The sequence below is a fragment of the Oncorhynchus masou genome, chromosome 29 (assembly GCF_036934945.1).
Source record: "Oncorhynchus masou masou isolate Uvic2021 chromosome 29, UVic_Omas_1.1, whole genome shotgun sequence".
Classification (NCBI taxonomy): Eukaryota; Metazoa; Chordata; class Actinopteri; order Salmoniformes; family Salmonidae; genus Oncorhynchus; species Oncorhynchus masou.
In genome coordinates, this window is record NC_088240.1 from 19,998,153 (window position 1) to 20,286,510 (window position 288,358).

The 288,358-nt window shown below is 43.3% G+C and overlaps 5 protein-coding genes across 7 annotated transcripts; 2 read left to right on the forward strand and 3 right to left on the reverse strand.

Annotated features, from left to right (window-relative positions):
• Nucleotides 1-23,623: 23,623 nt before the first annotated feature.
• LOC135519143 (anosmin-1-like) lies at nt 23,624-91,280 on the reverse strand. 2 transcript variants are annotated; one of them, XM_064944218.1, is made up of 15 exons: nt 90,998-91,280; nt 82,842-82,889; nt 54,983-55,192; nt 46,756-46,818; nt 45,920-46,142; nt 40,233-40,417; nt 39,682-39,811; nt 34,708-34,913; nt 33,718-33,865; nt 33,175-33,321; nt 28,933-29,021; nt 27,639-27,810; nt 27,164-27,381; nt 26,048-26,189; nt 23,624-25,817 (listed from the first exon to the last, which is right to left on the reverse strand). In XM_064944218.1, exons 1-15 carry the CDS (start codon nt 91,190-91,192, stop codon nt 25,762-25,764), a joined length of 2,232 nt encoding a protein of 743 aa, XP_064800290.1. In that variant the 5' UTR covers nt 91,193-91,280; the 3' UTR covers nt 23,624-25,761. The 2 variants fall into 2 exon arrangements, with proteins under 2 accessions (XP_064800290.1, XP_064800291.1); XM_064944219.1 differs by lacking the exon at nt 54,983-55,192.
• A 14,893-nt stretch (nt 91,281-106,173) lies between these two features.
• LOC135519145 (F-box-like/WD repeat-containing protein TBL1X) lies at nt 106,174-184,343 on the forward strand. Its single transcript, XM_064944220.1, has 15 exons — nt 106,174-106,517; nt 134,390-134,499; nt 135,456-135,601; nt 136,319-136,538; nt 141,361-141,493; nt 141,682-141,823; nt 141,954-142,017; nt 142,126-142,223; nt 142,335-142,395; nt 142,507-142,628; nt 142,832-142,906; nt 143,013-143,140; nt 181,433-181,598; nt 181,899-182,000; nt 182,244-184,343. Exons 2-15 carry the CDS (start codon nt 134,442-134,444, stop codon nt 182,268-182,270), a joined length of 1,542 nt encoding a protein of 513 aa, XP_064800292.1. The 5' UTR covers nt 106,174-106,517; nt 134,390-134,441; the 3' UTR covers nt 182,271-184,343.
• Nucleotides 184,344-184,658: 315 nt separating this feature from the next.
• LOC135521123 (G-protein coupled receptor 143-like) lies at nt 184,659-195,445 on the reverse strand. Its single transcript, XM_064947059.1, has 9 exons — nt 195,083-195,445; nt 193,128-193,237; nt 192,430-192,524; nt 191,156-191,248; nt 190,499-190,608; nt 188,429-188,537; nt 187,524-187,641; nt 187,096-187,363; nt 184,659-185,550 (listed from the first exon to the last, which is right to left on the reverse strand). The coding sequence occupies exons 1-9, from the start codon at nt 195,339-195,341 to the stop codon at nt 185,447-185,449; spliced, it is 1,266 nt and encodes a 421-aa protein (XP_064803131.1). The 5' UTR covers nt 195,342-195,445; the 3' UTR covers nt 184,659-185,446.
• Nucleotides 195,446-201,044: 5,599 nt separating this feature from the next.
• On the forward strand, nt 201,045-205,023 carry LOC135521125 (ankyrin repeat and SOCS box protein 9-like). Its single transcript, XM_064947060.1, has 6 exons — nt 201,045-201,342; nt 201,468-201,547; nt 201,904-202,011; nt 202,646-202,801; nt 203,492-203,626; nt 204,475-205,023. The coding sequence occupies exons 1-5, from the start codon at nt 201,249-201,251 to the stop codon at nt 203,597-203,599; spliced, it is 546 nt and encodes a 181-aa protein (XP_064803132.1). The 5' UTR covers nt 201,045-201,248; the 3' UTR covers nt 203,600-203,626; nt 204,475-205,023.
• A 27,511-nt stretch (nt 205,024-232,534) lies between these two features.
• On the reverse strand, nt 232,535-267,075 carry LOC135519146 (motile sperm domain-containing protein 2-like). Of its 2 annotated transcripts, XM_064944221.1 has the most exons (15): nt 266,765-267,075; nt 266,600-266,663; nt 264,863-265,015; nt 264,008-264,094; nt 263,149-263,303; nt 260,367-260,427; nt 259,304-259,342; nt 258,964-259,088; nt 258,048-258,218; nt 252,084-252,205; nt 242,246-242,339; nt 242,037-242,133; nt 241,107-241,236; nt 238,878-238,980; nt 232,535-238,627 (listed from the first exon to the last, which is right to left on the reverse strand). In XM_064944221.1, exons 1-15 carry the CDS (start codon nt 266,795-266,797, stop codon nt 238,484-238,486), a joined length of 1,578 nt encoding a protein of 525 aa, XP_064800293.1. In that variant the 5' UTR covers nt 266,798-267,075; the 3' UTR covers nt 232,535-238,483. The 2 variants fall into 2 exon arrangements, with proteins under 2 accessions (XP_064800293.1, XP_064800294.1); XM_064944222.1 differs by lacking the exon at nt 259,304-259,342.
• Between the last annotated feature and the right edge of the window lie 21,283 nt (nt 267,076-288,358).

Sequence of the window (288,358 nt, forward strand, 5' to 3'; positions counted from 1 at the left end):
TGGCCCCGATCTTGTGGCTAGTTGAGGATACCGTGAGACGAGCTCAAGCTATCGAACCGGGTCCGAAAGGCGGTCCTGCCAATCGGTTGTTTGTCCCCAAGGCAGCGAGGACCCAGGTCCTTCTGTGGGGGTACTCCTCTCGCACCTTGGAGTCATCCAGCGAAAGATCTGGTGGCCCACCATAAAAGAAGACGTTGCCACTTTCATCAAGGCCTGTCCCGTGTGCTGCGAGGGCAAATCTTCTCACCTCCTCCCTCAAGGACTCCTTCACCCTTTACCTATTCCCCACCGACCCTGGTCCCATATCTCGTTGGACTTTATTACTGGCCTTCCTCTGTCCCAGGGTAATAATACTATCCTAGTCCTCATCGATAGGTTTTCTAAGGCGGCCAGGTTCATCCCCCTGACTAAGTTACCTTCTGCCAAGAAAACGGCTGAGTTGGTAATTAACCATGTGTTACGAGTCTTCGGGATTCCTCAGATATGGTGTCCGACAGAGGTCCCCAGTTCGCCTCAAGGTTTTGGAAGGCCTTCTGCCAACTCAGACTGGCAGTGGCCCCTATCTTCAAGGTACCACCCGGAGTCCAATGGCCAAACCAAGAGGATGAATCAAGAGCTGGAAACCACCCTCAGATGTATGGCCTCCAACAACCCATCCACATGGTCATCCTTCATTGTTTGGGCCGAATACGCGCACAACACCTTGCGCTCCTCCTCCACTGGTATGTCCCCGCACGAGAGTCAGTTTGGCTATGCCCCTCCATTGTTCCCGCACCAGGGGGCAGAAGTCGGAGTGCCTTCAGCCTTGAAGTTCGTCAGACGCTGTCGGCTTACGTGGAGGAAGACCTGTCTTTAATCTTCTGTGTTCTTCTGCGGCCTACCCTGCGCCTCGGCCAGAGAGTCTGGCTCTCCACAAAACTTACCGCTACAGGTGGAGTCTCGCAAGCTGTCCCAGAAATACATTGGACCCTTTAAGGTTGCCAGGAGAGTGAACCCCGTTACATATCGCCTACACTTACCCAGATCCCTTAAGATTAATCCCACGTTTCACATTTCCTTATTAAAACCTGTTTTTCTCCCCTTGTCCCGGCAGGCAGACCTCTCCCTCTGCCCCGTGTCATCGGAGGCCAGCCGGCTTATACCGTCCATCGGATACTGGATTCCCGCCGGGTGGTCCTGGCAGTATCTGGTGGACTGGGAAGGCTACGGTCCCGAGGAGCGCTCCTGGGTTCCTGCAAAGACATACTGGACCCTGGGGGGGATTTGGCCAGGGTTGTTTTGGTCACTAGATGCCCCCCTTGTGCTTTTTGACCCTTTTGTTTTCCCTTGTTCCCAGTTATGATTTGCACCTGTGCCTCGTTTCCCTTGAATGTATTTAAACCCTTAGTTTTCCTCAGTTCTTTGCTCTGAGTTTGGATGTTAGCACCCAGACCCAGCGCCGCTGTGAAGATTTGTTGGACTCTCTTGAGGTACTCTGTTTTTGTTCCCGTTTTATTTATTTTTGATTATCTTTTGAGGCTTTTTGCTGTACCTACCACCTTGTTGATTTACCTTTTGACTTGGAGGATTACCATTGTTCTCTTGGAATTACTTTTGACGTTGTGGATTTATATTTTTGCCTGAAGAACTTTCCTTTTTACTTTATTAAAACACCGTCTCCAGTACTGCTGTGTATGCCTCATCTTCTGGGTTCTGCTGACTATTAGTGGCTCAGTTTGCTAAGTGACTGTTTCTCACACCAGAGACCCGAGTTTGTAACCGGGTCCTGACAAATACAATGCTATTTCTCTGTAAACAAATTAACAGACTTTCAGCATGGTTGTAGAGAAGGGCACTCAACATGTACTGCACTGACACATGGCTGATGGTTGGTTGAAAGAAAATTATAAGAATGTGGAAGCTGTACTGTTAGATTTCAGTGATATTATTGACCATAACCTGTTGAAACAATGTATGTGTTATGGCTTTTCAACTTCATGGATTCAGAGCTACCTAATAACTCAAAGGTTTTTCTTAATGGAAGCTTCTCTAATGTCAAACGTATAAAGTGTGGTATACCGCAGGGCAGCCCTTTAGGCCCTCTACTCTTTTCTATTTTTACCAATGGCCTGCCACTGGCATTAAACAAAGCATTTGTGTACATGTATGCTGATGATTCAACCATATACACATGGTTGAATACACAACCACAGCTAATGAAGTCACTGAAACCCTTAACAAAGAGTTGAAGTCTGTTTTGGAATGGGTGGCCAGTAATAAACTGGTACTGAACATCTATAAAACTAAGAACATTGTATTTGGTACATATCACTCCCTAGACCTCAGCTGTATCTGGTAATGAATGGCGTGGCTGTTGAACAAGTTGAGGAGACTAAATTACTTGGTGTTACCTTAAATTGTAAACTTATGGTCATAATGGCTGTAAAGATGGAGAGGTCTGTCCGTAATAAAGAGATGCTCTGCTTTTTTGACACCACACTCCAAAAAGCAAGTCCTGCAGGCTCTAGTTTTGTCTTATCTTGATTATTGTCCAGTTGTGTGGTCAAGTGCTGCAAAGAAAGACCTAGTTTAGCTGCAGCTGGCCCAGAACATACTGGCATGTCTTGATCTTCATTGTAATCAGAGGGCTGATATAAATACTATGCCAGTCTCTCTTGGCTAAGAGTTGAGGATAGACTGACTGCATCACTTCTCATTTTTATAAGAAACATTCATGTGTTGAAAATCCCAAGTTTGCATAGTTAACTTACACACAGCTCTGACATACACACTTACCCCACCAGACATGCCACCAGGGGTCTTTTCACAGTCCCCGAATCCAGAACAAATTCAAGAAAGCGTACAGTATTACAGTGCCTTGCGAAAGTATTCGGCCCCCTTGAACTTTGCGACCTTTTGCCACATTTCAGGCTTCAAACATAAAGATATAAAACTGTATTTTTTTGTGAAGAATCAACAACAAGTGGGACACAATCATGAAGTGGAACGACATTTATTGGATATTTCAAACTTTTTTAACAAATCAAAAACTGAAAAATTGGGCGTGCAAAATTATTCAGCCCCTTTACTTTTAGTGCAGCAAACTCTCTCCAGAAGTTCAGTGAGGATCTCTGAATGATCCAATGTTGACCTAAATGACTAATGATGATAAATACAATCCACCTGTGTGTAATCAAGTCTCCATATAAATGCACCTGCACTGTGATAGTCTCAGAGGTCCGTTAAAAGCGCAGAGAGCATCATGAAGAACAAGGAACACACCAGGCAGGTCCGAGATACTGTTGTGAAGAAGTTTAAAGCCGGGTTTGGATATAAAAAGATTTCCCAAGCTTTAAACATCGAGCACTGTGCAAGCGATAATATTGAAATGGAAGGAGTGTCAGACCACTGCAAATCTACCAAGACCTGGCCGTCCCTCTACACTTTCAGCTCATACAAGGAGAAGACTGATCAGAGATGCAGCCAAGAGGCCCATGATCACTCTGGATGAACTGCAGAGATCTACAGCTGAGGTGGGAGACTCTGTCCATTGGACAACAATCAGTCGTATATTGCACAAATCTGGCCTTTATGGAAGAGTGGCAAGAAGAAAGACATTTCTTAAAGATATCCATAAAAAGTGTCGTTTAAAGTTTGCCACAAGCCACCTGGGAGACACACCAAACATGTGGAAGAAGGTGCTCTGGTCAGATGAAACCAAAATTGAACTTTTTGGCAACAATGCAAAATGTTATGTTTGGCGTAACTGTCAAACATGGTGGTGGCAGCATCATGGTTTGGGCCTGCGTTTCTTCAGCAGGGACAGGGAAGATGGTTAAAATTGATGGGAAGATGGATGGAGCCAAATACAGGACCATTCTGGAAGAAAACCTGATGGAGTCTGCAAACGACCTGAGACTGGGACGGAGATTTGTCTTCCAACAAGACAATGATCCAAAACATAAAGCAAAATCTACAATGGAATGGTTCAAAAATAAACATATCCAGGTGTTAGAATGGCCAAGTCAAAGTCCAGACCTGAATCCAATCGAGAATCTGTGGAAAGAACTGAAAACCGCTGTTCACAAATGCTCTCCATCCAACCTCACTGAGCTCGAGCTGTTTTGCAAGGAGGAATGGGAAAAAATTTGTCTCTCGATGTGCAAAACTGATAGAGACATACCCCAAGCGACTTACAGCTGTAATCGCAGCAAAAGGTGGCGTTACAAAGTATTAACTTAAGGGCGCTGAATAATTTTGCACGCCCTATTTTTCAGTTTTTGATTTGTTAAAAAAGTTTGAAATATCCAATAAACGTCGTTCCACTTCATGATTGTGTCCCACTTGTTGTTGATTCTTCACAAAAAATACAGTTTTATATCTTTATGTTTGAAGCCTGAAATGTGGCAAAAGTTCGCAAAGTTCAAGGGGGCCGAATACTTTCGCAAGGCACTGTATGAACATTTGAACATCTTGGCCATGTTCTGTTATAATCTCCACCCGGCACAGCCAGAAGAGGACTGGCCACCCCACATATGCTCTCTCTAATTCTCTCTCTCTCTCGGAGGACCTGAGCTCTAGGACCATGCCCCAGAACTACCTGACATGATGACTCCTTGCTATCCCCAGTCCACCTGGCCATGCTGCTGCTCCAGTTTCAACTGTTCTGCCTTATTATTATTCGACCATGCTGGTCATTTATGAACATTTGAACATCTTGGCCATGTTCTGTTATAATCTCCACTCGGCACAGCCAGAAGAGGACTGGCCACCCCACATAGCCTGGTTCCTCTCTCGGTTTCTTCCTAGGTTTTGGCCTTTCTAGGGAGTTTTTCCTAACCACCGTGCTTCTACACCTGCATTGCTTGCTGTTTGTGGTTTTAGGCTGGGTTTCTGTACAGCACTTTAAGATATCAGCTGATGTACAAAGGGCTATATAAATACATTTGATTTGATATGATTGTTTTGGGTGACAGAATAAACATCCAATATGTCTCTAGGTTTTCCATTGACTCTGCATGGTGGGAGACAATGTATAACAGGTATGGTATGTATAGAGCACCTTAAAGGAATTTCTGCATGTCTTCGATTGTGTTCTTGCATGAGCATGCAGTTTCCTACACACGCTATTCGCTGGGAAGCCTGTATTGATTTGACCAAACCAGAACTTTGAGTGAACGAGTTCCAAATGGTAGTTAACACTCCAATTGTCAACCTACCACTTGCTGTTACAGTGGACCAAATACGTGGAGGAAACTTCTAGTGTGCACTTGTAACACATCCATCACAGAATTATTCATATTCGGCAGAAAGGGGCCCTCGTAAGTGTGAACAGCTATGGCATTCTGACTAAATCCTGCTTAAAAGCTGTTCAGCTTTTTGTTGTTTCCCACACCATTAATGATGTGATGAATGGGCTATGCCAGAAGGGTGTCTGCACCAGAGATGGTCTGTGTTGGAGGAACTGACAGGCCTGCTTCAATGGACAGCTTTCAAGTGGAGCTTGAAGTGGAAAGAGGACTCTGAGTAGATGACGATTGGAGACATGCTGCCCTTTGCGACACCTGTAATATGAGTAATATGTTTCAAATGCCATGCCATTACTACAGCTGTCAATCTCAGTCTGTCTATAGGACTTGGTGTGGAATGAGGTGAATAATATCAAGTGCATTCTCACATTCTCTCTAAGAGACCTTTCCATGTTCCACAGAAAGCAAAGTCAATACTGCTTGTCCAATAGTCAACAGTTTCCCATGACAACTTAAAAACACAACTATTTCATTCTCTTAGATTTGGCTCCCGAATCCACATATCTTCCCATTTAGTGGTGTCTATCTTGGAGAAGGAGACGGGTAATGGAACGCAGGGAGGGATGGCAGCCCTGAGAATGTCTGTAATGAGAAGCAGACTATGGAGGGGGGGCTCAGTTCATCTGTTGTTATTGTTGTCCACAGGTTTGATTTGGCTTCTCTGTTCTTCCCTGCCGGCCCAGAAGCCCATAAATCATTTAAATAGGTAAAAAAACTTTCTCAAATCAAATCAAATCAAATTTTATTTGTCACATACACATGGTTAGCAGATGTTAATGCGAGTGTAGCGAAATGCTTGTGCTTCTAGTTCCGATAATGCAGTAATAACCAACAAGTAATCTAACTAACAATTCCTAAACTACTGTCTTATACACAGTGTAAGGGGATAAAGAATATGTACATAAGGATATATGAATGAGTGATGGTACAGAGCAGCATAGGCAAGATACAGTAGATGGTATCGAGTACAGTATATACATATGAGATGAGTATGTAAACAAAGTGGCATAGTTAAAGTGGCTAGTGATACATGTATTACATAAGGATGCAGTCGATGATATAGAGTACAGTATATACGTATGCATATGAGATGAATAATGTAGGGTAAGTAACATTATATAAGGTAGCATTGTTTAAAGTGGCTAGTGATATATTTACATCATTTCCCATCAATTCCCATTATTAAAGTGGCTGGAGTTGAGTCAGTGTCAGTGTGTTGGCAGCAGCCACTCAATGTTAGTGGTGGCTGTTTAACAGTCTGATGGCCTTGAGATAGAAGCTGTTTTTCAGTCTCTCGGTCCCAGCTTTGATGCACCTGTACTGACCTCGCCTTCTGGATGATAGCGGGGTGAACAGGCAGTGGCTCGGGTGGTTGATGTCCTTGATGATCTTTATGGCCTTCCTGTAACATCGGGTGGTGTAGGTGTCCTGGAGGGCAGGTAGTTTGCCCCCGGTGATGCGTTGTGCAGACCTCACTACCCTCTGGAGAGCCTTACGGTTGAGGGCGGAGCAGTTGCCGTACCAGGCGGTGATACAGCCCGCCAGGATGCTCTCGATTGTGCATCTGTAGAAGTTTGTGAGTGCTTTTGGTGACAAGTGAGTGCTTTTGGTGACAACCTCAGAAGGCTGAAGAGGCGCTGCTGCGCCTTCTTCACGATGCTGTCTGTGTGAGTGGACCAATTCAGTTTGTCTGTGATGTGTATACCGAGGAACTTAAAACATTCATCAGAACCCATCTATTCAATTACATGATTTAGATCTGAGGTCCACCTGAACGTCGTCAGCAGCTCCTGATGAGAAGAGATACTAACCGTGCCCGTGGCAAAACCTATTGAATATTCCAACCATGTGGACAATGAGTCAATACAAAACAGACTTTGCGAGGCAGATCTTCAAGAAAATGATTTCCCTGCTCATATAGAATCCAATCACATATAAGAAATACATAATTGGTAGCTTTATATTGAAAGAACATCATAATACCATTGAGGAATAAGACTGAAAAGGCAGAAATAGATATATAGAAAGAAACAAGTGTGTGTGTGTGTGTGTGTGTGTGTGTGTGTGTGTGTGTGTGTGTGTGTGTGTGTGTGTGTGTGTGTGTGTGTGTGTGTGTGTGTGTGTGTGTGTGTGTGTGTGTGTGTGTGTGTGTGTGTGTGTGAGAGAGAGAGAGAGAGAGAGAGAGAGAGAGAGAAAGAGAAGATAGGAAACAAAGACACCTGTTGACACCTGATGAAATAATCATGACTCACTTTGACTCCCATTGGCAAGGAATCAGTTGTTGGGAGGTGTGTCATTCAGTGGTCCTATCATCTCTGTCAGTGAATGATCGCACACAATAGGACACGCTCCTCACAACCACAGCAACACACACAGCCCCAGGAAAGTCTTCTTTGGAAAAGTTACTTCTGAGAGGAACATATCCACTGCTAACAAGAGCCAGACACATCAGCCAGAGTGCTGTTCTTGGCAGCCAGCATTGGTTCCTCTATGAAAGACAGACATCGCTGCAAGACCAGCCATATACCACAGGGATTTCAGAACGACCACTGGAGTGGTTAGTTAATAAGATGTTTGGCTTTCCTATTACCTTTACGTATTATGGCTCCCTGATTCTGATTTGGCCTTAATTAAGTTAATCAGTCTAGATTGATGTAGTGTACCGTGCATGGAGTTCAATAGGACTGGGTAATGCAACCCTATGAAAAACCATAACAACTGTGGGGATTCGAATGGGGACCCTGAGGAGGGAATGCAGGGCTGAGGGAATGATAACGTTCAGATAAACCACTGCTTTAATTAGCTACATGGAATTATTTGTTTGGGTAGGATCAATGTTCCAGCTACCAAAGTCTTCCTCCACATGAGGACCTCAATCCAAACCGCTATTTTCAGGATATACTTCAGGATCTACTCCCAAGTGCCGTGAAAGTTTAGACAGATTAATACATTTTTAGACCAAGATGACTCTTCTCTACTTTTATTTTTTTGTTCAGAAATGTGATGTGATGTAGGCTACATGACAGTCAAAGTACCAAATTAACTTCAGATTAACCTGATCGACCACACCAGTTGGTTGTGGGTGCTCAACAGCTGTGGGAATGTCTCATGTCTGACCACAGCTTCATATGAATGCACTAAAGTACAGTGAACTTTCCTTTTTTCCTTTTTTAAATTGAATATTAAAACATACAATCTACCTGCAGTGAAGACGCTCAACATTTACATTACATTCAGTCATCTAACAGACTCCCATCCAGAGTGACCCACAGGAGCAACCAGGGTCAAACGCCCCGCTCAAGGGTATGTTGACAGATCTCCAAAGCTCACAACCGCCAGGCCACCAACCATCCAAGACCCCCCCCCCCCACAGTCCCACGAGAGCTTACACTTAACCATCCGAGACCTGTCCCCACCCCCCAAGCCACCGTCCCCCAATGCATTAACAACCAACAAAATGAACAAAAGAGAAAAAAGAGAAAAACAAAGAAAAAACAGAAAACAACCATGCAAAAACAAAAGACAAGGACAACTAAAATCAAAACAGCAAGGCCAACTGTATATGTTTGACTTGCATGTAAGGCACAGTGAACTTTCCTTCTAAAACTCTATGGCTAACTTGGCTCTCAAAGGATGTAGAAGAGTTCTAACAAAGTAGTGTGTATCTGACATTCAAGGCTGAAACTATACCGAATTTCATCAAAGTACAGAAAGTAGTGACCTTGCTTTTAAGTTTTTTTATTTTACCTTTATTTTACTAGGCAAGTCAGTTAAGAACAAATTCTTATTTTCAATGACGGCCTAGGAACAGTGGGTTAACTGCCTGTTCAGGGGTAGAACGACAGATTTTGTACCTTGTCAGCTCGGGGATTTGAACTTGCAACCTTTCAGTTACTTGTCCAATGCTCTAACCACTAGGCTACCCTGCCGCCCCAATATCAATAAGATGAATAATATAGAGTCCATTCCAAACAACCAAAAAGCGATGATGGTGAAATATTGTTTGAGTTGAAAAGGATCTGGGATGCATTAAGCCTTCGAAGACAACATGAAAGGCGTTGTCATCAATTTAAAACAACTAGCTATCAAGGAGGTGAAGGATTCCACTCAGGAGAAATCAAAAACATTCTCTTTCCACTGCCAGCCATGCTGACATCAACTTGGTGGGTTGTCAATTAATTTTAATCTAATTACGCAGCTATTTTAAACAGTCTGTTTTGAAACGTGAAATGACACATCTGAGAGATCTCAAGGTTCACATCGGGGGAGCTGATTTGAATCAGTTCCTCAAACCCTAAAATATTTCACTTGTCTTTGGAGCATTGCTGCTTTAAAAGACTTCCCACCCAACGAGGTGGATGATGAGATGAGCTGAGGAGGGGAGGGGGAGCCATGGCAACATCATAATAACATGATATACTCATAAATGTGAGGCCAGCCAACACTGCCAATACATACAGTATAAAACATGAAATAGTCAATCAAATCCGAATCAAAGGGGGAAAATATTAATTTGCTCATCTCATGTGAATCTGAAGGCATAATGTGGCCTGATGAGCTTGAATTAGCTATCTTCCCTGAGGAACCCACTGCGTTATGAAGACTGTACTACCTACCCTGATGACCTGAGGAACTCACTGAGTTATGAGGACCCTACTTCCTGCCCTGATGACCTGAGAAACACACTGAGTTATGGGGACTCTATCTCCTGCCATGATGACTCAGTGGTTCATGAGGCATGGAGGATCCCCTCGAAGCCTGGAACTGACATGCTGTTTGGAAGTCAAGATATGAGAAATCTGACATGCAGCTCACCATTGTATCAGCACAATGGTATGAATTAGGTCAACAGCACATGTATTGTGACCTGTTTGATTGTGTCTGTATAAAATGAATTCTCTTCATAAGATAACTCAGACAGCTACCCAATGTAACATTTTCTCCCATGTCGAGGTGATCAGTGTCCAGTGTTGTGAACTCTTACATAAGACCTAACAGTTGAAGTCATGACAGCTACAGTGCATTCAGAAAGTATTCATACCCCTTGACTTAATTCCACATTTTGTTGTGTTGCAGCCTGAATTTAAAATGTATTAAATCTGTTTTTTTCTCACTCATCTACACATAATACCTCACAATGACCAAGAGAAAATGTGTTTTTATACATTTTAGCACATTTATTGAAAATAAAATACAGAAATGTCTAATTTACATAACTATTCAAACCTCTGAGGCAACACATTTAGAATCACCTTTGGCAGTGATTACTGCTGTGAGTCTTTCAGGGTAAGTCTCTAAGAGCTTTGCACACCAACCAAGCTCTGTCAAATTGGTTGTTGATCATTGCTAAACAACCATTTTCAAGTCTTGCCATAGGATTTTCAACCAGATTTAAGTCAACACTGTAACTTGGCCACTCAGGAACATTCACTGTCTTGTTGGTATGCAACCCCAGTGTAGATTTAGCCTTGTGTTTTAGGTTATTGTCTTGCTGAGAGGTGAATTAATCTCCCAGTGGCTGATGGAAAGCAGTCTGAACAAGGTTTTCCCCTATTTTGCCTGTACTTAGCTCCATTCTGTTTTTTATCCTGAAAAACTCAACAGTCTTTAACAATTACAAGCATACCCATAACTTAATGCAGCCACCACTATGCTTTAAAATATGGAGAGTGGTACTCAGTAATGTGTTGTTGTATTGGATTTGCCCCAAACATAACACTTTCTATTCAGGACAAAAAGTTAATTGCTTTGACACATTTTTAGAATTGCAAACAGGATGCATGTTTTGGAATATTTTTATTCTGTATATGCTTCACTCTGTCATTTAGGTTTGTATTGTGGAGTACAACACTGATCCATCCTCAGTTTTCACCTATCACAGCCATTAAACTGTTTTAAAGTCAAAGTAGGCCTCATGGTAAAATCCCTAAGCAGTTTACTTCCTCTCCGGCAACTGAGTTAGGGAGAACGCCTGCATCTTTGTAGTGGCAGTCCTCAACTGACAACTTCATTAAAGTACTCGCAAAACACTAGTCTCAACGTCAACAGTGAAGTGAAGAGGCCAGCATCCCGGAGTCGCCTCTTCACTGTTGATGCTGAGACTGGTGTTTTGCTGGTACTATTTAATGAAGCTGCCAGTTGAGGACTGTGAGGCGTGTTTCTCAAACTCGACACTCTAATGTACTTGTCCTCTTGGTCAGTTGTGCACTGGGGCCTCCTACTCATCTTTCTATTCTGGTTAGAGCCAGTTTGCGCTGTTCTGTGAAGGGAGTAGTACACAGTGTTGTACGAGATCTTCAGTTTCTTGGCAATTTCTCGAAAGGAACAGCCTCCATTTCTCAGAACAAGAATAGACTGATGAGTTTCAGATGAAAGTTATTTGTTTCTGGCCATTTTGAGTCTGTAATCGAACCCACAAATGCTGATGCTGCAGATACTCAACTAGTGTAAAGAAGGCAGGTTTTATTGCTTCATTAATCAGAACAACAGTTTTCAGCTGTGCTAACATACAGTTGAAGCCAAAGGTTTACATACACTTAGGTTGGAATCATTAAAACTAGTTTTTCAACCACTCCACAGATTTCTTGTTAACTAACTGTTGTTTTGGCAAGACGGTTAGGACATCTACTGTGTGCATGACACAAGTCATTTTTCCAACAATTGTTTAAAGAAATATTATTTCACTTATAACTCACTGTAGCACAATTCCGGTGGATCAGAAGTTTGCATACACTAAGTTGACTGTGCCTTTAAACTGCTTGGAAAATTCCAGAAAATGCCGTCATACTGCTAAGGAAGGAGACACGTTCTGTCTCCTAGAGGTGGAATGTACTTTGGGGCAAAAAGTGCAAATCAATCCCAGAACAACAGCAAAGTACCTTGTGAAGTTGCTGTAGGAAACAGGTACAAAAGTCTCTATATCCAGAATAAAACGAGTCCTATATCGACATAACCTGAAAGGCCGCTCAGCAAGGAAGAAGCCACTGCTCCAAAACCACCATAACAAAAGCCAGACTACGGATTGCAACTGCACATGGTGACAAAGATCGTACTTTTTGGAGAAATGTCCTCTGGTCTGATGAAAGAAAAATAGAACTGTTTGCTCATAATAACCATCGTTATGTTTGGAGGAAAAAGGGGGAGGCTTGCAAGCCAAAGAACACCATCCCAACTGTGAAGCACGGGTTGACAGCATCATGTTGTGGTGGTGCTTTGCTGCAGGAAGGACTGGTGCACTTCACAAAATAGATGGCATCAAGAGGAAGGGAAATTATGTGGATATATTGAAGCAACATCTCAAGACATCAGTCAGGAAGTTAAAGCTTGGTTGCAAATTGGTCTTCCAAATGGACAATGACCCCAAACATACTTCCAAAGTTGTGGCAAAATGGCTTAAGGACAACAAAGTCAAGGTATTGGAGTGGCCATCACAAAGCTTTGACCTCACTCCCATAGAACATTTGTGGGCAGAACTTAAAAAGCGTGTGCGAGCAAAGAGGCCTACAAACCTGACTCAGTTACACCAGCTCTGTCAGGAGGAATGGGACAAAATTCAATATTGTGGGAAGTTTGTGGAAGGCTACACGAAACGTTTGACCTAAGTTAAACAGTTTAAAGGCAATGCTACCAAATACTAATTGAGTGTATGTAAACTTCTGACCCACTTGGAATGTGATGAAATAAATAAAAGCTGAAATAAATAATTCTCTCTATTATTTTTCTGACATTTCACATTCTTAAAATAAAGTTGTGATCCTAACTGACCTAAGACAGGGAATCTTTACTAGGATTAAATGTCAGGAATTGCGAAAAACTGAGTTTAAATGTATTTGGCTATGGTGTATGTAAACTTCAGACTTAAACTGTAATTGCAAAAGGGTTTTCTAATGATCAATTAGCCTTTTAAACTGATGAACTTGGATTAGCTAACCCGACATGCCATTGGAACACAGGAGTGATGGTTGCTGATAATGGGCCTCTGTACGCTTATAGATATTCCGTTCAAAGTCAGCCATTTCCAGCTACAATAGTCATTTACAGCATTAACAATGTCTACACTGTATTTCTGATCAATTTGATGTTATTTTAACGGACAAAACATTTGCTTTTCTTCCAAAAAAAAGTAAATATCTAAGTGACCCCAAACTTTTGAACGGTAGTATATATACATAAATGTCATATTTCAGTTTTCTTTTTGTAATAAATTTGCCATAATTTCTAAAAACATGTTTTTGCTTTGTCATTATGAGTTATTGTGTGTAGATTGATGAGGGGGAAAAAACTATTTAATACATTTTAGAATAAGGCTGTAATGCAACTAAATGTAGAAAAAGTCAAGGGGTCTGAATACTTTCCGAATGTACTGTATATGTCCAGGTATATTCATAATTGAAATGTCAAATACAATACTGTTCCTATGTCGCTAATGTTGCTTTAACATGTTTGCCTAGTGCCAATGTTTTCTTATCAGTTATTAACATTAATATTAACAAAATTAAGTATTAAGTGGTTGTGTGGTTTGGCAGTTTGACTTTGCACAGCTGGGATGCAGATGATGATGGGAGATGAAAGCAGCAGAACACATGGGCTCCCATTCTGAAGACTGTACTCTACTCACTCTGAGTTACACTGTAGCAGAATGCTACTTTTTCCAACCCTTCTGACACAAACACAAGCCCAATCTTCCTCAGAGCACACCAATAGCCACACGGTATGCTGCTTGATTTTACCACAGTAGATCCAAATTGACCGATACATAGCGAGTTGAAATCAAGTTAGAGAAATGTCCGATCGGAAAACTCCCACTGGGTGGTATTCCCACTGTGTATTTTCCAACCATGCAGGATTAGGAAAAGCCCGAAATAGTGATCATCAGCGCTACTGACTTGAACTTCATCAATTTAATGTTTCTCTAAAAGTTTACATTAAATACCGTATCTCAGGGACCTAATATGGTTTTATTAACAACATTATGATGCAATAATGTGACAGTGTGAATGTAGGGCAGTTGGCAGGATGATACGGGAGGCAGGGCCAGGTCCAACAACTGAGTTTAATGGGCTTCTGAGCCTGCAGGTTTATCATTTAATTGACATGCTATTATAGAGTGTTATTACTGTCACTAATATCCAAATAATCCCCCTCCACACCCATGTTTTACATCATGTATTGTTAATGAGAGCCAGCTACCTACAACATCAGAATTTAACTTCATACAAGTATAGAAAAAACATAAAAGTTAGTGCTTTAAACACGTCCAGATTCCTATGCGTGTCATGGGGCAGAACAGCCTGCTCGTTGTGATTACAATCAATGGTGCCTGTGATCATCACGGTGGAAATGAGCTCTCGACTAGGAGCACAAACACACACACACACGAACGAAAACATGCACACACAAATGCGTAGATGTGCACTGCCTGGACTAGTAACGACCAACACATGATCGTTTGCTATAGCATATACACATACACACATACACATGGGGCAAGAATCTAGCCACAGACTGGGGATTCCTTTTATAAACGCTGTGGTTTGCCAGAGCCATGGGTTAGCTGCAACATGTCTTATATTTAGAAGTAGCAGTGTGTCGGTACAATATAAAACACATCAACTTACCCTGATTGTGTTTTATTGGAGAAGTCAATCATTTCAGAGGTGCTCTGCCTGTTTCCAAAGGCATTAATAGTTTTAGTGGAGAAAAGTTTTGATATCCACACTGTTCTTTTGCAGTGTAATCAATTTCATGCACCTTCTCTGGTCCTGCCCCCTGTTGGGTTTTCAGAAGGGAAAATTACTTTAGCAGAGGTATAGGCTAACGCACAACAAAGTCAACTTTATGAGTAAAATTGACTTCTGTAGGCATCTTATTACACATAATCGTAAATATGTGACATTAATTTGTCTGGGTTTGAACCAGCTGTGACCTGATCTTTAGCAGACCTTACACATGGAACACCCAATGCCAGGCAGAGCAGACATGGATTGTACATTCTGAAAGACAGACAGACTGCACCAGTCAGGAACAATATGAACCAAATAGAGAAAGAAAAGCTGTTCTATCTTCCTTAACAGAAACACACTGTTCCTTTAACCAACCAGCTGTTAACGGGATTGCAGCCATAACAAGTTAACGGGATAATTGTCATCAACAACCGCTGAATTGCATAGCGCCACATTCAATGAATATTACTAAAAATATTTATATTCATGAAATCACAAGTGCATTATAGGAAAACACAGCTTAGCCTTTTGTTAATCCACCTGTTGTGTCAGATTTTGAAAATATGCTTTACAGCGAAAGCAATCCAAGCATTTGTGTAAGTTTATCGATCGCTCAACAAAACATTAGGTACACTTAGCATCAAGTCGCTTGGTCACGAAAATCAGAAAAGCAATCAAATTAATTGTTTACCTTTGAACACATGATCCTAACTTTCACATAGCATTACACATAATCGTAATTTTCACATTGCATTACACAATATCCTAATTTTCACATAGCATAACACATGATCCTAACTTTCACATAGCATTACACATAATCGTAATTTTCACATTGCATAACACATAACCCTAACTTTCACATATCATTACACATAATCCTAACTTTCACATAGCACTACACATAGTCCTAATTTTCAAATATCATTACACATAACCCTAACTTTCACATAGCATTACACATTTCGGAATTAACAGTATGTCTTGGCAATATTTGAACGCAACTGTGACAAATGTTTGAAGCGGATATGAGCATACTTAGTTAATAGGCCAATAGGGCCTTCCTAACTTCATTCATTATGAGCAAGTCACATTGGTCAATATTTGTTTATTCCCAGGAAGGAGCATTAAAGGGATTAGTTCTAATCCAAGGAAATTATAAACAACTCTAACTCGGCTGGATGATAGTTTTCAAACTGATCTCTCTTCACTATGTATGCTGTATATTAGTGGAGAAGGATGCTTGGCTAAGAGAGAATCAAATCCAATTTTAATTTGTCACATGCTTCATAAACAGCAGGTATAGACGAACAGTGAAATGCTTACTTACGGTCCCTTCCCAACAATGTAGAGATATAAAAATAGAAATATTAGAAAAATAATAACACAAGGAATACACGATGAGTAACAATACATTGGCCATACATAGGGTACCAGTACCGAGTCGATGTGCAGGGGTACGAGGTAATTGACGGATATGGATAATCATTTCTAAGTGGAGGCCTTCTTAGTAAACACATAGTCAGATCTCAGTGGAACTCCTGTTTACCTTTGACCCTAAGTCTGAGGAACTCAATGGGCCTCTTGTTTACCTTTGACCTTGAGGAACTCAATGTCAGGTCCTCCTGACATCGTGTGTTTGTAATTTGACAAATTAGGATAGTGGCTGAAATGCGAGAAGTGTTGCTCCCACAAGGAGGTGGATCACCTGTGTGATTATAGAATAGGGTTGCACAACACCGATAACATTCCCAAAATGTTTGTAAAATGTAGCTAGTCTCAACAAAAACCAATACCCTCAACAAGTGTGCTGAGTTCTGAATATGGATCTATCCAAGGGTCAAGGGAATTCAGATAGACATATATTACCATTGTTTGTGTCTTTTCATGTGTCCTTTAGGTTCCATACAGTATTCTGTGTATAACATACTTATTTATTATTTATAACATACTTACTTATTTTTTGTGTGTTTCTGCAGTGACAGAGTGCCTTACAGAAATGAAAACTCTTGAAATCGGAAGGTCATCGAATCCTGGCATGACCACAATACATTCTTAAGCTTACTTCTTAGGTGCCTGGTAATAAGCCCCCTCTTGGTATTTCTGCTAACCCTCTCCGCAGACTTATTATTTTGTCTTACAGTTGTATAATGTCTGCCAGGCACGTAGTGAAGTCTCTATACGTCCATACGTGTTCTGGTCTTCATTAGACTACAGCTGAGCATCCTCCCGGCCTGACAGAAGGTTTTCCATCTGCACCTCCCCAGCCTGGTCCTGCTCAACCAGAATCTAACCAAAAACACCCCACAGCCCTGGGCAAGGTCAGAGTTCCCACCAGCACACAACATTACAGCAACATTTGCCTGCTCTAATGGAGAAAGAACAACATTCAAGTTACTTTGCATCAATCTAAGACAATATATTCCAGTCCAACCATTCATAAGCATCCAATGGAAATGGAATTGTTCCAGATGTTTGTGATCTAAAAAGAATACCACGCTCAATCATTGGCAATGGAACTGACCTGGAACTCACATGGGAATAGACATGTGCGTATTCAACTCATTAAGACTACCAATCATAATTGTAACTTGACGAGTGATAATGGGCTCCCGAGCGGCACAGCGGTCTAAGGCACTGCATCTCAGTGCTAGAGGCCACACTATAGACCCTGGTTCGATTCCAGGCTGTATCACAACCAGCCATGATTGGGAGTCCCATAGGGCGGTGCACAATTGGTCCAGCGTCGTCCGGGCTTGGCCGCGGTAGGCCACCATTGCAAATAAGATTTGTTCTTAACTGACTTGCCTAGTAAAATAAACAATGAATGGGAAATTACTGTTTAGCAAGAGTCCTATATTAGAGGGCCCCAACCCCAATTCTGCAGTGGTGGAAAAAGTACTCAGTTGTCATACTTGAGTTAAACTAAAGATGCCTTATTAAAAATGACTCAAGTAAAAGTGAAATTCACCCACTAAAATAAAACTAAAATAATGCTACTTGAGTAAAAGTCTAAAAGTATTTGGTTTTAGATATACTTAAGTATCTAAAAGTAAATGTAATTGCTCAAATATACTTAAGTATCAAAAGCAAAAGTATAGATAATCTCTTGTTCCTTATGTCAAGCCAACCAGACAGCACAATTTAATTATTTTTTACATTTATGTATAGGCAAGGGCACACTCCAACACTCAGACTTAATTTAAAATAAAGCATTTGTCTTTAGTGAGTCCGCCAGATCAGAGGCAGTGGGGATGACCAGGGATGTTCTCTTGATAAATCTGTGAATTGAACCATGTCCCTGTGCTGCTAAGCATTCAGTCAGTACTTTTGGGTGTCAGGGAAAATGTATGGAGTAAAAATACATAATTTTCTTTAGGAATGTAGTGAAGTAAAAGTTGTCAAAAATATAAATAGTAAAGTACAGATACTCAAAAAAACTACTCAAGTAGTACTTTAAGTATAATTACTTAATCTGCAGAATGGGTGCCGAGGGGTCAGAGGAAATGTGTTGGAAATTGTTATTCTCCACTGAAAGGAGTTAGTGTTTAATATACCCCATTTTAATAACCCCCTCAGTTTGCATTGGATGCATCCAAATGACCTCATCAGCCTATGTCGCACTTCTGCATCTGAGGTGAAAGGTGACAGAGCTACAACGCTGTTTGTCAGACCATGAGACATCCCAAAAATTGGTCTTCTCACAAAATAATCTGTAGCGTCCGCAGTTTGGCCTACACATTTTATGACCACTCTGTGCAAAGGTGAGACTCTCACAAACATGTACATGTTGGTTGTTTTATCTGAAGGTCCTCCGGTACCAGTTGAAACAATGAATGGAAGTAAACTATATATACAAAAGTATATGGACACCCCTTCAAATTAGTGGATTCGGCTATTTCAGCCACACCAGTTGCTGACAGGTGTATAAAATCGAGCACACAGCCAAACTCCATAGACAAACATTGGCAGTAGAATGGCCTTACCGTCATAGGATGCCACCTTTCCAATAAGTCAGTTCGTCAAATTTCTGCCATGCTAGAGCTGCCCCGGTCAACTGTAAGTGCGAATATTATGAAGTGAAAACTTCTAGGAGCAACAAGTGCTCAGTTTTTAAGTGGTGTTAGGCCACACACAAGTTCACGGAAAGGTACTGCCGAGTGCACAAAAATCATCTGTCCTCGGTTGTGACACTCACTTTTTATTTGACCAGGCAAGTCAGTTAAGATCAAATTCTTATTTACAATGACAGCCTAGGAACAGTTGGTTAACTGCCTTGTTCAGGGGTAGAACAACAGATTTTTACCTTATCAGCTCAGGGAATCGATCTAGCAACCTTTCGGTTACTGGCCCAATGCTCTAAACCCTAGGCTACCTGCCACCCCCTCACTACTGAGTTCCAAACTGCTTCTGGAAGCAACATCAGCACAATAAATGTTAGTTGGGAGCTTCATGAAATGGGTTTCCATGGCCGCGCAGCCGCACTCAACACTAAGATCACTATGCGCAATGCCAAGCATTGGCTGAAGTGGTGTAAAGCTCGCCGCCATTGGACTCTGGAGCAGTGGAAACGCGTTCCCTGGAGTGATGAATCATGCTTCACCATCTGGCAGTTTGACGGACAAATCTGGGTTTGGCGGATGCCAGGAGAACGCTACCTGCCCGAATGCATAGTGCCAACTGTAAAGTTTCCTCGGCATACACATCACAAACTGAATTGGTCCACTCACACAGACAGCATCGTGAAGAAGGCGCAGCAGCGCCTCTTCAACCTCAGGAGGCTGAAGAAATTCGGCTTGTCACCAAAAGCACTCACAAACTTCTACAGATGCATAATCAAGAGCATCCAGGTGGGCTGTATCACCGCCTGGTACTGCAACTGCTCCGCCCACAACCGTAAGGCTCTCCAGAGGGTATTGAGGTCTGCACAACGTATCACCGGGGGCAAACTACCTGCCCTCCAGGACACCTACACCACCCGATGTTACAGGAAGGCCACAAAGATCACCAAGGACAACACCCACCCGAGCCACTGCCTGTTCACCCCGCTATCATCCAGAAGGCGAGGTCAGTACAGGTGCATCAAAGCTGGCACCGAGAGACTGAAAAACAGCTTCTATCTCAAGGCCATCAGACTGTTAAACAGCAACCACTAACATTGAGTGGCTGCTGCCAACACACTTACTCAACTCCAGCCACTTCAATAATGGGAATTGATGGGAAAGGATGTAAAATATATCACTAGCCACTTTAAACAATGCTACCTAATATAATGTTTACATACCCTACATTATTAATCTCATATGTATACGTATATACTGTACTCTATCATCTACTGCATCCTTATGTAATACATGTATCACTAGCCACTTTAACTATGCCACTTTGTTTACATACTCATCTCATATGTATATACTGTACTCGATACCATATACTGTATCTTGCCTATGCTGCTCTGCACCATCACTCATTCATATCTTTATGTACATATTCTTTATCCCCTTACACTGTGTATAAGAAATTAGTTTTGGAATTGTTAGTTAGATTACTTGTTGGTTATTACTGCATTGTCGGAACTGGAAGCACAAGCATTTCGCTACACTCGCATTAACATCTGCTAACCATGTGTATGTGACAAATAAAATTTGATTTGATGATTTGATTTGAATAATGGTCTGGGGCTATTTTTCATGGTTTGGTCTAGGCCTCTTAGTTCCAGTGAGGGAAATCTTAATGCTACATCATACAATTACATTCTAGATGATTCTGTCCTTCCAACCTTGTGGCAACAGTTTCTTTTCTGTTTCAGCATGATAATGCCCCTGTGCAAAAAGTGAGGTCCATAAAGAAATGGTTTGTCGAGATCAGAGTGGAAGAACTTGACTGGCCTGCAGAGCCCTGACCTCAACTCCATCGAACTCCTTTGGGATGAATTGGAACGTTGACTGCAAGCCAGGACTAATCACCCAACATCAGCCTGACCTCTCTAATGCTCTTCTGGGTGAATGGAAGCAAGTCCCCGCAGCAATGTTCCAACATCTGGGGGAAAGCCTTTCCAGAAGAGTGGAGGCTGTTATAGCAGCAAAGGGGGGGACCAACTCTATATTAATGCCCATGATTGTTTATGAGATGTTCAATGAGCAGGTGTCCACATACTTTTGGTCATGTAGTGTATACATGGAGACAGTTAAATTGCAAAAATATGGGGTTAAATACAAACGTTTAACTGATCTTTCATACATCTCTTAGATATAGGATAGACACTTCAGAACAAACTTCCTTTTGATATTTTTTGGGACTATCTGTTGTTTCATGTAGTTAATCTGACATTAGATGCGTTTGTGTGGACTAATAGCAGTAAGGCCAAAAATAATCTTTCATCAAATCACTTTTTGATATATTTTTGGGATACTTCAAGGGGTCTTAAAATTCAAAATCAAAATAGCTAAATGATGCTTGATTTGACCTTCTTTCAATCCCATATATTTTAGTAGAACCTCCCCCACGGCTTAGACAGGGCGTAGACTCTGATGGGTTAATCAAAAAGACAAATGTCAGCGAGCAGAAGGGTAAATATTTGACTGGCCGTGATTATTCAAGCAGTCCAAAAGGATAATATTGTTTACCAAAATATGTTTGAATTGGAAAACAATATCCCCCAGCCTGGAACAACAGGCTTGTAACGTCATACAAAGTGAATAAACTCTCTCTGGGCTTGTAGTGACCGAGACAAAGCTTTTGTATCCAACAAAAATACTTTTATTTAGTTGTTGCAGTTTTTATTCATTTTATGTCCGTGGACTTGGACTTTAGTGCAGCATGGCTCAAAGGAGATGGGAGGCCTTTGTTTTAAGGTTTTCACATTTGAGTGCTGTGGTATTTGGTGTGTTTGTGGAGAGGACTGTGAAAAGCTGAAAGGGAGCTGGTCTGACTCACAGAGAAAAGAGGCCTTGGCTAAACACTGGACAGGCTCCTGAAGCATAGAGCAGCACAGTGGAGGATTAGCATCCATGGACAGAGGAACTAATCTCTTGTGATATACTAGAGCTGTACATAAACAACATCCTCAGAGGAGAAAGGCCAGCCACTGCCATAGCACAGCCACTGACCTACTGCAGAAAGAGAGAGGTTCTGAAGGGGTGTAAGGCAGGGCTCAGAATAATTAGCTAGCTGCTGGCTGTAGAAAGTGCTGGGTCTTGACCATTTGGAATTGTGGACATCCTTAGAGGGGCAACGGCCAATCGTCTACAGTCTAGACTTCTAGGGCATCTGTTGGCACAGAGGAAGTGGTTTAAGACACACAGTGCGCACACACACACAAACGTGTGCACGCACACACAAACTTCTAATCCATGCCTACATGTTATTTTATTTTTTTCTGATTTCTTTTGATTTTCCCATGATGTCAAGCAAAGAGGCACCGAGTTTGAAGGTAGGCCTTGAAATACATCCACAGGTACACCTGCAATTGACTCAAAATATGTCAATTAGCCTATCAGAAGCTTACAAAACCATGACATAATTTTCTCGAATTTTCCAAGCTGTTTAAAGGCAAAGTCAATTTAGTGTATGCAAACTTCTGACCCACTGGAATTGTGATACAGTGAATTATAAGTGAAACAATCTGTCTGTAAACAATTGTTGGAAAAATGACTTGTGTCATGCACAAAGTAGATGTCCTCACCGACTTGCCAAAACTATAGTTTGTTAACAAGACATTTGTGGAGTGGTTGAAAAACGAGTTTTAATGACTCTAACCTAAGTGTATGTAAACTTTTGACTTCAACTGCACATACAACTTCAAATAACCGGCGCCCCACACACATTTACTCTGTATCGGTACCCCAACCAGAATATAGTCTCGCTATTGTTCTTTCACTGCTGCTCTTTAATTACTTGTTACTTTAATCACTTATTCTTATGTATTTTTTGAAACTGCATTGTTGGTTAGGGGCTCGTAAGTAAGCATTACACTAAGGTCTACAATACCGGTTGTATTCGGCGCATATGACTAATAAAATCTGATTTGTTAAGAATATTCATTTGGGTATGTCATTTTAGGTGAAATTCAAAAAAGAGGGACAGATCCCTAAGTAGCAATAGCATCTGAGGTATGATCAATATAAAAACTAAAAGGAAAGCACCTCAAACCTCTGGCATACCATCCTCATTTTGGTTGCTTTCATGTACGGTGTTCTCACACACCAGCCTTTATTTACTCGCAATAATGTTAACATTCCACAGCATATTGGAAAGGTGAAGGGATTGAGAAAATATAGATTTAAAGCAGTTCAAATACTAACGGTACACTTGAATTAACTGGCAGGGCACAATACTGTCGTCTAAAGGAGAGTATTATGTCCAGGCCATCAAACTCCAGGCATGGCTTGCTGGTAAGCTCTGAATGACCTGTTTATTGGGACTGTTTGAGTGCATGTCTCAAGCTCCTGGGTAGATCAGTGAATATGCTGTGTTGGAGTCTGGCATTATGGAATACACAGCCAACATAAGCACCAGCATCTGCCAAATAGTCTAATGTTTAGAGAATATACTCTATTTCATATTGACTCATTTCTCATAGTAATTTCAAATAAGCAGGAAAAGCATAAGGAATAGGTTAAGGATTATTTTATTACTTAACAGTTTCTACAGTTTCTACCATGGAAAAATAACATGTAACATGAGACTATATTTACAATTCCATTTTTACAAAATGTCTTTACAAGATGTTTTGCCGGACCAAAAACTCGACTAAAACACACACACACACACAGACATAAATAAATAGACATTCACTGACTGTTCCACAACAAATATTTCTACAGCCAATAACATACAATTCCATCATTTCCACAGTTATAATTTCATTAATAAGCATGACATTATTACCCATATAATTCTCTGTTAATGAAATATTGCTAACATAGAGGTAACACAGATGTATTTATGTCTACACAACACTCACGTTTGACATGCAAAACCTTTACAAGCATTCAAGTTGAAGCTAGTAATTCATTTACATTTTAAAATCAAATGTACTCGGTGCTTGACTTGGATGTAAATAGGTGGCGGTACTCATTTTGGGTGCTGATACTGTCTATATTTAGGTGCAGGAGCTCCACAATACTTTTGAGCTTATATTCTATAAGAGGAACAGGAGCTCAAGCAGTAAAACATTTGAGGTGCCACTACCTGCACAAGTCAAGCACTGAATGTACTTCTACATGCATCATACTATGAGAAGTATTCGGGGTTAAACTACACTGGTTTTAGTTCCATTATGCCTAAGGGACATTGTTTTACATACTTGGTAAAACAAAATAAATAGGTGAATTTCAACACTCCTTTATCAATGAATACATGATTGTGTTTTACAATTGTATGGCATTTTCCAAACTGTTATTTAAGTGTCTTCAATGTAGTTACTAGGGTTGAGTGGTATCCAGACTTCCATACCGTGCTTGTGCCATCCCGGGTTTTGCGGTATAACAGGTAGTGCACAAAATGGCCGCTATTTTTAACAAATTGCTTTTATTTTTTTTAAAGCCCAACACATGTAGCTTACCAAAATGTTAACAAGTACTAAGAAATCCTCATAGCGGATGTTAAGTAAATGCTAACGAGCGCATGTGAACATTTACTACTAAAACAGACAACCTAGCGCATAACGTTATGAAAGTAACGCAAAACGCATAAAACAAATATTGGACAGCAGGGATCCTAATCCAAGTGGGGATTGTCTCTGCTGCGGAAACCAAAAAGCTTGATCAAGCAAGCTAACGTTAGCCACTTAGCTAAAATTAGCAAATTAGCAAAACCAAACTGGAAATAATTTATTTGGCACATCTCAGATAGATAACTTAATAGTTATAAGATATTTAGCTGGCAAATATTAGTACAGAATTTCATACAAGTGTAACTTGATCACCTCACTTAAATTGCGCTGCAGGAGTGACTTACCTCACGAAGCTCCCATTTTGCTCGTTGTGCTTCTCTGTAAACAAACACACGTGACTGGCTCAAACAGCTGTTTTGAGAAACTAGTACCTTAAGCTTCATAATGAAACATCATCTAACAGGTGAAATTATAAACACGATCTGCTGTATCTATTACCTAGTGCACAAGTTGAATGCAGGTATTACTTTAAAAAGTACTAATATTCAAATGTATTTAAAAACAAACAAAAAATGGTATTGACGGTATTGGAAAATAATACGGATAATATTTGTATAATATTTATTTATACCTCCCAACCTTTTTAAGTTACTAAGATATTCAAACAAAATGCTTGCATATCATGGTAAAAACAATGTTTTCTCTGGGCCTTTTTAAATCTAACAACCTTTGAGTTATTTTATCTAATGAAATGAAATTGGAATTGATAATATACTGTTGCTTTGTAACTGGTTCTATTGGATGAAAACAGTTTGAGAATTCCTTAACCATCTTAGTCTCTGTCCCACAAAGCCTTCAGTGAAATAAAGGGAGAATGAATCAACCTGTCCGAAAGAAATGTCCTAAATAAGAGTATGTATCTGACTGTAGGGTACAGAGAGCCTAGTCAGTGGGTTGAATCAGAAAGGGCTGTGAGGGGAAAGCATGTTCTGTGCAGTCTGAATTTGAACCCATATCACATGGGTTGGGGTCAGAGTTCATGGTCTGCTGTGTGGTTCCACACTGAAGTCCCTCCCTGGGTGAAGGTGCTGTGAGACAGATTCCAGCCAAACTGGGTCTGATGGGCCAAGGGGTTTCAATGTCTTTCTGCTGAGAGCTTCTGGTGTGGATGGTGCTGCCTGAGTCTGGGTCCTACAACACACCAAAAAACCATGGCAATATCAGTTCCTAATGAAAGTTCAGAATAATGATCAAAAGGATTATGTGATCGTGTAAGAAACATACTCATCAGATGACCTCAAAAGATGTCACTGAAGAGTCAGCTCCAATGAGCTACGGCATCTCTGTTTAAGACCACCTGGACACAGCCCGGTAGTTGACTAGAGGAGAGCAACAGTTGTGATCAGTGAGCTGGTACTTACGGTGTTGCAGGACTGGTAACACACTGGGGGTCTGGAAGGTCTTGACAGAAGCAGGACCCTCCCCTCCTGACATTATCACCTGGACCTCCAGTCTGTAGTATGTGGCTGGTCGCAGGTTAGACACCACCAGCAGATTATGGTCCTGAAACGGTTAACAGCACAAGAGAAGACAATGAACCATCGTTGGGTGCCACTGTAAAAAACTATCTTTCACGTGACACTCAGCATGAGAGGTATTAAGCCACTTCCAAGGACAACTTGAAACTGATAGAAAATTGCTTATTTTTCTTAAGAACCCACATTAAAGATGTGTTTTTTTTGTGGAACCTTTTCTCCAGTTGTAAAGGATTTTAATAGCAATGTTCTATCAACTTCAATTTGTCCTCCAAGGCTGTCTGAATACCTTTCTCACATACAGACTGTTCAATGTTCACTTTGTTTGGAATTTAAGGTAGTAAACCGTTTTGTTGCCCACACAGAAGTCTAGAGTTGTAGTTCCTTCTGATGTTAACATGTTGAATTAGCTGTTGGGTAACATGGGCTATACCACATACACCCTCTGCTCTCAATTCAGGTAAACAAAGATGCATCCTGTTTTCTCACTTTCCCTTCCTGACAAACTGAGTGTAGTTATGGGTGTTTTTATTTTCAGAGCTACAGGCAGTTCGCTGGGCGGAGAAGACAGACAGAACGTGTTGTTGATAGATTATGTAAAACCGGATGAAAGAGGAAGCAGGGAAGGTAGATGAGACACAGGAGGATGATAACTTCTAGCAGGACACGCCCCTCCCTCAGATCTCTCTCACTCACCACTGCTTATCTGGTTATTCATGTAAAGAGAGCAACACAGTTAGATCCTTAAAATACCCCCACTCCTGGCAGACGTTGTATAATGAAATGCTGAAGATGGAGCTTATTCTTTAGCTCGGGAAAAATTCTATATAATTTTCCTCAAGAACATATACATTTCCCTTCCTTGCTAATATTTTGTGTCCTACAACAAAGAGCCATGTCCTGGTATAACCTACTCTGAAGGGACTGCATGTAACTTTCCAAATAAGAAGTTCTGTCACAGGAACAATAGATTTACTTGAAAAGAGAATGAAACAGACTTACTGGAGGCAGGATCTGGGACTGGGAGATGATGCTGTTGGGCAGGCTGTTTTGTGGGCTCTCTTTGGTGACCTCTGCCCAGGTGACCTGAAAGCCTGTGATTTGTTGATGGGCCAGGACCCGTGACACCCGCCACAAGAAGTTGCCTGTGATGTTTCCCTCGTGGATGGAGAAGGACGCCGTCAGATTCTCTGGCTTAGCCAACACTTTGGGAACAGGGGCTGCAGAGAGAGATGGGAATAAAGATGTTGAAAAAGACTTGTCTGATGGACATGTGTTCTTGGCTTAATATCATTTATATGTTGTGGTACTAAATTAGTCACAGTAAATTTAAAAAAGCAATTGTGTACTTGTACCATAATATGAGAGGATGCCTCTTTCAACGAGCATGTGGAGAGCCTTGTAGTCAGACATAATGTTAAATGAGAATCAGAGTATCAGCATAACATGAACTGGTTGTACTGGGCAGCTGACTCACCTCCCTCCCCAGGACAGGGGATGTGTTTGTGGCTCTTGTTCCTGACGGTGGCGCAGGACGGGGTGAGAAAGGTGGTGCTCTCATCCTTGGCGCGCCTCTTGGACTTGAGCATGTGAATGGTGACTTTGTACTTGCAGGAGAAGAGCAGGTCCGGGAGGTTGATATAGTTCTCCTGAGCCAAGAAACACAATAAATGTTCTGAGACTTGGTGACTTTTACATGATGTCACCCAGGTCACATCCCTGAGAACCACCACAGATAATGAAATCCATGGAGAGGATCAGATTTCCTCCCTATGCCCTAAAACATGGCGCATATTACAGAACCACTTTGAACAGTCATGTGCTAGGGGTTAATCCACTAGTCCTCCATTCAAACTACAATGCAAAATTATATCCTTTCTATGGGTTCCAAATGTAACACAAACATAAAGGGGACACAACAATAACGAAGGACCAAGAGTACATTTTGGGGTAATTTGAAATTAAGATGACATGTCAACTCAATGTTAAAAGATTCTTAGCAGCATTCTAATGCGGCAGACTTGTTTCAGACATTAATTAACTATTGACCTAAAAACCACCTCCTGTGTCCCTTTATCCAGAAAATGAGAACATTTCCTGCTGAGTGGATGGAACTAGATCTTTCATTTGTAATAATGTAGCTCTACCCTAATAGTCAATAACTCTTGAGTATTCGCTCTCAAATGCAAAAACTCTTATTATGAATGAACCAAGGCGCCATGTTTGCACACAAGAGACGTAGACCAACGCTGTGCTGGAATCCATCCCAGGAATCTATAGAAAAAGGATGTGTATATCCAAGCAACCAGAGAAGAGCTCTCTGAAGAATGTGTTGATTGCCAGGCCTATGCCATCCTAGAACAGCCCTGAGTTCAACCAGCACCACACCACACAACCCCACCCCCACCACACTCACGCACACACACCCAGCATCCAATGTTCTCATTCTGGGGGTGCATGGTCCCCCATTACCAGAAATATTGTTTTAGTAAATGTGTTTTATTGGGCAGCGCACCACATTTGACCACACCAACTGAGTCATAACCAAAACAACAGTCGCTGATTTGCTGCAAAGCTACACAACGGAACTGAGGCGCTGAGTGGGGTCCTTTTCTTTAGACAACATGCCTTTTCAGAACACCAGACAAGAGAGGTTGGCGGGCAATTTGCATACCACTGAGCTGCACATCAAGTCATGTGTCGACAGCCACCGGCACTTGGACTGATGAGGTTTACTTTGATAGAACAATGATTTGGGGGATGGGACTGACCTGGGTGACTGATTTCTCTGGTCCTCTGGTCTCATTATGGCTGCAGTACTCAGGCATCCACTGGACATGGTAACGACTCACCAGAGGGTCTGGGAGGAGAAAGAGAGAGAAGGTCACTGACCTGGTGCCAAAACTACAACAAAGAATCCGATGACACAGCCATCATCAGACATGATACATGCTTGATGGATAAAATGATCTTACAATAACACCCAATCAGACTGTTTCAGTACTCTGTGACTGTCACACCATCAATCTGATCTTATCAGGCATTAACAGATCCTCTGATACAGTATCTAGCATAATGCATTGAAATACGCTTCGAAAGGCTCATCTCAACATTAACGTCAACATAATAAAATAAGAAATAAAAAGCGGGGTTGAATTTGACTAAACATGCGTACATTGAACTATTTTTTAGAAATGTGTTGTTTAACCATCTCAAAGGGGAAGGGACCACTGCCGCGACCTCGCTTTCCAGCTCGGGTGCCTGAATAGCCGCTACCTCGCTTTCCAGCTCGGGTGCCTGAATAGCCGCTACCTCGCTTTCCAGCTCGGGTGCCTGAATAGCCGCTACCTCGCTTTCCAGCTCGGGTGCCTGAATAGCCGCTACCTCGCTTTCCAGCTCGGGTGCCTGAATAGCCGCTACCTCGCTTTCCAGCTAGGGTGCCTGAATAGCCGCTACCTCGCTTTCCAGCTAGGGTGCCTGAATAGCCGCTACCTCGCTTTCCAGCTAGGGTGCCTGAATAGCCGCTACCTCGCTTTCCAGCTAGGGTGCCTGAATAGCCGCTACCTCGCTTTCCAGCTAGGGTGCCTGAATAGCCGCTACCTCGCTTTCCAGCTAGGGTGCCTGAATAGCCGCTACCTCGCTTTCCAGCTAGGGTGCCTGAATAGCCGCTACCTCGCTTTCCAGCTAGGGTGCCTGAATAGCCGCTTCCTCGCTTTCCAGCTAGGGTGCCTGAATAGCCGCTACCTCGCTTTCCAGCTAGGGTGCCTGAATAGCCGCTACCTCGCTTTCCAGCTAGGGTGCCTGAATAGCCGCTACCTGGCTTTCCAGCTAGTGTGCCTGAATAGCCGCTACCTGGCTTTCCAGCTAGGGTGCCTGAATAGCCGCTACCTCGCTTTCCAGCTAGGGTGCCTGAATAGCCGCTACCTCGCTTTCCAGCTAGGGTGCCTGAATAGCCGCTACCTCGCTTTCCAGCTAGGGTGCCTGAATAGCCGCTACCTCGCTTTCCAGCTTGGGTGCCTGAATAGCCGCTACCTCGCTTTCCAGCTAGGGTGCCTGAATAGCCGCTACCTCGCTTTCCAGCTAGGGTGCCTGAATAGCCGCTACCTCGTTTTCCAGCTAGGGTGCCTGAATAGCCGCTACCTCGCTTTCCAGCTAGGGTGCCTGAATAGCCGCTACCTCGTTTTCCAGCTAGGGTGCCTGAATAGCCGCTACCTCGCTTTCCAGCTTGGGTGCCTGAATAGCCGCTACCTCGCTTTCCAGCTAGGGTGCCTGAATAGCCGCTACCTCGATTTCCAGCTAGGGTGCCTGAATAGCCGCTACCTCGCTTTCCAGCTAGGGTGCCTGAATAGAGGAGCAAACTGACTTACAGGGGATTCAGCAACACTTGGAGGACAATGGAATGAAATAAAACAGCTTCTTTATTGCTAAATGTAGACACTTTTATTAAACCATCTCATCAGCGAAACATGGCATTGATGGCCTACCCTCAGCAATGGTGAAGCGGCCCTAGTACCGGCCCTAGTTCACTTCATTACTACATAGTAGTGCCTCATTGGCTAATCAGTTCTGTTTATGCTCCCATTGCCCTGTCATTTTACTGGAATTATTATTCATCCGGCTGTGTGCGTTCCGATGTGAAATGATACTTTTCCCATTAATAATTGAGTTATGCTGTGTTAGCCCTTGGCAGGGGCCTCGATTGCGGGTCGGGAGATAAAAAGAGGACTTTGAAGGTTTCGACATGGATCTGGCGCACACAGGCTCCCAGCAGTTTGGAAGCAGAAGAGAGGAATTACAGGGAAGCAGGAAATGGGAAGAAAATAAACAAGATATGCGTAGCCGGAGCTGACAGATGGGAAGAGGTATAGAAAACAAGGAAAGGAACATGGAAAACAGGTATAGAGCTGCGTGGCAGTGTTTGATTTTTATTTCACATTTATTTAACTAGGCAAGTCAGTTAAGAACAAATTCTTATTTTTAATGACGGCCTAGGCACAGTGGGTTAACTGCCTTGTTCAGGGGCAGAATGACAGATTTTTACCTTGTCAGCTCAGGGACTCAATCTTGCAACCTTCCGGTTACTAGTCCAACGCTCTAACCACTAGGCTACCTGCCGCTCCATCAGGGCTGTGAGCGAGCCTCAGAAGTCTATTGACCGCCGTTGCTACGGCTGTTGGACAAAACCCTCTGCCTGTGCGTGCCTTGCTCTCTCGGTTTCTGTGTGCATCTGTCTCTCTCTCTGTCTGTCTGGCCGCCCGTGTGCGCGCGTCCGTCCGTCCGTCCGGCCGCCCGTGTGCGCGCGTCCGTCCGGCCGCCCGTGTGCGCGCGTCCGTCCGTCCGCCCGCCCGTGTGCGCGCGCGCTCCTCTCTCTCTCTCTCTCTCTCTCTCTCTCTCTCTCTCTCTCTCTCTCTCTCTCTCTCTCTCTCTCTCTCTCTCTCTCTCTCTCTCTCTCTCTCTCTCTCTCTCTCTCTCTCTCTCTCTCTCTCTCTCTCTCTCTCTCTCTCTCTCTCTCTCTCTCTCTCTCTCTCTCTCTCTCTCTCTCTCTCTCTCTCTCTCTCTCTCTCTCTCTCTCTCTCTCTCTCTCTCTCTCTCTCTCTCTCTCTCTCTCTCTCTCTCTCTCTCTCTCTCTCTCTCTCTCTCTCTCTCTCTCTCTCTCTCTCTCTCTCTCTCTCTCTCTCTCTCTCTCTCTCTCTCTGCATCTCGTCCCTCTCCCTGCATGCGTCCCTCTCCCCTTGCGTCTGTCTCCCCACGTGCGCCTCTCTCCCGTCTGTCTCTCTTCCTCCCTCCCCGTGTCAGTCTCCCCGTGATTCACTACATCACCATCTGAGACCAGATGTGTCACAATGTTGACCTGCCTCTAAATGAACGAGTGCAGTAATCAGCAGCGTTGAGATAACCTGTCCCTCAGTTTAAAGTTCTGAATACACAGTCTGATGAAGAGAAACCTGATCCTAGGCTTTCAGGGACCAGGTCTCGCTCTCTCCAGTCCAGCTGTCTGCTTCCTCCTGTATAACCACGGTGGTGAGAGGCAGACCCAGAGCCATCCATCATCATCAACACAGTTAGAGGCCATGTCTGTGCCCACCACACCACCACCAAACTGCCAGACTAGGACAGCTGCAGTGTAATGGAGTCACCCCCCCAGGCCAAGCCATGGAGTGGGCCCAGAACCAAGTCCAAAACACTCTGGGCTGAACGTGTGCCCAAACCAGTCACAATCACTCAGCACTGCTAAGCACTCTGGACCACGAAGACTCTCCAGCTCTTCCCTCCAGCTCTTCTCAGTTGCTCTTCTCAGTTGCTCTGATTCAGCAGAAGGCCTCATCACCAGGCTTCTCCTCACCCCAGACTAGGCATTTCTGCCTCCACTTTGTGGAGCTTGGCTTGGGCGATGACATATTAGCAACATAACATTGTCCAGTGAATTGGACTTGACAGGCTACCCTTGGAGCGTACCTTTCAAGGTTTTCATATTTCCACTCTGGTCTTAATCGTGGGGGCTGGCACACAAAGTCTAAGGAGGAGTACAAAGTTTAAGGAGTCTATGGACACTTATGCAATTATTTGTCTGTAATGCTTTTAATCTTTTACGTCCTCCTGTGTGTTTCTGCAGGGTGACGTCAGGTCTTGTAAAACAAAACAGACAGTTTCAACACCAGTATGAGAGACGGCTCATATTTGCTACAGCTGTCAATAAGCTCCATCACCTCTTGTTCCCGGTGTTTATTTTTCTTCAGCTAACAGAACATCCTAAACCTCTGCTCCTCCTGGTCCATGGTAGATTCTCACTCACCCTGCACTCATATTACTCCAGTCAGACACAAGGTTTCATTTAGTTGTTCTACAATATTCAACAGCATTTTTCCAGATTGAACTTAACTGAGAATCATTCATATTCCAACATTAATTAGTCAATAAAAAGATTCAGGATAACTAATGAAGGAGAAATTGTGTGGCAATTACAGTAGTGTAGGAGCCAAGACCCACATTCAGAACATTCATATGGTACATACCTCCCCGGTTCTTCCAGTAAACGCGGACCTGCAGCTGGCCGTCCTGGTAGAAGGGCGTGCCGACCTCCAGAGGGCCTGCCGGGCGCTTGTCCAGGGTGGAGCCAACGGGCATGATCACTTCCTTCTCTTTCTTGGACACTGGTTTCACTTGGTTGGACAAAGAGAAGAAAGGTTAAGGTCTAATTTCCAGTCCAGGTACACTCAGAATGCAGCTTTAAGCTCTTATATGGGAAGGTCACAGTATGCTTAAACATCTGTGATCATACCAATAGTTATGCTAATAAATACTTTTAAAATCATTTATAAAATCTGTATCGGACAGCATCTTGATTTTTCACCAAGTCCAATGAGCTCAGCCTTGTCATTAATTCAATGCCATTTTACATTTATAGTTGAGTCATTTAGCAAACACTCTTATGCAGAGCGACTTAGTTAGTCCATTCATCTTAAGATACTGTAGCTCGGTGGGACAACCACATCTCAAATCATAGTAAGTACATTTTTCCCTCAAAGTTGCTTTCAGCCTGCCCCATGATGCCTTACCTGAGCCATTGTTCTGGGAGGTGGTGCTGAAGTGGAGTGACGCCTTGGAGCTCTTCAGACGCACCTGACCCCAGTAGGTGATGGCCTGCAGCTCCACCGTGTAGCTACTGTTGGTCAGCAGCCCCTCCAGATCCACCCAGCTCTGGGCCTGAAACCAGAGACACCCACACATTGTCACCCACAGAGCCAACAGAGTAGACATAACCATGTCCCTAAATCCAGTAGACTAGAACCGTCCTATCCCAAGCCTGGTCTGTGGGAATAAGAACCATCCTTATTGGGAACACGTGTGCTGGTTTAAACCAACATGTAGAGAGATGAGACAGTGATAAGGTCTGTGTGAGGGAGCCGCATTATCCCCATCCCCTGGGGCTTCTTCACGTTGTGTTTAGGTCTCAGCATTCCTCCAGCAGCATGGGCCTGATAGGCTCCAGTTATTGACCGGCGCTTGTTTTGACATACCACCATCAGCAGGTAGCGTTCAAAGCCCTGCAGTCCCAGAGTGGAAACCAGTAGTACATGTGTCAATAGGTATCTGGAGTCTCCCAGCTTTCTCACCTCCACACCACATCTGCAACTGGTTACCAACACTCATTCAGGATTCTAAGTCAGCAAAAGTGGTCAGACATTGCGTTTTCGCTTTATTCACTATCAAAATTCTCTTCTTCATAGCGATGATAAGCTAAGTTTCCTTTCAAAGCTTAACCAAGCGTTTAAGGTGAAATAAAGGAAAATAAAACAAATGAGGCCAGCAGTGCGTCGTGCTGCTTGAACAATAGCGTTAAGAGTTTATGTAATCAAATGCGATCTGCCTCGCCTTGCATGTGTTTCTCCATTGTGGGGCCTTTGGTTCTTATTTACATTGCAAAGAATAGGGGAGTGGGGTTTAGAGGAGTCTGGTCCAACCAGGCCAGCAAAGGCCCGCGGTCTCTAGCCTGCCAACCCGCCGATAAATCACCCAGACAGGGGGAGAGAGGAGCCGATGCTTACCCCGTTGGTGGTCTTCCTCCTCTTCTTCTTGGATGGCACCAGGGACTTGCCAGGGACGGTCCAGCTCCAGAAGACTTTGTAGTGATGGACTGGGATGTCAGGCTCCTCGGGCAGGGTCCAGTTGAGACGGGTTGTCACCGTCCCCTCAGCACTCAGCGTCATGTTGGTGACACGCAGGCTGGCAGGTCTGGGAGGGGCAGCAGGATCTGGAGAGAGACCAGGAACACAGTACTGTAAAGTCATGTCATTCACAGCAGCTCTCCTCTCTCCAGCTGTCAGAACTGTTTTTGCTTGTTCAATTTGGGAGCGACGACAGTAAGAGGTGTCAGAAAAGTGACAGCTGCAAGGTCTTCGTGGTGCTAATGATTGGCTTGTGATTCACAAACCGCCCCCCTCACCCCAAAAATGTGTTATTAATTAGAAGGGACGATCAATTAACCACAGAAATGTGTTTATCTTGATAAAAAGCATGTCAGACATTTGGCTTAATGTGTCTAACCATGGTACATTTGCACCAGTTGAGAAAGTTAAGCAGGGCCTAGCCAGTATGATGGTGTAACGTAATTAGTCCACCACTGACAATCAGTCATGAAATGTTATGACAGGTGTCATGTCACGTTTATGACAGCGTTATGCAAGACGGAGAGCTCAGGTCAAGGATCACCAAACACATGCTGCGCACTTTGGCTCTACCCTCACATTCCATCTACTCCTTGACTCTCCCTACTGGGGGGCATGCGTGCAAGTAAGTAAGATGGCTGGTTTTGAGGCTGGCCAGATGGGGTCTGTCTTAGGATTTCTGGCAGCTACAGTGTACAGTAAAGTATGGATGTCAGGCCGGTAGACCCAGGCAGGGCCAGATGCCAGACCAGAGGGAATTAGCTCTTAAGAAGATTACGGAGACTATGGGCCTGCTACGGTCAGCTCCTCTCCCCTTCCTTCCCTGTCCCACTTGAAAGTGGGTCCAGAACTAAGTCCACAACACTCTGGGCAGAACTTGTGCCCAACCCACTCACAAGAGACTGTTTCAGAGCGAACCAGCTGTTATCCATGCTATATAAAATATGCAGCGAGAGTTTTATGCAAAATGCCCAAACAAAGTATGGTGGTGCAAAATTGCAATCACTCCACACTGCCCTTTCCCACCTTGACAAAAGGAACACCTATGTGAGAATGCTGTTCATTGACTACAGCTCAGTGTTCAACACCATAGTGCCCATGAAGCTCATCACTAAGCTAAGGACCCTGGGACTAAACACCTCCCTCTGCAACTGGATCCTGGACTTCCTGACGGGCTGCCCCCAGGTTGTAAGGGTAGGCAACACCACATCTGCCACTCTGATCCTCAACACTGGGGCCCTTCAGGGGTGTGTACTTAGTCCCCTCCTGTACTCCCTGATCACCCACGACTGCGTGGCCAAACATGACACCAACACTATCATTAAGTTTGCTGACGACAGAACAGTGGTAGGCCTGATCACCAACAACGATGAGACAGCCTATAGGGAGGTCAGAGACCTGGCGGTGTGGTGCCACTACAACAACCTTTCCCTCAATGTGAGCAAGACAAAGGAGCTTATCATGGACTAAAAGGAAAACGGCAAACTCGGGAGACTGAAGAGATTTGGCATAGGTCCCCAGATCCCCAAATAGTTCTACAGCTGCACCTTTGAGAGCATCCTAACCGGTTGCATCGCCGCCTGGTATGGCAACTGCTCGGCATCTGACCGTAAGGCGCTACAGAGGGTAGTGCGAAAAGCCCAGTACATCACTGGGGCCAAGCTTCCTGCCATCCAGGACCTACATAAGACTGCTGAACAATTAATCAAATGGCCACAGTCTATTTACATTGACACCCACCCCCCCATTTGTTTTGTACACTGCTGCTACTTGCTTTTTTTCACTTCACCCCTACCTACATGTACAAATTAACAAACCTGTACCCTGCACACTGACTCCATGCCCCCTGTATATAGCCTCATTATTGTTATGCAGTGTTACTTTTTATATTTTTTTTTACTTAAGAAAATATTTACCAAATGAACTAAACTCTTCTTGAACTGCACTGTTGGTTAAGGGCTTGTAACTAAGAATTATTTGGTAAGGTCTACACTTGTTGTATTCAGCACGTGACAAATAAAGTTTGATCTGATTATCAGACTGAGCTATGTAAATAACGGATTGACAGAATCAAATCGCTCATCAAGTCCATGACAGCTCTCGACAATCCATCAACTTTGTGGGGCTGATGCAACTGATTGGAGGTCAGTTTTCAGGACTGCAGCAAAATCCTGTTTCCACCTGGTGTTTCATGTCAACAGCCTGTCAGAACACACATGTTAGAATAGATTAGAAGTTTAATAGTCACATGTACAGGGTCGCAGGTGTAATTACAGGGTACAGTGAAAATCTTAAGCTCTGAGCACCAACAATGCAGGTCAGTGAAATAAAAAACAAAATGTAATAATTATAATAAAATATATACATATTAACACTAACAATGGTAATGGGGGCAGGGGAGGGCTGGAGTTGGAAAAAGGCAGAGCAGGCAGCTGACTAGTGGTGAGTATTCAGCAGCCTGATGTTCTGGGGGTAGAAGCTCTTGGCCAAGCTTCCAGTTTTTGCCATAATGCTCCTGTACTGCCCATGTCTTAGTGACCGAAGCAGGGAGAACAGGCCGTGGCTCGGGTAGCCCAGGTCTCTGATGATCTTCTTGGCATTCCTGCGACATCTGGTGTTGTAGGTGTCCTGGAGGGCAGTCAGTGTGCACCGATTGGTGCGTTCGGCTGTAGCGCCTTGCGGTCCGCGGCAGTGGAGTTAACGTACCAGGCTGTGATGCAGGCCGACTGTATGCTCTCAGTGGTGCTCCTGTAGAACACTGATGCCCCTCTTGGACAGACAACATTTCATGCCTTCTTCACAACGGTGACAGGGTGGTTTGACCATTTCAGCTGCTCGGAGATGAGTAAGCCGAGGAACGCAGGTGAAGAAGCCGGATATGGAGGTCCTGGGGTGACATGGCTACACCTGGTCTGCATTTGTGAGGCCGGTTGGACGTACTGTCAAATTCTCTAAAATGACTTATGGTAGAAAAACGTACATTGAATTCTCTTGCAACAGCGTTGGTGGACCTTCCAGCAGTCAGCATGCCAACATCTGTGTCATTGTGTTGTGACAAAACTGTACATTTTAGAGTGCACCTGTGTAATCATGCTGTTTAATCAGCTTCTTGATATGCCACACCTCTCAGGTGGATGGATTATCTTGGCAAAGGAGAAATGCTCACAAGCAAGGATGTAAACAAATTTGTGCACGAAATTTGTGTGTATGGAAAATGTCTGGGATCTTTTATTTCAGCTCATGAAACATGGGACCAACACTTTACACGTTGCATTTATATCGGGGCTCTCCCCAGCACAGAGTCGTTGTTGTACTCGAAGCATGAGAAAAAGCTGTTTAGCTGTTCCATGATCGTTAGGAGCCACTGCCACATATGCCTGGTGTCCGACTCATTGAATTGCTCCTCCACTTTTCCCCTATACTTGTGTTTCGCCATCTTGATCGATCTGCGTAAGTAGTATTTGTGCTGTTTAACCATATTAATAGAAATGACCAGGAAGGTCCTTCAGGCAGCATGTAATGTACCACTACCACCAAACCGGTAGCCTAGCGGTTAGAGGCCTAAATGTCGCTGGTTCGAATCCCTGAGCAAACTAGTTGCAAAATATGTTGATGTGCCCTTGAGCAAGGCACTTAACCCAAATTGCTCCTGTAAGTCGCTCTGAATAAGAGCGTCTGCTAAATTACTAAAATGTAAGATGGTTTGTGTTTTGGTTCCCTGGTGAGTATTCCATGAGTATCTTATTATAGCTATAAATATTGAAGATCAAGACAAAGGTGGTTACCACTTGACAAAAGCTCTACCCAAAGGCATCTTAGTAAAGCAAACGCGAGAACTCAGACATAGGGTCAAATCCAAAACTTGATCTCAGTGCACTGCAGTACGCAAACCACAGCTCTCCCTGTACACCAGCAGAGCCTATCGGCTCGACACCAGATCAAATCTAGACACAATATTACTCATAAACCTGTGATCTACAGGAATTGCACAACAATTGGCCGGGTGCTTTATCAAATGTCATCTACGGTCACATTAAAGAGCTATTTAGTGTCATTCAACGTGGGAACACACAGAGCAGGACAGGCATCAGCACAGCCCTACAGCCAGCCATCAAACTCAGTGCTAATTTGTAGCACAGATCTGAAGCACTGAGCAGCCTACCTTACCTCATTCTCCATGGAAGCCAGACAACAACTTACATGCAGTTGAAAGCAGCAATATCCTGACTAACTCAGACATATTACATGTTACATGGCTGTAAAGAGGGAAAAGCCCACCTTTGAAGAGCTACACGTACAAAGGTCTGGTTACAACACTATGCAGAAAAGAACAAGTTCTGCACTCAGGGGTTTCTGATGACTATGTTCTGTTTGGCATCAGTGTGAATTGACAACTTTAGGATCGGAAGGGCAAGGAATGCTAAATCAGATTTGAGGTTCAGGTTTGCTAGGTAGGGAAAAAAAAAATCGAGGCTTACGTGTGTTTGTGATGGATTTTTAAGACATCCTGCCAAAATCATTTAGCCATTTGCTTGCAATAAATTAGCATTGCGGGTGTGAATAATCTGTAATGTATGTATGCATGTTTCTGCAGACTGGGTTTTCCTCAGTGCATGCTTGATTTAATTCTAGCCAAAAGGTCACAGACACACTAACGCAATACGCAGAAAACACAATTTGTACATGCACATGTGTAACAAAATGGGTCAATGGGCCGTTACTGAGGCAAATCATGTTGCAAAGGATTGTCCCACCTGTTCCTAGGCCTTGACTGTAGCAAAGAGAGAGGATAGGGTGTCACACAGGAACTGACACTCATTGAAGGGGCCCCACACACACTCAGACACAGCCTACCTCTGGAGGAGCGGAAGTGCTTGCTGGGGGCAGTAAACCCGCGGGTCCCGTGCACGTTGACGGCCGCCACTCTGAACTGGTACCATCTGCTGGCTCTGATGTCGGCCAGTTGGACGCGCTCCTCTGTAGTCTGAGGGACAGATGGGAGAGAGTAGGCACACAGGGGTCAGAGGTCACACAGGGTCACAACTTTTGTGAGTGTTGCTACAACATCTGACATCTGTCTGTTTTTCCTTGCAAAACTTTCAAAGACACTGACAGTAAGGAATGTGCAACAGTGTCAGTCTGAATGACAGCTGTGGAGTTGCACCCTGACTTTCTCACATCTATCTCGTGTGGTGAAAATATTCGTTTTAGGGTTTATTTTTCCCCCAAAGAATGAATCACAGATTTTATGTTAAATCTTTCAACAAAAGTACTGAGCATGCAACTAAATGAAATGGTTGGATGACAATGTGCTGTATGTGAATGAAAGAGCGATCCACATGCAGTAAGGTATTCAGAGAAGCATGGTTTGATATGTTGTGGTGTAGTGTGCTGTGCTGACCTACCTGTGCCACGGTCTCCCACTCTGTGGCGTCGTCCTCACTGGGGTGGATGCCATAGTTCCAGCAGCGTTGCACCACGTACAGGACAGGCTCCACAGAGATGTTGAACTTAGAGGACCAGCGGATCTCCAGGCCTCCTGACAGCTGTTCCACAAACACTAGCTCCTTCCTAGGCTTCAGAGGAGCTCCTGAGAACACATACACATGACATCACTGTGAGACTGACTTTGGTAGAGAATAGGCCATGACATCACGGAGTGACAGAATTAAGGAGAGACATGACATCATCACTGGGAGACTGACGTTTGGAGAGAAATGACATAACATCACCACTGTGAGATTGAGACAGACAGCCAGACACTGTCCACTGGGTCAATAGCATGGTCATTGTGCTGTGATGGACCGTGATATACTCTTGGATGAAGAGAATGTGTTTTACCAGCTGTCTCTTTGGGGAGGCATTCAGTAATGTTTTGCTTACAAAACATCCAGTGATTTTGCAGAGAGCCACATCAATTTACAAATACTCATAATAAACATTGATAAAATATAACTGTTATTCATAGAATTAAAAGATATACTTCTCCTTAATGCAACGGCTGTGTCAGATCTCAAATTTTTTTAACGGAAAAAGCAAACCATGCAATAATCTGAGTACGCTGCTCAGACAACGAATCAAGCCAAACAGATACACGCCATGTTGTGGAGTCAACAGAAGTCAGAAATAGCATTATAAATATTCACTTACCTTTGATGATCATCAGAATGCACTCCCAGGAATCCCAGTTCCACTATAAATTTTTGATTTGTTCGATAACTTTAATCTTTATGTCCAAATACCTCCTTTTTGTTAGCACGTTTAGTGAACAAATCCAAACGCATGATGCGCAAGCAGACAAAAAGTCCAAAAGTTCCGTTACAGTTCGTAGAAACATGTCAAACGAAGTATAGAATCAATCTTTATGATGTTTTTAACATAAATGTTCAATAATGTTCCAACTGGAGACTTCCTTTGTCTTCAGAAATGCAATGGAACTCAAGCTAACTCTCACGTGAACGCACGTCACCAGCTCGTGGCACTCTGCCAGACCACTGACTCAAAGAGCCCTCCCTCATTCCCCCCTCCTTCACAGTAGAAGCATCAAACAGGTTCTAAAGACTGACATCTAGTGGAAGCCGTAGGAAGTGCAATATGACCCCATAGAGACTGTGTATTCTATAGGCCAAAAGGTTAAAAACTACAAACCTCAGATTTTCACCTGCCATATGAGTTCTGTTATACTCACAGACATCATTCAAAAAGATTTAGAAACTTCAGAGTGAAACTTCTATCCAAATCTACTAATAACATGCATATATTAGCAACTGGGCTTGAGTAGCAGGCAGTTTACTCTGGGCACGCTTTTCATCCAAACGTGAAAATGCTGCCCCCTATCCCAAACAGGATAAAGTGGTGATCCTAACTGACCTAAGACAGGGAATTTTTACTAGGATTAAATGTCAGGAATTGTGAAAAACTGAGTTGAAACGTCTATTTTTATTTTTTGTATCTTTATTTAACTAGGAAAGTCATTTCAGAACAAATTCTTATTTTCAATGACGGCCTAGGAACAGTGAGTTAACTGCCTTGTTCAGGGGCAGAACGACAGATTTTTACCTCGTCAGCAGGGGGATTCGATCTTGCAACCTTTCGCTTACTAGTCCAACACTCTAACCACTAGGTAAACTTCCGACATCAACTACACATTAGGCACACATTACATTTGCCTCATTGTTCCTCACGTCAACCCATTCAAACGCTTTCAATGTGCAATAAATTAGATTTATTACGAGCGCGGTGAGGGGAAAGTGAGCGGCCAGGACAGATTAACTCTCTCCTGGAGGATTTATTTCAGTTGAGTGGTAGTGAAGTATTGATAGAGCATGGGCTGAGTGGTAATGAGATGGAGATTGGAAACAACGTTCAGGAGTACAGAAAAATCACTGAATAAATCCCATACCTCTCGATTAAAATCACCTGGCGTTCTCACACACTTACCCAAGGACCTCTTCACTCCAACTGAGGAGAGGGAGAACCTAGAGCTGCTCTGCATTCATGAAACACATACAGTATAAAACACGAACTCAAGGTTGTAAAGTAACAGCAAACAAAGTGCTCACAATAGTGTTGAATTGCCTGTGCTGCATAAGCAGGCTGCTTCATCCTGTCACATCTTTTAGAGGCTTTTTAACATGATTGATTGATGCTTATAAAATGCCGGGTGGGAGATGGAGGGCCCATTTGCCAGACACATAGAGTCAGTCTCGTAGATAGAGGCTCTACACAGAGGAAAATCTGTCTGCCATTGTTTTACAGCTCCAGCGTGTGTGTGTGCGCGCGTCAATGACGAACGCACAATACCACAGCATTCCTCCTACCCGTCTCATTTTCCCTCAGCCACACAAACTCCTCATCCAACAACCCTCCACATGCAGCTAAGCGACCAATCATAAACCCTCGCTCAGCTCTCTGCCCTACAAAGATTACCACTATGGGTCCTGGTCCCATCCAATAATCATACTCACAGGATTCATCCTTCAATGGCCTCATACTTGCTCTGCCCCATCCATTAAAACACAGCCATGACGTTATCCCTGATGAACAGTGATGAAGAGCTGAGTGTCAATTCATGTCTCACGCATTCCAACAATAACTCTCCTGCATGCCCACGCACACACTGTCATAACGACCTGGCTAATTACATGGGCCAAGGCAAAAGAGCACCAATCATTGTGGGAGGAACACAACACATCCAACAATACATTCTTCAAAAGGTTAATGTAGTACAATGGCCTCCCATAACGTTTAAATACAGATGAGTGCTCAGTGTCATGCCATGGTTACCAGAGCCATTAATATACATGGTTATATACAGCTCTGGTGGTTAACAATGAAGACATGTTTCACATACGTACATTAAATGACTGCATTTGTTTTGAAACACTGAGCAGCCACACCCCGTGGCGGTCAGGCACTGTTCACGCTCGTCTTGAAGTGGTGTGGAGCTGTGAACAGCTGTGGAGGGTGAGGATCAAGCAACAACAGATTCTCCAGAGGGAGATAGCTCATGAGTAAAGACTGACAGATGTACATGAGGACACGGTTTGAGAACAAGACATGCTTTTCCACACTGGTCTGTGGTCTCCATGTGATAGTAGAATTATCCATTACGAATGACGACCAAGCCATCATGACTGAGAGTTTGAGAGCCTGCTGAACACTTGAACTGGACTGACCACCGACTCTGATTCTCCGCACCTTAGCACTCATCACAACTGATGCTACCAGACTCTTATTATACTGCTCAGTTTATACGCTGCCCCCCCCCCCCATCCCCAATACACATGTAAATATTTGACTATAAACTGTGCCTTCCTGTATTATACTTATATTGCTATAATGTTTATTATATTCTACTGAGCCATTTATTTTATGTTCGTGTTATTATATTTTATTGTTGTTGTCGAGAAGGGACCTGGAGGTAAGAATTTCCTTGGACAATGTATATCATGCGTATCCTGTACATACGACCAATAAAACTTGGAGTGCTCATGAGAGAGAGCGAGCGAAAGAGAGAAAAGAGGGGACTAAAAAGAGATAAGAGCATCTGCCTCTGGACGCTATTTAGGAGGTTCTCACTAGCCTCCCACTAAATAAAAGTCTCTTAGAGGAGAAAACAAGAATCTAGAGGATAGTCATACGGTATGTACATTCATTAAGAAATAACGAGGCATTCTCGTGATTAGAGTTTCCTATAAAATCTCAAACCCTGAAAAGTCTCAAATTTTGCACCACAGTGAAATAGCGATTTTCCATATGCTCACAACATATCTTATTCAGAACTCCACATTGCCAGTACAGCTTTGAAAACAGAAGTTTCAGACTTGTGAATAGTAAGTAATATCACTGAGTTTTGATGTGAAGACAACAGCTCTATATGGTAGATATAGGACTGGGCCCAGTAGGGTCTTCAGAAGACATAGCACTTAGAAATAGATCTGCTTTCTACAGTGCACCCTTCCTCAGTCAGGGACACACCACACACACACTCCCTGTCGACCTTCACCGGAGCGTGCATGCACACACCACACACATCTGAGAGTGATCTCCATGGGGGAAACGCTCCATTTGTGCACATACAGAAACAATTACTCTCTCCACACCGTGAGCACATAATTACACATTCATCACTGGAGATCAGGATTGGAATTTTATCCAGACTTAAACCAGACAGCTAATTAAAATGTGCAAATCTGATCCCAAAACAAAAATCAACTATAGGCTACAGTAAGTGTTTGGATTAGCAGGACAGTCAACTGTTTGGTTCTATACATTTGTCTGTGATCTATGGTGAATGTTTTTAATTGAGGACAGTATATTCCTGCGTTAAACTCAAGGATAGATCTCCTTTCATCTTTCTCCATCTACAAAGGCTGTACAACAACTGGCCATGACACTGCCATTGATTCACTTAGAATATAGGAATATTATTAATGCACGCTTCAACACACACCTATGCACCAACCCGCTCACACACATCTGTGTGTGCACTTCAAAAGTAATCCCAACTCTGTCACTGCAGTGCTTCAAAGACTTAAAGAAAGAAGCAGCCAGGCTCCCCATTTCCACTGAGCCCAGTTCCATTCCTCCTGCCTTATTATGGCCCAAGGCTGTCAGCAGCCAGAGAGGCGGTGGGCTGCTGATATAACATACAACTGAAGAAGAGGTGCAGCGTCCATCTCGTCACAGAGTCTCACTCTTACGCAATGGGCTACGAGCTCTCCTCACAACATCCAGACACCTCAGGCTGTGCCATTAAACAGTTTTACTGGAGTGGAGTGCTCTCCCTCTCGCTCTGTACATCTGTGAGCCTGAAGCTGATTTGGAACAATTTCACACACTGGATGTATCTTAAAATATGTACAGAATGTTGTGATTGAGTTGAGAAAGAGAAACTCACAGGAAATATTTGAAATGACTCAAAATTCAAATATAAGGTTCACTGCATAGCTAATTGGAGTTTGCAGCACTAGTCGTGAAACTAGTAATTTATACAAACTGCAAGCTCAAGTTTTATAAGTCGTATGTACAGGATACACATGGTATTCACCATCCAACGAAATGCTCACTTACAGGTTCCTTCTAAACAATAAGAAATAATGAAATATAATAATACAAAGAGTAAATGGCAGTAGAATATATATTTTTTTAGCATAAGTATAATACAGGAAGACAATTAATAGTCCAATATCTACATGTGTTTTGGGGATGGGGGAATTGGGGAGGCAAGTGTTTAAATTGTGCAGTATTTAGCGATAATAATGAGCCTGGTAGCATGTGATGTGACATATGTTTATAGCATGAATGAGTGAGTGTGTGCTAAGGTGTGGAGAATCAGAGCAGGTGGTCAGTGTAATTAAAGTTTTTTTATCAGTCTCTGAGCCTGTTGGTATCAGACCTCATGCTCCGATACCTTTAGCCCTCAATCTTTAATAGTAACAGAATAGTATTTTATCAATAGTATTTATCAATATATAATGACAAAAGGAAGGAGCAGAAAGCTCCATGTGCAATAGTCCTGTACAGTATCTAGCGTCGGTGTTGTACCCAGTGGATGTTATAATGCACATGTACATGTGTGTCATTGTACCTTTGTAGAGGTTCTTGGGGTTTTGACAGGTGTGTCCGCAGCCATTGGTGCAGCACTTCTTGACAGGGGAGCACTCTCCATCCTCCTCACAGCTCTCCACACAGGCTGCAGCGAAGCCACTGGCCTTCTCAGGGGCCGGGCAGTCCCCCTGCTTCACCCCCTCCACAGACTTCAGGAACTCACAGCTAGTCAGACACTCATAGTGCTTCTTGGGAAAGAGAGTCTGAAGGGTAGAGGGGGAGGAGGAGGTGGTAGGAGGAAGAGAGGGAGGAGAGGGGCAAGAGGAGTAGGTAGACAGGAGGAAAGGCAGAGGAAAAGCATCTATGCTCGATGACTTGTAGCAGTGTGACAGTGTGTCAAGCTTCCAGGCCTTCATTAAGATCAGTTTATTGGCCAATTGCACACAAGGTAAGACTGAATGTTAACTTTGATTTTAACCCAGCCCCTCTGAAAGACACATACAAAGGTTTTAGAGAGGTGCGGGGGGATGCCACACAAGGTGCCTGGGAAGCTGTTGTTCTGTCAATGTGCCCTTGAGCAAGGCACTTAACCCTAGTTGCTCCTGTAAGTCACTCTGGAAAAGGGCGTCTGCTAAATGACTAAAATGTCAAATGTCTAACAGGCTGGTCAGTGAGCTAACAGGGATTGTCCTGTTTACATTTGACCTGATGACTCATTTGAGTGGTGAGTAAGTTAAACAGCTCTGATTAAATCTAACAGAGTGCCATTACATTACAGTAGAGAGAAAAGAGTCTCCACTTCGCTTGACGCTCTTCATTCCCTCAGACTTTCCTCACTCTGGAGGGAGCACTCAGAGTCAGAGATGACATACGTACCTCGCATAAGTCCTGGCACTGGTTTTCCTTCAGGTCCCAGGATTCCTTGCAGGGCTCAAGGCACTGTGAAAGGGAGGGGGAAGGGTGTCAGTGCTTGAAAGAGACAGCCACATCAAAGAACTGTGTGTGAGGGAGGGTCTCTCACTCAATTGTGTGTACACACACACACACACACACACACACACACACACACACACACACATACATACATACATACATAGACAAAGCAAGTGAAATAAACAAACAAAAGTGAGAAGAAACAAATTCAACAAAATCAAAAAACTATTCGAAAATTATCAGTAAAACTGAGTTATATTAATACAATTTTAGTCACATGCACTAAATACAACAGGTGCAGACCTTACAGTGAAATGCTTACTTATGAGCCTCTAAACAACAATGCAGTACATTGTGCGGTTAGTTGATGTAATATGTACATTTAAGTAGAGTTATTAAAGTGACTATGCATAGATGATAACAGAGAGTAGCAGTGGTAGCAATACAAATAATATGGGTGTTCAGGAGTCTTATGGCTTGGGGGTAGAAGCTGTTTAGAAGCCTCTTGGACCTAGAATTGGTTCTCCGGTACCGCTTGTCGTCCGGTAGCAGAGGGAACAGTCTATGACTAGGGTGGCTGACAATTTTTAGGGCCTCTGACACCACCTGGTAGAGAGGTCCTGGATGGCAGGAAGCTTGGCCCCAGTAATGTACTGGGCCGTTCACACAACCCTTTGTAGTACCTTGCGTTCATAGGCCAAGCAGTTGCCATTTCAGGCAGTGATGAAATCACTCTCGCTGGTGCAGCTGATGGTGCAGCTGAAGAAACTTTTGAGGATCTGAGGACACATGCTAAATATTTTCAGTCTCTTGAGGAGGAACAGGCTTTGTTTTGCCCTCTTCACGACTGTCTTGGTGTGTTTGGACCACGTTAGTTTGTTGGTGATGTGGACACCAAGGAAACTTGAAGCTCTCAACCTGCTCTACTGCAGCACTGTCGATGAGAATGGGAGCGTGCTCTGTCCACCTTTTCGTGTAGTCCACAATCATCTCCTTTGTCTTGATCGTGTTGAGGGATAGGTTGTTATTCTGGCACCACACGGCCAGGTCTGACCACCTCCCTATAGGCTGTATCGTTGTTTTCGGTGATCAGGCCTACCACTGTTGTGTCATCGGAGGGGACTGAGCATGCACCCCTGAGGGGGCCCTGTGTTGAAGATCAGCGTGGCGGATATGTTGTTACCTATGCTTACCACCTGGGGGCAGCCCGCCAGGAAGTACAGGATCCAGTTGCAGAGGGAGGTGTTTAGTCCCAGGGTCATTAGCTTAGTGATGAGCTTTGAGGGTACCATGGTGTTGAACGCTGAGCTGTAGTCAATGAATAGCATCCTCACGTACAGTTGAAGTCAGAAGTTTACATACACCTTTACCAAATACATTTAAACTCAGTTTTTCACAACTTCTGACATTTAATCCTAGCAAAAATTCCCTGTCTTTGGTCAATTAGGACCACAACCTTATTTTAAGAACGTGAAATGTCAGAATAATAGTAGAGAGAATTATTTATTTAATTCATCACATTCCCATTGGGTCAGAAGTTTACATACACTCAATTAGTATTTGGTAGCATTGCCTTTAAATGGTTCAATTTGGGTCAAACGTTTTTGGGTAGTCTTCCACAAGAAGTTGGGTGACACGCACACGCTTTTTCAGTTCTGCCCACAAATTTTCTACGGGATTGAGGTCAGGGCTTTGCGATGACCACTCCAATACCTTGACTTTGTTGTCCTTACGCCATTTTGCCACAACTTTGCTTGCAAGTCAGGTCATTGTCCATTTGGAAGACCCATTTGAAACCAAGCTTTAACTTCCTGACTGATGTCTTGAGATGTTGCTTCAATATATCAACATGATTTTCCGCCCTCATGATGCCATCTATTTTATGAAGTGCACCAGTCCCTCCTGCAGCAAAGTACCTCCACAACATGATGCTGCCACCCCCATGCTTCACATTTGGGATGGTGTTCTTCGGCTTACAAGTCTCGGTTTTGGAGCAGTGGCTTCTTCCTTGCTGAGTGGCCTTTCAGGTTATGTCGATATAGGGTCCGTTTACTGCGGATATAGATACTTTTGTAACCTTTTCCTACAACATCTTCACAAGGTCCTTTGCTGTTGTTCTGGGATTGAGTTGCACTTTTTGCACCAAAGTACGTTCATCTCTAGGAGACAGAGCGCGTCTCCTTCCTGAGCGGTATGACGGCTGCGTGGTCCCATGGTGTTTATACTTGTTCATCTGTAGAAACAACAGTACACGTGGTACCTTCAGGCATTTGGAAATTGCTCCCAAGGATGAACCAGACTTGGAGGTTTGTTTTCCTGAGGTCTTGGCTGATTTATTTTGATTTTCCCATGTCAAGCAAAGAGCACTGCGTTTGAAGGTATGGCTTGAAAAACATCCTCAGGTAAACATCCAATTGACTCAAATGATGTCAATTAGCCTAACAGAAGCTTCTAAAGCCATGACATAATTTTCTGGAAAAATCCAAGCTGTTGAAAGGCACAGTCAACTTAGTGTATGTAAACTTCTGACCCACTGGAATTGTGATACAGTGAAGTATAAGTGAACTAATCTGTCTATAAAACAATTGTTGAAAAAATGACTTGTGTCATGCACACAGTACATGTCCTAACCGACTTTCCACAAATTTCTTGTTAACAAACGATAGTTTTGGCGAGGTTGAAAAATGAGTTTTAATGACTCCAACCTGAGTCTATGTAAACTTCCGACTTCAACTGTAGGTGTTCCTTTTGTCCAGGTGGGAATGTGCAGTATGGAGTGCAATAGAGAATACATCATCTGTGGATCTGTTAGGGCGGTATGCAAATTGGAGTGGTCTAGGGTTTCTGGAATAATGGTTTTGATGTAAGCCATGACCAGCCTTTTGAAGCACTTCATGGCTACAGATGTGAGTGTTACGGGTCAGTAGTCATTTAGGCAGGTTACCTTAGTGTTCTTGGGCACAGGCACTATGGTGGTCTGCTTAAAACATGTTGGTATTACAGACCTGGACAGGGATAGGTTGAAAATGTCAGTGAAGACACTTGCCAGTTGTTCAGCGCATGCTCGCAATACACATCCTTGTAATCCATCTGGCAATGCGGCCTTGTGACTGTTGACCTGTTTAAAAGGTCTTTAATCACATCGGCTGCAGAGAGCGTGATCACACAGTCTTCCAAAACGGCTGGTGCTCTCATGCATGTTAGTGTTATTTGCCTCGAAGCGAGCATAGAAGTAGTTCAGCTTGTCTGGTAGGCTCGTGTCACTGGGCAGCTCTCGGCTGTGCTTACCTTTGTAGTCTAATGTTTTGCAGGCCCTGCCACATCCGACAAGCATCAGAGCCGATGTAGTATGATTCAATCTTAGACCCGTATTGAAACTTTGCCTGTTTGATGGACCGTCAGAGGGCATTGCAGGATTTCTTATAAGTTTCTGGGTTAGAGTCCCGCTCCTTGAAAGCGACAGCTCTAGCCTTCAGTTCAGTGTGGATGTTTCCTGTAATTCATGGCTTCTGGTTGGGGCATGTATGGGTTATTGTGGGGACAGAGTCATCGATGCACTTATTGATGAAGCCAATGACTGATGTGGTGTACTCCTCAAAACCATCGGAGGAATCCCGGAACATATTCCAGTCTGTGCTAGCAAAACAGTCCAGTAGTTTAGCATCTGTTGGGGGCACGTAAAATGTCTGCCTTCTTCTCCGGCGCCATCTAATGCAAGCAGCTATTATCAGCTATGTACAATTAGTTGTAGTACAAATATTAGGGGAAGATATATTAACAGATAAATATTGGGTGGTATTTTACATTGTTGTTTGTGTTCCACTGGTTGCCCTTTTCTCATGGCAACAGGCCACATATTTTGATGCTGGCAAATATGTCTAATGTGGTCATACATTTGGCAGGAGGTTAGGAAGTGCAATCATGTCTTCTCTTAAGCGCCAGGTCTGCATGCGGCGACCTCTCTCAATAGCATGGCTATTCTGCAACTGTACTCAGTTTAGGGCCAGAGAGCATTCCAATATGTTCTGTTTTTTGGATGATTCTTTCCCGTCTCAAATAGTTAGTCTTTCTTTACTTTCTCATAATTTGGTTGGGTCCAATTTCATTGCTGCCATGAAGCTCTGTTTGTGAACAGAGCCCCAGAACCAGCTGGCTGAGGTGACTCTTCTCTAGGTTAATCTCTCTGTAGGTGATGGCTTTGTGGTGGAATGTGCTTCACTTCCTTTTAGGTGGTTGTAGAATTGAATAGCTCTTTTCTGAATTTTGATAACTAGCGGGTATAGTACAAATTATGAATCTCTCTCATCTGAAATGTACCTTAAAATATTATATCACTGGTAAATGTACAGTGTTGTAACAAAGTGCAAATAGTTGAATTCTCCGGACGACTGCCAAGCACCTCCCTCAGCCACTTCCATGGCACACACCACAATCAGCGATCATACCTCTGTTGCAGATGCCCCCACATACCTTCTGAGAACATCAACAATTTTCTACAAAAGGGAGGTAACAGGCCAAGGTCCAAGGAGGATTTGTTTCTGAATAGAACAAAGAGCACAAAAAGTTGTCGTGACTTCCAAAATCCATTCAATAGCTGGGATATTTTGTCTGGCTCTTCTGCCCTTGACAAATTCCTTTAAAAAAATGCATCAGCATAACCCCCTCAACCACCCTCTTCCCCCCTTCCACCTCATGTCTGGACCTGATACAGTTTGGCACTGGCACCAACGCTCTCCCTCTCTCTGAACCTCGACCAGTCGTACACATACAGTTAATAGATGATTAACACACCCAGTTAAAATGTTCTTGGGATTCCCTTTTCAAACACGTGGAAGTTATTTACTGGATGTTCGGCGCAGGCATGGGATCAAAGAGCAGCCTAGTTGTGACTGCAGTGCAAGTTGTTTAGCCCAACATATCAGATGAGGAATTGAAAATGAAAATACACCAATAATGGTCAGACTCCAATCGCTGTAAATACAACAGCTTGCCTTCCACAAATCAAACTCAATAAGGCTAAATGTAATAAAAAACATGCATGTCCAAGGGAATCAGGCATCAGATGCCACAGCAGAAAAGGGGCATGAGTTCAGAACCTCAGGTAGGATAAAGGGGCTGGAGGTTGATGTGTTCCTGGTGCTGCTAGTTGGCTGCTACAGAACTAGTGGTACTAGCAGAGCCCGTAGGAGAGTCTCCCACAGAGGAACCACTGCTTCTGTGTGGTTATGACGGGACAAAACCACAGTGACCAGAGACCTGCCAGTGCTAGTCAGCTCCATTCAACTTGGACCGTCTGCACCAGCTCCAACAGAAACCCAGCAGCTAACTGTCAGACTCCACCACTGCATTCCTTGTATGGGAATGTCCAATATGTTGGTCAGCAGGGGGGAATCATCTTTGATAAACGAGATGGAGACCTTCTGTGAGAGGAGAAATGCGAGCTAACGAGTGTTCGTGAGGTGAACTTCTGGCCAAAGACTTTTGGATGTTTCGCTTCAAAGGCCATTAGATACAGTATATTAGTCAGTCAGAGGATAAAGTACAGTATTTGTCCATGTTTCACTGACGCAGAGACGAGCGTATAATAATCTCTTAAATTGCACCGTTGATGTAAGAAATGACTCATCTCAGCCAGGGAGCTGAATCTGTGTTTATGAGTTTCTAAATTAGCTCATTAGCAGCATCTGTCGTTATGCCATTTCCAGTGAAAAGTTTATTTGCTTTTTATGGAGTGCGTAAACCTGGCTTCTGGGAGGAATATGGAGCAATCAGGGCCCTGTGCTCAGCTCACCTGCCAGTTCTCAATTACACACTGTGGTCTCTCAGAACTCTGGTCGCTTGGTCTCGCCTCCTGAGTGGGGTTGGCGGAACACTGTCTGGACACTCAAGTGTTGAGGAGTGAGAGAAAGGGGATAGAGGCGGGAGACCGGTACATTTTTCCTTCAGCGGCTTCAACCACCCCTAAAACCAAGTACAGTACTGACTGTATGTGATTAGCACAAGTTCAGAATGAACCCCTGGAGACTCAAAATAAACCACAGGGGGAAAACAAAGAAATAACTTTCAAGAAAACTTCAAGTGCATTAGAACAATAGTTTTACATACAATAACATACTCATTCATAATAAAATGCATGTTTACATAATCCTACTGGTGTCTTTCAAAACCGCTTATGTCCTCACAAATGATAGGTTATATGTGCCAATTTAAGCCTAACACATTTTCAGTTGCAGTAAATTATAGTAGGCCTCCTTGGTAGTAGCTGCACTAACGACCAGCCTATCTAGCCTAAAGGAACCTCAGCCAGCAGACACAGCACATGCCAAAGCCCTAAAATCCCATCTACAAATCACAACATACCGTAAGCCGTGGGATCAAGCCAATTTTCCCATTAAAAGATCATGTGTGCATGGGATTAAATGCATTCCATTGGTTGAAGAAAAGCTCAGGTCCCTGTATGGTTCATCACAATTGGATAAAAACTCAGCAAAAAAAAGAAACGTCCGCTCACTGTCAACTGTGTTTATTTTCAGCAAACTTAACGTATGGTCATACAAATGTTTACACAACAAGATTCAACAACTGAGACAAACTGAACAAGTTCCAAAGACATGTCATGTGACTAACAAAAATGGAATAATGCGTCCCTGAACAAAGGGGGGGGGGGGGGAGTATCTGGTGTGGCCACCAGCTGCATTAAGTACTGCAGTGCATCTCCTCATGGACTGGACCAGATTTGCCAGTTCTTGCTGTGAGATGTTACTCTTCCACAAAGGTACCTGCAAGTTCCCTGACATTTCTGTGGGGAATGGCCCTAGCCCTCACCCTACATCCAACAGGTCCCAGACGTGCTCAATGGGATTGAGATCCGGGCTCTTCGCTGGCCATGGCAGAACACTGACATTCCTGTCTTGCAAGAAATCACAAGCAGTATGGCTGGTGTCATTGTCATGCTGGAGGGTCATGTCAGGATGAGCCTGCAGGATGGGTACCACATGAGGGAGGAGGATGTTTTCCCTGAAACGCACAGCGTTGAGATTGCATGCAATGACAACAAGTTTAGTCCAATGACGCTATGACACACTGCCCCAGACCATGATGGACCCTCCATATTTCAATAAACGCAAATCCGACCAGCACCCCTGGTGAGACAAAACCACGACTAGTCAGTGAAGAGCACTTTATGCAAGTCCGGTCTGGTCCAGCAACGGTGGGTTTGTGCCCATAGGCGACGTTGTTGCCGGTGATGTCTGGTGAGAACCTGCCTTACAACAAGCCTTTACAAGCCCTCCGTCCAGACTCTCTCAGCCTATTGCGGACAGTCTGAGCACTGATGGAGCGATTGTGCATTCCTGGTGTAACTCGGGAGTTGTTGTTGCCTTCCTGTACCAGTCCCGCAGGTGTGATGTTCGGATGTACCAATCCTGTGTAGGTGTTACACGTGAACTGCCACTGCGAGGACAATCAGCTGTCCGTCCTGTCTCCCTGTCGCGCCGTCTTAGGCGTCTAACAGTACGGACATTGCAATTTATTGCCCAGGCCACATCTGCAGTCCTCATGCCTCCTTGCAGCATGCCTAAAGCACATTCACGCAGATGAGCAGGAACCCTGGGCATCTATGTTTTGGTGTTTTTTCAGAGTCAGTAGAAAGGCCTCTTTAGTGTTGTCAGGACCCGGTTTCGAACCTGGGTCTCCGGAGTGAGAAACAGTCACTTAACCAACTGAGCCACGAATAGACAGCAGAACCCAGAAGATGAGGCAGACACAGCAGTACTTAAGACGGTGTATTTAATAAAGAAAAAATCCTAAAATACAAAAATGGCAAATCCAAAAGGTGGTAGGAAAAACACAAAAAGACCTCAAAAGAAACTCACCAAAAATAAACAAAAACAAAAAACAGAATACCACAAGAACTTCACCCGGAATCGACAAGAGCACACAGAACACTAGGGCAGGGTGCTAACATACAAACACAGAGCACAGAACTGAGGGAAACAAAGGGTTTAAATACAATCAGAGGAAACGAGACACAGGTGCAAATAATAATGGGGATCAAGGGAAAAACATAGGGACAAAAAGCACAATGGGGACATCTACTGACCAAAACCCGGAACAACCCTGGCCAAATCCTGACAGAATCCCCCCTAGGAACGGCTCCTGACGTTCCTACCAGCTCTCTCAGGGTGGAGGACCCTGAACTGACGAATGAGGTCAGGGTCCAGGATGTCTTTGGCAGGAACCCAGGAGCGCTCCTCAGGACCGTAGCCTTCCCAGTCCACCAGATACTGCCAGGACCGCTGCAGCCGGCGGGAATCCAGTATCCGGTGGACGGTATAAGCCGGCTGGCCTCCAATGACACGAGGCGGAGGGGGAGGTCTGTCTGCCGGGACAAGGGGAGAAAAAACAACAGGTTTTAACAATGACACATGAAATGTGGGATTAATCTTAAGGGATCTGGGTAAGTGTAGGCGATAAGAAACTGGGTTAACTCTCCTGGCAACCTTGAAGGGACCGATGTATTTTTGGGACAGCTTGCGAGACTCCACCCGTAGAGGTAAGTCTCTTGTGGAAAGCCAGACTCTCTGGCCGGGCGCAGGGTAGGCCCGGGACGGCGACGTCTGTTGGCTTGTTGTTGATACCTCTGTGAGGAACGCATCAGATTAAGACGGGTCTTCCTCCACATAAGCCGACAGCGTCTGACGAACCTCAAGGCTGAAGGCACTCTGACTTCTGCCTCCTGGTCCGGGAACAATGGAGGAGCATAGCCAAACTGACACTCGTGCGGGGACATACCAGTGGAGGAGGAGCGCAAGGTGTTGTGCACGTATTCGGCCCAAACAATAAAGGATGACCATGTGGACGGGTTGTCACGAGTCATACATCGGAGGGTGGTTTCCAGCTCTTGATTCATCCTCTCTGTTTGGCCGTTGGACTCCGGATGGTACCCTGAAGATAGACTGGCAGAAGCCCCCATGAGTTGACAGAAGGCCTTCCAAAACCTTGAGGCGAACTGGGGACCTCTGTCAGAAACCACATCTTGAGGAATGCCGAAGACTCGGAACACATGATTAATTACCAACTCAGCCGTTTCCTTGGCAGAAGGTAACTTAGTCAGAGGGACGAACCTGGCCGCCTTTGAAAACCTGTCGATTATGACTAGGATAGTAGTATTGCCATGGGATGGAGGAAGTCCAGTAATAAAGTCCAATGAGATATGGGACCAGGGTCTGTGGGGAACAGGTAAAGGGTGAAGGAGTCCTTGAGGGCGGAGGTGAGAAGATTTGCCCTGGCAGCACACGGGGCAGGCATTGACGAAAGTGGCAACGTCTTCTCTTATGGTAGGCCACCAGAACTTACGCTGGATGAACTCCAAGGTGCGACCTACGCCCGGATGACAGGTGAGGCGAGAGGAGTGCCCCCACAGAAGGACCTGAGTCCTCACTGCCTTGGGGACATACAACCGATTGGCAGGGCCTCCTTTAGGGTCCGGTTCGCTAGCTTGAGCACGTCTCACGGTATCCTCAACTTGCCACGAGATCGGAGCCACAATCTTAGCAGCAGGAAGGACAGGCATGTCCGTGTCATCTCGAATGGCAGGAGCGTAGACTCGGGACAGGGCATCCGGTTTGAGATTCTTCGACCCGGGCCGATAGGTGAGGATAAACTGGAATCGATTGAAGAAAAGAGACCATCTAGCTTGTCTAGAGTTCAATCGCTTCGCCTGCTGGATATACTCCAGATTTTTGTGGTCCGTAAGCACTTGAAACGGGTGAGAAGCCCCCTCGAGCCAGTGTCTCCATTCCTTCAATGCCATCTTAACCGCTAGGAGTTCACGATCCCCCACATCGTAGTTCCTCTCAGTCGGGGTAAGCCGGTGTGAGAAGAAAGCGCACGGATGAAGCTTCTTGTCTTCACCCCTCTGAGACAGGACAGCTCCAACACCAACCTCTGATGCGTCTACCTCCACCACAAATGGTTCATCCGTAGTCGGTAGTATCAGGATGGGAGCAGAGAGGACGCGCTGCTTGAGTCCTTGGAAGGCCGTCTCAGCTTCTCTTCCCCACACAAACCTTGCATTGCCACCTTTGGTTAAAGCTGAGAGAGGAGCTGCCACCAAACTGAAGTTCTTGATGAACTTGCGGTAAAAGTTTGTGAAGCCCAGGAAACGCTGAACATCCTTAACGGATTTGGGGGTGGGCCAATCCGCTACCGCCCCTACCTTCCTAGGGTCCATTTGGACTCGACCGGGTTCCACTACAAATCCCAGGAATTGTACTCGGGATGAATGGAATTCACATTTTTCCGGCTTAACGTACAGATGGCTGTCCAGGAGGCGTTTGAGTACTTGTCTGACATGCTTAGTGTGTTCTTGAAGGGAGCTCGAAAAGATGAGGATGTCATCCAAGTAAACGAACACAAATATGTTAAGCATATCCCTAAGCACATCGTTTATGAGCGCTTGGAACACCGCTGGGGCGTTGGTCAGGCCGAAGGGCATCACCAAGTATTCATAGTGACCAGTAGGCGTGTTGAAAGCGGTCTTCCACTCGTCACCAGGTCTGATCCGCACAAGATGGTATGCGTTCCTCAGGTCAAGCTTAGTGAAAACAACTGCTTCCTGGAGCAGCTCGAAGGCTGTGGCCATAAGGGGTAGCGGGTAACGGTTACGGACGGTTATGTCATTGAGTCCCCGGTAGTCGATGCAAGGACGTAATCCACCATCTTTCTTGGCCACAAAGAAAAACCCTGCTCCCGCCGGGGAGGTTGATGGACGCATGAGGCCTGCTTCCAGAGAGTCCTTGATGTAGGTATCCATAGCAGCTCGTTCGGGTGGAGATAGGGAAAAGATCCGACCCCTGGGGGGCAAGTGCCCGGAAACAGGTCGATGGGGCAATCGTAAGATCTATGGGGTGGTAGCATGGTGGCCCTCTGTTTGCTAAACACCAGTTTGAGGTCATGGTAACACTCGGGAACTCGGGTCAGGTCGATGGATTCTAAAGACTCGGGAGTAGAACTCGGGGAATTCTGGAAAATACAAGTAGCTTGGCACGTAGGACCCCACTGCTTGATAGTGCCCACAGACCAGTCGATGTGAGGGTTATGGCTGTGAAGCCAGGGGTATCCAAGGATGAGAGGGAACTCGGAACAGGAGATCAAATGAAAGTTCATCAATTCCTGGTGTTGTGAAACTGAAAGTCTCAAGGAGGTAGTGACATGAGTGACAAGTCCAGATCCCAAAGGGCTTCCATCCAATGTAGTAACCCTCATGGGGTCACTTAGAGGTTCAGAGGGAACGCCATTCTCCTTCGCCCAGACACCATCCATGAAGTTACCTGCGGCTCCAGAGTCTACCAAGGCTTGAAGGTGAAGCTTGTGGTTGTCCCAGGAGAGGGTGACTGGAATGAGCAGACGGGAGTTGGACGGATGGGAGGAGGTTATGTTTCCCGTTACAGTTCCCCCGGTCTGTACGGGACAGAGCGTTTCCCTGGAGCCCGGGACACGTGGAACGGAAATGGCCCGGTTTGCCGCAATATAGACAGCGTCGCTCCCTCATCCGGCGGTCTCTCTCAGCCTGGGAGATGCGTCCAATCTGCATGGGTTCCGGTGGAGCCAGCGATGATAAAGGTGGGGACTCGGAGCTGGGACTGATAGGGGCTAGAGGTCTACGGTTGAGTTCTCTCTCTCTCAGACGCTGGTCAATGCGTGAGGCCAACTTGATCAGGGACTCGAGATTGTCCGGTGGTTCCCGAGTGGCCAGTTCATCTTGGATAGTGTCGGAAAGGCCTTTCAGAAAGCACACCGTGAGCGCCTCGTTGTTCCAGCCACTCGCTGCTGCCACCGTGCGGAACTGGATGGCATAGTCCGTCACGCTGCGCCAACCTTGATGGAGAGTCAGGAGCTGTTTGGCTGAGTCAGAACCACTGCTTGGGCCTTGAAACACTCGTTTGAATTCCTCAGCAAAGGCAGAGTAGCTGGCACAGCAGGAACTATGGGCATCCCACACAGCAGTAGCCCAGGCCAGGGCTTTTTCCGACAGCAGGGTAATGATATATGCGATCTTAGACCGGTCGGTGGGAAACGACGAGGGTTGCAGCTCAAAGGAGAGAGAACATTGAGTGAGAAAGCCTTTACAAGCACTTGGATCACCTGAGAACCGTTGGGGAGGTGGAAGACGAGGTTCAGCCAGGGGGTTAACTGCCATGGGTACGTGAACCTGAGGTACTGGGACGGAAACTGTTGCCGGGGTAAGTCGATCAGATATTTGCTTAATGGAAGTCAGCATCTCCGACAGAAGATGAGAATGTCTAGCCATTAAGGCCTCTTGCTGAACCAGGGCGGCTTCGTGGCGTTGGACAGTCTCCTGGTGGTGGGACAGCGTGGCAAAAAGGTCCTGGGAACTGGCTGCCTCTGGGTTCATTTTTGGCTCTGTGTTTCTGTCAGGACCCGGTTTCGAACCTGGGTCTCCGGAGTGAGAAACAGTCACTTAACCAACTGAGCCACGAATAGACAGCAGAACCCAGAAGATGAGGCAGACACAGCAGTACTTAAGACGGTGTATTTAATAAAGAAAAAATCCTAAAATACAAAAAATGGCAAATCCAAAAGGTGGTAGGAAAAACACAAAAAGACCTCAAAAGAAACTCACCAAAAATAAACAAAAACAAAAAACAGAATACCACAAGAACTTCACCCGGAATCGACAAGAGCACACAGAACACTAGGGCAGGGTGCTAACATACAAACACAGAGCACAGAACTGAGGGAAACAAAGGGTTTAAATACAATCAGGGGAAACGAGACACAGGTGCAAATAATAATGGGGATCAAGGGAAAAACATAGGGACAAAAAGCACAATGGGGACATCTACTGACCAAAGCCCGGAACAACCCTGGCCAAATCCTGACAAGTGTCCTAAGTTTTCATAACTGTGACCTTAATTGCCTACCGTCTGTAAGCTGTTAGTGTCTTAACGACCGTTCCACAAGTGCATGTTCTTTCATTGTTTATTGTTCATTGAACAAGCATGGGAAGCAGTGTTTAAACCCTTTACAATGAAGATCTGTGAACTTATTTGGATTTTTACGAATGATCTTTGAAAGACAGCGGCCTGAAAAATGGACGTTTCTTTTTTTGCTGAGTTTATAGTTGAAGTGAAAATGGATTGAAACTTGCGTTTGAAATGCTTGCGTGTCAAGACAAGTGGAATTCAGATGGCATTCCATGCTCAAAAGATTACAACATAGATCCGACCTTGTATGTTAGTGCATGAAGCTTATCACTTGACATTCGTCTCACAATAATTTAGTACAAAAATATATGTTTTCATACAATAAAAAAAACTAAGCAAGGAAGTGTATTGAGGGAGTGGATATGTCATAAAAAAGGTATTTGAGTATTTGTATTTGAGTTCCTCAGAGCTCTCCCAGGTAACTGACAATCTGTCAGCGTTTCGACAGTCACACCCACAGAGCTGACATTTTAGTAGAAGAGGGGGTGTGAGCCATGACAGATGTCTTGCCAAAGCAAATAGGAGACGCTCTGTATAATTACAAAGGTGACTCATCAATCAAAAGACAACATGGAAGGGAAGGCGGCTAATTGTGCTGGTCATGTTGCATCTGTCTGGTTAACCTGGGTGACAGTCGGAGATAGAGTTGAAGCTAATGCCTAAGACTGGACATCCAGACTAACATCTTTTGGAATAACAATGTGACATGAGATTGTTCTATGATGGGTTAACATATTTATATGCAAGTTTCTACACAAAAACAAATATGGTGAATTGAACTGTTTTCACTCCCAGATGTGAACGAGCACATTGACTATCGGTAGAGGCTTGAGTTCCATCAGAGCTCTTGGCTAGAGCAATGTATGAACAAAAGTGTTTGTGCTCCTGACTCTCCCTTTGTGTCCTTATCATCCTCCCAAAACAGTGAGTGGTACAGTACATTCTGCATGGCGAAGTAGAGCCAGCCATGGCCCATCACTCCCCATTTCACGCTGTAGTAAAACACAGCAGTTGTTGCACTGGTGAGCCCTGAAAGGCTTTCTGTGGGGCTGATGTGAGAGTCAGGGACTGAATGGCTGCCAATGCCACAGCTCCGTCCTCAGTTCGTTACGGAGTAGGGGGGTGGGGAATACTGCTTAGCTATGTGTGTGTGTGTGTTAATCCTAGAACTTCCATGGGCGGCTGCTGGTTATCTTAGTCCATCGTAAAAAAGGCTCACTTCCCAACGGCGACAGCTGGAACAACAAACTCTGAAAAATGTCTTGCATAAAATGTCACAGAAAGTGTTATGCTTCAGTTAATGAAGCGTGAAACGCTACCAGTCGAGACTGCCGCAGGCTACACAACACACACTGTAGACATAATAAAAAGCAGGAACATCATTCATACTAACGTATTACATAGGAGACGGTTTCCCATACCGTTTGAGCATATTTGTACAATCATGGGGCGGGTTTAGGAGAAACGCGTGTGGCTTTCTGACGACAAGCTATATGATTAATTCCCTCATTTCATAAACGTACTGTGATCAATAAAAATATTTCTATATGTGGACAACCAATATGATAGCTTTCCATCCATTCTTTCAACTACGAAGTTGACTATAATGTCACCTAGGCCCTATTAATACACAACAGGCCTCCCAATCCATTGTATACGTTCCCCCCTATGAAGCAAAAGATGGTTGGAGCCAGTAGAAACTATCGATCGTGGCCCTGAAGTTCAATGTCAGCTGAGTTGGTGGTGGGGGAGATATTTACGAGGCGTGTCTGGAGTCTCAGGGAGGGTGCAGCGCTGCAGCAGTAGGGCCAACACTCCTCTGGGAGAGGGCTATATGGAGGGATCTCTGTTGTTGATCACACACTGTAAATCTCGCCTCCTATCGCAGATAAGTTATGACCTTTATCTGCTGCCCTGGCACTTTTCACACACATCACCAGACTCAATTATTCCAGCGCCACTCGCTTACTAAGAGCCCAGCTCATATCTATCAACCCACACAGAAGCTACCTGGTTAAAGTTCCTGCTCTTTATCCCTGTCCTTTCCCTCCCGCAGTCTCAGAAGAGCTGCTATGAGCACCATGACTCTTGATGTTTCTCCCATCTTCCCTATGTTGCCCCTCATTCTTATTCACGGCAGACGGCCCACTTCAAACTGCATAGCGATTTCAAAGTCAGCTTGATTTCCATCCAAATCCATTTTAGTCAAGCGTTTTATTTCAACGCTGTCCTAGAATTTTTTTTTTTAAAGTGAATTTCATTACATATTTGAAATTAATGAATTGAAGTTGTACATCTGGTGAGGAGTTTCCTGTCAAAACAACTGTGAGGCCAACACATCAGAACAGTTTAAACATATTTCATTGAGTGTTGGGTTGTGAATAATGTGAATGAGTAGAAAATCGTATATGCTCTAAAGGCTTTCCAATAGGTCTTTGATTTGCCATTAACTTTCATAGGATTGTAAAAATGTTGACAATAAATCTGGGTGGAGTGACTTTCGTGAGCTATTACACAATAATGTTCAGTGTACCTTGAGTTCAGTAAACCGTCGACGTTCCTTCAGTGGACTGTAAGTAACATGAGGTGTGGGTGTGCATTAGGCTCTCAAGTTGTCTCTCCCTCTCTCTCGCTCTGTGCAGTAAACCAACACAGGTGCGTTTGGAATTTCAGTCAAGACACACTGCCACACTAGAGTGTGTGAGTGGATTAGGTATGTCAAGGTTGGAGGAGAAGGAGGCCGATTAACTGAAGTGCTCTAACTTGAAACTTGATTCTACACCCCCCCCCAGCACACACACGCACAAACAAACGGGGACACACGCATCCATGCACGTGTAGCATATGGGGATGTGTGAAACTTAAGCCTCGTTCATTTTATCCATAAGCACTCCATTACGTTGCGCCAGATGTCATGCATTTCAATTGGGGACGTCTACAACGGAGTGGAATCTCCATGTCCGGACACATGTGTGTTAGTCACACTGGTCACTGCTTCATGCACGGACTAATGAAACGTAGGCCCCCAGTCACCTTCAGCATTCAAATGTTTGTAAAATGACTGGAGCAATATTAGGCTTTATTAGTTGAGTGACAATCAACATTAATTTGGTAGGTTATTGTCGATTTTATGTCAATTGTTCAAGTTCACCATCAGCAATAGTTTGCTATGAACAATCATGTACAGTGAGTGTACAAACATTAGGAACACCTATCTAATGTTGAGTTGCACCCCCTTTTGCTCTCACAGCAGCCTCAATTCATCAGGGCATGGACTCTACAAGGTGTCGAAAGTATTTCACAGGGATGCTGGCCCATGTTGATTCCAATACTTCCCACAGTTGTGTTAAGTTGTCTGGATGTCCTTTGGGTGGGAGACCATTCTTGATATACACTGGAAACTGTTGAGCATGAAAAACCCAAACCGGCGTGCCTGGCATTCAAATCAAATCTTATTTGTCATAGTAAGCATTTCATTTTAACCTAACAATCCCTTAACTCTTTATTGAACTGCTTTGTTGGTTAAGAAAATATTTACTAAATAAACGTAAGTAAAAAATTGTAAAGATGTAACAAAATAACGGGGGGTACTGGTACAATGTGCGGGGGTACAGGTTGGTTGAGGTCATTTGTACATGTACGTATGGGTAAAGTGACTATGCATAGACAATAGAAAACGCGTAGCAGCAGTGAAAAATGTAATGGAGTGTGTGTGTGGGGGGGGGGGGTGTAAATGTAAATCTTTTCAGTCTCCTGGGGGGGGGTCATCTTCACGACGGTCTTGGTAATAATCAATAATTATGCTCTTTAGTTAATCATCTTGCTTACAAAACGTTATTTGTTCATTAACAACAGGTTAATTAGAATGGTGTGCTTGAGAGGATGCATTTAACTCTGCAATGTTGGGTTGTATTGGAGAGAGTCTCAGTCTTAAATAATTTTCCATACACAATCTGTGCCTGTGTTTATTTTTCATGCTGGTGATGGCCGAGAATCTACTCTCACATACGTACGTGGTTGCAAAGGGCATTATTTTCTTAACAGCGCAATTTGCCAAGGCAGGATACTCTAAGTGCAGCCCAATCCAAAAATCTGGCAGCGGCTTCTGATTAAATTCAATTTTCACAGAACCGCTTGTTGCAATTTCAATGAGGCTCTTGTGGACTGGAGGCAGGGCATGAAAGGGATAACGAATTGAATTGTTCGTGTCATTCGTTTTGGGAAAGTACCTCAGTAATTGTGTACCCAACTCACTCAGGTGCGTCGCTATATCACATTTGACATAGTCCGTAAGCTTGAGTTCATTTGCACACAAAAGAACCAAACAATGATGGAAAGACCTGTGTGGTGTTCTTGTCAATGCAAAAACAGAAGAGCTACAACTTCTTAATCATAGCCTCAATTTTGTCCGCACATTGAATATAGTTCAGGAGAGTCCATGGATACCTAGATTCAGATCATTCAGACGAGAAAAAACATCATGCAGATAGGCCAGTCGTGTGAGAAACTCGCCATTATACAAGCGGTCAGGCAAGTGAAAATTATGGTCAGCAAAGACAACTTTAAGCTCGTCTCTCAATAAGAAAACATTTTTAAAAAGTGTCAATACTTTGCCCCTTAAAAACCAGCGCACTTCAATATGTTGTAAAAGTGTTACATGGTCGCTGCCTTGCTTTAACAAAGTTAACCTTTTTCACTGTAGTGTCCAAAATGTCTTTCAGGTTGTCAGGCATTCCCCTGGCAGCAAGAGCCTCTCGGTGGATGCTGCAGTGTACCCAAGTGGCTTCGGGAGCAACTGCACGCACGCGTGTTACCACTCCACTATGTCATGGCTTTTGCGCCATCAGTACAGATACCAATACATCTTGGCCACCAAAGTCCATTTGGATGTCACAAAGCTGTCCAGTACTTTATAAATAGCCTCTCCTGTTGTCCTGGTTTCCAGAAGAGAGGTCTTCCTTAATTTTGCACGCCCAATTTTTACGTTTTTGATTTGTTAAAAAAGTTTTAAATATCCAATAAATGTCGTTCCACTTCATGATTGTGTCCCACTTGTTGTTGATTCTTCACAAAAAAATACAGTTTTATATCTTTATGTTTGAAGCCTGAAATGTGGCAAAAGGTCGCAAAGTTCAAGGGGGCCGAATACTTTCGCAAGGCACTGTAGAATTCACTGGCTTGTATGCGAAGCAGTAATTGTTTCAAAGCATCTCCTGAAGTGTCACTGATGCATCGTGAAAGTGTTATTTGATGAAGACATTTTCTGTATGGTGTTTTAGGCCTTTTCCCGAGCATTGTCCCAGTCATATCTGTGGCAGCAGGAATAATTAAGTCCTCCACAATAGTATGGGGCTTGCCTGTCCAAGCCACTTGGTAGCTCAGCATATAAAAGACACTTTAAGCTCCTTCTTATTAAATGGTATATGTTGCTTTTATACATATCTTACTCCCTGAAAGTTATCTTAATTCTCACTCAAACTCCCATGGCTTATTTTTCAAATTGGCATGTTTTTTATAAATGTCTGTGCAAAAGTGAAGGTTTCATTGAGTTGTGAGATAGTACTTTTGCACATATAAACACACGGTGGCTGGGGAAAGGCACTACTCCCAATACGTGAACCCCAAATCAAATGTAGTTCTTATCATATTTGTGCATCTTCATTGGTCCAACATCCCAGTCTGTTGTTCGGTGCTTTCCCGGGTAAGGGGCAGTAGCTCTTGGGATGCATTAGATTCACAACTGTCAGTGTCCATAATAGCTGGGCTAACAACAAATGTAGGGTTACTGATGCTAGCATTGGATGTGCTCGTGGAAGTAGAATAACATGTGTCGTCGAAAAGGTGCAGTACTGCTGGTAGTAGCAGTACTACCAGTAGAGCTGGTATGTGTCTATGGACTCGGGCCTTATTTTTTTAACCATTTATTAATTTTCAAGTAAACGGAATGAGCAGCAGCTACGTTTGGCTACATACGGACCGTTAGTGAAATTCTCACGAGAGTGTAACGGGTAATGTGATTGGATGTACATTTTTTGACCAGGCTACCTGTATTTGACATTGTGTTGTTATTTCACTGAATACTAGGATGGTTTAAATGTATTTTTGGCAGTGAAACGAGGCTACTCAGGCGAGAAAAAAAACTCACCCAAATATATAACCCCGTTGGAAAATATAAAATGGACCGTTTAAAAAAAAAAAAGAAAAGTCTTCACATTTTCAAATGCGAATCACATTTTTATTTTGCGTACTCCTGTACTACAGCGTATTCAATTTACGAGCAGAGACATTCTTCAAAAGGACAAAGGACTCAGTTGGGCAAAACGGCCTTCCATCTACCACCAACCTACCGAAGCGCAGCTCAGAGTAAATATTTATTGCATTTTCCTTTTCCAAATGGGCGGTAATTTAGAATGCATAAGATACTATATTTACGATAGCACAGCGTCGCCATTTGTTCCTCAGTCTTCCCGCTCTTTCACTCAAACCCAGCCCTTTTCCTTTGTGTAACAAGCTGTCATATCGGTTCCACCCGCTGGGGACGTTTTCCTTTATGACGTAATTTGTAATCAAGTTACGATTTAAATATGTGTATGTGTAATTCTGTGTGATTAGTTAGGTATTTAGTGAATAAATAATTAAACCCAATTTTGTATTGCTGATTCAACTTGTTAGCCAGGGTTCGTGCAGATAATCAAGAATTTACAACTTTCAGAAGAGACTGAATTAAGATGACGATTAATATTGACTGGTATCGATGTAAAATATTACTAGGTCTTTAAGAGTTATTCGGAAGATAACAGCTCTATAAATATTATTTCGTGGTCCCTGACTCTCCAGTTAATTACAGTTACATGATTAGCTCAATAAGGTAATATTAATTACGGAGAAATTATTTTATAGAATAGCATGTCATATCACTTAATCCGGCATAGCCAAAGACACGACACCCCCGACGGCAGTGTAGCCTAGTGGTTAGAGCATTGGACTAGTAACCGAAAGGTTGCAAGTTCAAATCCCCGAGCTGACAAGGTACAAAATCTGTCGTTCTGCCCCTGAATTGGCAGTTAACCCACTGTTCCTAGGCCGTCATTGAAAATAAGAATTTGTTCTTAACTGACTTGCCTAGTTAAATAAAGGTAAAAATAAAAAAATAAAAAAATAGTGCGTACCCCAATTTAGACATACATGCTCTAATCCAACCACATCACATCAAAGAAAAACGCATCGTTCCTGGATTGTATCAGAGCCCATGTATCTAGATACATATCATCTTGAGAGGGAAAGATGCACCTCTACTTTTATCTAGCTTTTCGCACACCTTCGGGAAGACGGTCACGTGTGCTAGCAACGCAGAGGTCCTGGGTTCGAAGCCTCGGTGTGAGCCGAATCAGGAGGAAGCGGTACTCGCTAAGCAAGCAGCGTGATCCCCCCCCCCCCCCACACACACACACACACACACACACACACACACACACACACACACTTCAAGCTCTGGTTTCACTCAAGACGACGTAGACTTCAAAGGCATTCTCATTGGTTTGTGTAGGTTATGATGTTTACCATGGATTACATGACTCATGTTACCATACGCCCTCTCATAGTTTCACAGCACAGTGTAAAGAACACACAGACATGCCTCTTTCTATATGTCTGTCATAACAGACTAGTGGAGAAAACAGTGTGGCTTCCATTCCCCTCTTCCTAGGGTTCATCAACTCCTTTCACAAGGTTATTATCTCAGATTGTTTCTAAAACTCATTTATCAACCACTTGACTTCCGCCATTTGGTGTCAATTCATAAGTAGAGTTGCACAATTCCGGTAACTTTCAGTAAAGTCTCTGGTTTTTCAGAAATCCTGGTTGGATTTCTGTAAAACCAGGGAATTTATTGAAAGTTACCGGAATATTGTAACCCTAGTGATAAGCTGTCAAAGCATATAGCAATTAAATATTCCCCAAAATATTTTTATAGCTCATGCACCAATATAATTAACAGGGTAATAACAATGAGCAAAAGGAATGCATGACAAGTCACCATACATTTCTTGTTCTTTGACACAATTAAATATTACATGTCAACTCTAAACAGCCTTGAAAGAATAGTTATAAAACTTTGTGAATACCATTATCCACCCAATGTTTTCAAAACAACATTGTGCCGTAATGTAGAAAATAGACTAAATAAATAAAAACCCTTGAATGAGTAGGTGTGTCGAAACCTTTGACTGGTAATGTAGGTGTTCCTTTTGTCCAGGAAGAAAAAAGGTCAGTGTGGAGTGCGACTGAGATGTCTTCATCTGTGGATCTGTTGGGGCGGTATGCGAATTGGAGAGGGTCTCGGGTTTCCAGGATGATGGTGTTGACGTGAGCCATGACCAGCCTTTCAAAGCACTTCATGGCTGCCGACATGAGTGCCGTGGGGCGGTAGTCATTCAGGCAGGTTACCTTCGCTTCTTGGGCACAGGGAATATGGTGGTCTGCTTGAAACATGTAGGTATTACACACTCGGTCAGGCAGAGGTTGAAAACTTTCCAGTTGGACCAAGCATACTCTGAGTACACGTCCTGGTAATCCATCTGGGCCCCGAGGCTTTGTGAATGTTAACCTGTTTACAGTCATCTGGAAACAGCTGGACCTCTCATGCATGCTTCAGTGTTGCTTGCCTGGAAGCGAGCATTAAAAAAAGGCATTTAGCTCGTCTGGTAGGCTTGCGTCACTGGGTTGCTCACAGCTGGGTTACCCTTTGTAGTCCGTAATAGTTTGCAAGCCCTGCCACATCCGACGAGCAACAGAGCCATTGTAGTAGAATTCAATCTTAGTCCCGTATTGACGCTTTGCCCATTTGATGGTTTGTCTAAGGGCATGGCGGGATTTCTTATAAGTGTCCCGCTCCTTGAAAGAAGCACTGCTAGCCTTAAGCTCGGTGCGGATGTTGCCATTAATCCATGGCTTCTGGTTGGGATATGTACGCACGGTCAGTGTTGGGACAATGTCAGCATCGGTTTGTGGTGGTAAATAGACAGCTACGGAAAATATGATGAAAACTCTTGGTAGATATTGTGGTCTACAGTTTATCATGGGGTACTCTACCTCAGGTTGAGCAATCCCTCCTTAATATTAGACATCGCACACTAGCTGTCATTGACAAATAGGACACACCCCCACCCCTCGTCTTAACAGACATAGCTGTTCCGTCCTGCCATTGCACGGAAAACCCAGCCAACTGAATATTATTTGTGTCAGTTACGACTCGGTGAAACATAAGATATTACAGTTTAATGTTCTGTTGGTAGGATAGTTTTGAGCAGAGATCATCCAGTTTATTTTCCAGTGATTGCATGTTGGCCAACAGAACGGATGGTAGAAGCGGGTTACACACCCGCCGATGAATTCTCACAAGGCACCACGATCTCCGCCCCTGTATTTGCGTCTTTTCTTCACGCGAATGACAGTCATTTGGGCCTGGCCTCAGAGAAGCAGTATATCCTTCACGTTGAACTCATTAAAGAAACATTTTTAGTCCAGTTCGAGGTGAGTGATCACTCTTCTGATATCCAGAAGCTATTTTCACTTATAAGAGACCGTTAATTAGAAACAATGCGAAAAAACAAAACAGCACAGTTGGTTAGGAGCCCGTAAAATGGCAGCCATCCCCTCAGGAGACATAATAACCAATGGTTGAAGACTTGCTATTCTGTTCTTCAATAGAGAGCGGAGAAACAGTGAGCAACCTAGCAGGTGGTATCACAGACATATTGAGTTTCACTTTAATTATTAATTTAAATGCAGTTGAAGGGAACAGACAACAAAGAGCATTGGAGGAATATCTTGTCAGAAAGGGAGAAGGGGAAAGAGGGGAGGAAGAGGGGAAAGGGGAGAAGGAGGGGAAAGAGGAGGGTTCATGCATTATACATGTCATTCTCGGAGATGCCTGTTTAATTTATGAGCTCAAAAAAAAAAAGAAAATCTAAAAAAAAGCCCAGCCCAGCCAGGATCGAGGCTTTGTCTGTCTGCTGTGGAATGCAATAGCAGTTCACTTAATACTTCAGGACTCTGACGTTTCACCCATAACAGCCACTAACATCCAACTCACTACTATGTATTTTCTGAAACATACCGACACAACAATCAAAGCGACAACAAAGATGATGACTCATTCTGGTCTGGTCGTTTGGTACTGTTGTTACATTACACCACCAGCCAGCCAGCCAAGACAAGACAAGAGGTGAATATTACAGTGGCTGGTAATGTGAGCCTCACTTATCATCTTTCTCAGGGCTCGGTTTACATGTCATGACAATTAGACTCAACAGGATGTTTCCATCAGACGGGGTCAGATGGGTTATAAACATGTCTAGTTGTCCTTTCACTCTGCTGCGGTGGCCTGGGAAATAGATGGGCTCTCTGTGGCAGTCGCCCTCTTTGTCACACACCACACAGCTTAACGTCCCATCTAGAGTACAGTAATCAGTCTCCCCCTCATACCGGTGATAATAGGAACCACCACATCGTCCTGCATGATGATGGATGGATAAAAGTGGAGCATAGAATGGGAGAACAAGCTCATGCACTTTCCCAGCATCACCCACAGACATTTGTTTAGGCTTTGTTTCCCCAATGCAAGATAAGATTTCAAGTTGTGATAATTAGATCATATTTTCCACACAATAGGAGAGGAAGAAACTACCATGTAGTCCGTGGTGAATTGTGGGAAATTAAATGCATTTAGTCTTTGCCAACGTGTTCCTGTTGTTTCCATACACTTCGACTCGAGGAATTACAAATTAAATGTAGATGATCTGGAATCTTCAGACCACTCACTATCTAGGTGAGAAACATCTGCAACATCACAGGTCTTCATAGGGAGTGAGACTGACCTAATCACATTCCACTGCTATCTGGATTGCAAGTGTTTCTCTTTGAGAAACATTTCAAATCTACTTCTCCCACTCAACCAGCCCCCACGATCCTCTAGTAGCAGACAAATGGTAGGTCTTCCCCCTGAGTAAACTTGATCTGTATCATTGGGGGAGGCAGGGTAGTCTAGTGGTTAGAGCGTTGGACTAGTAACTAGTAACCGGAAGGTTGCAAGTTCAAACCCCCGAGCCGACAAGGTACAAATCTGTCGTTCTGCCCCTGAACAGGCAGTTAACCTACTGTTCCGAGGCTGTCATTGAAAATAAGAATTTGTTCTTAACTGACTTGGATAAATAAAGGTAAAAATAAAATCTCTAGCAATGAGAATATACCAGGGAACACAAAAGCCAGAATGTCAATATTCAGAGCATGAGAGGCTTTACCCAGAGGGCCACAGGGCCAGGTCACTGGATTTACACTGCTGAGTGTTTGTAGGGATCAAGCGAGAGCTTAGGCTGGAATGGCCGATTTCAATTACAGAGCAATTAGGAGCCTTTGGAAATCCTAGCAGTGTAAATTACTCTTCTGTTGACATAGTGACCAGGCCAACTCCCACACTAATTATAAGAGTGAAGTGTTTCTGCTGACTTCATCATACCAGTAATTCCCTACTGAATATCACAGAACAGCGTTTCCCCTAGGATGTTTTAAAAACAAGTTTCCTGCTATTCTACACATTTTGCCATGGCTTATGCCTTGTTCTTATGCTATCTACGTGACAAAAATATATATTGGGTCCCATGCCATTTTGGAAATTTTGTATTTTCCCCGACTGTCTACTTTTTATTTTGGTGATTGCAAACTAACAAAGATTATCTTTATATGGATCCATTATCTTTTCTACATACTTTATATCTGGTTTGAGTGGTTTAAGTTTACACTGAAAGCGTTTTACCATCCTGAAAATTATATATATATTTTTTAATTGCAGTGGCAGCCACGATTTAGCCCACGGTGGTGCGCCACTGCTAAATGCATGAAAGGGAAACACTGCAGACGATCTGTGCAGTTTCATTCAGGAGATGAATATGGCAAATATGATGTGACGGATTGGATTATAAATATCCAGTCAAAAACACCCTCCTGATGAACACCCCTTTAAAACTAACCTTCCTCATCTCTGGGTCCAAACTGTGAAAGGTTGTGTAAGACAATAGTGATGACTTTGTATAACAAAAGGTTGACATTCCAACTTTTAATTTAGTGATCTCAGTCTTGCTTTGCGGGTTCTTTTCCTGTCTCCCGATTCACATTGTGAATTATGATCCCCCCCCCCCCCCAGCCAATTAAACTTAACAGCCATGGCCAGATCAGGTCCTTCCTGCTGGGACTGACCAGCCTTGCTTCACTCCTCTTCCACCACACACACAAAAAAGGCTGGCCTCAAACTCACCCACTCTTCAAATATAAAAAGGTCAGAGACTGGAAATAATACAGACAGTTAGCAATGTGTGCACACAGAGTTGAACCTAAATTAAATAGTGTTCTAAGAACTAATGCCACTGTCTAATGAGATGAGAAAAATAAGCATTGAAGGAATACCAGTCAGAACAATTGAGTTAATCTCAATACTTGTCCAATGGTATGTATGACATTTCACTTCTAGAACGAAGTGTGTTTTAGTCTTCAGTCAGAGTCTTGACATGACAGCACACACACACACTTGACAGCAGTGGAGGCTGCTGAGGGGAGAACAGCTCACAATATATGTCCTGAAAGGAGCAAATGGAATGGCATCAAACAGCTGGAAATCATGTATTTGATGCCATCCCCACAGATTCCACTCCAGTAATTACCACAAGCCTGTTCTCCCCAATTAAGGTGACACCAACCGCCTGTGCTTGACAGTGATTTTCACTCAGACGTGGAGGGATCTGTCCATAATGGTGGTGTGGCTGGATGTGGTGGGTGAGGACAGAGGTGTCGGTGACCACTGAGGGTCTGGTTCAACCACCACCAAAAGGTGGATTGAAGTGCGTCCAAGCAGACGAAACAGTGCCAGCCATAAACCATCCCCACAGCAGATATTTTCACTGCGCCTCCAAATGCGACTGCCTGCCGCCAGAGAAAACATGGCCCCAAAGACCATAACACTCAGGACACACCAGAGAAAACATGGCCCCAAAGACCATAACACTCAGGACACACCAGAGAAAACATGGCCCCAAAGACCATAGCACTCAGGACACACCAGAGAAAACATGGCCCCAAAGACCATAGCACTCAGGACACACCAACAGCATTTGCTGGCCGAGAGTTCTTAGCACCTCAATGTAATTTGCGGCAGGCAGTGCTCACCGATTTTACATGTAGAACCAAATCGCCTGTAAAAATGTCCGCAGTCAGACGTCTACAGCTGGTTGTCCCTAAAACCCAGAAAGGTGAATGATTGTCTGCCAAACACAACATCCATATTCAGTGTGATGTGTGTGAGCCTTTAGTAAATTGCCATGACCTACTCTAGAAGTTTGTAGCCAACGAAGAATGTGATATTTTCACCGAGCACATGCCATCAATTTCCTTTTTAATGAAGGTTAATGCAGATTAAGGAAAAAACCAAAGCTACCAATTTAATATTATTGACCTAGAAAAACACTACTGTTGGGGAACCCGGATAATTATTTTTGGCGTAAGAAAACTAGTGGTTAAGAAAGGGGGGAGGGGGTGAAAGACACTTAAAACACAAGACTTTCATAGCTCTCCACTGCTTGCTATTCAAGCAAACTGTACTGTAGCATTCATCCAAATGTAAAGGTTGGGTTGACGCGTGTCATCCAATAGAACAAACAATGTGTTAGTTCTTATTGCAGGGATGTCTAGCTCTATGGGTATGATGGGTAAGGAGAGTCAAAAATTAACCCGGAGCGTTTCAGTTCTGTGAAGGTCATCCACGACTCATTGCTGTTAAGTAACCGTCCTGCAGACAATGTTGCTTTACAAAGCTTCTCTACTGGCAAGCTCTGAAAACCTTAGTAGGTTGGTGATGCGGCAGATGGGGGGGGAAGTCGTCAGTTCACTGAAATCATCCGTTCACTGCTGAGGGATGTAATACTACAGATTCATGGATGACTTATTTTCATGTTAGCAATGGGCTGAACTTTCTAGTTCACGGAGAACTCCATCTCCCCGGTCAACGATCTCCCCGGTCAACGATCTCCCCGGTCAACGATCTCCCCGGTCAACAAGTTGGCATGGGATTGTATTACATCTTTATTTCAATGCATGATTTTCTCCTTAAATCAAAAATACACTTTGTTCTTATACCAAATTGAAAAATGGGTATTGAAGAAATGGGTTGAAATGCTGGAATTTACACAGTTATCTCCAGGCCTGGGTAACGGAGCATGGCACATTGTCCTTTTTATTCTCCTTCCCTGTGAGGAGTTTGGGTAATGATAATGAAGTGCGTTGCTTATTTGCAAACTGACATTTAGCTGCCTCAAGTCAATCCTAGCATATGATTTGGCGCTTGGATCACACCCTTGGGGAAAGCAGCCCACGTTAATGTCAGCCATACTCTGCATGTGGAAAGCTTTTTGTCTGCTGCAGACACACACACGCACGCACACAAAGACACTCTTTGCACTAGGAGCAGGAAAAGAGAGAACGCCCTGCAGTTTGCAAACTTAGTACCTTATCCAAATGTCTCAAGTGGGACGTTATGAAAGCAGAGTAGACCAAATGACAATAGCTCAATAGCTCATACAAATGGCTGCCTACTCTCCACTCCGTCCTCCTGGCGTCTCGGCTGAATAGGGGTTGGCCTGTTGTTATGGCATGCTATTGATTCCCTGCCACTGCCACCTCTCCTTGCCCCGGCAAGAGGGCAGGGGGGGTTAATCACCATGACAATGGGGGCTGCTGGGAGTTGGGAGGCTATGGAAACTGCATAGGAGAAGGCCAGGAGGACTTTCCTCCGTCTCAGTTGAATACTGTGAGGCTTTGATTTCCTTAACCACTGACAGATGGATAGGGTCACAGCATCTTTGTCTAAATAATGAACCAGTCTTTACCACACAGGGACCACACTATGGGCCTGGATGGATGGATAGGGCAGGCTGCAGCCCCTTGGCAAGGTAGACCCAGGAAGGGGGAGGATGACTTTTCAGCCAATGCTTTTGTCTCTCTGTTTGACAGGGAGCTGTTCATGAAGTAAGGAGAGGCTAATTAGAGTCTGTAGCCATTCACACAGAGGCACTGTACGACATGGGCCCATTTGGAGTGATTGTTTGAGCTGACACTATGGCCCCTGTGCTTTGAGAGGCTGAGAGAAAGTGAGCGAGGAAGGAAGGAAGGAAGGAAGGACTATTGTGAACTTTTAATATTACTTTAAAAGATGTTACATCATGTTCACACTCCAAACAATCATGTCTGAAAGTACAGCCTAAACAAGTCCAAAATGCTAACTGATATGTAACACACACACACACACTTGTTTTACTATCCTTGTGGGGACCAAACTATTGACTCCCATTCAAATTACTATTTTTCCATACTCTTAACCTAACCCTACCCTTAACCCCACCCATAACCCCAAACCCTAAAGTGACGGTGGAAGAGTTGAACTAAAATATTGTTATCTATCAACAATGACAAGCTACCTGGGTCTGACAACTTGGATGGAAAAATGACCGAGGATGATAGTAGACAACATTGCCAATCCTGTTTGCCATCTCTTCAATCTAATCATACAGGAAAGTGTGTGCCCTCAGGCCTGGAGGGAAGCAAGAAGATCCGCTACCCAATAATAGTATACCACCCTTTACAGGCTCAAACAGCCTGTTACCAGCCCTTAATAAACTTTTGCAAAAAAATTGTGTTTGGCCAGATACAATGCTACTTCAGTGAACAGACTTTCAGCACGCTTATAGGGAAGGGCATTCAACATGCACGGCACTTACACAAATGACTGATGATTGGCTGATGTAATGTATACATATGGTGTTCTTTAACGGAAGCATCTCCAAAATAAACCTGGTAGAGTCCGGCATTCTCCAGGACAGCTGTATAGGCCCCTTACTTTTATCAATATTTACTAATGACCTGCCACTGGCTCTTGAGTAAAACCTGTGTGTCTCTGTATGCTGAGGACTCAACACAATACACATCAGCTACAACAGCAAGGGAAATCACTGCAACAGTTTCAGAATGGGTGACAAGAAATAAGTAGTCCTAAATATTTCAAAACCTAAAAGTATTGTATTTGGGACAAATCGTTCACTAAACCCTAAACCTCAAATATTGTAATGAATAATGTGGAATTGAGCAAGTTGAGGAGACTAAACTGCCATAGTCAAAACATATTGATGCAACAGTAGCTAAGATGGGGAGAGGTCTGTCTAAAATAAAGCACTTAACAACTCTATCAAAAAGGTAGGTCCTACAGGCCCTAGTTTTGTCGCACCTGGACTACTGTCCGTCGTGTGGTCGGGTACCATAAAGAGGGACTTAGGAAAATTATAATTGGCCCAGAACAGGGCTGCACGGCTTGTGCTTAAAATGTACGTGGAGAGTTAACATTAATATTATGCATGTCAATCTCTCCTGGCTCAAAGTAGAGGAGAGATTGACTTCATCACTACTTGTACTTACGAGAAGTACTGACATGTCGAACGCAACGAGCTGCCTGTTTAAACTACTAGCACAGCTCAGATTACCCATGCGTGCCCCACAAGACATGCCACCAGAGATCTATTCAGTCCCCAAGTCTAGAATAGACTATGGGTGTCACACAGTACTACATAGAGCCATGACTACATGGAACTCTATTCCACATAAAGTAACTCATGCAAGCAGCAGAATTAGACTTAAAACACACAGATAAAAATACACCTTATGCAACAGCGTGGACTGTGGAGACATACACAATAACATACGCACACATGGATTTTGTATTGTAGATATGTAGTAGTAGAGTAGTGGCCTGAGGGCACACACTTAATGTATTGTAGATATGTAGTAGTAGAGTAGTGGCCTGAGGGCACACACTTAATGTATTGTAGATATGTAGTAGTAGAGTAGTGGCCTGAGGGCACACACTTAATGTATTGTAGATATGTAGTAGTAGAGTAGTGGCCTGAGGGCACACACTTAATGTATTGTAGATATGTAGTAGTAGAGTAGTGGCCTGAGGGCACACACTTAATGTATTGTAGATATGTAGTAGTAGAGTAGTGGCCTGAGGGCACACACTTAATGTATTGTAGATATGTAGTAGTAGAGTAGTGGCCTGAGGGCACACACTTAATGTATTGTAGATATGTAGTAGTAGAGTAGTGGCCTGAGGGCACACACTTAATGTATTGTGAAATGTAAAATGTTTTAATTGTATACAACTGCCTTCATTTTGGTGAAACAAGGAAAATTCGGACGAGACATTTCGCCAGGCCTCCCCAAGGAAAAAGGCTATTTTAGGGTTAGCTAATGGGGGGGGATCCATAATAAATACAAATACGAACCCTAAAATAGCCTTTCCTTGGCGGGCAAGGCGAAATTTCCCACTTGTCCGAATTTTCCTTGTTTTACTGATCTCGTGAGGATATCTGGTCCACACAAGGATAGTAAAACCAAAAATTATAATATATATATATATTTTTTAAATGACACACACACACACACACACACACACACACACAGTAAACAAATGCAAACGGACATGTTTGTTAGAATCTCTAGCATTTTCAGAGTTCTAGCAATGTAGCCGGTTGATTATGAAAACCCTATGCAGTGCTTGGACTTGTAGCCAGCAACAGCCTTTTCAAACATAAAACTCATGATGAATGACTGGGGAATGGCTTGTGCCAAAAACTGATGTTGGCCATCACCATGGAAAGGAGAGAAACAAGTTTCGCTGCATTAAAGTGAAAACAACAGAGGCTCTCCTTTAAAATGAAGCCATATCTCTCCTTTAAAAAAACACCATGACGAGCTCATTAGGCATAACCTGAACAAGTTCTGGAGCCCAGAAATATTAATTTAGCATTTACATTTTGGTCATTTAGGAGATATCCCCTTATCCAGAGCGACTTATGATGCTTTTCCCAGAGGCTCGCAGCAATATTAGATTAAGTTAATGTATTTCATTAGTGCCATGTAGTTCTACATGTTGCAATGTACAGTATAATGTAATGATAATGTGCATAGGATCACATACCAAAATATATACTTAAGCAATAAGGCCAGCGGGGATGTGGTATATGGCCAATATACCACGGCTAAGGGCTGTTCTTACCCACGACGCAACATGGAGAGCCTGGATACAGCCCTTCGCCGTGGTATATTGGGCAGGGGCGGAAGGTAGCCTAATGGTTAAAGAATCCACGAGCTGACAAGGTAAGAATCTGTCGTTCTGCCCCTGAACAAGGCCGTTAACCGACTGTTCCTAGGCCGTCATTGTAAATAATAATTTGTTCTTAACTGACTTGCAGAATATAAAAAAAAGGTTAAATACAAATAAATACCACAAACCCGAGGTGCCTTACTGCTATTATAAAACGGGTTACCAACTTAATTAGAGCAGTTAAAAGATATGTTGGTCTGATATACCACGGCTGTCAGACATTCAGGGTTCGAACCACCCAGTTCATAAAGCAGATTATATGAGGACCTTAATAACTGATGTTCCCAAAACCTTTTTCAATTAATCACAATCTGCATTGAATATCAAATCAGAAGATGGCGCTTACAGAGAGGGCTGTCCCGCTAATAGTTCTTAGGAAACTTTGCTGTATTTAGTTATTTTTCTGTATTATTTCTTACATTGTTAGCCTAGAAAATGCTATTACATACAGCCAGGAAGAACTATTGGATATCAGAGCGGCGGTAACTCACCAGCACTACGACCAGGAATACAACTTTACCGAAGCGGATCCTCTGTTCGCACCACCCAGGGCAATTGAACTGATTCCAGAGGCTGACCCAAGACAACGCCGACAAAAAAGGGGTACTCGGAGCGGTCATCTAGCCCGACTTAGGAGGCACGCACACCACCCACCGCTTCCGAGTATATTACTCGCTAATGTTCAGTCCCTGGATAACAAAGGTGATGAGATCAGGGCAAGGGTTTCTTTCTAGAGAGACATCAGGGATTTTAACATACACTGTTTCAGAGAAACAAGGCTCTCTCGGGATATACTGTCAGAGTCGGTCCAGCCATCTGGATTCTCAGTTCATTGCGCTGACAGGAATAAACATCTCCCTGGGAATAAAGGGGGGGGGGTGTATATTTCACAATTAACGACTCATGGTGTAACTGTGATAACATACAGGAAGTCAAGTCCTTTTGCCCACCAGACCTAGAAAACCTCATTCAAATGCCGACCGTACTATCTCCCAAGAGAATTCTCTTCAATTATAGTCACAGCCGTCTAGATCCCTCCTCAAGTTGATACCACGACGGCCCTCAAGGAACTTCATTGGACTTGACTTATACCCTGAGGCTGCTTTTATTGTAGCTGGGGATTTTAACAAAGCAAATTTGAAGAAAAGGCTCCCTAAATTCTATCAGCATATCGACTGTAGTACTCACGCTGCTAAAACACTAGACCACTGTTACTCCAACTTCTGGGCCTCTCCCGCCTTTTTTTGTTGTAAATCTGACCAGGACTCAATTTTGATTCTCCCTTCCTTCCTTTAGGCAGAAACTCAAGCATGATGTACCCGTGCTAAGGACTATTTAACACTGGTCTGACCAATCGGAATCCACACTTCAAGATTGTTTTGATCGCCGGACTGGCAAATGTTCCGGGTAGCTTCCGAGAATAATATTGACAAAAATACCAAAACAGTAACTGAGTTTATCAGGAAGTGTATAGGAGATGTTGTACCCACTGTGACTATTAACTTCTCTAGGGTAGGGGGGCAGCATTTGGAATGTTGGATGAAAAGCGTGCCCAAATTAAACTGCCTTCTACTCAGGCCCAGAAGATATGATATGCATATGATTAGTAGATTTGGATATAAAACACTAACGTTTCCAAAACTGTTAAAATAATGTCTGTGAGTATAACAGAACTGATTTGGCAGGCGAAAACCTCAGAAAAATCCATTCAGGAAGTAGGATATTTTGTGTAGTTTTCTATTCAATGCCATTACAGTATCCATTGACTTAGGACTCAAATTGCAGTTCCTATGCCTTCCACTAGATGTAAACAGTCTTTAGAAATTTGTTCTGGCTTGTGTTCTGAAAAATTAGGGAGTAAGAGCAGTCAATGAGTGGACCCTGCTGTGTCACAGAGCTTTTTCATGTGCGCGACCGGGAGAGTGCCTTTCTTGTTTACCTTTTATATTGACTAAATTACTAAATATATTGACTAAATTATTGTCCGGTTGAAATATTATCGATTATTTGGGCTAAAAAACAACCTGAGGATTGATTGTGAACATCGTTTGAAATGTTTCTATGAACTTTACAGATACTATTTGAATTTTTTGTCTGCCTGTGGATTACAGAAGAAAACGCAAACAAACTGAGGTTTTTGGATATAAAGAAACTATCGAACAAAAGGAACATTTATTGAATACATGAATGATCTTCATATGGTTGCACTCAGAAGACAAAGGTAAGTGATTACTTTCTCTATTTTTGACTTGTGTATCTCTTGTACTTGGCTGGTTACTGTTTGTAATGATTTGTCTGCTGGGCTATGTTCTCAAATAATCGTAAGGTATGCTTTCGCCATAAAGCATTTTTAAAATCTGACACGGTGGTTGGATTCACAAGAAGTTAGATTTAAAGATTATGTTTAATAGTTGTATCTTTTCTGAATTTTCTGTATTTGAATTTGGCGTTCTGCAAACTCACTGAATGTTGGCCGGGTGGGACGCACATACCCTAGAGAGGTTAAAACCTACCCTAAAAAGAAATTGAGGATAGATGGCAGCATTCGCGCAAAACTTAAAATTGTGAACCACCACATTAAAACATGGTAAGGTGACTGGGAATATGGCAGAAAACTAACAGAGTAGTCATTCTCTCCGCAAGGCAATCAAACATGCAAAACGTCAGTAGAGAGACAAAGTGGAGTCACAATTCAACAGCTCAGACACAAGACATGTGGCAGGGTCTACAAAAGGAAAACCAGCTACGTTGCGGACACCGACATCTGGCTTCCGGACAAGCTTAACATGTTCTTTGCCCTCTTTGAGGATAACACAGTGCCCCAGACACAGCCCGCTACCAAGGACTGTGGGCTCATACACTGACATTTAAATGCATTAACCCTTGCAAGGCTGCCGGCCCAGAAGGCGTCTCCTCAGAGCATGCGCAGACCAGCTGGCCATCCCAGTCTGCTGTCCCCACATGCTTCAAGATGGCCACCATTGTTCATGTACCCAAGAATCAAAAGGTAACTGAACTAAATGACTATTGCCACGTAGCACTCACCTCTGTCATCATGAAGTGCTTGAGAAACTAGTCAAGGATCATGTCACCTCCACCTTAGTTGTCACCCTAGACCCACTTCAATTTGTTTACCGCCTCAATAGGTCCACAGACGATGCAATCGCCATCACACTGCCCAATCCCATCTGGACAAGAGGAATACCTACGTAAGAATGCTGTTCATTGACTATAGTTCAGCATTCAACACCATAGTACTCTCCAAGCTCATCATTAAGCTTGAGGCCCTGGGTTTGACATTGCTCGTCCATATCTTTATATATTCTTAATTCCATTTGTGCGTATTGGGTATGTGTTGTGAAATTCTTAGATATTACTTGTTAGATATTGCTGCACTGTCAGAACTAGAAGCACAAGGATTTCCCTACACTCGCAATAACATCTGCTAAACACGTGTATGTGACCAATAAAATTTGATTTGAAGGAACATAGAAATATTTAAAATATCAAACAAAAGGGGATTGGTTACATGTGGGCGTGAATACAAGATGTTGATTGTAATTCATCTTCATAACAAATGCAATACTGTGAAGTCAGCAAAGGCTGTTATGCAGTTTGACATTTCACTGTGTTTCATATTATCCATGTAGTCATTTATAATCAGAGGGTGTCCAAATCATACTGTCCAACACTAATTGGGCCCAAATGTTCAGCACACAAGCTCTGACGAATGAACTGGGTGTCCTTGGACATTTTCAGGTATATGATTTAGAATACAACCTCAATAAAACAGCGTGAGAAACACAAACATTAACACAGGAGAGCATTTCTTTTCTCTACCTGTGCTCCATGCCAAATGAACAAGCCATATGAGCTAGTACAGACAAGGATGAGATCCAAATTGGTCATCACCTTCATAATAGCACGCTTCACATAAGCCATTTAGACAATGTTTTTATAACAGGAGATGAAAAACAAAAAATGGTAAACTTCTGTAGAAGTGTGAATGAGAACACTCAGCTAGATTATTTACTTCCTGGATGGAATTCAGTCCTCAAACTATGACACAATCAGAACCAACGGGTAGGCCGGTTGCTGCTGTCCTGGTTCATGTGAACAGAAGAGTTTGACAGACAGAGCGCATCAGTTACAGTATGAAATAGCACCCTATTGGCAGTAAAGTGCAGTTGTTTAGGCCAGAGTCACATGGGGCAGGCCAAAAGGTGGTCCCCTAAATAGTGACTAGGGTTCAGAGTTGCCCCATGTGTTTGAGCCCCACTGTTGTGTCATCGTCATAAGCCTTTCTGGTTGTTATCCCAGAATGCCTTGGGCTGAGTCTGTCCTCAGTCTACTGTCTGCTAAGTGGACTCAACACCACAGTGAGGGGCTTGTCAACAGCTCCCGGTGAAGCTGAGAGGAGATATCAGCACCATCTTTTCAGAGCACCTGTCAACAGTCTTACTATCAACCGTCTTCGGGACAGGGCACGAAACCCAAACAAAACCCTTGAGAAATGGAGGATAAAATGGCCTACTGTAATTCTAATGAACAAAGAGCTGTATCAGAATGGGTTGTGGAATCTCAGTAACCCTAGAACAACTTGACTGATGAGAAGGTAAAGCGCATAACAGCTATCAAAGTTTAAAATTGTTTGCCTAGAACGTCTATAAAGTTATGGTATAAATCAGGTATCTCAAACTTGTTTTGTACATTTCCTGTCATTTAGTTTTTTTAAGCATATGCAGCCAAGACGTGTTACATACCTTTGAGCACTGTTTGTGATTCTGACACCACACCAAGGATCCATTATTCTGTAATGAAAATAGAAAGAAGATTATGACTTGTGATTTTATAGGGAGAAAAATCTATTTCAGTCATTGTCAATGTAATGCAAAAAGAAAGGCGTTTCATTCCAGGACACACAGTAGCTATTCACACTACAATTCAAACAAACATCTGAAAAGCAAAAACAAGTGTGCTCTGAATCGGTTTCACCACAAAGAAAAACATTTTCTAATTATTTTAATTAGAAGTTAGGATTCATATTGGGGTGAAAGAATCTTAACGAAGCAAGGTCAGATTGGGGTGGATCTCTGGTCAGTTTCAGTGTCGTTCAGAATTGGAGTGCCTGCATTTGATCTCACAACAGACATCCCAGGGGTCACTCGCATAGGAATTGATGTCAGCACTCATATGGAGACTGCAGACACCTCTAATACCCCCCTAATTGCTTTGTGTCACCTTCTGGGACCCATGAAGCCAAAGATTTGGTCCCAATTGTGCCTAAAGACAAAGTGTCTCCCTGTCATCTTGAGAAGTTCTAATGGCTTAAAAGCCTGACACAAGTGGCCATTTCCTGAGCTCCAATAGAGCAAAGGACCACAAGGCTATTCTCTCCCATATGGATTCACTTGGACATTAAATGTAAGATAAATAACCGCCCAGACAAAATTGACCATTTGATTAGGGGCTAAAATTGCACTCTGGCTGTAGGTTGGAAGATTCATGTGCTTCATTGGTTAGCTCATATTCCCAAAGAAGTTAATTTGCCATTATGAATAGTTTGGACATTTCAAATATAGAGAAAGGAAACGTAAATAAAGGCAATGAGTATGAATTTCCATGAGCTGACGTATGTTACAAATGAAAGGTCACCGTTAGACATGAATCAGTGCTTTGTTCTGTACAATAAGACACTGCGACAGGACTGACTGGCCAAACTTTAAAGGTCTGCAAACCAAGAAGTCTGCTCAAGTTCAATGTCAAGTTCAAAGCCTTCTCAAACAATGTAATCCAGTGGAAATTCCCAGTGAGACCTCAGGAAAAAACTGATCATTAAAGGCTTTACTTTGCCATCCAGTACAAGTGAGCACTGCGTGTTTGGCGTCAAGTATAACAGTCAGCTGGCTTCAAAGACATTCATGGTACATCAGGAATTCTAGAACAAACTTCTAAAGCTGTATTACTTATTTGTGTAACTGCATTTGCAATACTATAACACAGAAGTTACTGAAAACAGTTTCTTCCCCTCGCAGACGTCATTGCACGGGAGATAGAAGAGCACAATATGTACAATGTATTTTGTACCATGCTGAGCAACGCTCCTCAGTTTGGCAACAATAACGGTGGTGGGACAGCCAGTGGTTGAGGCCGCTATTTCCCCCTACAGCAGATTCTACCTTTAAAACGTCCATTCCACAAGCTGCTCTACTGCCAATTTTAATAACATCTCAAATAAATCCATGTTACTAATGAACAGGATGAAAGACTGACAAAACTCAGAATTTTACCAAACAAAGATCAAATTAGTAGGGAATTGCCAGGGAACTCACGATACGATATCACCATACTTAGGTGCAGATCCGATATCTATTGCGATTCACACGATTCTATAGGCATTTCGATTTGATACTGTGATTTTATTGCTATTTGATGTTCCAAACATATTGCTTACCATATGTCTGACACAGAGGACAATAGAGAGCCATGAGGAAACAAAAGTTAACAGTCATGGAAAGAAAGGTGCTGAAAATAAATTGGCTCCCTATTTAAAAAGAAGATTGAGAATAATCTATGAAGGAAAAATACTGGAGTTTTGGTGTGGCCAACTAGTGTCAAAATTGTACTGCGATAGTCAAAACGATACATCAAAAATAACAAAGATTATGTAACTTCATCGATTCCCCCCCCCCCTATCACTATGTTCCACCTATAGATTACATTTCAAAGACAGCACCTGACATTTTGGAACCGGAAAACATGAAGAATGCACCTTTAAGGCAGGCTGCAACAGGGTAGGATACAGTAAGCAATACTACAGAAGAAAAGTACACTGAGAATACAAAACATTAAGAACACCTGCTCTTTCCATGACAGACTAACCAGGTGAAAGCTATGATCCCTTACTGACAGAACTTGTTAAATCCACTTCAAAAATCAGTGTACATGAAGTGGAAGAGAAAGGTTAAAGAAGGATTTTTAAGCCGTCACACAATTGAGACATGGATTGTGTAAGTGTGCCATTCAGAGGGTGAATGGGCAAGACAAAATATTTAATTGCCTTGAAACGAGGTATGATAATAGTGGCCAGGGACAGGCACACCAGTTTTGAGAACTGCAACGCTGCTGGGTTTTTCCACACAACTGTTTCTCGTGGGTATCAAGAAACCCAAAGGACATCCAGCCAATTTGACAACTGTGGGAAGCATTGGATTCAACATGGGCCAGCATCCCCGTGGAATGCTTTTGACACCTTGTAGAGTCCATGCCCCGATGAATTTAGGCTGGGCAGAAGGGAGGGGGGATGCAACTCAAAATAAGGAAGGTGTTCGGAAAGTATCCAGACCACTTGACGTCTTCCACATTGTTGTTACAGCCTTATCCTAAAATTGATAAAATATTTTTTTTCCTCTCAATCTACACACTATACCCCATAATGACAAAAACAGGTTGAGAGAAAAAAAATCTGTGAGGCAAAGGAGTTGTCCGTAGAGCTCTGAGACAGGATTGCCGGGGTGTTGGGGCACAGATCTGGGTACAAAAATGTATGCGGCATTGAAGTTCCCCAAGAACACAGTAGCCTCCGTCATTCTTATATGGAAGACGTTTGGAACCACCAAGATTCTTCCTTGAGCTGGTCGCCCAGCCAAACTGAGCAATCAGGGGAGAAAGGCCTTTGTCAGGGAGGTGACCAAGAACCCGATGGTCACTCGGACAAAGCTCCTCTGTGGAGATGGGAGAAACTTCCAGAAGCACAACTATCTCTGCAGCACTCCACCAATTAGGCTTTTATGGTAGAGTGGCCAGACAGAAGCCACTCCACAGTAAAAGGCACATGACAGCCCACTAAAGAACTCTCAGACCATGAGACTCTGGTCTGATGAAACCAAGATTGAAATCTTTAGCCTGAATGCCAAGCTTCATATCTTTGGCCTGAATGCCAAGCTTCATGTCTGGAGGAAACATGGCACCATCCCTACGGTGAAGCACAGTGGTGGCAGCATCATGCTGTGGGGAGGTTTTTCAGTGGCAGGGACTGGGAGACTAGTCAGGATCAAGGGAAAGATGAACGGAGCAAAGTACAGAGTGATCCTTGATGAAAACCTGTTCCAGAGCGCTCAGGACCTCAGACTAGGGCAAAGGTTCACCTTCTAACAGGACAACAACCCTAAGCACACAGCCAACACAATACAGGAGTGGCTTTGGAAAAAGCCAGAGCCCAAACTTGAGCCCGATTTAACATCTCTGGAGAGAACTGAAAATAGCTGTGCAGCGACGCTCCCCATCCAACCTGACAGAGCTTGAGAGGATCTGCAGAGAAGAATTGGAGAAACTCCCCAAATACAAGTGTGCCAAGCTTGTAGCGACATACCCAAGAAGACTTGAGGCTGTAATTGCTGCCAAAGGTGCTGAGTAAAGGGTGTGAATACTTATGCAAATGTAATATTTCTGTTTTTCATATTTCATACATTTGCAAACATTTCTAAAAACCAGTTTTTGCTTTGTCATTATGGGTATTGTGTGTATATTGATGAGGGGGAAAAAACTTAATCCATTTTAGAATAAGGCTGAAACAAAGTGTAAAAAGTCAAGGGGTCTGAATACTTTCCGAATGCACTGTATGTACTGTATTTTGATTGAAATGTTGTGCTCTATAACATGATGGATATTTTTTTTATGTGTAGGCTCATACAAAAAATAAAAAATAATGATCAAACAAATCTAAATAATATATCAAGTGACAGTAAATAAACCCCTGGCATTTACACTGCGGGAGAACACTCGAGATCATTTATACAAATTGTCAAGAGTCCAGACCCGCTCCTAAATAACAGGCCTAGTTTAACACCTTTCACAGCCCTTTTGTCAATGGCGACAGATAGGGATCCGCAGAGGGGCTAATTTGGCTCAGTGACAGCATCTCTGCAGCACTGGTGGGGCTCAGTGGGACGTTGCCCCAGCTGTCCAGGCCTGACCCCAGCATGTCATAGAGCAATGGGGAATAATTATAGGTCAAGACTTCATCCCAACGACTCAGTGGAATTCCTCAGCAGTTTCAACATTATGCAGAGCTGCTGAGGGACTGTCAAAGACACTGATCGATTAATACCGTCCAGATCAATTCACAGCTTTCTCTGTGTCACTGGTGAAGTCTTGGAAACACAGATTCACCCCAGAGATGTATTATGACTTGTGTCAGTTGAGAAGGAAGAGCAGGTGGCCGGGGGCATGTTGTATCGTCTAGACATTTGAGGAACATGGGCAAAAAGCCTGCTCTGCATTCCTTCTTTTGAAAACCGCTCTCTTTTGTTTCCTGTTCATCAGTAAGATTTTTTTGTGACATCTCTGTTCAGTGTTCACTTTCTACATCCAATTTTTCAGAAACTAATATTGTGTAGCTGCAGTCCTACATTATATTAAATCAGTGCTGATGAATATATTTATGTTTTCAGCAATTCTGCACAGAAATTGTACATCACTGACATCGGTAAAAGACCTGACAAACATCTATTTGGATCGAAATATTGTCAAACAATAAATATATGTGTAGTGCATCTTGGTGTGCAGACTAGACTTTATTATTTTATGGATTAGATGGCCCAGCACCCCATTCAAAGCCAAGTGTGGTTCATTTTTTGACAGCTCAAAGAGCAAGCAACCTGCCTATATGTCCATCAACAACCCAGGAGCCTCTCTGGATCAAAATAACTAAGCAACCCCCAGGTCATGTCATCTATTGACTGGCTCAAATAAAACCCCTTCAAATCTAAGTCCATAGCTGTGGGCTCTGAGTAAATAAAATGTGTAAATGGAAAGGCAGGGCTAATGACAGAGTCCTGTTCTTCAGGATAACATACACGAGTAGTAATATAATAGGAGCTATAAGTGAATGTTGTATCACATTGAAATGGTGAAGGTGTTGAGGCTGTATCCTGTCAGGAATGTGTACTGTTTGTCTGAGGAGACACTAGAGGCTGTACCAGGCAGCAGCACTCACTGAGAGCTGACAATTACAGACACGACTGGCATGGATTAAACCTTTTACAGAGGTGTGGCCAAGCTACATAGACCCCTATTAATCCAGTCTTCACTAATAAAAAAAAGTCCACACGAGACAAGCAGTGGCTGTCGTCTGATTCCACCCCAACTTATTTAATATCAAAGGCTAAAACAAGTGGAAATGGATAAACTACTTTCTTTCCTTAGCAATGAACATAAGTCTCTCAAGTGCAATACTAACTTTCAGTACCTCCGCTAATTGGGTATGAAACAAATATCATTTTAAAATTCCATTTATGACTTCAAATGTAATAACAAGTCCACACCTTGTTTTTTGGCTTCCTGGGTCCTCACATAAATCATCCACTACAAACCTGATGCTTTCAGAATGTAAGTGAACAGAGAACCCAGTTCACTCTTAATATTTTAAAAAGTGTCCAGTGACCATATTTATGACTGGGTGTTCCCCTCTGTCTATTGTACCAGGTTGACAAGTCCCCTATAAGCGAAGTAAAATGTCAATAAAAACATCTGGATTTGGAAGTAATTCTACATTCATAAATGTTAAATTGCCATAAATCCAAAAGGCCATGCCTTTTTCCGACCTCATCTTCAGTCTGTTCCTACTAAGCTCAATAACTCATCACTGACAATTAAAACCGTATTCCTTGGATCCTGATTCAGCCAAGTTCAAGGGAGGACTTGTCTGGGAGTTTACAGCTGAAAGTGCTAAAATCATTTCCAGTTTTTAATTTCAATATACAAACAAATATATCTATTAGGCTATAAATTCTATAAAAAGGCAATATAAAAAAACATAAGAAAATTGTTTCTGGCTGCTACAAAAGTTATGAAAATTGGCTGTTGTACAATACACACAAAGAGGTTACTTTATATATTTGTTCTAATGTGAAAAATCAAGCAACAGTAAATGTCCCCTCTAGATAAAAGCTATTGCTGAAAGTGTCTATTTACATGAAACTGGAAACTTTGTGTGTCTTGGTTTCCTTAAACAGTATTAAATTGCCCCTATTACTAAGAAGGAATGCTTTCCGAGTTGAATTAAGAGGTCTAAAGTCTCAATCATATTAGAGGAGGGAGGAGAGCAGCCGCCCGGCCAGGCCTGCTCTGTAATAAGATCTGGCAGAGGAAGCAGATCCACCTGTGGGTTGCAGCATGCCGAGCGCTGACTGAGCATGCGCCAGTTTGTGGCAAAAGTACATTAGAGCTTATCACATTTAGCCAAAGTGGGCCTCTGCGTTTAGCAAGAAGGTGACCTCACTGGGGATAGCATCAGGAGGCTAGTGTCCCTTCTACGAAGCGTGACTCAGGAATTTGGTGGCATGGGTTAGGGCTGGGGCACAGGGAGGCATGTGTTTTTTCAGCTGACCAGACATCCCATTTCCACATGAAAGAGCCTGCTGAGAGAGAACACAGTGCATTTGACAGTCCTCACAGAGTATCAACAACAATTTCTATTCTTGGAGCTGCAAGCCTGCTCACCCAGCACCTTATCACTGAGCATAAATGCACCTCTTCCTCCTAATTTCCTGGCCTCTGAATACACCTGAGATCAAATACAAATGCTAAGGCTCTGGAGTCTATTACTAGACAATTAACCCTTTATAGTTGCAGAGGAGTTCACTCGTTTCACCTCAACCTCTGACTTTTCAGTTGAATGGTGATTGATTGTATGCCTCAATATCAAATGCCTGGGTAGTGTTGAGAAGTTGTTGAAATTATCTTCAAACTAATTTATGAGAGCTTTAATACACTAACTGGTCTAATAAAGAATAACAAAACATATGACCTAACATAAACCCAACAAATATAGAGAAGAGAGAGAGAGACAAAGCACTCAATTGATAGTTAGTCAAGTTGACGAGTTCTCCTAACATTGATTTCAAAACTCACACAGCAATTAGTAATAAAATACTACAGTGTGAAAGGCCTGACTTCATCCTTGAAAATGCAAATGTTCACTAGTGAAAAACCGAGTGCAGATAGAAGGTGAAAGAGTGCTGGAGAAGAGAAGGATCAGTGGTGAGTCCTTTTCACTGGGTCATGAGAGAGAACTGTGTCCGGTGAAGGGTGAAAACTTCTGACACCGCTTATCAAATCACCCAGAGGACAAGGCTAATTACAGCAAATCACTTCTTCCAACACAAATTGTAGAAGGCCATCAAAACACACTTGGTGGTGACCATCGGTGTGTATCAGCCTTGTGATCCATTTTCCAGGTTATTTATGGCTAATTGTGAGGTGAGTGAAATGAATGTGGGGTGAGAAGAAAACGGCCTCATTTTGATAGACTATACACAAAGTAGAGCATACATCCAAAGACGTGACAGGTAGCCTAGAGGTTAAGAGCATTGGGACAGTAGCTGAAAGGTCGCTGGTTTGAATCCCGAGCCAACTAGGTGAAGAAGAAAAAATATATGTTAATGTGCCCTTGAGTAAGGTACTTAAACCTAATTGCACCTGTACATTGCTCTGGATAAGACTGTATGCTAAATGCCTAAAATGTGAAAACCTCAACTTGGTTAACACATCTTAAGAGCAGCACTCATTACTTATTGGTTATTAATTAACCAGTTAATAGATTTTTTTAAACGGAATGGCAATGCTAGAATTTCCTTGCATTATAATAGTAAGTGCCATGTCCTCTGCTGCAGAATGTATCCATATAGTGGAACGCAAAACCAATCGGCCCCACAAGATTATCAATAAGCTATTATTTCATAGAAGAGGCCAAATCGTTTACACTGACATTTCAGTACCAATAGCTTATTCAACAGATGCAGTGCGTGTCTTGACCTCAACTCTGTCTCTCGAAAAATGCCTTATTTTTATTATGAGGAGGACACATAATGCGTAAATTCCGTAAAAGTTGATGAGACTGTGAGCAACACACTCTTACCTGGGAGTGCTTGAAAAAAGCGGAGATGCGAGTGATGTGCAGGCTGAGACACCTTGAGGCACATCTAGCTCGGTAAATGCTGCCAGTGAAGAAAGAGTCATCCTGCCTGGTCCTCGAAGCGAAAGTTCCATGGGTCGACAACTCTGTAATCCATAGACACAGGGTAACACATACGTTTACGCTCCTGGGCAACATTTTTCGTTTGCGGGTAGTCTATTGCTTTTTATTCGTCCATTGATCGGGCTACACTGCGTGTTGACTCCAGTGGAGAAACTAAAGAAACTTCAATTATACACTGGGGAGGAGTCAGAACCGCGTGCGCTCTGTGATTGGCGGATACCGATGTGAATGTCAAATACTGCGGGTGCCTTGTAGCAGGTAGAGGTTGTGGACTCACTGTGAAGGATTTTGAAATTAACTATTTTTGAGTTAATGGTTTGAATGATTTTGTGCTATTGTTATGATTAACATTTTAAATCAATGTCATATCATGACATGAATTGGCTACTTATGTAACATTGACTAGGTACCGTTACCCCCTGTATATAGCCTCATTATTGTGTTATTTATTTATTTGGTAAATATTATCTTAACTCTTATTTTCCTTAAAACTGCACTGTTGGTTAAGGGCTTGTGTGTAAGCATTTCACAGTAAGGTCTACACTTGTTGTATTTGGCGCATGTGACAAGTAACATTTTATTTATTTGATTTAAAATCTGCAGAACTTCTAGTTGCACACACTAGGCTAGAGGTTTTCACAGTGGACCTGATTACCTAGGCTACACTGTTTATCATGCAGTATTACTATTTCCCCAAAACATAAATAGCTCATCCTACATAAACCACACCTTGAATAGGAAGCTCCACATTTCATGTCTTCGACCTACTGCCACCTACTGATGACACAACACATCAGAAATTCATAGTATACAGGTTGTCCAAGACCCCATATATGGCCCCTGGAAAGCTTCCCAGGAAACCCCTTTCGTCCAGCCTGTGCCTCACCGTTTAACAGTAGCTCGGAAAAATATTCTACCTAGAAAACAATTAAAACCATCTTAAAACAAATTCCTCTACATGGTCTCCCATTATCTGGCATTGTTTCATAGCCTAGGGATTGGAGCAAATATGACATGTAGGAAAATATTTAAATCCTTGCCATTTATTGTTGAAAAAAACAAACAACGTCAGTATTTAATAAGAAAGTTCCCTAGGGGGAAAAAGACACTGTTGCTCTGCTATTCTCAGCTTATGGGAGTGCTTTCTTGTATACCATTACAGCCGCAATGTAATGAGCTTTTATAAGGGTTGCTCTTAAACAGTATGCAGAATGGGATGCAAATGGAGACTTACACAATTATTCGATTTTGGGTCAGGTAGCCAACTTGCCCTGGGCCAGCGATGCTCAGTGCCAAATACTTCAGCCCTTACCTCTCTCTCTCTCGCACTCATGAAATGGGTCTGTTAATGAGGCTGCTGGTGCCAAGGACAGGGATCACCCCCAAAATACTAGTTTCTGTGTCCAATAACACATATTTATCAGTTACGTATCCTATAGGTATCCCTCCTGCAGGTTGTGTATCCACTAGGCATGTTTGCTAGAGTATGATTTGTGATTAGAGAAGAGAAACAGCTACCATTTTTCTGATACTGTTGCATGGTGTGTAAACACATTCCCATGGCGGCAGAAACACTATCTGAATGGGTGTTCATTTCCCTGGTGGTCCCAGAGCATAATGTGGTGAGAGATAACTTGTGGTGAGTGATCCCTTGCCACTCTTAAAATATTTAAACGCGGATGTCTGTGTACCTTAAAAACAGTGAAATGGCTTAATTTGTTGGCTTATTACAGCCATGTGTGGTAGGGGTTTTATGGTGTGTGGTGAAGGAAACACGGTGCCTGTGTGTGGTCCTAATGTCTCCTACAGCCTGTGGGACACGCATGCATCCCTCCTCACACTGACTCCATCGTTTCATTGACTGGGAAAACCTCTGCCAATCGTGACCTCAGGCCATAAAGCCAGATCAGGACCAGAGGTGTTTGTCTGGGCAGAGATGCATCTCTGGCACCTGATTTTTTTTTAGTTACCCTCGTCACCGTGTTAATTCACTCCATTAATTACTGTTGGGGTCTCTACTAGCAACTGATGTTTACATGCGTAAATAAACCTGTGTGTACTTTGCTCCGAAGTCTGAGTTCTCTAGATTGAGTAATCTATAGGTACCTAGAAAGATAAAGACACTTTTGTATTGTTGAATATAGGACGATTTGTGGGATTGCCCTGATGGCATTGTTTAAAAAAATGTGTAATGTATCATTGGTCAACATTTAGAGTATGTTGATATCTTCCAGGACAATTCCAACTGAAGCCCATTAACCCAAACTTCCTTTCTAAAATCTCCTAATCCCAGCATTACCTCTGAATGGCCTGAACCTAACCACCCCACCACCCCAACCTCCCCCTGACCCCAACATCTGACCTACAGCTATACATCCATACTCAAAATGGTGCCTTAACGCAAACAAAATATAAATGGTAAACCAAATACTGAGAATTGATGTGAAGACAAGTACGCTATTTTTCTTGTATCTTGAAGATGATTGAGTGTGACGTGGCAGGTTGTTATGGCTACACTTCCTTCCTGCACAACATGTGAAAATAGTAGTGTTTCATCCAATTGAGAGCTTGTGTATGGGAAAGCCTCTGACACATTGTCAATTTCACTGAGCACAACTTCCAAGCTGCGGTAGTCTGATATATTCCACTGCTTGCATGGTCTGCTTCAGTCCTGTTACACAAATATGGGCTTTGACACATGATATGGAGAAGAAAAAAAGTTTGGGGGATTGGTAACAAACCAGCATCCGTTTTCACCCAGTTTTGATGTTGTTGTAAGAAGAAGTGCTCAGCACCCATCTTTGATCCCAAAGGCTGCAGGTGTATTCATTGTTACACACACCTGTGACTGCAGTAGTATGAAGGCTCTCAGATCAGAAAGGACAAGCATGTACAGGATCCTGACTGATGATCAAATACATGATATCTTGTGTTATTTTAGTGAGGTATGGGCAGACTAAGTACATTAGCTATAAAAGACTACTGTTCAAATAATAGTGAATACAGTGCATGAAAGAAAATATACAGATTGAAAGTTACATGCCTCTTTGTGCTTACCAATGACATTATCTGTCAAATTAAATGAGGCAATTTAGTTTGTATAGGTTTAAATTGTGATTGTGATCATGATGATTGTTCCTCTTGTTCCATATCCTTTAAAGGTCAGATTTTGTTATTTTATTACTGTCTACCACCCTCGAATCAATATATTAGGATCATTTGAAAGACATCAATTTGTTAACAGTCCTAAGGACCTCCCCACTTCCCCATCTGGCAATATTTTTCCTTAAAGCCAATGTTCAGGTCATACAGATTGTCAGTGTTATTATATATGAGTATCACTGAAACATACTGTTACAACCATCAAAGACACAAAATACAAGTACAGTACCAGTCAAAAGTTTGGGCACATCTACTCATTCAAGGGTTTTTCTTTATTTGGACTATTTTCTACATTGTAGAATAGTGAAGACATCAAAACTATGAAATAACACATATGGAATCCTGTAGTAACCAAAAAAAGTGTTTAACAAATCAAAATATATTTTATATTTGAAATTCTTCAAAGTAGCTACCCTTTGCCTTGATGACAGGTTTGCAAACTCTTGGCATTTTCTCAACCAGCTTCATAAGGTAGTCACCTGGAAGGTATTTAAATTAACAGGTTTGCCTTGTTAAAAGTACATTTGATGAATTTATTTTCTTCTTAACGTGTTTGAGCCAATCAGTTGTGTTGTGACAAGTTAGGGGGGTGGTATACAGAAGATAGCCCTATTTGGTGAAAGACCAAGTCCATATTATGGCAAGAACAGCTCAAATAATATAAATTTCATAATTTAAATATTGCTTTCTCGGGAACAGGCCCAGATCCCCGTGATTTGCATGAAGAGGAGGCATAGAAAAAGGGTCCGGAGAGCGGGCTGCCTTCTGAGAATTTGTAGACAATCGAATAAACCCTTCCTTCCATTCTGCTAGAAAACATTAGACTACCAACGGGACATTCAAAACCGTAATAGCTTATGCTTCATGGAGACGTGGCTGAACGACGACACTCAACATACAGCTGGCTGGTTATTAACTGCACCGGCAGGATAGAAGAGTGCCGTCTAGTAAGACAAGGGGCGGTGGACTATGTATTTTCGTAAATAACAGCTGGTGCACGAAATCTAAGGAAGTCTCAAACTGTTGCTCGCCTGAGTATTTCATGATAAACTGTAGACCACACTACCTACCTAGAGAATTTATCCATATTTTTTGTAGCTGTTTACCACCACAGTCAGAGGCTGGCACTAAGGCAGCATTGAATGAGCTGTATTCCACCATAAGCAAACAAGAAAACGCTCACCCAGAGGCGGCGCTCCTAGTAGCCGGGGACTTTAATGCAAGGAAACTGAAATCTGTTTTACCAAATTTCTATCAGCATGTTAAATGTGCAAGCAGAGAAAAAAAAACTCTGGACCACCTTTACTCCACACACAGAGATGCATAAAAAGCTCTCCCTCGCCCTCCATTTTGCAAATCTGACCATAATTTTATCCTCCTGATTCCTGCTTAAAAGCAAAAATGAAAGCAGGGAGCACCAGTGACTAGATCAATAAAAAGTAGTCAGATGAAGTAGATGCTAAGCTACAGGACTGTTTTGCTAGCTAAGACTGGAAGATGTTCCAGGATTCCTCCGATGGCATTGAGTAGTACACAACATCAGTCATTTGCTTCATCAATAAGTGCATCGATGATGTCGTACCCACAGTGACCGTACATACTGTACATACCCCAACCAGAAGCCATGGATTATTACAGGCAACATCCACACTGAGCTAAAGGCTAGACCTGCCGCTTTCAAGGAGCAGGACTCTAACCTGGAAGCTTATAAGAAATCCCGCTATGCCCTCCAACGAATCATCAAACAGGCAAGCGTCAACACAGGACTAAGATTGAATCGTACTACACCAGCTCTGATGCTCGTCGGATGTGGCAGGGCTTGCAAACCATTACAGACTACAAAGGGAAGCACAGCCGAGAGCTGTCCAGTGACACGAGCCTACAAGACGAGCTAAACTACTTATTTTCTTGCTTCGAGCAAAATAACACTGAAACATGCATGAGAGCACCAGCTGTTCTGGAAGACTGTGTGATCATGCTCTCATCAGCCGATGTGAGTAAGACCTTAAAAACGTTTATGGCTGGGGGGCGGTATTGAGTAGCTTGGGTGAATAAGGTGCCCAGAGTAAACTGCCTGCTACTCAGGCCCAGAAGCTAAGATATGCATATTATAAGTAGATTTGGATAGAAAACATTCTGAAGTTTCTAAAACTGTTTGACTGATGTCTGTGAGTACCACAGGACTCATATGGCAGGCAAAAACCTGAGAAAAAAATCCAACCAGGAAGTGGGAAATCTGAGGTTTGTAGTTTTTCAAATCTTTGCCTATCCAAGATACAGTGTAAATTTGGTCCGATTGTACTTCCTAAGGGTTCCACTAGATGTCAACAGTCTTTAGAACCTTGTTCCAGGCTTCTACTGTGAAGGGGGAGCGAATGAGAGCTGTTTCAACCAGGTGTCTGGCCGAAGGCCATGAGCTGGTCACGCGCGTGGCCGTGAGAGCGACCTGCGTCCCATTGCATTTCTAATGACATAGGAATTGTCCGGTTGGAACATTATTGAGGATTTATGTTAAAAACATCATAAAGATTGATTTTATACATCGTTTGACATGTTTCTACGAACTGTAACGGAACTTATTGACTTTTCGTCTGGACCTAGTGCTTGCGCCTCATGAATTTGGATTTGTGAACTAAACGCACAAACAAAAAGGAGGTATTTGGACATAAATTATGGACTTTATCGAACAAAAGAAACATTTATTGTGGTATTGTGGAACTGGGATTCCTGGGAGTGCATTCTGATGAAGATCATCAAAGGTTAGTGATTCATTTTATCTCTATTTCTGCTTTTTGTGACTCCTCTCTTTGGCTAGAAGAATGGCTGTGTTTTTCTGTGACTCGGTACTGACCTAACATAATCGTTTGGTGTGCTTTCGTCGTAAAGCCTTTTTGAAATCGGACACTGTGGTGGGATTAACAACAAGTTTATCTTTAAAAGGGTGTATAATACTTGTATGTTTGAGGAATTTTAATTATGACATTTCTGTTGCTTGAATTTGGCGCCCTGCACTTTCACTGGCTGTTGTCATATAGATCCCGTTAACAGGATTTCAGCCGTAAGACAGGTCAACATTGATGAGGCAATAGGGCCAGACGGATTACCAGGATGTATACTGCGAGCATGCACTGACCAACTGGCAAGTGTCTTCACTGACATTTTTCAACCTCTCCCTGTCCGAGTCTGTAATACCAACATGTTTTAAGCAGACTACCATAGTGCCTGGGCCCAAGAACACTAGGGTAACCTGCCTAAATGACTACTGACCCATAGCACTCACGTCTGTAGCCATGAAGTGCTTCGAAAGGCTGGTCATGGCTGACATCAACACCATTATCCCAGAAACACTAGACCCACTCCAAGTTTCATACTGCCCCAATGGATCCACAGATGATGCAATCTCTTTTGCACTCTACACTGCCCTTTCCCACCTGTACAAAAGGAACACCTATGTGAGAATGCTATTCATTGAATACTTCTCAGCGTTCAACTCCATAGTGCACACAAAGGTCATAAATAAGCTAAGGACCCTGGGAATAAACACCTCCCTCTACAACTGGATCCTGGACTTCCACAGAACTCTGCAGCTATACGCCATTCCATCTGGTTTGCATTTAGTGGGACTATCATTTGTTTTTCAACAAATCATTTGTTTTTCCTACCAATCTTCGACTTCGGCGATGTCATTTCTAAAATAGCCTCCAACACTCTACTCAACAAATTGGATGCAGTCTATCACAGAGCCATCTGTTTTGTCACCAAAGCCCCATATATTACCCACCACTGCGACCTGTACGATCTCGTTGGCTGGCCATTGCTTCATACTCGTCGCCAAACCCACTGGTTCCAGGTCATCTACAAGTCTCTGCTACGTAAAGCCCCGCCTTATCTCAACTCACTGGTCACCATAGCAGCACCCACCCGTAGCTCGCGCTCCAGCAGGTATATCTCACTGGTCACCCCCAAAGTCAATTCCTCCTTTGGCCGCCTTTCCTTCCAGTTCTCTGCTGCCAATGACTGGAACGAACTACAAAAATCACTTAAGCTGGAGACTCTTACTCCCTCCCTAGCTTTAAGCACCAGCTGTCAGAGCAGCTCACAGATCACTGCACCTGTACATAGCCCATCCAACTACCTCATCCCCATACTGTATTTATTTATTTTTCTTGCTCCTTTGCACCCCAGTATCTCTACTGCACATTCATCTTCTGCACATCTACCATTCCAGTGTTTAATTGCAATTTTATAAATACTTCGCCACCATGGCCTATTTATTGCCTTACTTCCCTTATCATACCTCATTTGCACTCACTGTATATAGACTTTTCATTTATCTACTGTATTATTGGCTGTATGTTTGTTTATTCCATGTGTAACTCTGTGCTGTTGTATGTGTCGAACTGCTGTGCTTTATCTTGGCCAGGTCACAGTTGTAGCCTACCTGGTTAAATAAAGGTTAAATAAAATAAAAAATAAAAAAGAGAAGGAAAAGCAGCCAACAAGTGCTCAGCTCATGTGGGAACTCATTTAAGACTGTCGGAAAAGCATTCCAGGTGAAGCTGGTTGAGAGAATGCCAAGAGAAGCTGTCATCAAGGCAAAGGGTGGCTACTTTGAAGAATCTAAAATATATTTTGATTTATTTAACTGTTTTTTTTGGTTGCTGCATATGTGTTATTTCATAGTTGTGAAGTCTTCACTATTATTCTACAATGTAGAAAATAGTACAAATAAAGAAAAACCCTTGAATGAGTAGGTGTCGGAACGTTTGACTGGTACTGTATAGAGAAGGTGGATGTGGAATGTCCTGACTTAACACCCCCAATAAATCTGGCTCAACTTTCCTTTTTAGTTTCTTGTTTTCCCCACACTTTTTGTATGGTCTCAGACAGTACCTACAGCCATTGCATGATATTCTATAGCCTATTGCACATAAAACAGCCCATTGGAAAAAGACAGTTCCAATGCCTCCCATAAAGAGAAAGACAAGAATATACAAGCCATACTGCTTTTATCACTACAGGTGACCCATTCTTTATCTAAGCACATCATGATTGCACATTGATAATGTCTCTGGGATGATATTGAGATATTGCATAAAACTGCAGAAAAGCCAAGAATAACAACAAACATAATAATGTCTCACGGCATCATGAGTGCTAACACCTGTGATGACATCATTACAACAGATACACATCTATTTTCCAAGTGGAGGCATGTAGGGCTGAAATGGGGCTGTTGAAAACACTGACACTGTGGTATATTAAATTGTATAACTGGTTACATCTAGGGCCGAGTCCCAAAATGTCTCTCATTCTCGCCGTGGCAGTTTTATTTCCTACCACCAGGGGGAATCATTTGAGCAAATATGTCTGGACTGTTTCAATATGCGTTGATGACTGTTATCGAGTCCTTGCCAATATTACATACTTTAAACTTGATTTATTGTACACCTTTTGCCATTGCTGAAATCAGTATTTTTCACATGACCAGATATTTAACCATGATAGTTATGGTGTTCTAATGAACTACTGGAGTGCCACAATTTCAGTCTTATGAAATGACTACACTCTTACAGTGGTCCCTCTCAATTTGGTACAGTAGTCTTTGTTTGTAATACTAGAGTCTAGACTATGGACTCCATCAACAGAATGTATTCACAAGACTTTCCCACATTCCCTGTGATAATATTTATCCTCTATATGAGGTCGGAAAAACTGTTAAGTGTGGGAGACTTCTGAACATAGATGCCCTTGGAATATTGTTCTGACATTCACCATGTAACGGTCGTCGTCAGTGGATGAAGAAGAGGACGAAGGTGCAGCGTGGTATGTGTCTATATCTTTTAATAAAGAAGTTGAACACTGAACAAAAACAATAACCCGACAACTGAAAACAGTTCTGGCTGGTGCAGACACAACAGAAAACAGAAAACAATCACCCACGAAACACAATAGAAAATAGGTTACCTAAATATGGTTCTCAATCAGGGACAACGATTGACAGCTGCCTCTGATTGAGAACCATACCAGGCCAAACACAGAAATAGCAAATCATAGAAAACCGGACATAGACAACCCACCCAACTCACACCCTGACCATACTAAAACAAAGACATAACAAAAGAACTAAGGTCAGAACATGACACACCACTACTTCCCTAAACAATACTGCATTGTGCAGCACTGTAGGCACTGATATCAGCAGGCTGCTCTTCTCAACTCTTCAAAAGATAACTATCGCGCTCTCCCAAAAGCTTGTTCAGACAAACAGAGGTGTAATGGGTTCCTACACAAAAAGATGTTGCATAACGCTTACCAAGCATACGAACACATTACACCTCTGTCTGCTATTCTTAACTCTACAAGCTTCCCAAAGTGGATAGTGCCATTAAGTTACTTTCCAATAACTGATCAATGTTATAATGTTTTTTAATCTGCTCAATGTATTTTGATTGATGTGTGAGTGTCCCTCTGAGGCTGTTGGCCAGGTAATAAACTCAATCATTTTGCTAGGTGGGTTATCCTTGACTTTCCACTCTGACTCTTAGCATTACCGTTAACGTGAGGTTAAGGAACCTTGTATTCATTGAATATAATATTGAGAGAAAAAAATGAACTTTGAAAAAAGTTTTTTCCGTACACTATTAATGAACGTGATGGGTACTATCAGAGCTGATGGGAATGAGATACAGCACAGGGTAGAGTGAAGACATTTAGTGGCCAGTAGATGGCAATGTTGCCACATACAAACTTGTGGGTGCTGAGTACTCTGCTTTTTTAGTGGTTTGTTTAATTTGTAATAATTATTTCCAGGAGATGATCCAGCATTAATAACAAACAATGGATAATTAATTTAGGTTTTCTCGTCTGAGGAACATAATTATCAAAATTACATATGTAATGGAAAATAGAACACATCTTGGATTCTAATTTTGATTTGTTCTTTCTCTCTGACACACACACACGCACACATGCACGCACGCACACACGCACACACACACACACACACACCATTTGTATAGCGGTTCTATGATCTATTTTGCAATATAATATAATGACAATGCCAATCACTGTAACCTCACCTGGAAAAATATCTCTAGGAAGGGCTTAGTAACCTCATAAATTACCTTTATTATGTGAAAAATACTGCTTGTCCATTGTTCCAGTCCACCTTACACAACAACTTTCTTCTGCCACATACAAAACTCCCTGGCCCATAGCTCATACATACACACAGTGTCATTGATATATGTCTTTATAGGGACTAAAGCAGCTCAGTAATTAAGTAGACCCAATGCATACAAACAATCCCATTAGTAAAGCAAGGTGATAGTGTGGGGTGACGACTCACTCGGCTGTATTACTACTTTCATTGGCTGGCTAAGCTGAGTGGATGGCCCCATTACACAGCAAAATGCTGACATGACATAGCACCAGGCTGAATCAACTGATTTCACAGCGGTAACTAGGCTATAGCAGACATTCCCCGTCCCCTATCCTTCAAAACAAACAATGCATTATCACTATTAGACCACATCTCCAGTTAGATTTCTGTATAAATCATATTGTGTTTTAGATGTATCCAGGCTGTGAGGTGAAATTCATGAACCACCCAGAGCATTTAGTGTCCCATGGGGGAACGCTGTGAAAGTTATAAACTAGACATTTAATGTTAGTATTTAGCTTGCTTTTATTTTACCAAAATATGCAATCGATCTTACAAGGAGTCCTGTTCTATTGTCTGAACACTGTGATGATGTAGAAATATTGACCTTGGTGATACTGTTATCTTAGTAAAATGATTTTGCATTAAATGAAAAGCTTTTGGTCTTCTCAAAGGTGTTGTTAGATTACATTGCGGTAATACACATTGGTTTTAATTACAAAGTGAAAGATTAACAACTGAGAAAAAATGAGGGCGAACAATGGTTTTGAATGAGATTTGTCACCTCAGTGGACAATGAAGCAGAACTGTAAATTGTCATTTCTAGCTACCGAGTGTGAAGGGGGTTCATAACATAATATTCAGCGCTGTCAGCATCTCCATTAAAACCTGGAATCGCTGACATTTCAACTAGCTATACCATTAAAGTAATCTGCATTGTACATGTTCTATTTTGGCTATTGTGACTAAAGACTGTCTCCGAACATCATGTCTGCTGTGGAAAAGGATCTTTAATATAAACATTTGATTCATTTAGCAGAATCAAACCCACAACCCTGGCATAGCAAGTGCCATGCTCTACCAAGTGCCATGCTCTACCAAGTGCCATGCTCTACCAAGTGCCATGCTCTACCAAGTGCCATGCTCTACCAAGGGCCATGCTCTACCAAGTGCCATGCTCTACCAAGTGCCATGCTCTACCAAGTGAGTCACACAGGACTATAATATTAACTTAGGTTACAATCTAAAAGCTTTCATGTTTACTTTCCTGCAAGGGTATGTATATGAAATACATTCTCACATTGACTTTAAGTGGGAGTTGTAACAGCCTATGGTGTCAAAATCATTATAATTATTAAGGTTAATTTGGCCATTCGGACCAAAACAAATATTGAGCAGTATTACATAGGCCTAGATTATGTGTAAACATATTGCAGTTTGGATACAGATTGTTCTAGTAATAGAGCCAAATCAAGATCGATTTTCTATAAGAGATAACCACTCAATCATGAAGGGAATCAAGTTGCTTCTCACCACAGATAATCCCTGTATAATCTATTGCACATTCTCAGTACATTAGAATATAAAACCTACTAGAGACATCAACTGTCATGTCATTCATTAACACTTATTGTTTGAGTACTTGGAGGAGGGAAGGAAGCAAGAGGTGGAAGGAGGAGAAGAGAAGCAGCAGGAGCCACAGGTCATCAACCCTTGACCCCTGACCTCAGCTCTTGAATCGCTGGCATATGTCTGATTTCCCCACTTTTCCCCTCACTCCCTCCCTCCCTCCCTCCCTCAGTAATTTGACTATAGCTGAGAAAGAATGCACTGCACTTCCTTTAAGAAGCATTCCTCAATGTGTGAACTACCCCTCTCTATCACCACTACACCCAACCTGAGCCACCTCTGGTCTCTTGGTCCTCCCTTTCATGAACACTCACACTTGACTTTTTTTCCACTCTTACCACCTCTGACTTTGTTGATAGCTACTTTATTGAGTAAACATGTACTTACTATGACTGTGATATGTGGTTGTCTCACCTGAATACCTTATGAGAGACGCACTAACTGTAAGTTGCTCTGGATAAGAGCTTCTGCTAAATGACAAAAATGTCATGTCAGATGTGAACATGGTAATATATTTCCTCCAGATAAACATCTCAGCGGAGAAGTATCGACCTAATAGATTTATGTGAGAAGATAAAATACATTATACATTTGCAGCAAAAAGTGTAGTCATATAAAAAGTATATTCCCTCTGAGAAGTGGAATTTCACAAAGGTAAACACTCAAACCCTGTCGCTGAAAATAGCTTTCCTTTTCTTGTATGCTGTGTTGCTCTGTCTGGAAAATGGGTCTGTATGACATAACAGCACCATAGAAACCCTCATGCGTCTCTCGCCTGTGCGGTTGCTTGCAGTGGGGGATGGGAAGGATGGAAGTAGGGGGGGGGGTACAGTGTTACTGAGTTCACAAAGCCTTTCCTCACTCACACGCATGTGCACACAGAGGCATACACATAGGCACTAACTTACACACACACGCACAAACACACACCCTAACACAAACACACACACAGATGCGAGCACACACAAACATGTGCATAAACACTAGCACTCACACACATACACAGTCGGCTTCTTATTGGTGGGTGGATTGTCTTGGCCCTGCCAGACTGACTCACACCCTGCCTGTGCTCGTATTCTCTTTATGGTATGATTAAAGCAGGAGGGCTTGGGAGCTAAATCCAATATGTCAATGGCTACTGCAGCACAGTGAGAAACAGAGACACAGCTGGATAAAACCCTGCTAGAGGCTGCGCTTCCCAGTGCTAATAACAGCCCAACAAGAGCTGTGTGACTATCGGCACCCTTCCCCCACATCAACATATTACCATCCCCACTCTGTGCTGTCTAGAAAGGTCACGTGACCCTCATCAGTCTCCCGGGTTGGGGGAGGGGGAACAGACTGAACCTGTTCTTTGTTAGGAGGTCAGACCCAGCTCCATGGCAGGAAGAGTTCTTACCACATACACACTAATAGCCGTACTCTTACTGGCTACAAATTAAGCCCAGTTCAAAAAATGAACATAAGGCCCTTCTTCAGAGCAGAAAACACTAGCCACGCTGGCCACAAAATCCCCAGAGGCCTGGAAAGTGCAGTTGGAAAAGGCAATTTTTTTGCCCGTTGACCCCTAAATAAGGGGGTAATATTGTAATAAGACAATGTGATGAGGAATATGATCAAATCCTTTCATCTGTTTGTACAGCCAATATATATATTTAATCAGAATAAAGTAGAAAAGATGGTTTTACCATAAAATCATTTGCAGAGGAAAGGAGAAAGCTAAATTCTGGGATGCAAGGATGCAGCAACTTTACTCGCAAGAATGATTTATAAAGTTTGATGTAAAAGTGTAATGTCTTTGGATGGTTTTACTGTCAGTTACATCTTAATTAATCTAAATTATATTTAAATTCAATTTTGGCTATGAGTGATGCTTTTGATATACAGTCACACTTAGCAGTTCATTATCCACATTTTACTTGGCTACAGTAGTAGTACAGTCGGTATCACTATCATTGGTAAAATAAAATGTGGTAACGGTAACAGTGATAGTACTAAAGTACTATGCAATACTATGTAATAAGTGTTAATAACAATGTTATTACATAGGTATGAATCCATTGCTATTTTTTTCAAACGTGTGCATGGTACTCTGACCTACTGTGTGATGATGAATTGCATAATTCTTTAGTCTTTTGTGCGCAAATATTCACGCTCATACGGTAACCAAAGGAATGTGTCACACGAATGTAGAGCAGTAACGATGTCAACTTGTTATTTACTTTCCAAATCTGAATGACTGAGCAATGCCAAAGGAGAATTAATCAACCACTATGTGACCCTACAGGCGAAAAATACAGATCAGTGGGGGAGGGGAATCAACTCAAAGGCCAGATACAATGTAGGGTTGCATCATTTGAAGATTACTACCGTAGCCCTTTTACCAGATCTAACCAACCCAAGGTCTTTGGCCTTTGTGCATTAGAAACATTAGTCATTTTCTAACAAAGCTAAGATTATAATGATTGCAATTCTTCAAACTTGGAATTCCGATTCACTTCAAATATATATTTTGGGATTACAGTGTAGTTTATTCTTGATTGATGTAGACGTTTAATCAAACAATAATATTTTACCATATAAAGTAATACATAGGCCTACTTTAAAATAATACCACACAATATGTTTTGTAGGGGTTGCAATTACATTAATCAATAATCATTGTTATCATCACTTAATGTATATTTGTCTTTTAAAATGGCAAAATGCAATGTAAAAATTACAAGTAGGCTACCAAAGACAATACATGACTATAGCTACAATGCTCTTTGGTTGAAGTTTGCAGTGGCCATGTTCTGAGACCACATGTAGCCTACATGTACATGCAATTATGTACAAGAAATTACCTTGAGGCAATAACAGCTAATAACCATACTTTTTAAATGGCACAATAGAGGAAATCATTGAAGAGAGGTCAAACAATGCCATTCACATGCATTAGAATTGACTATAAATTCTCATTTTTTATCTATAAAGAACATGGCATGTAGACAAAATAACATAATGGTATTTCGTTAACATTTAGGCTACTGGAATGATTTTTATGTTTTGAATAAGCAGGATCAAGGTCAGGTGCTGATTTTTTCATTGTAGGTCACGACAGTCTCTATCTATCTCTCAGCCCTCTTTCTCTATGCCGATGAGCGCTTGCTGCTGTCTCTTGACGTTCTATTTTCAGAAACGCTGAAAACTCAATTGCATACATCCCCAGCTTTAGACCTCGCGCTTCTTTAAACTTTACATGCCACACAATCATTTGCCAGGAATATATATTTTAGACCATCTCTGTTACCTTCGGAACGCAGTTAGAGATAGCAGCGGTGGACAGAACTTGTATGATAAGCAAAATGGGAGGAAAGTCGTCCCTTGCTTATTGAGTTGCAGGCTCTCCTTGTGGAAGTGGAAGAGGTGGCGGCAACACCACGAGCTCACTCTCTGAGAAAGGTAAGTTAGAACTTTTGTTCAAGTTTCATTAATAGTAACATTGTATTTCCATGAATTATACATTGTTGCATGTTAATACTTGCTGAACTGAGTAACACTGTTTATTATGACACGTTTACTGTATCACACTACATGTGTAGAAATGTCTTCCAAAGGAACATTTAGATTTTTTAATTGTTAGTAGTCTAAAATAAACGTTTCTTTTTATTTTAACATAGTACTTTAATTATTGTATATTTTGACATAAATGAAACATTTTGAGGAGCTGCAATACATCAAATGTAGTAACTTCTGGTGGCAGTTATTGTGTTTCCCTGCTGAGTTATAATCCTGATTTTTAGACTAAAGAGTAAATGAAAAAGAAAACGTGTGATGCAATTTAACATACTCAAACGTAATTATAAAATGTAATATTGGCCACATTTAAAAGGTATTGCTCATGCTGATAGTTCGGAAGCGCACGAGTGGGGGAGGGGAAGTAGAGTCAACTGCACCACAAGTCAGACAGACATTGGCTTCATAGTAGCTTAACCTGCTGCCAGGGTTACTTCTTTTTACAGTATAAGTCAAAATGGTGACATTTAGCCCACGTCAAAAAGCAACACTCACCCTCCAGCCCATTCAATACATTAGTTCAAATGCTAATTGGGCATTAGATTTTAGCGTTTGTGTATTTCCTTATATTTACACATGAAATTAGAGGAGTCTTTCGAGAATGGATATACTGAGTGGTATTGGCGAAGCTTGTGGATAGGTCACTGGGAGGTTTGAGGTTTGGAAGAGGCATCATCACATGGAATGTAGCCTAGGCCTATCCCACTGGGCAAAAACTGGTTGACTCAACGTCATTTCCACACCATAAATGTTTTTTAATAATTCCACGTTTAATCAGCTTGGAATTGTTAAAAATGTTCCTTTATTTAACGAGGCAAGTCAGTTAAGAATAAATTCTTATTTACAATGACAGCCTACCGGGGTACAGTGGGTTAACTGCCTTGTTGAGAGGCAGAACGACAGATTTTTTACCTTGTAAGTTCAGGATTTGATCCAGCAAACGTTCAGTTACTGGCCCAATGCTTTAACCACTAGGCTACCACCTGCTGCAAAAAGTACTTTTTTTCACCCAACTTTTACCCTAAATCCAATATCATGGTTGAATTCACGTTAGTTGACAACTCAACCAAATGTAAATACAAAATAGACATTTAACTGATGTCTGTGCCCAGTGGGATGGCACCACCTCGATCACCTGTTGATCTGATGGTATCTAGGTCCTTACGTTAGACACAGAACACAGCGCTGTAAAGACTATTTAGGCTCTATGTTAACATAAAGTTATTTCCATCCTCCCATTTACATTTTATGGGATAATGTGCAGTCATATAAAACTTGACAACAAAAAACAACATTCTTCAACGTATGGCAAGAGTTTATCAGTACAGTGAGACTGGAATTATTGTATTCTAACTCTTATGATGATCCTCCATTACCAAGGAATCTGAACTAATAAAGGCCTAGAATACCAACAAAAACTGGAGCTTGTCTTGCCTGTCTCCACTGGTTTGGTTGTAGAGTGAAACCAAATGACTCATAAGAACAACTGGTTTAGTGCCATCTATTAAAAGAACAATGGGGGTTTATTATAACTTAATTGCTGCTCCTGGATGACAAGGCTTTTCCATTTGTGGAAATCTACAAGCTATTAGAGAGTGGTAATGTAGAAAGTCATTAGTAAGCTATGACTGTGAACCTTGACCCCATTTTGGAGATGGAGCAGTATCGATGGTTAATAGCAACGCAAAGCCTTAATGCAGCGTTTCCCGAGCTCGGTCCTCGGGACGCTAAGGGGTGCGTGCACGTTTCGTCAACGCTTAATGATTAGTTGATTATTTGAGTCAGCTGTGTAGAGCTAGGGAAAAAACCCAAACATGTATCCCTTAGTGTCCCAAGGACCGAGTTTGGGAAATCCTGCAATGATATTGTCAAGATTTTGAATTGGTTATGTCTCAGTGAACATTATGTTCTGGGAGATTATATAGTTGTTTTTCTCCCGATGAGCAGGGTTTCAGAAGACCCAGATTTTTTACACTTGAATGTCTCAGCTTTCTAGAGGGCCTAGATGAATAATATTGTTGGCCATGGTATGTCAATTGGTTCAGTGATCTGATTTGGCCTTTGGCTTTAGTGGTGAGTGGTGACGTTGTGTGTTCAGGTTAGAAATGCCTGGATGGTTGTTGCTAAAGTGACTAGAATGACTTATACAATAGCCAACTTAAAATAATTTGGTCACATACACTGGATATCTGTAGTGAAATGTGTTGTTTTACAGCAGGCAACCCTGGACATGGAGTGCCGCAGGCACTATGTTTTTGATTTAACTGACCTGGAAGACCAGGTGTGTTGGATTTAGACAATCACGGAACTGATCAATTAGATCAGTTGGTCAGGGCTGCTTTCAGTACATTAAAACGTAATTGAATGGAAGTGGTACTGTACTAAACGACCAGTTGAAAAATGGGGAAGGACTGGGTTGTGGGTTCAGAATGCACCGCTGCCTTTTAAATATGTCACTCATTGCGTCAAGCCACACACTGGCACGCCCAATGAATGGAGTAAACATAGATCAATGTCCATTCAAGAATGTTTTGGGAAAACGTGTCATTCAGTAAAAAACATTCAGCAATGTAGCAAATGTTCAAGCGAACTGAGTTCACCCCTTGTTTAGGGCCAGCCTAGATGGAATTTAACTTAATCCTGCAGTACCTTAGGCACTCCAGGAACAGGGTTGCCTACCCATAGCCATAGTAGTACGGCACCCCTGGAGCAAATTAGGGTTAAGGGCACATCGGCTAATTTTTATTATTACATTTTTCTTTTCTTTTTTTACCTTGTCCACTGGTTTGGTTGTAGAACCAATGCTCTAACCGCTATGCTATCTACCGCTCTTTCAGATGGACTTTTTGCCCTCAGTTGTAGTCTTTTTTAAATATTAGTTTTCATTTTTCAATTAGACATGTTTTACATACAACAAAAACATTAATTGCCTGAAGAAAGAAAGTAGCGTAAAACAGAAAAGGTAACCTATTTCCTTCCATGAACCAATAACACAACCCTACCATTCTCCAATGTTCCACTGTAGGCTAATGGCCATTTAGACGCTCTCCTTCAGTCAGTAGTTTGTTGTTTCCTTTGGTTATACATTTTGTTATTTAGATACATTTATGAAAGTTACCCCTTTGTGCAAGAGATGAGATCTTTCAAATAGAGGGCATTTTGTGTGGAACTCCCATTTGTTCACAGCAGTGCTTCAATTCCCATTCACCAGCAGTACCTGAAGTTAGCCCCAGATACAGAAACCCCATGTGACAACCACTCTCAAACTCTGCATATTTATGCAGCAATATTTCTTTCTAATAGAACATGGGAGGAGGCATGGCAGGCAAGAGGGGCTTACGGTTCGCATGGGCCACCAGCCAGTTGGCATGCCAATATTTTACTGAGAAATAACACCCATTGATGGCATTACAGCCTTGTTCAAGATTACATCCATTTATTTGGGATCTGGGATGGTTGTGTTTGTTGTTGTGTCTGGCTCAACCCTCATGACTTTGTTTATGTGTATGCCATACATGTAAAGACAAGTTGCAGGCCTGTCGAGAGTGTACCGGAGGCCACAACAAAAACCTCAATGTACATGTTGTTACGGCAACTGCTCGCTGCAGCTGCGAATCAATCTCTATTCTCAGACCTAAACTGTAATGATTGCTATAGATTCCAGACAGACTCCATTCTGCTCCTGGTAAAGCACAAAAGTAATTGAGACATATCCAATAAGCTATCCTATGAATTGTGTAACCCAGGAGATAGTGGTGTCATATATGTGTCAGGTTTGTGATGTGTCATAAAAAGGATAGCGAGAGTACAGGGGAATACACAGGGGAATACACATTAAGCTTTAAACCCATAGGCCTACTGTTTATTGAAAGTTGTAAAAAAAAAAAAAATTGTAAAAAATTTGGTAGATTTATCTGATGACCTGCCAATTTTTTCCATGTATGATTTCACAATATCACAGTGTATTGGGGGAGCATTTACTGTGAACCCATGATACAACATCAGAAAGGAATTTGTGTGACATTGTATTGTCCCCAATGAGTTGTGAGGTTTTTTCTAGTGTGACAAAGAAAACCTGAATCCCTTCTCTTTAGTTCTGTTGCTGTATTTTTTCCTTGAGAATAATTAGTTTGATGTGAATACTTACCATTAAATCATTAGCCTACTGTAAGTCAGCTGTTCGGCATGGTTAACACTAGTGGGGAAAACAATCGATACAGTTGCATATCACAATGTTATTTTTGGACAATATTCATTTGACTCCAATTATCAATTTGTTAAAAGAATATATATATATATATATATATATATTCGAGGTCGACCGATTAATCGGAATGGCCGATTAATTAGGGCCGATTTCAAGTTTTCATAACAATCGGAAATCAGTATTTTGGGGCGCCGATTTCCGATTATTTATTTATTTATTTTAATGTTTTAATATATTTTTTTATACCTTTTATTTAACTAGGCAAGTCAGTTAAGAACAAATTCTTATTTTCAATGACTGCCTAGGAACTGTGGGTTAACTGCCTTGTTCAGGGGCAAAACGACAGATTTTCACCTTGTCAGCTCAGGGGTTTCAATCTTGCAACCACACAGTTAACTAGTCCAACGCTCTAACCATTGCACTCCACGAGTAATCTGCCTGTTACGCGAATGCAGTAGAAGCCAAGGTAAATTGCTAGCTAGCATTAAACTTATCTTATAAAACAATCAATCATAATCACTAGTTATAACTACTAATCCAGTTTAGCAGGCAATATTAACTAGGTGAAATTGTGTAATTTCTCTTGCATTCATTGCACGCAAAGTCAGGATATATGCAAGTTTGGGCTGCCTGGCTCATTGCGAACTAATTTGCCAGAATTTTATGTAATTATGACATACATTGAAGGTTGTGCAATGTAACAAGACTATTTAGACTTAGGGATGCCAGCCGTTAAGATAAAATACCGAACGGTTCCGTATTTCACTGAAATAATAAATGTTTTGTTTTCGAAATGATAGTTTCCGGATTCGATCATATTAATGAACAAAGGCTTGTATTTCTGTGTGTCATTATGTTATAATTAAGTCTGATTTGAAAGAGCAGTCTGACTGAGCAGCAGCAGGCCCGTAATCATTCATTCAAACAGCACTTTTGTGTGTTTTGCCAGCAGCTCTTCACAAGCACAGCGCTGTTTATGACTTTAAGCTTGTCAGCCTAATGGCTGGTGTAACCAATGTGAAATGGCTAGCTAGTTAGCTGGGTGTGCGCTAATATTGTTTCAAGCGTCACTCGCTTTTGGAGTAGTTATTCCCCTTGCGCTGCAAGGGCCGCGGCTTTTGTGGAGCGTTGGGTAACAATGCTTCGAGTGTAGCTGTTGTCGAAGTGTTCCTGGTTCGAGCCCAGGTAGGGACGAGGAGGGGGACGGAAGCTATACTGTTACACTGGCAATACTATAGTGCCTATAAAATTTGTAAGTCGCTCTGGATAAGAGCGTCTGCTAAATGACTTAAATGTAAATGTAAATGTAAGAACATCCAATTGTCAAAGGTATATGAAATACAAATGGTATAGAGAGAAATAGTCCAATAAATACTATATTAACTGCAACCTAAAACCTCTTACCTTGGAATATTGAAGTCTCATGTTAAAAGGAACCACCAACTTTCATATGTTCTCATGTTCTGAGCAAGGAACTTAAATGTTAGCTTTTTTACATGGCACATATTTTACATGGCACATATTCATATATGGCACATATTACTTTCTTCTCCAACACTTTGTTTTTGCATTATTTAAACCAAATTGAACATGTTTCATTATTTATTTGAGGCTAAATTGATTTTATTGATGTTTTATATTAAGTTAAAATAAGTGTTATTGTTGTAATTGTCATTATTACAAATGAAAAATATCAAAAATCAGCCGATCATAATCGGTTGACCTCTAATATATATATATATATATATTTGTATTTTTTGCTAGCGCTAGTCAGCTTTACCTGTGCCAAAATGCCTGTGTTTTTCATCTTATAGCTTGGCCTCACTATTATTTTTTAATAGTGAACTAATGTGTTTTCAGCACTTTTATTTCATGACTGACTCATTTTCTCATGCACAGGTTTGATGGACATTCTTGAAACATTTTGTTGAAAATGTATTTTCTCTGAGAAATTATGCTAATTATTTTCACCCAAATTGGCCATGTAAATATATAGGATTCAGATAATATCCAATACATATAGTACCCAACATCTGATTTAGACCAAACCTTTTCCTACCAATGAGTAAGACATGAGGAATCCCCCACTTCCCCAAGACAATCGCACCCCAACAACTAGTATACAGTATCAGTTCTCTAAGTTTGACAAGTGGTATGAAGCCTTGGCTTGTAGTATTGTTTTTCCATGTTATGTAATGTATTCCCGGTGAATCTGGTGATTAGTTTTTTTGCCACTGTTGAGAAATTAGTAATTGAATTCACTTGCATTATTTACCATAAAGTAGTGTGAAAGTACCAGGTTTTGGTATGGGATGTGGAGGTGCTGTGGGTGGTTTTTGACCTTTTGGGGGGGATTCCTCATCTTGCTCAGTGGAATGAAGAAGTTTGGTTCAAATCGGAAGTTGGGTACTATATTTATTGAAACGATTTCAGAACAACCTGAGATACTGATTGTTGGATACTGATTATTGGAAGAACAAAAAAGCTGTTACCGATTAATCGGACAATTTAAAAATATATATATATTTGTAATATTGAGAATTATAACAATACTGAATTAACACTTATTTTAACTTAATATAATACACCTATAAAATCTATTTAGCCTCAAATAAATAATGACACATGTTCAATTTGGTTTAAATAATGCAAAAACAAAGTGTGGGAGAAGAAAGTAAAAGTGTAATATGTGCCATGTAAGAAAGCTAACGTTTAAGTTCCTTGCTCAGAATATGAGAACATATGAAAGCTGGTGGTTCCCTTTAACACGAGTCTTCAATATTCCCAGGTAAGACGTTTTAGGTGGTAGTTATTATAGGAATAAAGGACTATTTCTCTCTATATGATTTGTATTTCATTAACCTTTGACTGTTGGATGTTCTTATAGGCACTTCAGTATTGCCAGTGTAACAGTATAACTTCCATCCCTCTCCTCGCCGCTACCTGGGCTCGAACCAGGAACACATCGACAACAGCCACACCCGAAGCAGTGTTACCCATGCCGAGCAAGGGGAATAACTACTCCAAGTCTCAGAGCGAGTGATGTTTGAAACGCTATTAGCACGCACCCCGCTAACTAGCTAGCCATTTCACATCGGTTACACCAGCCTAATCTCGGGATTTGATAGGCTTGAAGTCATAAAAAGCGCTGTGCTTGTGAAGAGCTGCTGGCAAAACACACGACAGTGCTGTTTGAATGAATGCTTATCAGCCTGCTGCTGATCATAGACTTAGTTATAACATAATAACACACAGAAGGTCATTAATATGGTTGAATCCGGACACTATCATCTCGAAACAAGACGTTTATTCTTTCAGTGAAATACGGAACCGTTCCGTATTTTATCTTAACGGGTGGCATCCATAAGTCTAAATATTCCTGTTACATTGCACAACCTTCAATGTTATGTCATAATTACGTAAAATTCCTGCAAATTAGGCGGCCCAAACTGTTGTATATACACTGACTGATTGCGTGCAATGAATGCAAGAGAAGTGACACAATTTTACCTGGTTAATATTGCCCGCTGTATTGATTTTAAGAAAGGCATTGATGTTTATGGTTAGGTACACGTTGGAGCAAAGACAGTCCTTTTTCGCGAATGGGCACTGCATCGATTATATGCAACTCAGGACACGCTAGAAAAAGTAGTAATGTTATCAACCCTGTGTAGTTAACTAATGATTATGATTGTTTGTCTTTTATAAGATAAGTTTAATGCTAGCTAGCAACTTACCTTGGCTTCTACTGCATTCATGTAACAGGCAGGCTCCTCGTGGAGTGTAATGTAATCAGGTGGTTAAAGCGTTGGACTAGTTAACTGTACGGTTGCAAGATTGAATCACCCGAGCTAACAAGGTAAAAATCTGTCGTTCTGCCCCTGAACGAGGCAGTTAACCCACCGTTCCTAGGCTGTCATTGAAAATAAGAATGTGTTCTTAACTGACTTGCCTAGTTAAATAAAGGTGTAAAAAAATATATATTAAAAAAATCGGCCAAATCTGTGTCCATTCCAATTAATCCGTCGACCTCTACATGAGATGGTGTGTGTCGAAATCCTCTTTCTTGTGCTTTCTGAGGTGTAACGACCCAGTATAGGGTAATACATATAGAATTATGAGAATTGCAATGCATATTGTGTCAGCACCCAACACGCAAACCACACCGGCTGCGTTGTGTAGACTTACATGTGTTCTGTAATTTCACCCACACAGCTTGCGTGAATAAGCATCTGCGTAGCCAAGTGCTAAAATAGAACATGGTTCTATTTGAATCACTCAACGCGCTGCGCTGCAAGTCCCCTCTGTATTGGAAATCAGGAAGATACAAACCCACGTGGATGCTTGAAAGACAAACGAGATGAGATTAATAGCAGATAATTAACTTAAAAACAAACAACATTTCCCTTTATATCTGTTTATTAATTGTCGGAGTAGAGAAACACACGTTTTGTATGACTCCGGGTTTAAATTTCTACAAAGAACGAACTTAAAGGACCATATGCATGTCAGGTCAAATAACAACCCAAATGTTAATCTCTCGGGACAAGCTAGCTAGCTAAATGTCCAAGAATGTTCATCTCTTGGGACAACCTAGCTAGCTAAATGTCCAAGAATGTTCATCTCTCGGGACAAGCTAGCTAGCTAAATGTCCAAGACTGTTCATCTCTCGGGACAAGCTAGCTAGCTAAATGTCCAAGAATGTTCATCTCTCGGGACAAGCTAGCTAGCTAAATGTCCAAGAATGTTCATCTCTCGGGACAAGCTAGCTAGCTAAATGTCCAAGAATGTTCATCTCTTGGGACAACCTAGCTAGCTAAATGTCCAAGAATGTTCATCTCTCGGGACAAGCTAGCTAGCTAAATGTCCAAGAATGTTCATCTCTCGGGACAAGCTAGCTAGCTAAATGTCCAAGAATGTTTCATGTATGTTTTGACTTGTCCCAAAATTAAAATAAATTGATTCACAGTTAGTTTTGGAATTTTTATCTGCGTGTCATGATCACGTCTGGTGGGGATAGACAAAATCAACATGCGCACACACGCAGTCAGCATGTAAGTATTGTGATTTTATCGTATTGTTAACCAAAGTCTAAACAGTATATTGTTTTCTAGAAATGGGACATACGGTCACGGCAGTTAAAGGAAAATAACACTGAAGATAATAATTAATGGTGGTAGTTGTAAAGAATTCTGCTGTTCTCATTATGTTTGTATGGGCCATCTGCCTAGTCTGGTGTGCAGCCTTGACCATGGCCTCTCGCTGTTCTGGTTTCCAAGATAACCCTGTCCTTGAATATTGGCTCTTAGAACACAGCTCTGGAATGGATACCAAACCAATGTGTAGGATCCATTGAAAGTTTCATGTCTACCTTGGTTAGCCTTTATCTCTGCCATTTCCTACCGTTTGTAATTTGAAACACTCACCTATACACTCTCATAGTAATACCACGGTCTGAAGGTTCTACGAGATTGACTAACACTGTGACAAGTAATGCAGACTTTTGCTTGTATTAGGCTTGGTCGGTATATCACACACACACACACACACACACACACACACACACACACACACACACACACACACACACACACACACACACACACACACACACACACACACACACACACACACACACACACACACACACACACACACACACACACACACACTTGAAGTCGGAAGTTTACATACACGTTGGTTGGAGTCATTAAATCTCGTTTTTCAACTACTCTTGTTAACAAACTATAGTTTTGGCAAATCGGTTAGGACATCTACTTTATACATGACAAAAGTAATTTTTCCAACAATTGTTTACAGACAATTGTTTATTTCACTTGTAATTCACTGTATCACAATTCCAGTGGGTCAGAATTGTACATACACTAAGTTGACTGTGCCTTTAAACACAGAAAATTATGTCATGGCTTTTGAAGCTTCTGATAGGCTAATTGACATCATTTGAGTCAATTGGAGGTGTACCTGTGGATGTATTTCAAGGCCCACCTTCAAACTCAGTGCCTCTTTGCTTGACATCATGGGAAAATCAAAAGAAATCAGCCAAGACCTCAGAAAGAAAATTGTAGACCTCCACAAATCTGGTTCATCCTTGGGAGCAATTTCCTGTCAGGAGGAATGGGCCAAGATTCACCCAATTTATTGTGGGAAGCTTGTATAAGGCTACCCAAAACGTTTGACCCAAGTTATTAAACAATTTAATGGCAATGCTACCAAATACTAATTGAGTGTTTGTAAACTTCTGACCCCCTTAGGAATGTGATAAATAAATAAAAGCTGAAATAAATAATTTTCTCTACTATTATTTTTCTTAAAATTAAGTGGTGGTCCTAAAACAGGGAATTTTTGCTAGGATTAAATGTCAGGAATTGTGAAACGGATCACCAGAATCATGGAAACATGTACTGTAGAACAATAGGCCCTCACTGGTTCGGTCGGACCTCTCCTTCACTTTTGAACGTTTGGGGACATGAATCACTGCATGGCTATTTGCTAATTTCTTCTGTTGTCATATCTGCATGCATGGATTTACATGCTATGCAATAGTTGAAGCTTGTGATATACAGTAGCCTGGATGGTATGGTTGGCTGTCATTATATAGCCAAGCCATCATACATTCAATCTTTAACTTGAAGGGTCTAAGAAATATTGGGTTCTACTTTGTCTTCAGCAAAAAAAAAAGTTTTTTTACAAAGTCTGAATAAAAGACGCATGGCTTGCTTTGTTCCCCAATATAGTGAATTAACTAACTACATTTTGCTCAAACAGAAGGGGAACTAACAAAGAGTCACTGACCACAACCAAAATGCATCACGTGCGCGAGTGTTGCAAAATAAATTTAGAAATCTATATTATTCAATTATTGCACCCACACTGCTCGCGTGCGCCAACGAGCATCTGCATTGCCAAGGGCTAAAATAGAAGTCAGTTCTATTTCTGATGCAGATCGTACTGCAAGTCCTGCCTCTCCCATCTCCTCATTGGTTTATAGAAGCAGGTACCCACGTGCCATCTCCTCATTGGTTATACCCACGTGGGTGACTGAAAGACGAGTCAGTCGGTCAGTGGCGGTAATGCACCTAATTTATGAAAGTTGCCAATCGCAATATAGTCAAGAGAAGTCAAGAGAATAAAAACCTGGAAGAGAGATGACTAGAAACGATTTGGTTGACCGTTTCATGTTTGGATTAATTGTCAGAGTAGAGGACCTTGTGCATTTCAGGTAAAATAACAACTCAATGTTTATATCCCAGGACAAATTAGCTAGTCACAGCAAGCTAGCTAAATAGGACAAATTAACTAGCAAATGCAAGCTAACTAGCTAAATTGCCATAAATGTTCAATGCTTTTTGACCTGTCCCCAAATTAATATAATTGGTTCAGAGTTTGTTTTGATATTTTATCCTGTGTGTGGTGATCGCGTTTGGTGTGGGGGACAAAATACATTTATGCACGATGGCGCAGCCGTTTTGGGTTCCGTGTCATTAGGGTGTCCACTGAATATTGACTAGCAACAACAACTGGGACCTAAAAGGCGCACACTAAATTGTCCCAAGAAAAGGCAAACAAAAGAAAAACCCTCACCAAACATAGACAGGAAGCAAATCAAAAAGGTGGAGCAAAACGTAATTAGATAAAGGATTTGTTTGTCTAGAAATCAAAAATAGGGAGTGCCAACTAATGGTGTTAACCCTCTGCATCAAGACAACTGGAGCACTGGGCCAGCTACTCTTACACATTCCCACTAACAAGATGTCAACCAGCAAAGGTGTAACACAAACTGTCTAACAAGGTGACACCAATTGGTGTGCTAACGAGCTATATGTGCTTAACCCCAACCTGAAAACATGGGGCGGCAGCGTAGCCTAGTGGTTAGAGCATTGGACTAGCAACTGAAAGGTTGAGATCAAGTCCCTGAGCTGACAAGGTACAAATCTGTCATTCTGCTCCTGAAAAGAACAGTTAACCCACTGTTCCTAGGCCATCATTGAAAAAAATGTGTTCTTAACTGACTTGCCTGATTAAATAAATAAATGGAAAAACCAAACCCGTAACAATCAAATCCCAAACCTTTATTTCCGCCTAACGACCTAGTAATAATTTAGTTTGATTTCTGCCTATGGGTGAGTATGATCTCGGAAGAAAAAGAAACGCACACCTATTTAGGCGAGGTGCTGGCTAGCGGAGTAGAAAACTTGAAAATAAAAGAGAGCCGCACACTCTAGGAGCTCAGATGCAGAAATGTAATTACCAACGGTTTGACAGCCAAGCTGTCTTCATCAGGGTATCATATGGGTGAGTATGAAACATAGCCATAATGCTGAGCTGGTATTGGCACGTAATACGCTCTTAAACTCTTGATGGTTGCTAGGCAGTACCAGTTAACCATCCTCCTGACAGTTCTAAACTTTGGGAGGCATGTATCTTCCCCCATCTCTTCACATAGCCCACCGCTAAGCATGCCTTAGTTTCTTAACCACAACAGGGTGGGTCCATAAAGATTTACTGTGGGAATAAATATCACTGAATGATGAAATAATGGAGTAAAGTAGGCTAATGCAATTGAAGGCTTGTATCAAATTGTCGCTTACTGAAAGTCCCAAAGTCATCCAATCATCGTAATAAATTTGAAGAAATAGCCTACCCACGTGTGGTCAACTAGATCATTTGATTGAGACAGTGCCACCGCGCAGCGTTGAGACAAGCATGGGGACTCGTCTTGATAAATCAATTGTCAGATTATTGTTTTCACTGAATCTCTGTTTGGATATTGGTTAGGCTATTATTAGGCTGGGGAAATGTTAGCTAAGTTGAGGTGAGTGTTGTTCATGATCATCTTGTCGAGTTGGCTCATTTATTACAATATTTTGCCAGCATGTTATGGAGTTTAACGTGTGGATTATTTTGCTCTTCAGTCGCTTAGTAGCCTAGGCCTACTCCCGATCAATAGCCTGTGACTTTACGGACTTGTTTCACTGAATCGCTGTCTGTAAGCCATTTTATTATATTTTGTTTCTGGCTGGGCAAATAAGTGGAGGTGGTATAACTAATTTGTTTGTTTTTTTCATCTATGACTGATCAGAGACATTTAGCATGCAATAATTTAGCCTAAATCAAGTGTCGGCTCTTGTTTTGCTCGATCGTGTATAGGTCACTCCAAAAACCCATGGAGGTTGTGAAATACTAACACAAGACATATGCTTTGAAAACAGGATTTCTATAGTTTTCTATCTGTGTCATGAAGATACTCTCAATGTAAGACACTACGTCTACTCCCTAATGAAGTGGAGTGAGGGTAAGAAAGAGATGAAACGCGGATCAAAAAAGCATGGGCTTGGGCTCTGTTTCAAAATATCACCTTTTTATAGGACAGCTGTTCTACACAATCCTGTGACACAAGTTGGGCGGGAAAAATATTATTTGTATTTTATTCTGTTATATTACCATATATTCTTACTTCAGAAAATGTGTGTGTGTGTGTGTGTGTCTTGTCTGTTTAATGAACTATTGATTTCATTCATTTGGACGTAACGTAATTAAACTCAACATATGCCATTGTTTATTAGTCTTATAATGATTCTTAGTACCTGCCTAAACAAATTAATAATGGATTTCTTTTAATCGTATATATTCCATTAATTTATTAAAATAGAAGCCCACCCACATCTGCACACCACTACTACCACTCTTCGCCAGCATGCACAGGGAATGTATAAAAGGCATATGCAGGCAAGAATGTTTTTTTCTTACAGACAAAATACTGTAAATCCTATGTGAAAGCAGTATCTGTCTCTATCCCATGTATTCTCCAGTGAACCCTAGAATAAAGGTTATAGATGACTCCAGGATATGGCAGTAGATGTGTCCATCCATCTGATTGGCTGGCAACAATGTACATAACACTTGAGACAACTGGCTCCCATGTTATTTGCCATTTTGTCAAGTAATATTTTTTATTATATAATGATAATAAAAATGTAGGCCAAACTCCATGTTTAGCATACATGCTGCATTGATGTCAATGGTCGATATTAGTGATGCACCTATATGCCACTTTTGGCCGATACCGATATCCAATATTTTCCTTTCCAAAAAAACAATATACATTTTTTTTGCTGCCTTTTAAGCATTCTAGTACAGTTAAATATTTAACACACACCGACGCAGCGGTCTAAGGCACTGCATCTCAGTGCAAGAGGTGTCACTACAGTCCCTGGTTCGAATCCAGGCGGTATCACATCCGGCCGTGATTGGGAGTCCCATAGGGCGGCGCACAATTTTCCCAGCATTGTCCGGGCTGTCATTGTAAATAGCTAGTTAAATAAAGGTTTTACACACACGCACCACACTGACCAAAAATTATTTTTGACATTTACGTATGTCCCCATTACCAGTAAAACATAATCAAATCCTATTTCTTTCCCTCACTTGCTGTGCTGTTTGGTTGTTCATTTGGTCAGTCGTTTCATTCCCAACCAGGATTTCTATGGAACGCCGTTTGGGTCTTTGCGTGTCAAAAAAAATACACATCAAATAACACGACATAATCTATTTCAGTAGCTATAGTTAGCTAGCTAACTATATAGCTAGGCGTCATCATCTAAAATAACCCTAATTTATAAGACAGTTCTTATCTGATTAATGGTGGTCGGACACATCTATGTGAAGCTAGCCACAATAAGGATTAGGCACAATAGTGGAACTTTTTTTGTACAGCTTTGACAGTGCTACTGTATCTTTTTTGACACGCAAAGACACATACTATGGAACGTTGTTTGGATGTCGTGAAGCTAATAGCATTGACTCTATTACTGTGTAACTTCGGTAGGGCAACATTTTAAAAATAGCGCAATTGGTAGTGTACCGGTGCTCTACCAGTCGGGAAAAGCCAACATCACCCACAACAAAGAACGGTTGATTGCCAAGGGCAATGAATTCCATTATTTTGGCTGTAATGGATTTCGCCTTTGAGTTGTCCCGCTGAAAATTTCTTACCCATTCAAATGACTGCTCGACTTGTTGACTGCTCGATCCACACAGCAGACGTTGTGTGGGCTAGGTTTGGAATGCTGTGTTGCACGTGCAGCGCAATATTTTACGTGCCGTTATTACGTCATGTACCTACGTTATATACTCTACCGTTCAAAAGTTTGGAGTCATTTAGGAATGTCATTGTTTTTGAAAGAAAAGCAAAAAAAAATGTGTACATTAAAATAATATCAAATTGATCAGAAATACAGTGTAGACATTGTTAATGTTGTAAATTACTATTGTAGCTGGAAATTGAAGTTTTTTTTAATGGAATATCTTCATAGACGTACAGAAGCCCATTATCAGCAACCATCTCTCCTGTGTTCCAATGGCACATTGTGTTAGCTAATCCAAGTTTATCATTTTAAAAGGCTAATTGATCATTAGAAAACACGTTTGCAATTATGTTAGCACAGCTAAAACCTGTTGTTCTGATTACAGAAGCAATAAAACTGGCCTTCTTTAGACTAGTTGAGTATCTTGAGCATCAGCATTTGTGGGTTCGATTACAGACTAAGAATGGCCAGATGCAAAGAACTGGAACTCGTCAGTCTATTCTTGTTCTGAGAAATTAATGCTATTCCATATTCCATATCTCAGATTGGCTAATAAAAAGATAATATTAAGATGGGCAAAAGAACACAGACATTGGACAGAGGAACTCTGCCTAGAAGGCCAGCATCCCGGAGTCGCCTCTTCACTGTTGACGTTGAGACTGGTGTTTTGCGGGTACTATTTAATGAAGCTGCCAGTTGAGTACTTCGGAGGTGTCTGTCTCTCAGACTAGACACTCTAATGTACTTGTCCTCTTGCTCAGTTGTGCACTGGGGCCTCCCACTCTTTCTATTCTGGTTAGAACCAGTTTGCACTGTTCTGTGAAGGGAGTAGTACACAGCATTGTACGAGATCTTCAGGTTCTTGGCATGGAATAGCCTTCATTTCTCACAACAAGAATAGACTGACGAGTTTCAGAAGAAAGATCTTTGTTTTTGGCCATTTTGAGCCTGTAATCGAACCCACAAATGCTGATGCTCCAGATACTCAACTAGTCTAAAGAAGGCTAGTTTTATTGCTTCTTTAATTAGAACCACAATTTTCAGCTGTGCTAACATAATTGCAAAAGGTTTTTCTAATGATCAATTAGCCATTTAAAATGATAAACTTGGATTGGCTAACACAACGTGTCATTGGAACACAGGAGTGATCGTTGCTGATAATGGACCTCTGTACGCTTATGTAGATAATCCATTCAAAATCAGCCGTTTCCAGCTGCAATAGTCATATACAACAGTCATATACCACATTAACAATGTCTACACTCTATTTCTGATCAATTTGATATTTTAATGGACAAAAAAATAGCTTTTCTTTCAAAAACAAGGACATTTCTAAGTGACCCCAAACTTTTGAACGGTAGTGTAGGTATGCTCGGTAGCTTTGACATAGTTTTTTTAAACATCAGGGTTAAACTAGACATCGGGTCTGATTCCGATATATTTACTGATATATCAATATGCATGAACGTTCAAGTGAGCCGTGTACATGGATTCTATCTGGTCCTGTGTGATGTGTTGTAGGACGGAGAAGAACTGGGGGCAAAGTTAGTCACCGGATCAGTGGCTGAAAAGCTGCTAGCTGCAATAATGCTTTGATATTGCTATTCACTGTAGTAGTCAAGAAATGACTCCCTGATGTAGACCTACTACATCCTGTTGGATTTGACAACCAATGTAACCCTTCAATATTAAAACTACAGAAACACAGTGTAATCTTCAAACGGTTGTCAGTCAATCACCTCTATCCAGGCAGGCAAGGCAGCCGTGGAAGAAATGGTTTCCCCTAGATACGGTAGTGCTACCGTTCAACAGTTCCCCTCCCACCACACACCACCTGTCGTTTGAGCGAGTCCTTGAGAAAGGCAGACAATAATACACAAATAGTTGTTGTGGCTACCTGATTGTGGTATCATTAGTTATCCTCCCCATTTCCCTCCCTCCTTCACCCTCTCTCTCCCTTCCCCCAATGGTCAGTCTAACCAATGGCAGGTTTTACTCAGAAGAGTAGTTCAAGAGAAAATGGCTGCTGTTTCCAGGTCATATTTGCACATCTGTCAGGAGGTGACTGCACAGGAGAAAATGGGGTCCTCCTCAGCATGTTAGGGTGGAATGTGCCTCCCTGTGTTTTTGTAAACCTCTTTTTTTGTGTGTCCTGTTTTTCTACATCAATGCCCTTCAAAACCTATACACATAAATGCCTGGCGGTAGAGTTTCTCTTCGCTTTACTGTCTCAGGGTATTTTGATAGCATGTTGTCTTCTTGAAGCCGATGTCATGATTTTAAAAATGTTATTTTACGCTTCACTTATCTTCATATTGAATACTATTTGTTGTGGTTGATGATTATAAACTTATGTATAGAAGAAAATATACATGTGTACTGTAATTTGCTAGGGTTTTGTGCGTTTTCCCTGCAGTGTATGGGCATGGTTGTTTTTTCTTTCCTCTCTGTATCCAATAAGTAGATGTTAATAGACTTCTCTAGTCTGGGAGAGCACACTGTTTTGTCCTTGAGTTCCAAACACAAACCATCCACATCTATTTTTAGGCCAGATTATCCAGCAAAAATCAGCATTTGCAACTGATTTATTTTTCTCTGTAATTACACCCCCCCCCCCGTCGTCGTCGTGACCTTATCCGTGGAGACTTTATCATGAAGACTTCTGTACTGTCTGTAGATCTAGGAGACTAGTTAAGCAGTTTATATTTTTACGGTAAGAATTTACAATAAGCAGCAGCCATTTCTGTAGTGCTACAGAGTGCTTATGTACCATCAGTTGACCCTTCCCCTTCCCCTTCCCCTAACCTCACAGTTAGAGAGGAGGGAAAAAGATCAGACCATAGATCAACGTTTAAAGACAACTTCATCCTAGAGCAACTAATCCATGCCTGCGCTGGAAAGACTGGATGTGTTTTGTGGAAAATTGAGAATGTAGCAAAAAAGGACATTTTAAATGGAACGCTCAAGAAATGCTTACATGACAGCAACACTGTTTTGGCTTGAGTCCTGAGATCATTTTGGTTGAGCCATATTACCTTCTGCAATAAGTGTTTGTACTTACGTGGACATTCAACCTGATGTGTGCAATTGCTTGGGACCATTGTGAATGCATGCCCCAAACAAGGAAAATAATTTGGAGCAAGACAAATAATGTATTTGAAATGGGTTTGATGAATGGCACTACACTATGATGTAGATTATAATGTGTACCGAAAGATTACATTAGGCAGATATGTTCTTCCAATGATATCATAACTGATATCCGAATTATGATATTTAACTGATAGCATTTGTGGCATAGAGTAGGGGTTTGTCGGTATCCAGATTTTCATACCGTCATACCTTTTCTCTACCTTAACGGCATATACAGTAATTCCGGAAGTGCACACAAGGGGCGCTATTTAGAAAACAAAAACAATTTAGGCAACAGGGATCTTGATCCAGGAGGGGAATAAATGTCTCAAGTCTTGTAGTATTTAGTTTGAGGATTTTGACATGAGCTAGCAACATTTGATAGACTGGTTTCGTCTGGACAAAAAAAAAGGTTAGCAACCCGATACCAACGTGTTCTGTGGAGAGAAAAAAAAGGTGATAGATCCAGTATTTGGATAATTGTTGTGATTGGAGGATAGTTGTGAGGTTAATCGAAATCAGCATAAACTCCTCTGTTCTCAAGCTCATTAATGAAAGAATATTTATATTTGAAGATGTCATAAAGGTCAGTCTCCTCGGCAATGACCAGGTAGGGCAAACAGTTAAATGTTAGCTAAATAGACTGGTACTCAGGCTAGAATCTCTCTGCTGTAAAAAAGAAGCTTGATATTAACATTTAGCCCCTTACCTAACAAGTTAACAAACCAAATGCAAAGCTGGAACCCTGAGCTGGATATAATTCATTTGACACATCTTAGATTTCTTATAGCTATATTGACCTTCTACATTTTTTTTAGGGTATTGAAAATCATACCATCAGTATTTGAAAATACCCCGGTATACACGCTATATCGCCTAGCATAGACTATGTGTTTGATGTGGAAGCGAACTGTACAGGGCAATTCCACGAGTGATGCAGAGACTAAGATTGTCACTTTAAAATGTATGTTAAACAAAAATGAATGATTGTAAAGGTAAACAAACCATAGAAATCTATGCACAAGGACTCTACTTTTAGCAATTTCCACAGAACATTTTACAAAAACACATACCTAAATAAGAAAAGTGCAGATGCAAAATTTGGTAACAGAATGACGGTTTGTGCTGTCATTCTGTCACCAAACTTTGAATCTGACCTGTTTAACTTTGCAATCAGTGGTTTTTGTTTGGCATACATTTTATAGTAGTACGTCTGAGTCGAAGCATCACTCTGTTACTGTGGAATTGCTCTACAGACAGTGTCAATATCACCAATGTTCTCAATCCACCAACTCAATTTGTCCTCACTGTACCTATATCACTCAACAGATCACGGCGTTAAAGTGCTCTTGCTAGTTGCCACAGCACAAAGCAAATGCCAAGGTTAGCATTTGTGTCAGAAGTGGGAGGAGTGTATAAGCCTAGATGCCCAGGAAGCTCTGTAATGGATGATGCCGTCATGTGCCCATCTGATATATGGATTAGTGCCCCCCGTTCCCTTCCAGCCCTGCCAAAGAGAAGTGGTGTGTAGGGATGTCTTGCAGCCCACCCAGACTGACACAAAGGGGTAGCTAGGGAAAATGGGACCTGCTTCCAGCTTTGGTGTTTTTCGTAATTTTTTAAAATGTTTAATAAATTATTGATCAGATTATTCATTGTGTTTTTGGTTTCATATGATACTGACTCAAGCGATGCCTCTCATTCAATAACGTGGTGGTGTGATTGATGTATTCATGGAACGTTAGTGTGAATCCACACAAGGAGAATGTGTCTCAGCGTGAGATTGATCTTCACACCAGCTCCAAATCATAGCACCATCTCTGATTGTTGGCGGAAAATTCATGTGAACATTCACACTCAGCCAATATCAGGGGATATTTAATTTGAGCGCTGCATGTCTGCTGTGTGGTGCAATAAAGCCAGAGAGTCCATGTGAAAGAATATCCCAGTGTAATCGGTGTGAAATGGCTGGCTAGTTAGCGGTGCACGCTAGTAACGTTTCAATCGGTGACGTCACTTGCTCTGAGACCTTGAAGTAGTTGTTTCCCATGCTCTGCAAGGACCACTGCTTTTGTGGAGCAATAGGTAACGATGTATCATGGGAGGCAGTTGTTGGGTTCCTGGTTCAAGCCTAGGTTGGCGAGGAGAGGGACGGAAGCAACACTGTTACTCCAAGGTGAAGACTTGCATTATTCATGTTGAGTAACATATTCGTCACGGCTGGCACAGAGCCCAGTGGTAATTGGGACAATACTATTCTGTCTCTATTTTGCGCCGGTTGTTGCAATGCTACCAAAAGGGAACTCTTTAGAGTCAGTTCAGCTCTGTGCGGTGTGGTATGGAGGTTAGAGGCCTGCATTTCTTACTAACTGGCTCTACTCTGATTCTGATCTGGGAAGAAGTTTGTCCCTCTTGTCCAGTTCAACACCAGCTTCCTAAAGGTCAGTTCTAGGATCAAGTTCAAATGTATTGTTAATCTGAGGAATTCTTAACCTCTTGGGGGACCACAAGGTTCTTTATGATGGATAACTGGCTGTTTTTGGAGAGGTAAATGATTGGAGCTGCCAACATGAAGAGGAAGCATTTTACGATGTATTGTTGTCTACATGGTCTTGAATACAGAATGTGATATACCACATACAATGAGCTCCAGAAGTATTGGGACATTGACACATTTTCGTTGTTGTTTCTGTTCTCCATCACTTTGGACTTTCAGCTTTAATTTCAGGGTATTTTCATCCATATCGGGTGAACCGTTTAGAAATTACAGCCCCCCCAACCCCCATTTTAGGGGACCAAAAGTACTGCGACAAATTCACTTATATGCATTGAAGTAGTCAAAAGTTTAGTATTTGGTCTCATATTCCTAGCATGCAATGATTACATCAAGCTTGTGACTACAACTTGTTGGATGCATTTGCTGTTTGTTTTGGTCGTGATTCAGATTATTTTGTGCCAAATAGAAATTAATGGTTAATAATGTATTCTATCATTTTGGAGTCACTTTTATTTTAAATAAAAATATAATATTTTTCTAAACAGTTTTATATTATTGTAGATGCTACCATAATTACAGATAGTCTTGAATGAAATATGCTAACCTCCCCTGTTATTGTAATGGTGAGAGGTTAACATGTCTTGGGGGTATTTTTATTTTATCTTTGTTTAACTAAGCAAGTCAGTTAAGAACAAACTCTTATTTAAAATGATGGCCTTGGAACAGTGGGTTAATTTCCCTGTTCAGGGACAGAACAACAGATGTTTACCTTGTCAGCTCGGGGATTCGATCTAGCAACCTTTCGGGTTGTTGGCCCAACACTAACCACTAGGCTTCCTGTCACCTGATATACACTCATTATTATTATTATTATTATTCACCATTCACGTAAGTTAATTTGTCCCAATAATTTTGGTCCCCTAAAATGGGGGGGGGGGGACTATGTACAGAAAGTGCTGTAATTTCTATACAGTTCACCCAATATGGATGAAAATACCCTCAAATTGAAGCTGACAGTCTGCCCTTTAACCTTATATGCATTGTATAATTTAAAATCTAAAGTGCTGGAGTACAGAGCCAAAACAACAACAAATGAGTCACTGTCCCAATACTTTGGTAGCTCACTCTATTTGTCTGCTTTGCCTTCAGTTTGAAGGCAAAGTTCACAACTTCAGTTCACTTTACTCGTCAACAGATACATTGGGCTTTGATACAAAATAATTGATTAATAGTTGATTATTGCAGTGCTTAAGGGCATTTCACACAAACTGGTTGCACCTACAGTTTCAGGATTTTGAAGATTGTTTTCTCTGAATTCTAAAAGTATTGTTCCAGTCTCACCTTCATATTTCATACCATATTTTGCATAATATACTGTGTACAGACAGACAATGGATTGATATATTGTTGGAAAATGATTCATCTTTTAATTTTTTAATCAAATATCCGAAACATACAATATACTTGCAGTGAAGCCGCTCAACGACTACATCATACCAGTTGCATGAGAGTGTGTGTGTATTTGCATGTGTACAAACACCTGCACAGCATCAGGCAAACCGGCATTAGTTGTAAAACCACTGCCCCTCAGTGTTATTCAAACATACTTTTTGACATGTTGTATTTTTACTTAAAAAAAAAAACTTGTATCTTTGACCATCATTCTATCTCCCGTACAGCAACTCCCCTCCCACAGCTTCCCTCAGCCCATCCCAACTATCTCTGCTGGCCACCCACTTCGGGTTTTTACGCAACACATATCTTTCAAATATGCTGTGATGTTTAACTTACAATTTCAATGATCTAATCGAATAGAATCCACAGATTACGAGTTGAAGATAAATACTTTTAGGCTACCTGAGGGCAATACCAAAATAAATGGTCTATTTATTCTGTATCCTCACAACAAATCTGCAGAGCTTCGATGATTTTATGCCCCAAATATTCAACATTTTGTTGGTGGCAAGAATTCTATATAATAATTTTAGCTGAAAAGCACAAAGTCTTGAATCTTGCATTGTTTATATATCAACTCATACCCTCAAATATACAAATATCTCTTCCCAACTATTTTGCAATCTGTATGGCACAGTTGTCAACACCCTGGTCCTCGAATGAAACTGGTATACTTTCCTATTTATGCTATTTTTATTCCTCCACCAGTTTTGACCCTTTATATTGGGCAGACAGACCAGTTCCCTACCTCCTCCCGCTGCCACCCACCTCCTCCATTTTTGGGGCAATGCTGTAATCAATTGGTTGGACTCTTGGATTGAGCAGACCTTCCCGTTCAATTCTGATAACTCCATGAAGGACATAACTCTACCATTCCAATTTACAATATGATTTAAGAACAAAATACCATTTTGAAAGATCTTTCCCATAAATACAGGTATTTTATCAACCAGCACATTTGAGATCAGCCATAATATTTGTTGTAATATTTGTTCTATCTTTTCAGGGAGATTACACTTATTGTAGCCAGCTCTGCAATGCTTGTTTTGAAAAAGAGAGATACTTTGAAAAAGGTATCATTTTCAATTAATCAAAAATGAGATATGGCAATCTGCACAAAGGCAAAAGGCCATTTTTAAACAATGGATGAGTTTTTCTTAGTAATCTACTCGAGAACCATTTAGGGTTCAAGTAAAACTTTTGATTGAGTGAAGCTTTTAGAGAGAGGTTTCGTGCTTTTATGTTTAATAATCTCAACCCACCCAATTCATATTCATTATATAGATAGGCACGTTTTATTTTGTCTGGTTTAGCGTCCCAGATAAAGCTAAATATTTTTTGCTCACATGATTTGAAAAACGAATCATCAGGAGTAGGCAGCGCCATAAGTAAGTGAGTAAACTGAGATATGACTTAAGGAGTTAATCAGGGCAATTTTTCCATAAATAGACAGGTATTTACCTCTCAATGGTTGCAGGATCTTGTCTATTTTTACAAATGTTCTATTTAAATTCAGTGTGGAGAGCTTATTTATATCTTTTGTGATATGAATACAGAGTATGTCTACTTCACCATCAGCCCATTTTATAGGTAAATTGCAGGGTTTATAGCTCAACTGTAAAAGTCGTATATTTTAAAGATCCAATACGTAATATTGTACAATCGTGGCCAAAAGCTGTGACAATTACACAAATATTAATTTTCACGAAGTCTGCTGCCTTAGTTTGTATGATGGCAATTTGTATATACTCCAGAATGTTATGAAGAGTGATCAGATGAATTGCAATGAATTGCAAAGTCCCTCTTTGCCATGCAAATTAACTGAATCCCAAGAAACATTTCCACTGCATTTCAGCCTTGCCACAAAAGGACCAGCTGACATCATGTCAGTGATTCTCTCGTTAACACAGGTGTGAGTGTTGACGAGGACAAGGCTGGAGATCACTCTGTCATGCTGATTGAGTTTGAATAACAGACCGCAAGCTTCAAAAGGAGGGTGGTGCTTGGAATCATTGTTCTTCCTCTATCAAACATGGTTACCTGCAAGGAAACACGTGTCGTCATCATTGCTTTACGCAAAAAGGGCTTCACAGGCAAGGATATTGCTGCCAGTAAGATTGCACCTAAATCAACCATTTATCAGATCATCAAGAAGTTCAAGGAGAGCGGTTCAATTGTTGTGAAGAAGGCTTCAGGGCGCCCAAGAAATTCCAGCAAGCGCCAGGATCGTCTCCTAAAGTTGATTCAGCTGCGGGATCAGGGCACCACCAGTATAGAGCTTGCTCAGGAATGGCAGCAGGCAGGTGTGAGTGCATCTGCACGCACAGTGAGGCAAAGACTTTTGGAGGATGGCCTGGTGTCAAGAAAGGCAGCAAAGAAGCCACTTCTCTCCAGGAAAACCATCAGGGAAAGACTGATATTCTGCAAAAGATACAGGGATTGGACTGCTGAGGACTGGGGTAAAGTCATTTTCTCTGATGAATCCCCATTCCGATTGTTTGGGGCATCCGGAAAAAAGCTTGTCCGGAGAAGACAAGGTGAGCGCTACCATCAGTCCTGTGTCATGCCAACAGTAAAGCATCCTGAGACCATTCATGTGTGGGGTTGCTTCTCAGCCAAGGGAGTGGGCCCACTCACAATTTTGCCTAAGAACACAGCCATGAATAAAGACTGGTACCAACACATCCTCCGAGAGCAACTTCTCCCAACCATCCAGGAACAGTTTGGTGACGAACAATGCCTTTTCCAGCATGATGGAGCACCTTGCAATAAGGCAAAATGATAACTAAGTGGCTCGGGGAACAAAACATCAATATTTTGGTCCATGGCCAGGAAACTCCCCAGACCTTAATCTCATTGAGAATTTGTGGTCAATCCTCAAGAGGCAGGTGGACAAACAAAAACCCACAAATTCTGACAAACTCCAAGCATTGATTATGCAAGAATGGGCTGCCATTTGTCAGGATGTGGCCCAGAAGTTAAAAGCAGAACATCTGTCTAACATCTGCCTAAGCGTTCCTATATATGAGATTCAGGAAGACTTATGTGCATTTTTCTCCATATTCCATCCATTTTCCTTTATTTTTGTAGTAGATTACATTAGATCGTTCTTGAATAAGTTCCTTAAGTTCTTTTTGTTTTTCCTCTAACTTCTTTTCTATCATTGTTATTGCTATCGACCTGTACTATTAGTTCATGGATTCTCCTTGTTAGTCTTGTCTCCTTAGCCAGAAACAGCTTTTTTAGTATTGATGAATATTGATTTGAATGACCTTTTGAAGGTACATTTAAAGGTATCCCAAACAATAAGGGGATTTGCTGAACCAATATTATACTCAAAAAATTCAGTTATAAATGATTTTGTGTTAGTTAAAAATAAGTTGTCCTCCGGTAAACTTTGATTAAATTCCCAATGTCCACATGGAAAATCTATAAGAGTTATGTGAAGGCCAATTAGATGATGATCCGATCGCATTCTGTCTCCTATTAAAACGTTTTTAACCTTTGATGAAAGAGACAAGAAAGTTGTCAACCCCATTCCTTTTCCCACACAACTTCAGGATGTAGAGTGAGTTTCCTGTAAACAGTATATGTTATATTCCTTTTCTTTTAGGCATGTAAAGACTGATCTTCTTTTTTTATATCTGCTAAACTGTTACAATTATAACTGGCTATACGTATTTCTCCCCTTACCATAACTAGATACTATCAGTCTAAATTGACCATCATTTAGTGCTTGTAAAGTTACTGCCATCAGAGGTATTAGAGCTTTCAAATGTCTGATATTTAGAATTCAAGTATTAGGTTCTAGCAATATTTGTTTTATTCCCTTGCCTGTTTGCCTGTGAGCCAATGCCACAGATGTTAGAAAATTGAGACAAGACATTATGTGTGTAGTAAATCTGAGTAGTTTGATGTGTATGATATTGGATGTGATTTAGTGAGTGTGTACGATGTCTGTATAAGAGTAAGACTATAATGTGTGGTCCAAATAAATAATAACTCAATTTTAATGGTTGAGTGTCTATGTATGTAATATGTAGTGCGTGTAACCTTAATATTCATGATGATAATTGTAATCCATATTGTATCGCCGTCATAGTTGCGTCATAATTACCTTTACCATAATTGAAAAACACATCCCAGCATTTCCATAGCAATTGATGTTTCACATGATCATGAAAGAGACCTTGTATTACTCTAGAGACGGCTTCACTACTGTACAAATGTATTCTGTACAATGTTATTATTCCCCAATGCCCTTATTCTAATATCTTCCCCTCGCTTGTTGTAAACATATATAAGCATGTAGACAATTATATAAAAAATATAGACAAACAATAAATACATTAAATTATAAAAGTTGAGAGAAGTGAGAGAAGAGAGCGAGATCAGGTGTGTTTGTGTGTGTGTGTGTGTGTGTGTGTGTGTGTGTGTGTGTGTGTGTGTGTGTGTGTGTGTGTGTGTGTGTGTGTGTGTGTGTGTGTGTGTGTGTGTGTGCGTGTGTGTATATATCCGTATGTGTAAGTGAGCATGTAATTGAGTACGTGTGTGTTCATATCCACTTCATAGTGTTCAGATATTTTTACAGTTCCCATACTTTCTTTTTTTTGTAACCTGAAGTCCCTGTAGAATTTAGTACATCCATGAATCATTCTTTGTAGCAAAGCACTCCCTAGCCTGAAGGCCCTTATCAGTGGGAACAATAAATCAATTGCTGTGATTCTAAAGGGCTCTGTTTTTATGTTTTTCTTCAGATCCCTGTAGTTTTGAAAGAATACCAAGTTGAAATGTTGACGCAGTCACCAGTAAATTGTGTTTTCTGTGAAAGCGATAATGATGTGAATGTTGCCCAACTTTACCAGTAATTAGCCCTAGCCGGTGTGTTGAGTTCTCCTCTGCAGTTTACTAGATAGCGACAGTAGGCCTTTAATGCCATGTCCTGCTTTATTAGGCTTCTTTACCCATCTCGTTCAGTGGCCAGGTCAATAATGGTTGACTGTTGCCACTTTCCCCTGCAAGCTAAATGGAAATGGACGCCTCTGTCGGGTCACAGTAGAGAGATGGGGGGGAATACTTAGCCTGTGAAGTAGAGATGGATTCACTAGCTTAGTGATCCGGTCATTGACATTCTCAATGTGTGTGTGTGTGGGGGGGGAGTACATGCCTGAACTATGGTCTTGCTTTTACTTTGTATGTGAGGACATGGTAGCTGTCAAGTCATTTGATAATAATGATTGGGGACCTACCTAGATATAACCTACATTTTCCCACTCATTGGGAATCTTGTCATCTTGTGAAACGATGTAGCGAGCTGTGTAATGAATCTAAAACTCATTGTCTTCCTCTCTTTCTTTCTTAGAGTGGGCCGATCTTTACTACGTACAGTACCTCCTCCATCGAGGTGGGCTAAGATGAGTATAACCAGTGATGAAGTGAACTTCTTGGTATACAGATATCTTCAGGAGTCAGGTATGTATGACTGCCAACCTCCCTGTAGCACACTTGTCCTGTCTCGCTCTGTCTCTTGTCTGTCTGCTGAACTTATTATTATACTTCTGCTTTACATATTTCTTCTGTATTTGTTTCTGTGGTAATGTAGGAATTGAGAATGGCTTTGTAGTTGACCTTGTTGATTATGTTGTCATGGATTAGACTGCATTGACTCTTTCTAAACCACATGTGTCAAACTCATTCCACTGGCTGAGTGTCTGCGGGTTTTTACTCCTCCATTGTACTTGATTGAGGAATTAAGGTCAATGATTTGTAAGGAACCCCCCTCACCTGGTTGTCTAGGTCTTAATTGAATGGCAAAACCAATACACTAGGCCCTCCATGGAATGAGTTTGACACCCCTGATCTAAACGGTCCCTAAAGGTTTGGGATGTTTTTTTACCAATGGCTACTTCAATAAATTCACCAACAACATGATGAAAAGCTTGAGAGAGTGCAGGAATAGGAAAGTAGAGGTGTCAGTAACTCCAGAAACTACCGTTCGTGGAAACCAAGCCTATTCTACATGTCTGTTGTCTGTTCAGAATATCGCTTTCCCTTCATATGTACCTGTGTCAACATGCCATTCACGCTACCCTATTTTTCACAGGGTGAATGAATTATTGAGATCCTAGCTGCTGTATTTGATTACTGCTGGGGCTTTCTTTGAAGCCAGTCATTGGATAAATGCTTGATAGCTCTGGCATTTTAACATTTCTTCCCCTGAAAAAGTCTACTTGGAATGAATGATTGACTCGCTGTCTCCACTCCCTTTTATTTTTTGGTTTACATAACATTGATATAAAAAGTTAGAAATAACACCTCAGACATTGCAGATGTCTGTAGATATGTCTGTGTAGGAGTGAGACGTTTGTGTTGCAGGGTCTCTGGTGTTCTCGTTGTACTGACTGTGTTCTCTGTGTGTCCCTTTCCAGGTTTCTCCCACTCAGCGTTCACCTTTGGCATTGAGAGCCACATCAGCCAGTCCAACATCAACGGAACACTAGTGCCCCCTGCTGCCCTCATCTCCATCCTGCAGAAAGGCCTCCAGTATGTGGAGGCAGAGATCAGCATCAACGAGGTGAGCCGAGGGGCTCCAGTCCAGGCTGCCTTCTGGTAGTGCCTTGGGTCGCATTCATTAGTGCATACCGTAGCAAAACATTTAGCAAAAGAACACAAAACTATATATATATATATATATATATATATATATATATATGGTACTAGTCAAACGTTTGGACACAACTACTCATTCCATATTTTGATTTGTTTAACACTTTTTGGGGGCATTATTACATGATTCCATATGTGTTATTTCATAGTTTTGATGTCTTCACTATTATTCTACAATGTAGAAAATAGTAAAAATAAAGAAAAACCCCTGAATGAGTAGTTGTGTCCAAACTTTTGACTGAGTGTGTATGTGTGTATATATATTTTGTTATTCATAAAAGTTATTTTTCAATCTGTTTTCTTCCTTTTGGTGCCTGGAGAATACAACACTGGCCTGGACTACCACACCCAGAACAAACACCAAACACTCTCCATGTAAATCAATGGGGTTATTTATAGAAGACTGCCCTCACTAATACAGTGCCTAAGATCAATACTTATATCAGCAGTCATTTGTATGCAAAATAAGTTTATCGAAGTCATGAATCTCAAACAATACCAAAATCAATACACTATTGTACTTGGCAAATTAAAAATGTAAATCCTGCAGTTCGAATTTATTGTCCATCAGCGCACTCTTACATCCAACGGGGTAACCATGGCATATTTGGTGTTGTGTTGGCAGGATGGCACGGTGTTTGATGGGCGGCCCATTGAGTGTCTGTCACTCATCGACGCGGTGATGCCAGATGTGGTGCAGACGAGGCAGCAGGCCTTCCGCGACAAGCTAGCCCAGCAACAGGCGGCCTGCGCCATGGCAATCACCGCCGCAAGCAACCAACCCAACGCACCAAAGAACGGAGAGGCCATCGTAAACGGAGAGGAGAACGGCACACACACCATGTGTAAGAACAGCCTCCCGTCTAGCTATCACTAGCTAGCGTTGTCGTGCCGTAACTTAACAAATGACAGCTAAACCTTTTCCCACATTATCTTGATACTTACTATGTGACTTACTACATCAAGCAGCGTGTGTGTGTGATACTCTAGAGCCATGTGATTTTCACTGAATGTGAGGTAATTAGTGACATGGCATTGAGTGTTGGTGAAATTGACCCTGCATGCATTCACCTTCATTGTGCCTCCCTAACAGATGCTTCTAGAATTTAGCCAGTGAAACCAGAGAGGTATGGATCGGGTGAAGCGTTAGATTAGGGAGAAACTGATAGAGGATGTTGTGGATGTTTGTGTCAGCCGATCCCACTGGAGTTAGTCTGTCTGTGTGGGTGGGTGGCAGAACACCAGCAAAGACTATGTTAGTTTAAGTAATGGTTGTCTGAACAGACAGGGATGCTGCAGCCCCGTAGGATTGCTCTTCAGCAAAAACAAGTCTGGAAGAAAAACACATTTTATCAATACTGCAGGCAGGATGTGAAGATGATTACTGGATTAGCTCTTAGCTCATCTCCCAGAATGGTTGAGCTTTGATCCTCTACAGATTGCTCCTTCCGCTTCAATTGGGTCAACAAGTACGTTTGATGCGGTAGTTGCAAATCTTAGATAACACTGTTATTTAAGACTTAGTAACTGTCTCGGGCTCTCAGCTATTTGCCTTTAATGTTTTGGAACTATCCTCATTTAAATTCTCTGATCTTAAATTGTTATGATTTGAAAGGGGAGAGGTTAAACACCTCTAATTTTTGTCAGAAACCAACTTAAGAGTGAAACAGTCCAGATAGTTAAAGTTTTTGCAACTGAATATGGCTACGGATGAGAAGGAAATTGAAATATATTTTCAATATATGTGATCTCCTGTATAGTAGGTATTGGGAGTCATGTATGTGTCTGTTTTTATTTCCTTATTTTATTTAACCTTTATTTAACTAGGCAAGTCAGTTAAGAACAACTTCTTATTTACAATGACGGCCAACCCCGGCCAAACCCTAACCCGGACGACGCTGGGCCATTTGTGCGCGCCCTATGGGACTCCCAATCACGGCCGGTTGTGATACAGCCTGGAATCAAACCATGATATGTAGTGATGCCTCTAGCACTGCTTTTTGTTGTTGATGTTTTTGTTTATCTGTCGGCCCCAGCTTCAAACTCAAGCCCTGTGTGTAGTTAACAGACCCTCTCTGCCCATTCATCGCCATTTTACCTGTTGTTGTTGTCTCAGCTGATTAGCTGTTGTTGTCTTAGCTAGCTCTCCCAATCAACACCTGTGATTGCTTTGTTTCTCTCAAATGTCAATATGTCTTGTATACTGTTGTTGGTTAGAGCGTTGGACAAGTAACTGAAAGGTTGCAAGATCAAATCCCTGAGCTGACAAGGTAAAAATCTGTCGTTCTGCCCCTGAACAAGGCAATTAAACCACTGTTCCTAGGCCGTCATTGAAAATAAGAATTTATTCTTAACTGACTTGCCTAGTTAAATAAAGGTAAGATATATTTAAAAAAAAAAAATTGTTTACTGCTCAACATGCCTCAGATATCTCCTTTGTCCGACCTCCCACACATGTGGTGACATCACCCAGCATAACTAGCCTGTCCAGAGATGCAACCTCTCTTATCATCACTCAATGCCTGGCTTTACCTCCACTGTACCCATACCCCTGTCTATACATTATGCCCTGAATCTATTCTACCACTCCCAGAAATCTGCTCCTTTTATTCTCTGTCCCCAACGCACGAGATGACCAGTTTTCATAGCCTTTAGCCGTACGCTCATCCTACACCTCCTCTGTTTCTCGGGTGAAGTGGAAGTTAACCCAGGCCCTGCGTGTCCCCCAGCACTCTCATTTGTTGACGTTTGTAACCCGAAAAAGCCTTGGTTTCATGCATGTTAACATCAGAAGCCTCATCCCTAAGTTTGTTTACTCACTGCTTTAACACACTCCGCCAACCCTGATGTCCTTCCTGTGTCTGAATCCTGGCTGAGGAAGGCCACTAAAAATGCTGAGATTTCCATCCTCAACTACAACATTTTCAGACAAGATAGAACGACCAAAGGGGGAGGAGTTGCAATCTACTGCAGAGATAGACTGCAAAGTTCTGTCATACTTTCCAGGTCTATGCCCAAACAGTTCGAGCTTCTAATTTTAAAAATGAATCTCTCCAGAAATAAGTCTCTCACTGTTGCCGCCTGTTATAGACCCCCCTCAGCTCCCAGCTGTGCCCTGGACACCATATGTGAATTGATTGCCCCCCATCTATCTTCAGAATCCATTCTGTTAGGTGACCTAAACTGGGATATGCGTAACACCCCAGCAGTCCAACAATCTAAGGTAGATGCCCTCAATCTCACACAAATTATCAACGAACTCACCAGGTACAACCCTAAATCCTTAAACATGGGCACTTTCATAGATATTATCCTGACCAACTTGCCCTCCAAATACACCTCTGCTGTTTTCAATCAGGATCTCAGCAATCACTGCCTCATTGCCTGCATCCGCTATGGGTCCGCGGTCAAACGACCACACCTCATCACTGTCAAACACTCCCTAAAACACTTCTGCGAGCAGGTCTTTCTAATCGACCTGGCCTGGGTATCGTGGAAGGATATTGACCTCCCGTCAGTCGAGGATGCCTGGTAGTTCTTTAAAAGTAATTTCCTCACCATCTTAAATAAACATGCCCCTTTCAAAAAATTTAGAACTAAGAACAGATATAGCCCTTGGTTCACTCCAGACCTGACTGCCCTCGACCAGCACAAAAATATTCTGTGGCGTACTGCACTAGCAACAAATAGTCTGCGCGCTATGAAACTTGTCATGGAAGTCAGGAACCAATACACGCACGCAGTCAGTCAGGAAAGCAAATGCTAGCTTTTTCAAACAGAAATTTGCATCCTGTAGCTCCAACTCCAAAAGGTTTTGGGACACTGTAAGGTCCATGGAGAATAAGAGCACCTCCTCCTAGCTGCCCACTGCATTGAGGCTAGGTAACACTGTCACCACCGATAAATCCACGATAATCAAGCATTTCAATAAGCATTTCTCTACGGCTGGCCATGCTTTCCTCCTGGCTACCCCAAACGCAGCCAACAGCTCCGCACCCCCCGCAGCTACCTGCCCAAGCCTCCGCAGCTTCTCGTTGACCCAAATCCAGATAGCAGATGTTCTGAAAGAGCTGCAAAACCTGGACCCGTACAAATCAGCTGGGCTCGACAACCTGGACCCTCTCTTTCTAAAGTTATCCGCTGCTATTGTTGCAATCCCTATTACCAGTCTGTTAAACCTCTCTTTCGTATCGTCTGAGATCCCTAAAGATTGGAAAGCTGCCGCGGTCATCCCCCTCTTCAAAGGTGGTGACACTCTAGACCCAAACTGTTATAGACCTATATCCATCCTGCCCTGCCTTTCTAAAGTCTTCAAAAGCCAAGTTAATAAACAGATCATTGACCATTTCGAATCCCACCGCACCTTCTCCGCTGTGCAATCTGGTTTCCGAGCTGGTCATGGGTGCACCTCAGTCACGCTCAAGGTACGAAATTATATCATAACCGCCATTGATAAAAGACAATACTGTGCAGCCGTCTTCATCGACCTGGCCAAGGCTTTCGACTCTGTCAATCATGGTATTTTTATTGGCAGATTCAACAGCCTTGGTTTCTCAAATGACTGCCTCGCCTGGTTCACCAACTACTTCTCAGACAGAGTTCAGTGTGTCAAATTGGAGGGCATGTTGTCCGGACCTCTGGCAGTCTTTATGGGGGTACCACAGGGTTTAATTCTCGGGCCAACTCTTTTCTCTGTATATATCAATGACGTCGCTCTTGCTGCGGGTGATTCCCTGACACCTCTACACAGACGGCACCATTCTATATACATCTGGCCCGGCCCTTCATTGGACAATGTGTTAACAAACCTCCAAATGAGCTTCAATGCCATGCAACACTCCTTCGGTGGCCTCCAACTGCTCTTAAACGCTAGTAAAACTAAAGGCATGCATTTCAAACGTTTTCTGCCCGCATGCGCCAGCCCGACCAGCATCACTACTCTGGACGGTTCTGACTTAGAATATGTGGACAACTACAAATACCTAGGTGTCTGGCTAGACTGTAAACTCTCCTCCCAGACTCATATTAAACATCCCCCAATCCAAATAAAATCTAGAATCAGCTTCCTATTTCGCAACAAAGCCTCCTTTACTCACACGACCAAACATACCCTCGTAAAACTGAATATCCTACCAATCCTCGACTTCGGCGATGTCATTTACAAAATAGCCTCAAACACTCTACTCAGCAAACTGGATGCAGTCTATCACAGTGCCATCCATTTTGTCCCCAAAGCCCCATATACTACCCACCACTGCAATCTGTATGCTCTCTTTGGCTGGTCCTCGCTACCTATTCGTCGCCAGACCCACTGGCTCCAGGACATCTATACATCTATGCTAGGTTAAGCTCCGCCTTATCTCAGCTCAGCTCACTGGTCATCTCCTCACGCCATTTGCACACACTGTATATAGACTTTATTTTTTCTATTGTGTTATTGACTGTACGCGTGTTCATTCCATGTGTATCTCTGTGTTGTTGTTTGTGTCACACTGCTTTGCTTTATCTTGGCCAGGTTGCAGTTGTAAATGAGAACTTGTTCTCAACTAGCCTACCTAGTTAAATAAAGGTGAAAATATATATATATAAAAAAATGCCATGCCTCAGACCGCTGCACCACTCAGGAGCCCCAGTCTGTAACAGAGTGTGGATGTGATCTGATTACAGATAACCACATTGAGCCCATGGAGATGGATGTGGACGTGGAGATCCCAGCCAGCAAGGCCACGGTCCTCCGAGGCCACGAGTCAGAGGTGTTCATCTGTGCCTGGAACCCTGTCAGCGACCTGCTGGCCTCAGGGTGAGTCTCATTGGGGAGGGGGAAGTGTGGGGGGCACAGGGATGGGTCAGTTCTGGGTTCAGCTTTTCTGGGACTTGTGAGGCTAGAGCAGTTCACTCACACACGCACACACACTGTCTCTGTCTGTCTGTATTGACTTTCTCTTCTGTATTCTGCCTGTGTGTGTGTGTGTGTGTGTGTGTGTCTAGGTCGGGAGACTCGACAGCCCGGATCTGGAACCTGAATGAGAACAGTAACAGTAGTTCCACCCAGCTGGTGCTCAGACACTGCATCAGGGAGGGAGGCCAGGACGTCCCCAGCAACAAAGATGTCACCTCACTAGACTGGAATGTGAGTTCTCAATTGTCCATTCCATCCATCTACTGTGTCAATTCTCACTTGACTGAAATGGTCTGGAACGGAACATTAGAAGTCCTCTATACTGAGTAGAGTTAACTAGCTGCTCTATTTGACCCCATAGAGCGACGGGACACTCTTAGCAACAGGATCTTATGATGGATTTGCAAGGATATGGACAAAAGATGGTTTGTTGAGTTTTGTTGCATTTTAATTAACTTATATTACAGTGCCCAATGCCCAATCTGAATCATATTGTCATCTGTGCAGATACATTAAACTCTTGTCTTTCACAGGTAATCTGGCTAGCACCTTGGGGCAACATAAAGGTCCCATATTTGCACTGAAGTGGAACAAGAAAGGAAACTCTATCCTCAGTGCTGGTGTAGATAAGGTATTTAAATATATATATATATATATATTATTTAATCTAATTAATCAAATAACTCCAGTAGCAATCAACTATCCCTGCAGTATTTGCTATGTATCTGTTGTCATTTTCCAGACAACAATCATTTGGGACGCACACACAGGAGAGGCCAAGCAGCAGTTCCCCTTCCACTCAGGTAAGCCCCCTGTGTCCCGAACAGAAAGATGTAGGACTTCAGCTGCTCGGGTGATGTGAGTTAACCCTTTGAATACTGTCCTTGTCCTTCTGTGTTGCCTCCTACCTGCAGCTCCAGCCCTGGACGTGGACTGGCAGAACAACACAACGTTTGCCTCCTGCAGCACAGACATGTGCATCCACGTGTGTCGAATGGGCAGCGACCGGCCGCTCAAAACCTTCCAAGGCCACACGGTAAACAAAGTACATCTCTGTTCTACCCTCTACAACTCACACCACTGAGGACCAAGTCACACTTAGGATTTCTCTACACCCTGTATTTTCCCAAACTTCTGAAGGTCTGTAAACAGGATAATGTGTAACTATTAAACAGATAAGCATGATGTCTTATTGGTCCTCTACAAGTCTGTATGTCTGTCTTCCCATGTGTTTTTCAGAATGAAGTCAATGCTATCAAGTGGGACCCGTCAGGGATGTTACTAGCCTCCTGCTCTGATGACATGACTTTAAAGGCAAGGCCAGCACTTCTACTTCAGCCAAGATTTTGGACACATGACCATGATCTCCATATGTCAATATAATAATGTAATGATTACACAGTGCTGTTATCTTTCCCAGATCTGGAGTATGAAGCAGGACTCGTGGGTCCATGACCTCCAGGCCCACAGTAAAGAGATCTACACAATCAAGTGGAGCCCTACCGGCCCCGGCACTAGCAACCCCAACTTCAACATCATGCTGGCTAGGTGGGACACACTCACAGCACCTAGACTTGTTCTGGGACAGCGTTGTGATGAGTTGAGAATGGACAGTGTGTGTGCCAGTGAAGGGGTCTCTTGTCAAGAAGTGTCCCAGACATTCTCTCAGGGCTAGTAACTGTCAATGGATCAGGGACATAAAGCCTATGCTTCCATGTGTAAATGTTACAGTTCAAATAGCACAGGCATTTACAACCTCTTCTGAAATCTAGCAAGGGGTAGCCCGAGAAGACTTGGCTTACACTACCTAATAATACCAATCTAGCCAGGGGCAGCCCGAGAAGACTTGGCGTACACTACCTAATAATACCAATCTAGCCAGGGGCAGCCCGAGAAGACTTGGCTTACACTACCTAATAATACCAATCTAGCCAGGGGCAGCCCGAGAAGACTTGGCTTACACTACCTAATAATACCAATCTAGCCAGGGGCAGCCCGAGAAGACTTGGCTTATACTACCTAATAATACGAATCTAGCCAGGGGCAGCCCGAGAAGACTTGGCTTACACTACCTAATAATACCAATCTAGCCAGGGGCAGCCGAGAAGACTTGGCGTACATTACCTAATAATACCAATCTAGCCAGGGGCAGCCCGAGAAGACTTGGCGTACACTACCTAATAATACCAATCTAGCCAGGGGCAGCCCGAGAAGACTTGGCTTACACTACCTAATAATACCAATCTAGCCAGGGGCAGCCCGAGAAGACTTGGCTTACACTACCTAATAATACCAATCTAGCCAGGGGCAGCCGAGAAGACTTGGCTTACACTACCTAATAATACCAATCTAGCCAGGGGCAGCCCGAGAAGACTTGGCTTACACTACCTAATAATACCAATCTAGCCAGGGGCAGCCCAAGAAGACTTGGCTTACACTACCTAATAATACCAATCTAGCCAGGGGCAGCCCGAGAAGACTTGGCTTACATAACCTAATAATACCAATCTAGCCAGGGGCAGCCCGAGAAGACTTGGCTTATACTACCTAATAATACGAATCTAGCCAGGGGCAGCCCGAGAAGACTTGGCTTACACTACCTAATAATACCAATCTAGCCAGGGGCAGCCCGAGAAGACTTGGCGTACATTACCTAATAATACCAATCTAGCCAGGGGCAGCCCGAGAAGACTTGGCGTACACTACCTAATAATACCAATCTAGCCAGGGGCAGCCCGAGAAGACTTGGCTTACACTACCTAATAATACCAATCTAGCCAGGGGCAGCCCGAGAAGACTTGGCTTACACTACCTAATAATACCAATCTAGCCAGGGGCAGCCCGAGAAGACTTGGCTTACACTACCTAATAATACCAATCTAGCCAGGGGCAGCCCGAGAAGACTTGGCTTACATAACCTAATAATACCAATCTAGCCAGGGGCAGCCGAGAAGACTTGGCTTACACTACCTAATAATACCAATCAAGCCAGGGGCAGCCCGAGAAGACTTGGCGTACACTACCTAATAATACCAATCTAGCCAGGGGCAGCCCGAGAAGACTTGGCGTACACTACCTAATAATACCAATCTAGCCAGGGGCAGCCCGAGAAGACTTGGCTTACACTACCTAATAATACCAATCTAGCCAGGGGCAGCCCGAGAATACTTGGCGTACACTACCTTATAATACCAATCTAGCCAGGAGCAGCCCGAGAAGACTTGGCTTACACTACTTAATAATACGAATCTAGCCAGGGGCAGCCGAGAAGACTTGGCTTACACTACCTAATAATACCAATCTAGCCAGGGGCAGCCGAGAAGAGTTGGCGTACATTACCTAATAATTCCAATCTAGCCAGGGGCAGCCGAGAAGACTTGGCTTACACTACCTAATAATACCAATCTAGCCAGGGGCAGCCCGAGAATTCTTGGCGTACACTACCTAATAATACCAATCTAGCCAGGGGCAGCCCGAGAAGACTTGGCTTACACTACCTAATAATACCAATCTAGCCAGGGGCAGCCCGAGAAGACATGGCGTACACTCCCTAATAATACCAATCTAGCCAGGAGCAGCCCGAGAAGACTTGGCTTACACTACCTAATAATACCAATCTAGCCAGGGGCTGCCCGAGAAGACTTGGCGTACACTACCTAATAATACCAATCTAGCCAGGGTCAGCCCGAGAAGACTTGGCTTACACTACCTAATAATACCAATCTAGCCAGGGGCAGACCGAGAAGACTTGGCGTACACTACCTAATAATACCAATCTGGCCAAGGACAGACCAAGAAGACTTGGCTTACACTACCTAATAATACCAATCTAGCAAGGGGCAGCCCGAGAAGACTTGGCTTACACTACCTAATAATACCAATCTAGCCAGGGGCAGCCCGAGAAGACATGGCGTACACTACCTAATAATACCATTCTAGCCAGGAGCAGCCCGAGAAGACTTGGCGTACATTACCTAATAATACCAATCTAGCCAGGGGCAGCCCGAGAAGACTTGGCTTACACTACCTAATAATACCAATCTAGCCAGGGGCAGCCCGAGAAGAGTTGGCTTACATTACCTAATAATACCAATCTAGCCAGGGGCAGCCCGAGAAGACTTGGCGTACACTACCTAATAATACCAATCTAGCCAGGGGCAGCCCGAGAAGACTTGGCTTACACTACCTAATAATACCAATCTAGCCAGGGGCAGCCGAGAAGACTTGGCTTACACTACCTAATAATACCAATCTAGCCAGGGGCAGCCCGAGAAGACTTGGCGTACACTACCTAATAATACCAATCTGGCCAAGGACAGACCAAGAAGACTTGGCTTACACTACCTAATAATACCAATCTAGCAAGGGGCAGCCCGAGAAGACTTGGCTTACACTACCTAATAATACCAATCTAGCCAGGGGCAGCCCGAGAAGACATGGCGTACACTACCTAATAATACCATTCTAGCCAGGAGCAGCCCGAGAAGACTTGGCTTACACTACCTAATAATACCAATCTAGCCAGGGGCAGCCGAGAAGACTTGGCTTACACTACCTAATAATACCAATCTAGCCAGGGGCAGCCCGAGAAGACTTGGCTTACACTGCCTAATAATACCAATCTAGCCAGGGGCAGCCCGAGAAGACTTGGCTTACACTTCCTAATAATACCAATCTAGCCAGGGGCAGCCGAGAAGACTTGGCGTACACTACCTAATAATACCAATCTAGCCAGGGGCAGCCCGAGAAGACTTGGCATACACTACCTTATAATACCAATCTAGCCAGGGGCAGCCGAGAAGAGTTGGCTTGCATTACCTAATAATACCAATCTAGCCAGGGGCAGCCGAGAAGACTTGGCTTACACTACCTAATAATACCAATCTAGCCAGGGGCAGCCCGAGAAGACTTGGCTTACATAACCTAATAATACCAATCTAGCCAGGGGCAGCCGAGAAGACTTGGCTTACACTACCTAATAATACCAATCAAGCCAGGGGCAGCCCGAGAAGACTTGGCGTACACTACCTAATAATACCAATCTAGCCAGGGGCAGCCGAGAAGACTTGGCGTACACTACCTAATAATACCAATCTAGCCAGGGGCAGCCCGAGAAGACTTGGCTTACACTACCTAATAATACCAATCTAGCCAGGGGCAGCCGAGAAGACTTGGCTTACACTACCTAATAATACCAATCTAGCCAGGGGCAGCCCGAGAAGACTTGGCGTACACTACCTAATAATACCAATCTGGCCAAGGACAGCCCGAGAAGACTTGGCTTACACTACCTAATAATACCAATCTAGCCAGGGGCAGCCCGAGAAGAGTTGGCTTACATTACCTAATAATACCAATCTAGCCAGGGGCAGCCCGAGAAGACTTGGCTTACACTGCCTAATAATACCAATCTAGCCAGGGGCAGCCCGAGAAGACTTGGCTTACACTTCCTAATAATACCAATCTAGCCAGGGGCAGCCCGAGAAGACTTGGCGTACACTACCTAATAATACCAATCTAGCCAGGGGCAGCCCGAGAAGACTTGGCATACACTACCTTATAATACCAATCTAGCCAGGAGCATCCCGAGAAGACTTGGCTTACACTACCTAATAATACCAATCTAGCCAGGGGCAGCCGAGAAGACTTGGCTTACACTACCTAATAATACCAATCTAGCCAGGGGCAGCCGAGAAGACTTGGCGTACACTACCTAATAATACCAATCTAGCCAGGGGCAGCCCGAGAAGACTTGGCTTACACTACCTAATAATACCAATCTAGCCAGGGGCAGCCCGAGAAGACTTGGCGTACACTACCTAATAATACCAATCTAGCCAGGGGCAGCCGAGAAGAGTTGGCTTACATTACCTAATAATACCAATCTAGCCAGGGGCAGCCCGAGAAGACTTGGCTTACACTACCTAATAATACCAATCTAGCCAGGGGCAGCCGAGAAGACTTGGCTTACATAACCTAATAATACCAATCTAGCCAGGGGCAGCCCGAGAAGACTTGGCTTACACTACCTAATAATACCAATCAAGCCAGGGGCAGCCCGAGAAGACTTGGCGTACACTACCTAATAATACCAATCTAGCCAGGGGCAGCCCGAGAAGACTTGGCTTACACTACCTAATAATACCAATCTAGCCAGGGGCAGCCCGAGAAGACTTGGCGTACACTACCTAATAATACCAATCTGGCCAAGGACAGACCAAGAAGACTTGGCTTACACTACCTAATAATACCAATCTAGCAAGGGGCAGCCCGAGAAGACTTGGCTTACACTACCTAATAATACCAATCTAGCCAGGGGCAGCCCGAGAAGACATGGCGTACACTACCTAATAATACCATTCTAGCCAGGAGCAGCCCGAGAAGACTTGGCTTACACTACCTAATAATACCAATCTAGCCAGGGGCAGCCGAGAAGACTTGGCTTACACTACCTAATAATACCAATCTAGCCAGGGGCAGCCCGAGAAGAGTTGGCTTACATTACCTAATAATACCAATCTAGCCAGGGGCAGCCCGAGAAGACTTGGCTTACACTGCCTAATAATACCAATCTAGCCAGGGGCAGCCCGAGAAGACTTGGCTTACACTTCCTAATAATACCAATCTAGCCAGGGGCAGCCGAGAAGACTTGGCGTACACTACCTAATAATACCAATCTAGCCAGGGGCAGCCGAGAAGACTTGGCTTACACTACCTAATAATACCAATCTAGCCAGGGGCAGCCCGAGAAGACTTGGCGTACACTACCTAATAATACCAATCTGGCCAAGGACAGCCCGAGAAGACTTGGCTTACACTACCTAATAATACCAATCTAGCCAGGGGCAGCCCGAGAAGAGTTGGCTTACATTACCTAATAATACCAATCTAGCCAGGGGCAGCCGAGAAGACTTGGCTTACACTGCCTAATAATACCAATCTAGCCAGGGGCAGCCCGAGAAGACTTGGCTTACACTTCCTAATAATACCAATCTAGCCAGGGGCAGCCCGAGAAGACTTGGCGTACACTACCTAATAATACCAATCTAGCCAGGGGCAGCCGAGAAGACTTGGCATACACTACCTTATAATACCAATCTAGCCAGGAGCATCCCGAGAAGACTTGGCTTACACTACCTAATAATACCAATCTAGCCAGGGGCAGCCGAGAAGACTTGGCTTACACTACCTAATAATACCAATCTAGCCAGGGGCAGCCCGAGAAGACTTGGCGTACACTACCTAATAATACCAATCTAGCCAGGGGCAGCCCGAGAAGACTTGGCTTACACTACCTAATAATACCAATCTAGCCAGGGGCAGCCCGAGAAGACTTGGCGTACACTACCTAATAATACCAATCTAGCCAGGGGCAGCCCGAGAAGACTTGGCTTACATTACCTAATAATACCAATCTAGCCAGGGGCAGCCCGAGAAGACTTGGCTTACACTACCTAATAATACCAATCTAGCCAGGGGCAGCCCGAGAAGACTTGGCTTACATAACCTAATAATACCAATCTAGCCAGGGGCAGCCCGAGAAGACTTGGCTTACACTACCTAATAATACCAATCAAGCCAGGGGCAGCCCGAGAAGACTTGGCGTACACTACCTAATAATACCAATCTAGCCAGGGGCAGCCCGAGAAGACTTGGCTTACACTACCTAATAATACCAATCTAGCCAGGGGCAGCCCGAGAAGACTTGGCGTACACTACCTAATAATACCAATCTGGCCAAGGACAGACCAAGAAGACTTGGCTTACACTACCTAATAATACCAATCTAGCAAGGGGCAGCCCGAGAAGACTTGGCTTACACTACCTAATAATACCAATCTAGCCAGGGGCAGCCCGAGAAGACATGGCGTACACTACCTAATAATACCATTCTAGCCAGGAGCAGCCCGAGAAGACTTGGCTTACACTACCTAATAATACCAATCTAGCCAGGGGCAGCCCGAGAAGACTTGGCTTACACTACCTAATAATACCAATCTAGCCAGGGGCAGCCCGAGAAGAGTTGGCTTACATTACCTAATAATACCAATCTAGCCAGGGGCAGCCCGAGAAGACTTGGCTTACACTGCCTAATAATACCAATCTAGCCAGGGGCAGCCCGAGAAGACTTGGCTTACACTTCCTAATAATACCAATCTAGCCAGGGGCAGCCCGAGAAGACTTGGCGTACACTACCTAATAATACCAATCTAGCCAGGGGCAGCCCGAGAAGACTTGGCATACACTACCTTATAATACCAATCTAGCCAGGAGCAGCCCGAGAAGACTTGGCTTACACTACCTAATAATACCAATCTAGCCAGGGGCAGCCCGAGAAGACTTGGCTTACACTACCTAATAATACCAATCTAGCCAGGGGCAGCCCGAGAAGACTTGGCGTACACTACCTAATAATACCAATCTAGCCAGGGGCAGCCCGAGAAGACTTGGCTTACACTACCTAATAATACCAATCTAGCCAGGGGCAGCCCGAGAAGACTTGGCGTACACTACCTAATAATACCAATCTAGCCAGGGGCAGCCCGAGAAGACTTGGCTTACACTACCTAATAATACCAATCTAGCCAGAGGCAGCCCGAGAAGACTTGGCGTACACTACCTAATAATACCAATCTAGCCAGGGGCAGCCCGAGAAGACTTGGCGTACACTACCTAATAATACCAATCTAGCCAGGGGCAGCCCGAGAAGACTTGGCTTACACTACCTAATAATACCAATCTAGCCAGGGGCAGCCCGAGAAGACTTGGCGTACACTACCTAATAATACCAATCTAGCCAGGGGCAGCCCGAGAAGACTTGGCTTACACTACCTAATAATACCAATCTAGCCAGGGGCAGCCCGAGAAGACTTGGCGTACACTACCTAATAATACCAATCTAGCCAGGGGCAGCCCGAGAAGACTTGGCTTACACTACCTAATAATACCAATCTAGCCAGGGGCAGCCCGAGAAGACTTGGCTTACACTACCTAATAATACCAATCTAGCCAGGGGCAGCCCGAGAAGACTTGGCTTACACTACCTAATAATACCAATCTACCCATTGGCAGCCCGAGAAGACTTGGCTTACACTACCTAATAATACCAATCTAGCCAGGGGCAGCCCGAGAAGACTTGGCTTACACTACCTAATAATACCAATCAAGCCAGGGGCAGCCCGAGAAGACTTGGCGTACACTACCTAATAATACCAATCTAGCCAGGGGCAGCCCGAGAAGACTTGGCTTACACTACCTAATAATACCAATCTAGCCAGGGGCAGCCCGAGAAGACTTGGCTTACACTACCTAATAATACCAATCTAGCCAGGGGCAGCCGAGAAGAGTTGGCGTACATTACCTAATAATACCAATCTAGCCAGGGGCAGCCCGAGAAGACTTGGCTTACACTACCTAATAATACCAATCTAGCCAGGGGCAGCCCGAGAATTCTTGGCGTACACTACCTAATAATACCAATCTAGCCAGGGGCAGCCGAGAAATTCTTGGCGTACACTACCTAATAATACCAATCTAGCCAGGGGCAGCCCGAGAAGACATGGCGTACACTCCCTAATAATACCAATCTAGCCAGGAGCAGCCCGAGAAGACTTGGCTTACACTACCTAATAATACCAATCTAGCCAGGGGCAGCCCGAGAAGACTTGGCGTACACTACCTAATTATACCAATCTAGCCAGGGTCAGCCCGAGAAGACTTGGCTTACACTACCTAATAATACCAATCTAGCCAGGGGCAGCCCGAGAAGACTTGGCGTACACTACCTAATAATACCAATCTGGCCAAGGACAGACCAAGAAGACTTGGCTTACACTACCTAATAATACCAATCTAGCAAGGGGCAGCCCGAGAAGACTTGGCTTACACTACCTAATAATACCAATCTAGCCAGGGGCAGCCCGAGAAGACATGGCGTACACTACCTAATAATACCATTCTAGCCAGGAGCAGCCCGAGAAGACTTGGCTTACACTACCTAATAATACCAATCTAGCCAGGGGCAGCCCGAGAAGACTTGGCTTACACTACCTAATAATACCAATCTAGCCAGGGGCAGCCCGAGAAGAGTTGGCTTACACTACCTAATAATACCAATCTAGCCAGGGGCAGCCCGAGAAGACTTGGCTTACACTGCCTAATAATACCAATCTAGCCAGGGGCAGCCCGAGAAGACTTGGCTTACACTTCCTAATAATACCAATCTAGCCAGGGGCAGCCCGAGAAGACTTAGCGTACACTACCTAATAATACCAATCTAGCCAGGGGCAGCCCGAGAAGACTTGGCGTACACTACCTTATAATACCAATCTAGCCAGGAGCAGCCCGAGAAGACTTGGCTTACACTACCTAATAATACCAATCTAGCCAGGGGCAGCCCGAGAAGACTTGGCTTACACTACCTAATAATACCAATCTAGCCAGGGGCAGCCGAGAAGACTTGGCGTACACTACCTAATAATACCAATCTAGCCAGGGGCAGCCCGAGAAGACTTGGCTTACACTACCTAATAATACCAATCTAGCCAGGGGCAGCCCGAGAAGACATGGCGTACACTCCCTAATAATACCAATCTAGCCAGGAGCAGCCCGAGAAGACTTGGCTTACACTACCTAATAATACCAATCTAGCCAGGGGCAGCCCGAGAAGACTTGGCGTACACTACCTAATTATACCAATCTAGCCAGGGTCAGCCCGAGAAGACTTGGCTTACACTACCTAATAATACCAATCTAGCCAGGAGCAGCCCGAGAAGACTTGGCTTACACTACCTAATAATACCAAATAATACCAATCTAGCCAGGGGCAGCCCGAGAAGACTTGGCTTACACTACCTAATAATACCAATCTAGCCAGGGGCAGCCCGAGAAGACTTGGCGTACACTACCTTATAATACCAATCTAGCCAGGAGCAGCCCGAGAAGACTTGGCTTACACTACCTAATAATACCAATCTAGCCAGGGGCAGCCCGAGAAGACTTGGCTTACACTACCTAATAATACCAATCAAGCCAGGGGCAGCCCGAGAAGACTTGGCTTACACTACCTAATAATACCAATCTAGCCAGGGGCAGCCCGAGAAGACTTGGCTTACACTACCTAATAATACCAATCTAGCCAGGGGCAGCCCGAGAAGACTTGGCTTACACTACCTAATAATACCAATCTAGCCAGGGGCAGCCGAGAAGACTTGGCTTACATTACCTAATAATACCAATCTAGCCAGGGGCAGCCCGAGAAGACTTGGCTTACACTACCTAATAATACCAATCTAGCCAGGGGCAGCCCGAGAAGACTTGGCTTACACTACCTAATAATACCAATCTAGCCAGGGGCAGCCGAGAAGACTTGGCTTACACTACCTAATAATACCAATCTAGCCAGGGGCAGCCGAGAAGACTTGGCGTACACTACCTAATAATACCAATCTAGCCAGGGGCAGCCCGAGAAGACTTGGCTTACACTACCTAATAATACCAATCTTGCCATGGGCAGCCCGAGAAGACTAGGCTTACACTACCTAATAATACCAATCTAGCCAGGGGCAGCCCGAGAAGACTAGGCTTACACTACCTAATAATACCAATCTAGCCAGGGGCAGCCCGAGAAGACTTGGCTTACACTACCTAATAATACCAATCTAGCCAGGGGCAGCCCGAGAAGACTTGGCGTACACTACCTAATAATACCAATCTAGCCAGGGGCAGCCCGAGAAGACTTGGCGTACACTACCTAATAATACCAATCTAGCCAGGGGCAGCCCGAGAAGACTTGGCTTACACTACCTAATAATACCAATCTAGCCAGGGGCAGCCCGAGAAGACTTGGCGTACACTACCTAATAATACCAATCTGGCCAAGGACAGCCCGAGAAGACTTGGCTTACACTACCTAATAATACCAATCTAGCCAGGGGCAGCCCGAGAAGAGTTGGCTTACATTACCTAATAATACCAATCTAGCCAGGGGCAGCCGAGAAGACTTGGCTTACACTGCCTAATAATACCAATCTAGCCAGGGGCAGCCCGAGAAGACTTGGCTTACACTTCCTAATAATACCAATCTAGCCAGGGGCAGCCGAGAAGACTTGGCGTACACTACCTAATAATACCAATCTAGCCAGGGGCAGCCCGAGAAGACTTGGCATACACTACCTTATAATACCAATCTAGCCAGGAGCAGCCCGAGAAGACTTGGCTTACACTACCTAATAATACCAATCTAGCCAGGGGCAGCCCGAGAAGACTTGGCTTACACTACCTAATAATACCAATCTAGCCAGGGGCAGCCCGAGAAGACTTGGCGTACACTACCTAATAATACCAATCTAGCCAGGGGCAGCCCGAGAAGACTTGGCTTACACTACCTAATAATACCAATCTAGCCAGGGGCAGCCCGAGAAGACTTGGCGTACACTACCTAATAATACCAATCTAGCCAGGGGCAGCCCGAGAAGAGTTGGCTTACATTACCTAATAATACCAATCTAGCCAGGGGCAGCCCGAGAAGACTTGGCTTACACTACCTAATAATACCAATCTAGCCAGGGGCAGCCCGAGAAGACTTGGCTTACATAACCTAATAATACCAATCTAGCCAGGGGCAGCCCGAGAAGACTTGGCTTACACTACCTAATAATACCAATCAAGCCAGGGGCAGCCCGAGAAGACTTGGCGTACACTACCTAATAATACCAATCTAGCCAGGGGCAGCCCGAGAAGACTTGGCTTACACTACCTAATAATACCAATCTAGCCAGGGGCAGCCCGAGAAGACTTGGCGTACACTACCTAATAATACCAATCTGGCCAAGGACAGACCAAGAAGACTTGGCTTACACTACCTAATAATACCAATCTAGCAAGGGGCAGCCCGAGAAGACTTGGCTTACACTACCTAATAATACCAATCTAGCCAGGGGCAGCCCGAGAAGACATGGCGTACACTACCTAATAATACCATTCTAGCCAGGAGCAGCCCGAGAAGACTTGGCTTACACTACCTAATAATACCAATCTAGCCAGGGGCAGCCCGAGAAGACTTGGCTTACACTACCTAATAATACCAATCTAGCCAGGGGCAGCCCGAGAAGAGTTGGCTTACATTACCTAATAATACCAATCTAGCCAGGGGCAGCCCGAGAAGACTTGGCTTACACTGCCTAATAATACCAATCTAGCCAGGGGCAGCCCGAGAAGACTTGGCTTACACTTCCTAATAATACCAATCTAGCCAGGGGCAGCCCGAGAAGACTTGGCGTACACTACCTAATAATACCAATCTAGCCAGGGGCAGCCCGAGAAGACTTGGCATACACTACCTTATAATACCAATCTAGCCAGGAGCAGCCCGAGAAGACTTGGCTTACACTACCTAATAATACCAATCTAGCCAGGGGCAGCCCGAGAAGACTTGGCTTACACTACCTAATAATACCAATCTAGCCAGGGGCAGCCCGAGAAGACTTGGCGTACACTACCTAATAATACCAATCTAGCCAGGGGCAGCCCGAGAAGACTTGGCTTACACTACCTAATAATACCAATCTAGCCAGGGGCAGCCCGAGAAGACTTGGCGTACACTACCTAATAATACCAATCTAGCCAGGGGCAGCCCGAGAAGACTTGGCTTACACTACCTAATAATACCAATCTAGCCAGAGGCAGCCCGAGAAGACTTGGCGTACACTACCTAATAATACCAATCTAGCCAGGGGCAGCCCGAGAAGACTTGGCGTACACTACCTAATAATACCAATCTAGCCAGGGGCAGCCCGAGAAGACTTGGCTTACACTACCTAATAATACCAATCTAGCCAGGGGCAGCCCGAGAAGACTTGGCGTACACTACCTAATAATACCAATCTAGCCAGGGGCAGCCGAGAAGACTTGGCTTACACTACCTAATAATACCAATCTAGCCAGGGGCAGCCCGAGAAGACTTGGCGTACACTACCTAATAATACCAATCTAGCCAGGGGCAGCCCGAGAAGACTTGGCTTACACTACCTAATAATACCAATCTAGCCAGGGGCAGCCCGAGAAGACTTGGCGTACACTACCTAATAATACCAATCTAGCCAGGGGCAGCCCGAGAAGACTTGGCTTACACTACCTAATAATACCAATCTAGCCAGGGGCAGCCCGAGAAGACTTGGCTTACACTACCTAATAATACCAATCTAGCCAGGGGCAGCCCGAGAAGACTTGGCTTACACTACCTAATAATACCAATCTACCCATTGGCAGCCCGAGAAGACTTGGCTTACACTACCTAATAATACCAATCTAGCCAGGGGCAGCCGAGAAGACTTGGCTTACACTACCTAATAATACCAATCAAGCCAGGGGCAGCCCGAGAAGACTTGGCGTACACTACCTAATAATACCAATCTAGCCAGGGGCAGCCCGAGAAGACTTGGCTTACACTACCTAATAATACCAATCTAGCCAGGGGCAGCCCGAGAAGACTTGGCTTACACTACCTAATAATACCAATCTAGCCAGGGGCAGCCCGAGAAGAGTTGGCGTACATTACCTAATAATACCAATCTAGCCAGGGGCAGCCCGTGAAGACTTGGCTTACACTACCTAATAATACCAATCTAGCCAGGGGCAGCCCGAGAAGAGTTGGCGTACATTACCTAATAATACCAATCTAGCCAGGGGCAGCCCGAGAAGACTTGGCTTACACTACCTAATAATACCAATCTAGCCAGGGGCAGCCCGAGAATTCTTGGCGTACACTACCTAATAATACCAATCTAGCCAGGGGCAGCCCGAGAATTCTTGGCGTACACTACCTAATAATACCAATCTAGCCAGGGGCAGCCCGAGAAGACTTGGCTTACACTTCCTAATAATACCAATCTAGCCAGGAGCAGCCCGAGAAGACTTGGCTTACACTACCTAATAATACCAATCTAGCCAGGGGCAGCCCGAGAAGACTTGGCTTACACTACCTAATAATACCAATCTAGCCAGGGGCAGCCCGAGAAGACTTGGCGTACACTACCTAATAATACCAATCTAGCCAGGGGCAGCCCGAGAAGACTTGGCTTACACTACCTAATAATACCAATCTAGCCAGGGGCAGCCCGAGAAGACTTGGCGTACACTACCTAATAATACCAATCTAGCCAGGGGCAGCCCGAGAAGAGTTGGCTTACATTACCTAATAATACCAATCTAGCCAGGGGCAGCCCGAGAAGACTTGGCTTACACTACCTAATAATACCAATCTAGCCAGGGGCAGCCCGAGAAGACTTGGCTTACATAACCTAATAATACCAATCTAGCCAGGGGCAGCCCGAGAAGACTTGGCTTACACTACCTAATAATACCAATCAAGCCAGGGGCAGCCCGAGAAGACTTGGCGTACACTACCTAATAATACCAATCTAGCCAGGGGCAGCCCGAGAAGACTTGGCTTACACTACCTAATAATACCAATCTAGCCAGGGGCAGCCCGAGAAGACTTGGCGTACACTACCTAATAATACCAATCTGGCCAAGGACAGACCAAGAAGACTTGGCTTACACTACCTAATAATACCAATCTAGCAAGGGGCAGCCCGAGAAGACTTGGCTTACACTACCTAATAATACCAATCTAGCCAGGGGCAGCCCGAGAAGACATGGCGTACACTACCTAATAATACCATTCTAGCCAGGAGCAGCCCGAGAAGACTTGGCTTACACTACCTAATAATACCAATCTAGCCAGGGGCAGCCCGAGAAGACTTGGCTTACACTACCTAATAATACCAATCTAGCCAGGGGCAGCCCGAGAAGAGTTGGCTTACATTACCTAATAATACCAATCTAGCCAGGGGCAGCCCGAGAAGACTTGGCTTACACTGCCTAATAATACCAATCTAGCCAGGGGCAGCCCGAGAAGACTTGGCTTACACTTCCTAATAATACCAATCTAGCCAGGGGCAGCCCGAGAAGACTTGGCGTACACTACCTAATAATACCAATCTAGCCAGGGGCAGCCCGAGAAGACTTGGCATACACTACCTTATAATACCAATCTAGCCAGGAGCAGCCCGAGAAGACTTGGCTTACACTACCTAATAATACCAATCTAGCCAGGGGCAGCCCGAGAAGACTTGGCTTACACTACCTAATAATACCAATCTAGCCAGGGGCAGCCCGAGAAGACTTGGCGTACACTACCTAATAATACCAATCTAGCCAGGGGCAGCCCGAGAAGACTTGGCTTACACTACCTAATAATACCAATCTAGCCAGGGGCAGCCCGAGAAGACTTGGCGTACACTACCTAATAATACCAATCTAGCCAGGGGCAGCCCGAGAAGACTTGGCTTACACTACCTAATAATACCAATCTAGCCAGAGGCACCCCGAGAAGACTTGGCGTACACTACCTAATAATACCAATCTAGCCAGGGGCAGCCCGAGAAGACTTGGCGTACACTACCTAATAATACCAATCTAGCCAGGGGCAGCCCGAGAAGACTTGGCTTACACTACCTAATAATACCAATCTAGCCAGGGGCAGCCCGAGAAGAGTTGGCGTACATTACCTAATAATACCAATCTAGCCAGGGGCAGCCCGTGAAGACTTGGCTTACACTACCTAATAATACCAATCTAGCCAGGGGCAGCCCGAGAAGAGTTGGCGTACATTACCTAATAATACCAATCTAGCCAGGGCAGCCCGAGAAGACTTGGCTTACACTACCTAATAATACCAATCTAGCCAGGGGCAGCCCGAGAATTCTTGGCGTACACTACCTAATAATACCAATCTAGCCAGGGGCAGCCCGAGAATTCTTGGCGTACACTACCTAATAATACCAATCTAGCCAGGGGCAGCCCGAGAAGACTTGGCTTACACTTCCTAATAATACCAATCTAGCCAGGAGCAGCCCGAGAAGACTTGGCTTACACTACCTAATAATACCAATCTAGCCAGGGGCAGCCCGAGAAGACTTGGCTTACACTACCTAATAATACCAATCTAGCCAGGGGCAGCCCGAGAAGACTTGGCGTACACTACCTAATAATACCAATCTAGCCAGGGGCAGCCCGAGAAGACTTGGCTTACACTACCTAATAATACCAATCTAGCCAGGGGCAGCCCGAGAAGACTTGGCGTACACTACCTAATAATACCAATCTAGCCAGGGGCAGCCCGAGAAGAGTTGGCTTACATTACCTAATAATACCAATCTAGCCAGGGGCAGCCCGAGAAGACTTGGCTTACACTACCTAATAATACCAATCTAGCCAGGGGCAGCCCGAGAAGACTTGGCTTACATAACCTAATAATACCAATCTAGCCAGGGGCAGCCCGAGAAGACTTGGCTTACACTACCTAATAATACCAATCAAGCCAGGGGCAGCCCGAGAAGACTTGGCGTACACTACCTAATAATACCAATCTAGCCAGGGGCAGCCCGAGAAGACTTGGCTTACACTACCTAATAATACCAATCTAGCCAGGGGCAGCCCGAGAAGACTTGGCGTACACTACCTAATAATACCAATCTGGCCAAGGACAGACCAAGAAGACTTGGCTTACACTACCTAATAATACCAATCTAGCAAGGGGCAGCCCGAGAAGACTTGGCTTACACTACCTAATAATACCAATCTAGCCAGGGGCAGCCCGAGAAGACATGGCGTACACTACCTAATAATACCATTCTAGCCAGGAGCAGCCCGAGAAGACTTGGCTTACACTACCTAATAATACCAATCTAGCCAGGGGCAGCCCGAGAAGACTTGGCTTACACTACCTAATAATACCAATCTAGCCAGGGGCAGCCCGAGAAGAGTTGGCTTACATTACCTAATAATACCAATCTAGCCAGGGGCAGCCCGAGAAGACTTGGCTTACACTGCCTAATAATACCAATCTAGCCAGGGGCAGCCCGAGAAGACTTGGCTTACACTTCCTAATAATACCAATCTAGCCAGGGGCAGCCCGAGAAGACTTGGCGTACACTACCTAATAATACCAATCTAGCCAGGGGCAGCCCGAGAAGACTTGGCATACACTACCTTATAATACCAATCTAGCCAGGAGCAGCCCGAGAAGACTTGGCTTACACTACCTAATAATACCAATCTAGCCAGGGGCAGCCCGAGAAGACTTGGCTTACACTACCTAATAATACCAATCTAGCCAGGGGCAGCCCGAGAAGACTTGGCGTACACTACCTAATAATACCAATCTAGCCAGGGGCAGCCCGAGAAGACTTGGCTTACACTACCTAATAATACCAATCTAGCCAGGGGCAGCCCGAGAAGACTTGGCGTACACTACCTAATAATACCAATCTAGCCAGGGGCAGCCCGAGAAGACTTGGCTTACACTACCTAATAATACCAATCTAGCCAGAGGCACCCCGAGAAGACTTGGCGTACACTACCTAATAATACCAATCTAGCCAGGGGCAGCCCGAGAAGACTTGGCGTACACTACCTAATAATACCAATCTAGCCAGGGGCAGCCCGAGAAGACTTGGCTTACACTACCTAATAATACCAATCTAGCCAGGGGCAGCCCGAGAAGACTTGGCGTACACTACCTAATAATACCAATCTAGCCAGGGGCAGCCCGAGAAGACTTGGCTTACACTACCTAATAATACCAATCTAGCCAGGGGCAGCCCGAGAAGACTTGGCGTACACTACCTAATAATACCAATCTAGCCAGGGGCAGCCCGAGAAGACTTGGCTTACACTACCTAATAATACCAATCTAGCCAGGGGCAGCCCGAGAAGACTTGGCGTACACTACCTAATAATACCAATCTAGCCAGGGGCAGCCCGAGAAGACTTGGCTTACACTACCTAATAATACCAATCTAGCCAGGGGCAGCCCGAGAAGACTTGGCTTACACTACCTAATAATACCAATCTAGCCAGGGGCAGCCCGAGAAGACTTGGCTTACACTACCTAATAATACCAATCTACCCATTGGCAGCCCGAGAAGACTTGGCTTACACTACCTAATAATACCAATCTAGCCAGGGGCAGCCCGAGAAGACTTGGCTTACACTACCTAATAATACCAATCAAGCCAGGGGCAGCCCGAGAAGACTTGGCGTACACTACCTAATAATACCAATCTAGCCAGGGGCAGCCCGAGAAGACTTGGCTTACACTACCTAATAATACCAATCTAGCCAGGGGCAGCCCGAGAAGACTTGGCTTACACTACCTAATAATACCAATCTAGCCAGGGGCAGCCCGAGAAGAGTTGGCGTACATTACCTAATAATACCAATCTAGCCAGGGGCAGCCCGTGAAGACTTGGCTTACACTACCTAATAATACCAATCTAGCCAGGGGCAGCCCGAGAAGAGTTGGCGTACATTACCTAATAATACCAATCTAGCCAGGGGCAGCCCGAGAAGACTTGGCTTACACTACCTAATAATACCAATCTAGCCAGGGGCAGCCCGAGAATTCTTGGCGTACACTACCTAATAATACCAATCTAGCCAGGGGCAGCCCGAGAATTCTTGGCGTACACTACCTAATAATACCAATCTAGCCAGGGGCAGCCCGAGAAGACATGGCGTACACTCCCTAATAATACCAATCTAGCCAGGAGCAGCCCGAGAAGACTTGGCTTACACTACCTAATAATACCAATCTAGCCAGGGGCAGCCCGAGAAGACTTGGCGTACACTACCTAATTATACCAATCTAGCCAGGGTCAGCCCGAGAAGACTTGGCTTACACTACCTAATAATACCAATCTAGCCAGGGGCAGCCCGAGAAGACTTGGCGTACACTACCTAATAATACCAATCTGGCCAAGGACAGACCAAGAAGACTTGGCTTACACTACCTAATAATACCAATCTAGCAAGGGGCAGCCCGAGAAGACTTGGCTTACACTACCTAATAATACCAATCTAGCCAGGGGCAGCCCGAGAAGACATGGCGTACACTACCTAATAATACCATTCTAGCCAGGAGCAGCCCGAGAAAACTTGGCTTACACTACCTAATAATACCAATCTAGCCAGGGGCAGCCCGAGAAGACTTGGCTTACACTACCTAATAATACCAATCTAGCCAGGGGCAGCCCGAGAAGAGTTGGCTTACACTACCTAATAATACCAATCTAGCCAGGGGCAGCCCGAGAAGACTTGGCTTACACTGCCTAATAATACCAATCTAGCCAGGGGCAGCCCGAGAAGACTTGGCTTACACTTCCTAATAATACCAATCTAGCCAGGGGCAGCCCGAGAAGACTTAGCGTACACTACCTAATAATACCAATCTAGCCAGGGGCAGCCCGAGAAGACTTGGCGTACACTAACTTATAATACCAATCTAGCCAGGAGCAGCCCGAGAGAAGACTTGGCTTACACTACCTAATAATACCAATCTAGCCAGGGGCAGCCCGAGAAGACTTGGCTTACACTACCTAATAATACCAATCTAGCCAGGGGCAGCCCGAGAAGACTTGGCGTACACTACCTAATAATACCAATCTAGCCAGGGGCAGCCCGAGAAGACTTGGCTTACACTACCTAATAATACCAATCTAGCCAGGGGCAGCCCGAGAAGACATGGCGTACACTCCCTAATAATACCAATCTAGCCAGGAGCAGCCCGAGAAGACTTGGCTTACACTACCTAATAATACCAATCTAGCCAGGGGCAGCCCGAGAAGACTTGGCGTACACTACCTAATTATACCAATCTAGCCAGGGTCAGCCCGAGAAGACTTGGCTTACACTACCTAATAATACCAATCTAGCCAGGAGCAGCCCGAGAAGACTTGGCTTACACTACCTAATAATACCAAATAATACCAATCTAGCCAGGGGCAGCCCGAGAAGACTTGGCTTACACTACCTAATAATACCAATCTAGCCAGGGCAGCCCGAGAAGACTTGGCGTACACTACCTTATAATACCAATCTAGCCAGGAGCAGCCCGAGAAGACTTGGCTTACACTACCTAATAATACCAATCTAGCCAGGGGCAGCCCGAGAAGACTTGGCTTACACTACCTAATAATACCAATCAAGCCAGGGGCAGCCCGAGAAGACTTGGCTTACACTACCTAATAATACCAATCTAGCCAGGGGCAGCCCGAGAAGACTTGGCGTACACTACCTAATAATACCAATCTAGCCAGGGGCAGCCCGAGAAGACTTGGCTTACACTACCTAATAATACCAATCTAGCCAGGGGCAGCCCGAGAAGACTTGGCTTACACTACCTAATAATACCAATCTAGCCAGGGGCAGCCCGAGAAGACTTGGCTTACATTACCTAATAATACCAATCTAGCCAGGGGCAGCCCGAGAAGACTTGGCTTACACTACCTAATAATACCAATCTAGCCAGGGGCAGCCCGAGAAGACTTGGCTTACACTACCTAATAATACCAATCTAGCCAGGGGCAGCCCGAGAAGACTTGGCTTACACTACCTAATAATACCAATCTAGCCAGGGGCAGCCCGAGAAGACTTGGCGTACACTACCTAATAATACCAATCTAGCCAGGGGCAGCCCGAGAAGACTTGGCTTACACTACCTAATAATACCAATCTTGCCATGGGCAGCCCGAGAAGACTAGGCTTACACTACCTAATAATACCAATCTAGCCAGGGGCAGCCCGAGAAGACTAGGCTTACACTACCTAATAATACCAATCTAGCCAGGGGCAGCCGAGAAGACTTGGCTTACACTACCTAATAATACCAATCTAGCCAGGGGCAGCCCGAGAAGACTTGGCGTACACTACCTAATAATACCAATCTAGCCAGGGGCAGCCGAGAAGACTTGGCGTACACTACCTAATAATACCAATCTAGCCAGGGGCAGCCCGAGAAGACTTGGCGTACACTACCTTATAATACCAATCTAGCCAGGAGCAGCCCGAGAAGACTTGGCTTACACTACCTAATAATACCAATCTAGCCAGGGGCAGCCCGAGAAGACTTGGCTTACACTACCTAATAATACCAATCTAGCCAGGGGCAGCCCTAGAAGACTTGGCTTACACTACCTAATAATACCAATCTAGCCAGGGGCAGCCCGAGAAGACTTGGCTTACATTACCTAATAATACCAATCTAGCCAGGGGCAGCCCGAGAAGACTTGGCTTACACTACCTAATAATACCAATCTAGCCAGGGGCAGCCCGAGAAGACTTGGCTTACACTACCTAATAATACCAATCTAGCCAGGGGCAGCCCGAGAAGACTTGGCTTACACTACCTAATAATACCAATCTAGCCAGGGGCAGCCCGAGAAGACTTGGCGTACACTACCTAATAATACCAATCTAGCCAGGGGCAGCCCGAGAAGACTTGGCTTACACTACCTAATAATACCAATCTTGCCATGGGCAGCCCGAGAAGACTAGGCTTACACTACCTAATAATACCAATCTAGCCAGGGGCAGCCCGAGAAGACTAGGCTTACACTACCTAATAATACCAATCTAGCCAGGGGCAGCCCGAGAAGACTTGGCTTACACTACCTAATAATACCAATCTAGCCAGGGGCAGCCCGAGAAGACTTGGCGTACACTACCTAATAATACCAATCTAGCCAGGGGCAGCCCGAGAAGACTTGGCGTACACTACCTAATAATACCAATCTAGCCAGGGGCAGCCCGAGAAGACTTGGCGTACACTACCTTATAATACCAATCTAGCCAGGAGCAGCCCGAGAAGACTTGGCTTACACTACCTAATAATACCAATCTAGCCAGGGGCAGCCCGAGAAGACTTGGCTTACACTACCTAATAATACCAATCTAGCCATGGGCAGCCCGAGAAGACTAGGCTTACACTACCTAATAATACCAATCTAGCCAGGGGCAGCCCGAGAAGACTTGGCGTACACTACCTAATAATACCAATCTAGCCAGGGGCAGCCCGAGAAGACTTGGCTTACACTACCTAATAATACCAATCTAGCCAGGGGCAGCCCGAGAAGACTTGGCGTACACTACCTAATAATACCAATCTAGCCAGGGGCAGCCCGAGAAGACTTGGCTTACACTACCTAATAATACCAATCTAGCCAGGGGCAGCCCGAGAAGACTTGGCTTACACTATCTAATAATACCAATCTAGCCAGGGGCAGCCCGAGAAGACTTGGCTTACACTACCTAATAATACCAATCTAGCCATTGGCAGCCCGAGAAGACTTGGCTTACACTACCTAATAATACCAATCTAGCCAGGGGCAGCCCGAGAAGACTTGGCTTACACTACCTAATAATACCAATCAAGCCAGGGGCAGCCCGAGAAGACTTGGCGTACACTACCTAATAATACCAATCTAGCCAGGGGCAGCCCGAGAAGACTTGGCTTACACTACCTAATAATACCAATCTAGCCAGGGGCAGCCCGAGAAGACTTGGCTTACACTACCTAATAATACCAATCTAGCCAGGGGCAGCCCGAGAAGAGTTGGCGTACATTACCTAATAATACCAATCTAGCCAGGGGCAGCCCGAGAAGACTTGGCTTACACTACCTAATAATACCAATCTAGCCAGGGGCAGCCCGAGAAGAGTTGGCGTACATTACCTAATAATACCAATCTAGCCAGGGGCAGCCCGAGAAGACTTGGCTTACACTACCTAATAATACCAATCTAGCCAGGGGCAGCCCGAGAATTCTTGGCGTACACTACCTAATAATACAAATCTAGCCAGGGGCAGCCCGAGAATTCTTGGCGTACACTACCTAATAATACCAATCTAGCCAGGGGCAGCCCGAGAAGACATGGCGTACACTCCCTAATAATACCAATCTAGCCAGGAGCAGCCCGAGAAGACTTGGCTTACACTACCTAATAATACCAATCTAGCCAGGGGCAGCCGAGAAGACTTGGCGTACACTACCTAATTATACCAATCTAGCCAGGGTCAGCCCGAGAAGACTTGGCTTACACTACCTAATAATACCAATCTAGCCAGGGGCAGCCCGAGAAGACTTGGCGTACACTACCTAATAATACCAATCTGGCCAAGGACAGACCAAGAAGACTTGGCTTACACTACCTAATAATACCAATCTAGCAAGGGGCAGCCCGAGAAGACTTGGCTTACACTACCTAATAATACCAATCTAGCCAGGGGCAGCCCGAGAAGACATGGCGTACACTACCTAATAATACCATTCTAGCCAGGAGCAGCCCGAGAAGACTTGGCTTACACTACCTAATAATACCAATCTAGCCAGGGGCAGCCCGAGAAGACTTGGCTTACACTACCTAATAATACCAATCTAGCCAGGGGCAGCCCGAGAAGAGTTGGCTTACACTACCTAATAATACCAATCTAGCCAGGGGCAGCCCGAGAAGACTTGGCTTACACTGCCTAATAATACCAATCTAGCCAGGGGCAGCCCGAGAAGACTTGGCTTACACTTCCTAATAATACCAATCTAGCCAGGGGCAGCCCGAGAAGACTTGGCGTACACTACCTAATAATACCAATCTAGCCAGGGGCAGCCCGAGAAGACTTGGCGTACACTACCTTATAATACCAATCTAGCCAGGAGCAGCCCGAGAAGACTTGGCTTACACTACCTAATAATACCAATCTAGCCAGGGGCAGCCCGAGAAGACTTGGCTTACACTACCTAATAATACCAATCTAGCCAGGGGCAGCCCGAGAAGACTTGGCGTACACTACCTAATAATACCAATCTAGCCAGGGGCAGCCCGAGAAGACTTGGCTTACACTACCTAATAATACCAATCTAGCCAGGGGCAGCCCGAGAAGACATGGCGTACACTCCCTAATAATACCAATCTAGCCAGGAGCAGCCCGAGAAGACTTGGCTTACACTACCTAATAATACCAATCTAGCCAGGGGCAGCCCGAGAAGACTTGGCGTACACTACCTAATTATACCAATCTAGCCAGGGTCAGCCCGAGAAGACTTGGCTTACACTACCTAATAATACCAATCTAGCCAGGAGCAGCCCGAGAAGACTTGGCTTACACTACCTAATAATACCAAATAATACCAATCTAGCCAGGGGCAGCCCGAGAAGACTTGGCGTACACTACCTAATTATACCAATCTAGCCAGGGTCAGCCCGAGAAGACTTGGCTTACACTACCTAATAATACCAATCTAGCCAGGGGCAGCCCGAGAAGACTTGGCGTACACTACCTAATAATACCAATCTGGCCAAGGACAGACCAAGAAGACTTGGCTTACATTACCTTATAATACCAATCTAGCCAGGGGCAGCCCGAGAAGACTTGGCTTACACTACCTAATAATACCAATCTAGCCAGGGGCAGCCTGAGAAGACTTGGCGTACACTACCTAATAATACCAATCTAGCCAGGAGCAGCCCGAGAAGACTTGGCTTACACTACCTAATAATACCAATCTAGCCAGGGGCAGCCCGAGAAGACTTGGCGTACACTACCTTATAATACCAATCTAGCCAGGAGCAGCCCGAGAAGACTTGGCTTACACTACCTAATAATACCAATCTAGCCAGGGGCAGCCCGAGAAGACTTGGCTTACACTACCTAATAATACCAATCAAGCCAGGGGCAGCCCGAGAAGACTTGGCTTACACTACCTAATAATACCAATCTAGCCAGGGGCAGCCCGAGAAGACTTGGCGTACACTACCTAATAATACCAATCTAGCCAGGGGCAGCCCGAGAAGACTTGGCTTACACTACCTAATAATACCAATCTAGCCAGGGGCAGCCCGAGAAGACTTGGCTTACACTACCTAATAATACCAATCTAGCCAGGGGCAGCCCGAGAAGACTTGGCTTACATTACCTAATAATACCAATCTAGCCAGGGGCAGCCCGAGAAGACTTGGCTTACACTACCTAATAATACCAATCTAGCCAGGGGCAGCCCGAGAAGACTTGGCTTACACTACCTAATAATACCAATCTAGACAGGGGCAGCCCGAGAAGACTTGGCTTACACTACCTAATAATACCAATCTAGCCAGGGGCAGCCCGAGAAGACTTGGCGTACACTACCTAATAATACCAATCTAGCCAGGGGCAGCCCGAGAAGACTTGGCTTACACTACCTAATAATACCAATCTTGCCATGGGCAGCCCGAGAAGACTTGGCTTACACTACCTAATAATACCAATCTAGCCAGGGGCAGCCCGAGAAGACTAGGCTTACACTACCTAATAATACCAATCTAGCCAGGGGCAGCCCGAGAAGACTTGGCTTACACTACCTAATAATACCAATCTAGCCAGGGGCAGCCCGAGAAGACTTGGCGTACACTACCTAATAATACCAATCTAGCCAGGGGCAGCCCGAGAAGACTTGACGTACACTACCTAATAATACCAATCTAGCCAGGGGCAGCCCGAGAAGACTTGGCGTACACTACCTTATAATACCAATCTAGCCAGGAGCAGCCCGAGAAGACTTGGCTTACACTACCTAATAATACCAATCTAGCCAGGGGCAGCCCGAGAAGACTTGGCTTACACTACCTAATAATACCAATCTAGCCATGGGCAGCCCGAGAAGACTAGGCTTACACTACCTAATAATACCAATCTAGCCAGGGGCAGCCCGAGAAGACTTGGCTTACATTACCTTATAATACCAATCTAGCCAGGGGCAGCCCGAGAAAACTTGGCTTACACTACCTAATAATACCAATCTAGCCAGGGGCAGCCCGAGAAGACTTGCTTACACTACCTAATAATACCAATCTAGCCAGGGGCAGCCCGAGAAGACTTGGCGTACACTACCTAATAATACCAATCTAGCCAGGGCAGCCCGAGAAGACTTGGCGTACACTACCTAATAATACCAATCTAGCCAGGGGCAGCCCGAGAAGACTTGGCTTACACTACCTAATAATACAAATCTAGCCAGGGGCAGCCCGAGAAGACTTGGCTTACACTACCTAATAATACCAATCTAGCCAGGGGCAGCCCGAGAAGACTTGGCGTACACTACCTAATAATACCAATCTAGCCAGGGGCAGCCCGAGAAGACTTGGCTTACACTACCTAATAATACCATTCTAGCCAGGAGCAGCCCGAGAAGACTTGGCTTACACTACCTAATAATACCAATCTAGCCAGGGGCAGCCCGAGAAGACTTGGCGTACACTACCCAATCTAGCCAGGGGCAGCCCGAGAAGACTTGGCGTACACTACCTAATAATACCAATCTAGCCAGTAGCAGCCCGAGAAGACTTGGCTTACACTACCTAATAATACCAATCTAGCCAGGGGCAGCCCGAGAAGACTTGGCGTACACTACCTAATAATACCAATCTAGCCAGGGGCAGCCCGAGAAGACTTGGCGTACACTACCTAATAATACCAATCTAGCCCGGGGCAGCCCGAGAAGACTTGGCTTACACTACCTAATAATACCAATCTAGCCAGGGGCAGCCCGAGAAGACTTGGCATACACTACCTAATAATATCAATCTAGCCAGGGGCGGCCCGAGAAGACTTGGCTTACACTACCTAATAATACCAATCTAGCCAGGGGCGGCCCGAGAAGACTTGGCTTACATTACCTAATAATACCAATCTAGCCAGGGGCAGCCCGAGAAGACTTGGCTTACACTACCTAATAATACCAATCTAGCCAGGGGCAGCCCGAGAAGACTTGGCTTACACTACCTAATAATACCAATCTAGCCAGGGGCAGCCCGAGAAGACTTGGCTTACACTACCTAATAATACCAATCTTGCCATGGGCAGCCCGAGAAGACTTGGCTTACACTACCTAATAATACCAATCTAGCCAGGGGCAGCCCGAGAAGACTAGGCTTACACTACCTAATAATACCAATCTAGCCAGGGGCAGCCCGAGAAGACTTGGCTTACACTACCTAATAATACCAATCTAGCCAGGGGCAGCCCGAGAAGACTTGGCGTACACTACCTAATAATACCAATCTAGCCAGGGGCAGCCCGAGAAGACTTGGCGTACACTACCTTATAATACCAATCTAGCCAGGAGCAGCCCGAGAAGACTTGGCTTACACTACCTAATAATACCAATCTAGCCAGGGGCAGCCCGAGAAGACTTGGCTTACACTACCTAATAATACCAATCTAGCCATGGGCAGCCCGAGAAGACTAGGCTTACACTACCTAATAATACCAATCTAGCCAGGGGCAGCCCGAGAAGACTTGGCTTACATTACCTTATAATACCAATCTAGCCAGGGGCAGCCCGAGAAAACTTGGCTTACACTACCTAATAATACCAATCTAGCCAGGGGCAGCCCGAGAAGACTTGCTTACACTACCTAATAATACCAATCTAGCCAGGGGCAGCCCGAGAAGACTTGGCGTACACTACCTAATAATACCAATCTAGCCAGGGGCAGCCCGAGAAGACTTGGCGTACACTACCTAATAATACCAATCTAGCCAGGGGCAGCCCGAGAAGACTTGGCTTACACTACCTAATAATACAAATCTAGCCAGGGGCAGCCCGAGAAGACTTGGCTTACACTACCTAATAATACCAATCTAGCCAGGGGCAGCCCGAGAAGACTTGGCGTACACTACCTAATAATACCAATCTAGCCAGGGGCAGCCCGAGAAGACTTGGCTTACACTACCTAATAATACCATTCTAGCCAGGAGCAGCCCGAGAAGACTTGGCTTACACTACCTAATAATACCAATCTAGCCAGGGGCAGCCCGAGAAGACTTGGCGTACACTACCCAATCTAGCCAGGGGCAGCCCGAGAAGACTTGGCGTACACTACCTAATAATACCAATCTAGCCAGTAGCAGCCCGAGAAGACTTGGCTTACACTACCTAATAATACCAATCTAGCCAGGGGCAGCCCGAGAAGACTTGGCGTACACTACCTAATAATACCAATCTAGCCAGGGGCAGCCCGAGAAGACTTGGCGTACACTACCTAATAATACCAATCTAGCCCGGGGCAGCCCGAGAAGACTTGGCTTACACTACCTAATAATACCAATCTAGCCAGGGGCAGCCCGAGAAGACTTGGCATACACTACCTAATAATATCAATCTAGCCAGGGGCGGCCCGAGAAGACTTGGCTTACACTACCTAATAATACCAATCTAGCCAGGGGCGGCCCGAGAAGACTTGGCTTACACTACCTAATAATACCAATCTAGCCAGGGGCAGCCCGAGAAGACTTGGCGTACACTACCTAATAATACCAATCTAGCCAGGGGCAGCCCGAGAAGACTTGGCTTACACTACCTAATAATACCAATCTAGCCAGGGGCAGCCCGAGAAGACTTGGCGTACACTACCTAATAATACCAATCTAGCCAGGGGCAGCCCGAGAAGACTTGGCGTACACTACCTAATAATACCAATCTAGCCAGGGGCAGCCCGAGAAGACTTGGCTTACACTACCTAATAATACCAATCTGGCCAGGGACAGACCGAGAAGACTTGGCGTACACTACCTAATAATACCATTCTAGCCAGGAGCAGCCCGAGAAGACTTGGCTTACACTACCTAATAATACCAATCTAGCCAGGGGCAGCCCGAGAAGACTTGGCGTACACTACCTAATAATACCAATCTAGCCAGGGGCAGCCCGAGAAGACTTGGCTTACACTACCTAATAATACCATTCTAGCCAGGAGCAGCCCGAGAAGACTTGGCTTACACTACCTAATAATACCAATCTAGCCAGGGGCAGCCCGAGAAGACTTGGCGTACACTACCCAATCTAGCCAGGGGCAGCCCGAGAAGACTTGGTGTACACTACCTAATAATACCAATCTAGCCAGGGGCAGCCCGAGAAGACTTGGCGTACACTACCTAATAATACCAATCTAGCCAGGAGCAGCCCGAGAAGACTTGGCTTACACTACCTAATAATACCAATCTAGCCAGGGGCAGCCCGAGAAGACTTGGCGTACACTACCTAATAATACCAATCTAGCCAGGGGCAGCCCGAGAAGACTTGGCATACACTACCTAATAATACCAATCTAGCCCGGGGCAGCCCGAGAAGACTTGGCGTACACTACCTAATAATACCAATCTGGCCAGGGGCAGCCCGAGAAGACTTGGCGTACACTACCTAATAATACCAATCTAGCCAGGGGCAGCCCGAGAAGACTTGGCTTACACTACCTAATAATACCATTCTAGCCAGGGGCAGCCCGAGAAGACTTGGCGTACACTACCTAATAATACCAATCTAGCCAGGGGCAGCCCGAGAAGACTTGGCTTACACTACCTAATAATACCAATCTAGCCAGGGGCAGCCCGAGAAGACTTGGCGTACACTACCTAATAATACCAATCTAGCCAGGGGCAGCCCGAGAAGACTTGGCGTACACTACCTAATAATACCAATCTAGCCAGGGGCAGCCCGAGAAGACTTGGCGTACACTACCTAATAATACCAATCTAGCCAGGGGCAGCCCGAGAAGACTTGGCGTGCACTACCTAATAATACCAATCTAGCCAGGGGCAGCCCGAGAAGACTTGGCTTACACTACCTAATAATACCAATCTAGCCAGGGGCAGCCCGAGAAGACTTGGCGTACACTACCTTATAATACCAATCTAGCCAGGAGCAGCCCGAGAAGACTTGGCTTACACTACCTAATAATACCATTCTAGCCAGGAGCAGTCCGAGAAGACTTGGCTTACACTACCTAATAATACCAATCTAGCCAGGGGCAGCCCGAGAAGACTTGGCGTACACTACCCAATCTAGCCAGGGGCAGCCCGAGAAGACTTGGCGTACACTACCTAATAATACCAATCTAGCCAGGGGCAGCCCGAGAAGACTTGGCGTACACTACCTAATAATACCAATCTAGCCAGGAGCAGCCCGAGAAGACTTGGCTTACACTACCTAATAATACCAATCTAGCCAGGGGCAGCCCGAGAAGACTTGGCTTACACTACCTAATAATACCAATCTAGCCAGGGGCAGCCCGAGAAGACTTGGCTTACACTGCCTAATAATAACAATCTAGCCAGGGGCAGCCCGAGAAGACTTGGCTTACACTTCCTAATAATACCAATCTAGCCAGGGGCATCCCGAGAAGACTTGGCGTACACTACCTAATAATACCAATCTAGCCAGGAGCTGCCCGAGAAGACTTGGCGTACACTACCTAATAATACCAATCTAGCCAGGGGCAGCCCGAGAAGACTTGGCTTACACTACCTAATAATACCAATCTAGCCAGGGGCAGCCCGAGAAGACTTGGCTTACACTACCTAATAATACCAATCTAGCCAGGAGCTGCCCGAGAAGACTTGGCGTACACTACCTAATAATACCAATCTAGCCAGGGGCAGCCCGAGAAGACTTGGCTTACACTACCTAATAATACCAATCTAGCCAGGGGCAGACCGAGAAGACTTGGCGTACACTACCTAATAATACCAATCTAGCCAGGGGCAGCCCGAGAAGACTTGGCGTACACTACCTAATAATACCAATCTAGCCAGGGGCAGCCCGAGAAGACTTGGCTTACACAACTTAATAATACCAATCTAGCCAGGGGCAGCCCGAGAAGACTTGGCTTACACTACCTAATAATACCAATCTACCAGGGGCAGCCCGAGAAGACTTGGCGTACACTACCTAATAATACCAATCCGCCAGGGGCAGCCCGAGAAGACTTGGCTTACACTACCTAATAATACCAATCTAGCCAGGGGCAGCCCGAGAAGACTTGGCTTACACTACCTAATAATACCAATCCAGCCAGGGGCAGCCCGAGAAGACTTGGCGTACACTACCTAATAATACCAATCTAGCCAGGGGCAGCCCGAGAAGACTTGGCTTACACTACCTAATAATACCAATCTAGCCAGGAGCAGCCCGAGAAGACTTGGCTTACACTACCTAATAATACCATTCTAGCCAGGAGCAGTCCGAGAAGACTTGGCTTACACTACCTAATAATACCAATCTAGCCAGGGGCAGCCCGAGAAGACTTGGCGTACACTACCCAATCTAGCCAGGGGCAGCCCGAGAAGACTTGGCGTACACTACCTAATAATACCAATCTAGCCAGGGGCAGCCCGAGAAGACTTGGCGTACACTACCTAATAATACCAATCTAGCCAGGAGCAGCCCGAGAAGACTTGGCTTACACTACCTAATAATACCAATCTAGCCAGGGGCAGCCCGAGAAGACTTGGCTTACACTACCTAATAATACCAATCTAGCCAGGGGCAGCCCGAGAAGACTTGGCTTACACTGCCTAATAATAACAATCTAGCCAGGGGCAGCCCGAGAAGACTTGGCTTACACTTCCTAATAATACCAATCTAGCCAGGGGCATCCCGAGAAGACTTGGCGTACACTACCTAATAATACCAATCTAGCCAGGAGCTGCCCGAGAAGACTTGGCGTACACTACCTAATAATACCAATCTAGCCAGGGGCAGCCCGAGAAGACTTGGCTTACACTACCTAATAATACCAATCTAGCCAGGGGCAGCCCGAGAAGACTTGGCTTACACTACCTAATAATACCAATCTAGCCAGGAGCTGCCCGAGAAGACTTGGCGTACACTACCTAATAATACCAATCTAGCCAGGGGCAGCCCGAGAAGACTTGGCTTACACTACCTAATAATACCAATCTAGCCAGGGGCAGACCGAGAAGACTTGGCGTACACTACCTAATAATACCAATCTAGCCAGGGGCAGCCCGAGAAGACTTGGCGTACACTACCTAATAATACCAATCTAGCCAGGGGCAGCCCGAGAAGACTTGGCTTACACAACTTAATAATACCAATCTAGCCAGGGGCAGCCCGAGAAGACTTGGCTTACACTACCTAATAATACCAATCTACCAGGGGCAGCCCGAGAAGACTTGGCGTACACTACCTAATAATACCAATCTCGCCAGGGGCAGCCCGAGAAGACTTGGCTTACACTACCTAATAATACCAATCTAGCCAGGGGCAGCCCGAGAAGACTTGGCTTACACTACCTAATAATACCAATCCAGCCAGGGGCAGCCCGAGAAGACTTGGCGTACACTACCTAATAATACCAATCTAGCCAGGGGCAGCCCGAGAAGACTTGGCTTACACTACCTAATAATACCAATCTAGCCAGGAGCAGCCCGAGAAGACTTGGCTTACACTACCTAATAATACCAATCTAGCCAGGAGCAGCCCGAGAAGACTTGGCTTACACTACCTAATAATACCAATCTAGCCAGGGGCAGCCCGAGAAGATTTGGCTTACACTACCTAATAATACCAATCTAGCCAGGTGCAGCCCGAGAAGACTTGGCGTACACTACCTAATAATACCAATCTAGCCAGGGGCAGCCCGAGAAGACTTGGCTTACACTACCTAATAATACCAATCTAGCCAGGAGCAGCCCGAGAAGACTTGGCTTACACTACCTAATAATACCAATCTAGCCAGGAGCAGCCCGAGAAGACTTGGCTTACACTACCTAATAATACCAATCTAGCCAGGAGCAGCCCGAGAAGACTTGGCTTACACTACCTAATAATACCAATCTAGCCAGGGGCAGCCCGAGAAGACTTGGCTTACACTACCTAATAATACCAATCTAGCCAGGTGCAGCCCGAGAAGACTTGGCGTACACTACCTAATAATACCAATCTAGCCAGGGGCAGCCCGAGAAGACTTGGCTTCCACTACCTAATAATACCAATCTAGCCAGGAGCTGCCCGAGAAGACTTGGCGTACACTACCTAATAATACCAATCTAGCCAGGGGCAGCCCGAGAAGACTTGGCTTACACTACCTAATAATACCAATCTAGCCAGGGGCAGCCCGAGAAGACTTGGCGTACACTACCTAATAATACCAATCTAGCCAGGGGCAGCCCGAGAAGACTTGGCTTACACTACCTAATAATACCAATCTAGCCAGGGGCAGCCCGAGAAGACTTGGCGTACACTACCTAATAATACCAATCTAGCCAGGGGCAGCCCGAGAAGACTTGGCGTGCACTACCTAATAATACCAATCTAGCCAGGGGCAGCCCGAGAAGACTTGGCTTACACTACCTAATAATACCAATCTAGCCAGGGGCAGCCCGAGAAGACTTGGTGTACACTACCTTATAATACCAATCTAGCCAGGAGCAGCCCGAGAAGACTTGGCTTACACTACCTAATAATACCAATCTAGCCAGGGGCAGCCCGAGAAGACTTGGCGTACACTACCTAATAATACCAATCTAGCCAGGAGCAGCCCGAGAAGACTTGGCTTACACTACCTAATAATACCAATCTAGCCAGGGGCAGCCCAAGAAGACTTGGCGTACACTACCTAATAATACCAATCTAGCCAGGGGCAGCCCGAGAAGACTTGGCATACACTACCTAATAATACCAATCTAGCCCGGGGCAGCCCGAGAAGACTTGGCGTGCACTACCTAATAATACCAATCTAGCCAGGGGCAGCCCGAGAAGACTTGGCGTACACTACCTAATAATACCAATCTAGCCAGGGGCAGCCCGAGAAGACTTGGCTTACACTACCTAATAATACCAATCTAGCCAGGGGCAGCCCGAGAAGACTTGGCGTACACTACCTAATAATACCAATCTAGCCAGGGGCAGCCCGAGAAGACTTGGCGTGCACTACCTAATAATACCAATCTAGCCAGGGGCAGCCCGAGAAGACTTGGCTTACACTACCTAATAATACCAATCTAGCCAGGGGCAGCCCGAGAAGACTTGGTGTACACTACCTTATAATACCAATCTAGCCAGGAGCAGCCCGAGAAGACTTGGCTTACACTACCTAATAATACCAATCTAGCCAGGGGCAGCCCGAGAAGACTTGGCGTACACTACCTAATAATACCAATCTAGCCAGGAGCAGCCCGAGAAGACTTGGCTTACACTACCTAATAATACCAATCTAGCCAGGGGCAGCCCGAGAAGACTTGGCTTACACTACCTAATAATACCAATCTAGCCAGGGGCAGCCCGAGAAGACTTGGCTTACACTGCCTAATAATAACAATCTAGCCAGGGGCAGCCTGAGAAGACTTGGCTTACACTTCCTAATAATACCAATCTAGCCAGGGGCATCCCGAGAAGACTTGGCGTACACTACCTAATAATACCAATCTAGCCAGGGGCAGCCCGAGAAGACTTGGCGTACACTACCTTATAATACCAATCTAGCCAGGAGCAGCCCGAGAAGACTTGGCTTACACTACCTAATAATACCAATCTAGCCAGGGGCAGCCCGAGAAGACTTGGCTTACACTACCTAATAATACCAATCTAGCCAGGGGCAGCCCGAGAAGACTTGGCTTACACTATCTAATAATACCAATCAAGCAAGGGGCAGCCCGAGAAGACTTGGCGTACACTACCTAATAATACCAATCTAGCCAGGGGCAGCCCGAGAAGACTTGGCGTACACTACCTAATAATACCAATCTAGCCAGGGGCAGCCCGAGAAGACTTGGCTTACACTACCTAATAATACCAATCTAGCCAGGGGCAGCCCGAGAAGACTTGGCGTACACTACCTAATAATACCAATCTAGCCAGGGGCAGCCCGAGAAGACTTGGCTTACACTACCTAATAATACCAATCTAGCCAGGGGCAGCCCGAGAATTCTTGGCGTACACTACCTAATAATACCAATCTAGCCAGGGGCAGCCCGAGAAGACTTGGCTTACACTACCTAATAATACCAATCTAGCCAGGAGCTGCCCGAGAAGACTTGGCGTACACTACCTAATAATACCAATCTAGCCAGGGGCAGCCCGAGAAGACTTGGCTTACACTACCTAATAATACCAATCTAGCCAGGGGCAGCCCGAGAAGACTTGGCTTACACTACCTAATAATACCAATCTAGCCAGGAGCTGCCCGAGAAGACTTGGCGTACACTACCTAATAATACCAATCTAGCCAGGGGCAGCCCGAGAAGACTTGGCTTACACTACCTAATAATACCAATCTAGCCAGGGGCAGCCCGAGAAGACTTGGCGTACACTACCCAATAATACCAATCTAGCCAGGGGCAGCCCGAGAAGACTTGGCGTACACTACAAAATAATACCAATCTAGCCAGGGGCAGCCCGAGAAGACTTGGCTTACACAACTTAATAATACCAATCTAGCCAGGGGCAGCCCGAGAAGACTTGGCTTACACTACCTAATAATACCAATCTACCAGGGGCAGCCCGAGAAGTCTTGGCGTACACTACCTAATAATACCATTCTCGCCAGGGGCAGCCCGAGAAGACTTGGCTTACACTACCTAATAATACCAATCCAGCCAGGGGCAGCCCGAGAAGACTTGGCGTACACTACGTAATAATACCAATCTAGCCAGGGGCAGCCCGAGAAGACTTGGCTTACACTACCTAATAATACCAATCTAGCCAGGAGCAGCCCGAGAAGACTTGGCTTACACTACCTAATAATACCAATCTAGCCAGGAGCAGCCCGAGAAGACTTGGCTTACACTACCTAATAATACCAATCTAGCCAGGGGCAGCCCGAGAAGACTTGGCTTACACTACATAATAATACCAATCTAGCCAGGGGCAGCCCGAGAAGACTTGGCGTACACTACCTAATAATACCAATCTAGCCAGGAGCTGCCCGAGAAGACTTGGCGTACACTACCTAATAATACCAATCTAGCCAGGGGCAGCCCGAGAAGACTTGGCTTACACTACCTAATAATACCAATCTAGCCAGGAGCAGCCCGAGTAGACTTGGCTTACACTACCTAATAATACCAATCTAGCCAGGGGCAGCCCGAGAAGACTTGGCTTACACTACATAATAATACCAATCTAGCCAGGTGCAGCCCGAGAAGACTTGGCTTACACTACCTAATAATACGAATCTAGCCAGGGGCAGCCCTAGAAGACTTGGCGTACACTACCTAATAATACGAATCTAGCCAGGGGCAGCCCGAGAAGACTTGGCTTACACTACCTAATTATACCAATCTAGCCAGAGGCAGCCCGAGAATTCTTGGCGTACACTACCTAATAATACCAATCTAGCCAGGGGCAGCCCGAGAAGACTTGGCTTACACTACCTAATAATACCAATCTAGCCAGGAGCTGCCCGAGAAGACTTGGCGTACACTACCTAATAATACCAATCTAGCCAGGGGCATCCCGAGAAGACTTGGTTTACACTACCTAATAATACCAATCTAGCCAGGGGCAGCCCGAGAAGACTTGGCGTACACTACCTAATAATACCAATCTAGCCAGGGGCAGCCCGAGAAGACTTGGCGTACACTACCTAATAATACCAATCTAGCCAGGGGCAGCCCGAGAAGACTTGGCTTACACTACCTAATAATACCAATCTAGCCAGGAGCAGCCCGAGAAGACTTGGCTTACACTACCTAATAATACCAATCTAGCCAGGAGCAGCCCGAGAAGACTTGGCTTATACTACCTAATAATACCAATCTAGCCAGGGGCAGCCCGAGAAGACTTGGCGTACACTACCTAATAATACCAATCTAGCCAGGGGCAGCCCGAGAACACTTGGCTTACACTACCTAATAATACCAATCTAGCCAGGAGCTGCCCGAGAAGACTTGGCGTACACTACCTAATAATACCAATCTAGCCAGGGGCAGCCCGAGAAGACTTGGCTTACACTACCTAATAATACCAATCTAGCCAGGGGCAGCCCGAGAAGACTTGGCGTACACTACCTAATAATACCAATCTAGCCAGGTGCAGCCCGAGAAGACTTGGCTTACACTACCCAATAATACCAATCTAGCCAGGGGCAGCCCGAGAAGACTTGGCGTACACTACAAAATAATACCAATCTAGCCAGGGGCAGCCCGAGAAGACTTGGCTTACACAACTTAATAATACCAATCTAGCCAGGGGCAGCCCGAGAAGACTTGGCTTACACTACCTAATAATACCAATCTACCAGGGGCAGCCCGAGAAGTCTTGGCGTACACTACCTAATAATACCATTCTCGCCAGGGGCAGCCCGAGAAGACTTGGCATACACTACCTAATAATACCAATCTAGCCAGGGGCAGCCCGAGAAGACTTGGCTTACACTACCTAATAATACCAATCCAGCCAAGGGCAGCCCGAGAAGACTTGGCGTACACTACGTAATAATACCAATCTAGCCAGGGGCAGCCCGAGAAGACTTGGCGTACACTACCTAATAATACGAATCTAGCCAGGGGCAGCCCTAGAAGACTTGGCGTACACTACCTAATAATACGAATCTAGCCAGGGGCAGCCCGAGAAGACTTGGCTTACACTACCTAATTATACCAATCTAGCCAGGGGCAGCCCGAGAAGACTTGGCTTACACTACCTAATAATACCAATCAAGCCAAGGGCAGCCCGAGAAGACTTGGCGTACACTACCTAATAATACCAATCTAGCCAGGGGCAGCCCGAGAAGACTTGGCGTACACTACCTAATAATACCAATCTAGCCAGGGGCAGCCCGAGAAGACTTGGCTTACACTACCTAATAATACCAATCTAGCCAGGGGCAGCCCGAGAAGACTTGGCGTACACTACCTAATAATACCAATCTAGCCAGGGGCAGCCCGAGAAGACTTGGCTTACACTACCTAATAATACCAATCTAGCCAGGGGCAGCCCGAGAATTCTTGGCGTACACTACCTAATAATACCAATCTAGCCAGGGGCAGCCCGAGAAGACTTGGCTTACACTACCTAATAATACCAATCTAGCCAGGAGCTGCCCGAGAAGACTTGGCGTACACTACCTAATAATACCAATCTAGCCAGGGGCATCCCGAGAAGACTTGGTTTACACTACCTAATAATACCAATCTAGCCAGGGGCAGCCCGAGAAGACTTGGCTTACACTACGTAATAATACCAATCTAGCCAGGAGCTGCCCGAGAAGACTTGGCGTACACTACCTAATAATACCAATCTAGCCAGGGGCATCCCGAGAAGACTTGGTTTACACTACCTAATAATACCAATCTAGCCAGGGGCAGCCCGAGAAGACTTGGTTTACACTACCTAATAATACCAATCTAGCCAGGGGCAGCCCGAGAAGACTTGGCTTACACTACCTAATAATACCAATCTAGCCAGGAGCTGCCCGAGAAGACTTGGCGTACACTACCTAATAATACCAATCTAGCCAGGGGCATCCCGAGAAGACTTGGTTTACACTACCTAATAATACCAATCTAGCCAGGGGCATCCCGAGAAGACTTGGTTTACACTACCTAATAATACCAATCTAGCCAGGGGCATCCCGAGAAGACTTGGTTTACACTACCTAATAATACCAATCTAGCCAGGGGCAGCCCGAGAAGACTTGGCGTACACTACCTAATAATACCAATCTAGCCAGGGGCAGCCCGAGAAGACTTGGCTTACACTACCTAATAATACAATTTTGATGAGAAAGTGTTAATGAATGTCAGCTCCTCTTTTCATTAACACATGCTCTCAACCGCGTCTCTCCTTTTGTTTTGACAGATGTTCTCACCGATTCTACAACATCACACATCTCGTTTTGGCTTTGTGGATCAGCATTTTGAATTAGACTTTGCATCGAGCACCAATGCCAACTTATTGACCTATTTCTTACATTTCATAACCTTCTTTCTATGTAGTGTTGTTGACAACCTGAAGCTGGAAAAACAACTTGGTTGCTACTTTGTTATAAAGGTTTTAACTATCCTGTCAAACCCTGTAAATTACCATTAGTACTGAAAGATCAGTAATGACTTGTTGGTATGAACAAAGTTAGAGTTTTCATGTATTTCAGTTACAGTACGTATTTTCATTTAGCAGATAGATGTAGATGGAGAACTGACCATGTGCTCTGTCCTACCCCTCAGTGCCTCGTTTGACTCGACAGTGCGTCTGTGGGACGTGGAGCGAGGTGTGTGTATCCACACCCTCACCAAACACCAGGAGCCCGTCTACAGTGTGGCCTTCAGCCCCGACGGGAAGCACCTGGCCAGCGGCTCCTTCGACAAGTGTGTCCACATCTGGAACACCATGGTGAGTCGCCCTGGAGGTTATAACATTTACATTTAAGTCATTTAGCAGACGCTCTTATCCAGAGCGACTTACAAATTGGACTCAGTTAACAGTTTATAATATGTAACAGCTTTTAGCAGTTTATAACAGATTGTAACAGTTTATAACAGGTTATTATAGATTATAACAGGTTATAGCATCTTATAACAGGCCCTATGTTTAATACAGGCTGTGACATTGTTGTTAGGTCAAGCAGGCAACTATGGTCCTCAAGCAGTCCTCACCAGAGTTGGTGGTAATGTGGTTGTGTTGTGGTTGCAGTCTGGAGCCTTGGTGCATAGCTACAGGGGGACTGGAGGGATTTTTGAGGTGTGCTGGAACAGCACAGGAGACAAAGTTGGTGCTAGCGCTTCAGATGGATCGGTATGTTTGATACGATTATGATTTGTGTTTTAAAATGTATATCATTTGTATTGATGTGTTTTTATTTTTTTCATTTTTGCATGTACTACTACCACTCATTTTTGTACGTTAAACCAAAGTGATAAAAATAAAAGACCTTAATGCTTTAGTCTCAGGACCAATGCTTTCAGAAGTGCATGGGGAGAAACCAAAATATTCTGAAGCATAATATGTATTATTAATCATGCTATCTTTGCCCTCCAGGTATGTGTTCTCGAGCTCCGAAAATAGCATCCTGGCAGTGATTTTGAAGATGGACCCTGGAATGTGCAGAAAAAATGCCTTCTGCCATCAGAAAACACACTCTAATGGTTCAGAGCAGGCCTGGCAACGTGGAGGACAACCTCAGAGTGGACACAGGAGACCAACAAAATACTTGTTCTAACTATTACAACCTACTCAATGGATTTGTGTCTCTTGTTTGAGACCACAAAGGAAATCTGCTGGGTTAATTCATCCACAGGACTGGACTAAATCTAATAATAGTTGTTCAGCCATGCTTTAAAAGGTGCCTAAAGAGGAAGTGAAATGACCACCTACCCCTGCTGTTATTTGGCTAGGGCCTGAATCGTGAGGAAGGTTTGCTGAGGTTTGGGTGTGTTTGGGGTCATATTGTGAGAGAAGGTTGTGTTTTAGAACGTATCTAAGCACATGTTAACCCTATGGTGTCCTGAGTTGAGAAGCAATGTGGGAGACATGAGGAGAGTGACATTGTTAGTGCTGCACTGGCCTCCTCAAATGTGATGTTTAAGTTGTCCTGAGTGGGAAATGGTTTCTGTTTCAAGAGCTCTTCTTGCAAATTTTTCTCAAATGGACTTTTGAAAGTCAGAGTAGCACAAGGCGTTGCTATGAGGTAGTTCTGTTCTCACCTTTAATAACACCATTTCAATGAAGAAAAAACAAACTTTTAATTATGTTTTAATTCACGAGGAAGAAAAAAATATATTTTTGTGGACGTCTTTACAAGATGCATAGTGGTTTATAAGTATTCTCCCTTCTGGATGTAAATTGTATGAATGTAAAGATATGTGAATTAGATGAATACACAGACTTATATACTGCGTATATATGTTTATTTACATTACACTTTGGCGTCATCCTCTAGACGCTCAATACTGGCTAGAGATATTGCCCCTTTTCTTTGCTGATACTCAGTTACAAGACCCTGATTAAATTTAATGCATGTCAGAATTCTTTTTTCACCATGTATGTTATTTTATTCGACCAGTTATGTGTGCATCAGGTTGGTTTGTCAAGTCAGGTGGAGCTGAGGTGGACTGTAGTCATTTCACAAGACGTGTCAGTGAATTTAGTCTGTATTCAGTCCTAATGACAACCAATGAAATGGAGATCAGAACAGACAGAGAACATGATGACTGACCAGGAGAGACCAGGAGAAGGAGAGGAGGCTGTGAATGTTTTAATTGTGTTGTCTCAATGTTGCTTTAGTAGCAAACTGTCATCACTAGTCATCTATTGATATTTTCTAACAGTACTCCTCTGTTTGGCACCGCAAGCTATCTGACGTAAACCCAGGTTACACTGACCGATCAATCTGATTGGGCAAGCGAAAGTCCTGCTGTAGCTTCTAAGCTGTGATTGGTTGAGTTCAGTGGAGGTCCTGATGTCTCCACTGCCTGATCTAATAGGTCAGATTTGACTTCTGATTTGAGATACCTGTATAATGGGTTTAGCTTTAAATGGGGAAGTTAGTTTTTCATGGCCCGTTGAACATTTTAGACCTCTCCACTGGTACTTAAGTGAAATCACCCAGTGCACCTGGCCATGCCAAACGAACTCGCCCGTTGTGTGCTGTATGTATACGTGTACTTACCATGGTCTAACGTGATATCTGTCTCTTCAAACTAACAAACTGACAATGCCTGTTTACTGCTCCCTTTTCTCTCTTTCAGTGAAGATCATTTTAAGAGCAATGTGTGAAGTGCACTTTTTCAGAAGATAGGATCAGCTTTTGTTTGGATTTGTGATGAAAGGGGGAAGGCCAGCATTTTTATTTCTTGTTTGTTTTTTTACGGCATAATCGGGCGTTGATTGATGGATGGTTCATTGTCTGACTTATTTTTTGTTGCTGCTGAGAGCCATTATTGTCTGTGTCAGACTGAGAATCGGACTGTGGTTGGTGGCCATCTTGGCATGCTGAGAAGCCCAGTGTGGAATAATATGCTGTGACTGACAGCGATCACTCTCCCCCACCCAGTCTAGGGTATGGTCATCTGTTTCCAAGACTAAACAATGAAATCACATTATGTCTCAAATAAAGCACTCTATTTTCATATTAGAAAAGCCTTTCTTTCCTTGTATTGTTGGGTTCTTGTCGTTTCCCTTTAAATGTGGCTTACATGGCAGAATGCATAGCATTATTATGATAATGTGTATATGGAGAGGTAAATATTTAGTGTCAGTGTATCACTTTATCAGATACTTCATGCGATCATTTAACTCATGACACATCAAACTTGAAAGGAATTACAAAATGCTTACCCTCTTTCAACTTGGGTTAAAGATAACACTATCACAAAACTTCAATTGCGCAATGTTTAATACTGTATAAAATAGAACCAAAGTACAAGGTTAACAATGTAACGTTCAAAACCCTATCTACAAGTCATTTACCTATAAACAACATCTCAGGTAGAGATATATTCCCGTTCGTTTATGCTTTTGGTGGCTTCTTATGTGCACAAGTCATACATGCATACGTACAGTACACTGGGTCTGCTGATGTGCTGAATTGAATACATGCTTCTGGAGTAATTAAGGCACATTTTTAAAAGGCAGCCTCTAGGTTCACCAATAGTCAATAGTACAAACCTGACATTTCTTATCTGAATTGAAAATGAGACACCGTGAGGTAGCCTTGAGAACTATTCCATTACTGTACAGTTGATGGTTCAGTAAAGTAACACCAATGGTGATTAGGAGGGCTGTGTGTTCCGTGCTGAGGCAAATTAACTGGCAAACCCTTTGGGGCCTGTCATATATGGACACCAGAGATATGAGAAGCAGACGGACGGCCAAGTGTGTCATGATGTTCTGTGATAACAAACCTTTAACTATGCTACAGTAGCAATGAAATGGCAATCCTAAAGAGAAAAAGAACTTAAATGGTACAGGTAGACAGACCATTTTTAACACTGCTGGTTGATCTAGAGGGGCGTCTATGGGTTCATGGTTTTCCAACAGAGATCAGGGACAGGGTCTAACATTGCGTCCCAAATGGCACCCTATTCCCTATATAGTGCACTACTTTTGACCAGAACCCTATGGCCCATGGTCAAATTAGTGCACTATATAGAGAATATGGTGCCATTTGGGATGTAAACTAAAACATGGGTGGGGGGGTGCAGAGAGTGAAGGCTGGCAGCAGGTTTGGCAGGTGGCTCCATCTAGTGCCTTGCAGAGCTCCCCAACGATTCTCCATCTGCGTCTATCTCCTCATAGTCTCGGTGCTCAGTGGAAATGTGGATTTCAATTGTACTAGACTCTGAACCTAGCAAGACAAAATAGGGGATAGGGGAGATGACTGAGTTATGGCGGGTATATATATCCCTTCTCTTACACTTCAAATCAAAACTCCCAAGAGTCTACAATTAACAAGTCCTCTGTTGCAGCTCTCTTCATTCAAGGCATGCACAACACCTTCATACAAGTAGCATATCTCTTACCATTGGGATTTTTTTAATCAGTCTAGACAAGACTGTATTTACATGTGTTATGGGTTAAAATATATGTTTGGATCCTCTTGTTAAACATCTTCCCTCCCAAAAAAACAAGCCAAACAAATTTCCAAGACAACTATATCGAAACTTAAATATAAGATCCTTGAGAGCCATAATACAGGGCCAAATTCATAAACAAGAAACACTAAAGCCTTGAAAGTTGTTCTTTATTTCATGAGGAGTTTTCATTAAAAAGTCAGGTTCACCGACTCAGATCCTGAACAACAATCAAAAACATTAAATATCTGTGTACATTATCTTGAAATTGTGCACCGAAACATCTCACTAAGGGCTAGATTCTATCTGATCCGAACTTGCTGACACCCGCACAGCGGTTGGTTTGGCTGTGTCGGCGGAGGAACTGCGTTAGTTGTCAAATCCAAAAGTGTATTCTTGCTTTAGCTTAACCAGATTACTTTATAATCTAACAGATTCCACGCTACAAATTCAAACACTCGAATGCGTGATTTTCTATTGTCTACACCTCGATTAGCCTGATAGGCTATACATGAACATGAAACCATGTATTTGCCGACACTTCCTATCAACATTTTGAACTTCTAACGCGGTAGGGATAATAAGGAAGAGAGTGGTTCGTGACACACTAGGCAGCCGCTGAAATGTGTCTGCTCATACCACATTTACACCTCTAACATCGCCAAAACATTGCTATGCGGATGTCTGCCAATGCGGGTTAACACTAAATCTGATTGAATCATGGACTAAATCTGCTTAAATAGTAGAACATAAAAATAAACAAACACATACATTTCTCCCAAAATAAATGATATATTTTTGTCCTCACTTAATTGTAATATAACCATGTGAGAGCAGAAATATTGACATTATGGAGTTAAAATATGCAGCAGCACATCGCAGGTAAATACACATTCCACTACTACAGAAACAGTTCATGTCATTTCATGATGAGAACCAAAGCCTTTCTGTCCTTGGTCATTTCTCCTGGCTCAGACCATCATCCTCTATAATACGTCTTCTAAGCTGGTCCTGGGGGACAATCTCTGACAGTAATATATTTTTCAAAACTGGATTTATTAAGGAAAACTTAGCCCGGTGAGTGAGGCCATTCCCTATGAGTCTGAAGTCATCCATAACTTTATAATCTAAAGCCAAATCCATACTTGCTGGTATGATATGAAGCAAACTGAGTGCGGCTTTATTGGCAGCACCATGCACAGCAGAATGTAACGTTAGATGATGATGCAGCAGTGTGTACAACAGGTTTCACCAGCCTTGATACACTGGGGAGTTACCATTGCCATTCTCCCCGCTCTGCAGCCACACATGCCCTTTACCTTCTGATAGGACGCTGATGGCGTCGGAGGCCGGCTGCCCGTTGCCTGTCATGTTCTTGCCTGTCATGTTCTTGGCCTCCTGGACATGGCTCTGGTAGAGCAGGGTGGAGCCCACGATGGGGTTGTAGCCCCCCACGTTAGCCGCCGAGGTGGAGGCTGAGTCCCAGGCCAGCTCCCTCCTCCTCTGCAGGCTGCAGTCCACTTTGAAGCCCGTCCAGCCATAGAAGGCCAACGTGTTGAGGAAGCCTGACATGGGGTTCAAGATCCCCTGGTAACAGTAGAACATAACACAGAGACCTTCAGATATGAACAAACCTGAGCCTTCAAAATAACACACTAACATTGATGCTGGACTGGTTTGCTGTACAAATGAAAACTTCTGGCCAAGATCGTTTACTATAAAGTAAATGCATTGACAGTGAACCCACCATGATAAACCATGTGATGAGGGCTGCGTTTCGTATATTCTTCAAGTCACCAGCTTTTATATCTGTCTGCATCTCCAGGTAAAACAGCAGGCTTTCATTGATGATGTTGGGAAGCCAGCTGAAAAGTGGGAATCATGATAAAGGTATCGTACATCAATGTCAGGAAAGCATACTGAATGTCAATACTTTTTTATAATGAATATTTTTTTTCATTATGAAAATGAGTTAAGTTCCTTTACTGACTAGACAGATTCACCAAGGGCTAGCTACAATATGCCAAATTAGGTCTCTGGCTGCAGTTACACAAGTAGACCGATTCTGATATTTTGTCCACTAAATTGGTCTTTTGACCAATCACATCAGATCTTTTCACATCAGATCTTTCTCAGAGCTGATTGGTCAAAAGACCAATTAGTGAGAAAAACATATCAGAATTGGGCTGCTTGTGTAAACACAGCCTTAAAGAAATTGATAAAAAGTGTAGTAAAAAAAGGGCCAGTTCTTCAATTTTGAAACGTGGATCTTAGAATTCAAGGGCCTCTGCAGCTCTCCATAATGTTCACAAAACACTTTGTAGAAATACATGGATTTACACTACAGCATTATAAGTATGGCCTCTTTGAGGAAGGTCATGGACTTTATGAAAAAAGGTCACACATAAGCCATTCTCCAGCATTGCCAGGAAACACAGTTGCCTTAACTTAATCAAATGTATGTTTACTTTATTGCCAGGAACTGTAATATAGATTCCTCCATAACCCATTTACTTGCCATCAAGTTTTGTATGCTGTTTGGCTAACACAATACAATAGAAGACAGGAGAAATGTTATAGACTACATACTATGTATCCCACAATGACATGCAATATTCTGGTCTTTCTCTTAGATAAAGACAAGTTTCTTGCCAAATAAAGAAGACCAGCATGATTTTGAAGAAGCGTATTTTTATCTCTGTTCCCAGGCGTCTCTCGTTTTCTGTGTAGATCCCTTGTCGTCCCTTCAATAATGATGTCACTGAATGGAGAAAAAAACGAAGGTTCACATTCTTTCTTTCTGGTTTTACAATAATCGCAGAATGTTTCTTCTGAAAAAGAATAGCTATAAAAGATTGAACCCATTTAAACACATCTCTGTAGGACTCTACATTTAGATAGAATAGACCTGTTAGTATTTACAGTTGAATTCTGAATTTTACATAGACCTTTGCCAAATATATTTAAACTCCGTTTGTCACAATTTCTGACATTTAATCCTAGTAAAAATTCCATGTCTTTGGTCAGTTAGGATCACCACTTTATTTTAAGAATGTGAAATGTCAGAATAATAATAGCGAGAATGATTTATTTCAGCTTTTATTTCTTTCATCACATTCCCAGTGGGTCAGAAGTTTACATACACTCAATTAGTATTTGGTAGCATTGCCTTTAAATTGTTTGACTTGGGCATACTTTTCTGGTAGGCTTCCACAAGCTTCCCACAATAAGCTGGGTGAATTTTGGCCCATTCCTCCTGACAGAGCTGGTGTAACTGAACCAGATTTGTAGGCCTCCTTGCTCACACACACTTTTTCAGTTCTGCCCACAAAAGTTCTACGGGATTGAGGTCAGGGCTTTGTGATGGCCACTCCAATACCCTGACTTTGTTGTCATTTTGCCACAACTTTGGAAGTATGCTTGGGGTCATTGTCCATTTGGAAGACCCATTTGCGACCAAGCTTTAACTTCCTGATAGATGTCTTGAGATTTTGCTTCAATATATCAACCTGATTTTCCTACTTCATGATGCCATCTATTTTGTGATGTGTACCAGTCCCTCCTGCAGCAGAGCACACCCACAACATGATGCTGCCACCCCCGTGCTTCCTGGTTGGGATGGTATTCTTCGGCTTGCAAGCCTCCCCCTTTTTCCTCCAAACATAACGATGTTCATTACGGCCAAACAGTTCTATTTTTGTTTCATCAGACCACCGGACCTTTCTCCAAAAAGTACGATATTTGTCCCCATGTGCAGTTGCAAACCGTAGTCTGGCTTTTTTATGGCAGTTTTGGAGCAGTTGCTTCTTCCTTGCTGAGTGGCCTTTCAGGTTATGTCGATATAGGACTTGTTTTACTGTGGCTATAGATACTTTTGTACCTGTTTCCTCCAGCATCTTCACAAGGTCCTTTGCTGTTGTTCTGGGATTGATTTGCACTTTTCGCACCAAAGTACGTTCACCTCTAGGAGTCAGAACGTGTCTCCTTCCTGAGTGGTATGACAGCTGCGTGGTCCCATGGTGTTTATACTTGTGTTCTGTTGTTTGTACAGATGAATGTGGTACCTTCAGGCATTTGGAAATTGCTCCCAAGGATGAACCAGACTTGTGGAGGTCTACAATTCTTTTTCTGAGGTCTTGGCTGATTTTTTTTGATTTTCCCATGATGTCAAGCAAAGAGGCACTCAGTTTGAAGGTAGGCCTTGAAATACATCCACAGGTACACCTCCAATTGACTCAAATGGTGTCAATTTGCCTATCAGAAGCTTCTAGAGCCATGACATCATTTTTGGGAATTTTCCAAGCAGTTTAAAGGCACAGTCAACTTAGTGTATGTGAACTTCTGACCCACTGGAATTGTGATACAGTGAATTATAAGTGAAATAATCTGTCTGTAAACAATTGTTGGAAAAATTACTTGTGTCATGCACAAAGTAGATGTCCTAGCCGACTTGCCAAAACTATAGTTTGTTAACAAGAAATATGTGGAGTGGTTCAAAAACAAGTTTTAATGACTCCAATCTAAGTGTATGTATACTTCCGACTTCAACTGTATCGATGTATGAAATATCTGATATGAGTGTGCCTGTGGATGCGGCCTGTGGGCCCTGGTCAAAAGTAGTACACTAAATAGGGAATAGGGTGCCATTTGGGACGCATTTGCCTGTCCAAGGCTCTGAATCATAAAGAGCTCGCCAGCACCAGAGGGGCAGTTTGAACTTACCTGCAGACACAGTCCTGGCGAACAGCGTAGGGTTGACTATAAGCACCAGCAGTAGAGGAGCATAGGTAGTGATGTAGTGAGGAATGGCATGCTGCAGGCCATTCTCACAGCTGCAACACGAGAAAGGCACTGCACATCACACAACCTTACATGTATCCTCCAGGCATGGGGGAAGGATCACAGGAGTAGCAGTACAGAGACATGTTGGGTTTGCACACCACAACCCTCAGTTATTTAAAGGTGTAGTTCAGGATTTTGGCAATAAAGCCAAACTTTTCAGAATCAGATGAACTCGTGGATACAATGTTCATGTAATTGCATCTAAATTCCTTCATACTGGATGCAGATACAGCACATAAAAATCATAAGTAATTTGACTCTGGGGAAGTAGATAAAGGGCCTCATTGCCAAAGTCCCGAACTATCCCTTTAACTGCAATAGGGCTATTGACTGTCAGTGTACAGCACAAGTATTGGAATGCACATAAAACTGGTCTAACATCAAGGATCCTGAGACAATGTTCACTCCTTCAAGTATCTTGACAGTCAGCAGTACAGTAAATGTTGTCACAACTTCACAAGCCTACATTGTCAATGTGATTCATGACAACACAAACTTGATGTCACAGACACAGCCAATGGAGAGCTGTTGACATACCTGGAGATGGATGGGTAGTAGAGCATGGCCACACCCTCCACACACAGCAACACGGCCAGACCCCATGTGATCATGTGATACAGGATGATGGTACTGACGGAACAACAAGACATCACGTCATGAGGCCCTGAGTTTAGGTTAATTATGTCACATGGTCTGGATTTGAATCTTTATTTAAAGCTTTTTCATTTCAATTTTATTTTATTTTTTAAGTCAGATGGTCCAGTACCATCCTCAGACAATTGTTTTCATTTTTGGTGTAATTCTCATTTCTGGAAAAGGCTTAAAATAGAGGTTAAAATCCAGGTCATGTGACATGATTTACTAAAACACAGGGCCCTAGACATGATTCATGAGCCAGGCAATGCTTTCAACACATAAACATACACTAAATGTATGAAACATTAAGGACACCGTCCTAATATTGAGTTGCACCCCCAGTTGGCTGGATGTCCTTTGGGTGATGGACCATTTCTTGATACGTACGGGAAACTGTTGAGCGTGAAAAACAAAGCAGCGCTGCATTTATTGTTTTGTCTTGCCCATTCACCCTCTGAATGGCACACATACACAATCCATGTCTCAGTTATCTTAAGGCTTAAAAATCCTTTAACCTCCTCCCCTTCATCTATACCGATTGAAGTGGATTTAACAAGTGACATCAATAGGGATTGTACATTTCACCAGGATACACCTGGTTAGTCTATGTCATGAAAAGGGCAGGTGTCCTTTATGTTTATTACACTCTGTGTAGTATATTTCACACAATATCTCACGGATTACATATGAGATACACGGTAACGCCCAGAGAGAAGTGGTATCAGCACTGAAGAGCAGATTTTCACATTCTTTGTCTAATGGAAGTGGCATATCATTAGGACAGTATGAATAATTAAACACAATATTTGTTTTTGTGCTACACAAATCGCTGTGGTACTTTCCCCATCTGGAAAGACAGAGGAGTATTATATTGAGGAGTTGCAGCTATATTATATTGTGAGATTACTGATATTATATTGATGGGAGCGCACATCAGAGAGCAGAGGAGGCTCATGAGGGGAGGACGGCTCATAATGAATGGAATAATATCAAACACATGGAAACCAGGTGTTTGATGTGTTTGAGACCATTCTTTTGATTCCGTTCTATTGATTCCGTTCCAGCCATTACTATGAGCCCATCCTCCCCATTTAAAGTGCCACTAGCCACCACTGATTGAGTGATATAGTGATATAGCAAAATGTGATTGATAGCAGGAGGAGAGTATAGACTACCTGATTCCTGCAGATCTTTTGACCACAAGGAAGACATCCACAGCGTAACAGAAGGTCCACCAGAAGGATGCACTGAAGAACAGCTGGATCCACATCTGGGGAACACAAACCAGACTAAACATCAGAACAACACACTTATGTCTGTACATCTAGACATCTCTGCTGTGTGTCAGTGTGTCCAACACCCAAACACTGGATCAACGTTGTTAAATGCTACATGCAGAATAATTGACTTACTCAGGGAATTTCAAATTCTCTAAATAATGGTGATGGTTCAACACTCTTGACTGTGTGCAGTGAGATGTTTTATTTTATGGTTCTTCACAACAATAACTCCGTTAAGCACCATTTTGTCATGCAAGTGACTGTTTCAAATGTAAAATACAATCTGCTAGCCCATTCCTGTCAGTACTGTATATTTGCTGAGCTCCTTTTTGTCTCAGTTTAGTCATTTAGTAGATGCTCTTATCTAGAGCAACTTATAGAAACAATTAGGGTTAAGTGCCTTTCTCAAGGGCACATTGACTGATTTTTAATCTATTCAGCTCAGGGATTCAAACCAGCAACCTTTCAGTTACTGGCCCAATGCTCTTAACCGCTAAGCTACCTGCTATAACTCTTCTTCGGCCAGGTCAGGAGTTTTTCCTGGTCAGGTTACATGGTCAGGAAAAAGTCCTAGACGTGGTTATCATACATACTGCACTGCCGACGCAGAACACCTCTGGCCACACATCGCTGTTGTTGGCCACATTGATCCCTCTGACAAGGTTGGGCAGGCCCAGCCAGATGGATGACCTCACTATGATACCTGAAGGAGACGAACACAACATCTTAAAACATCTGACCGTCTCATAAAGATCTGTTTAATAAGGCTCCTGACTGTATGGATGTCAAGGAGTCTCCATTGATAACACACTCAGTAGAACGGTCAAACAAATGCAACAAGGCTCAGATCACAGAAACTAAATAGAAATAGAGGGTGATTTTTAAACATCTGTCCGTTAAACTGTCATCTTTGTGAGGTGGACGGAAATCACCATAGCATCATACACACCTTACAGGGTATTACACTGGAGGTCAATCGTCACGGGCTTTAATTAACACTAGAAACAGATGATGAAGCTGTTGCTTCTTTGGCTCGTATTATTACAAACCTTGTTAATGTGATTCAGTCATGGAATCCTTTTTATTGTGGTTACAATGGAAATACTAGAGACCTCAGGTGATGGTTCATAAGGGCCTTAGCGCTGCCCTGCTGCACTGTGCTATGAACCTTGGAAACGTGTGAGTGTACTTCAGGAACTTAAGGTGATGTACTTGATGCTCTAGTGTGCTTTGGCTGAAATGTGGCATGTTGAACGTATTAAAGTTGTTTTTATTTGCAGTAGGCAAACAACCCTGCTGGGAGAAACTGGAACCACATACTATTCAGGTTAATTACATTATTCTTTGACACCTTCTGTAGAAGCAAAATAACAAAGAAAGACACACCTTTGTGGGTAGAGAATGTCAAATGTATAATTTCTCACTACAAATTGATGTAACATGTTGATTCTTTGTGTTCTAATGTTATTTTCATTGTAGACAATGAAATAGGTTTTCATTGCAACAAATATATCAGCATATCAGCATATCAGCAATGAAGAATAGAATTGATCAAACACCCTCAGTTCCATTCTCACAAAAGGACAGCAGTCCTCAGTTCTTCTTCTCCATTGGTGTCTTAACTCTACTAGACCTTCTAGTAAAGGCCATGACTCAACTTAAAGTGCTTTGATTTAGTATGCTATCATTTTGTGTCACAAATATCCATTTTGTGACAATTTCAGAGGGATTCGAGGATATAAAATGTCAGCAGTGACAATTCAAGCAATGATGGCTGACTAGACTACACCTCTCACATGAGTCTAATTCTAATCTTACTATATCAAGGAATTATCCAACACATATTCTAATTTCAAACAGTAGCCTAGGTGATGTTAAGAAACTGAAACTACTATAGTAGCTAGGCCTATAAATGGCCTAATCTAGACACTGCCAGGAGACAAATCAGTCCAATGGTTGGCTTGTGGGACATACTGTATTTTCTTCATTGTGTATAATTGATTACCGTTATGAAAACAAACTGGTAAGAGTCCATTCTTTCACAATGCATAAATGGTTTATAACAACTTGAAAATGTTGGCTCGTGCGTCATCATAATTAGGCTTAGCTACATGACGTGCCATGAGTGGATTTCCACGTGAGACTGTGAGCTATTACAAAATGGGCAGATTCAGCAATATGCCCAATTGCATGTGATATTTGTTATTGTTATTGTGTTACTTTTAATTTTAGTCTACTGGGTAAATATTTTCTTCTTGAACTGCACTTTTGGTTAAGGGCTTGTAAGTAAGCATTTCACGGTAAAGTCTACACATGTTGCAGTCGGCGCATGTGACAACTAAAGTTTTATTTGATAAAAACTGGTGTTTCACTAGCAACAATAGTAGATTCCATTGTCATGGGCTATGATGAACAATTCAAAAGATCAGAGTAAAGTAGTCTGACACAATTCTAAACTTGGTGTACGCCTACAGCTTTGATTAAACTCTCCATCGTATCGGCAGTGACGTGGAAAGTGTTGATGAAAAGTAACGGGACATTTCCTTACCTGTACATCCCAGAATATCACATATGCTGATGATAAACAATATTCTCGACGAAGACGCTGGCTTGGGAAGAGGGTACTGTCCAAGGCGTCTGTAACCCCTACGTTTGGGCAAAAGTTGTAATATAGAAAATATCAAACTTAAACCTGCGCTACCAATGCAAATGGCGCTAAAGAAGAGGGGCTGAAAAGTAATGACAAATTCAGTCGACGCGTCTCTGTTTGGGCAGCAGAACGTCTCCAGCCTTGGGGATGCCATCATGGACTAGATGCAGAAAAGCAGGCTACGGTGTCAGGGGAGAAAATAAAGGGAAATTCATTCAATAGTCGTGGTATGAGCTGCTCCTAGTGAAAATCACGGGTTGAATCATCATGTGCTTCTATTTAATCTTTCCAGTCAGGGTTTAACTGCCCCACATTGGTAAGAGCCTACAAAAGGAATGTTGCTCTGACATTTGGAGTAAAAAGGCTTACTCTTTGTTCAGTTACATTTTTCCAACAAGTTGTCCATGCCTCTAAAGTATAAATTGCATTATGAGTGTATGAAAACGTGAAAATAGGAGTGAATCAATGTGTGTTCAGGAAGAGACTGTGACTCACCTTTAATAAATAGCAGAGGCTGTAGTCCTGGTGGAAAATATGAAATGCACAGTATGCAGTAACTTTTTAATTTTCTACAACAATTTACCCAATTATACAAGAACATGTGATCATATGCAGTCATTTAGAGTGGTTTGAATGTAGGTAGGATACATTTGAAAGGTGACATACAGTAGCAAAGGCCCTACCCTGTCCAGACAGATAGATTATGAACACCCCACTGCACAGCCACTTGGCCTGAGTAGGGACGGAGCTGCTGCATTCCAACTCTTAAGAACCAGAAAAGCAGGTGCGGAAAAGATTTGTGGAACAAAACAAAGGAGCCATGAATATGCGTGGATTACAGAGAGGGCATTGAGTGGGTTTATGCAATGATAAACTATTCTAATCCATGCCCTTTCTCTGACAAGGCACAAAGTAATTTATGTGTTAGGTTTACAGTGGCAGGGATTAAATCAACATCATTTACACCTGAGGCACTGACCTGTTGCACCCTCTACAACCCTGCTGGTCATCTATGAACAATTGACCATCTTGAAGAACAATTTTGCCTTAATGGCCATGTACTCTTATAATCTCCATCCGGCACAGCCAGAAGAGGACTGGCCACCCCTCAGAGCCTGGTTCCTCCCTAGGTTTCTCCCTATGCCTTTCTAGGGAGTTTTTCCTAGCCACCGTGTTTCTACATCTGCATTGCTTGCTGTTTGGGGTTTTAGGCTGGGTTTCTGTATAGCACTTTGTGATATCTGCTGATGTAAAAAGGGCTTTATAAACACATTTGATTGATAGATTGATAGTAGGTTATTTGATTTTGCAGCATCCCCCTGGAGAGCTCTCTCTCTTCTCTCTCTGTCTCGTTCTCCCTCTGAACAAACCTCTCTCTGCTACTGTCATCTGATGGTGGATCAAATAACTTTAAGAATGTTTTCATCTGGACTGTCCTTGGGATAAAGAATCACCTCGTTGCATCCATGAAGAGTGCATGTCACAGAATGCGCATAAGGAGTGCCTTGTCATGTTTTCTCACTGTCACGTGTTTGCCTCTTGATAATGTCAATGGGGGTAGCAAATTTGGGGTATTTAAAAATCAACAAATTTATGTGGATGATGTCACGCCCTGGTCTTAGTATTTTGTGTTTTCTTTATTATTTTGGTCAGGCCAGGGTGTGACATGGGTTATTTATTGTGGTGTGTTTTGTCTTGGGGTTTTTGTAGGTTATGCGATTGTGGTATAGTAGAGTTGTCTAGGTAAGTCTATGGTTGCCTAGAGTGGTACTCAATCAGAGGCAGGTGTTTATCGTTCTCTCTGATTGGGAACCATATTTAGGCAGCCATATTCTTTGAGTGTTTCATGGGTGATTGTTCCGGTCTCTGTGTTTGTTTGCACCAGATAGGGCTGTTTAGGTTTTTCACATTACGTGTATTGTTTTGTATTGTATCGTCATCATCTTTATTAAAGATGTATGAAGATAACAACGCTGCATTTTGGTCCTCCTCTCCTTCGACGGAAGAAAACCGTAGCAGAATCACCCACCAAAACAGGACCAAGTGGCGTGCTGACAGGCAGCAAGAGCAGCGAAGTCAGGACTATACGACTTGGGAGGAAATAGACAGGTGGGCGGTCGACCCAGGGAGAGTGCCGGAGCCCGCCTGGGATTTGCTGGAGCAGTGCGAGGAGGGTTATAGGAGAACGGAGTTGGAGAGACGAGCACGGCGGCGCGGATGGTAGCCCGAGAGTCAGCCCCAAAAATGTATTGGCGGGAGCACAGGGAGAGTGTGGCAGAGTCAGGAGTCAGACCTGAGCCAACTCCCCCTGTTTATCGTAAGGAGCCAATGAGGAAACCGGAACCAGAGCCGGTGTTGGAGGTGAGCGAAGCAGAGACTGTGAAGGAGTTAATGGGGAAATTGGAGGAGAGAGTTATGAGGGAGTTGGTGTGTTGGTGCATGAGGCACGGAATTCGTCCGACGGAGCGTGTCGGGGATTTGATGGCACCTGGGTCAGCTCTCCATACTCGTCCTGAGGTGCGTGCTAGTCGGCTGGTGAAGATTGTGTCAGCCTCATGCACCAGGCCTCCTGTGCACCTCCCTAGCCTTGCACGTCCTGTGCCAGCTCAGCGCTACAGTGCGCCTAGCAGTGCTAACCGTGGCGGGCGTGATACTGGTCAGGCACCGTGTTATGCGGTGGAACGCATGGTGTCCCCAGTACGCGTGCTTAGCCCGGTACGCTACATCTCAGCTCCTCACATCTGCCGGGCTAGGGTGAAGATCCAGCCAGGGCGGTTGGTGCCAGCCATGCTCTCAAGATCTCCAGTACGCCTTCACGGTCCGGTCCATCCAGTGCCACCTCCACACACCAGCCCTCCGGTGGCAGCTCCCCGCTCCAGGCTTCCTGTGCGTGTCCTTGGCCCAGTACCACCGGTGCCAGCACCACGCACCAGGCCTACAGTGCGCTTTGCCTGTCCAGCGCTGCCAGAGCCTTCCTCCTCTCCAGCGCTGCCGGAGTCTCCCGCCTGTTCAGCGCTGCCGGAGTCTCCCGCCTGTTCAGCACTGCCAGAGCTGTCAGTCTGCAAGGATCCGCCAGAGCTGTCAGTCTGCAAGGATCCGCCAGAGCTGTCAGTCTGCAAGGAGCTGTCAGTCTGCAGGGAGCCGTCAGTCTGCAAGGAGCCGTCAGTCTGCAAGGAGCCGTCAGTCTGCAAGGAGCCGTCAGTCTGCAAGGAGCTGCCAATCTGCAAGGAGCAGCCAGAGCAGCCAGTCTGCATGGAGCCGCCAGAGCTGCCAGTCTGCATGGAGCCGCCAGAGCCGCCAGTCTGCATGGAGCCGCCAGAGCCGCCAGTCTGCATGGAGCCGCCAGAGCCGCCAGTCTGCATGGAGCCGCCAGAGCCGCCAGTCTGCATGGAGCCGCCAGAGCCGCCAGTCTGCATGGAGCCGCCAGATCCGCCAGTCTGCATGGAGCCGCCAGATCCGCCAGTCTGCATGGAACAGCCAGAGCCGCCAGTCTGCATGGAGCCGCCAGAGCCGCCAGTCTGCATGGAGCTGCCAGAGCCGCCAGTCTGCATGGAGCAGCCAGAGCCGCCAGTCTGCATGGAGCAGCCAGAGCCGCCAGTCTGCATGGAGCAGCCAGAGCCGCCAGTCTGCATGGAGCAGCCAGAGCCGCCAGTCTGCATGGAGCAGCCAGAGCCGCCAGTCTGCATGGAGCAGCCAGAGCCGCCAGTCAGCATGGAGCAGCCAGAGCCGCCAGTCAGCCAGGATCCGCCAGTCAGCCAGGGTCTGCCGGCACCACCAGTCAGCCAGGATCTGCCGGCACCACCAGTCAGCCAGGATCTGCCGGCACCACCAGTCAGCCAGGATCTGCCGGCACCACCAGTCAGCCAGGATCTGCCGACACCACCAGTCAGCCAGGATCTGCCAGAGCCATCAACTTGCCTGAGCTTCCTCTCAGTCCAGAGCTACCCCTCAGTCCAGAGCTACCCCTCAGTCCAGAGCTACCCCTCAGTCCAGAGCTACCCCTCAGTCCAGAGCTACCCCTCAGTCCAGAGCTGTCCCTCAGTCCGGAGCTGCCCCTCAGTCCAGTGGGGCCCTTGGTTAGGGTTACTAGGCCAAGGTCGGCGGCGAGGGTCGCCAATTTAAGGACGCAATGTAAGCGGACTAAGACTTTGTTGGAGTGGGGTGCACGTCCCACGCCGGAGCCGCCACCGTGGACAGACGCCCACCCGGACCCTCCCCTATGGGTTTAGGTGTGCGGCCGGGAGTCCGCACCTTGGGGGGTTCTGTCACGCCCTGGTCTTAGTATTTTGTGTTTTCTTTATTATTTTGGTCAGGCCAGGGTGTGACATGGGTTATTTATTGTGTTGTGTTTTGTCTTATGGGATTGTGGTATAGTAGAGTTGTCTAGGTAAGTCTATGGTTGCCTAGAGTGGTTCTCAATCAGAGGCAGGTGTTTATCGTTGTCTCTGATTGGGAACCATATTTAGGCAGCCATATTCTTTGAGTGTTTTGTGGGTGATTGTTCCTGTCTCTGTGTTTGCACCAGATAGGGCTGTTTAGGTTTTTCACGTTACGTTTATTGTTTTGTATTGTCATTATCTTTATTAAAGATGTATAAAGATAACAACGCTGCATTTTGGTCCTCTCCTTCGACGGAAGAAAACCATAACAGATGATTAGTTTATTAATGTGGCGGATCTGCTTTGGGCAGTGTCAGTTGTTGATAATGCCAGTGTACCTATCACAGATGGCTGGTGGCACTTTAATTGGGGAGGACATGATTTCCATGTGTTTGATACCATTACATTTCCTCCATTTTGGCCATTATTGTGAGCCATCCTCCTATCACCAGCTTCCTATGGTACTTATGTATAATCTCGGTTATTCCAGAACTAAAGTCTCACGTAATTGGTGGGTTGCTCGATTTATGTTTACGTGGTCTGTCCACGAAAGATGAACCTATGCCAGACAATGCAGTAAGTATGTATTTCCTCTAAGACAACATTGTATCTTCCAAATGGAAAAAGTAGGGAGCATAAATTGGTTTCTAGCAAATTTCTCTCTCTTGCAAATCTCGGTGAGCCTTGAATTCCTTCTTGTAAAATGTTGCCATTTAGAAGCCTATCCAGGCAGCTATTTGAACTGCATTTCTTTCCAATAACACACATGTTTTTTGGAAACTTGCAAGTAGGCCTAAATTCTGCATCTACAGCTGATGAACGGCCACTCACGGAAAAGTACTCCTCCATTTAAACCATGGCTTTACATTTTGTATCCAACTCCTCCTCAGAGGGCAAAGTGTGTGTCACACAGGGTGTTGACACAATAACCCAAACTATGAAAACAAACATATCACTGCAAATGCGATTTCTATGTATCTTTCCAGCCCCAACTCTCTCTTCGTCCCCTCTCCCCTCTATATTTCTTCATCAAGCCCCCTCCTTCCCTCTCTCCCTCCCTCTTCTCTTCCCTCCCCTCCTCTGTCTTATAAGAGTTGAATGTTCATCTTGTCATTATTGTACTGCCGTATATTATATATATAAATATATATATATCCCATTTAGCAGACGCTTTTGTCCAAAGCGACTTACAAGTCGGCTGGGGCCACTACTTTTACATATGGGTGGCCCCAGCGGGAATCGAACCCACGACGCTTGGCGTTGCAAGCACCATGCTCTACCGACTGAGCCACACAGGATATTTATATTATTTATATGGTCTGTCTTTGAGTGGACTGTTTGTGATGACAGTGTCAAGTTACGAACCTGCTCGACAGGCTTCCACTCACTCTCTCTGCCCCACCATTGGATCTTAATAAGCACCATGTGCACTGTAAAAACCAGCCCAGCAGGGCATTCAAACTCACTTCCTGCATCGCAGACTCTGAGTCTGGTGGGAAATGACATCACAGGATCTGAGTTGGGGACTGATGCCAAAAACACCCCAAAAACAGTTCAGGAACAGACGGGTACAGATCCATTTTGACACCAGAGACAGGTGACAGTCCAGTTGCTGATGTTACAAAACCGAGGGTGCAGCCTGACTAATAGACTGCTGTCTGAATTGAGGAACTCTATAGGTAACAATGAGACAGGCCACAGAACACAGCAGTGACAACCAGAGGAAGAATGCAACTCAGGCTGGATCTGTTGTGTTTCTCTCCAACCCTTTGATGAGTGGTGAGTAGTAGTAGACTGCTTGATGAGATAGACAAAGTATCCACTTGTCTATATCCATGCTTTGGCTAATGAATTTATGCATGTATCTGTGAATGATCCTATGCGTGTTGTTTTTATTTTGTAAGATATTGAGTCAGATTGGTCCCCCATTCATGATGCAGCCTACAATGGACGTGTTCTCACACTGAGAAACCTAATAGCTCAAGTAAGGAAGGCACAGCCAGGCCTGTTATAATATGGACTGGCAAGGATCCAACCGTTATTATGCAAGCTCATGCCTGCAGGCGTCAGTTAAACTGATATTTGTTATTTCTGCTTATAAAGTAACAGTAGCCTTACCATCATCTGCAGAATGGGACTGTAGATGGAATGTATCACTTAAGCACAGCATTATACAATGGACATCTTAGAAATGCTGCACATTTCAAAGCAATTTTAAGATGGGTGTGGAATTTCTGAAGAAGCGTAAAAATGTCTGTCTATTGCTGATTGAGGTAATTGCAGAGGGAATAGGATTGGTTTTGATGTTTTATTGTTGTCACGTTTCTTTCTTCGTCACAGGGAACGTGTGTCAACCTGGCCACTCTAGAAAGAGTCGCTCCCCTTCATGGAGCCTGTCTGCAGGGACACAGTGCCTGTGCCAAGTTACTGATAGAAAATGGGGCAAATGTGAGTAAGGAATTCCACTCTATCTGCACCATCTCTGGCTGATTTTAAGACTCACACAACACAAGGTTGTATACATGTTTATTGACATGAGTTAATCATACAAGCGCCATGCTCTACCAACTGAGCTACAAATGACCACTCTCAATGTATAACAAACAAAGTCCAAGAACAGGCAGACCACCCTGAATATGGGTTAGATTATGAAGATATTAGGCGATTAATCATACACAATCCTTGCCACTTTGACATTATTAGCACAAATCTGTAGACAACAATAGCCCTATTGTTGAATTCAACTGTACGCTGAGTGACAAGTCACATTTCAATAACCGAACTGTTAAATAGTCTACTACATTTTAGTTATTAGTTAGTTAGTTAAGAAAGCACTGAGCGAAAACAAAAAACCACTCATGCACTCTCCATGTAGGTGTATACACTCTCCATCCTAGACATACTGACACAGTAGTATGCTTACAATGTGACAGACAGTGGAGTGTTAACCTTCTCAGCAGGCTATCACCAGTACTTTTGTTGGTTTTGATAGGATGGGAGAGGATGCGGCAAGATGTATTGGATGTAAGATAAGAGCTGTTCAGTAGAGCTGATGTGTGCATGTTGTTGTCTTCGGTACCAGGTGAACGTCCCCACGTTGGAGCAGACCACCCCCCTGTCAGAGGCCTGTGCCCAGGGCCACGTGGCCTGTGTGACCCTGCTCCTCCAGCACGGAGCCTTACCCGAAGGATACAGCCTCTCAGCCTCCCCCATCCACCAGGCCGCAGCCAAAGATCAGGTGTCATATTCTGAAGGACAGACTCCTAATAGATAAACAGATGCTCTGTGGTTAGGGTTGCAAAATTCTGGGAACTTTCACTAAATTCCCGGGTTTTCTAGAAATCCTTGTTGGAGGTTACAGATTTCCGGCTTAATCTCTTCTGACTCCGGGAAACCCCCAACTGGGATTTGGGGAAAACCGGGGAATTTATTGAAAGTTCCTGGAATTTTGCAAACCTTTCAGTGGTGCGTCAGCCAAGGAGGTAGCCACGTGATTAACTGAAGACTGCACTGCAGTTCGTGCCAAAGTAATAAAGGGAAAACCCCGTAGAGATGACAAAATGTTGCCGAAAATAACATAATGAAGGGATCACGATGCGTGTTTTTCTTCTCTCAAAGGTTCATATACAGTAGCTATAGCACTTTGACAAAGATGAAAGTCAAAACGTGTCAGCTTTTATAAAATAAAAAAGAGCACCATTACCTAAGAATGTACTGTTGTTGCAGTAATTTATGGGAGATGCTGTCATCTTTCCTTTTTTGTAATACAATACTTAGGAGGAAGAGCAATTTGTTAAGCCATGGTCACGTTGATTTAATTTGTTATGTGTAATGAGATGTATCATTCCCTAGATTTAGATACAGTCAGGACTTTTTCAAAGCAGATCCCACGCACTGTTCTTTATTCCTTGAAGATATCTCTGTCCAGGTCACCCAGAATGCATTGAGTCTCAGGTTCATCACGGGGCAGATGTTGATCAACACACTGACCAATCAGGCTCCCCACTCTACACTGCCTGCACCAATCAGCATCTGAGCACTGTGAAGAAATTGCTTCAGCTAGGTATGAAAGTGGATTCTCTTCCATTTATCTAGTCTAGATACTGTAGAATCTGGACTAGACATTGACCAGTGTGCTTCTATCACAAGGTTCTGCTGTATATAATACATTTTACCAAGATAGCCACGGCACATCAAGTACACTACATGACCAGTAGTGTCGAACGCCTCATTCCCAAATCATGGGAATTATAATGGCGTTAGTCCCCCCTTTGCTGCTATAACAGCCTCGACTCTTCTGGGAAGGATTTCCACTAGATGTTGGAACATTGCTGTGGGAACTTGCTTCCATTGAGACACTGACACTGAGACATTGAGACACTGATGTTGAACGATTAGGCCTGACTCGCAGTCGGAATTCCAATTCAACACGAAGGTGTTCGATGGGGTTGAGGTCAGGGTTTTGTGCAGGCCAGTCAAGTTCTTCCACACCGATCTCAACAAATAATTTCTGTATGGACCTCACTTTGTGCGTGGGGGCATTATCATGCTGAAACAGAAAAGGGCCTTCCCAAAACTGTTACCACAGTTTGGGAGTTGTGCAAAGATGTCATCAAGGCAAACGGTGGCTACTTTGAAGAATCTCAAATATAACATATATTTTCATTTGTTTAACACTTTTTTCCTTACTACATGATTCCATATGTGTTATTTAATAGTTTTGATGTCTTCACTATTATACTACAATGTAGAAAATAGTAAAAATAACGAAAAACTCTGGAATGAGGGTTGACTAGTACTGTATAGTGTAGGTTGAGGCTTATTCACCTAAGGCACTCATATGACATTTACTGTGCATACAAAATCCATACATGTTCCACACAATATCCTTAAATATATGCTCTTGGTCAGGTGCTAGTGTGAACAGCAGTAAGGATGGGGACTCTCCTCTGAACACGGCAGCCCGTCTGTCCAACCCTGAGCTGATGTCTGTTCTGCTGGAGCATGGGGCTGACTGCAGCAGCAGAGACACACAGGGCAAACAACCCCCGGACCTGGCCTCTTGCAACAGCCCCGTGGAGAAAATAGTGCTGGGCCACAGAGGAGGTAGCTAGTCCCCCAATGGATCTATCTGATACACAACATTTTTAACATCCTGACCTTAGAGATCCGTTTTATGTCTCTATTTTGGTTTGGTCAGGGTGTGATTTGGGGTGGGCATTCTGTGTTTTGTGTTTCTATGATTTTCTATGTTTTGGCCAGGTATGGTTCTCAATCAGGGACAGCTGTCTATTGTTGTCTCTGATTGGAAACCATACTTAGGTACCCTTTTTTCCACCTGTGTTTGTGTGAAGTTGACTTTGTTTAGGGCACATAGTGGTTGAGCTTCACGGTTTGGGTTTGTAGTGTTTATTGTTTTGTTTGGTGTCATTTTGAGTTAATAAAGAAAATGTACGCTTACCACGCTGCACCTTGGTCCAGTACCTTCAACAGCCGTGACAATTTTGGTGGTGTTTTGAACTGCTTGTATACTTCAAATTAAACCTGTCATACATATGCTTGAGTTTATTTTATTTTTTACAGGGACAGTGCACATTAATCAACGTTTCAGTAAAAGTGCCGGTTTTAATTTGGTTATTTGAATTACCTTTTTCACATGCTTTTTAAAAGAGAGGTTGGAATCAAGTATGATGCCAAGGTTGTAATGGATCTCATCCTCCTCTTCTGAGGAGGAGTAGCGAGAAGGATCGGAGGACCAATGCGCAGCGTGGTAAGTGTCCATAATGTTTAAACAAACACAACAGAACACTGGAACAAAACAATAAACGTGAATAAACGAAACAGTCCCGTGTGGTAACACACACTGAAACGGAAGACAAACACCCACAACTCAAAAGTGAAATCAGGCTACCTAAGTATGATTCTCAATCAGGGACAACGATTGACAGCTGCCTCTGAATGAGAACCATACTAGGCCGAACACAGAAATCCCAAATGATAGAAAAACAAACATAGACAACCTACCCAACTCACGCCCTGACCATACTAAAACAAAGACATAACAAAGGAACTAACGTCAGAATGTGACAATGGTACTTAAAATAAAATACCACCTGGAGCTTCTCCCCTGACACATAGACATCTGGCTCAGTAGTGTCTGTTGCCCTCTTTGTGAAAAACATGCAAACAGTTTTTTTCACATTGAGATGCAAACACGAGTCACTGAGCCACTTTGTAACCTGGACCATTACAGTAGTGAGTTCTTGTGCAGCTTGTTGTTTGCTCTTTGCATGCACATATATCACTTTATCATCTGCATACATTTGAACTTCAGACCCAGTACAGACAGAAGGCAGATCATTAATGTACAGGCTGAACAGGAGGGGCCCCAGTATTGACCCCTGGGGCACGCCCACATCATAGCAAAGAGTGGGCGACAGCTCATTGCGCACTCTGACACACTGAGTTCTGCCTTCAAGGTATGATTTCATCCATCTCAAGGCATCAGGGGAAAAGTTGAACTTGGACAATTTTGTGATGAGAATCTCATGGTTAACAGTTTCAAAAACCTTCCTTAGGTCCAGAAACACAGCTCCAACAATGCCCCCTTTGTCCATCTTGGACTTCACATTTTCCAGAAGAAAGCAGTTGGCCATTTCTGTGGATTGTTTCGCTCTGAAGCCAAACTGCATGGGGTGTAATGTGAAGGGGCTGTTGTTGAGGTGGGCAATCAGTTGTTCTGCTACACACTTTTCAACAGCCTTTGACACCACAGGTAGTATACTAATGGGCTTGTAGTTACTCACGTCAGCAGGGTCGCCCGATTTAAAGATGGCCGTTATTACCCTTGGAAACACCCCCAGACCAATAGATGTGTTAGTCACCTTAATAATGGGTCCAATGAGTTACTCTTTGTAGTTTTTAAGAAAGGTAGAGTCCAGCCCAAACACATCTTTGGCTTTAGAATTCTTTAGTGAGCTAATCACCTTGTTCACCTTTGACTCAGAAACCGCCCTTATGATGAAGACAGGTTGAGCGTCATTCATTAGCACTGAGCCCAAGAAACCAGTGGAGGGGTTCTGTGTCAGTACCCTGACAGAGTCAATACAGTAGGAATTGAAGGCTATTGCTATTTCGACTGCATCCTGTGTTAGATTGTTATTCACCATGATGTCTAGTCTTTTTGCAGTGTTACTACGGTCTTTCCCTGTTAACTTTTTTAGATTCTCCCAGATCAATTTAGAATTTCCCTTTTCTTCATCAATTGTGTTAATAAAAAAGTTTGCCTTGGCCTGTCTGATTTCTTTCATCACCTTATGTCTCAACATGGTAAACCTACGTCTGTCATGCTCTAATTTGGATTTTAGGGCTATTTTTAGAGCATAATCTCGTTCTTTCATCAATTTCCAGATTTCTCCATTTAGCCAAGGAAGAGTGCTCTTTTGGCCAGGCTTGGATTTGATTTTCTTGAGGAAACCATTTATTGTAGTCTGGATTGTGGATAGAAAAACTTGACTATCAGCTTCCACGTCTGTATAGGACAAGAGATCATTCCAGTTAATTCCCTTAATTGCATTTTCAAAATAGTTTAATTCACTCTTAGGTATTCTTAGTTGATCTTTCTAACAGTAGAGAGGTTAAACCTGCTCTTAGACAGCTTTCTGGCTATAAGTATCAGATTATGATCAGACAGCCCAGTAACCACATTGAATGATTTAGTTACTCTCTCTGGTTTATTACTGAACACCAAATCAATCTGTGTTTTAGAGCAACAAGTCACCCTGGTTGGCCCTTTAACTAGCTGTGTAAGGTCAACGGTATTAGTGATCCGTGGGTTTTCCTACAAGACTTGTCTTCATAATTCATATTAAAATCTCCCTTTAAGATGATCTCTTTCCCAAAATCACATTCCCTAAGCATGTTATTAAACTGATCAAAAAACACACTTTGGTGGATGGTGGCCTGTACATTCCAATAAGGGTAAAAAACATTTGGGGAGACAGTGTAACGTTCAGGCCAATACATTCTAGTTCATTATCACATGACCCCTCAATTTGTTAACATCGGATATGTTCTTTAATATAAATCATCAAACCCCCTCCTCTTCCTTCAATCCTGTCTCTCCTGAAAACATTGTAGCCAGGCACATGGGTCCCAGATGACTCGAGAGTGATTGACACATTGAAAAAGGTTACATTTTCTGTGTTTTCTGACAGCTGGGTTTAGGCCGTTTTGATTAGGGGCAGTTTGGTAGTGCAATTAACAATCCCTCCCGCCTACACTGGATGCGCGGAACTAATTAAAACAGCTTGCGTACCAGAAGCAGAGTCAGGGATCACATATAGTGACTTAGGTATGTTTGAAAAGTCCAAATCTATCCTGGAGCCGAGTGAGTCGAGAGAAACCATGGGACCATAGCACTCACCCACTTCCACAGCAGCAACGATCAGTGGGCGAGGCCATCCACTGCTTTCCACTCCGGTGAGTATCGCTGGCTCGGTGATGTTAGGCCCAGAATTGAGTTGCACATCCCCAGAGAACAGGAGGGTAGTGAACAGGAAGTTTAACAGTTTCCGATAAATGTTGGACTTGTGTTTGTTACGCCTAAGTGGTTCAGTGGAATATTGAGCGAGGTAGGCGTGGCCATTATTCAGAACATTATGGTATGCTGTGTACTGTCCGCTCCCTTGGAACGGTGAACCAATGTGTTTGGTGTTTGATATTCTCCGGCAGTAGACTTGGCCATTATTCAGAACATTATGGTATGCTGTGTGCTGTCCTCTCCCGTGGAACGGTGAACCAATGTGTTTGGTGTTGATATTCTCCGGCAGTAGATTTATTGTGTCATCCCAGCAAGGACACACTGAGATTATCAGTAGAGCAGCTACATAACTGACAGTCATGGCAAAGTACTGGAGAAAAACACATAATTGCGCTTGAACTCATGAGTTACTTAGCTGGGGTCGGCGTACACCTGATGTTTTAGATAAAATAACAGCATTCGTATGAGAAGCAGCACGTGCCGCACCACCCTGTCTTCCGTCCGCCATTATTTAAACCATAGGCACACAGCGATCAGCTGTGAATTTGCACACGCACAACAAACACACTTGTTGGTGTTTGTGAAATGGTTATTGGTTCTTGCATTGTGATACCATGATATAGTAATAGATGTTGGTACTATTTACATTGTTCTTGTATCATTTACAACAACTAACCCTGAAAACGTCTTCTAGATGATATCCGTTTCTTCTTGGATGCCTGGCCACGAGTGTCTGATGCAGCTGTACCAACTGTCCATCAGGAAGATTTTTGGGAAAGGCCAGACTTAGTTCAATCCATGGTCTCCAGATCCTCACAGAACTGAAACAATACCTGCTGTACCAACCAATCAGATCTTTTGGGTACATCCATAAAATGAAAAAAAAAAGTTATATCTCAATGCATTTCTACTTTCGGTCCATAGGTGGCACCCTAACACAAGCATCTTTGGACAGAGGACAAACACTCAAATGTGAACGTTGATTGATGGGATTGTTTGTGCCATATCTTGAAAAATGAAAGATACGAGAAAGGAGAGAGAACTTGAGATTTTATGCATTCATTTGTACATAAATAAATGAATATGTCTACTGTCACTTGAAGAAAGAACAGGAACTGTGGACACATGGACTTTGTTATATCTCAGCATTTTATATAAAAAGGAGAGCAGGGTTCATTGTCTATCTAGATATTGATGAAGTGGTGTGACTATATCTCAGCAAGAGTTCATTTAGTTTTACTAAATGAATGCCAAATTAACAGAATTATTTTTGTTCAAACAATGTTCATGGATATTGTAACATGCCTCGAATGTCAATATGCATCCATGATACGACCACCCATTTATGCGTTCATCTATCCATACAATTATGTAAATATATGTTAATACATAGGTACACACACTATGTAGTTCTGTCCTTGTCATGTACTTGTTTAGTATTATGTATTATAAACTGGGTGATTCGAGCACTGAATGATTGGCTGACATCCGTGGTATATAAGGTCTGTATCTAGGCACTTCGCATTGCATCGTGCAGGGAACAGCCCTTAGCCGTGGTATACTGGCCAAATACCACACCCCTTATTGCTCAATTATGTTGTGTTTTATGTTTTGTTTCGACCCCAGGAATAGTAGCTGCTGCTTTAGCACTAGATAATGGGGATCCTAATCAAATATTTAATACACACACATACTTAGACACAATAAAGGATTTTCTCCTGAATAAACATGTTATAACACGAATACACTCGGGCTATTCCATTCTCCCTCAAATCAGCGTTCAATCAAGCCTTTGGGAGATGCCGTCCCAGGGCCTTGCCATGAATCAAGATAGTCAAGGAAAACTAAAGCCAATCGTTGGGAGAGAAATGGATGCTTGGAGACACAGAAGTGTGGATCTTTGAGAGGTTATACACTTAGCCAGACTGCAATATTGATTGCCTTCTCTCTCGCTTTTGTGTGGTCCACTGTATTCCTCATAATAACCCAAGAGAGAACAGTGAGGAGATGTTGAAACAAAAGGTAAAGGTGGATCAATCTCTGATACCTAATCTTTTATTTTAGAATGGGGAAAGTTGACTAGAATCCCAGACTCACACCGCCTAGTATTATGGTTTCTGAGAGTACAGATCACCTTTTTATTACCTCTCTGAAAAGTTATAATTTACAATACAGTAGGGTTATCATTCTTCCTTCATTTTATAACCAATCTGTAAAGGGAGAAAACTTTGCTATGGTTAGTTATACTTTATTGTCCTCAGAGAGGAACATTACTTTCTATAATAATGGATAATATGGTGACCACATTCATTCCAAATACTGCTTATGAACGACTGACTATAAAATAAGCCTCAGAGAAGGTGCCATTCATATTGTGCCTATGGCTCTCCATGTCTATACCTAACCCCCTTACAGGGATCACAGTCACCTGACCTCACTGTATCTATAAACTACCATCAGAGGCCTGCCACACCACAGGGGGAATCAGAGCAGGCACTGGTTTTAGGATATAGGTTCTAGGGCAGAGGGAGAGCAGTCAAGGAGGATGTATGTTGAGAGAGGAGGCAGAGAATGACTCTTGATGCCCACTTGTCATCCACCTGCCACGGGAATGGTGCAGGAGTGGATAGCTGCAGTTTTACTGGCTCCTAAACAACTGCGTTATTTTCCCCCCACATTGTTTGTAACTCATTTTGTACATAATGTTGCTGCTACGGTCTCGGTTAACCAAAAAGAGCTTCTGGACATAAGAACAGCAATTGCTCTCCTCGAAATGGACAAAGATTTTTTCTTTAAACAGTCCGACACAAACGATATACTGCTTTGTCGAGACAATGCCCAAATGTCATCAGAGTGAAGAAAAAACTGAGGAAAAGGGGGAGGAGGGTGGGGTGTCTTGTAAAAATTTGCAGAAGAGTAGGTAAACTACCACTGCCCTCCGTATTATTGGCCAACGTGAAATCATTGGAAAACAAACTCGACGATCTATGATTAACACTATCGTACCAATGAGACATTAAAAACGGTCATATTTTATGTTTCACCGAGACGTGGCTGAACGACGACACGGATAATATAGAGATGGCTGGCTTCTCCATGCATCGGCAGGACAGAGCAGCTACGTCTGGTAAGATGAGGGGCGGGGGTATGTGTCTATTTGTCAATAACAGCTGGTGCACGATGTCTAATATTAAAGAAGACTCAAGTTAGAAAATCTCATGATAAGCTGTAGACCACACTATCTACCAAGAGAGTTCTCATCTATATTATTCGTAGCCTTCTATTTATCATCACAATATCGCACACAAGGAGCTGACTAAGGCCATAATCAAACAAGAAAATGTTTATCCAGAAGCGGCACTCCTAGTGGACAGGGACTGCAGAAAAACTTAAATCGGTTTTACTTCATTTCTACCAGCATCTCACATGTGCAACCAGAGGAAAAAATACTCTAGATCACCTTTACTCCATACACAGAGACGCATACAAAGCTCTACTTTGACATCGCAAATCTGACCATAATTCTATCCTCCTAATTCCTGCTTGCAAGCAAAAACTAAAGCAGGGAGTACTAGTGACTCGCTCAATACGAAATGGTCAGATGCGGATGATAGTCGCTCTGGATAAGAGAGTCTGCTAAATGACTTAAATGTAAATGTAAATGTAATACGCTACAGGACTGTTTTGCTAGCAGACTGGAATATGCTCCGGGATTCATCCAATGGCATTGAGGAGTATACCACCTCAGTCACCGACTAAGTGCATCGACAATGTCGTCCCAACAGTGACCATACGTACATTTCCCAACCAGAAGCCATGGATTACAGGCAACATCCGCACCAAGCTAAAGGCTAAAGCTGCCACTTTCAAGGACTGTGTGATCAGGCTTTCCGTAGTCAATGTGTGCAATACCTTTAAACAGGTCAACATTCAAAAATCCGCAGGGCCAGACGGATTACCAGGATATGTACTCAAAGCATGCGCTTACCAACTGGCAAGTGTCTTCACTGACATTTTCAAATGAAATCATATTTATTCATATAGCCCTTCTTACATCAGCTGATATTTTTTATTTTATTTTATTTCACCTTTATTTAACCAGGTAGGCAAGTTGAGAACAAGTTCTCATTTACAATTGCGACCTGGCCAAGATAAAGCAAAGCAGTTCGACACATACAACGACACAGAATTACACATGGAGCAAAACAAACATACAGTCAATAATACAGTATAAACAAGTCTATATACGATGTGAGCAAATGAAGCGAGATAAGGGAGGTAAAGGCAAAAAAAGGCAATGGTGGCAAAGGAAATACAATATAGCAAGTAAAACACGGGAATGGTAGATTTGCAATGGAAGAATGTGCAAAGTAGAAATAAAAATAGTGGGGTGCAAAGGAGCAAAATAAATAAATATATATATATCAAAGCGCTGTACAGAAACCTAGCCTAAAACCCCAAACTGCAAGCAATGCAGGTGTAGAAGCACAGTGGCTAGGAAAAACTCCCTAGAAAGTCCAAAACCTAGGAAGAAACCTAGAGAGGAACCAGGCTATGAGGGGTGGCCAGTCCTCTTCTGGCTGTGCCGGGTGGAGATTATAACAGAACATGGCCAAGATGTTCAAATGTTCATAGATGACCAACATGGTCAAATAATAGTACAGGTCAGGTCAGGGTTCCATAGCCGCAGGCAGAACAGTTGAAACTGGAGCAGCAGCACGGCCAGGTGGACTGGGGACAACAAGGAGTCATCAGGCCAGGTTGTCCTGAGGCATGGTCCTAGGGCTCAGGTCTCCGAGAGAGAGAAAGAAAGAAAGAGAGAATTAGAGAAAGCATACTTAAATTCACACAGGACACCAGATAAGACAGGAGAAATTCACACTCCTGGGCCAGACTACACTCAATCATAGGACCTACTGAAGAGATGAGTCTTCAGTAAAGACTTAAAGGTTGAGACTGAGTTTGCGTCTCTGACATGGGTAGGCAGACCGTTCCATAAAAATGGAGCTCTATAGGAGAAAGCCCTGCCTCCAGCTGTTTGCTTAGAAATTCTAGGGACAATTTGGAGGCCTACGTCTTGTGACCGTAGCGTACATGTAGGTATGTATGGCAGGACCAAATCGGAAAGATAGGTAGGAGCAAGCCCATGTAATGCTTTGTAAGTTAGCAGTAAAACCTTGAAATCAGCCCTTGCCTTAACAGGAAGCCAGTGTAGGGAGGGTAGCACGAGTAATATGATCAAATGTTTTGGTTCTAGTCAGGATTCTAGCAGCCGTATTTAGCACTAACTGAAGTTTATTTAGTGTTCTGACCTTAGTTCTTTTGTTATATCTTTGTTTTAGTATGGTCAGGGCGTGAGTTGGGTGGGTAGTCTGTTCGTTTTTCTGTGTTGTGGTTTTGTGTTTGGCCTGGTATGGTTCTCAATCTGAGGCAGGTGTCGTTAGTTGTCTCTGATTGAAAATAGCCTTTTCCCACCTGTGTGGTGTGGGTGATTGTTTTCTGTTTTGTGTCTTCACCAGACAGAACTGTTTCGTTTCGTGTCATTCTCTTTGTTATTTTTGTTTTAGTGTTCTGAGTTTAATAAATATCATCATGAACACGTACCACTCTGCACATTGGTCCTCCGATCCTTCAAACTCCTCAGACGAGGATGACGAACGTTACAGGTAGCCAGAAAGTAGAGCATTGTAGTAGTCTAACCTAGAAGTGACAAAAGCATGGACTATTTTTTTCTGCCAAATTTTTGGACATAAAATATCAGATTTTTGCAATGTTACGTAGATGGAAAAAAACTGTCCTTGAAACAGTCTTGATATGTTCATCAAAAGAGAGATCAGGGCATGATGAAGAAACGGGAGCTATTTCGCCTACAAAAATAATCTTTTGGAAAAAAGGAACATTTGCTATCTAACTGGGAGTCTCCTGAGTGAAAGCATCTGAAGTTCTTCAAAAGGTAAATGATTTAATTTGGTTGCTTTTCTTATTTTCGTGAAAATGTTGCCTGCTGCCAGCAGAGCCTAGCATAGCATTATGCCATGATAAAATTACACAAATGCTTGTCTAGCGTTGGCTGTAACGCATTTTGAAAATCTGAGATGTCAGTGTTGTTAACAAAAGGCTAAGCTTGTGTTTGAATATATTTATTTCATTTCATTTGCAATTTTTATGAATAGGAAAAGTTTCTAGGGGTATTTATGTCCGCTGCGTTATGCTAATGCGTTTGAGGCTATGATTACGCTCCCGGATACGGGTTTGCTCGTCGCAAGAGGTTAAGGAGAAGTATATCTTTAATTCCATGCATAACAGTTGTATTTTCATTAATGTTTATGATGAGTATTTCTGTAAATTGACAGTTAAATTTCACAGGATGTTTTGGAGGCAAAACATAACAACTTGCCAATGTAAACAGAGATTTTTGGATATAGATGTAAACTTTATCGAACAAAACATACATGTATTGTGTAACATGTAGTCCTATGAGTGCCATCTGATGAAGACCATCAAAGGTTAGTGATTTATTTTATCTCTTTCTGCTTTTTGTGACTCCTATCTTTGGCTGGAAACATGGCTGTTTTTTTGTTACTATGTGATGACCTAACATAATCGCATGGTATGCTTTTGTCGTAAAGCCTTTTTGAAATTGGACACTGTGGTTGGATTAACAACAAGTTTAATCTTCAACATTTTGTATAATACTTGTATGTTTGAGGAATTTTCCTTATGAGATTTCTGTTGTTTGAATTTGGTGCCCTGTACTTTCACTGGATGTTGGTCAGGTGGGATGATAGCGTCCCACGTACCCTAGAGAGGTTAACTGATTTTTGTCCTCTGACGTCCTTGGGTAAGCAGAGGGAGTCTGGAAGAGCATCAAGGAATCTTTGGGTTGTCTGAGAATTTATAGCATGACTTTTGATGCTCCTTGGTTGGGGTCTGAGCAGATTATTTGTTTGCAATTGCAAACATAACAAAATGGTGGTCCGATTATGAGGAAAAACATTAAGATCCACAACATTTATTCTATGGGACAAAACTAAGTCCAGAGTATGACTGTGGAAGTTAGTAAGTCCGGACACATGTTGGACAAAACCCACTGAGTCGATGATGGCTCGGAAAGCCTTTTGGAGTGGGTCTGTGGACTTTTCCATGTGAATATTAAATTCACCAAAAATGTGAATATTATCTGCTATGACTACAAGGTCCTGTAGAAATTCAGGGAGGAACGCTGTATATGGCCCAGGAGGCCTGTAAACAGTAGCTATAAAAAGTGAATGAGTAGGCTGCATAGATTTCATGACGAGAATGACGAAAACGCCATTTTTTTTGTAAATTGAAATTTGCTATCCTAATTGTTAGTAACACCCCAGGGGATATGGTCACTAGTGTAACCAGGAGGTGAGGCCTCATTTAACACAGTAAATTCATCAGGCTTAAGCCATGTTTCAGTCAGGCCAATCACATCAAGATTATGATCAGTGATTAGTTCATTGACTATAACTGCTTTTGAAGTGAGGGATCTAACATTAAGTAGCCCTATTTTGAGATGTGAGGTATCAAGATCTCTTTCAATAATGGCAGGAATGGAGGTCTTTATTCTACTGAGATTGCTAAGGCGAACACCGCCATGTTTAGTTTTGCCCAACCTAGGTCGTGGTACAGACACTGTCTCAATGGGGATAGCTGAGCTGACTACACTGACTGTGCTAGTGGCAGAATCCACTAAGCTGGCAGGCTGGCTAACAGCCAACCTCTGCCTGACAGTCTGTAATACCTAAATGTTTCAAGCAGACCACCATAATCCCTGTGCCCAAGATAGCGAAGGTAACCTGCCTAAATTATTACCGCCCCGTAACACTCACGTCTGTAGCCATAAAGTGCTTTGAAAGGCTGGTCATGGCTCACATCAACACCATCAAGTCGGAAACCCTAGACCAACTCCAATTTTTATTTCGCAACAACAGATCCATAGATGACTCAATCTCAATCGCACTCCACACTGCCCTTTCCCACCTGGAAAAAATAAACACCTACAGTGGGGCAAAAAAGTATTTAGTCAGCCACCAATTGTGCAAATTCTCCCACTTAAAAAGATGAGAGAGGCCTGTAATTTTCATCATAGGTACGCTACAACTATGACAGACAAAATGAGAAAAAAAATCCAGAAAAATCACATTGTAGGATTTTTAATGAATTTATATGCAAATTATGGTGGAAAATAAGTATTTGGTCACCAACAAACAAGCAAAATTTATGGCTCTCACAGACCTGTAACTTTAAGAGGCTCCCCTGTCCTCCACTCGTTACCTGTATTAATGGCACCTGTTTGAACTTGTTATCAGTATAAAAGACACCTGTCCACAACCTCAAACAGTCACACTCCAAACTCCACTATGGCCAAGACCAAAGAGCTGTCAAAGGACACCAGAAACAAAATTGTAAACCTGCACCAGTCTGGGAAGACAGAATCTGCAATAGGTAAGCATAATAATAATAATAATAATCTCCCTCGATCTGGGGCTCCACGCAAGATCTCACCCCGTGGGGTCAAAATGATCACAAGAACGGTGAGCAAAAATCCCAGAACCACACGGGGGGACCTAGAGAATGACCTGCAGAGAGCTGGGACCAAAGTAACAAAGCCTACCATCAGTAACACACTACGCCGCCAGGGACTCAAATCCTGCAGTGCCAGACGTGTCCCCCTGCTTAAGCCAGTACATGTTCAGGACCGTCTGAAGTTTGCTAGAGAGCATTTGGATGATCCAGAAGAAGATTGGGAGAATGTCATATGGTCAGATGAAACCAAAATAGAACTTTTTGGTAAAAACTCAAGTCGTCGTGTTTGGAGGACAAAGAATGCTGAGTTGCATCGTGGCTGGGTCTTTCAGCATGACAATGATCCCAAACACACTGCCCGGGCAACAAAGGAGTGGCTTCGTGAGAAGCATTTCAAGGTCCTGGAATGGCCTAGCCAGTCTCCAGATCTCAACCCATAGAAAATCTTTGGAGGGAGTTGAAAGTCCGTGTTGCCCACCAACAGCCCCAAAACATCACTGCTCTAGAGGAGATCTGCATGGAGGAATGGGCCAAAATACCAGCAACAGTGTGAGAAAACCTTGTGAAGACTTACAGAAAATGTTTGACCTCAATACGGGGGCCCTTCAGGGGTGCGTGCAGTACTCGCTGTTCAAGCACGACTCCATTGCCAAGTACGACTCCAACACCATCAATAAGTTTGCCGACGGCAGGCCTGGTCACCGACAACAATGAGACAGCCTATAGGGAGGTCAGACACCTGGCAGTTTGGTGCCAGGACAATAACCTGTCCATCAACGTACGCAAGACAAAGGTGCTGATTGTGAACTACAGGAAAAGGAGGGCTGAACACGCTACCAATCACATCGATGGGGCTGTAGTGGAGCAGGTCAAGAGTTTCAAGTTCATTGGTGTCCACATCACCAACAAACTATCATGGTCCAAAACACACCAAGACTGTTGTGAAGAGGGCACGCCAACACATTTTCTCTCTCAGAAGACTGAAAGGATTTGGCATGGGTCCCCACATCCTCAAAAAGTTCTACAGCTGCACCATCGAGAGCATTGTGACTGGTTGCATCACCACCTGGTATGGCAACTACTCGGCATTTGACAGTAAGGCGCTACAGAGGGTAGTGTGTATGGCCGAGTACATCACTGGTGCCAAGCTTCCTGACATCCAGGACATGTATACTAGGCGTAGCCAGAGGAAGGCCCAAAAAATTGTTAAAGACTCCAGTCACCCAAGTCATAGACTGTTCTCTCTGATACCAGAGCGCAAAGTCAAGGACCAAAAGGCTCCTTAACCTCTTACACTTATGGTGGCGCTATTTCATTTTTGGAAGAAAAACGTTCCCGTTTTAAACAAGATATTTTGTCACAAATAGATGCTCGACTATGCATATAATTGCTACTGTTCGAAAGAAAACTCTCTGACGTGTCCAGAAATACAAATATCTTCTCTGTGCGTGCCCTTTAACGTGAGCTTCAGGCAAAACCAAGATGACTTGGCATCCAGGAAATGACAAGGATTTTTGAGGCTCTGTCTTTCATGATCTCCTTATATGGCTGTGAACGCAAGAGGAATGAGTCTGCCCTTTCTGTCGTTTCCCCAAGGTGTCTGCAGCATTGTGACGTATTTGTAGGCAGATCGTTGGAAGATTGACCATAAGAGACCACATTTACCACGTGTCCGCCCGGTGTCCTGCGCCGAAATTGGTGCGCAAAAGTCACCTGCCAGTATTTTTCCATGGGGCACAGAGAGAGAAGCAAGCTTCCACGAACTGCATGTCAATGAAGAGATATGTGAAAAAACACCTTGAGGATTGATTCCAAACAACGTTTGCCATGTTTCGGTCGATATTATGTAGTTAATCCGGAAAAAGTTTCACGTTGTAGGTGACTGCATTTTCGGTTCGTTTCGGTAGCCAGGCGCAATGTAGAAAACGGAACGATTTCTCCTACACACAGACGCTTTCAGGAAACACTGCGCATCTGGTATGTGGCTGGGAGTCTCCTCATTGAAAACATCAGAAGCTCTTCAAAGGTAAATGATTTTATTTATTTGGTTATCTGGCTTTTGTGAAAATGTTGCGTGCTACATGCTACACAAAATGCTATGCTAGCTTTGCATACTCTTACACAAATTAGTCAATTTCTATGGTTCAAAAGCATATTTTGAAAATCTGAGATGACAGTGTTGTTAAGAAAAGGCTAAGCTTGAGAGCAAACGCATTATTTTAATTTTATTTGCGATTTTCAGAAATCGTTAAAGTTGCGTTATGCTAATGAGCCTGAGGCTTAGTCACAATCCCGGATCCGGGATGGGGAGTTTCAAGAGGTTAATTAACAGATTCTACCCCAAAGCCATCAGACTGCTGAACAATTAATCAATGCTGCTACTCACTGTTTATTATCTACGCATAGTCACTTTACAAATTACCTGAACCCCAGCACATTGTCTTGGTACCAGTACCCCCTGTATATAGCCATGTTATTGTGGTCATTTTCTTGTGTTACTTTTTAATTTAATTACATTTTTGTTACTTTAGTTTATTTAGTAAATATTTTGACTCCATTTCTTGAACTGCATTGTTGGCTAAGGGCTTGCAAGTAAGCATTTCACGGTAAGGTCTAAACCGTTTGTATTCGGCAATTGTGACAAATAAAATTTGATTTGAATGACCTACAGTAGATCCAGTATGTGGAAATAACTACAGTATGCACCTTTCATTGAGTGGCTGGGGAAGGGAAACTCCCCTCTTGATGTACAGTACTATATGTGCTGTAGGTCTGAATATAGTATGGTGGAAATTACAAGATGATGTTATAATACTTTTATTGCATCAAATGGTTGTTTCATGCAACAGAATAGAGGATTCTTATAACTCTCTATTGTGTCTGTGTGAACTGAAAGTGGGCCTCTGAGAGATAACACTGACAGGAGATTTATGATGTCTTTTGGGGATTCCGCATTCCAGAGCATGAGTTAATGTTTCTCTACTGGTGTACCAGGGGGAGATGGCTCCAGTATGGAGTTGGGGGGCCAGACACTGGTCTCTACACAATAAAAACTGTTTTATAGCAGATACTTCTGCCGTGAATGATCTTATCTTATCATACAAATCTTAACCTTGTGACCCATTTCATGCATCTGTTTGGTGTCATGTGGACTGAAGGAGGATGGACTTTGATATAAAATGCTGTGGCTCAAACCAGCTTGTTGAGGTCTCAGTGATCACCTCCAGGGGTGATTACAGACCAGCTTTTAAATAATAAAGACCAGTAATTAAATAATAAAGTTAGATTGTTTTGAAGAAATCTAAAAGTCTGTCCTTTTGATTACAATAATTTCACCACAATAGCCCCATCAGTTAGCTGTCTATGCTTAGCCTTGACTGATGAGGTTTAGCGTCATTGACATCATATCACATAGGTACAGATTAAAAGCATAAAAACAGAGCTTGAGGGACCCACAGTAAAACATCTGTACACTAACATCTTTCTCTGTATTATAAACTGACAGATAATCAGAAAGTGCTGAAAGAGTAAACATGAGGTTATGTGCTTTCCCTTTTCTGTGATAATACAGCAACAGCCGCTCAGACACATACAGATCCAGGAGCTCTCGTTACTCTCCCTACCTCTCCATCGATCCTCTCACAATTTGCTGCTTGCAGTAAATCATTGTCCCCTCAAGCATACAATGAGCATCTTGGGCCAGCTGCACACATTGAGCCGGACTTCAATTTACTGGTGTTTAATGTTAAATCAATATTGTGGAGGACTTCCTGACTTCTGGGACTCTGGGCAGACCTATTAGACCTGTGTAATTAGTGGCATCTGGGAAATCAGGGAGGAGGATGAGTCTGGGAGAATCTCAATTGCATACTCCTCGTGACCTCTCTCCTTGCCTCCTTCTCAAAACCTATTGGAGGAGAAGGTCAGAGGGGAGGGACGTCTGACTTTCTCATCCAATGGGTTTTAAGGAGGAGAAAGGACACAAGGAATATGTAATTGAGATCTTTCCTCTCTCTGTCAGGGGGGAGAGAAGACAGTCATGTGTCTGCACACCTTCAAACATCTAATTAACTTTCTGAACAGTAATGACTGAAAGTAATGCATTAGTGGTGGGAGTGTGTGGGGACATGGAAGGATGCTCATACTGGATTTTGGACCACTTTATGTAACCAACTGGATCAATCTGGCTTTGACTGGATTTTGACGAAGACTTGGTCAGGTACTGAAGGAGGTATAGCTGCATTTAAGAGATTACCCTCCTGCACCTGATGTTAACATTTTTACCTAAAGCCCCCTAGAGCCTAGCACTCTATTTACCCTTGTCCTGCTAAATGCACAGGCACTTACTGCCCCAAACAGCTGTGAAAGCATTTCTCAGTGAGAGTGAAAATACAACAAATAATGCATGTTTTACACCCAGTACACACATTCTCCTCAAATGATCCAACGACTAATATAAACAGTCCATTAATACAAGGACAGAGGTTTCTCAATCGCGAGGTTGACTCATACAGAAGAAACCTTTAAGAGTAAAAAGAAAGTTCAGAACATCAGAACATGTGAACAAGGGGAAACACGGAAAAAGCACTGTTACGAAACATGAGGAAGCAGAACGTGGTGTGCTAAAATAAGAAGGAGAAAAGAAAAGGCTCCAACCAAAGCAAAAGCCAATGCATATGAAACACTCGAAGCAGGAAGTACCAGTGACTTGAGTCAATATGGAAGTGGTCAGATGACTCAGATGCTAAGCTACAGGACTATTTTGCTAGCACAAACTGGAATATGTTCCGGGATTCATCCCGATGGCATTGAGGAGTACACCACCTCAGTTACCGGCTTCATCAATAAGTGCATCGATGACGTCATCCCCACAGTGACCGTACGTACATACCCCAACCAGAAGCCATGAATTACAGGCAACATCCGCACTGAGCTGCCGCATTCAAGGAGCGGGACACTAACACGGACGCTTATAAGAAATCCCGCTATGCCCTCCGACGAACCATCAAACAGGTAGACTAAGAAGATTTATGGTAGACTAAGATTGAATCGTACTACACCGGCTCTGATGTTCTTCGGATCTGGATAGGAGAAACTACAATGTGGGTATAACATTTTAAATTACATATAATAATTAACAATATACAGTACCAGTCAAACCTACTCATTAAATGGTTTTTCTTTATTTTTTAAAACTATTTTGTACATTGTAGAATAATAGTGAAGACATCAAAACTATGAAATAACACATGGAATCATGTAGTAACCAAAAAAGTACTAAACAAATCAAAATATGTTATATTTGAGATTCTTCAAAGTAGCCACCCTTTGCCTTGATGACAGCTTTGCACACTCTTGGCATTCTCTCAACTAGCTTCACCTGGAATGCTTTTTCCAACAGTCTTGAAGGAGTTCCCACATATGCTGAGTACTTGTTGGATGCTTTTCCTTAACTCCGTGGTCCAACTCATCCCAAACCATCTCAATTGGGTTGAGGTTGGATGATTGTGGAGGCTAGGTCATCTGATGCAGCACTCCATCACTCTCCTTCTTGGTCAAATAGCCCTTACACAGCCACCGAGGTGTGTTGATTCATTGTCCTGTTGAAAAACAAATGATAGTCCCACTCAGCACAAACCAGATGGGATGGCGTATCGCTGCAGAATGTCGTGGTAAAGTGTGCCTTGAATTCTAAATAAATCACTGACAGTGTCACCAGCAAAGCACCATCACACCACCTCCGCCATGCTTCACGGTGGGAACCACACATGCAGAGATCATCCGTTCGTCTCACAAAGACACAGTGGTTGGGACCAAAAGTCTCAAATTTGGACTCATTAGATCAAAGGACAGAGTTCCACCGGTCTAATGTCTATTGCTCGTGTTTCTTGGCCCAAGCAAGTCTCTTCTTATTGGTGTTCTTTAGCAGTGGTTTCTTTGCAGCAATTCAACCATGAAGGCCTGATTCACACACTCTCCTATGAACAGTTGATGTTGAGATGTGTCTGTTACTTGAACTCTGTGAAGCATTTATTTGGGCTGCAATCTGAGGTGCAGTTAACCCTCATGAACTTATCATCTGCAGCAGAGGTAACTCTGGGTCTTCCTTTCCTGTGAAGGTCCTCATGAGAGGCAGCTTCATCATAGCACTTGATGGTTTTTGCAACTGCACTTGAAGAAACTTTCAAAGTTCTCAGGATTGACTGACCATCATGTCTTAAGGTAATGATGGACTGTCATTTCTCTTTGCATATTTGAGCTGTTCTTGCCAATAATATGGACTAGGTCTTTACCAAATAGAGCTATCTTCTGTATACCAGCCCTACCATGTCACAACACAACTGATTGGCTGAAAGTAATTCCACAAATTAACAAGGAACATCTGCATTCCAGGTGACTACCTCATGAAGCTGGTTGAGAGAAGACCAAGAATGTGCAAAGCTGTCATCAAGGCAAAGGGTGGCTACTTTGAAGAATCTCAAATATAACATGTATATGTGTTATTTCATAGTTTATGTTTTCACTATTAGTCTACAATGTAGAATATAGGAAAAATAAAGAAAAGCCCTGGAATGAGTAGGTAAGTCCAAACTTTTGACTGATACTGTATATGGGGTGGCAGGGTAGCCTAGTGTTTAGAGCGTTGGACTCATAACCGGAAGGTTGCAAGTTCAAACCCCTGAGCTGACAAAGTACAAATCTGTTGTTCTGCCCCAGAACAGGCAGTTAACCCACTGTTCCTAGGCCGTCATTGAAAATAAGAATTTGTTCTTAACTGACTTACCTGGTTAAATAAAGGTTAAAAAAATATAACAAATATTTTTGAATTATAAGAAAGGAAGACGTTCCTCATTAAACACTGTTGTTTTATGTGTTTGTGTTCAAGTGTGTGTGTATTATGGAGTTTCACAAGGAGGCAAGAGCAGCAAGGGAGAACCTTGCCTGCCCGATCAGCAGATTGGACCAGTACAAATAATGGCGGATAAATGGGGCAGGGACATTCTTGGACAGGTACCGCTATGGCACAAAATAGCAGATTTACCCTTTTTTATTTAACTAGACAAGTCAGTTAAGAACAAATGCTTATTTACAATGACGGCCTACCAAAAGGCAAAAGGGCTCCTGCGGGGACGGGGGCAGGGAATAAAATAAAAAATAAATCAAATATAAATATAGGACAAAACACACATCACGAAAAGAGAGACAACACATGACAACACAGCATGGTAGCAACACAACATAACAACAACATGGTAGCAACAAAACATGGTACAAACATTATTAGGCACAGACAACAGCACAAAGGGCAATACATCACACAAAGCAGCAACAACTGTCAGTAAGAGGGTCCATGATTGAGTCTTTGAATGAAGAGATTGAGAAAACTGTCCAGTTTGAGTGTTTGTTGCAGTTCGTTCCAGTCACTAGCTGCAGCGAACTGAAAACTAGCTGCAGCGACCCAGGGGTGTGTGCGCTTTGGGGACCTTTAACACAATGTGACTGGCAGATTGGGTGTTGTATGTGGAAGATGAGGGCTGCAGTAGAGATCTCAGAGGGGGGAGTGAGGCCTAAGAGGGTTTTATAAAATAAGCATCAACCAGTGGGTCTTGCGATGGGTATACAGAGATGACCAGTTCACAGAGGAGTATAGAGTGCAGTGATGTGTCCTACAAGGAGCATTGGTGGCAAATCTGATGACCGAATGGTAAAGAACATTTAGCCGCTCGAAAGCACCCTTACCTGCCGATCTATAAATTACGTATCCGTAATCTAGCATGGGTAGGATGGTCATCTTAATCAGGATTAGTTTGGCAGCTGGGGTGAAAGAGGAGTGATTATGATAGAGGGAACCAAGTTTAGATTTAACTTTAGCCTGCAGCTTTGATATGTGCTGAGAGAAGGACATTGTACTGTTCAGCCATACTCCCAAGTACTTTTATGAGGTGTCTACCTCAAGCTCCAAACCTTCAGAGGTAGTAATCACACCTGTGGGGAGATGGGCATTATTTTTTACCAAACCAACATTACCTTTGATTTGGAGGTGTTCGGAATAAGTTTAAGGGTAGAGAAAGCTTGTTGGACACTAAAAAAGCTTTGTTGTACTGCATTTAACACAAAATCTGGGGAGGGTCCAGCTGAGTATAAGCCTGTATTCATACAAATGGATGAGAGAGCTTCCTACTGCCTGAGCTATGTTGTTGTCACTCCTTTGGTGACAGACAGTGGCTAAGACAGCAGATTTTCTTACTTTATACACTGCACTCTTGGAGAGAGGTTGTTAGCAAACCAAGCCAACGACCCCTCAGAGACACCAATACTCCTTAGCCGGCCCACAAGAATAGGTTGCAGTGCCACATCCATAACCTGAGCGGAAACCAGATTGCATAGCCGAGAGAACACTATAGGCATCAAGAAAGCCAGTCAGTTGATTATTGATAAGTTTTTCCAACACTTGATAAACAGGGCAAAATAGATACAGGACTATAACAGTTTGGATCTGGTTAATCCCACCCTTTAAATAAAGGACGAGCCGTGGCTCCCTTCCAAGCAATGGGAACCTCCCCAGGCAGGAGAGACAGGTTAAAACGTTTGGAGACAGGCTTGGCCATGATAGGGGCAGCAACCTTAAAGAAGAAAGGGTCTAAACCATCGGAGACAGATGTTTTTGGGGTCAAGTTTAAGGAGTTCCTTTAGAAAATCGGACTCAGTAACTGCCTGCAGTATGAAACTTTGTAACGGGGCAGGGGAAAATGAGGAAGAAGTATCGGGGATAGTCGCATTAGAAGGGGTGGGAGATATGGAAATGTGGGACAGGCAAGGAGGCATGGCTGAGTCAAATAGGAATCCTGACTTAACAAAGTGGTGATTAAAGAGCCATGTGCTTCTTGTCAGTAACAACCACATCATCAACATTAAGGGACATGGGCAGCTGTGAGGAGGAGGGTTTATTCTCCAGGTCTTTAACTGTTTTCCGGAACTTCTTACAGGATGTTTCTGATCTGCAATCAGGTGCAGGGCCTGGGGAGGTGAGACAGTGGAAGAAGAACTGTTCCTTTTGGCACATTGAGTGAAGTTTTATTAGTAGAATTTATAAAGAACTTAGAGGTTTGAGGGAACCAAGAAAGGCAAGAAAAGTTAAATAGATTGGGGTAAGTTTAGAAAGTGGGAGAGGGAAGAAGAAAGACAGTCAGACAGGAAAGTTAAAAGAATAAAGGTGAACGAAAGTAAGAAGAAGAAACAGACAGAGGAAGATAAGAAAATAAGGAAAAACAGGGATGATGATAATGACTTTCCACCCCCCTAGCATACCCCTGTATCCACTGCACCAGCACCAGCTCTGGTTGTCCGACAGCAACTTTCTCAGCCGTCTCCCCCACCGCAGCTCTACCAGCAGACCATTCGGAGGTGGCCCGTGAGCAGTGTAAATCCATTCCCTCCACTGCCCACATTGAGTCCTGTCTCTGGTGTTGGTGGACTCTGGGAACGTAGTCCACCATAGACCTCGATCCACGCAGCTAAATCCCCCAACAGTCACGACCAGAACAGGAAAAAAAGGGGACCCAAACAGAACCTTTCTCCAGGCACCTCTGGTAACGTTCCATAATCCACAACCACAACCTGCGGATGGTGAAAAGGGCCATGACGATGTTACCCGCTTGTCGACATCCAGAAGACTTGGAGACAGGACGAAATGGACATTGCTAAAGAACTTCCTTTTGCCAACTATTACAATTTATACTGATAGCAGATACGTGTTTGGGGCGGTACACAATTTTGGAACATTGTGGCAGCATCGTCGGTTCCTTACTTCATCTGGTAAGACAATTTCACATTCTAAACTGATTGTGAATCTGGTGGAAGCCATTCTCTGGCCTACATCCATTTCTGTCTGCAAGTGTTAAGTTCACACTAACTCATCTGACCCTGTCTCTAAAAGGAATGCTAGGGCTGATATGGCTGCAAAAGCAGCCAACTCTCCAACTCCCCAACTCTCCAAATGGTTTCACTTCCTGTTTCTGCTGCAAATATGTTTTCATTACAGGACGTTTCTGATCTGCAATCAGGTGCAGGGCCTGGGGAGGTGAGACAGTGGAGGAAGAAGTGTTCCTTTGACACACAGAGGAACCTCTGGCTGGGGCCAAATGGCCTTCCCATTTTACCCAGATCTTGCTTCCCCCAAGTTGGCACATGGCCAAGACCATGTGTCAAAGGGGGGAGTTGTAGAAATTGCACATGATTTTTGGTTTGCTCCTGGATTTTCTGTTTTTGCAGAGCAATTTTGTGCGAAGTGTGATTTTTACTAACAATGCAGGCAGATGCATTACGATGCCTATGTCAGCCCACCAAAGGCCTGAAGGACCTTTTGAGCACATAATGGACTTCATTGAGCTTACTCCATGCCAGGGGTATAAGTACTGCATGGTTGTGGTTGATGCCTTCTCCAGATGTGTAGAAGCATTTCCTTGGAAGCATGCCACATCCATGGCTGTAGCAAAGAACCTACGAAAGGAAATCATCCCTAGGTGGGGTCTGCCGTCCAAATGAACGTCAGACAATGGCTCTCATTTTGTAAATAATGTTATTCAGAACAGCTCTGAAAGTTTGCAGATTGACCTGCGAACACACTGTAGCTGTCATCCATCCAGTGGTGGTCTCCTAGAGAGCCAACCAAACGCTGAAAATGAAATTGACTGAACTGATGGCTGATACCAGATTGCCATGGGTAACAGTAATGCCTCTGATGTACATGCGTGGACGCGCGCATCGTACCACTGGTTTAGCATCTCATGAAATATTCACAGGAAAACCCAGGAGAATGCTTAACACTCCATTCCCGAAGAACAGGTTGACATTGATGGGTTGCGAGGATCAAATGTTAAGTTACTGTGCTGCACTTAACAATGATGTAAAGTATTTTTCCCAGGTTTTCGGCTTTACCTGAATCAAAGGGAGGACCACTCCACAAACCTTAACCAGGTGATTGGGTGGTCATCAAGGACCTCTGCAGAAGGACTTGGCACCAACAGAGCTGGACTGGTCCAATCCAGGTGCTCATGATGACTCAAACCCCAGTGAAAGTTGCAGAGAGGTCTACATGGGTTCATGCCAGCCACTGCAGGAAGGTGCCCCACAAACCAGACGAGGATGTACCAGCTGATGTCCCGTCATAGGCAACGCTATATGACATGGTAGAACCAGGAGCGGGCTCTACGCATCATGTTGGTTGATTTTGTGGTCAGTCTTCTCATTGCAGCTGTTGAATGGGCCCTGGGAGGAGCCCAGAGCACGAAGTGCCCACAATGCAACTGAAGGATACAACATCATAGTCCCACGGCGGGACTGAAATAACAGCCGCTCCAGCTCGAGCCAACGGCAGGCTCAGGACGGGAGTCCAGCAAACAATAGCCGCCCGATACCAGAAGAAGCAGGAGGTCAATGCATCCACTTGACGAGCATCCCAGCCGAAATCACAAGGGAAACACTTGGTCACTGCTTAATCATATAGTAAAACCTGAACTGATGGTAGAAAACACCTCATGCTATGTTTGTAGTATTTTTTCACACTCAAGAGATCTCACCATTCTTACAGTATTCAGTAGAGGCCAGCATTAACGACACTTTGTGCACTGGAAGTGCTCTTATCAAATGAAACTTCATGGGGTAAACCTTCAAAGGCTAAAACTTTGAGGAGAAAATGCATTAATGGTGATTTGTCAGCAACCTGAACCTATTCTAATCCAAACCCAGCCAAATACATTTAAACTCAGTTTTTCACAATTCCTGACATTTAATCCCTGTTTTAGGTCAGTTAGAATAACCACTTTATTTTAAGAATGTGAAATGTCAGAATAATAGTAGAGAATGATTTATTTCAGCTTTTATTTCATCACATTCACAGTGGGTCAGAAGTTTACATACACTCAAATAGTATTTGATAGCATTGCCTTTAAATTGTTTAACTTGGATCAAACGTTTCGGGTAGCCTTCCACAAGCTTCCAACAATAAGCTGGGTGAATTTTGGCCCATTCCTCCTGACATAGCTGGAGTAACTGAGTCAGGTTTGTTGGCCTCCTTACTCGCACACTCTTTTTCAGTTCTGCCCACACATTTTCTATGGCATTGATGTCAGGGCTTTGTGATGGCCACTCCAATACCTTGACTTTGTTGTCCTTAAGCCATTTTGCCACAACATTGGAAGTATGCTTGGGGTCATTGTCCATTTGGAAGACTCATTTGCGACCAAGCTTGAACTTCCTGATGTCTTGAAATGTTGCTTCAATATATCCACATAATTTTCCTCCCTCATGAAGCCATCTATTTTGTGAAGTGCACCTGTCCCTCCTGCAGCAAAGCACCCACACAGCATGATGCTGCCATCCCCATGCTTCTCGGTTGGGATTGTGTTCTTTGCCTGCAAGCCTCCCCCTTTTTCCTCCAAACATAACATCATTATAGCCAAGCAATTATATATTTGTTTCATCAGGCCAGGGGACATTTCACCAAAAAGTATGATCTTTGTCCCCATGTACAGTTGTAAACAGTAGTCTAGCTTTTTTTATGGTGGTTTTGGAGCATTGGCTTCCTCCTTGCTGAGTGGCCTTTCAGGTTATGTCGATATAGGACTCGTTTCACTGTGGATATAGATACGTTGGTACCCGTTTCCTCCAGCATCTTCACAAGGTCCTTCGCTGTTGTTCTGGGATTGATTTGCACTTTTCACACCAAAGTACGTTCATCTCTAGGAGACAGAACGCGACTCCATCCTGAGCGGTATGACGGCTGCGTGGTCCCATGGTGTTTATACTTGTGTACTATTGTTTGTACAGATGAGCGTGGTACCTTAAGGCATTTGGAAATTGCTCCCAAGGATGAACCAGACTTGTGGAGGTCAACAATTTATTTTCTGACGTCTTGGCTGATTTCTTTTGATTTTTCCATCAAGCAAAGAGGCACTGAGTTTGAAGGTAGGCCTTGAAATACATACACAGGTACCTCCAAATGACTCAAATTATGTCAATTAGCCTAAAAGGATGCTTCTAAAGCCAAGACATTATTTTCTAAAATTTTCCAAGCTGTTTAAAGGCACAGTCAACTTAGTGTATGTAAACTTCTGACCCACTGGAATTGTGATACAGTGAATTATAAGTGAAATAATCTGTCTGTAAACAATTGTTGAAAAATTACTTATGTCATGCACAAAGTTGATGTCCTAACCGACTTGTCAAAACTATAGTTTGTTAACAAGAAATTTGTGGAGTGGTTGAAGAACGAGTTTTAATGACTCCAACCTAAATGTATGTAAACTTCCGACTTCAACTGTAGCTAAATCTGTTAGGTGCGACAGAAGCCTGTGAGACATCCCGTGAGTTTACAATCAGCAGGAAGTCAGCTGTGTAGAACCTTGCAGAAAGGAGCACATTATAGTGTGAACTGTGACAAAACAAAGTTATACAGTTAAGCCCTCGTGTTATCAACCTTCGGCTACCTTAATCTGCACAAACAAACCAATCGCCTTTTACACTATGTTCTGCCCCTGTTTCCACACATCTGCTAAACTGCCACGTAGACAAAAGAGGTTGTACTTTGTCTATAAAAGAAGAGACGCGACTATGTTAAGCTTTCAACTCTGTACCATTGTTTGTAATGGTTGTTTGCTTCATTTTTGCAAATCTTATAATAAAGTTGTGAGAGAAATCTACAGTCTCTCTTCCTATAGAATTGCTACCACATCACGCTCTCTGTTGCTGATGTATGACCTTTAAACAGGTAAACGTTCAGACGGATTACCAGAATATGTGCTCAGTGCATGCGCTGACCGACAGACAAGTGTCTTCACTGATGTTTTCAACCCACCTCTGACCGAGTCCGTAATACCAACATGTTTCAAGCAGATCACCATAGTCCCTGTGCTCAAGAACGCCATGGCAACCTGCCTAAATGACTACTGACCCATAGCACTCACGTCTGTAGCCATGAAGTGCTTTGAAAGGCTGGTCATGGTTCATACAGTATCAACACCATTATCCCAGAAACCCTAGACCCATTTCAATTTGCATAACACCACAACAGATCCACAGATAATGCAATCTCTATTGCACTCCACACTGCCATTTTCCTGGACAAAAGGAACTCCGATGTAAAAATGCTATTAATTGACTACAGCTCAGCGTTTAACACAATAGTGCCTTCAAAGCTCATCACTAAGCTAAGGACCCTGGGACTAAACACCTCCCTCTGTAATTGGATCCTGGACTTCGTGACGGGCCGCCCCCAGGTTGGGTAGGTAACAACACATCTACCACTCTGATCTTCAACATAGGGGCCCCTCAGGGGTGCGTGCTCAGTCCCCTTCTGTACTCCCTGTTCACTCATGACTGCATGGCCAGGCACGACTCCAACACCATCATTAGGTTTGTTGACGATTCAACAGTGGTAGGCCTGATCACCGACAACGATGAGACAGCCTATAGGTAGGAGGTCAGAGACCTGGCCGTGTGGTGCCAGGATAACAACATCTCCCTCAACATGATCAAGACAAAGGCGATGATTGTGGACTACAGGAAAATGAGGGCCGAGCATGCCCCCATTCTCATTGGCGGGGCTGCAGTGGAGCAGGTTGAGAGCTTCAAGTTCCTTGGTGTCCACATCACCAACAAACTATCATGGTCCAAATTCAGCAAGACAGTTGTGGGCACGACAACACCTTTTCCCCCTCAGAAGACTGAAAAGATTTGGCATGGTTCCCCACATCCTCAAAAAGTTTCTACAGCTGCACCATCGAGAGCATCCTGACTGGTTGCATAACTGCCTGGTATGGCAACTGCTCGGCCTGTGACCGCAAGGCACTACAGAGTGTAGTGCGTACGGCCCAGTACATCACTGGGGCCAAGCTTTCTGCCATCCAGGACCTCTATACCAGGTGGTGTCAGAGTATGCAAATAGTGTGCAAAGCTGTCATCAAGGCAAAGGGTGGCTACTTTGAAGAATCTAAAATATATATTGATGTTTAACACTTTTTTGGTTGCTACATGATTCTATATGTGTTATTTCATAGTGTTGATGTCTTCACTATTATTCTATAATGCAGAAAATAGTAAAAATAAAGAAAAACCCTTAAATGAGTAGCTGTGTCCAAACCTTTTGACTGGTACTGTACTTGAAAATAGATGGAAACACCTGACAATTGTTGTCCAGCAATGATCAACAACCAATTTAACAGAGCTTGAATAATTTTGAAAAGAATAATGGACAAATGTTGCACAATCCACGTGTGGAAAGCTCTTAGAGACTTAAGAGACCCAAAAAGACTCATAGCTGTAATTGCTGCCTAAGGTGCATTTACAAAATATTGACTCAGGGGTGTGCTTACAGTTGAAGTCAGAAGTTTACATACTCTGATTCAGAGGGGTTGGGTTAAATGCGGAAGACACATTATAGTTGAATACATTCAGTTGGACAACTGACTAGGTATCCATTTCCATTTCTGCATTTTGAATTCAGGCTGTAAAAACAAAATATGGAATAAGTCAAGGGGTATGAATACTTTCGGAAAGCACTGTGCATGTACATATTTGCTCAATTACCTCGACTAACCTGTACCCCCACACATTGACTTGGTATCGGTACCCACTTGGCATTCGGGCTCCCGAGTGGCGCAGGGGTGTAAGGCACTGCATGTCAGTGCTAGAGGCTTCACTACAGACCCTGGTTAGATTCCAGGCTGTATCACAACCGGTTGTGATTGGGAGTCCTATAAGGTGGCGCACAATTGACCTAGCGTCGTCCGGGTTAGGGTTTGGCTCGGGTAGGCCGTCATTGTAAATAAGAATTTGATCTTAACTGACTTGCCTAGTTGAATAAAGGTACAAAAAAAGTGAAATAATATAGCCCCATTTTTATTTTCTTGTAACTTTTTTTTACACAAATGTATTTAGTAAATATTTTCTTAACTCTTTCTTTTCTTAAAACTGCATTGTTGGTGAAGGGGTTGTACGTAAGCATTTCACTGTAAGGTCTATTACACCTGTTGTATTCGGCGCATGTGACAAATAAAATTGGATTTGATTTGAGTTCAATGACAGATCAAACATATAACCACCAGACAGCACATCGCTTTGAGGGGACAAAAGGCAAATCAGACACCAACAGCAGAACAAACTAGCCTTGGTGTAAGTCAGCGTGTTATTATAAGTGGTGCATTGGCTCTGTGGTTGATTGCTCTGCACTGGATCTTGTTATAGATACCCAGCCTTCCCACTGAGCCCCGTGAGTGAGTTCTGACATCTCCTCATCCTCAACAGTAATTGCTTGGTATTTTTAGGTTGCCAGCATAGGGTAATTAAAACAAATAGAGGGAGATAGCACAGACAGAGATCTCCCTGGGCTCTCCATGGGTAAGTGGGGAGAGGTCATGCACGCTGCTGTTTTCAATTAGGCACCACTGCACCGATGAGGCTTTTATTGAAGAGGGGGGGTGGGGCTGCTTCATGGACACAGTGAGACTGTTAATGTAAAATAAGGGTTAAGAGACAAAAGAGGTTTCAGGCCTGCTTCAGGAGTGAAATAGTTATCTACTGTATCAGGATAGAGCTGTGCTCATGTTGGTGGTGCCTTGTTCATGCCAGCACACACAGCCTTTCAAATATTTGGTATAACTCTACATGACCCTCTCATAATATTCTACCATTGCACTGTACACATTTAGAAACAACCCTATTTTTCCATTTTCAGATACAACCCATCAATACAACAGTCATGTTCAACAAAAGGAAAATGCTATTTGTTTAAACAAAAACAAATTTGTTCACAAAAAGTTCATTCTTAAACATGATATGTTCATATATTTCAAATGAAATGTACATTAGGATCAGAAAAATGAACAACTAAATCTTCTACGTCATGTTACATATTGACATAAATAGACCTCATATACAATACCTGCAGAAAGTATTCACACCCCTTGACTTTATCCAAATGTTGTATTACAACATTAATAAAAAAAATACATTTCATGAATTTTATCACTGGCCTACACACAATACCCCATTATGACAAAGCGGAATTATGTTTTTACAAATTAATAAAAAATGTAAAGATGAAAAGTCTTGACTCAATAAGTATTCAACCACTTTGTATGGCAAACCTAGCTCCACTCCTACTCCCCAGGTGCTCTGATTTGTTGACTTCTGTAACTGTAAAAGCCTTTGTTTCATGCATGTTAACATTAGAAGCCTCCTCCCTAAGTTTGTTTTACTCACTGCTTTACCACACTCTGCCAACCCGGATGTCTTAGCCGTGTCTGAATCCTGGCTTAGGAAAACCACCAAATACCTTGAAATCTCCATCGCTAACTATAACATTTTCCACCAAGATAGAACTGCTAAAGGGGGCGGTGTTGCAATCTACTGCAAAGATAGCCTGCAGAGTTCTGTATTACTATCCAAGTCTGTACCCAAACAATTAGAGCTTCTACTTCTAAAAATGCACCTTTCCAGAAACAAGTCTCTCACTGTTGCCGCTTGCTATAGACCTCCTTCTACAATCCAAGCTTGATGCCCTCAATCTCACACAAATTATCAATGAACCTACCAGTTACAACTCTAAATCTGTAAACACGGGCACCCTCATAGATGTCATCCTAACTAACTCGCCCTACAAATAAACCTCTGCTGTTTTCAATCAAGATCTCAGCGATCACTGCCTCATTGCCTACATCCGTAATGGGTCTGCGACCAAACGACCACCCCTCATCATTGGCAAACTCTCCCTAAAACACTTAAGCGAGCAGGCCTTTCTAATTGACCTGGCCGGGGTATCCTGGAATGACATTGACCTCATCCCGTCAGTAGATGATGTCTGGCAATCTTAAATAAGCATGCCCCATTCAAAAAATGTAGAACTAGGAATAGACTATATATAGGTTCACTCCAGACCTGTCTGCCCCTTGACCAACACAAAAACATCCTGTGGCGTTCTGCATTAGCATCGAATAGCCCCCGTGATATGCAACTTTTCAGGGAAGTTAGGAACAAATATATACAGGCAGTTAGGAAAGCTAAGGCTATCTTTTTCAAACATAAATTTGCATCCTGTATTACTAACTCAAAAAAGTTATGGGACACTGTAAAGTCCATGGAGAATAAGAGCACCTACTCCCAGCTGCCCACTGCACTGAGGCTAGGAAACACTGTCACCACCGATAAATCCACTATAATCGAGAATTTCAATAAGCATTTCTCTTCGGCTGGCCATGCTTTCCACCTGGATACCCCAACCCCGGTCAACTGCCAGGCACCCTCCACAGCAACCCGCCAAAGCCCCCACCATTTCTCCATTACCCAAATCCAGATAGCTGATGTTCTGAAAGAGCTGCAAATTCTGGACACCTACAAATCAGCCAGGCTAGACAATCTTGACCCTCTTTTTCTAAAATTATCTGCAGAAATTGTTGCAACCCCTATTACTAGCCTGTTCAACCTCTCTTTCGTATCGTCTGAGATTCCCAAAGATTGGAAAGCTGCAGCAGTCATCCCCCTCTTCAAAGGGGGTGACACTCTAGACCAAAACTGCTACAGACCGATATCTATCCTACCCTGTCTTTCTAAGGTCTTCGAAATCCAAGTTAACAAACAGATTACCGACCATTTCGAATCACACCCTGCCTTCTCCGCTATGCAATTTGCTTTCAGAGCTGATCATGGGTGCCTCAGCCACGCTCAAGGTCCTAAACGACATCATAACCGCCATCGATAAGAGACATTACTGTGCAGCTGTATTCATTGACCTGGCCAAGGCTTTCGACTCTGTCAATCACCACATTCTTATTGGAATATTCGACAGCCTTGGTTTCTCAAATGATTGCCTCGCCTGGTTTACCAACTACTTCTCTGATAGAGTTCAGTATGTCAAATCGGAGGGCCTGTTGTCCGGACCTCTGGCAGTCTCTATTGGGATGCCACAGGGTTCAATCCTCAGGCCGAATCTCTTCTCTGTATACATCAATGATGTTGCTCTTGCTGCTGGTGATTCTCTGGTACACTACTATGCAGATGACACCATTCTGTATACTGCTGGCTCCTCTTTGGACACTGTGTTAACTAACCTCCAGATGAACTTCAATGCCATACAACTCTCCTTCCGTGGCCTCAAACTGCTTTTAAACGCAGGGAGAACTAAATGCATGCTATTCAATCGATCACTGCCCGCACCTGCTCGCCCGTCCAGCATCACTACTCTGGACGGCTCTGACTTAGAACTACAAATACCTACAAATGCCTAGGCTAGACTGTAAACTCCTTCCAGACTCACATTAAGCATCTCCAATCCAAAATTAAATCTAGAATTGGGTTCCTATTTCGCAACAAAGCATCCTTCACCCATGCTGCCAAACATACCCTCGTAAAACTGACCATCCTACCGATCCTCGACTTCGGTGATGTCATCCATAAAATAGCCTCCAACACTCTCCTCAACAAACTGGATGCAGTCTATCACAGTGCCATCCGTTTTGTCACCAAAGCCCATACACTACCCACCATTGCGACCTGTACGCTCTTGTTGGTTGGCCCTCGCTTCATACTCGTCGCCAAACCCACTGGCTACAGGTTATCTACAAGTCTCTGCTAGGTAAAGCCCCGCCTTATCTCAGCGCACTGGTCACCATAGCAGCACCCACTCGAGGCACGCGCTCCAGCAAGTATATCTCACTGGTCACCCCCAAAGCCAATTCCTCTTTGGTCTTCTTTCCTTCCAGTTCTCTGCTGTCAATGACTGGAACGAACTGCAAAAATCTCTGAAGCTGGAGACTCATATGTCCCTCACTAGCTTTAAGCACCAGCTGTCAGAGCAGCTCACAGATCACTGCACCTGTACATAGCCCATCCGTAAACAGCCCATCTATCTCCCTACCTCATCCCCATACAGTATTTATTTATCTTGCTCCTTTGCACCCCAGTATCTCTACTTGCACATTCATTTTCTGTACATCTACCATTCCACTGTTTAATTGCTATATTGTAATTACTTCTCCACCATGGCCTATTTATTGCCTTAACTCCCTTAACTTACCTCATTTGCACTCACAGTATATAGACTTTTTGTTTTCTTTTGTTCTACTGTATTATTGACTATGTTTTGTTTATTCCATGGGTAATTCTGTGTTGTTGTCGAATTGCTATGCTTTATCTTGGCCAGGTCGCAGTTGCAAATGAGAACTTGTTCTCAACTAGCCTACCTGGTTAAATAAAGGTGAAAAACTCTGTGTGCAATAATAGTGTTTAACATTATGTTTGTATGATGACCTCTTCTCTGTACCCCACACATACAAAAAATTGTAAGGTCCATCAGTCGAGCAGTGAATTTCCAACACAGATTCAACCACAAAGACCAAGAAGGTTTACCAATGCCTCGCAAAGAAAGGCACCGAAAACATAATAAGCAGACATTTTTTAATATCCCATTGACCATTGGTGTTATAGTTATTAATTGCACTTTGATACAGGCGTCCTTCTTAACTCAGTTGCCGGAGAGGAAGGAAACCGCTCAGGAATTTCACCATGACGCCAATAGCGACTTTAAAACAGTTACAGAGTTTAATGGCTGTGATAGGATAAAACTGAGGATGGTTCAACCATATTGTAGTTACTTCACAATACTAACCTAATTGACAGAGTGAAAAGAAGGAAGCCTGTACAGAATAAAAAATATTCCAAAACATGCATCTTGTTTGCAACAAGGCACTAAAGTAATACTGAAAAGAATGTGGTAAAGCAATTCACTTTTTGTCCTGAATAAAAAGTGTTTGGTTTGGGGCAAATCCAATACAACACATTACTGAGTACCACTCTCTATATTTTCAAGCATAGTGGTGACTGCTTCATGTTATGGGTACGCTTGTTACGGGTACGCTTGTAATTGTTAGGGCCGGGGAGTTTCAGGATAAAAAATAAACGTAAGTAGGATATTACCACAGGTAATATCCTAGAATAAATCTTGGTTCAGTCTGGTTTCCACCAGACACTGGGATATGAATTCACCTTTCAGCAGGAAAATAACCTAAAACACAAGGCCATATCTACACTGGAGTTGCTTACCAAGAAGACAGTGAAGACTGAGTTGTTCCAGTAATGACTTAAATCTAATTCAAAATGTATGTCAAGAACTGAAAATGGTTGTCTAGCAATGATCAACAACCAAGTTGACATTGCTTAAAGGATATTTAAAATAATAAATGAGCAAATGTTGTAAAATCCAGGTATGGAAAGCTTGAGACTTACCCAGAAAGACTCACAGCTGTAATAGCTGCCAAAGGTGCATCTAAAAGTATTGACTCAGGGGTGTGAATACTTACATAATTATATATTGCTGTATTTAATTTACAATGAATGTGCAAAAAATTCTAAAAACATGTTTTCACTTTGCCATTATGGGCTATTGTGTGTAGATGGGTGAGAATGATGTATGTTTTAATCCATTTTGAATTTAGGATGTAATACAAAAAAATGTGGAATAAGTCAAGGGGTATGAATACTTTCTGAAGGCTCTGTATAATTCCATGATCAGTAGTAAAAATACATTATTGATTTAATTTCACAGTGTCGAGACTCTTTAGGTACGGTACCTCTCACAACACCCAGGAAACTATGAGGAATCTCTCTGGGCAACTCCACAAGCTCACTGCTACGGAACAGAGCAGCCCTCCATCTCCATGACGACAGCTCTTGTAGAGAACTGAGTCCAACACCAGCCCTCTTCCTGTTGGTTAAGCCTTCAGCTGCTGTAGTCTCTATGTTAGATGGGAGGAGGAGGTAGACCATGTTGTCAGGTCAGGAAGTCCCAGGAAGGTTGTAGAGACACAGGAAGGTGAACATCATGACAACAAGCACCAGACCAATCAGAACCTGCTGGACCCACAGATACTGGTCCAGCTTCTGCTCCAGCCGGGCGTTACACACCATCACACGCATCAGCTGCAGAGGAGAGCATTTGGTAACTTCATCTTACTAATGTATTCACTTTTCAGTTTCCCATATCAATTTGACACCATGAAAATGTATAATGCTTGTAATAGTGTAAAAGGAAAGGGGGGGGGGGAGATAAACCAATTAAATCAAAGTTAAAATTTAAAATACAGCAAATGCTGTACATTGATTAATATTATATAGGTTAATGTATTCTTGTGGGTGGAGGAGCATCATCCAATAGGAGTGGAGAGCTCACCGTCGTGTGCAGGTCCGGGTGGCCATTGGCTCCTCCTTCAATTGGGCTGTCACTTCCACAGGTCAGGATGGGCTTAGTGCTCTCCAGGATGTGACATCGTAACCTACAGGAAGGACAGGACACAGTCACGTCCAATGATGTGTATAAACCCTGGATGACTGACCGTGAGCGCTGTATTTAAGCCACCGCGCAGCCATCTTGGTACTTCTCCTCAATTATAAAAAAGATTTAGCATTTATTAAATGTCTACATTAGTTTGACACGTTTATTCTATTACAGACACATTCCACAGAGGGCCGAGTGTCTAAGTCTTAATTGAACGGAAAACCCCAAAACCAGCAGGCACTCGGCCCTCCGTGAAATGTCTGACACCCCTGCCTTAATGCATAATTTTTTATTATATTATGTGAGCTAAACATAAAAATAAATAAAAATAATATTTAAAAATGTACTAATGTTACTGTCCCGACTACAATTTCAGTTTATGTGACAAAACAAGCAAATATAGTGTAGAGAATTACTAGGACAGCTCTAGGACAGCAACACAATTAGACCCAACCAAATCATGGGAAAACTAAAAGATAATTACTTGACACATTGGAATTAATTAACAACAAAAAAAAGTGACCAAACTAGAATGTTATTTGGCCCAAAACAGAGAGTACACAGTGGCAGAATACCTGCACTTCCTAACCACCTGCCAAATGTATGACCATATTAGAGACACACTTTCCTCAGATTACACAGATCCACAAATAATTTGAAAACAAACCCAATTTTGAATTCCCATATCTATTGGGTGGAATACCACAGTGTGCCATCGCAGCAGCAAGATTTGTGACCTGTTGCCACAAGAAAAGGGCAACCAGTGAAGAACAAACACCACTCTAAATACCTCCCATATTCATGTTTATTTATTTCCCTTTTCATACTGCACATGACATTTGAAATGTCTTTATTCTTTTGGAACTTTTGTGAGTGTAATGTTTACTGTTCATTTTATTGTTTATTTCACTTTTGTTTATTATCTACTTCACTTGCTTTGGCAATGTTAACATATGTTTCCCAAGCCCTTACATTGAATCACTGTACCATCTAAACCGCTGTGAAATATCTTTCCAAAGCAAAAAATATAGTATTTTCAGCTGTTTTATACTGGAAGTAAAATATACAAAAAGGAAACTTAGCGCACATAGAATTGATCTACCACTTCTTAGACTTACTTTCAATGAGAATGACAGATCTATAACAAATATTTATATGTGAATTTGGTCAGGTTGCCCAAATGTTACATATTGCAGCTTTAAATACATGTAATTTTGCCCTTGAAACATTTGAAATACTATAGAGCTCCATTAATTGCTATGGAAGAGTGCTCATACTAGGGATTGCCCATATGGTCGACCACTGGCTTCAAAGCCTCTCAATGGCCAATACATAGCGTCAGCAATCCAGGGTTTATATACATCATTGGTCACATCAGGGAAGACTGAGGAGAGGGGATAATCAGCCTGCAAGGTCACTGACATACCCCAGCCATGCTGAGGCAATCTGTGCTGTACACTGCAAGATCACGATGGGTTTAGTGAATCAAAGTTATCTTGAGGTCATTATAGATGTTGATGGTAGCATATTAATGACTGCTTGCCCTTTGGCTCAAAAGGAATTGTTTTACTCATTTACATACACTCAGTATACAAAACATTAGGAACACCTTCCTAATTTGAGTTGCACCACCCCCTTTTGCCCTCAGAACAGCCTCAATTCATTGGGGAATGGATTGTACACGTTGATTCCAAAGCATCCCACAGTTGTGCCAACTTGGCTGGATGTCCTTTAGGTGGTGGACAATTCCTGATACAGACGGGAAAAAGTTGAGCATTAAAACCCCAGCAGTGTTGCAGTATTTGACACAAACCGGTACGCCTGGCACCTACTATCATATCAAAGGCACTTAAAAAATGTTGTCTTGCCCATTCACCCTCTGAAAGGCACACGTACACAATCCATGTCTCAATTGTCTCAAGCCTTAAAAATCCTTCTTTAATCTGTCTCCTCTCCTTTGTCTACACTGATTGAAGTGGATTTAACAGGGGACATCAATAAGGGACCATAGCTTTCACCTGGATTCATCTGGTCAGCCTATGTGATGGAAAGTGCAGGTGTTCTTAATGTTTTGTACACTCAGTGTATATTCCCATCCATGAGGAGGCATTGATGATGATGTACCTGTGCTCCATGATCTTGGTTTTGGGCACGTCCTTCCAGAAGTGAACGAGCTCTGGTGATCCAGCACCAGCGTTCTGCTCCATCTCTGCAGCCATAACTAGGAAGCGGTCCTGCAGAGATGCCTGGTAGCCTGCACAAACACATCCATGAACTCATTGAACTCATGAACTCATTGAACTATTTTTTTTTATCTCAGTATATTGTTCAGTTTATGTATCTAGATTCCTACATTTGGATGGGATCAGCTGTACAAAGTATACAGTTTAAACCCCACTGCTGTCAGAATCCAATAATCAGAAGATAGATCTGAAAGAGCTAACTTTGTCACAGCTGTGAACAGAAAAAGTGAGGGTTCTTATCCACTAAACTCGAACAAATGAACAAGATATACGCGATAGACGGTGGCTCCCGAAAACTGAATTAAGTTAAACCCAGAGAGAGAAGGAAACCCTCAAACTTTGGAATAATGCCAGAATTTGATTATTCAAAAAACCCATATCTAGCACATCAGAAGCCATGACTGACATTTCCATACTTGAAGGCCTCTGAACGTCTTATCAGCCAAGTCCCTGCATCCCTACTCAATGTTGGTCTCAAGTGAACAAGAGGAAAACATTGACCTTTGGGGTTTCAGCCTTCCACAGAGTACTGAGACTGGCTCAATAAAGTTTATTTACCCACCGTTAGGTTTCTGAAAGGCTCAGCTTAGGGGAAGATAAGAGATTATTATTTTATCACTCTTAAAATATGTATGTCAGGCAAAAGAAAGCTGTACTCTGTCAGCACTTTCCAAAGTTATTAGACTGAGACTGGACCTTTTGATTATTCTGAAGTTTCTTCTGGTGCATCTGGAAACATCCGAAGGAAGTAGATAAGAGGAGTGGGTGGGGAGAAAGAGAGAGAGAGCGAGAGATAAGTGCAGTACTCTACCTCCATGTAAGGACACCACTATATCCACAGAAGCGCCCGAATCACAGCAGCTGTTGCTGGGCTTCACTCTGTACTTCTCAGGTGCTGTGGTTCGTACCTGTGGAAGGAGACACCGTCAAGTCAGCTTGTTTATTTTCACACACATACACACACATGGGCACACACAAGCACAGAGTGCCACGCTTGCACACACAGCGGCATGCACATACCTTGAAGGCCACATGATTCTTGGACACATTATCGAGGATGATAAGACACTTCCTGTCTGACTCTTTGGACCCAAAGCTCAGCTCCTCTGCTGGACTGGAAGTAAGAGAGAAAATACATTACATTTTAGAGGAGAAACAGCACAGGCTGCATGACGACAAGGCGGCTGGCTACGATTGAATTTGTGACTAACTTAACAAACAAATGTATTTTTCTTTATGAAGGCATCAGCCACAATGGCTATCTGGTGTTCAAAACAAGCCGATACATCTGTTAGAAGTCTTGCTTTACAGCGTGCTTTGTTGTTCCTCTTCGTGATATCTTAGCTTAATCGATCTGTTTGGCAAAGCTTTGTGAGCTTAGATGTTGCTTCCTGAGAGTGATTGCAGTATGATTACCCAGGGACTTGTAGATTCTGTTAGCTTCCATTGTTACACATTTACTAAACAGCTGCTGGATCACCATCTAGCTCAATATTCTAGCTAACACATGGCAGATTATGTCCATCTGTGCTTGCATGTTTTTCTCTGCTTTAAATAAACAAAAAGCCTTGTACACTACATCGATACCATGTGTAATTGCCATTTATCCGACTCAATTGATGTCAATATGTTCTTTATAATATTTTTCAAGGAGGTTCATTCCAGAGAAATAGACTAACTGTATGTTCCCTGGGGCCAAACCCTCAGTCTCTGATGTGCTGTGCTCCTCCTGACCTATATGGAGCTGTCTGTCAGGCCCCTGGGAAGAAGGCAGGCTCAAGCCTAGCGTAGCTGAACCCATTTATGAGGAAAATGGAGAATTCAACCACATTATTACCCAAGTCTAGGGTGAAAATATCTGTGATTTTGCATCAAAGCTGTGAAATCTGGAGGAGCAGAGGAAAAATCCATGTCCTGAGAAAGTAGCCATGAGGCACTCTAATTCGCTCTCCAACACTCAGCGCACCCCATCCCCAGCCCCTAACAGACCACCCCACCCCCCCCCCCCCAACTGCCTCACCAGGCTCATGTTTAAGGGATAATTCAGTAAAATGGATAATTCAGCCTCAGTGAACACTTCTCCACACTGTGCTGTGGACTGCTGCTGGCATGCTTCAGTACCTACTGACAACTCAGTGAAATGGCCAATATGCTAAAAATTCCTGTGTAGCGTATATAAAAAGTCTAGTTGTACATTCCGTAGGCTACAGAGCTCTAAACAACAGATTGTTTTGTTCTTTGCCCCAGTAAAGTGTTGTGAGGAGCCCAGCGCTCCCCTGAGCCCGGAATGACTCTCTAGACTTCAGGAAACCTTTTGACAAACACATTCTGAAGATCAAAGCATCCCCTCTTCCACCCTTCCAGCTCTGGTTCTGCCTTCCTCGTGGACTCACTGGAATCAGGGCTAACACAGCTCAGAGACATAATAGCATTTAAGGCTCATATAAATACTTTTATCACTCTAATACGTAGCCCGTAGCTGTGAAAAATCTCACATCAAAGAGTCTGCTCTCCAAAAAACTGAACTGGACGGAAATGACTCAGGAACATAGGAATGATCTAATTTAACATTGGAATACCCATCAATGGAGGCAGCTCTCAAGTACTGTACCTTGATGGATTCTGGGTTCCAACTCCTTAACTTGGGATAGGGTTCATTATCAGGTATCCTATTGAAATATAGAGGGTCTACACCAGAAGTTAATGGTTATCTGTAGGAGGAAGGTATATGGTGTTTGCAATTAAGCTTGGAATGTACTGAGTGTAGGGAAAACGATCATGTGGCAGCATTGATAAGGGGAGAGAGCCATGGACTAGTGATGAAGGGTCGAGATCAGGTCAGGTTACGTTAAGGGAAGAGGAACTGGTTAATGCCTGTATCGCTTAGTTTCTTGCTAGCAATAAAAATATACAATGTTTAGCGAGAAGGAGAAGACTCCACCCAAAGTGGGGTACAAATACCACCACTATTGTAAACATGTTTTTGTCTGTTCAGCTGTTCGATCCTTTGGGAAGAATAAACTTGGTTTAAGCTTTCACAGTGTCCGTTGAGTTCTTACTCTAACAATTAGAACCTAACAGTTGATGTTGTCGGCAGGATTCACCACGATTTATAGTCAAACCAGGGAGTCCAGATCAGTGGAGCAGGCAACAAACAAGGTAGGCACAGTCCCTACACCAGTTTCCACTAATTTTGACATATTGGGGAGATGAGAATCGTAGGCTGAACAATTATAGAATACAGACCTAGAAAGCCTGAGTTTATTCAGTAGGCCCATTGAGGAACCGGTTGTATGGTTGGTTCCTTTAGAGATAGGTCCCGAGTAGAGGTTTTCCTCTGTGAGATCCAGGTAAAAAATATGGTGTAGGGTAGGTTCCTTTAAGGATAGGTCCCAAGTGGAGGTTTTCCTCTACGAGATCCAGGTTGATATAAGGTGTAGGATGGGTTCCTTTAACCTCTTGAAACTCTGGGGGCATTATTTCATTTTTGGATGAAAAACGTTCCCGTTTTAAACAAGATATTTTGTCACGAAAAGATGCTCAACTATGCATATAATTGACAGCTTTGGAAAGAAAACACTCTGACGTTTCCAAAACTGCAAAGATATTGTCTGTGAGTGCCCCAGAACTAATGCTACAGGCGAAACCAAGATGAAATTTAATACAGGAAGTGAGCCAGATTTTGGAGGCGCTGTGTTCAAATGTCTCCTTATATGGCTGTGAATGCGCAAGGAATGAGCCTGCACTTTCTGTCATTTCCCCAAGGTGTTTGCAGCATTGTGACGTATTTGTAGGCATATCATTGGAAAATTGACCATAAGAGACTACATTTGCCAGGTGTCCGCTCGGTGTCCTCCGTCGAAACTATTGCGTAATCTCCAGGTGCGTGCATTTTTCCATTTTGAAGAGAGGAGTAACCAAACTGCAACGAGTGATTTATCATCGAATAGATATGTGAAAAACACCTTGAGGATTGATTCTAAACAACGTTTGCCATGTTTCTGTCGATATTATGGAGTTAATTTGGAAAAAAGTTTGCGTTGTAATGACTGAATTTTCGGGGGGTTTTCTTAGCCAAACGTGATGAACAAAATGGAGCGATTTCTCCTACACAAATAATCTTTTTGGAAAAACGGAACATTTGCTATCTAACTGAGAGTCTCCTTTCTCAGAGAGGAGATCCGAAGTTCTTCAAAGTAAATTATTTTATTTGAATGCTTTTCTTGTTTTTGTGAAAATGTTGCCTGATGAATGCTAGGCTTAATGCTATGCTAGCTATCAATACTCTTACACAAATGCTTGTGTAGCTATGGTTGAAAAGCATTTTTTGAAAATCTGAGATGACAGTGTTGTTAACAAAAGGCTAAGCTTGTGAGCCAATATATTTATTTCATTTCATTTGCGATTTTCATGAATAGTTAACGTTGCGTTATGGTAATGAGCTTGAGGCTATAATTACACTCCCGGATACCGTTTTTTTCTGAGCCAAACATGATGAACAAAACGGAGCGATTTCTCCTACACAAATAATCTTTTTGGAAAAACTGAACATTTGTTATCTAACTGAGAGTCTCCTCATTGACAACATCCAAAGTTTTTCAAAGGTAAATGATTTTATTTGAATGCTTTTCTTGTTTTTGTGAAAATGTTGCCTGCTGAATGCTAGGCTTAATGCTGTGCTAGCTATCAATACTCTTACACAAATGCTTGTGTAGCTATGGTTGAAAAGCATTTTTTTAAAATCTGAGATGACAGTGTTGTTAACAAAAGGCTAAGCTTGTGGGCCAATATATTTATTTCATTTCATTTGCGATTTTCATGAATAGTTAACGTTGCGTTATGGTTAATGAGCTTCAGGCTATAATTACGCTCCCGGATACGGGATTGCTCGTCGCAACAGGTTAAGGATAGGTCCCAAGTGGAGGTTTTCCTCTACGAGATCCACGAGTGACAATACAGTGCAGGGTAGGTTCCGTATAGGATAGGTCCCTAGTGGGGCTATTCACCTGTGAGATCTGTAAGAGTGACGAAAGTCCTAGCTGCAGTGACAGTGAGGAAGTAGGGTATGTGGATAATGATAAGAAGGTTGCAGAAAAATTCTGAAGGTAAGCCACATGCATGGTTAAAAGAAAAGCAATAAGATATTCAAACATTTTTTGAGTTACATGTATTAGCAGTAGCAATAAGGCGAGAGGTTGGTTTATGCCATATGGGGAGGGGGAAACATGACATATTATGTGGAAATAGGAAGACAGATAATTTTGGTAATGTGTGTTATCAACAACAGTAATACATTTGCAGACGCTATAGTATTGGTTCTAACACAAGGTATTAAGTGCCGTGACTAATTAATAAGCACAAATACCATAACCATTCTCCAGGGAAGTGGGTAGCACTACGTTAGAAAATAGTTCATAGAAGGTGCGTATTGGAGACGGCAGTGTAGAAATCTAAACACCCTGGACACCGTCGGGAGAGGTTTGGGAATAATAACTATTGATATGGCAACAGACAACCCCGATTCTCTCCTGTAAAGTGGAGCTAAAGGATTTTAATAAAGCTATGGAGGCGCTGAAAGAAGTGCACAAGCATTCTACCAATTTGGCTCAATATGGGAAAAATTTAGTAAACTGGATAAAATTGGGCAGCACTTCCCTGTTGACGGAGAATTTGTGCTTCGGCTTTGATGGCAGTTTTGAAACGTGATCAAAATGGCAATTGCGTGGGTAATGGATGAAATAGAGCAGGATGCTTTGAGAGTGGAAAATAACTCTGCTCACTTCACAGTCGTGCGGGTTAATACGGCCACAAGGAAAGTCATTAACTATAGTTTCAATGGCCAAGTTAAGACAAAGAAACGTAGCGGAAAAACATCAAAGCGTAGGGAGACAAAGTCCTGTTTTAGGTGTGGGGCTGTTGGTCATTGGAAAAGGGAGTGTAAAGTAGGAATGGAGCCTGGTGCATTCGGAGGAAATGCTGCCATGCAAGCGTTTGCATCTTTTTCAAAATAGCAACAACAAATTCTCCTGAAAGTAGCAGGACAGGAAACTTACACATAGTGGTGTATGGCCTCGGTACGATCGATAGTGGTTCATAGAGATTACAGTTTATATGTGAAGAAAGATGTATGAGATCATGTTTTACACAACTTTTTAATAGATGCCAGGGATCAAATATCACAGATTCCTTATGATGAGAAATTGGCTAAATTTGCCTCAGGAAAAAGTATTTTGGGTTGAAGAATCTAGGCGAAATGCCAGGGGAATGGACGAGGTAACAAATTAAAATTATCTGGCCAAAACACTCCTTGCAACTCAGAAAACCTTGGGGGGGGGTTCAGAATGGCCGAAAGGGTGGTAGGGTCACGAGGAATTAGCAAAGGGGTTACCAAACCTAAAATTAACTTTAAATTTTTTTAGTGAACATGGTGGTGCGGTGGTTATGGAGTATCATGGGGAAAGGAGACCAGTGAATCGTTGGACTCAGTGGCGAGATAAAGTTGCCAAGTCTAAAGGTAGTACATGCTAAATAAAAGATAAATAAAGGATGGGGTGGATTAAAACAAACATTTAATGATTGGAGTAAGGTCAGTGGATTTACCATTATCATCTTTGCTTTATAATTAATACTTTTGGTTTCTTGATTACAATGTAGCATTGTAAATGGTAAGAAAATCTACACTTTCTGTCACGCCTTGGTCATTGTATTTTGTGTTTTCGTTATATATTTGGTTAGGCCAGGGTGTGACATGGGTTTATGTATTGTATTTTCGTATCGGGGTGTGTAGTATTTGGGATTGTAGCTGATTAGGGGTGTGTGTTTAATAGGTTTGGCTGCCTGAGGCGGTTCTCAATCAGAGTCAGGTGATTCTCGTTGTCTCTGATTGGGAACCGTATTTAGGTAGCCTGGGTTTCGCTTTGTATATCGTGGGTGAATGTTCCTGTCTCTGTGTTAGTTTCACCAGTCAGGCTGTAATAGGTTTCACGTTCCATTTGTTGTTTTGTATTTATTAAGTTATTCATGTATAGTTTGTTTGTTTGTTTTCACTAATAAACATGAGTAACCTACACGCTGCATTTCGGTCCGACTTTCTTGCGACAAACGAAGAACGCCGTTACACTTTCATTCTCGTTGGAATGTTCCCTGAGACTGTGGTCTTGGGGAGAGCAGTTAGTGATATTTGTCAGTTTAAGTATATTTGGCAGTATAGGGGGCAGTATTTCCACTTTGGATGAATTGCGTGCCCATAGTGAACTGCATCAAAATATGTCCTAAATTGCTAATATATGCATATTATTATTAATATTGGATAGAAAACACTCTGAAGTTTCTAAAACCGTTTGAATTATGTCTGTGAGTATAACAGAACTTTGACGTCATCGCCCCCTCCCTGCCCAACAAGTTATGGATCTGGAAACACATTCTATGTCTTCCACTAGATGTCCTCATTCAGTAGAAAGTGTAATGGAGCATTTGCTGTGAACTTTGACCTAATGGGAAGGAAAGTAGTCGGTGTCGCAAAAGAATGCCATTTTGTTGTGGCGCATTTGTCTTTGAGTGCTACGGCTGTTCCAATCAGCCCCAGATGAAAATGAATGATCCGGTTGGAATGCTATTGGATATATATGATTATAACATCCTGAAGATTGATTCTGCACTTATTTTGACAAGTTCCTTCAACCTGTAATATGTATTTTGGAAGTTTTCATGCAAAGTTATCCTGGACCAGAAGTCATTTTTTGGGCATGTGAGCTGAAAGTGATAGCAAATGCTGCTACTTGGACCCTAGAATTGAACATTATGAAACAAAACAATTTATTGTTGAACGAGGATGAAAGATCATGAAAGATTATCAAAGGTAAGGGAATATTTATGTTGTAATTTTGTATTTCTGTTGACTCCAACATGGCGGAGAAATATTGTTACGTCTTAGCGCCGTCTCAGATTATTGCAATGTTAGGCTTTTTCCGTAACGTAAAAAAAAAGTGACACAGCGGTTGCATTAAGAACCAGTGTATCTTTAATTATATGTAGGACGTATCTTTAGTCAAAGTTTATGATGAGTATTTCTGTTATCTGGCATAGCTTTCTATAATTCCTCCGGATATTTTGGAGGATTTTCTGAACATGGCGTCAATGTAAACCGAGATTTATGGATATAAAATGCATATTATCAAACAAAACATAAATGTACTGTGTAACATGTCATATGACTGTCATCTGATGAAGATTTTCAAGAGGTTAGTGATTGATTTTTTTTTTTTTTGAAATCCTGCTTTTGTGATTTTTATCTTTTGCTGGAAAAAATGGCTACGTTTTTTCTTTGGTTTGGTGGTGGTCTAACATAAATATATGTTGTGTTTTCACCGTAAAACATTTTAAAAATCTGACACGCTGGGTAGATGAACAAGGTGTTTATCTTTCATTTGAGGTATTGGACTTGTTAATGTGTGGAGGTTAAATATTTCTAAAGAATATTTTTGCATTCCCTGCGCCACCTTTTCAGCTGAACGGGGGGGGTGGAGTTCCCCGAGGGGAAGCCCTCGCCTCAACAATTAAGTATAAAAGTATCTGGATTAGGCCATGAACTCAGTTCCCAGATAAGTAAGGCCTGTTCATGTGTGTTTTTGGACCTAAGGTTTACCACACACACCAGCACATACACACAACTTACCGGTTATTAATATGCGTTAGTGGTATTGATACTATGGAATACATTTTTTGTGGAATACATTTTTTGGGGTCTTTTCAATTTAGTTTTAAATTGGGTATGCAGAAGGATGGAAATGGTTGAAATGTTTTTTAATTGTTTCTGAAGGACAGGGAAAGAAAAGGGAGAGGAAATATTTAATGGTTTCGAATGCCCTAGTTCATGACTTTCTGGTGAGGCCTGATCAATCTCACTAGAATTGATCAAAACAGGTGGGATTTAATTATAAAATGAATGAGGGTGAAGATTACCAGCCTATAATCAACCTCAGGGTGAAGTATGCCGTTCTATAATGAACCTCAGGGTGAAGAATTCCGGTCTATAATCAACCTCAGGGTGAAGAATTCCGGTCTATAATCAACCTCAGGGTGAAGAATTCCGGTCTATAATGAACCTCAGGGTGAAGTATGCCGTTCTATAATCAACCTCAGGGTGAAGAATTCCGGTCTATAATCAACCTCAGGGTGAAGAATTCCGGTCTATAATCAACCTCAGGGTGAAGAATTCCGGTCTATAATCAACCTCAGGGTGAAGATTGCCGGTCTATAATCAGCCTCAGGGTGAAGATTGCCGGTCTATAATCAGCCTCAGGGTGAAGATTGCCGGTCTATAATCAGCCTCAGGGTGAAGATTGCCGGTCTATAATCAGCCTCAGGGTGAAGATTGCCGTCTATAATCAGCCTCAGGGTGAAGATTGCCGGTCTATAATCAGCCTCAGGGTGAAGATTGCCGGTCTATAATCAGCCTCAGGGTGAAGAATGCCGGTCTATAATCAGCCTCAGGGTGAAGATTGCCGGTCTATAATCAGCCTCAGGGTGAAGATTGCCGGTCTATAATCAGCCTCAGGGTGAAGATTGCCGGTCTATAATCAGCCTCAGGGTGAAGATTGCCGGTCTATAATCAGCCTCAGGGTGAAGAATGCCGGTCTATAATCAGCCTCAGGGTGAAGATTGCCGGTCTATAATCAGCCTCAGGGTGAAGATTGCCGGTCTATAATCAGCCTCAGGGTGAAGATTGCCGTCTATAATCAGCCTCAGGGTGAAGATTGCCGGTCTATAATCAGCCTCAGGGTGAAGATTGCCGGTCTATAATCAGCCTCAGGGTGAAGAATGCCGGTCTATAATCAGCCTCAGGGTGAAGATTGCCGGTCTATAATCAGCCTCAGGGTGAAGATTGCCGGTCTATAATCAGCCTCAGGGTGAAGATTGCCGGTCTATAATCAGCCTCAGGGTGAAGATTGCCGGTCTATAATCAGCCTCAGGGTGAAGAATGCCGGTCTATAATCAGCCTCAGGGTGAAGATTGCCGGTCTATAATCAGCCTCAGGGTGAAGATTGCCGGTCTATAATCAGCCTCAGGGTGAAGATTGCCGGTCTATAATCAGCCTCAGGGTGAAGATTGCCGGTCTATAATCAACATCAGGGTGAAGATTGCCGGTCTATAATCAACATCAGGGTAAATGGATACATCAGCTTCATCACAAAAGAGTACAATTAGGTAACAGAGTGACCTTGAACTACGTTTTGCACAAAAGTGTTGCTTGATCACTACTGCAACATTCATTAGGCCATCCAATTTGAATAATAGGACTACAGGCTGTTCCATGGTTAATATAGGCAGTAATCATTGGTGTGATCAATTAATTCCATTGATTATTACTGCAAATTAACTGCACCAACTGATTTCCACTCAATCGCAGACATCCTTTATTTCTGTTTAGATACTACAAGATTAATCGATCCATCCAGATACAAATGTATCGATATCTGGCTCTGGGCTTGAGTGTCAACAATACATTCACTCTAAGCACTACAACACCTTAAAATCCAACATGTGGACATGGATTGGCTATAGCCTAGTCACTGTGCTACCAGTCGACTATTCTTTAAGCCTCGAGTGCAGCTGAGAGATATGCTGAATTCCAAATCAAACCCTAGTCTCTTCCGACTTCCTAGAAACCCTTGTACATCTGCAACTACTGGATAAATAATACGTTGAAAATTCCACCCAGAAGGCAAGGTGAAAGAACTACACCTATTTGATCCTTTCAGAGATACATGTGTATCTACCGATTAGGGGCTAGGGATTTATTTGATATTCAGGAAGAGATGGCTAAGAGAGGGAGTTCTGAGAAAGTTGGCTTGAATACCTGACGTGTAGCAGAGGGGCCTTGAATGTGGTCAGTGGCATCCTGGCTCCCTTCGGCCGGCTGTCTCCTTTGTCGTTGTCGTCCAGTTTCAGACTGCTCAGGCTCTCCTCTGAGAAATACACCTGAAACAAGGACAACAGTGGCTTCGTGAGACAATGTTCATCAACGCATTGATCAAATGATTCTAAGGTGCTTTGTTTGGAGAGGTGTTCTAAAGATACAAATGATTAACATATCTTTATTAATTTCTAAATAAAACTATTAAACGCCTAACTATAGTCCATTTCAAATGATGGGATGAAACATTTTAAAAATAGGGAGCTTTTGTATGACACTTAATTTCACAATCAATACATCAATCTCCATAACAATCCCTGACCCTTGTTCACAGTACAGTGAGGCAACAGGAACACACTCACATCCTGTGAGAACAGAGAGAACACAAAAGTAAGCTCTTTCACTTCAACTGTAAACTTTCACCCAAATCCAACAGACTCCCTCATACATCCATTTACACAATGTCACAAGACTACAGAACAGCTGATAAACACATGATTTGTGCAATGTTAGCAGAAATTTGGGGAAGGACAGATGAAGTTGTGGTGGGATGAGCATCATTTGGTTTCCATACCATATTGACCAAGACCAGTCACACAGCTTGTGTGAGGCAGATGGGAGATGGGGAGTACAGCAGGAGAGGATGTGAGAAGATGGGAGAGCTGATAGAGAGGTGACTGGGGTCTGCCTGTGATGCACGTACAAGCACTAATGAGTCAGATGGAGTGTGTCTTCTGCTGTGATAAGCAACATGCACACACACACACACACCTCCCCCTTCAGCAGGCTGCTGCGACACACACCACACACAGATGACACAATAAAGACATCAAGAGACTTTGAGCTGCTTCTGAAATGTTTATTTTTATTCAGTGTTCAAATCAAGTGCAATACAGTACTGAGTAAGATATGGGGAGAATGGGGATTCATTAGCTGCTGTTGAAAGATACATGACCATAATTGACTTCAATAGACTGCTTGGTTGATTGAATAAATACAAAATTTCAGCATTTCTATTTCAAAACAGCATTTCTATTGATTATATACACTGTATCAAATAACTACGGTACGTAAAAGTTAAACTCGTAACAAATTTTATTTTTAATTAAACATTAGTAAAACAATACTTTCAGTTTATCATTCTGGTTAGTCAAAACCAGGATCAAAATACTCAGTATTGAGATATTGACAATAATCTTTGGCACTAGAACTACAAACCATGCATGAACTAACATTAATGAAAAGGTCTTAACATGTAATATCAACACACTAAAACAGTCCAATCCTACTAGCTAAAATGTGAAAATCACAACAATAACAAATACACAAACTGGAATGAATAAGGCTGATCTAAGCAGGAGATACAATCCAGAAATCCATAGATCCAGAAATGTCTAAGAAATGTAGACCGTATGAAACACTTGTTTTGATAATAGGATTTGTAGGCAGCTTCCCCAACAGACCATGGAGTGACAGTCTGATCATCTGGAGAGTATTGACAATAAGGCACAACACAGATTATTTTTAAATAAGTACTCTCTCGTTACACAGAGGCATCGATACACAGAGGAAGTGCTTTCAATTACAGTTATAACATGGCATAAGGTAGTTGAATATACATTGTATTACTTCAGTGTCAGTGCAAATGTGCTAACATTGAGTGTGGTAAAAATAAAGGATTTCATGCTGGTGGTAGTAGAATACTCTTTTCTTAGTATTATAAACATTAGTACATTAGTACATCATTACAGTACAGTTGATATTAATACAACAGTAATGATAAAATAAAGTATAATTTTGGGTTAAAAGATCAGTACAATTCGATAAGGCATGTTACGTATACACTTGGCACATACGCTTTACTTTCTCTATAAAACATTATTTCCCTAACGTTATATTAAGTTAGGTAAAATACTGAAGTTGGATAAAATATCACCATGTTATAATGCAGGTCACAGGAACAGGAATCAAGGGGGCAAACGTTCCTTCTTATTTTCTGAGACTATTGTGAGTTATGTATCTCATAGCCTACTTGTTTGGCTATGAATCTCTTCAAAATCATGACATTGTGATAAGTGCAACACATTGTGGGGGTCATATTTGAAATGTTTGGTCCAGGTCCATTTTGGATTCAATGAAAGGCTGAACGTGTTCATGATGGTGACTCGATGGCGGGGCTGGTACATGAGTAAAACCCTCAGACTGCCCTTTCAGAATGCAGGGCTCTCCAGGAATCAGTGTTGCTGGTGAGGCAGAGATCATACAATGCCTTACCAAAACCAGCCCTTGAGTCAAAACAGAGAGAAAGGAAATTAGCTGATCTGGGAAGCTACTGTATCAACACACTGTTGAGAGCCACAGGTATTCATTCAGTACTGAGACTGGCTTTATGTAGAGATAGGAGCAGCAGAACATGATCATGACAGTGGAATGTGTGCAGACAGACAAGCTGTAAACAATGGGTATCATGATTGGTGTTAGGACTTTAACGGGATACTTCGGGACTTCACCAGAGTCAGATGAACTTGTGGATACCATTTTTATGTCTCTGTGTCCAGTATGAAGGAATTTAGAGGTAGTGTCGTGAGCCAATGCTAACTTGAAAAACTACCTCTAACTTCTTTCATACTGGACACAGAGACATAAAAATGGTATCCACAAGTTCATCTGACTCCGGGGAAGTAGATAAAGGGCCTCATTGTCAAAATCCCGAAGTATGCCTTTAAAGCCAGCAAGCCAAGAGATTAGCCTATAGCCTCGGTAGATCATTAGGGACTGGTTAAATCAGAGGCACCAAAGACTACATTCTGCTCACAGGCAACGATCCCTTTAAGCTGCACGCGGGCGCGTAGCTCCCCTCAGACTGCCAAGCAGAATAAATATTCCCCCACGCAGAGAAGCACAAGATTGAACTTCACTCACCTTCCTTGAGTTTTCCCCTTTAGTTAACACTATCATGTATCGCTCTACTGTGAGAAACGTGATCGAGTCAATGCAATATTAGCCACTTTCAAATCAATGTAATAAAACAAATGTGCAAAACTATGCAAGACTTAGTATGCAAAATGAAGTGTGAAAGATAATTTCTTGTAGGCAGAAAGCATTGGAGTAGGATTCTATTGCATTGACAGGCATGACTCAGGCCCGTACTCTACACAGACAGGTGTGCCATAACCAATCAGAGCTGCAGTAGGCCTATATGCAAATAGCCATTGCCATATATGGATCTGTGCCATTCACTTTGAACTGGACTGTGTATAGGCTACGGTATGAGCAATCTTGAGTAGATGCATTTTTTATTTATTTTTTATCAAAGCGAGGCTGTCATTGTAAATAAGAATTTGTTCTTAACTGACTTGCCTCTCTTTTATTTAAATAAAAGAGAGTTGCATGTAGCCACGTGTGCACATTTGTTCATATTCTTTGCTAGCTAGTTTTTTTAGCTTTTTTTTGTCTTAAAGGGGCAGTGTTGTATTTTGAGACGGTCTTAAGTAGCCCACAGGCAGTGCGTAGTATAAATTGTCTGATTCTCTGGAATAATGGTATGGGAATATACAGATATTGTATTTTGTAAAGTGGCTTCTTGCATCAAACAACACATTTTCAGTCACCTCCTTGTCTGAATGACAAGTGGATAAACGGTTTATTGTCAAGACCTAGATGTTTTTTTTCCAAAAGTCTCATTAATGTTGGCCTACATTGAACACCACACATTGGCTGCTACTGTAGGTTGAATGATATAACAGCTAATTCCATGTAAACATTTTATGGGATGCATTTTTCTCCATTGTTTTTATGGTAGGCCACTGATAGGCCTACAATAAGATCAAACAGCCAAAGTAGGCTACTTGACCACTGTCTGAAACTGTAAGCGGGTACAGTCTCAGTGATCACAGTAATCACGTGCTGGAAGTTGCACAGAATTTTCACAACGTTAAGGTTTTCGTTCAGCAGACCTGAAATTTGCATAGTGCTGAAAAAAAGTTAGGGGGAACATTGCTCCCGTGTATTGATGGACTATTAACATACATTCATCCACTAAATTGCACATAAGTCGAAACACAAAACCACACACAAACTTGATCAGGCTTAGATTCTGGTTTGCCAATTTATCATCATTGACAATGAAGAGGCTTAAAAGGCTCATGTGAGCAGCTTTGCGATGTGTAGCTGACAGGGCAACTCTGGAGGGCAAGTTTGTTTGTGTGTGTGTGTGTAAACACCTGTGTGTGTGTGTGTGTACAGAGCCCCCTGTGAGCTATGACAGTGGTGCAGGTTACCCAGAAGGCTTAAGGGCGCAGGAGTTTGCTTCGACACAGCGCAGTCACACACACCCCTCCCTCGAGTCTGTCACGGGAGAGACAACACACTCAGCGCAGCGACACCCAGCGTAGCGACACCCAGCGTAGCGACACCGACACCCAGCAACACCCAGCGCTGCGACACCGAGGCCACATTAACACAATCACTTCACTACCATCCAGTTCACATTACACTGAATAATATTTATTGAAACAGGTAGACCTACTCAGGCTAGTCTTCAAATGACAGAAATGTATATATAGGGTGTACCCTACATCCCAGGCTGATATTGATCTATTAGCTACTCACTACAATGTGTTTGTTTTCTGTTTCACAAAGAAGAGGCCAAATATCAACTGTGGATAAATAAATGAAGACCCTTAGCTACAGTAAGAGAAAGACAGAGAGAGATACATAAATTTGTGCTGCATATGCTGACAATGAAGCCCTGACCGTTGCTAGGGTGCAGCAGCCTAACGACAGCAGAGAATGCTAGATGGTGTCTGTGAGGAGGTGTGTTAAAGCCAAGAGCTGCAGGGTCTCTGTGATGGTGCCTGGCTGCACGGGGGCCGTCCGGGCCGGTGGGGCTGCCAACTAACCATCTGAGACCATCACACACACAAATAACAGCCTCTGACAAACCAGATCACCCCAAAGTCTGTCTCACTCTCATCACCCAGCCTCCAACAAGGTTGAGCCAAAATCATTAGCGACAACACAAAATAAATGAAGTATTCTGGGAAGTGCTTTAAAAACTTCTGTGAAGTTGGCTATGCTGAACGAAGCATGCGGGGGGAAAAGCAGTCTCTAGCACAGCTAGGATGAGCTTCTGTGGCGGCAGTCAGACTTGACACATTCTCAGTAGCCAGAGAAGTGCTCAGGAGATGAGAGGAGCCGTGGGGTGAGTGAGGGAGACTGAAGAAGGGACTGTGATGTGTTATGTGAGTACAGTCAGTGGACAGGAAGGATTAAGCTGCAGCTGGAGACATGGGGAGTCACCTTGACTGAGACAATGAGGAAGAGCGTAACAGCTGCCAAATTAGGACATTATCGCTTCTACAATTCACAGCTCTCTCCATAGAGGAGGCCGATTACATGCTGTAATCTCACCCTAAACGTTGAGAAATGAAAGGGTCTGGGAGGAAAACGGCACATCAAAGTGAGGAGGGACTTGACTGAACCTCTAATGTCTTATTTGACTGACAAGTGAGAACGGGGTGTGTTTAATGTTAATTAAGGCTAATGACGAAGAGAAAAGGTCTCTGCTGTTTCGTAGAGAGCCCAATGCAGGGTTAAATCGTCAGTAATCAGCACACTGCAGATACTAACTGTATTGACTCTACTGTTAATGAGTAATAGCAGCAGCCATCATCAGTTTTAACAGTAGGCTACATTAGAAACATGACAACAGACCCATGTACTACTTCTGAAAATTAAGTGGATAAATAGTAGGCTATTCAAGGCGGAGTATGAGTTCATATGCAGCCCCAGCGTGAATATTTAATGCGCTTCTATGCGTTACTGTCTTCCTTACTGTACCTACATTCAAAGGGAGGAGTTCGGTAAATAAACAAAAAAAAGTTTGTTAAACTAAAGGTTTTGTACCTTTTTGGGCTCGATGGCGACCTCGGAGCTGAAGCTCGACTCTAACTCCTTGCTGTCTGATTCGAAGTCCTTGTTCTCGTTGTCGTCCTCGCTGACGATTGGTCCGTTCTCACATACTGCCGTTTGGAAGTTATCATCGGGAAGGGGAGGATAGCTGTATCTGAAGGGATCCTGGAATGAAGTCAGCGATAGGGTTAATACTTTCAGCGCAGAGACCCCAGCAAAAATCAGCTTTTCACTTATCTGCAAGTCCAGGCCTTATATTCTGTCTCACAATTAAGTGTTTTACCATTTTCTTTTCAGGAGAACCAGGGCTACAAGTAGAACACAAGACAAGTTGACATAAACAGTTGCATTCATGAACGTCAATTAAATAAATAAGGTCCGCCGAAACAAAAACCTCATAAAAAATTTAATTTATATGAATGCTTTCAGTACAGATATTGTTTCCTCACTGGGAAACGAATATCCAATTCATCAGTGACTACTGTGTGAAGTTGTCACTGACGAATTGGACTCTAAAGATTTAAAAATTCTCTTTCGGGATCCGTCCTTCTCACAAAAACCGCTCTAGCTCAGCCCGTTAATCACACAGCCGTAGGTACCAACCATTAGTCTGCAGAGGAAATAGATTAATCCAACACAATGTTTAAAAGGGGTTATAAGTCCAAAACGCACCGGTGTTAAGTGGGACTCATTGGGTTAAGTCAACAATAAATAAATATACATTTTGACTAATCACAGGTTAGTCACATTTTCTCATGACAAGTGAGGGAAGAAATAGAGGCAAAACCTGTCAAATGTTGACATTTGAAAAGGGAATTTATCAGATGATAGTAAGATGAAAATATATGTAGCCAGGTAGATAGATGGCGTCATTGCCATCTTCAGTGAGTTGAATACTGCGGGTACATACCGTTCCACCCATGTGAGGAGGCAGGTATTCAGGGCCAATAAATGTTTGGATCTCATTTTTAGATGCAAACTTGAGCTTGCTGATGGCTTCTGGACCCAACCACGTCCTCACAATCTTCCATGCCGCTAAAAAAACAAAAACACATGTACGAACTTGTAATTTGTTGTTTTTGGTTATTGTATTGCTAGATATTACTGCACTTTTGGAGGTAGAAACATAAGCATTTCGCTGCACCTGCAAATCTGTGTACGCAATGAATAAACTTTGATTTGAACTACGATGTCCAAATTACGATGATTCCGTTTCTGTTGCAAATCGTTTCAATAACTACATGACTCACCATTCAAGATCCATGGCATGTCGACAATGATCATTTTGGCTGAAATGACAAGACCATGACTGAGGGGTGAAATACACTGAGTGTACAAAACATTAAAAACACCTGCTCTTTCCATGACATAGACTGACCAGGTGAATCCAGGTGAAAGCTATCATCCCATATTGATGTCACTTGTTAAATCCTCTTCAACCAATGTAGATGAAGGGGAGGAGAAGTTTAAAGAAGCACTTTTACGCCTTGAGACAATTGAGATATGGATTTGGAATGTGTGCCAACTCGTTTTTACTTCGAATTAGTCCTTTCGGAAGTTTTCCTTGGTAAGCCACTCTTGTGTATGTGTGCCATTCAGAGGGTGAACAAAATATTTAAGTGCCTTTGAACGGGATATTCTGGGTTTCTCCACACTCAACAGTCTCCCGAGTGTATCAAGAATGTCCACCACCCAAAGAACATCCAGCAAACTTCACACAACTGTACGAAGAATTGGAGTCAACATGGGCCAGCATCCCTGTAGAACGCTTTCGACACCTTGTAGAGTCCATGCCCGGACAAAATGAGGCTGTTCTGAGGGTAAAAGGGGAGTTGTTGCAACTTAAGGTGTTCCCAACGCTCGGTGTACTAATGTAGCATTGGCCCTAACACAGGATCATATGACGGCATTCCATGTACTTTTGTTTCTTATAATACATTTAATAAAACCCTTAATACAGGTAACGAGTGGAGGACAGAGGAGCCTTTTAAAGAATAAGTTACAGGTCTGTGAGAGCCAGAAATCTTGCTTGTTTTTAGGTGACCAAAAACGTATTTTCCACCATATTTTGCAAATAAATTCATTAAAAATCCTACAATGTGATTTTCTGGATTTTTATTCCTCATTTTGTCTGTCATAGTTGAAGTGTACCTATGATGAAAATTACAGGCCTCTCTCATCTTTTTAAGTGGGAGAACTTGCACAATTGGTGGCTGACTAAATATTTTTTTGCCCCACTGTATATGTGTCATACAACGTTTATCAATCAACCTGTGAATGAACTCCATATTGTTTCAAATTTGATATACTTACATAGAAACTTTGGATAATACACTTTGAAGCAATTAATTACATACTTCACAAAATCCATGTCCTGAAAAAAATGAAAGAGAGTATAATTAGGACTCAGAAAGTACAGTACTATATACAGCCTCAAAGCAGGCTTTGACTAGCAAAGACGTTTTATGGCCTTTCATTAGGGAACCCGTTTGCTCAGCCGGAGATATTTACTGCCTCAAGCTAGCTGTGCAATGACCCAATTCATAACCATTTCAACTTTGTCACAAAGCTGAACAAAGCTGGAGTCAATACTTTCAAACACCTTCCCTCAACTCAATCATATTAAATATATGTCTGGGAAAAACGTGTGATACAAAAGTAGTGTGTGTGCAGTGCACACTGCACCCCATTCAACACCACAACTACTTTTACTCTTACTTTGCTCAAATTGGATTATTAACTGTAATCCATTCACAGTATTTGCTGAAACGTTGCACAGTCTGGTTGTTTACTTTATGATTGCGTAACCTTGATCTTCATAGAAGGTTGAATAAACTTGCTCTACATACAGTATCAAGCCTTGACTGAGATAACTACAGACAGCTTTGACACTGAAATGTTTCCTTTTTGTCTGTGCAAAAGTGTTCTCTAAACCAGGGTTTCCCAAACTAGGTCCTGGGGCCCCCTCTGGGTGCACGTTTTGGTTTCCGCACGAACACTACATAGATGATTCAAATAACCAACTCATCATCAAGCTTTGATTATTTGAATCAGCTGTGTAGTGCACGAGTAAAAAATAAACATGTTCCGGAGGGCAGGACAGAGTGTTGGAAACCCTGTAAACAACCCAATACTATCTGTCCTGAGGCCTCAAACAAAGACAGAGGTGGGTTTTTATACAATCCCACAAGACCAACAGTATCTAAAACATTTCACAGTCAGTTTAATGGATTACAGCTAACCATGAAATGCCTCCTTCATGAGAATTTACTGAGCAGGGCTCTACGCTGACCTTTTTCACAAGGAGCATGTGTGCACCTAAGTAGAAAAATGCATACGCACACAAAACAATGTAGGAGCACAACGAAAAATGTTTGAGATATTAAAGCTAGAATCCTTAATTTTTCTATGTGCACTGGTTGTCCTAAATTAAAATTCCAGGCCGCACAACATATTTAGGCGCATATTCAAGTATAGTGGTCACACTGTAGACCCCTGCTCAGTCAAAGACACCACACGTTTTCATTACCATAATGGCCATATTATCATCAGACAACAGAACTATCAATATTCTAGTCAGACCCTTAGGAAGAGGAGCCTATCAGCCTGGCTACATCCTATGCCCTACAGAGACTCATTGCCATGCACTAGACCAATGTTTCCCACCTCTGGTCCTCGAGTACCCCAAACAGTACTTGTCCAGGGTTACAATAAAAATGTGTACTGTTGGGGGCACTTGAGGACCAGGTGTAGGAAACACTGCACCAGATCAATGGTTCCCAACCTTTTTCGGTTACTGTCCCACCTACTGAATGTTGGTCTGCCCGGAGTACCCCTGATTTACCCTCTCATGTGCATTTTACCAGTAGCCCTATGGTCTCATGAGATTTCTCGAGTACTCCATGTGGATAGGCCAAGTACTGCCAGGGGTCCTAGTATCACTTGTTGGGAACCACTGCACTAGACTCACTAAGAAAGTTAGAGATAATACTAGCCAGGCCTGTTCCAGCCCACACAGTGCCGATTTCAGCAAACTTCATTAAGGTTGCTCCCCAAACTAATCTTGTCACGACTTCTGCCGAAGTCGTTGCCTCTCCTTGTTCGGGCGGTGCTCGGCGTTCGACCTCACCGGTCTTCTAGCCATCATTGATCCTTTTTTCATGTTCCATTGGTTTTGTCTTGTCTTCCCACACACCTGTTTTCAATCCCATTCATTACCTGTTGTGTATTTAACCCTCTGTTTCCCCTCATGTCTTTGTCAGAGATTGTTTTATTGTCAGTGTAGTGTGATGTTGTATAGGTGCGCGTCGGGTCCTCGTACCCATGTTTGCATGACAAATCTACTAACACACTAATTTCATATTAGGGTTTCGAGAAGTTATTTATTCTCTCTCTGGCTTGTGTGTATTTGATTAGGGCATTTCTCCAAGAGAGAGTTTGGCCAGTGAAGCGAGCTGGCTGACAGAAAGGAGAGTGCCTGCTGGGAAACTCCGATCGAGACAAAGTCAGTCTATGAATTAGGCAGTCAGTCGACTTGGAATGACCAAAATAATTTAAAGGTCACTTTCAATGTGTTAAACCATTGAAGAGCATCAATCCCTCCAAGTCCCAGGCTCAAAGAGTAAGCAAAATTAGAAAGCTCAACAGGACTTCAATGACACTCATAACCACACACAAACAGACGTAGGCTACTTCTTTTTGAAAATGGGGAAAACATGTTTAATTATGAGGACAGAAATTGATCAATAAAGCCCTCCTTAAATCTATGTAGAGTGGATCAACAGCGACATTGGTATAAATCAGAGCTGTAGCCCTGGTTTGATTCTACAAACACTATCAAATAGCCTAGTGATTAGGGCATTGGGCCAGTAACTGAAAGGTTGCTGGATCGAATCCCCAAGCTGACAAGGTAAAAATCTGTTGTTCTGCCTCTGAATAAGGCAGTTAACCCCCTTCCCCCCAGTAGGCTGTCATTATAAATAATAATTTGTTCTTAACTGACTTGCCTAGCTAAATCAAGGTTAAATCTATAAGGGAAGGTGACACATACAAGAAAAGACTACAATCTTAATCAAAAAGTGAAGTGTTCACTTACGATATTGCTGATCCCTGAATCGGCCATGTCAAACACAACAGTGAGTGGCATCCCTGGCTCTCTCTTAGCATAGCGCTCCAGCCAGAAGGCAACATACTTCTTCTTATCCATGCTGGTCTTTGCATCCTTGGTATGGAGCTTGACTTTGAACCAGACTGAGAACAAAGACAAAAGTATTGCATTCAATAACCTCAACATACAGTACCAGTCAAAAGTTTGGACACACCTACTCATTCAAGTAAAAAAATAATAATGTATTTACTATTTTCTACATCAGATGACCTGGCCTCCACAATCACCTGACCTCAGCCCAATTGAGATGGTTTGGGATGAGTTGGACTGAACAGTGAAGGAAAAGCAGCCAACAAGTGCTCAGCATATGTGGGATTTCCTTCAAGACTGTTGGAAAAGCATCCCAAGTGAAGCTGGTTGAGAGAATGCCAAGAGAGTGCAAAGCTGTCCTGAAGGCAAAAGGGTGCCTACTTTGAAGAAACTAAAATATAAAATATATTTTAATTTGTTTAACACTTTTTTGGTTACTACATGATTCCGTATGTGTTATTTCATAGTTGTGATGTCTTCACTATTATTCTACAATGTAGAAAATAGCAAAAAATACAAAATAAAACCTGGAATGAGTAGGTGTGTCCAAACTTTTGACTGGTACTTTATGTGGTAAACATATTACAAAGCAATAGCTTACAATTTTTGGTAACCTTTTGTAAGGGGTAATAATAGTGTCTGTGAGTAATTACATTTACATTTACATTTAGGTCATTTAGCAGACGCTCTTATCCAGATTATTAGAGAGAAATCAATTATACATATGGTGCAGTATGAGCATCATTAATCAACATACAGAGCTTGTTGCCTTCCTTGTCGTAGCCGTGGAGGAAGACAGCCCCCGTCTCAAACATCCACTTTGGAATGCTGCTCTCAGTGAGATCTGAAACAAGACAATACATTATCAGCCAACAATATAAAACAACAATCAATAAGAATGTTTTATAACAAGAACAATTATTGGCCAAAATAATTATCATAAAAACCAAAGTAATTCCTAACTCCTCGCCACCATACAAGACCGACAAATCTTGTCAACAAGTGACAATAAGGCATTGTCAATATCAGAAGTTAGGCAATTGGAAGAGATAACGTTTGTAAATCTAATCTCTGCATGACACCGATTTAACAAACTGAATGTTGTCTGGCTAGAAAACCCTGTATTTGTATGAGTAAAATGTAGCAATTTAAAAGTGAAACGTAAGAAAAATAGAGAGGATTGTCTCTATGCGGAACAGATGGAAATATTACCACACAGCACACAATAAGCCTTTATCTGAGAGAAGGTCAAGAATCTATAACACATTGACACACAAAGACAGCTACTGATGAACCATCCCACAGTGTGGTGATACTTATAGGCCCAAATAAAACTGCACTGTATAACTTGCCTGTATTTGAATACAGTTAAGATACTAGTTTAGCAGGGAATGAGAATGTGTGTTGTTCCTGTTTTCTACACTCAACCCTAAGCAAGGCCAAAGTCACATGTTGTAGGGTACAAATACAGCCGCAGGCTTCTCAGATCGAGATGAATCACTTCAAGAGTGATTAATTGATGACCGACACTTACACCTTCTTCATTCTCTGAAAACAAGTGCATGTGCAGTGCAGTTTTACTAGAGGTTAAATATGTGCCCAGACCGCTCACCATTCAAACTAAATTCTTTCCTCCACAGGAAACTGTCATCAATCATCTTCAGGGCATCGTTCACAGAGTATAGTCGCCATGTCAGGTATGCCTCCACCAGAGCATCATCCTTTTGTAGCCTGTCCACATCTCTGGAGTCATATTTGTCAGATTCTGTGAGGGAGAACAGTAAAAAACTTAAATCACTTGACATGAAACTGAATTCCTACTCCAACGTCTGACCTACAACCATAACACCTACAGCACCTATGAGTTTGTTGCTTATAACCTTTTATGACAAGACCCAACCATAGAGTGAAGACAGCACTTAGCCTCCTATACTAAACAAGGCTGCCTTCAGCTACCTCATTTACTAAAATTCTGACATGTATCTACCAATATAAAGATTGTTTAGGAAACAAGTGTTCTTTGAAAGATGGATTGGTCTCTCAACAATGCTTAACAGGGAACTGAAAGGCATACCGACAACGACGAGACAGCCTATAGGTGCCAGGACAACAACCTCTCCCTCAACGTGATGTAGACAAAGGAGATGATTGTGGACTACAGGAAAAAGAGGACCGAGCATGCCCCCCTTCTTATCGACGGGGCTGTAGTGGAGCAGGTCGAGAGCTTCAAGTTCCCTGACGTCCACATCACCAACAAACTAACATGGTCCAAGCACACCAAGACAGTTGTGAAGAGGACACGACAAAACCTATTCCTCCTCATGAGACTGAAAAGATTTGGCATGGGTCCTCAGATCCTCAAAATGTTTTACAGCTGCACCATCGAGAGCATCCTGACGGGTTGCATCACTGCCTGGTATGGCAACTGCTCGGCCTCCGACCACAAGGCACTACAGAGGGTAGTGAGTATGGCCCAGTACATCACCGGGACCAAGCTTCCTGCCATTCAGGACCTTTATACCTGGCGGTGTCAGAGGAAGGCCCTAAAAATGGTCAATACTCCATCCACTCTAGTCATAGACTGTTCTCTCTGCTACCGCACGGCAAGCGATACCGGAGCACCAAGTTTAGGTACAAGAGGCTCCTAAATAGCTTCTACCCCCAAGCCATAAGACTCCTGAACAGCTAATCAAACGGCTACCCAGACTATTTGCATGGCCCCCCCTCTGGAACACTGCTGCTACTCTCTGTTATTAGTGCCCCACATTAACATTGACTCTGTACCGGTACCCCCTGTATGTAGCCCCGCTATTGTTATTTACTGCTGCTCTTTAATTATTTGTTATTCTTATCCCATACCTTTTCTTTGGGGGGGGGTAAGGACTGTAAGGTCTACTACACCTGTTGTATTCTGCGCATGTGACAAATAAAATTTGATTTGATATTGTATGGCTTTATTAAAGATCACACCTCAAGTAGGATACTCAATATAACTGTATTTTCTATTACAAAAAACGAGTTTAGATCATAATTATGGTGTTAATACAGACATGTCATGTCACTGCCAGTAGCCAAACTAATAATCATTACTCATCCATTAATTAATGTATCAGAACAATCTGTCAAACAACTGACTGGTAAAGCAGCTGATGATAATGTGTTGCGCTAGCTAAGTAAAATAGCTAGATGGATGGAATGCAATCGAACAGCCCATGATATCTGGCTTTTAGCTAACAGCTAACTAGCTGTTACAGGAGCGAATGTTAATTAGCTAGAATATGGGGGTCTTGTTGTAAAAATCCATGTTGTTACCTAACTAACGTTAGTTAGCCTGTTAGCATGAATTTACCTTGTCCTTGGACGTACTCATTGTTGAACTTCTGTCTCGTCTCCTCAATCTTCTTCGCAATGTCCTGTTGTACAGAAAGATCAGTTATACATGTGTAATGAATGCATTACAAATTGCCTGGCAAAATATACGTATTATTGCAAGAAAAATGAAATGGTAAGCTACCTGCTCTGGTTCAAACTTCCCAACTTCCGCCATGTTCAAGTGACTCTGCTGTTCTGGCTAGAATGGGTCCATTGAAGTTGAGGAATAAATCAGTTCGAGCGTATGAAACTGTTGCCATTGTATTGCCATTTTAGCTCTTGGCTAGATCATCAAAGTGATACCTAAAAAATAAGACATCTAAGGTCCATTCAATCAAATGTAAAGAATATTTAATGGCTTATTTAAATATTTATCAACGTAAGCATTGATGACAACAATATGTATTGTACATTTGTCTGTTGCCGGAGACAATACTGGCTAACCCACAATGCAAAGTTTCTTACTTCATTTGCGTTATGTGCTGCCCCGGATACACGGATGAGCGGCCAATACTGAGTAAAAGTAGTTGCATATCGGATTTAAAGCCTTGTATGATACTTATATTAGCGTATAACTTTTTTATAATATCATATTCATAGCTTTATAACAATTTAAACGTATATGAACCATTTTGGATGTAGCCCATCAAAATCACTCAACGTCTTCCACGCGAGCGACATGAATCGAGTGCACCCAGTTTTCTGGCGAGATGTTTTGACTTTCGTGTAGTGATGTTTGATAGATACGTATTCGAGAAACTGTTGCCCAATAACTCTGATAGATAAGTATTCGGCAAACTATTGCCCATTACCTATATGTAGGTAAGCATCATCTGTTATAATTTGTATAACTAAATCATGTATGCATGTATGTATTATGTAACGTTAGTTAACGTCAGCAACTGCGTAGTTCAGCCTTGGTTCACGTGCGACTCTATACTAGAAAACTCGAAAATGTTCAACTTGCTAAATCGTTGAACGCAGCACGTGTGTAACTACGGTCGTGGCCAAAAGGTTTGAGAATGACACAAATGTTCATTTTCACAAAGTCTGCTGCCTCAGTTTGTATGATGGCAATTTGCATATACTCCAGAATGTTCTGAAGAGTGATCAGATGAATTGCAAATAATTGCAAAGTTCCTCTTTGCCATGCAAATGAACTGAATCCCAAAAACATTTCCACTGCATTTCAGCCCTGTCACAAAAGGACCAGCTGACATCATGCCAGTGATTCTCTCGTTAATTAATACAGGTGTGACTGTTGACGAGGACAAGGCTGGAGATCACTCTGTCATGCTGATTGTGTTCGAATAACAGACTGGAAGCTTCAAAAGCAGGGTGATGCTTGGAATCATTGTTCTTCCTCTGTCAATCCTGGTTACCTTTAAGGAAACAGGTGCCGTCATCATTGCTTTGCACAAAAAGGGCTTCACAGGCAAGGATATTGCTGCCAGTAAGAATGCACCTAAATCAACCATTTATCGGATCATCAAGAACTTCAAGGAGAGCGGTTTAATTGTTGTGACAAAAGGCTTATGGGAGCCCAAGAAAGACCAGCAACCTCCAGGACCGTCTCCTAAATTTGATTCAGCTGCGGGATCGGGGCACCACCCGTACAGAGCTTGCTCGGGAATGGCAGCAGGCAGGTGTGAGTGCATCTGCACGCACAGTGAGGTGAAGACTTTTGGAGGATGGCATGGTGTCAAGAAGGGGAGCAAAGAAGTCACTTCTCTCCAGGAAAAAACATCAGGGACAGACTGATATTCTGCAAAAGGTACAGGGATTGGACTGCTGAGGACTGGGGTAAAGTCATTTTCTCTGATGAATCCATTTTCCGATTGTTTGCGGCATCCGAAAAAAAGTCAGGAGAAGACAAGGTGAGCGCTACCATCAGTCCTGTGTCATGCCAACAGTAAAGCATCCTGAAACCATTCATGTGTGGGGTTGCTTCTCAGCCAATGGAGTGGGCTCACTCACAATTTTGCCTAAGAACACAGCCATGAATAAAGAATGGTACCAACACATCCTCTGAGAGCAACTTCTCCCAAACATCCAGGAACAGTTTGGTGACGAACAATGCCTTTTCCAGCATGATGAAGCACCTTACCATAAGGCAAAAGTGATAACTAAGTGGCATGGGAAACAAAACATCAATATTTTGGTCCATGGCTAGGAAACTCCCCAGACCTTAATCCCATTGAGAACTTGTGGTCAATCCTCAATAGGCGGGTGGACAAACAAAACCCCACAAATTCTAACAAACTCCATGCATTGATTATGCAAGAATGGGCTGCCATCAGTCAGGATGTGGCCCAAAAGTTAATTGACAGCATGCCAGGACAGATTGCAGAGGTCTTGAAAAAGAAGGGTCAACACTGCAAATATTGACTCTTTGCATCAACTTCATATAATTGTCAATAAAAGCCTTTGACACTTATGAAATGCTTATAATTGTACTTCAATATTCCATAGTAACATCTGACAAAAATATCTAAAGACACTGAAGCAGCAAACTTTGTGAAAATTAATATTTGTGTCATTCTCAAAACTATTGGCCACGACTGTACAACCTTGAACAAGTCGAACATTTCCCAGTTTCCTTGTTCTGACTATCACTTGAACGCAGCAATAATACCACAATGACACAAGACTGTCCCAGCCAACACATGAAACTACTTTCCTTCCGTGGTGACATTCTCACATTTCAATACTAACGCTCCATTCCCAGAGATGGCGAAAGTTGAAGAGGATCAGAACTGGCTTTCAACAGACTGACATTTCAATCGATGGCTGTACTTTCTCAAACGGGAATGGTGGTAATATGGCTGTTATCAACAGAAAGAGTTAATCAGACGTTGATTTGGTGGCATGCATCTTTGCCCTACATGTGGGAAACAGTGACTTCACCATGCATTTTACTGATAAGTAGGGGGATGTGTTCAAGTACAGGCTTCTCACTCTGAGCAGGTCAAATAGACAAGAGCCACATATGGAGTTTAAACTACTATACCAGATTAAAGGAAATGTTACTGTCTTGAAGAGCCATGAAGGTGTTGTCTTTTACATTTCTCTGCAAGCAGGTGAAGTTTGACAAATGCCTATCAAGCTCGCTCTGAACTTTATTGGTGAGGACCCCTCAACAAAAGGAAAATATTCATACCAGATTCCCAAACACTATCCAAAGAATGCCTGAATGATCAATTGGACTCTCCAGGGAGGAGCAAAACCCTGGGGTATTTTGTAGAGGAAGGACAAGTATTCATCGGTGCTCTGATCTTACCTCATGCCTACAGTTCCATCACACCGTGTAGATTTGTGATCTCAGCTGAAGAGGTGAACAGTGTGTCAAAATCAACTGGTGGCAGCGACCAGTAAAAAGCAGTTGCTGTATTTGAAAGGTATGCCAGGTTTCCTTTTGAAGAACCTCACCACATTCAGATGGTCAACACTGGACGGAATGGATGTCTGTTTGCCATCTCTTTCAACCATGTGCAGTCTGTGCAGTATGGAAAGACACTTTTCAGGTATTGGAATGCTATTTTGTGAGATCATCATGCTCATTGCTTACTGTGTAAAACTGTATAATTGTCATGGCCCTGCTCTGTCTCCCTCAGGTAGCATCATGCTGGTTAGGTGTGAGCTCCCTCCGTGAGGATGACGTTGTGGACTGTGGAACAGATCAGATACTGCTGGTCTTTGGAAGCCAGAGCCCTACTGTGGGTCCAGTGGATCAATACCTCATCACAGATCTCTGCGGGACAACCTATTCTGAGAGACGCTGTACTTTTTTGCTCTTCTTTACCAGTCTTATAACACCCTACTTATAACCCAGTTCTGATGTGTGAAGATTGTTGTATGTTTCAGCATGGACATGAGAGCGGTGAAGGACGGACCATATCTGACACGGCTCAAGAGAACTACCTCCTAACTGTCAAAACTCTACAGAACAGACTACAGGTATATTGTTACATTAAAGAGAGCAGCATCAAAGCTGTTACTAGTATTTGGGTACAGTTATTAAACGGTTGTAATGTTTGGAATCTATTGTCCAGATGCAACGATATTCCCGTTTATCCAACATGTTGTTGTTGATACCCCCCTGATGTGTTTCTATAGAGTGGTCTGACCTTGCTCCAGGTTCTTCAGAGAGATGTAAGGGTAAAAGAGAGGATTCTACGCCAGTCAGTCCAAGCCCTTACAGAAGACGTCTCAGGAAGAGAACACATTCTCACTCAGACAGAGCAGGTGATTGTCAATCGCAGAGTCATGCTTATCTTTCTTACATTATCATGATCTTTCTTACCATTCAATATATGCCATTTAGATGTACAGTTGAAGTCGGAAATTTGCATACACTTAGGTTGGAGTCATTAAAACTCGTTTTTCAACCACTCCACAAATTTCTTGTTAACTAACTATAGCTTTGGCAAGTCGTTTAGGACATCTACTTTGTGCATGACACAAGTAATTTTTCCAACAATTGTTTACAGACAGATTATTTCACTTATAATTCACTGTATCACAATCCCAGTGGGTCAGAAGTTTACATACACTAAGTTGACTGTGCCTTTAAACAGCTTGGAAAAGTCCAGAAAATTACGTCATGATTTTAGAAGCTTCTGATAGGCTAATTGACATCAATTGAGTCAATTGGAGGTGTACCTGTGGATGTATTTCAGGGCCTACCTTCAAACTCAGTGCCTCTTTGCTTGACATCATGGGAAAATCAAAAGAAATCAGCCAAAAATCAGCCGTCATACCGCTCAGGATGGAGTCGCGTTCTGTCTCCTAGAGATGAACGTACTTTGGTGTGAAAGGTGCAAATCAATCCCAGAACAACAGTGAAGGACCTTGTGAAGATGCTGGAGGAAACAGGTACAAAATTATCTATATCCACAGTAAAATGTGTCCTATGTCGACATAACCTGAAAGGCCGCTCAGCAAGGAAGTCCACTGCTCTAAGACCGCCATAAAAAAAGTATGGTTTGCAACTGCACATGGGGACAAAGATCGTACGTTTTGGAGGAACGTCCTTTGGTCTGATGAAACAAAAAATAGAACTGTTTGGCCATAATGACCATCGTTGTTTGGAGGGAAAAGGGGGAGGCTTGTAAGCCGAAGAACACCGTCCTAACAGTGAAGCACGGGGGGGGGGGGGGGCAGCATCATGTTGTGAGGGTGCTTTGCTGCAGGGGGGACAGGTACACTTCACAAAATAGATGGCTTCATGAGGGAGGAAAACTACGTGGATATATTGAAGCAACATCTCAAGACATCAGTCAGGAAGTTAAATCTTGTCCGCAAATGGGTCTTCCAAATGGACAATGACCCCAACCATACTTCCAAAGTTTTGGCAAAATATCTTAAAGACAACAAAGTCAAGGTATTGGAGTGGCCATCACAAAGCCCTGACCTCAATCCCATAGAACATTTGTGGTCAGAACTGAAAAAGCTTGTGTGAGCAAGGAGGCCTACAAACCTGTCTCAGTTACACCAGCTCTGTCAGGAGGAATGGGCCAACATTCACCAAATGTATTGTGGGAAGCTTGTGGAAAGCTACCCAAAACGTTTGACCCAAGTGAAACAATTTAATGGCAATGCAACCAAATACTAATTGAGTGTATGTAAACTTCTGACCCACTGGGAATGTGATGAAAGAAATAAAAGCTGAAATAAATCATTCTCTCTACTATTATTCTGACATTTCACATTCTTAAAATGAAGTGGTGATCCCAACTGACCAAAAACAGGGAATTGTTACTAGGATTAAATGTCAGGAATTGTGAACGTATTTGGCTAAGGTGTATGTATAATTCCGACTTCAACTGTAAGGAACTGTTATCATATTGGTGTTGATGGTAGTGTCTTTTCCTCGAACAGGAAGGACTTGTCTCTCTATGGGATGAGGATGACAAGTCAGGAGATGAGGCAACAGATGAGAAGATGCAGTTTATACCTGCACCGCAATAGGGCTATTGCGGTGACCGTATTACCCCCCCCCAGTTACGAGTCATGGAGGCAGTCAAATTCCAGGTGACCGTTTAGTCATGGTAATTAGGCTTTCCAATCTCTGATGCTGCTGCTGGTTATTATTAGCCTACCAAACTTGCTAACTGCCTGGTACTCAACACTCTATTGTCCCTCTAATCACTCTGACATTAATGCAAATGTCAAATCAAATCAAATTGTATTTGTCACATACACATTGTTAGCAGATGTTAATGCGAGTGTAGCGAAATGCTTGTGCTTCTAGTTCCGACAGTGCAGTAATAACCAACGAGTAATCTAGCTAACAATTCCAAAACTACTACCTTATACACACAAGTGTAAAGGGATAAAGAATATGTACATGAAGATATATGAATGATTGATGGTACAGAGCGGCATGGGCAAGATGCAGTAGATGGTATCGAGTACAGTATATACATATGAGATGAGTATGTAAACAAAGTGGCATAGTTTAAAGTGGCTAGTGATACATGTATTACATAAAGATGCAGTAGATGATATAGAGTACAGTATATACGTATACATATGAGATAAATAATGTAGGGTTTAAGTAGCATTGTTTAAAGTGGCTAGTGATATATTTTACATAATTTCCCATCAATTCCCATTATTAAAGTGGCTGGAGTTGAGTCAGTGTTTTGGCAGCAGCCACTCAATGTTAGTGATGGCTGTTTAACAGTCTGATGGCCTTGAGATAGAAGCTGTTTTTCAGTCTCTCGGTCCCAGCTTTGATGCACCTGTACTGACCTCGCCTTCTGGATGATAGCGGGGTGAACAGGCAGTGGCTCGGGTGGTTGTTGTCCTTGATGATCTTTATGGCCTTCCTGTGACATCGGGTGGTGTAGGTGTCCTGGAGGGCAGGTAGTTTGCCCCCCGGTGATGTGTTGTGCAGACCTCACTACCCTCTGGAGAGCCTTACGGTTGTGGGCGGAGCAGTTGCCGTACCATTCGGTGATACAGCCCGACAGGATGCTCTCGATTGTGCATCTGTAGAAGTTTGTGAGTCCTTTTGGTGACAAGCCGAATTTCTTCAGCCTCCGGAGGTTGAAGAGGCGCTGCTGCGCCTTCTTCATGATGCTGTCTGTGTGGGTGGACCAATTCAGTTTGTCTGTGATGTGTACGCCGAGGAACTTAAAACTTACTACCCTCTCCACTACTGTTCCATCGATGTGGATAGGGGGGTGTTCCCTCTGCTGTTTCGTGAAGTCCACAATCATCTCCTTAGTTTTGTTGACGTTGAGTGTGAGGTTATTTTCCTGACACCACACTCCGAGGGCCCTCACCTCCTCCCTGTAGGCCGTCTCGTCGTTGTTGGTAATCAAGCCTACCACTGTTATGTCGTCCGCAAACTTGATGATTGAGTTGGAGGCGTGCGTGGCCACGCAGTCGTGGGTGAACAGTGAGTACAGGAGAGGGCTCAGAACGCACCCTTGTGGGGCCCCAGTGTTGAGGATCAGCGGGGTGGAGATGTTGTTACCTACCCTCACCACCTGGGGGGCGGCCCGTCAGGAAGTCCAGTACCCAGTTGCACAGGGCGGGGTCAAGACTCAGGGTCTCGAGCTTGAGGATGAGTTTGGAGGGTACTATGGTGGTTGAAATCTAGTCAAACACTTCATGTGCTCAAGTTGTGCAACATTTTGATAGGCAATGCATTTGCGTGAGAAAACAGGGTGATGGCCTCTACTAGAACGAGGAGGATCCCATCAGCTTTCTATAGACTAAGCCTACTATATTTATTTCTCAACTTTCCTAATATTAATCACATTGTTTATCTTTACAACAGGAGTATAGCCTACTAAAATGAACCACAGGAAAAGCATCCTCCATTCTCTATTTAAGTGCATAGATGACATGTATTTGTTCCCACTGCCCCTGTTTCGAGACAGGTGCATGATAATGGTCCATTCTAAAGCAAAACCAATTACACACATATTATTTAGCTTATGTAAAGATTAAATCAAGAATAGTCTGATGGGTGACAATATTAGCCTATCACTTGTGAATTATATATTATCACTTGTGAGTTATTATTAGTTTTGATTTATTTATTTCACCGTAATTTAACCAGGTAGGCTAGTTGAGAACAAATTCTCATTTACAACTGTGACCTGGCCAAGATTAAGCAAAGCAGTGCGACACAAACAACAACACAGAGTTACACATGGAATTAACAAAACATACAGTCAATAACACAATAGGGGAAAAATGATATATACAGAGTGTGCAAATGAGGTAAGATAAGGGAGGTAAGGCAATGAATAGGTCATAGTGGCAAAATAATTACAATTTAGCAATTAAACGCTGGAGTGATAGAGACTGGAGTAATAGATGTGCAGAAGATGAATGTGCAAGTAGAGATACTGGGGTGCAAAGGAGCAAAAATAAATAAATAACACTATGGGGATGAGGTAGTTGGATGGGCTATGTACAGGTGCAGTGATCTGTGAGCTGCTCAGACAGCTGGTGCTTAAAGCTAGTGAGGAAGATATGGGTCTCCAGCTTCAGTGATCTTTGCAATTCGTTCCAGTCATTGGCAGCAGAGAACTGGAAGGAAAGGCGGCCAAAGGAGGAATTGGCTTTGGGGTGACCAGTGAAATATGTACCTGCTGGAGCGCGTGCTACGGGTGGGTGCTGCTATGGTGACAAGTGAGCTGAGATAAGGTGGGGCTTTACCTAGCAAAGACTCTTATAGATGACCTAGAGCCAGTGGGTTTGGCGAATAATATGAAGCGAGGGCCAGCCAACGAGAGCATACAGATCGCAGTGGTGGGTAGTATATGGGGCTTTGGTGACAAAACGGATGGCACTGTGATAGACTGCATCCAATTTGCTGAGTAGAGTGTTGGAGGCTATTTCGTAAATGATATCGCCGAAGTCAAGGATTGGTAGGATAGTCAGTTTTACGAGGGTATGTTTGGCAGTATGAGTGAAGGATGCTTTGTTGCGAAATAGGAAACCGATACTAGATTTACTTTTGGATTGGAGATGCTTAATGTGAGTCTGGAAGGAGAGTTTACAGTCTAACCAGACACCTAGGTATTTGTAGATGTCCACATACTCTAAGTCAAAACTGTCCAGAGTAGTGATGCTGGACTGGCGGGCAGGTGCTGGTAGCGATCGGATGAAGAGTTGCATTTAAGAGCAGTTGGAGGCCACAGAAGGAGAGTTGTATGGCATTGAAGCTCGTCTGGAGGTTAGTTAAACCTCTTGATACTCCCCACCCCGGATCCGGGATCGTGAATAAAGCCTCAGGCTCATTAGCATAACGCAACGTTAACGATTTCTGAAAATCGCAAATAAAATGAAACTAATGCACCTGCTCTCAAGCTTAGCCTTTTCTTAACAACACTGTCATCTCAGATATTCAAAATATGCTTTTGAACCATAGCAAATCACAAATTTGTGTAAGAGTATGCTAAGCTAGCTTAGCATTTTGAGTAGCATTTAGCACGCAACATTTTCACAAAAACCAGATAACCAAATAAATAAAATCATTTACCTTTGAAGAGCTTCGGATGTTTTCAATGAGGAGACTCTCAGTTGCATAGCAAATGTTCAGTTTTTCCTGAAAGAATCTTTGTGTAGGAGAAATCGCTCCGTTTTGTACATCACATTTGGCTACCGAAACGAACCGAAAATTCAGTCACCAAAACGTCAAACTTTTTCCGAATTAACTCCATAATATCGACCGAAACATGGCAAACGTTGTTTAGAATCAATCCTCAAGGTGTTTTTTCACATATCTCTTCATTGATATGCAGTTCGTGGAAGCCTGCTTTCCCCTCAGAATCGCATGGAAAAATACCAGCAGCTGAAAAAGACGCACCAATTTCGACGGAGGACACCGGGCGGACACCTGGAAAATGTAGTCTCTTATGGTCAATCTTCCAATGATATGCCTACAAATACGTCACAATGCTGCAGACACCTTGGGGAAACGACAGAAAGGGCAGGCTCATTCCTCTCGCATTCACAGCCATATAAGGGGACAATGGAAAACGGAGCCTCAAAAATCCTGCTGGTTTCCTGGTTGCCGTTTCATCTTGGTTTTGCCTGTAGCTCCCGTTCTAGGGCACTCACAGTCAATATCTTTGCAGTTCTGGAAAATTCAGAGTGTTTTCTTTCCAAAGCTATCAATTACATAGTCGAGCATCTTTCTGTGACAAAATATCTTGTTTAAAACGGGAACGTTTTTCATCCAAAAATGAAATTGCGCCCCTAGAGTTTCAAGAGGTTAACAGTTTCCAAAGAAGGCCCAGAAGTATACAGAATGGTATTGTCTGTGTAGAGGTGGATCAAAGAATCACCAGCAGGAAGAGCGACATCATTGATGTATACAGAGAAGAGAGTCGGCCCGAGAACTGAACCCTGTGGCACCCCATAGAGACTGCCAGAGGTCCGGACAACAGGCCCTCTGATTTGACACACTGAACTCTGTCTGAGAAGTCGTCGGTGAACCAGGCGAGGCAGTCAATTGAGAAACCAAGGCTGGTGAGTCTGCCGATATGAATGTGGTGATTGACAGAGTCGAAAGCCTTGGCCAGGTCTATGAATACAGCTGCACAGTATTGTCTCTTATCGATGCAGGTTATGATGTCGTTCAGAAGCTTGAGCGTGGCTGAGGTGCACCCATGACCAGCTCTGAAACCAGATTGCATAGCGGAGAAGGTACGGTGGGATTCGAAATGGTCAGTGATCTGTTTGTTAACTTGGCTTTTGAACATTTACATTTACATACATTTAAGTCATTTAGCAGACGCTCTTATCCAGAGCGACTTACAAATTGGTGAATTCACCTTCTGACATCCAGTGGAACAGCCACTTTACAATAGTGCATCTAAATCATTAAGGGGGGGGTGGTGAGAAGGATTACTTATCCTATCCTAGGTATTCCTTGAAGAGGTGGGGTTTCAGGTGTCTCCGGAAGGTGGTGATTGACTCCGCTGTCCTGGCGTCGTGAGGGAGTTTGTTCCACCATTGGGGGGCCAGAGCAGCGAACAGTTTTGACTGGGCTGAGCGGGAACTGTACTTCCTCAATGGTAGGGAGGCGAGCAGGCCAGAGGTGGATGAACGCAGTGCCCTTGCTTGGGTGTAGGGCCTGATCAGAGCCTGGAGGTACTGCGGTGCCGTTCCCCTCACAGCTCCGTAGGCAAGCACCATGGTCTTGTAGCGGATGCGAGCTTCAACTGGAAGCCAGTGGAGAGAGCGGAGGAGCGGGGTGACGTGAGAGAACTTGGGAAGGTTGAACACCAGACGGGCTGCGGCGTTCTGGATGAGTTGTAGGGGTTTAATGGCACAGGCAGGGAGCCCAGCCAACAGCGAGTTGCAGTAGTCCAGACGGGAGATGACAAGTGCCTGGATTAGGACCTGCGCCGCTTCCTGTGTGAGGCAGGGTCGTACTCTGCGGATGTTGTAGAGCATGAACCTACAGGAACGGGCCACCGCCATGATGTTGGTTGAGAACGACAGGGTGTTGTCCAGGATCACGCCAAGGTTCTTAGCGCTCTGGGAGGAGGACACAATGGAGTTGTCAACCGTGATGGCGAGATCATGGAACGGGCAGTCCTTCCCCGGGAGGAAGAGCAGCTCCGTCTTGCCGAGGTTCAGCTTGAGGTGGTGATCCGTCATCCACACTGATATGTCTGCCAGACATGCAGAGATGCGATTCGCCACCTGGTCATCAGAAGGGGGAAAGGAGAAGATTAATTGTGTGTCGTCTGCATAGCAATGATAGGAGAGACCATGTGAGGTTATGACAGAGCCAAGTGACTTGGTGTATAGCGAGAATAGGAGAGGGCCTAGAACAGAGCCCTGGGGGACACCAGTGGTGAGAGCGCGTGGCGAGGAGACAGATTCTCGCCACGCCACCTGGTAGGAGCGACCTGTCAGGTAGGACGCAATCCAAGCGTGGGCCGCGCCGGAGATGCCCAACTCGGAGAGGGTGGAGAGGAGGATCTGATGGTTCACAGTATCGAAGGCAGCCGATAGGTCTAGAAGGATGAGAGCAGAGGAGAGAGAGTTAGCTTTAGCAGTGCGGAGCGCCTCCGTGATACAGAGAAGAGCAGTCTCAGTTGAATGACTAGTCTTGAAACCTGACTGATTTGGATCAAGAAGGTCATTCTGAGAGAGGTAGCGGGAGAGCTGGCCAAGGACGGCACGTTCAAGAGTTTTGGAGAGAAAAGAAAGAAGGGATACTGGTCTGTAGTTGTTGACATCGGAGGGATCGAGTGTAGGTTTTTTCAGAAGGGGTGCAACTCTCGCTCTCTTGAAGACGGAAGGGACGTAGCCAGCGGTCAGGGATGAGTTGATGAGCGAGGTGAGGTAAGGGAGAAGGTCCCCGGAAATGGTCTGGAGGAGAGAGGAGGGGATAGGGTCGAGCGGGCAGGTTGTTGGGCGGCCGGCCGTCACAAGAAGCGAGATTTCATCTGGAGAGAGAGGGGAGAAAGAGGTCAGAGCACAGGGTAGGGCAGTGTGAGCAGAACCAGCGGTGTCGTTTGACTTAGCAAACGAGGATCGGATGTCGTCGACCTTCTTTTCAAAATGGTTGACGAAGTCATCTGCAGAGAGGGAGGAGGGGGAGGGGAGGAGGATTCAGGAGGGAGGAGAAGGTGGCAAAGAGCTTCCTAGGGTTAGAGGCAGATGCTTGGAATTTAGAGTGGTAGAAAGTGGCTTTAGCAGCAGAGACAGAGGAGGAAAATGTAGAGAGGAGGGAGTGAAAGGATGCCAGGTCCGCAGGGAGGCGAGTTTTCCTCCATTTCCGCTCGGCTGCCCGGAGCTCTGTTCTGTGAGCTCGCAATGAGTCATCGAGCCACGGAGCGGGAGGGGAGGACCGAGCCGGCCTGGAGGATAGGGGACATAGAGAGTCAAAGGATGCAGAAAGGGAAGAGAGGAGGGTTGAGGAGGCAGAGTCAGGAGAAAGGTTGGAGAAGGTATGAGCAGAGGGAAGAGATGATAGGATGGAAGAGGAAAGAGTAGCGGGGGAGAGAGAGCGAAGGTTGGGACGGCGCGATACCATCCGAGTAGGGGCAGTGTGGGAAGTGTTGGATGAGAGCGAGAGGGAAAAGGATACAAGGTAGTGGTCGGAGACTTGGAGGGGAGTTGCAGTGAGGTTAGTGGAAGAACAGCATCTAGTAAAGATGAGGTCGAGCGTATTGCCTGCCTTGTGAGTAGGGGGAAGGTGAGAGGGTGAGGTCAAAAGAGGAGAGGAGTGGAAAGAAGGAGGCAGAGAGGAATGAGTCAAAGGTAGACGTGGGGAGGTTAAAGTCGCCCAGGACTGTGAGAGGTGAGCCGTCCTCAGGAAAGGAGCTTATCAAGGCATCAAGCTCATTGATGAACTCTCCGAGGGAACCTGGAGGGCGATAAATGATAAGAATGTTAAGCTTGAAAGGGCTGGTAACTGTGACAGCATGGAATTCAAAGGAGGCGATAGATAGATGGGTAAGGGGGAGAGAGAGAATGACCACTTAGGAGAGATGAGGATCCCGGTGCCACCACCCCGCTGACCAGAAGCTCTCGGGTGTGCGAGAACACGTGGGCGGACGAAGAGAGAGCAGTAGGAGTAGCAGTGTTATCTGTGGTGATCCATGTTTCCGTCAGTGCCAGGAAGTCGAGGGACTGGAGGGAGGCATAGGCTGAGATGAACTCTGCCTTGTTGGCCGCAGATCGGCAGTTCCAGAGGCTACCGGAGACCAGGAACTCCACGTGGGTCGTGCGCGCTGGGACCACCAGATTAGGGTGGCCGCGGCCACGCGGTGTGGAGCGTTTGTATGGTCTGTGCAGAGAGGAGAGAACAGGGATAGATAGACACATAGTTAACAGGGTACAGAAGAGGCTACGCTAATGCAAAGGAGATTGGAATGACAAGTGGACTACACGTCTCGAATGTTCAGAAAGTTAAGCTTACGTAGCAAGAATCTTATTGACTAAGATGATTGAAATGATACAGTACTGCTGGAGTAGGCTAGCTGGTAGTGGCTGCGATGTTGACACTACACTAATCAAGTCGTTCCGTCGAGTGTAATAGTTTCTACAGTGCTGCTATTCGGGGGCTAGCTGGCTAGCTAGCAAGGTTGATTGCGTTCCGTTACTTTAAAGGAACGACAATAGCTGGCTGGCTAACCTAGAAAATCGCTCTAGGCTACACAATTGTCTTAGATACAAAGACGGCTATGTAGCTAGCTAGCTACGATCAAACAAAACAAACCGTTGTACTGTAATAGTTACTACAGTGCTGCTATTCGGGGGCTAGCTGGCTAGCTACGTTAGAAGAACGACAATAGCTGGCCAGCTAACCTAGAAAATCGCTCTAGGCTACACAATTGTCTTAGATACAAAGACGGCTATGTAGCTAGCTAGCTACGATCAAACAAAACAAACCGTTGTACTGTAATAGTTACTACAGAGCTGCTATTCGGGGGCTAGCTGGCTAGCTGCGTTAGAAGAACGACAATAGCTGGCCAGCTAACCTAGAAAATCGCTCTAGACTACACAATTGTCTTAGATACAAAGACGGCTATGTAGCTGGCTAGCTACGATCAAACAAATCAAACCGTTGTACTGTAATGAAGTGAAATGAAAATGTGATACTACCTGTGGAGCGACGCGGAATGTTGACCGGGTAGTTAGAGTTCAATTCGGTAGAGGTTGGCTAGCTGTTGGCTAGCTAGCTAGCAGCATTTCCTACGTTAAGGACGACAAATAGCTGGCTAGCTAACCTCGGTAAATTAAGATAATCACTCTAAGTCTACACACTCTAAACTGCACAATTATCTTGGATACGAAGACAACTATGTAGCTAGCTGACACTACGCTAATCGAGTCGTTCAGTTGAGTGTAATAGTTTCTACAGTGCTAGTGGACAGTGGATGTTAGCTAGCTGCTTAGCTAGCTGCTGGGCAGATACGTTAGGACGACGAAATACGATAATTATGCAATTGTCGTTGATACAAAGACGGCTATGTAGCTGGCTAAGAAGAAATTGCTAAGATTAGACAAATCAAACCGTTGTACTATAACGAAATGTAATGAAAAGTTATACTACCTGCGGACCGAAGTGTAGATGCGACCGCTCGCTCCAACCGGAACCGGAAGTCGGTTAGAAAGGCATGGTAGGATAGATATGGCTCTGTAGCAGTTTGGGTCTAGTGTCTCCCCCTTTTGAAGAGTAGGATGACCGCGGCAGCTTTCCAGTCTTTTAGGATCTCAGACGATACAAAAGAAAGGTTGAACATGCTAGTAATAGGGGTTGCAACATTTTCATCTGATCATTTTAGAAAGAGAGGGTCCAGATTGTCTAGTCCTGCTGATTTGTAGGGGTCCAGATTTTGCAGCTCTTTCAGAACATCAGCAATCTCGATTTGGGTGAAGGAGAAATGGGGGAGGCTTGGGCGAGTTGCTGTGGGGGGTGCAGGGCTGTAGGGGTGGCCAGGTGGAAAGCATGGCCAGCCATTGAAAATGCTTATTGAAATTCTCAATTATCGTGGATTTATCGGTGGTGACAGTGTTTCCTAGCCTCAGTGCAGTGGGCAACTGGAAGGAGGTGCTCTTATTCTCCATGTACTTTACAGTGTCCCAGAACTTTTTGGAATTTGTGCTTCAGGCACAATGATGAATGATGCCCAGCATAAGAAACTGCCTTTTTTTGCAACATTTTCTGATCGTAGTCACACACCTCATGTAGCCTAGACCATAGGCCTACATGTTTTGGTAAGGTTTGTATCACAACTAAAGTGGCCAAATAACTTATTAAAATTAAGCACATTAATCCGCTTTACAAGGGTTTTAGAGCCTAACTGGCATACAAAACCTGCTTGTGAGTTTCAAGTTTGGGGAAGATCATTTTCACCATAAAAATGCACCTTTATAATAAAAGCATTACATCCATAATCGCATTTGCGGTCACTTTTGATAATGGTGTTTTCTTGCTAATGGAACATTCACGCTTATAGCCTACTGCCATGTGCACATTGCTGCGTGAAGAAATAGCCTAATAGTTTATCAATATTTTAAGCTAAACTTTCTGATCTGTTGCGTCATCCACATTGAGTAAAAAAAAATGTTGATGCTAGTGTAATTTGGGATATATTGCACCCCACAAGTGTCCCAGACTTTGTTTGGTATTTTTATTTATTGCACAGAATAGATCGACTTTTGTACTATGGGGGATGGTAGATTGTCATAGGCTAGTGCTTTTGCTGTTTGTTGGGACTACTCATCTTGTTGGCTGACACAAAGTAAACGTGGACAGTTCTTCCAATATCTTCAATATGCACCTCAAAATTGGATAAGGATGCGTGCTGTTGTGTCCCCAATGTGTCTGTCTTCACTTGTAGCCTTTGAGAAAGACCCTATCACGTGATGGAGAGACATATGAGGGAGAGACATATGAGTGAGAGGCGCTTCGGATTGCGCAGCACTCAGGGAGAAGGGCACAACGCAGCACCTTGGGCTGCAAAAGGCTTGGATTTTTTTAGAGTGCATTACGGTCACAAAGGGAATGCCGCCATGAAATTTGAGGCATTATCAAGTGCTTGTCAAATTGTGAATGAGGCAATTGAAGTGTGTACAGCCTGTGCAAAAAAACTAATTAATGCTCATGCCTTTCAAGCAACTTTTTTCAAATCATCTCTAGTCTCATCATGTAGCCATACAATGTACTAAAAATGTACAAAACATATAGCCCAATGTTTGTAGACCAACTAAAGTTACATGAATAACTCTAAATTAAGCAAACAAGAGTACCTATTTCTTTGTTAATAACCGCTCAACACAGAATAGCTGCATGTGCGCACTCCCTCAAATCGTTTGGAGAAAATATTTATATTTTTTTCAGCTTTGTTCAATTGTATTCTTCATACTGTAAAATAATATAAAATAATGCCAAATGCTAAATGTACTAGTGTAGCCCACATTAATTTGGCATAGCCACATCAGACCTAACATAAGGACAACCCAGAGTATGCTATTTTTCTGAAATAGACTGCTATTCTTTAAAACTGTCTAAAATAAATAATGGATTTATTGTGATGGTGTAGCCTATATTAAATGTATTTATTAGAATTTTTAAAATGTAGATGTTCCAAAGGTCTGCATCAGTGGCTTGTAGGCTATGTGTGGAAGCCAGGAGATATCTTATTTTCCTCAGTTATGCTTCATTTTTATTTAACCTTTATTTAACAAGGCAAGTCAGTTAAGAACACATTCTTATTTACAATTATTGCCTATAAATAGTGGGTTACCTGCCATACTCAAGGTACAAATCTGTTGTTCTCTCCCTTTCAGCCTGGGGACTTGATCAGCCAACCTTTTGGTTACTGGCCCAACACTAACCACTAGGCTACCTGCCGCCTCCAGTAGCGAATAGTAGTGAATTGTAAACGCTTCAAATCTTCATGATATCTTGTTCATGTTATGGAGCTGAGGGCATGTCAATGGTAATGATAGTGGCAGTGTTAATATAATGATTGCATGTGTTAATGGGGTTCAGTCAACCATGGTTCCTGCCTGGTGAACGCCACTTACCAGCTGTTAGATCCCACAACTGGTGTCTGACCAGATTTCTTAATCTACCAACGAGAGCAGTTCCCCAAACCAAAAGCCAGAAAAAAAAGCCTGAATACTAATCTTCAAAACCACTCACTTTAAATCATACCTGAAAGAGAACGTTTCCCCTCCGGACATTTGCCTCAACATCACGACTTTGATCATTGCATTGATGAGGATATATAGCAAACAAACCTAACATCAAACGCTGTTTATCCCTGTGAAGTGCTCTCAAAGCAAGACGTCAATAACATCTCACCTTCCACAGCCTAAAGTGTAGAAGAGCTTCTGTTAAGCGCCAGTCTCTCAGGCGATAACTACAGGCTTTCTGAGAAATTACTCCACAGCAGCCACATGCCTGTCTGGTCACCATGGCAACATGCTCTCCAATAGCCCTGGAGCTGTTTCTGTGGAAGCGCAGACCAATCAAGAGTCCAAGTTGCTCCAGTTGTCTGGAGAGCATCATCCTTATGATGGAATTGCTGGTACAGCTCAAGTAGCACATAGGCTCTCCAGGCACTTTGAGACTTCTTTAAATTACTCATATCCCTTATTTTACCAGGTAAGTTGACTGAGAAGACATTCTCATTTACACACATGAAACAACCTGAAAAATAGTTACAGGGGATGAATGAGACAATGAAAGCTGGGGATGATTAGGTGGTCATAATGGTATGATGGCCAGATTGGAAGCTGGGGATGATTGAGTGGTCATAATGGTATGAGGGCCAGATTGGAAACTGGGGATGATTAGGTGGTCATAATGGTATGATGGCCAGATTGGAAACTGGGGATGATTAGGTGGTCATAATGGTATGAGGGCCAGATTGGAAGCTGGGGATGATTGAGTGGTCATAATGGTATGAGGGCCAGATTGGAAGCTGGGGATGATTGAGTGGTCATAATGGTATGGTGGCCAGATTGGAAGCTGGGGATGATTGAGTGGTCATAATGGTATGAGGGCCAGATTGGAAGCTGGGGATGATTGAGTGGTCATAATGGTATGAGGGCCAGATTGGAAGCTGGGGATGATTGAGTGGTCATAATGGTATGGTGGCCAGATTGGAAGCTGGGGATGATTGAGTGGTCATAATGGTATGATGGCCAGATTGGAAGCTGGGGATGATTGAGTGGTTATAATGGTATGAGGGCCAGATTGGAAGCTGGGGATGATTGAGTGGTCATAATGGTATGATGGTCAGATTGGAAGCTGGGGATGATTGAGTGGTCATAATAGTATGATGGCCAGATTGGAAACTGGGGATGATTGAGTGGTCATAATGGTATGATGGCCAGATTGGAAGCTGGGGATGATTGAGTGGTCATAATGGTATGAGGGCCAGATTGGAAACTGGGGATGATTAGGTGGTCATAATGGTATGATGGCCAGATTGGAAACTGGGGATGATTAGGTGGTCATAATGGTATGATGGCCAGATTGGAAGCTGGGGATGATTGAGTGGTCATAATGGTATGAGGGCCAGATTGGAAGCTGGGGATGATTGAGTGGTCATAATGGTATGGTGGCCAGATTGGAAGCTGGGGATGATTGAGTGGTCATAATGGTATGATGGCCAGATTGGAAGCTGGGGATGATTGAGTGGTCATAATGGTATGAGGGCCAGATTGGAAGCTGGGGATGATTGAGTGGTCATAATGGTATGAGGGCCAGATTGGAAGCTGGGGATGATTGAGTGGTCATAATGGTATGATGGCCATATTGGAAACTGGGGATGATTGAGTGGTCATAATGGTATGAGGGCCAGATTGGGAATTTAGCACCCCATGGGATCTCTAGTGACCACACTGTCAGGACACCTGTTTAACATCCTATCCAAAAGACGGCACCCTACACAGGGCATATATACTGGTCCTCCAACACCACTTCCAGCAGCATCTGGTCTCCCGTCCAGGGACTGACCAGGACTAACCCTGCTGAGTTTAAGAGTTTAATGCCTCCAGCCTCCATACGTCATTTCCGGTCACAACTTGCAGACTTGTTTACGAGTTGCTGTGCGTTTTGTTGCCAACCTATTTTGCTACCTGACAACTTTACGGTTTTTACTTTTTAATTACTGTTTATATTTTTGTTTTTCTTCCCTCAACTTTTTCACTCCGGACGCTTTATCTGGACACGATTCGTCAGGACCTCCAACAGCCGAAGCTAAGTAGTAACATTAACATGATGCCTTCTAATTGCAGTCGCTGTACTCGCCTTACAGCGAGGATAGCTCTGCTACAAGCCCAGCTTCAGACGCAATTGTTATGCAAGGGTAATTTCAGTGTAGGAAAGGATGAAACAGCGTCTGTGCCACCAGTAAGTACAGATAGTAGTATAAATCCCCTGGCACAGTCCCCGCAGCCGGACAACTTTCTCACGGTTTCTGGAAGGAAATGCTGTAGGAATGCTCAACCGGTGTCGCTCATTCAGCCGACAGAAACTTTCAACGGGTTTTCCCCATTAAGCAGCGAGTCGGAGTCAGAGGCCGAGCCTTCTCTGGTCTCTACTCCTCCCGTTACGGGGTCTGAGACGCTGAAGCTTCCCACCATTAGCTCTGACAAATTGAAAACTCTAGTCATTGGCGACTCCATTACCTGCAGTATTAGACTTAAAACGAATCATCCAGCGATCATACACTGTTTACCAGGGGGCAGGGCTACCGACGTTAAGGCTAATCTGAAGATGGTGCTTCTGCGTGTAAATCAGCTGGAAAGATGTGTCGGCATCGAGTAATTGTCTCTGGCCCCCTCCCAGTTAGGGGGAGGGATGAGCTCTACAGCAGAGTCTCACAACTCAATCGCTGGTTGAAAACTGTTTTCTGCCCCTCCCAAAAGATAGAATTTGTAGATAATTGGCCCTCTTTCTGGGACTCACCCACAAACAGGACCAAACCTGACCTGCTGAGGAGTGACTGACTCCATCCTAGCTGGAGGGGTGCTCTCATCTTATCTACCAACATAGACAGGGCTCTAACTCCTCTAGCTCCACAATGAAATAGTGTGCAGGCCAGGCAGCAGGCTGTTAGCCAGCCTGCCAGCATAGTGGAGTCTGCCACTAGCACAGTCAGTGTAGTCAGCTCAGCTATCACCATTGAGACCGTGTCTGTGCCTCGACCTAGGTTGGGCAAAACTAAACATGGCGGTGTTTGCCTTAGCAATCTCACTAGGATAAAGACCACCTCCATTCCTGTCATTATTGAAAGAGATCATGATACCTCACATCTCAAAATAGGGCTACTTAATGTTAGATCCCTTACTTCAAAGGCAATTATAGTCAATGAACTAATCACTGATCATAATCTTGATGTGATTGGCCTGACTGAAACATGGCTTAAGCCTGATGAATTTACTGTGTTAAATGAGGCCTCACCTCCTGGCTACACTAGTGACCATATCCCCGTGCATCCCGCAAAGGCAGAGGTGTTGCTAACATTTACGATAGCAAATTTCAATTTACAAAAAAAAAGACGTTTTCGTCTTTTGAGCTTCTAGTCATGAAATCTATGCAGCCAACTCAATCACTTTTTATAGCTACTGTTTACAGGCCTCCTGGGCCATATACAGCGTTCCTCATTGAGTCCCCTGAATTCCTATTGGACCTTGTAGTCATAGCAGATAATATTCTAATCTTTGGTGACTTTAATTTTCACATGGAAAAGTCCACAGACCCACTCCAAAAGGTTTTCGGAGCCATCATCAACTCAGTGGGTTTTGTCCAACATGTCTCTGGACCCACTCACTGTCACACGTCATACTCTGGACCTAGTTTTGTCCCATGGAATAAATGTTGTGGATCTTAATGTTTTTCCTCATAATCCTGGACTATCGGACCACCATTTTTTTACGTTTGCAATTGCAACAAATAATCTGCTCAGACCCCAACCAAGGAACATCAAAAGTCGTGCTATAAATTCACAGACAACACAAAGATTCCTTGATGTCCTTCCAGATTCCCTCTGTCTACCCAATGACGCCAGAGGACAAAAATCAGTTAACCACCTAACTGAGGAACTCAATTTAACCTTGCGCAATACCCTAGATGCAGTTGCACCCCTAAAAATGAAAAACATTTCTCATAAGAAACTAGCTCCCTGGTACACAGAAAATACCCGAGTTCTGAAGCAAGCTTCCAGAAAATTGGAGCGGAAATGGCGCCACACCAAACTGGAAGTCTTCCGACTAGCTT

Bases quoted from the DNA above. Each gene is read 5' to 3' on its own strand.
- LOC135519143 (XM_064944218.1), bottom strand. From the start codon at position 91,192: ATGTTGCCCAGGAGCGTAAACGTATGTGTTACCCTGTGTCTATGGATT. The intron at 82,890-90,997 runs GTAAGAGTGTGT...TTTTCATTACAG, and splicing joins CTTTTTTCAAGCACTCCCAG to AATAATGGATCCTTGGTGTG. The intron at 46,819-54,982 runs GTAGGAACGTCA...TCCCTTTCACAG, and splicing joins CCTCCACCCTGAGAGAGCTG to TGCCTTGAGCCCTGCAAGGA.
- LOC135519145 (XM_064944220.1), top strand. From the start codon at position 134,442: ATGAGTATAACCAGTGATGAAGTGAACTTCTTGGTATACAGATATCTT. The intron at 142,018-142,125 runs GTTTGTTGAGTT...TGTCTTTCACAG, and splicing joins AAGGATATGGACAAAAGATG to GTAATCTGGCTAGCACCTTG. The intron at 142,907-143,012 runs GCAAGGCCAGCA...TATCTTTCCCAG, and splicing joins CTGATGACATGACTTTAAAG to ATCTGGAGTATGAAGCAGGA.
- LOC135521123 (XM_064947059.1), bottom strand. From the start codon at position 195,341: ATGATGGCATCCCCAAGGCTGGAGACGTTCTGCTGCCCAAACAGAGAC. The intron at 191,249-192,429 runs GTAGTCTATACT...TTGTTCCGTCAG, and splicing joins AAAAGATCTGCAGGAATCAG to TACCATCATCCTGTATCACA. The intron at 187,364-187,523 runs GTGGGTTCACTG...TACTGTTACCAG, and splicing joins TCATCACATGGTTTATCATG to GGGATCTTGAACCCCATGTC.
- LOC135521125 (XM_064947060.1), top strand. From the start codon at position 201,249: ATGAGACAGGCCACAGAACACAGCAGTGACAACCAGAGGAAGAATGCA. The intron at 201,548-201,903 runs GTAAGGAAGGCA...TCTTCGTCACAG, and splicing joins TGAGAAACCTAATAGCTCAA to GGAACGTGTGTCAACCTGGC. The intron at 202,012-202,645 runs GTGAGTAAGGAA...CTTCGGTACCAG, and splicing joins TGATAGAAAATGGGGCAAAT to GTGAACGTCCCCACGTTGGA.
- LOC135519146 (XM_064944221.1), bottom strand. From the start codon at position 266,797: ATGGCGGAAGTTGGGAAGTTTGAACCAGAGCAG. The intron at 265,016-266,599 runs GTAAATTCATGC...TCTCCCTCACAG, and splicing joins TGAGTACGTCCAAGGACAAG to AATCTGACAAATATGACTCC. The intron at 259,343-260,366 runs GTAAGTATATCA...TTGTCATTTCAG, and splicing joins GTATTATCCAAAGTTTCTAT to CCAAAATGATCATTGTCGAC.